Genomic DNA, 213,141 nt, shown 5'->3' on the forward strand with positions numbered 1-213,141 from the left:
GACAAGTGTTCATTGAAAAACATCCAATGTTATGGATGATGAAATGGATCCATTGAAATATAGATATATTCTCCATTGTTTAAATTAGTTCTCATCTGAAAGAGACGGCTTTGCCATTGTTCTTCAACAAACTATGCAATCTGAGCAGCATTCATGTTGTAAAACTGTATATGATCTTATATATTAGAGTCTCATAAACAAAATGGTTATATTTTAAAAAATGCAGCGTTGTTTTATTCATAATAGCCAAGCAGTGCACTCAGATTTTGTGTCGCCTTGAAAGGCGGAGCCTTAATTTTATTCTGTTTGCTTCCATCGATTTTCAGAGAAAAACACTTGCAGGAACCTCATTTTGTGTTAGATCATCTTCAAATTTGAAATGTAACTTCTTTAGACTTGTGGCTTTGAGAACATTGTATTTCTGGGTTGTCTTGGCACTTTAATTATTGTTTTTTATAGATTATAAAAACATGTTCAGCACAAAATATTTCCATTACTATAAACTTCAGTGTCTCTAACTTAAAATAACAACATATATTAATTCTGAAACTTGGAAAAAAAGCCCAAAGTGTCTTCTTTTAAAAGATACTACAACTGTGCCCTAACTCCAAAGGGTCCAGTAAATACAACCATAAAAGTTCAGGTATGTCATTTTCATGGTTTGTGCTCAAAAAGGGGGTGCGTATAAACAAGTTAAACGTAGAATCACCTAATTAAATGAATCAACACAAAGGAAGTATATTTTAAATAACATTTTTAATGACATCTTGTTAACTGTAAACAGACTCTCCTCAGAACTACAGAGTCATTACCATAAAATATATTACATGCAGCAACATTATAAAAATAAAGTGTTTTAAATATCTAGAAAAAGATGAAAAATGGCTTTTGATCCACGGCAAGACCCAGCACAAATATGGCAAAATTTGACTTTCGCAAACATTTAAATTTATTTTATCCATGATTCCACACACATTTAAATATATTTTATCAATAAATCCACACACACACACACGCACGTACGCACACGCATACACACACACACACACACACACACACACACACACACACACACACACACACACACACACACACACACAAACCATTATTAATCAGCTATAATTTTTATTTAATTTTTTATGACCGTTCACTTAAAGCTGAAGTGTGTAATTTTTCTGATGTTAAAAACCTTTGTCCTATCCCAGCTAAATATCACAAATTAAATAATAAACAGAAAAAAAAATTAAGATTTGGTTCATTAAGTGGACTTTTATTTTATAAATAAGCCCAAAACACTCAAGGGACTTTTATTTTGATGGAGAGTTTTGATGGAGACCAAATTAAGCTTTATACAGCCTATGCATTCACCAGATGAAGGATTTTTATAAATATTTACAGTATATTTCACCAGATCTATTATTATTATTCACAAGATATTAAGTTGGAGACATGATGTATGTGCTGATGGGGCATGTTTCCATAGGCACAATTTCTTTTGCATGCCAGAACATCTGATTATCTAATCAAAATAGAAAGAAAATTTGCAATGAAGTGAGTGTAAAAATGTGGATGAATTTAGTAAATGATAAAGGATTTAGATAAAGCAAATCCCCACAGGATTGGATTTATTTTACCTCTAGAGGAAGCTGTAAATACTGTATAACCAAGCTGTTCTATCTGTATAATCCTCCAGTGCCATCCACAGAGGAACATTGTGGAATAAAAAAAACTGTCTGCATAGATTTAGCCAATAACGATGGTTCCAAAAAGCAACTATCGGCACAGATTAATCCATAAAACCGATATCTTGTCTTCCTCTTCTGTGCATACTGTATATTGTTGTCCCTTTATAAATATGATGCAATTAAAAACTACAATACAAGAATTAGAAAACAAAATATTGTATTTAATATTTTAGATGGCGTAAAACGTCTCATTTCTTGAGAGCCTTGCATACCTGCCACCAGACATACGAACGTGCATCTGTCAGTCAGGTTTTTGCACTGAGGTGCCGAGAGTAAGGTCCGGCCGTTTACAGTGGTAGGTCTCATGACGTGGCAAGGGGTATACAACGTCTTGTTCCAACCCAGTTAAGAGGCATCTGCGATGACCACAACACGTCTGGACACCTGTTGTAGGGGGACTCCTGTCCGCAGAAAACAGAGGTCTGTCTAAGGGTTGAAAGTCTGACGGCAGGAAGGGGTGATTAACACATGGTACATGCAGTGGTGCCATGCCCATTTTGGGACTCAAGTCTGAAGCTTGTGCATCAACCCGAGTAGCATGACCACAGCTGAGGATGCCATATGCCCAGGAGCCTCTGGAACTGTTTTAGAGGAACCGCTTTACCGGGCTCGAAGAGCCCGAGGCAGTTTAGCACCGACTGTGTGAACTTGTTCGTCAGGCGCGCTGTCATTGAGACTGAGTCTAACTCCATGCCAAGAAAAGAGGTGCGAGCTTGCTCTTTTCCCAGTTGACCTGAAGCCCTAGACGGCTGAGGTGCCTGAGCACCTGGTCCCTGTGAGCGCATAGTAACTCTCGAGAGTGAGCTAGAATGATCCAGTCGTTGAGGTAATTGAGTATGCGGAAGCCCACTTCCCGTAGCGGGGCAAGGGCTGCCTCTGCAACCTTGGTGAAGACACGAGGTGACAGGGACAGGCCGAAGGGGAGGACCTTGTACTGATATGCCTGGTCGTCGAACGCGAACCGTAGAAAGGGTCGATGTCAAGGCAAAATCGAGATGTGGAAGTATGCGTCCTTCGCCGCGCATCGAAGTGGAGCGAATACCGCTAAAACGAGGCGGGAGCCTGGCAAATTGAATCACATAGCTATGTCAGATGGTACTGGCGGATGGTACTGGCGTGATTGGCCTTTTCTCAAATCCAGAGGTATGCGAGGCTCTCAAGAAAGACCCCTTGTGTCACTACAATCGATACAACGTCGAGTGAGTGACAGAAGAGGAATAGAGGAAGATATCTTACCGCTGTCTAATTGCTTGAAATGCCATGTCAACTACCCATTTATGATTAGTTTCACTTTAGGCATCTGAACATCACATCTATGTGCATCTCTTCTTACACTTAATCATCAGTTAACCACTGGCTACTTAATGCTCATTGTTTATTTATTTTGTCCTTCTTTTGCTTTTTTCTTAATTTAAGGTCTTTGTTATTGCAATATAGTGCCTCTTGGTGAAGAAAAACTGCTCAAATTCTGCCTCACAATATAAGTTTAATTAGAGTGCAATTACTTATTCATAATTTCTGCCAATAGGCATGTGGTAGCAGCCCTCACAGATGAGACTGAGCTCGGGTGCATACGAATGCTCCATTCCAAACTGGAGCCAGTCTGGCCCTGAGTGCTCGGAAATATAGGAAGAAAAAGTCAGACTACGCTTTACGGCAGTCTCCAGAGCTGCTCCTTCAGTAAAGTAATTAGGTTTTATTCTCTCACGCACAATGGAGGCTTTTCTGTACTGCTGGAGGTGGATAACAATTGCATGTTGAATCTGGCCCCTTTTTTTCCAGAGATCTACAGTTTCTCTCAGTAGATGAATCAGGCCAGGAAGTGTGCATTTAGTGTGTATTCAGGGGTCGGTCCGGTGCACAATAAAACTGAAATTAGAGAGGCAAAGAGAGAGCCAGCTGTGACACAGGTCGCCTTGTTCAGACACATATGCATAATGGATTGCTTTCATTCCTCGGCCATCGCATTTGCAAGAGAGAAAGGGGGGAGAGTGGGAGCGAGAGAGAGGGAGAACAAATGGGCATGGCGGTTAAATTAAGTGTGGAATGAATGCATTATGACCTATTAGGGCACAGAAAAGGAGTGTCCTAAAAGACACAGGCACATAATTGTACATTCTGATGCTGGATGGTGTACAAAGCCCAACGGCATGTCTTTCGGGCACAAAATTCTCCATGTGCTCCGGAGGTAGGATTTGTAATGGAAAGGGGGGTTGTCAGGGTGACAGCATTGTACAGGTGGAAGAGGAAAGGAAGGCATAAGCTTTTTTCCATTTCCAGCATTTAGGTCAAACTTTACCTCTGGTCCTCAATCCACGGCCCCAGTGTGTGATTTCCTTATCGTGGGACTTAAATGCAGTGTTAACTCTCAGCACGTCTCTTCCTGTCTTAATAGGTAAGCAACCCACTCTTGCATCTGAGTTTCAGGTGTTTTCTCTGTTTAGCTGCATTCTCCGGGGAGCCGCAACCTGAATGGATTAGGCCACATTTAGATGGATGACTGCTGGCAACCAAAGCTTTAAATGTATTAATCCCTCTCTTATCAAGCAGGAAATTATGAATCGGCTGAGCCTGCTCCAGGCTAAACTCTGCTGTCGTTTGAACAGAATCAAAGCTTTAAATCACACACACTGCAGCACCTGGTGGTGTGTGTGTGTGTATGTGATCTGTTCCCTGTTTTAAAGTGATTTAGTAATGCTTTGACGGGGTGAGGGAGGTTAGGAAATGAGTATGAAAACTAAATTAAGAATTCTACGTAGGTTTTGATAAATATAACTGCTGACTAGGGAAACCTCTTGCGGCTGTTGTCGTGCTCAATCCAATCTGATAAATTCCCCCATGGCTGCAAACCAGGCAAAGCAGTCAATCAATGCCTTTTACAGCCTCTTTTTCATGTGAATTATGTGCTTTATGGCCCTGTCTGGCACCTGTACTCTATTCTTCAATGCCCTCTCTGTGTACTTCAGTGTGCACTTCCAAAAAGAGGAGAATCAGCACTCCAATTGCTCCCTCCGATGAGGAGACGTTCAAGATTCTGCTGTTCGTCTCGTTTATCATTTATGGCTTCAGGTTATTATCACGTCTGTGCAGCTGATAATGCTGTACAAAACAATTTCCGCACAGCATCTGAAACACATTTTGCTTCGGTAAACATTATGAAAGGTTTATAAGCACCAAAACAAAATCAAAGGCTTGTTTGTCCTACCGTCTGAAGGCTGCTTTAATATTTATATTAAAAATGGGGTTAGGAAGTATCTCAGTAAGCAACTGAGGTTATGTTATTTCAGTGTCATACATTAAGGCAAGGGTCAACCATATAATTAAGGTACATTTCAACCTTCATAAAGGTTTTTCATAAATGTCAGGATGGGTCAATTTGTCAAATTTTGATCTATGTTGGGGTTTCTTTCCCCAAACTGTCCTTTTTCAGGGAGTATGAGAGCTATGGCATATTTTCACAGACAGGGAGACATAAAGACCTGGGGTGGCTGTGGCTCAGGTAGTAGAGCGGGTTGGCCACTAATCGCAGGGTTAGCGGTTTGATTCCCGGCCCACATGACTCCACATGCCGAAGTGTCCTTGGGCGAGACACTGAACCCCAAGTTGCTCCCAATGTCAGGCTAGTGCCTTGCATGGCAGCTCTGTCGTCATTGGTGTGTGAATGTCTGTGTGAATGGGTGAATGAGATGCTGTGTAAAGCAGTTTGAATACCTCTAAGTTAAAAAAGGCGCTATATAAAGGTGCCATTTACCTGAGTCTTCTGATATGGCCACTTTAGAGGGAACCTTGGAAAGCAATTCAGAAGTGTTTCCTGGGTCTTTCGATATTTTGAGTCTTAAAACAGGCAGCAGGTGTTTACGTTGTTTATTACGAAGAATATCGGGCACAGCTTTTATTTGAAAGATTACCGTTGTATTTCACTCAGCCTGTCGGATTAGTATTATGTAATTTAAACCTTTCAAAATACACCCAGGCCCATCTGTTAAATGGTCTGTTGTGGCATTTAGAAGTGATGGTTTGATGATTTTCTTCAGAAAGCATCAATCAAATTTAAATGTCAAGTCTTTATGGTGAAATTCAATGTCACTTTATTTCAGTTCATAAAGTTAGTGGTCCCACTGTAATGTTTGAGCTCCAGAACTTTCCTCTTGATAGCTTAATGGCGCCTGTGGATGTATTATTGAATTTGCACATTTAATCATATTTACATGGCATTAATCAAATGCAATTTTGATTCATTTTCATACCCACATCAATGAAGTGTACATGAGTGTGTTTAGAACAATCAATACATTTAAATCACTCACAGTAGTTTGTTGTGAATGTAAAATAGAAAAGTTTGTTTAAAAACATACAGTGCAATATCTCTGATAATAAATGCATTTTTATATTCTCTAAATCACCTTTTATTTTTGTTTCAAGCTATATATTTAGATGTTCCTTCGATAAAATTAATAAATGCAATATTTCAAATTCAAGATCAAAAGAGCCTTTCAAATATCTCTTAACAGACAGCAAATGTTTGGTGTCTAATAACAAAGAAGTAGGACAATGATTATGATAAGGGATTAATAATTTCTCCATGACATTTCATCTCAGATGAAGGTGAACGTGTTTATGTGTGTCTGTGGGCTTCGGTAATAATTTAATATAATCTCTTTATCTGCATTTATATAAAAAAAATGTGTCACAGTTGTGCTCTGTCTCTTAGTAGCTGTGAAAGATTCTCAGGGGGATTTAATAAATGTGATAGGAATATTTAAAAAAAAAAAAAAATGTCATCATTTACTCACCCTCATGTTGTTTGAAGCTTGTACAATGTTATATTTTATGTGGAACTCAAAAGGAAAATTTGAAAGAATCTTCATGCAGTTCCACTGAAGAAAGTTATGCTGGTTTGCAAACACATGGCCATGGGGGTGAATCAATAATTACAGAATTATATTTTTTGATGAAAGTTCTATTCCTTTAACAATATAATTGCTATATTTCTCCTATTATATAAATAAACCAGCTGTCAATCTATTTATATGCTGTATTGTTTCAATATTTTTACCACAAGTGATTTAAACGTGATTTAAACAAGTGATTTTCATTGAATGCTGCATAAAATTAAGAGTGATACTGACTGATGGGCTGCAGTGAATTTTAATATGTCCCCATCTGCATCTGGGGTTTGTGGGTAAACTTGCGGACACTCAAGACAGCACCAAAACGAGAACTCCATTTGAATGTGTGGAGGTCACAAGAAACATTTGCAAATTTTCTCACCGATGTGTCTTCCTGATCTCCACGCAGATACTGGAAAACCAATCAGGCCTGCAGATTGGTATCTTATCTGGCTGCGCTTTGGAAATTTTCACAGTTCGGTGCAGGGACAAAAAATGATCCCCCACTTCTCTAAATAACATTGAAACGTGCAAACACATGTGCCTTTTATTCTCTTCAGCTATAATATATGTAAAATTACCAAAAGTATATTGATAATGCTTGTTGAACATTTAATTTCAACACTATTGGCATTAAGGGCTAGTTCACCCAAAAATTCAAACTCAATCAGTATTTACCTTTATTCATCCATGTTGTGCCAAACCCATATTAGTTCCTTTCTTCTGTGGAAGTTCTGTGGAAGAAGATGCCGGGCAGAATGGTAGTCTCAGTCACCACTTGCTTTCATTGCATCTTGTTCTATATAATGATAGTGAATGGTGACTGAGGCTGTTAGTCCCTAACAATCTGCTTTCATAATCTTAACATCTTTTTGTGCGTTCTTATGGTTTTAGAACTACATGTGGATGAATAAATGATGACAGATTTTTCTTTTCGTTTTGTTATTTTTTCATTTGTCCCCCCTTTGCTATTCTAACAGTCTGGGCTGTGTTTCCCAAAAGCATCGTAAACCATTGGCACCAGTGGTCTCTACGATCAACTTAAGCTTTCAATGCTTTTGGGAAATGCAGCCCTGGTCAGTAGCTGTAAATAATGATCGGGGGCATTTATGAAAAGTTAGTGGGATATTTAATACAAAATGTAAAATTCTGTCATCCTGTACCTATCCCTGGAACATGGCTGCAGGGATTTGCTACCATTCAGACACAAGAACATCAATAAGGTCAGACATGATGGGGCCTGGCATGCAGTCTGTTTCCCAATTCATCCCAAAGGTGTTCAGTGGGGTTCAGGTCTGGGCTTTGTGACGGCCATTCATGTTCTTCCACACCAGACCCACAAACTGTTTCTTTATAGACATTACTTTATAGGGGTATTATGTAGGAACAGAAATATGCTCTTCTCAAATTGTTACCACAAAGTTGTAAACACACAATGCTCAAGAATTGTGACAGCTGTTATGATATGCCAGAGTATGAAGATGTGTCTTCATTGGAACTAAGTGGCCAGATAAGTGGTCCACATACATTTTGCCATGTATTCTAACGGAAGACTACAAAAAATCTGAAATCATTTCAGCATTTTTGATCTGCTATGAGAAACGTACACTGTTTTGACAACTTATTATTTTGATAACATTCAAGATATTTAAGACACTATTGTAGTTCATGTATGTCAAATGCAATGTGGTAGAAAAGACATCCCCCATTCAGCTCTTTTCACTCTGTTTACACTCTGCAGCTCACCCAGAACAAACCTGACTTAAATTTCACCTCAGAGATGAAGTATTTAAATGCTTTGTTCTTCCAAGTGGGGTTGCCATGCAGGCAGACTGTGGGCAGTGTTGACTTCGTTTCTGTTATCCTTTAGATGAATGCTGCTGCTGCTGTGGGCATTACCTCCCTTCGTGCAGGGCCTATTAATCAGGGCCATGGCAATCTAGTACCTGCACAGGATTACTGTCTCCACCGTTAGTCACAATCCATGGCTCCAAGACAGCCACGGCTAAAATGTCCTTACAGCAGACAGACTAGCTTCACTTTATGTATATTAAAGAAGATGCTTGTATGGAAAACAGTAGTTTACGTCTGATGCTTGGCAGACTTTACTCATAGATAAAATACATCTGGGAGTGTCTGCACCTTGTCAAAGTAGATGTTAATTCCAAAACGCTCTGACTTGCGATGGAGATAGCTTTACCAGTTTGCAGGTTTACATTTTAATAGACAAATGTGAGATTTGCATATAACTTCAAAATATTCAACCATATAAACTTAAGCTTAAATGATTAATTCATTTGGGTCATTTGTGATGAATAAATGTATATGCATTATGGAAAGAACATTTCTTGCTCATGTAGTCATTTGAAGGACACTTTTGTACAAAGCACGTTACAAAACAATTATTATTTTCAGTTTTGGGTAAACTATCCCTTTAAGTACCTTGTTTAAGTGCAAAATGGTGATGGCTCATGGGTCACCCTGTGTGATAGTATGGCTACACTGTTTGCGTAGTATGTTTCGTCAAGTCAAGTCAAGTCAAGTGGTTTTTATTGTCATTCAACCATATACAGTTAGTACAGTACACAGTGAAATGAGACAACGTCAGTACAATAAATTACCAAAAATGTTCAGGACAATGGGCACAGTGAGAGACAGTGCAGCGCTGACCAGTACACAGTAGTGCAAAAAGATGACAGTTTCTAAAAATGGCAAATGTAAACATAACATACTATGAGATAGTGTTATATGCACATAGCAGTTATTGAGGTAGCAGCCAGGTATAAAGCGACAATAATTAAAGAGCAACTCAGGACACGTGTGTGTGTGTGTGTCAGTCCAGTCTCTGAGTATTGAGGAGTCTGATGGCTTGGGGAAGAAGCTGTTACACAGTCTGGCCGTGAGGGCCCGAATGCTTCGGTACCTTTTGCCAGACGGCAGGAGGGGTGTGTGGGGTCATCCACTATGCTGGTTGCTTTGCGGATGCAGTGTTTTTTGTAAATGTCTTTGATGGAGGAAAGAGAGACCCCGATGATCTTCTCAGCTGTCCTCACTATCCTCACTAAAGGTGCAAGTCCCAAACCAGGCAGTGATGCAGCTGCTCAGGATGCTCTCAATAGTCCCTCTATAGAATGTAGTGAGGATGGGGGGGTGGGAGATGTGCTTTCCTCAGCCTTCAAAGAAAGTAGAGATGCTGCTGGGCTTTCTTGGTAATAAAGCTGGTATTGAGGGACCAGGTGAGGTTCTCCGCCAGGTGAACACCAAGGAATTTGGTGCTCTTGACGATCTCCACAGAGGAGCCGTCGATGTTCAGTGGAGAGCGGTCACTCTGTGCTATCCTAAAGTCAACAACCATCTCTTTTGTTTTGTCCACATTCAGAGACAGGTTGTTGGCTCTACAACAGTCTGCTCCTCCTCACTGTATGCTGACTCGTGGTTCTTGCTGATGAGACCCGTCATCAGCGTGTCATAGGTGAACTTAATGATGTGGTTCGAGCTGTGCATTGCTGCACGGCGTGAGTCAGCAGAGTGAACAGCAGTGGACTGAGCACACAGTCCTGGGGGGCCCCAGTGCCCAGTGTGGTGGTGGTGGTGGAGATGCTGTTCCCGATCCAGACTGACTGAGGTCTCCCAGTCAGGAAGTCTAGGATCCAGTTGCAGAGGGAGGTGTCCAGGCCCAGCAGGTTCAGCTTTCCAATCAGGTGCTGAGGAATTATTGTGTTGAATGCTGAGCTGAAGTCTATGAACAGCATTCGAACGTATGAGTCCTTTTTATCTAGGTGGGTGAGGGCCAGATGGAGGGTGGTGGCGATGGCGTCGTCTGTTGAACGGTTTGGACGATACATGAACTGCAGTGGGTCTAGTGAGGGGGGCAGCTGGGTCTTAATGTGCCTCATGATGAGCCTCTCGAAGCACTTCATGATGATGGGTTTGAGTGCGACGGGACGGTAGTCATTGAGGCAGGACACTGAAGAATTCTTTGGCATGGGGACGATGGTGGTGGCTTTGAAGTACGTTGGAACGACGGCGCTGCTCAGAGAGATGTTGAAGATGTCGGTAAGAACATCTGCCAGCTGGTCTGCACATCCTCTGAGCACTCTGCCAGGAATGTTGTCTGGTCCAGCAGCCTTCCGTGGGTTGACTCTACGTAGAGTTTTCCTCACATCAGCTGTGGTAAGACAGAGCACCTGGTCGTTGGGAGGAGGGGTGGTCTTCCTCGCCACCACAACGTTCTGTGCTTCAAACCTAGCGTAGAAGTCATTCAGCCCATCTGGAAGGGAGGCATCTTTGTCACAGGCAACTGATGTTGTCCTGTAGTTGGTGATGGCCTGGATGCCCTGCCACATGCACCGCGTTTCGCTGCTCTCCTTGAAGTGACTGTGGATTCTCTGGGCATGTGCGCGCTTTGCCTCTCTGATGGCCCAGGACAGTGTGGCACTTGCTGTTCTTAGGGCATCCTTGTCGCCTGCTCTGAAGGCGGAGTGTCAGGTCCTCAGCAGCGTACGCACCTCCTCAGTCATCCACGGCTTCTGGTTGAAGCGTGTGGTGATGGTCTTGGAGAAGGTGACATCATCAATGCACTTGTAGCTGTTCACTGATGCTGTGTATTTCTCCAAGTTTGTAGAGTCGCCATTTGTTGCAGCCTCCCTGAACATGTGCCAGTCAGTACACTCAAAACAGTCCTGAAGAGCAGAGATGGCTCTTGCTGGCCAGATTTTCACCTGCTTCTGTAGCAGTTTTGTGTGTCTGACGAGTGGTCTGTATGCTGGAATTAGCATATCAGAGATGTGGTCTGAGTAGCCGAGGTGAGGGCGGGTCTCAGCCCGATACGCGCCTGGGATGTTTGTGTAAACAAGATCAAGCGTGTTCGCCCCTCTCGTTGCAAAGTCCACGTACTGATGAAATTTAGGGAGCACTCTCTGGCGACAATAAACAGTCCGTTAGGGTGAGCGTTCTGCTGTTCGCTCATAGCCCCATACAGTTCACAGAGTGCTTCCTTAGTGTTAGCGCTGGGGGGAATGTAAACTCATAATACTTATAATAACAGTGGTGAATTCCCGTGGTAAATAAAAAGGTCTGCATCTAACAGTCACAAGCTCCACCAGCGATGAGCAGTAACTACAGACTAGCATAGAGTTATTGCACTATTCCATGTTGATGTAAACACACAAGCCACCACCACGAGTCTTACCGCACAGAGCTGCATTTCTGTCGGCATGAATCGAGGCGAGCCCTTCTAGCTGAATGGTGGCGTCCGGAATTCTGTCGCTGAGCCACATCTCTGTGAAAACAAAGATGCAGCAGTCTCTAAGCTCACGCTGCGTAGCCTGCTGGAGTCGGATGTAGTCCAGTTTATTGTCCAGGGAGCAAACATTTGAGAGCAGGATAGACGGGAGAGCCAGCCGGCTAGGGTTTATTTTTGCCTAGCATGGACCCCCGCCCTCTTGCCGCGCTTTCGCTTCCTCGCACACCGCTAACGACGTCCCCACCCCCAGGCACCGGCATCGGGCGACGCCGAGGACTGGAGGCCTGTTCTCCGCAGCAAGCCGAGTTTGAGTAGCAACTCCTGCAGATCATCATGCAGCTTGGTTGTTGCATGAATCTTATATTTTAACAGTGTCTGGTGATGGTAGACACGAACACCGGTTGCTCCGATGTCCATGTGCGGTAAAAGTCGGGCTAAGTGACAAAAATAGCACAATTTTGGATCCGGAGTGGCCGCTGCGTGCTACCGTGCCGTCATCTTGGATCTGTGATCCAAGTGCTATAGATTCAAAATAATCGACTCATAAGCATCATTCATTTGGGAATCGGCCACACTGGTCACACAGTATTTCCTGAGCTGCTGATAAGTATTGCAGTCCCGCTGGTGTTGCAGTCCCGCTGAATGGTAACGCAAAAAACACTGTCAGTGTATTTTAGTAGGCAAGGTGTTCTGTAAGAATATACATTTGAGAACTGTTAATGAAAACAGAAATCAATGAAATAATTTGGTTCTGGTGTTTTTATTTTAAAAAATGGAACCGATTCTGAATGAGAAGAGGTTCTCGGTTCCCAACCCTAACTGTATCATGCTAAATTATCTCACTAAATAGGCAATTTTTGCAGTCGCCTGTGCTAGGCACCAGTGTGGTTTAAACTGCCTCATGTTGCATGCTTGCATCATAATTATGTGGCTTTTAGAGGGAAGGAACATGCAGACATGTCCTAGTGTTTTTAGAGATGAGGCACAGGCTCTTTCTCAGACGAGTTCATGGTTGTGGTTATGGGAAGCTGATAAAAAGGAAGTACTGAACTCTCCCATTTACATTTATGCATTTGGCATATAAAATATAAGATTCTTCCAGCTATTAAGAACTATGTTTCAGTAGCTCACAAAGATCTAAGCCTCATTTAATAAATGTTTCCTGTTGTCTTCCTTGTCCTGACCAAAAAGACTTTGCATCCATGCTTGGATTATGAGTAGAAATTAGTATATGTCCTTTTTCCTGGTTCAAATTGAATTATTACTTTCCACTTTGAGGAGAGTAAATCAGGTATATCACACTCATTTGAAAGTAGATGCTAAGCAATGCCAAGATCTTCTCTCCTCAATAGTTCAAGGTTCAATGGTGTCTGATATACTGTACTATTTTGAAAAACAGCCAACATAAATAGCCAACAATACAGACCATAGAGCATACAGTTCAAACTATTCTACAACCGTAAGAACACAACCCACAATTATATTTGTATCTCTTGGCATATCATTTACCATACATTTGTCAGAATGCATGATTAAAATTGGCAATTTATATTGTGTTTTGACCTCTTGTAATTTCTGTCCCCTGTGCAGAAGGACACCCAATAGTTCAGTCTGATCCTCTTCAACCCCTATTTTAAATGCAAATACTGAGTGTTTATCTGAGCTTCTTTGCCTGTTTTGTGGCAGTAAGCTGTTGACCTTAAACAAATTTGCCATAAGTGAAGCAGCAGCCATCTGCCCTCCATCTGCAAAACAGAGGGAGAGATATCCCTTTCCCTCAGAGAGATGGACAGAGAGATTATACTTGTCTAATCAGAATAATGTTATTAGACTAGCAGAATCAGTGTAATTTTGTTAGACCGATAACTCTTGTTGCTGTTTAGATGCATCATTAGAGGAAAGCGCAAAAGTATCTTGGCCTGGAGCTCTAGTATTTATGTCCAGACAGATCTGAGTTGAAGCTAAAAGTGATCCATAGCAATATGGAATTGCCTTTTAAATTCCAGGGCTCTCAGATGGAAATCAGCTGCTTATTGACTCGATTGATTCAATTTGACTGATCTAGTTGACCTCTCTCTTTTTAACATTTTATCCTGATTTCTTTGATCTTGCCTTTTAAATTATTGACTAATTTCTTTGTTTCCAGCTCTTCCATATAAACTGGCAGACAAATTGTGAAGCCCTCAATCAAGTCAAGTCAAGTCAAGTGGTTTTTATTGTCGTTTCAACCATATACAGTTAGTACAGTACACAGCAAAACGAGACAACGTTCCTCCAGGATCAATGCCAATCAATGAGCAAGTCTTACTAAATCTTTACCAAATGCAGATGTGACACTTTTCGTTCTTATTGATCAAGGAGAAGTCTGCAGGGATATTTATTTATTTGTTTACCTTTTCACCTTCATAAGGTGGTGAATGTGAGTCGATAGACAAAGAGACACATTGATTGAATGGAAGCTGGAACAAACTGGAGTCGCTTGTTTGTCCATTCACAGCTGCGGTCTATAATTGGATCTGGAGTGAGTGACTGAGATTCTAAAAGATACATCTGGCCAGCTGTCAGCATCTGTGACTCCATCTTCATTCTGTAGCCATTACTCATAAATTAGCCACCAGAAGTGGAAGGAAGCTCATCACTTAGATGAATGGCTTGTTTTTAGAGACATGTTGGTCAATGGGGGAGACCTGAATATAATGGAGACAGTGTGATTTATTTTATTTATTATTTTGGAGTGTTTATTACTTGGGCAAGTAAGCAACCACCTAGAAACCACTTTTTATATAAATGTGTGTGTGTGTTCAGATAAAGTGTATCTAGGAAAATGGATTGCATAGTTCTTTTGGTCTTCGAAGATTTTGAAGAGAAATGTTTGAGTTCATCTCAATATGAGATTTCAATCTCTTGCATGGCACATCTGAGCAAAGTTTGTAACATTTATATGGATGTCCTTGATAAGTTTTAAAAAGCATTGATTATGTTTAATATGTCAATGAGATCATGTGAATGCCTTAACCGGTGTCCTTTTGTTGGGGTAAGGGCATACACAGATTCTTGTCCATTTACATGATTTCGGTTGACATTTAAACACCTTAACCTGCGTTCTTAGCAGCTTATTCAATGTGCACAAGTGTCAAAATGTAAACTGACATGCAGTTTACATTCTGACATAAACATCAGGGAATAATCCAATGATTCCAAATCTCATGTAAAAGTGTTTTTCAGGTGTTATAAGATTTTTGGGATAAGCTGATTTTTCATAGTTTACTGGGCATGTAAATATAATAATTTTTAGAGGATTCTAAAACTCCTTAATTTGTTTCTTATCAGACATTTATCTTGATAGAAATTCTTTATTAGCACTCTACTGGATCTCATTGCTGTCTTGGAGAAACAGTTGACATATTAAAGAGATCTAATTTATGATCATTCTTTTCTAAGACAATATGTAACAAAAAAGACAATATTTTCATGCAGAATTTGTCCAGATAAATGGTAAAGGAGACCAGAATCATTTAGGCTTTCTGAGCTGTGTGTGTGTGTGTGTGTGTGTGTGTGTGTCTCTGTGTGTTGATGTAAATTTGTAGATATTAGGGAGGTTTGCAGGTTCAGCATGCCTCTGTCTCCTGCTGCTTCTCTCTGGCAGGAAGTAAAGATCCTGCTGAAGGGGTGGACGGCAGCATCACAGGCATATGGGTAAATTGAGCTGCACAGCTGGAGCTCCCTGCTGTGTCCTCATTGGCCCCTGCAGCCCGTTGCCACAGTAAAAAATGCCCAGCCATGAAATATGGATTCAGATCAGGCCGCTTGTTGTCATAATAGAAAATAAACCCAAACCTGAGAAAACACAGAACTCGACACAACTTCGAAAGGAAACCGAAAATAATAACCCCCCACGCTGTAAACTTGACATCTGACCCCATTGCTCTATTAGTACGTTAGTTTTACAGAATCTCTGTTCTACCATATCATAACTGCTGCCAATTATCTTTTTTTAAGACCTCATGAAACCAAAACTGGGTTTTGTAGCTTTTAACTATATTTGCTTCGAAAATTTCTAGTGTGTTTCTAAAAGTCTCTTGAGGGAAAATGGAACAAAAAATGTATGACTCACCTTGCACTTCAAAGAGTTTTTACAATCATATACAGTACATAAGAATAAGAATCCTAACTGCAGCCAAAAAGAAAGTCATGGTTCAAGGGTGTGATGTAAATAAATACTACTGGCTATTTAAAAAAGGTAGGGACGATCCATTAGTTGTGTCCTGCCTAAAATGCCTGAATCAGAAAACTTTACTCATCAAACAATTTCATGCATAGTAGTCTAAACATATTACACCAACACATATTTGAGCATGTGGCCAACGTATTTCCAACTCGTGGTTCTGTTGAACATGCTTACTGTGCGTTCTTGCGTTCTATGGTAGTAACAAACCTCAGTACTCAAGGGGGCTATAGAGTTACCATAAAAAGTCTGTGCCGTTAAACTTGATGTGTTATTATTCTGGTAATTTGTTATAAATATATTGACTTTACTCAAACTGCTGCTCAGTCAGAACAATAGTCTGCTTGAAAGATAAAACCTACCATGAAAGCTGACAGTTTACACTAAAGTCTGCTATAGTGCCCCTTGCGGCACCGTTTAAGTAGGTGAATGCAGACACTTCTAGCTATGCAAGCTCAATTTCATAAGTAGTTGCATTCCAAAATGTCTCAGTCCGCAGTTTAAAATGGCCTTAAGTTCTGTTACAGGCTGTTTTAGTGTCAGTGTAGGTTTGCCAGGTGTAAATTAGCCATTATAATCTCTACCCTTCACCACTATTATTCTGCTTTTATGACCAAGTGTGCCAAAGCATGCTTGTACATCAAACCAAAAGAAAGCTCTGTGCTCCTTCTATACAAGAGGCTATAAGTGTGTGCGTGTGTGTGTGTGTGTGTGTGTCTATGTATGTGGTTGTGTGTACATTTATTTCAGTCTTACCTTCAATATTAATATTTGGCAGGCCTGTTGGAGAGCCGTATACACACACACACACACACACACACACACACACATGCTGCTTCTGTAGAGTCGTATTATCTTTACTACGCTTCACGTCACATTGAATTTCCCCTCCATTTGTGCATTTCAGCAATTAGCCATGGGGCCCAGAGCTGCTCTTCCCATAATGAAACCCTTCTGTGGCTTGCCTTTAGCTTTGATTAGCAAATGCCTCAGGAAATACTCTCTATTTAGTGATATTAATATCAGATTAAAAGGTGACCAGTATCAACGTTATATCCTAATGGTAAAGCACAGAATTTTGTAGACATAAAAAAAAAAAAAAAATATTGCATTGTAGCTTAATATGCAGAGACAACTGGAAGTAAACCATTCATAGCATGGATCCCTCGAAAAGTGAAAACACTGTTGCTCTGTGATGCTTTAAAAACATTGCTCTGTTTGTTTGAGCATATAGACTAGCCCTGCATAGCAACATTGGCTCAATCTGTTTGTATGGCCAATGGAAGGCTTTGAGAACATTCAGTCAACCGATTCTTAAACAGTCTTATTTTTGCAATTCTGATGCAGTAATTGCACACTATACCTTTTAAAGGTTGAGATGTCCCACAGGGAGAGTTGGAGCCATGCTGAAGTTTCATGGTCCATGAATCACCAAGCTCACAGTTTAAATTCCCAGTGAATGCACAAATAGATAAAACTGTCTCCCTTAAATGCACCAAAGTTGCTTTGAATTAAACATTTACTTTAAATGTAAATTAAAACTTGAATTTATCAGGGAATCATGGTTTTGGATGCCAAGCCATCACAAGGATGTGGTTAAAAAGATGCATTTCTAACAACATGCATTATATGTCACTGATATGAACATAGTCCGATCAGCCACAACATTAAAAACATCAGCCTAATAATGTGTAGGTTCCCCTCGTGCCACCAAAACAACGCCAACACGCATCTCAGAATAGCATTCTGAGATGCTATTCTTTTCACCACAATTGTACAGAGCGGTACCAATTGTACCGTAGACTTTGTCAGTTCGAATCAGTCTGGCCATTCTCGGTTGGCCTCTCTCATCAAGGCGTTTCCATCCACAGAACTGCCGCTCACTGTTTTTTGTTTTTGGCACCATTCTGAGTAAATTCTAGAGACTGTTGTGTGTGAAACAACATTCCTAGGAGATCAGCAGTTACAGAAACACTCAAATCAGCCCATCTGGCACCAACACTCATGCCATGGTCCAGATCACTGAGATCACTTTTTCCCAGAGGTGGGGACAAGTCACACATGGTCAAGTCCAAGCAAGTCTCAAGTCTTAACCATCAAGTCTCGAGTCAAGTCTCAAGTCGCAGTTCAGATAAATCAAGCAAGTCAAGTCAAGTCAAGGGTTCACCCTAAGCAAGTCAAGTCAAGTCCTGATAAGTTTCAAGTAAAGTCAAGTCACACTACTAAAATAAATAGAGGTAAATTTTTTCGATACATATTTATTTTTGCACAGAAAAGATGAACTTGTATACATATATTATGTATCTTATTTATTATACATTTGCTACATATTAATCATATGCATATCTGTGCTACATTAATATCTGAAAATAAAATAAAATTGTGTTGTTTACACAAAACGTTCAGACATTAACATTACCTGTAAACATTAAAACAAATTTATTTTCGTATGCACAAACATTCTTTACATTTTTAAAAATAATGTAATTTAAGGAAAATCAATTTGCAAAACCACATTTATCAATCAAATCAAATCAAATCACTTTATTGTCACACTACCATGTACACAAGTGCAACGGTAGGTGAAATTCTTGTGTGCAGTTCCGAGCAACATAGCAGTCATGACAGTGACGAGACATATACCAATTACAATAAACAACATACTTACACAAACCAATTTACAAATCAAATGTACACATACTTACACAACACAATAATTATATACAATGTACTGTAAACAATACACACAATATACAATAAGTGGGAGTATGTGAAATATATATATATATATATATATATATATATATATATATATATATATATATATATATATATATATATGAAGTAGTATATTGAGGAGAATATGTTGACAGTCCAGTGTGAAATTATAGATGAATAAAGTGCAGTGCTAATTATTGATCGTGATAGATCAAGTGTTCAACAGTCTGACTGCTTGGGGAAAGAAGCTGTCATGTAGTCGGCTGGTGCGGGTCCTTTATGTGACCAAGTGTAAATGGAATCGTTTTGATAAATCAGAATCAGCTATCCGATCTGAGAAAACGCATGAAGTGGCCAGGTGTAACGTTAAACATAGGGTTGCCAACCACAACAGTTTTCTGTAGCCTTGTGCGAACTTATTCAATAGAATTAGACTTCTAGAATGTTCTTTCAAGTACAAAAAAATATATATTTTTTAATTTAGTAGTTTTTCTTATCATAGCCAACAAATGTCTTCGGAAACGCCTTTTCCTCGATTTACTGAAGCCTATATGTAAAACGCATTTGCAGCTGCACAGCCGTGTATATATCTATGCTGCATATATCTATGCCGTCTGGCTCGCTCATAGGCTGTGCTGCGGCAACTGCACAGCCAATGGCGCGAGCGCGGGTCAGAGCCCGCCAAGGGGGCGCCAAGTCCCCGAATTTTGCATTAAAGCAGGTCTTCGTTCATTCATAGTCTGTCTGACATATATATTAGAATAGAAGCTATGTGTCTGTCAATTCATTGCACTGGATTGATACTCAAAAATACGGAACAAAGTGCGTTCCGTATCAGTTCAATACGGAACAAGACTTTATATTATACTATATATTATAAGTATTATACGGAACGGTTGGCAACCCTAGTTAAACAGCCCCTTAGAAATGTTTAGGCGCGTGCTAGTGATCACATCGGCGCCTCCATCAGTGTTGCCAACTTAGCAATTTTGTTGCTAGATTTAGCAACTTTTCAGACTACCCTAGCAACTTTTTTTTCAAAAAGCACCTAGCAACAAATTTAGCAATTTTTTAAAAAGATTTGGCAACATTTAGCAACTTTTGGAAAGTGACTCTAATCCAAACAACACACGGCAAGGGCGTGGTGAGCTGGTACCTGCTTACATCAGGGCAAGGGCACCACAACTTCCAATAGGAAAATTAAACTGCAGTAGCCACCATTCAACCTGAACACGGCAGCACTCATACGTTTTTACACCATATATTGTAGAATTAAAACACTTTATACCCAAATGTCAAAACATTTATGTCAACAAAATTACTTGAATAAATGAACAGCATTAATAAATCCCCAGTCTTACAGATCATTAACTAAAAAAGTTGTTTTAGGTTAGTTACCCTTTAAGATCGCTGTGGAAATGTGAAAACAGGAAGACAAAAGACAACGAGCGCAGGGGCGGGCTACATAAGGTCTATATAGCCAGGACACAGAGGCTGCGCAGGCAGGCAGCTTGCACAAATTTATGACATCAAAAAACATTGTGCTACAGCAAAGCATATAAATCAAAACCATATAACCCCGCAAAGCAGTCTACATTACCGCAGCTAGTTAAGAAAGTGGATAACTCCAAAAGTGCAGAAGCTACTATGGCAATGTTCATTGCAGAACACTGTTCACTGCTAGCATGCGACCATTTGTCGCATGCTATGGTATTGGCTTGCAAAGCTGCCTTTTCAGGCACAGAAATGTACAAACTTCCAAATGTACCGCACCAAGTGCACAGAAATGATTAAGGGAGTATTGGCTCCTTATTTTCTGAAAAGGATAACATCAGATGTGGGGGATGAGAGGTTCAGTCTCCTTTTGGATGAGTCCACTGATGTCAGTGTCTCAAAATACCTGGGTGTGGTGATTCGGTATTTTAGTGTTAAAAAGAACAATTGTGTCCACATTTCTTGGGCTGGTTGAATTGGAGGCTGGCGATGCCAGATCAATAGCAAAGGCAATAGTTGAGTTTCTTGAAAAGTGTAGCCTTAAAAGGAAAATCTTCAGGGTACTGGCACTGATAATGCGTCTGTGATGACTGGGGTGCACAATGGCATACACAAGATTTTAAAGGAAGAATGTGCTTTGCCCAATTTGGTACTCATCCGCTGTGTGTGCCATTCTTTACAATTGGCTGTCAGTGCAGCATCCAAAGAAACCATCCCTAGATGTGTTGAATACTTAATCAGGGAAACCTACAACTGGTTTTCTATTTCCCCAGAACGGCGAGAGGCATACAAAGCAGTGTATGCCACCATTAATTGAAAAAGTGTTGTTTGAATTACTTTTACAAATGCTGTGTGTGTGCATTTCAAATAATATCTACGTATTACATAATGGCGTAGTTTTGCGTTGGGATTACGTAATGAGGTCATAGCGCAATGACGTCACAACGTCATTTAGCAACTTTTAGCAACAAATCGACCTGCCTTTAGCAACTTCCGCTGAAAATTAGTTGGCAACACTGGCCTCCATGTTAGCCTGTCATGCAGTGACGTTATGTGCAATGCTTTATAGTTTCCACACGCAGTCCACAAACTTGAAAATGCACACATTTAATACATACATTATAACCTACATGTAATATTGAGCTGCCCGCTCATTTTAAGATGCCAATCAACATTAAAAAACTCAGGCTACGCCACTGTTATAGTCAAATTCCCCAATAAGTTACATCTATTTACGAGACGTAACAGTATAATGATAATGCCATGGTCACATTTCTAATAAGAAAAAAACATAATATGCCATCAAGGCTAAATTATGACAAACAGAAAAGATTAATTCATTACATTAGTAATCGTTATAACGTAGATCTTAGTGAAACTGACTATAAAGAGATTACTTTCTTACCTTTCCTTGTGGTTCTTCTTGATATGTCGAATTTGACGTTGTGGTTGTCGTGTCGGATATTCGTGCCTTGCATATTTTGCAACTGGCAAATCTTTTTTTATAGGCACGGTCCAGTTCAAAGTCTGTATAGCCAAACGAGGCCATTTGTGGAGCTCGACTACTGTCTGCCATGTTTGGCGCAGTTTGAATTGAGCAGCACAGATGCCAATAGTGATGCTGACGTCACAATATATATGTTTTTTAATTAATTGTATTGCTGTTTGTTTATTATAAGTTCAAGTCATTGTCGAGTCTTCCACTTCAAGTCAAGTCAAGTCTCAAGTAACTTGTTCTCAAGTCAAAGTCAAGTCAAGTCATTTTCGTACTTTAATCAAGCAAGTCACAAGTCCTGAAAATTGTGACTCGAGTCAGACTCGAGTCAAGTCATGTGACTCGAGTCCCCCACCTCTGCTTTTTCCCCCATTCTGATGGTTGATGTGAACATTAACTGAAGCTCCTGACCCATATCTGCTTGATTTAATGCACTGCTGCTACACGATTGGCTGATTAGATAATCGCATGGATTATTGTTGGTGCCAGATGGGCTGGTTAGAGTCTTTCTGTAACTGCTGATCTCCTGGGAGTTTTACACTCAACAGTCTCTAGAATATCATTTCTGTTTTGTCGTCATGAGGGTGCCTCCACAATATTAGCCAGGTGGTATTAATGTTGTGGCTGATCGGTGCACATGCTTTTAAGGAATTTGCTTGGAAAATGGCAATTATATGGATGCATCAGATTACTTCAGCTGGTTGATTTCTGTGAGCTGGTATGTGATTTTACCACTTTCATGGGGAAATTCTCCCTTCAGAATCCACTATGGAAACAGCATTCAATCCATGGGAAATGAGCCATAGAAAGTTTTTCTATTCTACAATTTGTAGACTGTATTTTCTGAGAAAGTCCTGTTTGATATCTAGAATATTTTCTGCTGTTGTGTCAGGAAACAATCAACTATGGATTTGTTGGTGAAACCTGTTCAGTCAGACATGTGACAGGAGGAAATGACACGTAGCGTCTGGTGGAAACTTACCCCCATCTGACTTAATGGCCAACGACCATGCACACAAACAGAGGAAATTATGTGTGAGATGCCGGTCTGCACGCAGTAAGCAGAGGACTGCATGTCATTATAGATTTATATGACCAGGTTTCTGTCGAAAGAAACCTCCCACACTATTCCATAAGCAGAGAGAAACGTAAATCTGCAACAGAACTTTTAGAATAAAATGTGATTGTAGAATCAATCAGCATTTGGAAAATATATGACATTTTACCCAAATATAAAAATTCGATCATCATTTACTCTTGACCCTCATGTTGTTCCAAACCCATATGACTTTCTATCCTCGATTGAAAATAAGGATATGTTTTGCAGAATGTTCATGCTCTCTTTTCCATTCGAAAGCATTTAGTGACCAGGGGCTGTCAAAAAGCTCAAAATAGGACAAAAAGCACTATACACGTTGTCCATGTTACTTGTATGCTAAATTCTAGGGTTTTTAAACAAGATTTTCAGTGAAAAATGAATTTTGGTGTCCCTGCCTTTTGATTGAAGCAGTTAAATATATTGTTGAGATCGCTTCTGAAACTAGAGAAGAGGCATGTAAGATTACTCACTTGGCTTTAAAGGCTTGGAATATAGTGCATGAGGTACAGTGGGTACGGAAATTATTCAGACCCCCTTAAATTTTTCACTCTTTGTTATATTGCAGCCATTTGCTAAAATCATTTAAGTTCATTTTTTTTCCTCATTATTGTACACACAGCACCCCATATTGACAGAAAAACACAGAATTGTTGACATTTTTGCACATTTATTAAAAAAGAAAAACTGAAATATCACATGGTCCTAAGTATTCAGACCCTTTGTTCAGTATTTAGTAGAAGCACCCTTTTGATCTAATACAGCCATGAGTCTTTTTGGGAAAGATGCAACAAGTTTTTCACATCTGGATTTGGGTATCCTCTGCCATTCCTCCTTGCAGATCCTCTCCAGTTCTGTCAGGTTGGATGGTAAACGTTGGTGGACAGCCATTTTCAGGTCTCTCCAGAGATGCTCAATTGGGTTTAAGTCATGGCTCTGGCTGGGCCATTCAAGAACAGTCACGGAGTTGTTGTGAAGCCACTCCTTCGTTATTTTAGCGGTGTGCTTAGGGTCATTGTCTTGTTGGAAGGTGAACCTTCGGCCCAGTCTGAGGTCCAGAGCACTCTGGAGAAGGTTTTCGTCCAGGATATCCCTGTACTTGGCCGCATTCATCTTTCCCTCGATTGCAACCAGTCGTCCTGTCCCTGCAGCTGAAGAACACCCCCACAGCATGATGCTGCCACCACCATGCTTCACTGTTGAGACTGTATTGGACAGGTGATGATCAGTGCCTGGTTTTCTCCAAACATACCGCTTAGAATTAAGGCCAAAAAGTTCTATCTTGGTCTCATCAGACCAGAGAATCTTATTTATCACCATCTTGGAGTCCTTCAGGTGTTTTTTTTAGCAAACTCCATGCAGGCTTTCATGTGTCTTGCACTGAGGAGAGGCTTCCGTCGGGCCACTCTGCCATAAAGCCCCGACTGGTGGATGGCTGCAGTGATGGTTGACTTACTACAACTTTCTCCCATCTCCCGACTGCATCTCTGGAGCTCAGCCACAGTGATCTTTGGGTTCTTCTTTACCTCTCTCACCAAGGTTCTTCTCCCCTGATAGCTCAGTTTGGCCAGACGGCCAGCTCTAGGAAGGGTTCTGGTCGTCCCAAACGTCTTCCATTTAAGGAAGATGGAGGCCACTGTGCTCTTATGAACCTTAAGGGCAGCAGAATTTTTTTGTAACCTTGGCCAGATCTGTGCCTTGCCACAATTCTGTCTCTGAGCTCTTCAGGCAGTTCCTTTGACCTCATGATTCTCATTTGCTCTGACATGCACTGTGAGCTGTAAGGTCTTATATAGACAGGTGTGTGGCTTTCCTAATCAAGTCCAATCAGTATAATCAAACACAGCTGGACTCAATTGAAGGTGTAGAACCATCTCAAGGATGATCAGAAGAAATGGACAGCACCTGAGTTAAATATATGAGTGTCACAGCAAAGGGTCTGAATACTTAGGACCATGTGATATTTCAGTTTTTCTTTTTTAATAAATGTGCAAAAATGTCAACAATTCTGTGTTTTTCTGTCAATATGGGGTGCTGTGTGTACAATAATGAGGAAAAAAAATGAACTTAAATGATTTTAGCAAATGGCTGCAATATAACAAAGAGTGAAAAATTTAAGGGGGTCTGAATACTTTCCGTACCCACTGTATGTGAAAAACTTCAATGACTTAGTGCTTTTTTTGTCATTTTTGAGGCTTTCACTGTCTATTTTTATAGTGTGGAAAAAGAGTCTATTGCAAGAATCTATTGCATTCCACGGTTGGGAGAAAGTCGGTTTGGAAGACTTGAGGGTAAGTAAATGATAACAGAATGTTTATTTTTGGGTTAGCAAATCCTTTAAGGAATTAGAAACATTCAAATGCATTAGCATACACCAATCAGCCAAAACATTAAAACCACCTGCCTAATATTCTGTAGGTCCCAACAGTGCCAACCCACATTTTCTTCTATTCTTGATCGCTTAAAAGTCTAATTTCCCTGGTATTGTAAACAGGTTTGAAGAAATGAGTCTCTTTTTATGTCTTTATAAATTGAAAGATATTTTCTAAAACAAACTTTGAGGTGATGAATCACAGCAGTGTTCTTGCGTTCCAAATCCCCTTAAAAAATGATTATAAAAGGAGACGAAATGTCAAAAGTTACTCCCACTCTCTTCTGCATGAGGTTGTCGGAAGAGGTGAAACCAATTTGTTTTCGATCTAACACAACTGCCTCTGATCCTCATGTGTTCTTTAAGACAGGCCTTGATTATTGTTCTACGGAGGCCTTCAAAGTCAGTCTCAACGAAAACCATCTCACAGACATGCCAAAAGTTCAAAGACTGAAAATAAACACTGTCAGATTTGACAGGTCGCTCAGCATGTTGTTTTTCAATGCTATATTGACAAATGAATCTTAATTTATATGTTAGTCTTTCAATTTCCTGTTCCTTGGTGATTTATTGAACGTTAAAGTCAACATGAATTGACATGATTTTACTTCTGTAATGTGACAGTTCAGTGTGAAACAGGATATTCAATGAGAAAATTAAATCTGCGTTCAATTAAAATACAGTAAACATAATAACATAACAATGTCAAACCAGTAATGCTCAATTTTATACAATATGAAACAGGACCAGAAAATGGAGTTTCATGGAACAAAAAGGGAAATGTTTGGTAGGATGTCATCCTCAGTAACCATTCACTTTCAATGTGTGCAATGAATGTGAATGGTGACTGAGAATAACATACTACCAAACATTTCCTTTTTAGTTCCATTGAAGAAAGTAAGTCATACTTTCAGTTTAGAACAACAAGAGAGTGAGTAAATCATTTTGGGGCAAACTATTCTAAATCTGCTGTGTATTGAATGGCTGTGTGGGGTCGCACAATATGATATCTCTGTATGTGTATGTGTGTATGAAATCTGAGTGTGTGTTTGATCTGTAACCAAAGCTGTGGTCTTCCCTCACCTCTCTCCTCTCCAGAGGGCAGTGACTGACATTCTGTTCATGCTCATCTGCCACATCAAAAGATCTCATTACCTGCTGAAATATCCAACCCGCGTTTCTCTTGATTTCTTTCTCTCTATCTTCCCTTTTCTCGTGGCTCTCGTTGCTTTACATTAAAACACAGAATTATAACAGTCATTGGCATGATACACTCTCCCTCTGATGTCTCTGTGCGTCTCTCTCTGCAACCTCCCTTACCGCCCTCCACCAGCCCACCACAGACACCCCTCTATAAAATTCCCTTTTATTTATGGCTTGTTTGCTTTTTATTAGGTGGCAGTGCAGACCCCAGCAGCTCCCTGCCGTTTGATGTGTGCTGCTCTCTTGTCACTGATTACGATTCACATCTGCAAAAAGACAGAAAATAAGCAAGACAGGCTGTTAAAAAGAAAAGAGCAGAATCCCACTGCAGACTCGGCTGCTGCGAAAGAGAAGAACACATTTATTTACTGTCCTTCTTCTGGTTCTCCATGGCTCATACCTCAATCCATTCTTTACCCTGCTTAAAAAACTGCCTAAGCTGGTTTGCTGGTCTAGTTGGTCTCCTCCTCAGTAGGATTATCTAGATGACCCCGGTGTTAAATAACACCCCTCTTTCTACCTCAGTATGACGTAACTATAGCCACTAACAGGTCTGTTCTAAGTATTTACAACGGGTTTGTTGTCTGTTCTCCTTTGCACATATCTGTGAAATGGGTTTAGGACTGGGGATGAAAGATTGCTTTTGGATTGGTCTCAGTTTTCTAATTCTCTCTCTCTCTCTCTCTCTCTCTCTCACTCTCTCTCTCTCTCTCTCTCTCTGTCACTCTCTCTCTCTCTCTCTCTCTCTGCTCCTGCTTGGCAGGCCCACCTGGAGTCATTAATATCAGCAGTTCCACCTGTTAGCTCCAGGGTGGTGTGGCTGCAGCCAGGGCTGTCATTAGCCTGAGTGAGGTTGTGCTCCCAGCCTGCGACCTGCCTCGTTTGCCTGCCTAATTTATTTACTGCGAGTCAGTGGCAGCGTCGGACTCGCCAGGGTCTTCCAGAGAGCTCTGTCTCTCTCTCCCCCTCTCTCTTCTCTCTCTCTCTCTCTCTCTCTCTTTAAAAACTAAAAAGAGTAGGCACCGTAAATTATGTGAATGGAGCTTTTTAACAGGGAAGGGTGAACGGAGGCAATGATTGGTCACAGTTTAATGGGACTCCGGGTGTGCTTTAGAAAGCTCTTTAAAGCTGCCCGGCTTCGGTCCGACTTTTTGCTTCACAGCATGCACAAGCACAAAGTAAAGTAGCGTCTGGCTTCCTGACACTGATAACGATACATGTCTGACATGGCGAAGTGGTTTCATTTTCTAGGTAATTGGCTTTCTAAATACAGAATTACTAAAAGATGTTTTGCATGTGTCTTCTGGTGATTTTGTTCCTTTGGTATTTATGGATTGAGTAGTTTTGCAATGTTAGATTTATGACTATCAGGATAAAGCCTGGTCCACTTTGCACATTTTTAGTGGCAGAAAAATCTGAAATAGTTGGTACCACAATAACAGACTGGCGTGGAAAAAATAATAGAACAGTGTTAGTTGTACATTGTACAGTAAGCACATTTATATGCATGATCTTACATTGATTTTACGTATGTGGTCATGTAAATTCCTTTTAGGGCTTTCCTTTGTCGGAGGGAGGTTGTAAACAGTTTAAGCAAAAAACAATCGACTCTTTTTGCTGATTAACATGATTACGTGTTGTATTACACCTTTAACAGCGTCCTTACCAGCTTATCCAATATATGCATGTGATGATCACATTCCAGTGTAATAATCTCAACCAAAACAGAATAATCGGATGATTTCAAATAACATGTAAACGCTTATTTTCTTGCATTGTCTTAGTTTTTTGATTAAGCTCATTTTTGGTAGCTATCAGCATATGGGGCTTGGTATTGACACAAACACATTGAAGAAATCAGTGGAAATGTGTGTAGACTTTGTAATAAGAAGTATTCAAAAGTACATATTATTTTACATATTAGCAAACAAAGCAGATTTACAATATGGCATATTGACGCACCGTTTAGTATCACACTAAATGGAACACTAGGATTTTTTACCACACAGAATATTCGCTGTATTTTACCTGACGGAAATTGTATATTAAACGCACACAATGTGTTGCTGCTATTTTTGGCACGTGAGCCAATCTCAGTCCAAAATGTATAAAATTAACCACAAATTATGTACATATTTACACTTGTGGGGTGATGGTAAAACATTCAACTCACATTTGTAAGGTAATGTCCTTAAAGAAGTTTAGCTAATTTCACCATTAATTATGATTGTTTTGTCCAGCCAGTATAACCCTGCCCTGATCACTATGTAGGTCAAGCCGTGACCGCTGAGTGCATTTAGAGTCCAACACTTATGATCCAGGCACTTATAGTGCTCTTCTTTTCATTGCATTTTTTGTGCAAACACACCACTCGTGCTATTTACACTTCAAAAAGCCTTAGAATTGTGTAATTGGGTGATTTGGGACACACCCTCAAGAATCGTTCAGAGACTTAACTCCACTAACCAAGTAAAGCAAATCCAGTTGATTCATTCTTCTACAAATGCACACTTTGTAGCAACTGAGTACCTTGTAAAACACATTTCCAGATGGACTGGTACACCCCTGACTCCCAGAGGTTGTGTAAAACCAGCCAATCAGATGGCACGCCCACAATCTTTTAACTGACCATTCTAAAAAGGCAAGGACTGACTTAAAAATGGGTGGTTCCAATCTGATTGGCTGGTTGAGACTACGGGTTAAAGTGTCCCTTTTTTGTGTTCTAACTTCCTTTTACTCTTTCCTTAAATCCAGAGGTCAACAGAAGTGCTAGGCAGAGCTGTGTGTGGCAGAAGACAGCACTGTAGCATCATAAAGGTGCTTTGTAGAGCAGAGAGAGGTGATTAATGTCCTCGTAAAGTGGAGAGCTGATTTTGATGGAGGACTTTATAGATTCTGCTGCCTTGCGGGGCGCGCGGCGGGGTGAGGGGTTCCTTATCCATTTATTCAGCATTCTAGAGGGGACGGGAGGAGAGTTAAGACTTGAGGGAATGCTGATTTAAACAGGGTTGGAAATCTGGAGTTACCAAACTCGCATTTGCTAAACCGCTGCCAGAAGTCCACAGAGAGCTCGACATGTCACCATGGGCCATCTCAGTACAGTTGAGTCCAGTTAGCCATGCTGTCTGTGTCTTTCAAAACAGACAGTCTGAGCCTTCAGGGTGGGTACCCCCAGGGGCATACAGACTCACACACACATACCTACAAACACTGCAACAACAACCTCTGTAGCCCAAAGAGCAGCTGTTTGTCATATGGCGCTATCAAGAGCTAATCATCCAGGAACGACTGGCCTCTAACAAACAATAAATCAATAGTTACTATGGCGATGGAATCTGGGGGAAAACAGCAGGGCTTTTGATGAAGGCAGGTAATGAAATGATAATACCTTGCAGATGGAGCGGTTGTCAAGGAGTCACTGACCTTGAGAGGCTTTGTCACTTTTCCTGCGGATGAAAGAGGAGAGAGTTCTGTCAGCAGGGATAGCGGGGGAACTCAGGGGAACGTTCAGTGCACCTGCACTGACGAAATTGTTGTGTGTATGTGTGTGTGTGAGAGAGAGAGAGAGAGAGAGAGAGAGAGAGAGAGAGAGAGAGAGAGAGGAGAGGGTGCATTTAGGTGAATGAAAAATCTCATTTGATTGTTCCTTTTTAAAATGGTTAAATGTCCTTCAGGTAGATTTCACATATTCTTTTTAAGGGGAAGCTTCATTCTGTCACTTTTTTTGACAACATTTCTTTCAGCATTTCCTCTGTCTCTGGAGACCATCTGGATTTAAATGCTTTTTATTCATGGTGGTTCCCAAAGTAAAATGCAAAAATAAAACGACTGAAAAACAGAAGATTTTGGGTAATTTATTGTGATGTCATCCATGGAGTGTCACTTTTAATCAGTTTTTCCAAAAGATTCCTTTAAAGAAATGAAGATACAAATGAGAAGATAAGTCCAGCAACACTTGTCAAAGGGAGAAATGTATTTAAAGCTGCACTATGGAAGATTTTTTTGGTTAAAAATTAACACTATGCCATTATTGATTGAGTACATAAAAAACAGTTTTCAAACAGGACCTCTCCCCGATTCACGGTAAGCCAACAAAATTATTTGTATTTTGAGACGTCAGGCCAGTCTTGACACAAAAACGCTGGATGTCCGTAAACACAGAAAAGAAGCACCGGCTGATACATGATGGAAAACATTTATACATAAAGTTACATAAAGATTTTTAGATTTTTTTGTTTAAAGTGTTACTGTGTGCTGTGCATATAGGTATTACTATGTTTTCACTTGCATTATCTACTGAGGCTGTACTATATAATCTAAAATAATAAAGTCTTCAATTGAACTCATATCAGCCATATCATGAGATTCACCACTTACATTGATAAGTGTAATACAATTCAAACAGTACTAGTAGATAAAACGCTTGAATAGACATATTCAAATATACTGGTAACTGGTGGTGCTCACCCTGGAGTCCCTTGTTCTTTATGTAAAAGCACTATGAGTGTAGTGTCAGAGAAACTATATTAGTGTAAAATGTATTAATTCAAAATATGTAAAAATAAGTGTTGTTTATCTTTCAAAGCAAGTAATATTTCGGTTTTAAATGTTTAATAGAATAACATAATATCAACATAAAAATAGAACAAATGACTCTGCCTCAGAATATCTCCCAATCATGATCACACCCAAGCAATGTCCAGGCAGGCTCAAATCATGAGCAGAAGAGCAGTGCCAAAACACAACTCAGGTCAAATGTTCTTCCACATATTTCTTGCACTTTTAAGTTTCAACCACATATTTCGCTAGAGTGCACAATGTTACGTAGTGCAGCTTTAAATAAAAACATTTAAAACTGTTTCTGGGCCTGTGGGAACCAGGAAGTTATCGCATTCACATAATCAATGGTTCAGAGGTTAAATCTCCATTTATAACTTGTTTGTTGAAGTTGCACCAGAAAAAAAGGTGCAGAAAAAAGATTTTAAGTTTTTACTGAATGTTCTTAATTTAAAAAACATAGACATGCACCAGACTTGAGCACTAGTTACAGATACATTTAGGACATAGGAGGTTTGGTTTATATGTGGCTACATACTGTATATGATCAGCAAGATAATACTACTGTTACATGCATTATATACTGTATGACACACACAGACACAAACTGACTATATTTAAACCATAGAATAAGCGGTATAGATTTGCATATCTTGTAACTCACATTCCCCTTCTGTCGCTCTCTCCACATTGTGTCAGAGAAGCGACACTGGGGGTCTCTCTTGAGCGCCGATATTCACCTCTGAACTATGAAAAAAGGCCAATGAGAGTTGGCAACCAGTATTTGCATGTCCCGCCCCCGGACATACGGGTATTTAAGCGGCGCAAATACGGGAGTTCATTCAGAAAATTTCTTCGGAGCTGATGGTCGTGTCTGCAACTGCTGCGTATACACACCGAGTTCCTGCTATCCCTCTGCTGCATGCTGTTGGATTCTACGGCGCACAACAGCGGCTTTCTCCTGTTGCACGGCTGTGCACTTCCTGCCCCTGGGCGCTTCGACAGTGCAGATTAAAAAACTCTCACAAGTTTTTTTCATAAAAGAGTGATTTTATTTAAAAGAGTAATTTCCTCTAAAAGAGCAAAACACAGCGGCATTGAACGTCCTTTTAAGGACGCGTCTTTATAAAGATGCCTTTCCGCCCCTGTGTTGTTTCTGGATGCAGTAGAGTGCGCTCCGCTTCCGATAGCCACAGGCGTTGTCTCGTGTGTCTGGGTAGCGATCACACCGAGGCTGCGTTTGTGGATGGTTCATGTTCTCACTGCGAGAACATGACCATGACAACGTTGGGGTCGCGGCTTGCTTACAACCGTGAGCAAGCCACTCCAGCCGCCCCCCGTGTTGCTCCTTCTTCCCACGGGATTGAGGACGATGCGGCTGGCGATGGAGGCGATTTGGGGATGGCAGCGGGTGCAGCTCCGCCGGGTACGCCCCCTCGGACCACCTCACCCCCCCCAACACCCCCCCCGGTTCCTTTTTTCCCGGAAGTGCATGACGAGCTGACGTCTTCGTGGAGAGCACCCCTCTCCACTCGTCACACCGCCACAGGCTCGTCCGCCCTCGCCACCCTCGACAGCGGAGCGCCCCATGGGTACGAGGCGATTCCCCAGGTGGATAGGGCGGTTGCGATTCATCTATGCCCCGGAACCCCTACCACCTGGCGAGGTCGCCCCGTACTCCCTTCCCGGCCCTGTAGAGCAACCTCCTCGCTGACAGCGAAGGCCTACAGCTCCACCGGACACGCCGCTTCGACCCTGCATGCCATGGCTCTCCTGCAGGTCCACCAAGCCAAGGCACTACACGACATGCACGGGGGTGGCCCTGATCCCGACATGCTGCAGGAACTGCGCTCAGCGACCGACCTCGCCCTGAGAGCAACGAAGGTCACAGCGCAAGCGCTCGGGCAGGCGATGGCCACGCTAGTGGTCCAGGAACGGCAACTGTGGCTGAACATGGTCGAGATGCGTGAAGCCGACAAGACTTGCTTCCTCAACGCCCCTGTCTCCCAGTTCGGCCTCTTCGGCGACACCGTCGAGGACTTTGCCCAGCAGTTCTCCACGGTAAAGAAGCAGACGGAGGCCATCTCTCACATCATGCCTCGCCGCAAGCCTGCCGCCACGGCCCATGCCCCGTCTGCTCGCCGAGGGCGTCCTCCCACGGCCAGAAGACAAGCTCCTGCTCCGCCTCTACCCGGGCCCAGCTCTCAGCCCCAGCATCGAGCAAACCGCGGGAAGCGCACGCCCCCTGTCTCACGGACCCCTTCGAGGACCCGGAAGGCTCCCAGGCGCTCCTGAGACAACGCACCCAGAGCCCAAGACGTTACTAACAAGGGCTGCGTTACCCAAATTCTCAATAAAAGAGCTATTTCCTTTGTCTCTGGGGCACATGGCCCGCAAATGCGTTCTCACGGCACTCTGCTTTCAGGCCTCAACAGTCCCGGCTCCATGGACACGGTGTCCCCGCCTTCAGCCCCACGACTGTTCCCTGGCCGGCCGGTTCAGACGAGTCCAGAGGACGCCAACATCAGACCTCCTCCTCAGTCACGAACCCGCCCCCTGCCGGATGCACGGAGCAAGGTAAGTGCTTTGAGTTTATTCTCAGCACCAGAGCCTCGGGATGCCACGTTGCCTCCCGATGCCATGTTACCTGTTCCGCACCGCTGCGAAGCCCCGCCGGGTACGTCCAAAAAACTCGTCTCCTTGGTGCCCCTAGCACGGAGTTTAGAGGCGTGGCTTTCACTGCCCAACCCGTCACGCTGGCTGCACCGGACCATTCGACTCGTTTACGCAATTCAGTTTGCCAGGTCTCCGCCCCCCTTCGTGGGCGTACATTTTTCCGCAGTACACGGCCAACATGCCCATTCCCTGCGCGAAGAAATCACCTCCCTTCTATTAAAGGACGCGATAGAGCCTGTCCCTCCAACCGAAACGAAGAAGGGTTTCTACAGCCCTTACTTCGTTGTACCCAAGAAAGGCGGCGGCTTACGACCGATCTTGGACCTGTGAGTTTTCAATCGGACCTTGTCCAAACTCCCGTTCAAAATGCTCACCCAGAAACAAATTCTATCTGGCGTCCGGCATCTAGATTGGTTCGCAGCGGTAGACCTGAAGGACACGTACTTCCACGTCTCACACGTACTTCGCCCTCGACATCGACCCTTCCTAAGGTTCGCGTTCGACGGCCAGGCATATCAGTACAAAGTCCTCCCCTTCGGCCTGTCTCTGTCCCCTCGCATCTTCACGAAAGTCGCAGAGGCAGCTCTTGCCCCGCTCCGAGAAGCCGGCATACGCATACACAATTACCTCGACGACTGGCTCGTACTGGCCCACTCCCGAGAGTTACTATGCGCACACAGAGACCAGGTGCTCAGCCACCTCAGCCGTTTGGGGCTTCAGGTCAACTGGGAAAAGAGCAAGCTCTCCCCGGTCCAGAGCATCTCTTTTCTCGGTCTGGAGTTAGACTCAGTCTCAATGACAGCACGTCTCTCCAACGAGCGTGCTCAGTCAGTGCTGAAATGCCTCGCTTCCTTCAAGCCAGGCGCCGTGGTCCCGCTAAAACGTTTCCAACAGCTCCTGTGTCATATGGCATCCTCCGCGGCGGCCGCGCCGCTGGGGTTGATGCATATGAGACCACTTCAGCACTGGCTCCGGACTCGAGTGCCGAGACGAGCATGGCTCCGCGGCAAGCACAACGTAAAAGTTACCTCTGCCTGCCACCAAACCTTCAAACCCTGGACAGACCTCTGCATTCTAAGGGCAGGAGTACCCTTGCAGCAGCAAGTACGCATTTCCCCCAGTGAGTCTTCTTGCACAGGTGCTATGCAAGGTCAGGGATGACGAGGAGCAAGTCATTCTGGTAGCCCCTTACTGGCCCACCCGGACTTGGTTTTCGGACCTCAAGCTCCTCACGACAGCCCCTCCCTGGCGAATTCCCCTGAGGAAGGACCTTCTTTCTCAGGGACGGGGCACGCTCTGGCACCTGCACCCAGACCTCTGGAACCTCCACGTCTGGCCCTTGGACGGGATGCGGAAGATCTAGCCGGCCTACCACCGACCGTCATAGATACAATCAATCAAGCCAGAGCCCCCTCTACCAGGCATCTTTACGCTCTAAAGGGGCGTCTGTTCACGGACTGGTGTTCTTCCCGAGCCGAAGACCCGCAGAAGTGCGCAGTTAGGTCAGTGCTCGTGTTTCTTCAGGAGAGGCTGGAGAGGAGGCTGTCCCCCTCCACCCTCAAGGTGTATGTCGCCGCTATCGCGGCCCACCACGACACAGTAGACGGCAAGTCTCTTGGTAAGCACGACTTAATCGTCAGGTTCCTAAAAGGTGCCCGGAGGAGAACTCCCTCCCGGCCTAACCTGTTCCCCTCCTGGGATCTCTCGGTCATCCTTACGGGACTCCAGAGACCCCCCTTCGAGCCGCTTGACTCAGTTGGACTCAGGGCCCTCTCTCTCAAGACCGCCCTGCTGATCGCGCTCGCTTCCATCAAGAGGGTCGGGGACCTGCATGCGTTCTCTGTTAGCAACGCTTGCCTGGAGTTCGGTCCGGCAGACACTTTCGTGATCCTAAGACCGCGACCGGGCTATGTGCCCAAGGTTCCTACCACACCCTTCAGGGATCAGGTGGTGAACCTGCAAGCGCTGCCCCGGGAGGAGGCAGACCCAGCCCTTTCACTGCTGTGTCCAGTACGTGCTTTACTTATTTATCTGGACCGCACACAGAGCACCAGACGCTCTGAGCAGCTCTTCGTCTGCTTTGGGGGACAGCAGAAAGGGAATGCTGTCTCCAAGCAGAGACTCGCCCACTGGGTTGTCGACGCCATTTCCTGGCTTATCACACCCAGGCCGTGCCCCCCTTGCGGGTCCGAGCTCACTCCACCAGGAGTGTTAGCGTCCTCATGGACACTGGCTAGGGGCACTGCCCTAGCAGACATTTGTAGAGCAGCGGGCTGGGCAACACCTAACACTTTTGCGAGATTCTACAATCTCCGAAGTTGAGTCAGTATCGTCCCGTGTTTTCTCAGGTACCGAGCCCGTGAGAACTCGGTAGCACGCCCACGATCTGACCGGGTGAATCGCTTGCACCTAGCCCTTCCCCTAACCAGGGGAAACAGTCGCCTTCATTCCCAGGAGATCTCAGGTTTGGGACACTGGTTGATTCCTCCCTAGCCCTCGTGGGTCGCAGTTCAGCGGAGGAACTCGCCGACCCAAGCCACTGCGGGTACCGCAAGCTACCCTGTACTGGTATAGGTGCTCCACAGGTAAGGCCTCCTTCGGACTCCCCCTGTGTGTAACACCACGGTTCTGTCCCCTCTGGTGAGCGGACTCCCGTGTTTCCCTTAGGCAGTCACGGCTGCCTCGGTTGCCGTGCTGTATGTTCCCCCCTCTATGAGGCTGGATCCACCACCGCACCAACTTTTCCACATAGGGCCTAAGGCAGGCCTCTGATGGTTTTGCCACTTAAACTTGCCTCCCCTCTCGGGTAGGCGTGGCATCCGCAGGGTCTTCTCCGCCCTGAATAAGGGCTAAGACCCCCTTCCCTCAATGCGTTTAAGGGCCCCGGCCTTAGTTGCTCTATGCGAGAAACATAGAGAGAAAAGAGGCCCGGCCAGGCTTGGCCCGTTAGGGGTAACGATAAGGAATCCTGATGGCTTAAATGGGGCATTGGGGAAGGGTACGTGCAGCCTGATACAGTTGGTCGTCCTGCACGTAAGAATACCTGCTCGCTCCTGTATCAGCAGTTCACGTACACGGCTCAGCGCATGGCACTTTTATAAGTGGACCCCTAGTGTCTGACACAACGTGGAGAGAGCGACAGAAGGGGAACGTCTAGGTTACGTATGTAACCTCCGTTCTCCGATGGAGGGAACGAGACGTTGTGTCTCCCCTGCCACGTCTCTGAGCCGAGCCACTGTTGTGGCCGGACCATTTCCGGCTCCTCAGAAAAATCCTGAATGAACTCCCGTATTTGCGCCGCTTAAATACCCGTATGTCCGGGGACGGGACATGCAAATACTGGTTGCCAACTCTCATTGGCCTTTTTTCATAGTTCAGAGGTGAATATCGGCGCTCAAGAGAAACCCCTAGTGTCGCTTCTCTGACACAGCGTCTCGTTCCCTCCATCGGGGAATGGAGGTTACATACGTAACCTAGACGTTTATGGCACAAATAATTAGAAATAAAATGTCATTTGCAGACAGATAAAGCACATAAGTCAAGCAGAGTCATAGAATTCTAAACGAATCTATTTGTAGTGTTTAAAGACGGCTAAGTTCCATAAACATTTTCAGTGTAAGAGGTGACAGAATGGAGGCGGCTCCACTGCATGTTCACGAAAATGTTTTATCTTTTCGCGGCTGCCATGTGTCATTGACCAGTCATAGGTAACAACCGGCATCTAGCTTTTAACTGGTAAATTCCTCTCAGAGAAATCTGGAATTGCTCCCTAAATAGTGCATAGTATTTCATGTGGCATTCACTGTAAAGAGAGTACAAATAATGAGTGAGTGACACTTAGTGCTGGACATTGTGTCAATCGAGACGAGCCAGTCTTTGTCTCTTAGTGGATCTGAACCTGCTACAAAAATGTCAAGACACATTGTGATATTTCTTTTTGGTGACTTAATGCAAAGAGTAGTCCAGTTGTGTTTCTTCATACAATCGTTCATAAACCTTTGACTGAACATTTTTGGAGGTTTTTTGTTTAGTAGATAGTTTGTATATGTTTAATTTGAATGTATTATGTTGCAGTTCCTAATAAAGTTACCAGTAAAACTGGCAAGTAACTCACCAAAGACCTTGTTTTTTTCATCCCCTTTTCTCCCAATTTGGAATGCCCACTTAGTAGGTCCTCGTGGTGCTGTGGTTACTCACCTCAATCGTGTTGAGGAGTGGTGGAGGACAAGTCTCAGTTGCCTTCGCTTCTGAGACAGTCAATCCATGCATCTTCTCAAGTGGCTCGTTGTGCATGACACCGCAGAGACTCCGCATGTGGAGGCTCATGCTCCTCTCAGCGATCTATGCATAACTTACCATGCGCACTATTGAGAGCAAGAACCCCTAATCGCGACCACGTGGAGGTTACCCCATGTGACTCTACCCTCCCTAGCAACCGGGCCCATTTGGTTGTTTAGGAGACCTGGCTGGAGTCACTTAGCATGCCCTGGATTTGAACTCGGGACTCCAGGGGTGGTAGTCAGCGTCAATACTCGCTGAGCTACCCAGGCCCCACCAAAGACCTTTTTTACTTGCAATTAACACTTAGCAATTTTAATCTCTGACCATGGGATCCAGGAATGTCTCTCTGAGATATGAAACATAATGTCAAGCAACATTCAGTACCATCAGTATATGTTCAAAAATTAAGCCAAAATTGCAAGCTATCACATTAATGTGACAATTGATTGAATTTGCATTCATTCTTTTGGTTGCAAGTTTGCAAAATTCTATTGAAACTAAAAATGGCCCTATTTTATCAGGTGAAATACTCATGTGTTACTCTAGTCTTGCATCCGAGTTCTCTCGGTGTGGGGCGGCAGTCACGCGGGGTTCAGGGTGAAAGGTCACGCTCCAGGAAGCACTTCAGAGAGAAAGTCAAACTGAGCATTTGCATTTTGAAAACACAGTGGGTGACCGTGAGTGTTTGCGAGAGTGACGGAAAGAGAGAGAGTTAGAGAGAGAATTATGGAGAGATTGAAAGTCAAAAACTGGGATTTTGCTTGCTGATGAAATTGAGGACTGTGTAGAGTTAGGTGAAAATCGACGGGGGTGACAGAGCAGATCTGAAAATTGCTTTAGCACAGACCCAATAAGGAGGAACAGATAGTGAGAGAGGGAGAGAGAGATTGAGACAAAGTGAGGGAGACAAAGAGAGAGAGAGTGAACGAGAGGGCTCCCTGCAGGCCTCTGCAGCTCAATCCTATTTATTGATTTTCTGTCCACTCATTCAATATGTGGAATGTGCGCAAGCCAATAGATGATGACAAACGGGGCCGCCAGGGACGGCAGCGGCTCTAATTGAACTTGATGGAGTACAGCTGAGGATCAAAGGTTGCACACACTCTGTGACATTACAGGTTGTCTTCTGGCGAGGAGAGAGTTGGGCTGTGTCTGAAACCTACTGCGGCTGCCTTGCTGCCTTGGCACCTAGTCAGTCAATGACTTCCCAGGCAGTGCTTTGTGCATGGAGGTAACTCCGAAAGAAACTGGTTTCAGACTGACACCATAAGTGTTTTCGAATTTAAGATTAAGATTAAGGTTCAACTTTCTTGTCACTGTGCAGAGTACAGGTACAGAGCCAATGAAATGCAGTTGTTTTTTGCATATCCCAACTAAGCTGGGGTCAGAGCGCAGGGTCAGCCAGAAACAGCACCCCTGGAGCAGATAGGGTCAAGGGCCTTGCTCAAGGGCCCAACAGTGGTATCTTGGCGGTGCTGGGGCTTGAGCCCCCAACCTTTCAGTCAGAGCCTTAACCACTAAGCCACCACTGGCCCCAGTAACTTCAAGTGAGCATAAGATTTCAGAGATACACGGCACAGTCACAGCCATTCAGAAGAATTTTGATGTTAAATGTAGTGGGAATGAAATTCCACTTAGGGCTGCGTAATTTATCGAATTAATGCTTGCGATACAGCTGCCACAATTAACAAAATTAAGAAGTGTAAATTACAGCATTCTATATAGATTTACTCCCTTTGCATAAATGTTTACTATTTAATTTTGTATGTCTTTTGCTAGATTTCGTGTGCAATTTATTAATAATTTAACAGTTTTGTTTTTCATGTTAAGAAGAGGGCCAATACAAAGTTAACCTTTCAGCTTAGGTACTGTTTTTTTTTGTGTGTATGTGTGTATGTGTGTGTGAGCGTGTATTTATCACTTTGTGGGGATCAAATGTCCCCATAAGGATAGTAAAACCCGAAATTTTTGACCTAGTGGGGACATTTTGTCAGTCCCCATGAGGAAAACAGCTTATAAATCATACTAAATGATGTTTTTTGAAAATGTATAAATGCAGAAAGTTTTCTGTGAGGGTTAGGTTTAGGGGTAGGGTTAGGTTTAGGGGATAGAATATAAAGTTTGTACAGTATAAAAACCATTATGTCTATGGAAAGTCCCCATAAAACATGGAAACACAACGTGTGTGTGTGTGTGTGTGTGTGTGTGTGTGTGTGTGTGTGTGTGTGTGTGTGTGTGTATGTGTGTTTTGTAATATTATACAGCAATATTCAGGAATACAATTCTCAGATTGTTTTGGATGTGTATACTTCAAAAAGAATATGCCATGCAGGTGCACTACACAAAATAAGTATTTTATTAATAATTATATTAGTTTTAATTTATAGCAATTACAATATCAAAGGAAATACTCTAAAATTATTATTTTTGTCATAACCTTGCACAGTGGTCGACTGATATTAGTTTTTCAATGGCGATATCTATATCGAAAGAGCAGCATAGCCGAAATAAATTAAGATTAACTTAATACATTTTAACAACAGCAAATCAGAAGTAAATAACATTTCTAAAGTGAAACTTATTTATGCAGTATTTACTCCAATTTACATACACTTTAAAAGAAAAAAACTTCCCTATCCATTGGCAAATCTATTGGGAGATTTTGGAATGGACACAAGGGAAAGTCAACCCTCATGTAATCGGCCAAGTGTTCATGGTTTTTGGCCAATGCCGATAACTACAAAATGGCCAAATATCAGCTGAATAATTGGCCTGGTCGATATGTCGTCTATCTTTAATCTTGCTGCCCTATTGGGGCTACTTGTCCCAGTGCAACAGAAATAGAAACAAAATGGCTGGTTTTGTTCCTGTTTTGTTGCTTTATCACATTGTGTCTGATTAGGACAGTGTTAGAGAAATCCAAGCAAATATTTAATAATGACTAAACGCTTGTTTGTGAGTTCAAATGGAATCATAAGTTGATTAAAAAAAATGTAAAACTTACATTTTTTAATTAATCTACTCTTTCTTATCTTATGTACTATTTCAACCACTCCTTCAAATGCCAATTGTTTCACCTGTCACCGAACCAATCACAGAGAATTATAAGATTGTAGGTAGCAAAGGATGCATCTATGCAGGCCTCAAACTTAAATCAAATTTAGGAGTTTTAAAAGACAGGATGTGATGCAAACATTGGATTTGAACATGCCATGTTACCTGCATCTGTATACTGCCTGCAAAGCATAATTTTTCATCTATCGGGTACAGCTGCCTATATCAGAGTTTCAATGAGTGCCATATGTGGCCAGGTAAGCACGCCAGGCTTCAGAATATTTAGTGAAATAAGTCAAGTCATTTTTATTTGTATAGCACCTTTCACAACACTTCATAAAATCACACATAATTAAGAGATATTATTGGTAAAAATAGCTTTAGCTGTCATGAACTATTTCAGGCCATTTTCTACATAGACTTCCAATTTCTGAAGCTTGCACCTAACCCAGACTTTCTCACTTGCACCCACATACCGAAAAGGCAAGCTCTGCCTGTGGGACAGTGATGGAGAGCATGGAGAGGGGAGGTTTATTCCGTGGAAGAAAAGCTGTGATTGTGATATAGTGAATACAAGTTTATGTATATTTCTATTTGTGCTTTATGTTAAAAAAAAGAGTGTTATGTGCATTTAATTAATTAAATATTTTCATTTGACATACCTACGTTATGACATCATCGCACGCTTCAGTTGGGTGCGTGCCTGTGATGTGCTTCATTCAAAGTAAAGACAGCAATGAGAAGCCATCACATCAGCATTCTTCGTTTAATCATATTATACTTCTTTTCAGGAGTGCTACATGATCCACTATTCCAGTCCTTCCCTCCCTCCTGTTTCTCTTCCTTTTACTTTCACTGCTCGGTCAAGCACAATGGAACCTGGTGCTTTACAATAACAACCTCCTGCCAAAAGCACAAGAAAACAAGGGTTGAAGAAATGCTCTGTGCTCAATTCTGATGAAAGTAACAAGCACAGCTTGTTGTAAATAGGCTTTCTGAGGCCCGAGGCAGCTCCTCCCCCCAGGGGAGCCGCTTTTTCTCTCACTAGTTCTGTCTCTCTCTCTCTCCCCGGGCTGCTGTCGCTAAGAGGACCTTGCAGCTGACACGGGAAAAAAGCACAAACAAGAAGTGTCTTCAGCTGTTCTGACAGAGGGAGGAAATGATATTTTCTGGGAGAATGCTCACTTGTTCACTCAGGTTTTTCTCCCCACCTCTTATGAGGGAATAAGATGTGAGGATGACACGGTGGAAAAGCCCAGTGTGTGTGTGTGTGTGTGTGTGTGTGTGTGTGTGTGTGTGTGTGTGTTTCCTTTTTTATGAAAGAATTGCAGCATCCTAGTGTAGTCTTTAACTTGAAGAGAAGTGGAACCCCAAAGACAGGTGATTGGGTGTCTGTTGTGTCGGTTTTTTATTGTTATTATCTGTTGTGTTATATGCACTTTGCACAGTATAATATTGTGATATTTAACATCGAAGGTTTGTGTAATTTTTATATTATTTTTTCACTTTCTGTTAAACTGTACATCAATGTGTTACATTTTACAGTGCTGTTTTAAAAATCTGGTTTGGCATTATTTTAATTAGAGATATTAATCTGACACTCCAATCAATCGTCCACTAACACATGTAGGCTGATATTCAATTCCCATGATTCAATCAGTGGTCCCATAATTTGACCAATATCACAAAAGATGCAAGACTACTTTTAGACCTCAGCATCACCATTATGCCATCATGGGTGTGTGGGACCATAGTTCGAATGTTGTAGAACAACAATATTTGACTTACAATATACAATATTTAAATATTATAACACATTGGTAAATAAAATATGAATGATAAAATAATGAATGATATCCATCCATCCATCCATCCATCGTCAACCGCTTATCCTGTGTACAGGGTCGCGGGGAGCTGGAGCCTATCCCAGCTAACATTGGGCGAAAGGCGGGGGACACCCTGGACAGGTCGCCAATTAATGAATGATAATCATTTAAAAAACAGTGACAATGAATATATAAACAAAACCGTTGCATTAAATATAAGTACAACTATGGGTTATCAGTTTGACACTAAGCTGTGTTCATTATAGGCCAATGTATTCTAATATCACAAGGCCTATTATTTTGTGTAAGCCTTCTTGTTTTAAGTAAAAATTTAGAATTTCTAATTTATAGCAATCTTTAAATCTGCAATTGATTCTTAAAATCCCAAGAACGATCATTTACTTCATGCACAACCCTCGACAATGTTTTTAAATCACTTGTATGTGTGACAAAATTTCACATTATGTGACTAAATGCCTGCAGTGCTGGGTAGATTACTTCTGAGTTGTAATCGGGTACTGATTACAAATTTCATGACAAAAATTGCAAGTAGAAACATAATCTTGCAGATTAAAATTTTGTGGTAATCTAATATGATTACTTGGAGATTACTTTAGGATTACTTCCAACCTAACTCTTTTTGATGTCACTTCCATTGGAGATGGATAATCTTATACCATTTTAACATAAAAATACAAAGAAGAAGAAAATATATCCCATTCTTTATTGCTAAAAAACGAGACTCACAAAAACAGTACCTTATTAAATGTTTTCTGCAACAAACAACATTTGCAGCATTTGTGACAAAACAAACATTAATGAACATAAAATAAACAAGAAATGAATGAAAATTAATGATAAAAATCAATAGCAATGATGTTGCAAGGTCAAAGCTTTCATCTCAAAACACACAAAAAAAATTACTTTTAACCCTTTGTGCTTACTGCACATTGTTTACATCGCAGAGTGATGTTTTTGCCCAGTGTCGTAAGTGAAATTATCTCTGTACCATTTGACCACTGGATGGTCAAATGCTGATTTAGATCGCTCAATCTTCACCTGGCTAATAACGAGTAGCCTATCAGGTATTTGTGCAATTTAACAACTTAAAGAAACAGTACTGGTTTTGCATTTGTTCAATGTAAATACTTGTAAATAGTACATGCATGTTGTGCGTAATATATGCAGTAATATAATTGCAGTAATGGATCTGGTGCACCGGGCATGGGCTGGTCAAGCATTTGGCCGGTCAGTTGCCCCACTCTTGTTTATTAAGTGCTGTCGTTTACTACTGTGAATGGAAAACACTAAATACTCCAAAAGTATGACGAAATGCTGCTACCCGATTATACTGTGCAGCGTGAGAGCCAAGCGGGGAGCGCATCCACTGGTCGAAGAGCAAGAGCCGAGCGGGACCGGCCCTCCTGCGCAGCACATTTACTGGCATGAGAGCTGAGCAAAAAAGACCCTCCCGTGCAGCGCTGACGAAACTACTCTGCGCTCGCACCGCGCAGTCCTGTGGGAAACACAACGTATAATATAAAAACCTTCAAGGCTCTGTGCAGAGCACTTTAAACAGCAGTGATGGGGTAAACAGGAAAACATTGTCATTCACAACGGTAATTACGTTCTTTTCAATCCACACATCACCATTTTTATTGCATTGCAGTAGTAACACTAACTCTAGAAACTATGATGTTTTGGCAGAATATTTTAAATATATGTCACTGTAACGGTTACCCTGTCTTGTCTCACTGTTGCCCTTTGTTTGTAATTTTGTCACTTTTGTTATTCCTTAGTTTTCACTTTTGTCACCCTTGTACCTCCATAGTCTTCCTGTCAGCCCTCGTGTTCACTGTTCATTGTTTTCACCTGCCCTCGTTAAGTTTGCCATTTGCTTCCCTCGTTATCTTGTTTGGTGTTCTGTTTGTTCATTGGCCTCTTAGTTCTATGTTCATGTATATATATCCTGGTTTTTGGTTTAGTCCCTGTCTTTCGTTGATTGTTTGTGAACGTGGTTGTATGTAGGTGATGTTCGTTCCCATGCCTGTGTTCCCAGTTCCAGTGTTTTCGTGTTTTGTTTTCATTTTTGCCCATCGTGGTAGTTTTGTTTGTTCATCTCTGTTTGTTTCCATTCGTTTAAATAAAGTTAACTGCACTTGGATCCTCAACCTTTGTCAGCCTCAGTCCTCAATCATTACAGAACGAAAGACCACACCATGGATCCAGCAGTATTACGCGCCAGATACCACCTGCTCTGCCTGAGGCAAGAGGACCGTCCTATTGAGGCCCACGTCCGCGACTTCCTTAAACTGGCGGCTGTTGCAGACTTCTCAGACTACTCCCTGGTGGTGTTCTTCAGGGAAAACCTGAGTGGCTGGCTGAAGGAGCGGCTGCCGCCGGCATCACGCGGCTGGACTCTCCGCGACTTCCTGGAGTTAACCTTGCTGTTGTGCGGCTCCCCGTTCACGCCTGCCCCGGTCTGCGAGCCAGAGCCTACGCCTGCCCCGGCCAGCGAGCCTGAAGTCACGCCGACCAGGAACAGCGTCGCCAGTCGCCTTCCATGAGCCAGCGCGGCCCACTTCTTCTGCCCGGAGGAGGGAGAGAAGACGGGCTTCCGCCTCCCGGCCCGCGCCTGCCCCGGTCTGCAAGCTAGAGCCTACGCATGTCACGGTGAGCGAGCTAGAGCCCACGCATGTCACTGTGAGCGAGCCTGAGTCCTCGTCAGCCACGGTGAGCGAACCTGAGCCCTTGACCGTCCCCGAGCCAGCGCCAGTAGCCTCAGACGTCAGTGAGCCAGAGCCGCTGGCCTCAAACGTCAGTGAGCCAGCGCCTGTAGCCTCGACCGTCCCTGAGCCAGCGCCTGTAGCCTCGACCGTCCCTGAGCCAGCGCCTGTAGCCTCGACCGTCCCTGAGCCAGCGCCTGTAGCCTCGACCGTCCCTGAGCCAGCGCCTGTAGCCTCGACCGTCCCTGAGCCAGCGCCTGTAGCCTCGACCGTCCCTGAGCCAGCGCCAGTAGCCTCGACCGTCCAAGAGCCAGCGCCAGTGGCTGTGACCGTCCAAGAGCCAGCGCCAGTAGCCAGGACCATCCCAGAGCCAGCACCAGTGGCTCGGAGCCCGTGCCCTAGAGCCAGCGCCTCCCAAGTCCTCAAGTCTCTCAAGTCTCTCGAGTCTTCCAGGGCTCCTCCTCCCGAGCTTTCCAGAGCTCCGCCTTCCGAGTTTCCGAGCTTTCCAGAGCTCCGCCTTCCGAGTTTCCGAGCTTTCCAGAGCTCCGCCTTCCGAGTTTCCCGAGCTTTCCAGAGCTCCGCCTTCCGAGTTTCCCGAGCTTTCCAGAGCTCCGCCTTCCGAGTTTCCTGAGCTTTCCAGAGCTCCGCCTTCCGAGTTTCCCGAGCTTTCCAGAGCCCCGCCTTCAGAGCTTTCCAGAGCCCCGCCTTCCGGGCTTTCCAGAGCCCCGCCTTCCGAGCTTCCTGAGCTTTCCAGAGCTCCGCCTTCCGAGCTTTCCAGAGCTCCACCTTCCGGGCTTTCCAGAGCCCCGCCTTCCGAGCTCCTTGAGCCTTCCAGAGCTCCGCCTTCCGAGCTTTCCAGAGCTCCGCCTTCCGGGCTTCCCAGAGCCCCGCCTTCCGAGCCTCCTGTGCCTTCCAGAGCTCCGCCTCCCGAGCTTCCCAGAGCTCCGCCCTCCGAGCTTCCCAGAGCTCCGCCTCTCGAGCCTTCCAGGGCTCCGCCTCTCAAGCCTCTCGAGCCTTCCAGGGCTCCGCCCCTCAAGCCTCTCGAGCCTTCCAGGGCTTCGCCTCTCGAGCCTTCCAGGGCTCCGCCCCTCAAGCCTCTCGAGCCTTCCAGGGCTCCGCCCCTCAAGCCCCTCGAGCCTTCCAGGGCTCTGCCCCTCAAGCCCCTCGAGCCTTCCAGGGCTCTGCCCCTCAAGCCTCTCGAGCCTTCCAGGGCTCCGCCCCTCAAGCCTCTCGAGCCTCCCAGGGCTCCACCCCTCAAGTCTCTCGAACCATCCACGGCTCTGCCTTCCGAGCCTCCTCCAGAGCCTCCTACGGCTCTGCCTCCCAAGCCTCCTATAGCTCTTCTCCCCGAGCCTCCTGCGGCTCTGCCTCCAGAGCCTCCTGCGGCTCCGTCTCCTGAGCCTTCCTCGGCTCCAGGCCTCCACCTCTAGAACTGCCTACGGCGCCACCGCCCTCGGCTCCACCTCCTGAGCCATCTTCGGCTCCACCTTCTTGGCCTTCCTCTGCTCCGTCTCCTGAGCCTTCCTCAGCTCCGTCTCCTGAGCCTCCTATGGCTGAGCCTCCAGAGCCCCCCTCAGCTCCGCCTCCTGAGCCTCCAGAGCCCCCCTCAGCTCCGTCTCCAGAGCCCATCTCAGCTCCGCCTCCGGGACCTGTCCCTGTCCTGAGGCTGCCTCCCAGGCCTCCTAGACCTGTCCCTGTCCCGTGGCCACCTCCCAGGTTCCCTGAACCGGCCCTTGCCTTGTGGCCAGCTCCCGGGCCACTCAAACCTGTCGCCTTAGTGTGGCCTAGCGTTGCCCCCCGGACTGCCTGTCTGCCCCTCGTTGCCCCCCGGACTGCCTGTCTGCCCCTCGTTGCCCCCCGGACTGTCTGTCTGCCCTTTGTGCCCCCAGTCATTGGTCATTTGTTCTTCCCGTTTTTGTTTTTGTTGCTCGTCTGGTATCCGATCCTTGAGGGGGGGCTATGTAACGGTTACCCTGTCTTGTCTCACTGTTGCCCTTTGTTTGTAATTTTGTCACTTTTGTTATTCCTTAGTTTTCACTTTTGTCACCCTTGTACCTCCATAGTCTTCCTGTCAGCCCTCGTGTTCACTGTTCATTGTTTTCACCTGCCCTCGTTAAGTTTGCCATTTGCTTCCCTCGTTATCTTGTTTGGTGTTCTGTTTGTTCATTGGCCCCTTAGTTCTATGTTCATGTATATATATATATCCTGGTTTTTGGTTTAGTCCCTGTCTTTCGTTGATTGTTTGTGAACGTGGTTGTATGTAGGTGATGTTCGTTCCCATGCCTGTGTTCCCAGTTCCAGTGTTTTGTGTTTTGTTTTCATTTTTGCCCATCGTGGTAGTTTTGTTTGTTCATCTCTGTTTGTTTCCATTCGTTTAAATAAAGTTAACTGCACTTGGTTCCTCAACCTTTGTCAGCCTCAGTCCTCAATCGTTACAGTCACTTTAATTATCATTCTACTAAATATTGTATATTAGGTGAATATCTCGTTTTAATGGCAGTTTTTTATTTATTCTCTACATGGATATTGTTTTTCATCATTTTAAATCCCATAGTTTGTTTTTTAGAAACCATAATTACAAGTTGTAATAAGGAGCATGGTTTTACCTGTGATCACCATGCTCTTACTAATACCACAGTTAAACTCTGGATACCACCCAACCCTGGGTGGGCAGATTGGGCTGAGTTGTTCCAGGGAAGATTTTTTTTGTCCCAGTCCAGCCCTGTACAATTGCATTGTATTGTATTATGTGAAAATGTGCCATGTTGTGTTGTGCTGCTGTGCGGTGTGGTTCCATGCCCCATTGGTGAGGGCCAAATTCAGCTCGTCACGCTCTGCTTGTCTGTGTGCACAGGTTCCCGATCCCTGATAACCCAGATGTGTGCCTATTCAAATGGGAGCAGCTCCAGGCTTCCCCTTGCAAATAAGAGGCCATCCACACGTATTGTCACACAAATAAAAACGGCCGCTTGTCTGTCGGATAAGAGAGGTGTGTGCATGTCTGCGTTAGAGATATTGTAAGTGGGAGAGTGAGAAAGCTGTGGACACACTCCAATTGTGAGTGTTTCATGTGCACACCCGTTCTCCTCCTCCACTGAACCTTGCTACTTCCACTTCTTCCTGCTGCTGTCATCTCCGTCCCTTTGGGAGACAGGAGGAAAAAAAAGACAGAAAATAATTTTCTCCACTCCGCCACCTGCATTTGAGAGCCTTGCTTTTTTGGTGTGGTTGGGGGGGGGGGTTCTCTTTTTCTGAATAAATCTTCACCCTTTTCTCCTCCGTTGGCTTGAATCCCCAGCCGTATAAGCCAGTTTAATATTTCCCAATAATAAAAGTATTGCTGGCCTGTCTCTGTGAAAATGGACTCAGCACATATCTAATTCACTTTAATTACCAGCACATTCAGAGCCCTGAATAAACGTCTCGTTAAACACACACACACACACACACACACACACACACACACACGACAGTTGTGTTTCCATGTTTTATGGGGACTTTCCATAGACGTAATGGTTTTTATACTGTACAAACTTTATATTCTATCCCCTAAACCTAACCCTAACCCTACCCCTAAACCTAACCCTCACAGAAAACATTCTGCATTTTTACATTTTCAAAAAACATAATTTAGTATGATTTATAAGCTGTTTTCCTCATGGGGACCGACAAAATGTCCCCACAAGGTCAAAAATTTCGGGTTTTACGATCCTTATGGGGACATTTGGTACCCACAAAGTGATAAATACACGCTCTCACACGCACACACACACCTGTCTTTTTGGGTTAGGTCTTATGGACTATTCTGTCTGTTCATATGACACTCTGGAGTGAATTTGATCTATGTGTAAATAAGGAGGTCAGGCTGTCCCATATATGGAAGTTTAAATCCGCTGTCTTTCTCTTTATCTACTTCTCTTTTTCTTTATCCTACCCTCAGGTAATTCTGAAATCTCCCACATGAACGCCCCTCCCTCTCTGTGGATAACAGCTGGTATCTGTGTGTTTCCAGCTGTGTGTTTGTGGAAAATCTCTAAAGCTGGCTACAGTATAGTGGACAGAACCACCTGGACACAAACAAGACGTGTCAGAGAGATTGGAATAAGAAGCACAGGCATATTTCATTGTGAAATGCCCATTCCTCTCTTAATGAATGATGATGATGGCAGTTTATCCAATGTGGAGCAGCATATAAATGTGTTCTCACCCCTGTTTGTGGGGGCAGTTTTCCATTGGAGACTTATATTAACATTGGTTGCCAAAAGTGTGTTGTCTCAGTGGTGAATGTTTTGATGGCAAAACATTGCACTAGCTAGAGGATCATTTGTTTATTTCCTGTTGCGGCTGGAACACTTATCCAAGGCTCTCTGATTTGTCAATTACCATTGTGCATTCTTTTCCTACTCTTTTAGTGTCCTCTGTTTAGCACACACAAGCAGCACTTACCCTGCAAAAAAATTCCCATGCTGGTCTAAGCTGGTTAATGTTGGTTAGTGCTGGTTTGGTGCTGGTCTAGCTGGTGGACCAGCATAGCCATGCATTTCACCAGCAAAACCCAGCTGGTGAAGTTGCTTGACCAGCATGGTCTTTCGAGTGAAGCTGGTTTAGTTAATTAAAAAGCCTGGAAGGGTACACCAGCATGCCATGCTGGGGGATCAGCACACAAAACACAATTTAAGCCTGAGTTCTTGAGCGCGATTCAGTACGATAAGATTACAAACTGTTCCTGGCCTGGATATCTTAGCATTGTTATCTGACTATACTCAGGACAGAGAACCGTGCTGGTGAAATGGCTTTTGTGACGTGGCGACTCACAATTGGACACTCGGATTGATTTATTGCTGATTAATGCATATTGAAGATTAGAACATTGGTAGCATGAAAGCTTTGAAAGATATTCAGAGTTATGTTTGAGACACTGTGGCGAGCAGGGCGAGGCAGAGCGGCATCTGGGCCGGGAAGATGAGTGATGAATGAGCTCCACCTGTGTGACACAGCGTTCCAGTGAGGGGCGGCGGGAGTATTTGAGGAGAGGAGACAGCGGCAGATGAGGGAGAGTGACACACAAAGCTGTCTGTCTGTGTGTCAGTTTCGTTAGTGTAATGCTGAAAGCAATATGTGTTGGAGCTGCTGAAAAGCAGCTTTGTTGTAGTGTTTAATGTCCAATGAAAAGTGTCACATTAAAGTCTTACGTGTTTGTCAAGCCGGTCCCAGCTTCCTCCTTGCCCATCTTGTGAACTTTATTATAGACACTTAGTAACAAGTAAACTAGATATTCATAATAAATAATGTATATATAGTGCAGTTTATGTTTTTTGAGTTATGTCTGTGAAATAATCTGATCGAAATGATGGAAAGACAATAACAAACCTTGGTAGGCTGCACAACATATCTGTCAGACAGGGTTCAAAACCTCTGAATTATATGTCATTCCAACATTCCTGTAAAACTACACACAAACCACAAGTAAAGACTTTCGTTGGCTGTGCATATAGTTGGATGTCACGTAGAAGCTCTGAATGTCCTTACAATCATGTTGGACTCTGACACTGCAGTGGTTAGGATTCTAAATGGCCTGCAGCTACACAATTGGAGCAATGTTCATAACTGGAATTTCTGAGTGTACCGCAACTGTGTTCATATAAATTCTTTTTATCAGAGACAGAGAGCTGTCCTTTGCAAATTTAGGGGCTGGAATTCTAGGAATCATATAGCTGCAGTCTGGTACAGACTAGTGTGTGAGGGGTCTGTTTTAGTGCAATGATTTGGTTGCACCACTCAAAGAGCTCACTGAACTGTTCCTAATGGAACTCCATTTTATCTGATATATAAAGAAACTTGGCTTCTGCCCCAGTTAAGTCTTTCTGTTACGTTATTACAGCATTTATTTCCATGTTATTTTGTGCAAATGGTGTAGTGGCAATATAGTGATTTATATGATATAAAAAAAGAGTCCTGACCCTTTATGACCAATTCAATTCTATGACATTTTCAAGACCTTTCCAGTCATTTGTGATTACTTGATACAGATTTTTTAAAAGCATTTTGATTCAGACCAGTTTGCTAATAAATCATTTTGAATGGTTTGGACCAATTAATCAAAAAAGGAAAGACTTAAAAAGTTATTTGCTCATCAGCATCACTCCACACCGCATTACTAAACATTATCCTTTACTACAAGCTACACTCAAGAACAATTTAGAAAAGAAAAATTAGAAAAATGTGTATTCACTATAATCTTAAGATTTTATAATTTTTATTAATGAAACCTTTTAAGTCATAAGGCTGTTTCAATCAAATCATCTTTCTTTTGGCAACCAAATGAAAATGTAACAGAGAAAGACAGTCAGAATCAGGCTTGACATTAAGCACAAAACTAGAGAAAGATCATATATCTGCCTCTTCCTGGAACCATGACCCACTGCACCTCTTTGCCGGTGACCCCTCTCTGCTCAAAGAACACATCAGATTTATGAAAGCACTTAATGGAGTACCAAATGGGGGGAGCATTAAACCTGCAAATCACATATCCACATAATCCATATAAACCTGCCAATCACAGCACAAGTGTGTATAAACAGCCACTGATCTCACTCAGACAATTGTGACTGCATCCCAACTCCACCATTCATTTATATTTGCTCCTGGTGCAATAAACAAGAGACGCTAAAACAACAATTACTTTTATTCACTTTCATACAAATCAAGTTAAACGGCAGATTATAAATTCCTAACCATTTACTCTTTGCCCTGTTCTTCACACAGTGCCATGAATAGTGGACGTTTCACCTCAGAACTGCCACGATACTTGTAATGAACCACTTATAAATATATAAAGTTGCAAATATTTTGCCACAGTCACGTAACATTTATAAGATCAGGTTGTTCATTTTATTAATACATACAATTATGATAATATATCCTAAGGTCACATTTATACATAATATAGCTCATGAACATATACAATTGTGTAATGAATAAAAAATCCAAATTAATGAAATTATATATGGATTAATAAAGTAATCACAAATAATTGCATGTATTAATATTTGCTGAGAAAAGCCTCCAAATGCAGATAAACAATGTAAAAAAGACGAGTAAAACATTGATGTCAGAACCATGGTATTCATTGAAGTAGCTTGGAGTACCATTAATCGAATCCATGCTATCATAATTTCAGAGAATTTCAAAGGAGACATTACCTTCTGATACCATTATTGTACAATGGTACCATCACATTACATACTTACAAGGACATGATGAACTCCTCACTCAGTCACTGGCAGTTTTGATGGTTTTACACCGGAAAATTCCCATCTGCGGTGTTGATAACATTAGTAAAGTAGGCTCTATAAATGTGCTGTGTGCATTTTTACTGTTGTTGTGGTCTTTGCTGGGCACAGCGGTGATGTTTCAACACTAATAGCATAAACACAAATAACTGCTGAGTGTGTGCATGACATATAGCCATACATCTCAAAACCCCTCGGCAATGTGTGTATGTGTGCATATATGGGAGTGCGTAACAAGCTCGGCCCTCTGTGTGTATCGAGAGCCTCTCAGCAGAAATGTAGCAACACTGGTGATTTATCTTACACTAACCCCACAGAGTGGCACACAATACCGCACCATCTACATGCTGTTTAATAATATGGGTGAAATACAGAAAATTCCCAATAGGCAGCCTGAATATACCGCATGTAAACAATATAACATGCACATTTATATTCCAAGAGTGTATCTACAGATATATAAAAACAATAAGTAAATGCTTTTTGAACATTTGCAAATATTACAAATGCACTTTCCCTATTAGATTTCGCAACGGTTTAGCTATTTAACTCTGTTGTTTGCACTGGAAAAATCATTTTCTTAATCAGCGTTTCAGTCTTGTTTTCTAGTAAAATATCTACACATACTTAAAACAAAATAAAATTATGTGAGAAGCATACTAGGGGGATAGTTCACACAAAAATGAAAAATTCTTTCAACATTTACTCACCCTTGTGTTATTCCAAGTCCATATGACTTATTTTCCTTCTATGGCACACAAAAGATGTTAGGCAGAATTTTAGCCTTTCAAAGCCTTTTATTCACTTTCAAAGCATTCTACAAAATTTCTCCTCTTGTGTTCGATGATGGAAATAAAGTCATACAAGATTGGAACAACATGAAGTTGAGCAAATGATGACAGAATTTTAATTTTGGGTGTTCTAACTCTTTAAGACTTGTTTTCAGAGAATATATATCTTGAATTAAGTTTATTTTTCTCACCCCATTGATAAAATATTTCTTCTTTTAAAAGGATAGTTCACCCCAAAAGGAAATTCTGTCATCATTTACTCACCCTCATGCCATCCCAGATATGTATGACTTTCTTCAGTAGAACATAAACAAAGATTTTTAGAAGAATATCTCAGCTCTGTAGGTCCATACGATGCAAGTGAATTGTGATCAAACATTGTAGCTCCAAAAATCCCATAAAGGAAACAGAAGTGATTCCTAAGACTCCAGTGTTTAAGCAATATGATAGCTGTGGGTGAGAAACAGATTCAAATTTAAGTAATTTTTATTCTAAATCTCTACTTTCACATCTGAGTTAAAGTTATGGTGGAGATTTAGAGTAAAAAAGGACTTAAATTTTGTTCCGTTTCTCACCAACACCTATTATATCAATTCTGTAGAAATGGATTTAACCACTGGAGTCTTATGGGTTACTTCTATGTTTCCTTTATGTAAATGTTTTTTCCCCCTTTTTCTCCCAATTTGGAATGCCCAATTCCCAATGGGCTTTAAGTCCTTGTGGTCGTGAAGTGATTCGCCTCAATCCGGGTGGCGGAGGATGAATCCCAGTTGCCTCCGCATCTGAGACGTCAACCTGCATGGCTTGTTGAGCACATTGCCACAGAGACATAGCGCATGTGGAGGCTTCACGCCATCCACCACAGCATCCACGCTCAACTCACTATGCGCCCCACCGAGAACAAACCACATTATAGCGACCACGAGGAGGTTACCCCATGTGACTCTACCCTCCCTAGCAACCGGGCCAATTTGGTTGCTTAGGAGACCTGGCTGGAGTCACTCAGCACGCCCCTAGAAAACCACCTCACACGGTTCTACACCAGCACTATAGAGAGCATCCTGACTGGCTGCATCACCGCCTGGTACGGCAACAGCACCGCCCTCAACCGTAAAGTCCTGCAAAGAGTGGTGCGAACTGCCAGACAAATCTTCGGAGGTGAGCTTTCCTCCCTCCAGGACATCTATACCAGGCGGTGTGTCAAAAAGCTCGGAGGACCATCAGAGACTCCAGCCACCAAGCCATGGGTTGCTCTCACTGCTACCATCAGGCAGGCAGTATCGCAGCATTAGGACCTGCACCAGCAGACTTCATGACAGCTTTGACCCCCAAGCGATCAGACTTTTGAACTCTTGATCTCTCGCAATCAATATGCATCAGCACTGCACTTTATTGATCTTATTATCTCACAATGAATTGTCATAAATGATATTCATTATTCAATGATAAGAAAATATATTGTGTGGAAGTTCAAATACATAGCTTTGTCTCATTGTTGTAATTAACACATTAATTAACACTATTAGTTCATATAATAGATTGTTAGGGAATTAATCCATGATGACACATTTAATTAATAGCAATTCATATATGTCTTAATACATTAATCAGACAGACTCTTTATTAGTTGCTGATGTGGCAATCATTAATGACTGGCTTAGTTAATCATGAGTCATACATTAACTCAGTATTATCTGTGCATTAGTTAAGCATGAATTAATGCTTATTAATGCACCCATATTGTAAAGTGTTACCATAAATTGTGTTGTGTAATCTGATGTTATTGTAAATTGGTATATGTCTCATCACTGTCATGACTGCTATGTTGCTCGGAACTGCACCCAAGACATTCACCCACTGTTGCACTTGTTTATATGGTTGAGTGACAATAAAGCCATGAGAGGTGGTGGCGTAGTGGCTAAAGCACAGGGCTGTTAATCAGAAGGTCGCTGGTTTGAACACCACGGCCACCACCATTGTGTCCTTGAGCAAGGCACTTAACTCCAGGTTGCTCCGGGGGGATTGTCCCTGTAATAATTGCACTGTAAGTTGCTTTGGATAAAAGCTTCTGCCAAATGCATAAAAAAAAAAAAAAAAAAAAGTGTTTTGATTATGTTTTGACTTTACTTGTTAAGTCACCTGACTATTAACTCATTATAGCATAACATACTGTATTTTTGTACTTTATATAACGGATTTGTTTTAGATTTTGCACTACGTATGTGTGTATGTATGAAGATGTGTGTCTGTGTGTATGTATGTACAGTATATGTATAATTATATATTTCTTTTTTTATTATCTATGTCTTGCTGCTGTTTTTGTATTGCTTTTGTATTGCTGTGCACTGGAAGCTCCTGTCACCAATATAAATTCCTTTTATGTGTAAGCATACTTGGCAATAAAGCTGATTCTGATTCTGATTTTGAGGTGAAAAGAGTTGAATTTACATTTACATTTACATTTATTCATTTGGCAGACACTTTTATCCAAAGTGACTTACAAAAGAGGAAGAACATCAGCGAATCATCTTAGGGAGGCAGTGGTACAAAAAGTGCCATATTACAAAGTTTCACTATCATCAGAATAGTATACAAAACAGATTTAAGTGCAACAAGAAATGTAAATAATTATTATTTTTATTTATTTTGTTATTGACCGTTAAGAGCTTTTGGAAAATATGTGTTTCCACGGTGGTTGAAAGAAGGTCATTCCACCACCGTGGTATGATGAAACTGAAAGTCCGGGAAAGTGTTTTGGTGTCTCTTTATTTTGGTATGACAAGGCGACGTTCATTTTAAACTTTTAAAAATGAAAAAAAGTCATTAATTTCACAATTTTGTTTCCCAAGACATTTTATCCTGTTTAATGTATGTTTTGATATTATATTGGTTAAACAATATATAAATAAATAAAAATGTTTTTGGAACATTCTACAATGAAGTCTGAATTTACTTTAGGTCTTTGCTTGCAGGTTTCCATCATGTCTGTCTGTGACAGAGTCTCTCTAGCATTCAGGAGTGTAACGAACCCCGCTCCTCTAGTTCGCTCCGCTTCCTCGAGCTCACATGCTCGCTCCCAATCACCCCCCTCTGGCTCTCACGCTCGCTCCCAATCACCAGAGTATTAGTTTCACCCGCACGCGTCCCAATCACTCGATTATTAGTTTCACCTGCACTGTTCGTTTTCCCCTATTTATACGCTGCCCTTTCGTCTCACTCGTGTTGGTTATTGTTTAGTTTACCCCTTCGCTTTGCCAGCTCTAGTGATCCCCTAGCTCCCCTGTCTATTCAACTCGATTGTCTTACTTGTTATACTGATTCTGATTTCCCCGGCTTCGACCTTACGCTTTCCTCGACCACTCTTTTGTAGATTTGCCCCGTTGCCATATCCTGATTCCTCGGCTTCAACCTTACGCTCCCCTCGACCACTCTCTTCTGGATTTGCCCTATTTGTACTTTTGCTTTGCCTGCAATAAACGCAGTTTGACTATACATTGTGACTGTCTCTTCTTGTGCGGGTGACAGAATAACCAAACTTACAGAAGACAGTCACAATGGAATCCATTGAGGATCTCCGCAGCTCGCTAGAGCGGATTTGCACGGCGCTTTCTGCCCAAGGATCTACGGTTGGGAAACACGACCAAGCGCTCACGGCCCAGGGACAGCAAATACAGGAAATACTGCATATGGTACGTACCATTTCCGATCAGTTTCAACCTGTTCCACCTGTGTCTGTCCCTGTACCCGTTGATGTTCCCACTGCATTTCCCAGCGCCGCGAGCTTTCAACCCCCCGAGCGGTTTGACGGTTCGTCGGAAGCTTGTCAGGGTTTTTTAATGCAATGTACTGTTTATATGACGTATCACCCCCTTTTAAGCACTGACAGTGAGAGAGTACATTTTTTAATCTCACTGCTCTCGGGGAAGGCACGGCAATGGGCCACTGCATTGTGGACTGCCGAGAGCCCCCTTTTGACATCATATGATCAGTTTTTTCACCAGATTGCCGTGGTTTTTAATCACCCGGCAGCTGGTAGGGATGTAGGCAGCTGCCTTGTGTTTTTGAAACAGGCGTCACGCACAGCCGCTACCTACGCACTTGATTTCCGCACCCTTGCCGTGGGTAGCGGGTGGAGCGACCCCGCTTTGTTAACTGTATACCGCCTGGGTTTGAATGACCAGCTCCAAATGGAATTGGCATGTCGAGGAGAATCGCTGTCGCTGGAGAACTATATTCAGCTCTCCATCACAGTGGATAACCTGCTTTGCGACCGTGCTTGTCGGAGCCCCTCTGTCGTCCAAGAGCCTGCTACGGGTCTCCACTCGCCTAAACTCGTTTCTCCCGAGTGCTCTTCCAAATCTGAACCTATGCAACTTGGTCGCGCCCCCCTAACTCAGGCGGAACGAACTAGGCGATTGACACAGAACCTCTGCCTATACTGTGGCACCCCGGGCCACCGGATTACCTCATGCCCGGCCGGTCCCCAGCGTTCCCGCTCCAAAAGCCGGGTGAGAACGTCAGTCATTCTCAACATTACCCAGAAACAAGTCTGCCTCCCAGTAATGTTGTTTTAACAATGTCTCCATTTCTACCCCAGCCCTAGTTGATTCCGGGGCAGCAGGGAATTTTTTAGACAATGGCTTGGTCCAAAAACTGTCCATCCCACTCAGTCCGGTCGTGCCACCTCTCAGGGTTAATTCTCTAGATGGGGCACCTCTCGGATCGGGTCTCATTTCCTTTCGGACCGTGCCATTGTCCCTCCAAGTGGGTTTGTTTCACACTGAGCTCATCCAGTTTTTTATTGTGAAATCACCTAGAGACCCTGTGGTTTTGGGCCACCCCTGGTTGGCGCTTCATGACCAACACATTTCCTGGCGCACGGGGGAGCTGTTGCGCTGGACCGACCACTGTTTGTCACATTGTATTTCCCTTCCGGTGTTCTCCACCTCTGTAGAGAGCCCCGAAGTGAAGTCTCCTGTCTCCATCCCTCCTGAGTACTCCTCCTACGCTGATGTGTTCGAGAAGACCCAGGTTAGTCTCCCCCCACATTGTAGTGTGGACTGCGCCATCGATCTCCTTCCGGGGTCCCCACTCCCTAAGAGCCGAGTGTACCCCTTAACGCTACCCGAAACCAAAGCCATGGAGGACTACATCGACGAGGCGCTCAGTCTAGGCATCACTCGGCCGTCCACCTCCCCCGGTGGCGTCCGGCTTCTTTTTTTCGTGGGCAAGAAGGACGGCGGGCTTCGCCCCTGCATCGATTACCGGGCCCTAAATAAGGCTACGGTGAAGTTCGCCTACCCCCTGCCTCTCATCCAACCGTCCCTCGAGCAGGTCAGTAAGGCTAAGATCTTTACTAAGCTCGACCTCAAGAGCGCGTACAACCTTGTACGCATCCGCAAGGGAGACGAGTGGAAGACTGCGTTCATCACCACCAGGGGGCACTACGAGTACTTGGTGATGCCATACGGCCTCGCCAACTCCCCCTCGGTGTTCCAGTCATTCATGAACGACGTCTTCAGGGACATGCTAGACCTCTTCCTCGTCGTCTACATAGACGACCTTTTAATTTACTCCGCCACACTCTCTAAACACACCGTTCACGTCTCGAAGGTATTACAGAGACTGCGAGAACACGACCTGTTCGTGAAGGCAGAGAAGTGTGCCTTTCACCGCCCCTCCGTCTCCTTCTTGGGCTACGTCCTGTCTGCAGGAACTATGGAGATGGAGACCGACAAGGTTGCCGCAGTCCTATCTTGGCCCGAGCCTAGTACGCCCAAGGAGCTCCAACGGTTCCTGGGTTTCACCAACTATTACCGGCGTTTTATCAGAGACTTTGGCAAGATCGCTGCACCTCTCACGTCTCTTACACGAGGCAACCCGAAGTTCCTCACCTGGAACGCACCCGCCCAGCAGGCCTTCCAGGCCCTAAAGGAGGCCTTCACGACCTCCCCAGTTCTTCAGCAACCCGATTCCACTCTCCCGTTCATGGTAGAGGTGGATGCCTCAGAGGTAGGGGTGGGAGCTGTACTCTCCCAACCACACGGGACTCCCGCTAAGCTGTACCCTTGTGCGTTCTACTCCCATAAGCTGTCCTCCCCCGAACAGAACTATGACGTCGGGAATAGAGAGCTGCTGGCCATCAAGCTAGCCCTGGAGGAATGGCGCCATTGGCTGGAGGGCTCTAGGTTCCCTTTTGTTGTTTTCACCAACCATAAGAACCTAGAGTACCTTCGCTCAGCCAAGAGGTTGAACCCTCGACAGGCCAGGTGGGCGATGTTCTTCACCCGGTTTAACTTTTCGGTTACTTTTTGTCCGGGCTTCCAGAACATCAAGGCTGACACACTCTTTCGTCTCTTCAACCATGGTTCGGAACCCCCAGGGTCGGAGACAATTCTCCCCACGTCGTGCGTCGTTGCACCCGTTCGGTGGGAACTGACGGAGGCCATCCTGCAGGCTCAAGGCGACGAGCCCGCGCCTCCTCAAACCCCCCCAACAAGATGTATGTACCCACCACTATTCACCCTCAGCTTATGCAGTGGGTTCATACTTCCCTTTGTTCTGGCCACCCGGGGATTACCCGTTCTACCGAGCTACTCGCTAGGAGATTTTGGTGGCCCTCACTCAAGGACGACGTCCACGACTATGTCCTCTCGTGTCCAGTCTGTGCCCAGTCCAAAACACCTCGTCACCTCCCTGCAGGACTCCTCCAGCCGTTGCCTGTGCCTGACCGCCCGTGGTCCCACATTGCCATGGACTTTATTACCGACTTGCCCCCCTCCGACGGCCGGACCGAGATCTTGGTTGTCATAGACCGCTTCTCTAAGATGTGCCGCCTAATTCCCCTACCCGGGTTACCTAACGCGACACAAATGGCCGACCACATGATTACCCACATCTTCCGAAACTTCGGTACTCCCGAGGAGATCACCTCAGATCGGGGTACCCAGTTCACGTCTCGCTTCTGGCGGGCCTTTAGTGACAGACTGGGTATCCAACTCAACTTCTCCTCGGGATACCACCCCCAGACCAACGGCCAGACCGAGCGTCTCAACCAGGAGATAGGCAGGTACCTGAGAGCCTACTGCGCCCAGAACCAAGGCAGCTGGCACACCTACCTCCCCTGGGCCGAATACGCCCAGAACAGCCTGGTCAGCTCCTCAACTCGTCTGACCCCTTTCCAATGCGTCCTGGGCTACCAACCACCCCTTTTCCCATGGGAAGCTGATCCCAGCGACGTTCCGGCGGTGGATGCCTGGGCCCAGAGGTGTGCCCAGGTCTGGAGAGCCACCCAGGACCGGATACAACGCTCCACCCAGGCCCAGAAGTCTAAGGCAGATCGCCGACACCGTCCTGTCCCCCTGTTCCATCCGGGCCAAAGGGTTTGGCTTTCGACCCGAGACATCCGCCTCCGCCTCCGGTCGAAGAAACTCAGCCCTAAGTATGTCGGCCCTTTTAAAATAATAAAAAGAATAAACCCTGTCACTTACAAATTACTTTTGCCACCCCGCTACAAAATTTGTCCTGTGTTTCATGTTTCCCTTTTAAAGCCGGTGCACTATAGTCCCATGTTTCCGCCCACGGCAGCCCAGACACCCCCTCCACCACTCGATGTCGGAGGTCAACCCGCCTATACGGTCCGGGTCCTGCTAGACTTCCGACGTCGGGGTGGCGAGCTGCAGTACCTGGTCGACTGGGAGGGCTACGGACCTGAGGAACAGTCGTGGGTACGGTCGAGAGATGTCCTGGGTCAAGCTCTCAAGCTAGACTACCATCGCCAGCATCCCGATCGTCCCGCACCGCTTCCCAGAGGTCGTGCTCCTCGCAACCGAGCGCGGCCGTCCGGAGCCGTCCGTAGCAGAGGGGGGAGTACTGTAAGGAACCCCGCTCCTCTAGTTCGCTCCGCTTCCTCAAGCTCACACGCTCGCTCCCAATCACCCCCCTCTGGCTCTCACGCTCGCTCCCAATCACCAGAGTATTAGTTTCACCTGCACTCGTCCCAATCACTCGATTATTAGTTTCACCTGCACTGTTCATTTTCCCCTATTTATACGCTGCCCTTTCGTCTCACTCGTGTTGGTTATTGTTTAGTTTACCCCTTCGCTTTGCCAGCTCTAGTGATCCCCTAGCTCCCCTGTCTATTCAACTCGATTGTCTTACTTGTTATACTGATTCTGATTTCCCCGGCTTCGACCTTACGCTTTCCTTGACCACTCTTTTGTAGATTTGCCCCGTTGCCATATCCTGATTCCCCGGCTTCGACCTTACGCTCCCCTCGACCACTCTCTTCTGGATTTGCCCTATTTGTACTTTTGCTTTGCCTGCAATAAACGCAGTTTGACTATACATTGTGACTGTCTCTTCTTGTGCGGGTGACAAGGAGACTGTCTGCATCCCATATTTCAGACATTTTTCTCATTAAATGGGCTGAATGTGCGGGCGGGCCTAAAGGAAGACAAAGCACTAAACTCTGAGGGTTGTTTAAAGGCAGTTTAAGTTGCTCTTCCTCCACACCATGTGTGCTGTCTGTCAGAAACCTGGCGCACTTCAGTTTGACATGAACTGTGAAAGCATGTTGGCTGTGCTATTATATACGCACAAAATCTCCATCCTTCAGTCATTTATTAATTGTTTTTTCCACACTCCATCCATACATATATCCATATTTCTCACAAATCATGTTGCAGCCTCCATTTAGTAGAGAGAGAAAGCGAAAGGTAGAGAGATGGAGGGCTCGAGATCCATTTATCCATTTTACACCTCTCTGAATGTTCGTTCTATGTCTCTCCCCACTAAAATAATAATTTCAGCCCACACAAAACATCACTGAACCCTGTTTGCCTGAATTTATTACACTCACCTCACCTGACTGTGCATGGAAAGGCACTGAAACACACAGATACACTTACATTGATGCTGAAAGTTCCACCCTGTGCACTTTTCTCGATCTGATTTCACAGGTTAATTACATTGTTTTGTTGGGATGTTTTTTTTTATGTTTATTCTGACAAACAAATAATGCTAATCATTTTGTGGATAATTAAATGGACCTCGACTAAACGAACGCCCCCCTCCTGCACTTACCCTCCGTTTCTAATGAAAAAGGGCTCATCTCCACAACGTTCAAGTGTTCTTCACATTGACAAGTGTCATTTACAAAACGCCGTTGTTATGGCAACGGCAGACTCATTACAGTTAATTCACTAATTGCTAACTGGAGCTCTGATTGTTCAAAATTACCTCAGGGACATGGTTAACCCTTCACTTGGTATGCAGATCATGGGGCCTGTTAGTCGCTACTGTACATAAAGGCCTTTAATTTAGCACAATGCTCCTGAAATTCACTTCCTCCCCCCCCTCCCATTTTCCACTGGTCCCCTTGCATCCCAAAGCCCTATCAAGCAGTTTGTAATCAAAAGGAGGTTGCCATGGTGATTAATCGTTGCCTTTTCTGTCAGCAGTTTTTAGAGAGATGAGGCTTGATATTTGTTTGATAATGGCCCTGTAAACAATGGGACTGGATTTTTAATCACCTTCATGGATTTTCCTGTGAAAGGCTCCATCGCTAAGACTAAACCCTCACTGTATCTGAGAGAAGAGAATGAAGGACAAATCTGTTTTACCGAATATACAATAGACTTAGTGTAGAGACAATTCTGATTCCAGTCAGTGTCAGGTCATTTGCAGGAATTTGTATTTAATTATTATTATTATTTTTATATTTTTCATAGAATGTATTGTGGCTTTGTTTATTTTTGGACTTTTTCATCTATTATGATAACAGACAGTCAATATCTAACAGGAAGTGATAGAGAAAATTGGAGAATTTTGAAAGGAGGGTTAGATCACTCATTATGTCCGTCTTTTACTGCATGATTATGAATTTAACAAATGTAAAAGAAGAAAAAGAAAGCACCAAAAAAAATTTAAAAATTATCCTCGTTTTACTAAAGAGTACGTATACTCTTTAGTTTAGTTTCTGTATTACATGAACTTAAGATGTGATTTTCCACTTGGACAGTTATTTCCGTTTAAAACTTCTTGTATTTGGAAAAGTTAAAACCCCTTGTTTTAGTACAGCGGTTGATTGACAGGTAAGTAGGCGGTGCAATTGCTGCTGTTCAAATGCTTCATAGTGTTCACTCTATGTTCCCAAAGTGGTCACATGTGTTTTCGACCACAATTGGTTGTTTCGCCTCCTTATTTTTTTTGAAGTGAGCAAATCTCAAAACATTTTGGATCCTATTTACTCCTGTCTTTAGCGCAGTCCTGTTTCAAACGGATCGCCCAAAACGCATTTTAATACCATGTGTAATCAGGGCCAGACTCATGAAAATGTCCCAAGCCAGATTAAAAATCCCATCACCCACATGGGAACCATAATTGAATGTGTCTAGAGCATATACACCAATAACTAGGCCTTGGCTCTGACAGTGATAGGATTGTAAAAAAAATACTGAGCAAAAAGTTCATGTGAAATATTCATTGAGTTTGTCTTAGGCCAGAATCATACTTTACGTGAGTGTGCAAACACATGCGCACACATTTACACGGTTTACCAGACATGGACCACTTGTGTTAAAATGAACAGGAGACATTGGAAAGGCCAATGGATTTAGAAAGGTAAGCCCCGCCTTTCAGGTAAAAGTGTCAATCACCTTACAGATACAGACATCAGTCAGCTCAAACCATGTGAATGCGAATTAGCTGGACCAGCCTGAATTTTTTTTTTTTTACTTTTCTTCTGAAATCAAGCTTGTGTAGCTAAAAGAATCTGCGTTCATAAGTATGTTTTGGACTAGGGGTGGGTTATATTTCAGTTAAATCGATAAACCGGTCAAAATATGTCAGCCAATAGGAATTTTCTATTTTTTTTTAATGCAAATAATCATTATATTGTAATCATGCCATCATTTTAAAGTAATTTATCATCAATATATAATAATATATTATAGTATAATTAAATCAGCAAACCGGTCGAAATGTGTCAACTGATATGAATTTTCAAAAGTTTTAATAAAATAATCATTATATTGGAATCATGCCATCATTTTAATATAATTTATAATTAAAATAATAATATAATATAATATGATCGACATAAGAAATTTTTATCATTCATGATGAGTTACTTTTGCATTATTTTTACATTATAAGGTAAGGTTTCTCACGGTATTGAGAAAAAAAAAGCATCGCCATGTTTAATAATTAGATATTTATATTATTTATTTATTGACAAAGTTTTATTTCAATTAATGGACATAACAGGTCTACCACTAAAGTTTTTGGATGCCCTTTTCATACCCATATATATATATCTACCAACCAAAAAAATGTAAGAATATCATAAAGCACATTTTTGCTTACATCACAAACCCCTATTTTGGACCTTAGGAAGCATAAAAGAAACATTGCAATGACTAAAACAGACACATATTAACTGATGTCACAATCAGGCCACACCCCCACCACCTTCAGCCATAAACAGTGACCTGCCAACCCCCAGCTATCTTTCAGTGGTCCATGAACACTTATGCCTGGATGACATCGTGCTTGTGTGTGTGTGTGTGAGAGAGAGAGAGAGAGAGAGAGAGAGAGAGAGAGAGAGAGAGAGAGAGCCCTTTGAAGCATACACTGCTCAAAGGCCAGGGAGGCAATCTGAGAACTTCACAAGCACAGGATAAAATTGCCTTGAACCCAGAGGTGCAGGGAAAGAGCAATTTGTGTTCCATCTGTTCGGGCACTACCTATTAAGGACATGGGCATTCTATGCCTGAAAGAGAGAGAGAGAGACTGCAAATCCAATTATTTCAGTTTAGTACCATTCTTTTCCTTTTGAGGGGAAGAACATCTTTTTGTTGTTATTGTTGTTTTTTCTTAAAGACCAAGCCTCTGTCATGCTCTTGACAGGAAATCATCTCACACTCAGGCTTATAGTGTACAGCCATGGCCAAAAGTATTGGCAGTGACATCAATTTTGTGTTTCGCGAAGTTTGCGAAAGTTTGTTGTGGTGTTGATTCACATTGTTTCTAGATTAATGTGCAGAGGGATTAGATGCATTTTAAATAATTGCAAAACGCTTCATTGGCCAAAAAAATCTACTTTATCACAAAACCCAAATGTCACAGTTTTTTGGCCTTGGCACAAAATTACCAGCTAACATCATTTCACTAATCATATCAGCAGCACCTGGGAAAGTGAACGAGTGCTAGTCAGGTGAAATCACTCTATCATTCTGATTGGATTATAAGAACAGACTGATTGCTATAAAAGGTGGGAAGAAGCGCTTCCAATCATTGTGTTCTTGTTGGCAGTGGTTAACTCTAAAGAAAGACATGCAGCCATCATCACTTTGCATAAAAATGGCCTCACAGTGCTTCAGGTATTTTCTTCAGTGTGTCTGATATCAACATGCATGGACACAGATGAGAAGCACCGATCCGAGCATATGATACTCCTTTAATGCATGTACTAGGCTGAAATAACTGATAATTCAGCTCAAAATGTTACGTTTGTGCGTAGATTGCATTTTAACTGCATGTTGGAGAAATATTGTGCTGGTTTTATTCCCACTTTCTTTGTCTTTCAAAACTTTTTTGCAGATTAAAAGTATTGATAAAAATTGTTTTTTAAGTTTATTATCCCTTTAGAGTTTTTGAGAAGACCCCATTAATACATAAAAACTAGGGCTGTCGATTTAACTTGATTCAGTGCGATTAATTTTATGAAAAATAATGCGTTAAAAAAAGTTTTACGCAATTAAGCGCAATGCCCCCGGATTGTAATAAGGAAGATCCCTGAGAAATGCAAGCTTGTAGTACCAACTGTTTACTCCAGAGGTCAGTAATTGAAATCTCAGCTGTGTGGCAACACGCAGTTTATACAGTGAAGAAAACAACCAGACAGCACAAAACTAACTTTCCGAACGCAAATTCGAAATAAGGGATCTCAAGAAGTGTTCTAAGTATTAAACTATATTTAACTTGACACAGAGATGCAACGCACCCGAGATGCTACACAAGCATGTCTGATGCTTGTTGAAATTGCAGGTCCTTAAACAAGCCCTCATAATAAATCTCGAACTGATTGACAAATTCACTTGCGAAATGGATTGCTGTGAACTGCAAAATCATTTTTATGTGGCTTGTTGTACGCACCACAGCAGTTTCCTTCCCGGCAGCCATGACTTTTATTCACTTTTACACAAATCTGTGTAAAACATCAGATTATCAGTTCATAAACACTTACTTTTCCACCCTGTTCCTCACACAATGCTTATCTTGTGACATCAAAAAAAAAATTCTATAGCACATGACTTGTATGGCAATACATTTAACTGTTTGCATTCAGAACCATTTACATTTACAAGCCTGGTCTAGTTAGATTAAAATGTGCGGTAGCTCAAATGATAGAGCAATGCACTTGTGATGCAAAGGACTGGGGTACTACTACTGAAGACCACAAGAATCGACACATTATTCGAAAGTGTCAAAGAAGCCCAACAAATTGACAGGGTTGCTTCAGCTATTGCGTTTTTCATCTCGCATTAGCTTTTAATGATGCTTGGATTAGGTTTAGGGTAGGAAGGTCGGTTTTGTTGATTTAAAACTTGATAGATTATAACCCTAGAAACCTCATTTGCATTTCGCATTTGCTGATTATGACAGTCGGTTAGGTTTAGGATTAAGGATATGGTAGGTAGGTTTTGTTGATTTATAACTCAATAGAATTATCAATTAAAACCTCTGTGACAAACTTTGAGAGAACATTTACTTCACTTTTAGCACCAAACAGTGGACATTTTACCTCGGGACTGCCACGATTCATGTAATGAACCATGTAATATCATTTTGCCAAAATTTCACCACAGTCAAGTAATTTTCATGAGATCAGGCTGGTTCGTTAAGTAACAAGCTAGCTCCAAATGAATTGAAATCAATTGTGATTGTTTCTCTCACAGACATGAGTGATGTGAATGGATCGGTTCTCTTAACTTTTCACCTTCTGCTGAATTAACATAACACTAGCCAGGAGGAAAGTCTGTTGCCTGGGTAACACATTGCCACCATTTGCAATGGGATCAGAGTTTCAAACTGCAAGGGTGAAACCTTTAGCTTTGGGTAAAAGATGGGCCCAGACAGTCTTACGCCTGCAAGAGCCTCCAGAGAGAAGGGAAATCGAGTGGTGGAATTGCTTTGGCAGCTGATTACATGGCCTTAAAAAAGACTGAGAGATTAAAATGCTGCATAAAGTCACTCACCCAAAAGTAATCTCATTTTATCTGATGTGACTGCAGAGTTCTGGCTCTTTTCTCAGTAGGAAGTCTCTAAGGATCGATGATGGAATAAGAAAAGACCTGAAATCCGGCGAGTCTTATGTTCGTCTTGTCGTCTGTGTGAGCAACGGCTAATCAGCCGGTTCTCGGCAGGGAACAGTCACTGATGAGAGGCACTGCAGATTTAATTGCGAGAATCTTAAAGTGTCTGACATTTTAGCTCAGCTGCACAATAATTCCCCACACCCCATGGGTTGGAGGCCGCCAGACAGGAAATGCTGTTTTTGGCATCGTCTCCCGTCCAATCACAGTCACATAATGATAGTGACATTCCTCACCTTCGCTCAGAGGTGTGTGTGTGTGTGCATATATGTGTGTGTGTGTGTGTGTGAGTTCTCAGCAAGAACCCAATTAAAGGATGTGGGGGGAAGGATTCCTCTGCCCAGCCCTGCATTATTGAATGACAATAGCTGCATTGAGAGAGACGTGTCTCCAGACAAACTGATTTCCTGGTGCTAAACAGCCTGCAACTCCTTAACGCCTCCTCAGGAAAGGAGGGGTAGAGGGAGAGTCTGGGAAAGACAGAAGTGGGGGTCTAGTTTACATTTTTTTAGGGTGCTTTATTGGCAAGACAAATGTTTGTACATTTGCATTGCTAAACATTTTAAGCAATTAAAACCTGTTCCTCACTTTAGTTATTGTATGGTTTCAGGAGACTTTAAATGCAGCATGAGTCATTTGGAATACATTTATAGAGCTTTTTTGCCTTTTTTTAATTATTACGAACAGGGCAGTTTCTAGCTCTAAGTGGTATAAGTAGCCACTTAGGGCCCCTGAGCCACCAGCGAAGCAAAATCTTTTTTATATTTTTCAAAATATACTAAAAGCTGTAAGACTCAGGCAGCTGTTTTGGCTCAATTAGACAGTTAAAGGGGGGCCCCCTTGTGGCCCGAGAAGGAAGGGAGAAATTCTGTTGAGAAATAATGCACACAAGCACATTGTCATTCATTGGTAATTTGTATAGATATTTATTGTTAAATTATTGTCATTTTTGTGTTTTGTGTACTTCAAATTCCAATTTGAAGTTAATATATTCCAATTAGTTGAAGACTGTATTGCAGGGTCATTCTTGGGTGGGCCAGGTTCCCATGGGTGGGTGGGGGGGCCTCCAAGAATGTGTGCAAACCTGTGCAAGCCACGGTCTAACGTAGTACACGTGTGCATTCTCAAGTTAACTGACAAGAAATGTTTCTTTCAAAAAGGTTATTGGCTAAGGTGTAACTTCCAGTCCGATACCCACCATTTTTAGTATTACATTTTCCTCCATTTATACGGTAAGTATTCAGATGACCATTTTCATCTTCATAAAGTCCCTGCTCCAGTTCTCGTAGTTAGTTGTGGCACAAAAATAATGTGGTTTCCATTATTTGTCCAAGTTTAATATGTGTTGTGTTTCGGTTATATTGTGTTGTACAATTTTCCTTGGATGTCTGTTTATTTTGTGCTTTCTGTCAGAAAATGCAGCTCTGTCTCATTTTTGCTTTGGTCCAATTTACAGTCTGAGGTATTAAGAGAGGCAGTGTGTTGTAGGGATGTGGGTGGACAGACGATTAGCAGCAGTGGTGCTTCACAAGGAGAGTAGCTAGCTGCTCCTAGTGCCAGCTGTGAAACAAATGGTGTTTAAACGCAGCAATACAGTAAGACTGGAAAGAGAGAGACAGGGATTTGCACACAATGACTGACTGGCAGATGGAGAGGGAGGAGAGGCAGCCAACCTTTAAGAAAGCATAGTGAAGAAAGACAGCATGTTTAATTAATAGATAGGCTGGGCTGGGTTTAGACATGGAGGATCATTCAGGAGGCATTAGACAGGGAGATTTTTGGGTCAGAAATGAGCAGGTGCCGCATAGGGTTGGTTTGGAGATTGTGGATGAGAATATTGAACACTGTCTCTGCAGCTGAGAGAGATAAAGGAAAGTGGTAAAATGAACATGTACATTGGAAAGAACAGTAAAGGGGTTTGGGATGGGGTAGCATGAAGGCAAATAGAGTTGCACACCTCAAAATTGCATTGAGTGGAATGAAAATGCAAACTAATGGGCATGAATGGTATGTGGAGAAACAAGGGCCCCCACATCAGCCAAGTGACACAGTGAACCAAGTGAAAGGGATGTTGGGGGGGGGTTAGCATGCATGGAAATGAGCACCTGGAGCTTATTTATCTAAAAGCTTTTTTTAGCTTGCACTTTTTATGACATAGCAGGAGCTGACTAGCAATAAAAACCACTTTGTGACTCAATTATGTCCCTGGAATGGTATATGGACTATTTAATTGTACAGTTCTCTATCCAGTAACTTTACTAATTGCACATCATTTCCTTCAGCTGGGCTCCCCCTTGAGTACTGATTGCAGGTCATGTCTTTCTCTCTTTTTGTTTTGCTTCTAGTGGTCTGAGCCTTAGCCTTCTCGATAAGCCCCTATTCTTAGAGACAAATTGGGGCAGGTAGTTAATAATGCACATGGTTCTGACCAAGTGTTTCATGCTGAAAGAGGAGAGACTATGACATTTCTTGTTTTATTCAGGTGCAAACCTATTCTAAGAAAAGCGTTCTAATAAAGGATAGTTTTGAGGTCATAAGTTCCCAGGTTCCAAGAAAGTATGCAGCCTTTTTTTGAGGTCCTGCTGAAAGATGAATGGAGTTAATAAAAATGCCTGTTTGACCCTAATCAGACACACAACTGATCATTTTAAAGCATGCAATTACCAAAATAATATCTCATTTAAGTCTCAAAGGAAAACTGTGAATTTGTTGAACTTTAAACCGCAAAAAAGTTCATTCTGGAATCCTGCAGTGATGACACAGGGGTCTGATTATGAGAACCAGAATAAGAATTCTTCCTGAATGTGATCAGACGCCCATTTTAAATGGAGAAAAAATGGATACTAAAAGGCAAAGCAGGGCAGAATGTTCCTCGTTTGGACATTGCACCTCTACTAATACCAGTCTCTGCCTGTACCTATTCTTTTTTTTTAAACTGAAAGATAGAAAAAAGATGATGACACTTTGAAAGAGAGAAAGAGAGGGAGAGAGGGAGAGAAAGAGTACTTAAAATCCCAGATGGCAAAGAGAACCTGTCAGAATTAATGGTGCTGTATCAGGTGAGAAAAGAGGTGCAAAATTGGTCAGAGCACAATGTTCTCCACAATCACACATGATCAGTCTTCCTTTTCCTGACCTCAGTGAGGGACATTAATTATGAGCTGTACTTCAAAAAACACATGATCGTGGATCATAATGGTTGAGGGGATTAAATGCTTGATAGTGCTTAAAATAGCCATACATGGACCTACTGTATATGCAGGGGTCCCTGAAAGTATTTTGACATCAAAATCACACTTAAAATGTATGAATGCCATTGCATTGCATATCAAACCACGTGGCACCTTTTCTCAGAACGCTTTTAACATTTTGGTCCCAGGGTCATTTTAGTGTATTTATGAAATCAGTTCCCTTCAACTTCAGGTATCTCATGTTCATGGAAAACCTGGAAATATCAGGGAATTAAACATTTTATTTTTTCTAGGCCTGAAAAAGTCATGGAAATTTTTAAATCTTAAATGTTATGGAAATGACAATAGTGAATATGTTTTCTAGTGTTCCTCTCCTCTTAAAATATATCATCAGCTAGATGTTGCTCTTCAGACCAAGCACGTTTTTGCACTAAAAAATCTAGATGCAGCGATATGAATAACAGAATGAAGGTGTCTCAAGACAATGAAAAAACACATCACAATGATCAAAGATGCCTTGCATGTTTACATAGAAATGTAATTGAAAAACGCTTTTGGTGCGAACAACCCTTAAAATGTCGTATGTCCGATTTGTGAGAGAATTGTTCTTTTAAATCAATGACGGTTTGAAACGCCTCATAAATCATTCTCTGATTAATTTGTGAAATTTGTCTGATTAAATTTTTTTTTTCTTAATTCATCACAAAAACCTGGAAAGGTCATAAAAAGTTAGGAAATTTTATAGGGCAAAAAGTGTGGGAACCTTGAAGTTCATACAGATGTCCAAGCAGAGAAATTATTTGGCAATGTAACCCAGGTGTAGTTCATCACACTGACCACATTTACATGCATTTATGGTTTATTCCGTTGTTTTTGCAGCATGAAATGCCATGTAAATGTGAATCCCATTTTCCTTACGCCGTTAAAGGAATTAAGAGAAAGCAGTGTAACGCATCCAGGTTTCTCCTAGAGAACACGGCTTATGTGGCCAATTAAATGCATAAGCAGTGTTCCTACAGGTTTTTAAAGAGTGCTCATGTGTGTGGAACAGACTGGATAACTACCTTCATAGGGTGGAGCAATACATCATATCAAGAAGTCAACACAGTGGAAAGAATTCTCAACCATTCTGTTGGTGTTTATTTTGTGAAAATTACCATCTGACTGCTCTTTATGCAGCTTATTACAAGACTACTGGTTAAATAAATAAATTCACATGAAACATTGATTTGAGTTGAAATTATCTTATTAGCTTACTTGTAGAGATCTCACTGTGATCTGAGAAGCAGGAAAGATGGTTCAGAGACCCGGATGAGTGGTCTCATATATGGATGTGCACCATTAGATTGCACCATTGACCAATCAGAATCAAGTATTCCATGGAGCCGTATAATAAAAGTACTTTGGAGGTTTGATTGAAATAAGAAGGAAACTCCACTATTGTAGTGTAATTACACTGCTGGTGAGATGGAAAGTGAAGGAAACAAACACAGCAACAACTCTGAAATATCTGGAAATAAAGTGAAGCAACAGAGAATAAAATATCAAAGTCTTCCATGGATCCCATGTTTGTATTTACACAAGCATCACAGGAAATTACCTTGCTGTGGAGAAAGCTGCTTGAACTAGTGAACAAGTTGCATGCATCCGGGAGTAAAGAGAAAGCTGATAAAACAGAGCATGTAAACGGAAATGATTTCCAGCCTTCAGAAACAGCTTTATTGCCAAGTATGCTTATGCTTACTTGTCTTGGAGACAGGAGCCAGTGCACAACAATACAAAACAGCAACAAGACATAGATAATAATAAAAAATAATAATAATAATAAAAAAAAAACATTTAATAGAAAATAAAGTAGGCCTATAGAATTCACAATAAGACAATATATATATATACTGTATATACCCCAATTCCAAACAAGTTGTGACGCTGTGTAAAATGTAAATAAAAACAGAATTCAATGATTTGCAAATCTCATAAACCCATATTTTATTCACAATAGAACATAGAAAACATATCAATTGTTTAAACTGAGGAAATAATCATTTAAAGGAAAAAATCAGGTAATTTTGAATTTGATGGCAGCAACACATCTCAAAAAAGTTGGGACAGGACCATGATTACCACTGTGTAGCATCCCCTCTTCTTTTAACAACAGTCCGTATATGTCTGGAAACTGAGCAGACCAGTTGTTGGAGTTTTGGAGAGGAATGTTGTCCCATTCTTGTCTAATACAAGATTCTAGCTCCTCAACAGTCCTGGGTCTTCTTTGTCTTATTTTTCGTTTCATGATGTGCTGAATGTTTTCAATTGGTGAAAGGTCTGGACTGCAGGCAGGCCAGTTCAATACCCGGACTCTTCTACTACGAAGCCATGCTGTTGTAATATATGCCGTATGTGGTTTAGCATTGTCTTGCTGAAATATGCATATGTATTTTTCAGCATTGATGGTGCCTTTCAAGATGTGCTGGCTGCCTATTCCATAGGCATGAATGCACCCCCATACTATCAGAGATGCAGGCTTTTAAAATGAGTGCTGATAACAAGCCAGATGGTACTTCTCCCCTTTTGTCCGGAGGATGTGGCATCCATGGTTTCCAAAAAGAATTTCACATTTTGATTCGTCTGACCACAGAACAGTTTTCCACTTTGCCTCCATTTTAAATGAGCTTTGGCCCAGAGAAGATTCTGGATCATGTTCACATATGGCTTTTTCTTTGCATGAAAGAGCTTTTGTGGATGGCACGGCAAACTGTGTTCACCGACAATGAGTTCTGGAGGTGTTTCTGAGCCCATGCAGTGATTTCCTATACAGAATCATGCCTGTTTTTAACGCAGTGCCGCCCGAGGCACATCGCTTTTTTTATTATTATTTTTAGCAGTTAATTTTAAACCTAGTAAACTTTTTGTGATTTTTTTTTTTGCTTAAAAGAGTTCAATTAAAAATGTAATTAAATAGTTTAAATGAAATGCTATTTGGTTGACGTTATCTAATGAAATGACAAAAAGTGTCAAAGTTTTGGTGTTTGCAACTGTATGTACCCACCATAAATTGGATGTAACCATAAAACACTATGCATAATTCACTTATATCATTAATGTTAACCATTCCACACCAACTACCTTCTGACTGCTGTCAGACACAGAAAACTCTCATGTTGTCAGGCACACTAATGCCCTATCCCCTGAGTGCCTTAAAAAAAGTCAAGCATGATGCTGACACACGGCTTGGTGAAAAAAGCCTAAAAGGCCTGTTGCTGGCAGCTCTGTCCAAATCAGCTGTTGATTATAGAGAAAACTGGCAATTCACTTGTGGCTTCTGTCAAAATGTAGACACTTGGTGTCTGAAAGAGTCTTTTCTGTGGGAGGACACAGTCTCTGTGCTGTGATCTTTTGTTCAGATCTCTGGCCGTGCAGTGCCAGTGACTTGGAGTCGTTTTGCATTTTAAAAGGGGATGGAGCTTTAGAAATATTTTAACTGCTTTATTTTCAGCCCAGGTGGCAGAATTACCCTTCACATGCACAGATAAAAGTAATCCAGGCTGAATTCACCTTTCCAAACTGGATGGTCTTATCTCATCAACATCCCTTTGTTATATTACCTGGATCACACCTGTCCCTTTGTTCTGCAAAGGAAAGCCAGGGGAGTAAATCACTTTTCACATATTCTTCAGGTAAGCAGACCCATCGGAGCCAGTGTGCACCTTCACGCCCAAATGTTTAACACTCATACAAAGCCAAATTTCTTCACAGTGCAGCACTTCGGTTATACTATCAGGGAGCACAGTTTCATTGTCCCAATAAAATGCCCTATCACCATTTTCCATCTCAAATGCAAACTTCACCTATTGTAAAATTTCACTCTAACTTAACCGGAGCGGCATATAACACAATCTTCCTCTCTTTTGAAAGGGTGTTATTCAGATATAATAAGTTTAAAAGATTATACAGTGGTAGAACTATTTAAATATTGAGCGATTAAGAGAACAATGGTGTCTTACACCTTGTCCCAACCTGGTGTGGTGCAACGTTTCCAGCAAGAAGTTATTTGTTTGTCCACATTAAAATAGAAAACTGTGGCACATGCTAATCAAAACATTTGAAATAGTGGAGCATAAATTTGGACAAGTGAGATTTTTAAATGTTACCCCACTATTCTACCAAGGCACTTGCAAGTTCCTGGATATTTCTGAGGGAATGGCCATAGCCCTCACCCTCTGATCCAACAGGTCTCAGACCTGCTCAATGGGATTGAGATCCGGGCTGTTCGCTGGCCATGGCAGAACACTGACATTCCTGTCTTTCATTGTCATGCTGGAGGGTCATGTCAGGATGAGCCTGCAGGAAGGGTACCACATGATGGAGAAGGACGTCTTCCCTGTAACGCACAGCGTTGAGATTGCTTGTAATGACAACAAGCTCAGTCCGATAATGCTTTGACACACCGTTCCAGACCATGACGGACCCTCCACCTCCAAATCGATCTTGCTCCAGTGTACAGGCCTTGTGTAACGCTCATTCCTTCAATGATAAACTTGAGTCCGACCATCATCCCTGGTCCTGTCTGGTCCAGTGAAGGTGGGTTTGTGCCCATAGGTGACATAGTTGCCATGCTGCCTTACAACAGGCCTACAAGCCCTCAGTCCAGCCTCTCTCAGCCTATTGCGGACAGTTTGAGAACTGATTGTGTGTTCCTGGTGTAACTCGGGCAGTTGTTGTTGCCATCCTGTACCTGTTCCATGGTGTGAGATTCGGATGTACTGATCCTGTGCAGGTGTTGTTATACGTGGTCTGCCACTGCGAGGACGATCAGCTGTCCTTCCTGTCTCCCTGTATCACTGTCTTAGGCGTCTCAGTATGGACATTGCAATTTATTGCCATGGCCACATCTGCAGTCCTCTTGCCTCCATGCAGCATGCCAAAGGCACGTTCACGCAGATGAGCAGCGACCCTGGGCAGCTTTCTTTTGGTGTTTTCCAGAGCCAGAAGAAAGGTATAATTACATGTATTGTCTTGTTAAATAAAATACACTTTAAGTAACTTTATAGTACATATTGTTTACAGGTTGCCACACTTTTGCAAGTTATGCAGGATACTGCACTTTTGCAAGATGCTGCAGTTATATGTTAATGCCCCACACTGTAAAATTACTTTCCATTTACATTAATTGTGAAATGCTAACATTTATTGGAACTGAAAACAGTTATGAATAGTTCTGTTGTCACCATCAAAGATCATTGTGACATACTGGCAACCAGTAAACACCATGAGAGCAGCCAACACAGAAGAGATGCTTTCAAAAATAAGAGAGATATATCAATTACAAGCTCCAAAATGACTTCAGTAAGAAATCATTAGTATCCGTCTTTGGCATTTTGTTGTAATACAAATCACAAATTATTAAGCAATTGCATGAAGGCATGGTACTATTAAGGAAGATTAAACTGTTATTACTGTGATTAGTGGCATTGCGACAAACATAATGTATATACCGTATCTGTATAGATATAGAATAGCACTGGAATGAGAGACTGAGAGTGCACATGTGTGATTGGTACCATGTTTTAGTTGTTGAATTCATTTTTACAACTGTTTGCAATATTTTTTTCCCCATCCGTGTCTAACTTTACAGCGAGTCAGAATCACTACCCTATCGACTCTTGAAAATGAGCACCTTACAATCTGTACACATGTAATTCACACACATTTGAAAACAAACCAGCATATTCATCTGAATTACATCATTTCTGAAAGACTAAATTCACAAATGATTATAATTCCCAACAACTCACTCTTCAGTGGCTGAAATATGCTTTAAGGGCTGAGCAGGTGCTCATATAATAGAGTTGCAGCGTATGTGTGATTTCGTGGATGATGCAACTGAAAGAAGGTCGGCCCTGAAACCATGTACTATATCGGCCAATTGCCGATCACAGATTTAAAACCAACATCAGCCGATTTATATTGGTGGTTGATTGATCGGTGCACAACTACCTAAAAGTTAATGTATTGTCTTGTTAAAGATAATATACATTTTTACCATTAACTATACAGTAACTCAAACATTTCACTGCAAATTTATTATTCCTCTTCTTATTTTTTATTGTATTTGTTTTTTACAATATTTTACCTTAAAATTTAATGTATTGTCTTGTTTAAAAAATATGTAGTTTTGGTAGTTTACCATGATTGTCTTGTTAACGATAATATAACTTTTCACCATTAACTATAATTACTATACTAACATTTTTACTTTTACTACAAAGAAACACATTTTCTTACAATATTTTACTGTAAAATTTACTTGTATTATCTTGTGAAATAAAATAAAAAAATCACTGTACACGGTAACTACCAGTTAACCAATTAACAGTGTTTTACTGCAGCATTTAAAAAAATATATATATATATATATATATTACACTGCAACACTGCAGTGTATCGAAGTGAAAAAGTATAGCTTGGTTCTCTTTTAAATGTGTCATTTCTATTGACAAGAACTCCTGACAGGGTACAACGGAGCTAAAGGCACATCTAAAGGATTTTATTGTATTTTTTTGGGTCAAAAAGTGTCTCTGGATTCAAGAATTACATGTATTTTTTATTGAATATTCATGGATCAACATAATTTGTGTTGAAAGAAATAACAACAGAAGGCTGTTTTGAATGCAATCCATTTTTGAATTTTTTTTAAAGTGGTGAGGGAGCCTTTTACCACACACCTGGAGTAAAAAGCTCCCTCACTTGGGGTAAAAGAACCCCACGGGGTTTAAAGTACTATCATGTAGATACCAGGGCAATGTTTATTGGAAACAATTTGTCAACTTACAGAAATTCTTTTGAGACAGCAAGACGCTTTTTTAATCAAATTAAGATCATTCAGATTCAAAATAACCACTCCAGAAAAGGGTGCATAATTTCTTCTTAATTTCAATCATATTGGCATTTCATAACATCACAAGTATTCTATAAACAAACTCATCTCTTATGATTGGATCAGTCAGTGTGAGCCCAATTTGAACATTTTCCATAACAAATCTATTCCCCACACTTAAGAAAATCAATGTGATTTAACAGGGGCTTTATATCCCAAATACTATCCTTTCACTTTTTGGACAGTTATTGAAAAAGTTTTGATATAATCACCTTATTTGAAAATGACAAATATGTATTTTGTTTCAAAGTAAATGTGATAATTTCCAGGATATTCATTATCTACATAAATGTAACAACATTTTAAATAACAAATATTAAATATTAGATCAAATTGCCTCGAAATCATACTTTAGACATCACATGCAATGATCTCATGGAAGAGTAAATTTTTGCAGTTCATAGTGTCAAATAGGTGTTTATGAAAGTGCTGTGGTAGATTTTGATGCCATTTATTGTTTTGGGAGAAAATGAAATTAAAGGAGTCTTTTATTGTATATTTAATGTAATACAAATTTAGAGGATACATTTTCCTCCCTTTAAATTCTGTCAAATAAAATACTGCTCACAAATGCCACAATTAACTGCACGTGTGCTGCTGATCTCACATGCATCTCACTGGCCACACAGCAGCAATAGCCACCTGCAGTGGTGTGTGTGTGGGCATGTTTATGTGGTTTACGAGGACAATTTTTTAGGTTACAAACTGGTAATTACAAGGGTATTATGCTATAAATGTGGTTTATGAGGACATTTCTAGTGTCCCCATAATTTAAATAGCTAAAAAAACACATTAAATTATGTTTTGTGAGGGTTAGGTTTAGGGAATAGAATATATAGTTTGTACAGTATAAAAATAATTATGTCTATGGAAAGTCCTCATAATAATAGGTAGACCAACACATGTGTGTGTGTGTGTGTGTGTGTGTGTGTGTGTGTGTGTGTGTGTGTGTGTGTGTGTGTGTGTGTGTGTGTGTGTGTGTGTGTGTGTGTGTGTGTAATACTGTACCTGTGACCCTAAACCTGACTCCCTATTTCTCAATCTCATCGGATCACGTCAGCAGCTCTATTTTTCAGCTTGATATCCATTTGCCCTTGCCCTCCTCTGTGCTCTCCATCATCACCTTGCCCTCTCGCTCTCAATCTCCCTCTCTCTTCAACTCTCTCACTCCTTCATTCTCTTTCTGTGTCCTCTGACCATCTGACACCTTTCGGGCACCTCCTGTGTTGGCAGACAGCACACGTTTCACCTGGCAGCGGAATTCTGTGATCCAGCCCTATCGATGGCAGATAAATCAATGTTATCTCTTTTTCCCATGCTTCTGTTTCCATCGATTTCTCATGGTTACCTTGCTGTTGTGAAGACTTGAACCTCGCTCAATTAAACTGCATTACTTCGCCCAAGGAACAAACTGAAGCACAAGGCTTGGGTCTTTGCAAAAGACAGATCAGATATTATTCTGAGTCAGATTAAGATGACAGAGAGAGATAGACAAAGATCAAGAAAGAGTGAGAGAGAGCTGCATCGGTTCAGATTCCATTCCACAATTCAGCAGTAATGTAAATCTTTCCAGTGACATTTTTGTGTCAATTGAGCAATTTATCCAAAGCACCAATGATACGTTTTGCCATTGTGCATCTTAGTAGCTGGTGAGTCATGTAAATGCTATTTACTGAGACAACCTTCCTGTTGAGTGAAATCTCATCAGTCAGAGAGCAGAAACTTGTAAATCCTCCCTGCACATCTTACACATCCTCTTTTCATAAAACTGTAATTAAAACAGCACTAAGCACTCTCTTAGCAGACATCACATTAAAACCATTTATTCCTCCATAACAACAGACTGTATAATATAGCCTACTTAAAAACATTATATATAAAGGCAAGTCTAAAATAAGTTTGTCAGTATATGTGTAGTTGATGCGCAAAATCAAATTCCATTAAAATTAAGGAATATTTAAAATTGTATAAAGCTTTATTACTATTATTTTTATATTAGATACAATTTTTAATCACCTTTTTGCCTTTCATTTTAAAGGGTCCTGTTGTGTGACCAATTGTGCTTTAAAAAGACAAACATGCCATGTAAATGTTTTACTAATATGCATAATAATTATTAAAGAAATGCTGAAATTAAAAATGCTGTTTTAAATGTTTTTAAATGAAGTATGGCATGCAACACCACAAGACATACCAAGACATACCATTCGCAAAAGTATGTTTTGTCACCTACCTGTATTCGACAACGCTGCTTCAACATTTTAACTGACAAACAGTCTGTGGTGGTTAACTGCTAAGAGTTTTAAACTGTTTTTAAATATTTCTATTGGTCTATGTAACTTTAGAGTCAGTGCATTTTGACTGGAAAAAACTCTTTTAGGTTCTCGATAACTCAAAGCACAGTTTGCAACCTCATATCAATATTATTTATTTATTTAAACTTAATGATTTTTACATTGAGCGGACAGGGCTGTGAACGATTCTGCTGGGTTGATTTCAGATATGAAAGGCATGGAAAGGCATTAGTCAGAGCTACAGTCTGCTGTCAGAATCCTTCCTAGGCCATCAGGTCATCAGCTTCTCCCCATTAGATCATTCTGTAAGATTCTGCTTCTTCATATAATTCTTTTCAACGTCAGTCTGATTCCTCGGAGCTTAAATGAGAAAAATAGAATAGAATATAACAGAATGCTTTTGCTGTTGTGAATTGTATGGTCTGTTATCCTAACACTTGAATTAATAATAAATAGGCTTGTGTTTTCTTCCATTTTCACTCTCGCAACCTAGTGCCTTATAACCATGCAATCTCATCTCTCTGAAAACAAGCCATAGGTAATCAATTGAGCTCCAGTTATGACATGCATGTGGGAGAGCATTTTATCAGTTGATTCCATAAGCAGATGACTCGAGTGACATTTCGCTCGTGTTTGCTTGTGTCAAATGTCATATTGGATAATATCCCACTGGCTAAAAAGTAGCTTTTAAAGTGAGAAATGGCCGTATGCATTAAAGTTCTTAAAAACAGTGCTAGGCCTTTATAGAAAAATGCACACACACACACACACACACACACACACACACACAAAAAATCCATTTGAGTAATTTAATATAATCAAACTTATGCCTACTGTATGTGATGTTGTCATTTGCGTCATCAAGATATTTTTTAATAATTTAATCAGTAGACATCTTAACCAATATTAACGAATCGGCAGGGCAATTCGGCATATGAAACATATATGCCAACTTCTAAGGCATCGTTTCTAAGAGGTCGAAGTTAAAAGCCATCCCCCTTTTTTTTTATTTTTTTTATTGAATATGTTTCAAACAAGCAGGTATAAAGCATAAAACACATAGAGCTTCTACATAAATTAAATTATATCAAATATATATAAAGCTTCATATATATAAAAATAATAATAAAAAATAAACAAATAAAATAAAAGACATACACAGAGGAAACATTATGCATCAGTGGTATTATTAAAAATATCATCATAATATTTCAAGAATCTGTCACTTTTCTTGTTTTTAATCAGCCTTAGAGACTTCAAAAATGTATCAATTTCGATTAAGAAATGCGGAAAAGTAGGCTGCGATCAACGTCCAGTCTGTGACGCAAAATAATAAACGCATTTTCTAACATGACGTTTGGACGCTGACAGCGTCACCTTGGTAACAGCCCTAAATTACCCATGATTGGCCGACCCGTGGGAATATTTAAATTTTCTCTCTGCGCTGATTGGCTGGTGGGCGGTCGGTGGAGCTTTGAGAGTCTGCATCGTTCCGGGTTATTGTCAGTCTCGGCAGCCCGGCGGAGGGGAGAAGTGCATTGCTTATGAGCGTTCAACAGAGCCGATGAATACAGACAAATTATTGCTTTAGGTTTATTCATTCTTGCCTGGTTTTAATATGAACGTGAACCGCAGCCTTTGGAGTCCATCAGCGGAACAATTCAACGGGCATCGGAGTTGAAATCGCGACGAAAGGTTTCCGAGCAAGGGGATGAAGAGAACCGCTGGAAGTGAACGGTGATTTCTCTTCTCAGGCGTTTATTCAATTTCTGCACCTGCTATGAAAGGAATATCGCCTTAAACACAACAGGGGCTTCTCAGAGTATATCAAGAAGAAAAATATCAATTTCGATTGTAAACGCCAAAGACTATTCGCTGGATTTATGGACATTAATCCGAATCTGAGTTTATTTAATTGGCAAAGCACTTATTTATTGGATTCGTGTCAGCTGTGGTATATAATAAGCTATTTTTACTGAAGTCTGCAGTTGCCTACTAAGCCTTACTCGAAGATTATTCCAGTAAGCAAACCCGGAGCGACGGAATCATTTACGGTAGTTCAAAACGCAGTTAACGGAGTGCAATTGTCACACGGCTTTTTTTTTTTTTTTTTTGGGAACAGCTCCGCACTTTGACCCGCAGTCGTCTCTAAATCAGATCGGATTAATAATAATAATTATAATAATAAAAAAGGAAATCTGGAAGTCCTTCTTTTAATTGAAAGCAAAGGGGAAAGTGCCCAACGAACCTGCAGAAGAGGCTGATTTTGGATGACTTTTACCATTTTTTTATTCTCGCGCGGGACGTAAAACGCAGATAAAAGGAAATAAACGTATAATAAGTCGAATCTACCAGGGATTATACATTTTCCATTTTACCTGAGAAAAGATTGAGATATTTTTTATTTTTGTCTTATTCTTTCCTTTATTCTGTTCGGCCGCTGCGCACGTTCCCACAGTCCCGTCAGCAGGAACCTGCATGGAAATCTAGTCAGCACCACAGAGCAATATATGGTAAATACTCTCACTTATTCATCATTTCATCTGTAATTCATTTTAAAGCGAACTAATGCATATTTATCAGCTTTTTAAAAGGACTTCCCTGACTGTACTGCCCAACTTTCTCATATTTTAACGCATTTTCGAGTTATAAACTAGCCTACAAACAAGTCTCACAAAAATGACCACAATAACCATAGTTTCCAGCACAAATGTCATAGTTACTCAAGTTGTTGTTGGTACTGTAAAATCGTTAAGTTATATAGGGTCTCCTTCAAACAATTTAAGATTCGTTTTTTTTTTTTTTATCTTTAGGATGACACTATAATAAAGTTAAACTTTAAACGTTAAATTATAAGAAAGTTGTGCAGTAGGCTACAACTAGTAAAATCCAATGTATGCCAAATGTGTGACCGTAACTTGTGAAGCAGACTGAAAGGCAGCAGGATCGCCTTTCACTGTGGGCGATTTTTATTTTATTTTTATTATTAGCTTCATTTGACTAATGCACTGCTACTGCCTCCATATTATCTTGTGAAGTGATGTCGTAGGCGTCCTTTTGGTTCCCTGACCGAACACACAATCTTTGTTTCACGGTTTTACCTAATAAATAAAGGAAGTGCAGTATAAACAGAGGTGTCGGGCGCTGAATGCCCGCAGGACGCGCATTTGATGTGCAATATGGGCGTTTTAAAGTGCGCTGCAGTTAAAACCGCTGACAGTGGCGACAGGATGAACGCTCGTTCTCAAAGCATAAAAGCTGGTTACAACATGATGGCAGGCGAGAGACTCTGAATACAAGGTGTGAAAGTCTTTGCCATCTACCCTCATCCTAGTTTCAGCTGTGTGTGTGTGTGTGTGTGTGTGTGTCGTTGCTTTATGGTTGTAGCAGCCTAGGTTGAAGATCTAAGATGATAAGTGAAGGTTTGAACCCCAGCTGTGGTAGTCCATTAACCATCAACATTGTGCCCTTGAGCAAGGCACTTAACTTCAGGTTGATCCAGGGGGGCTGAACCCGTAATAAGTGCACTGCAAGATAATTTGGATAAAGGCTACAGCTAAATAACTAAATAGTTGTAGGGCAGGCCTTTTGCTCAAAGATACAATTTGTACATTTGGATGTTGGGGTTGGTCACCATGGCTTTCATGTAAATCTATTATCATAATTCTCGGCTATCAACTGTTCCTTCTCCATGTATCGCTTGCAAGCAGTTTTCAAGAACTGACATTTTGCATGTGTCTCTATGAAATCTAATCGGTGAATGGTCTTTCAGGGACACAGGCTAAAGAATAGCCTAGGATTTATTTGAAGACAGGTGTGTTGGCCTAAACAAAAGGTGAACCCAGTATCTAATTACCCCCCCCCCCGCCACCCCCCAATAAATACATCACAATTTTAAGTCTCATGAGGCCAAGTCCCCCACCCGCCGTTATTTCTCTGCTGCTCTGACTAATGCGATTGGCCCCCTTGCTTCACGTTGGACGTTCCACTCTGCAAGTCATCACTCTGGAGGCTTATGGCTCTGGCTCTTAGCTCAGATTCAGCATGTGGCCTTCCTCAGGGCCTGGCAGCCTCATTACTCCAGCAGAGACTCTCACTCTAAGGGCTGCGACTCCCTCCACCCATGGAGACAGCACCTGTCAAGGAGCATGCTTACCACTCTATTGAATAAAACATTTGGTGATGTACGAGTGGAAAGGTTCACCTCCGGGGGCCAGAGTTGCCTCATTTCCTACTCCTGCTGCACATCCGTAACCCACTGAGCAAATTGGCCCGGTATTAGCTCTGTGGCTCGATCTCACCTAAACAAATAGAGCTTCCAGCATAATGCTGGGTCGGAGAGATAGCTGGTGAGAAGATGGTATGGTTTAATATTTAGGCCACTGAATGGCCTTACCATAGTTTCTCATTAGTCTTTTGGTTTTTTAATACATACTTCTTGTAAATTTCTTGTTAATGTTGACTTTTTTTGCATCTAACTTGGTCATATTGGCGGTTGCGTGGTAGATTATTTGTTTTGAGAGAATCAAACTCTTCCTCAGATAATTTGTGGTATTATATCATAGAAGAAGTAGCCTATTTACGAAGAGATTCACAACAGAAAATTGCTGTCAAGATGTTTTGGAAGGATGTCATGCCCTAAAATCCATCTAAAAATTCATTTTATTGCATCACCGTCAGCAATACAGTTCGTCTTTATGGAGAAATGCAATTTGGGGGCAATATAACCTTCACCACCAGTATTGAATGAGAAATATCTTAATTAGATAAAATCAAGACTGAATTTCCAGAGGTATGAAGTTGAACTCATACCCGTTTTACCATTTCTGCTTCAGTGGCAGATGTTGATGGATAGTTTAATTTTGGAAGGATATTATTAAAGAAACGTGCACTGTTCATTTGAATATAGAGATAAATGTGTCGATTGATTGATGGATGGCCATAAGGTGAAATCACTCAACCATTCTCTTATTAAAACTAAAGCAAAGGGAGAGAGTGAGAGATTCTCTCATGAATATCATTATATTAGAAAACTTTAATTTCCTGCTTTTTATATGAATCTATTTTTGTCCCAGTAAGATTTTCTGGTCATATTATCTGTCCTAAAACATAACTGGGAAAACAGGAGGATATTTCTCTTTGGAAATCAATGAGAGAGAGGTCAAAACTCCAACTGACACACAAAGTGCTTTTATCCGTTCTTCAACCATAAATAAGCTTTTACAGTAACACAGCTTTCGTAGGAGCAGTGTGCACATGGCCTAAAACAGGTGCTCTTGCATTTTACCTTCTTTCCTTTTCCTGAGAGGTTTGTGGAGCAGTTAGTTGGATGGATGGGGCAGGACATGGTCCTTGAACTTATCTCTCTGAAGTGTCCAAACAGTGGGCCATTAGGTACCAACATCTCTCTCTCTCTCTCTCTCTCATATCCTAGTTTTGCCTCATAATAAAAATATTAAAGTATAATATGTTTATGTATTGTGTTGGTTGGGAACCCAGAACTGTTCCTTTTTTGTTTTAAATACCAGAACCAGATGAATTTCATTACTTTTAATTCTGTTAACGGTTCTTGAATATGCATTCTTCCTCTGATACAGATGTGACACTGTGCTAAAATACTCTATGATTCCATCCCTATTTATGTACATAGTAAACACATTTTTGCCCTGTAGTTTTTCTTTCTTTTTGTTCATGGGATTTCTGCTCCCATTTTTCAAGTATGAAAATGTGAATGAATTCATTGCCATCTGAACTCCTGGTTGCTCTGTGTCTTTTGAGGTTCAGTTGAAGTTTAGCACAAGTTAGAGATTGGGATGAGGGAGGACCTGATGTGGACCTTGTCCCAGATTCAGCTTTAACCCATGGTATTGTTCAAAATGGCAGCCCTGATGTCCACACACTAGCACACAAAAAAAGTGTCTAAACTTGCTTGTTCCTTTTGCCTTCACCACCAGAATGAGTCTCTTTCATCTTGTGCATTTTTGAAATCACTGGTACTTTGAAAAATGAATGGACCAATTTACTGCTGCTGCTGATAAATATAGAATAGAAAAGAGTGTCAAAAGAAAAATGTCTTTGTTAGTTGTGAAAGTGCATTGAACGGATTGTGAAAGCTCCTGTCTCGCCGCTCCCCTACAGAGCTCTTCCTGCGAGTATTGAGCGTTAAGGAGGTGCCATTGTTCTAGAAGAGCTATTATATCTGTGCCCCTGGTAATCCACAATTCCTATCCTCTCTCCCCCACTCTGTTCTCCGAGCCGTTTGTATAATGCTAATGTTCCCAACATCTGTTAAAGCGCAGCACCTGCGTTGGAGACTGTTTGATTTTCTCTTTATGGCATTCCTTTCTCGCCTGTTGCTAGATAAAAGGCTCAGTCTGTGATGCTTCCATAGGTGAAATTGATTAAAGTGTCTGAAAGAAAATCAAAGCATGGAAATGGTGTCAAGATGCACCGGTCTAAATGGAATTTCAGGATAACGTGCGTTGTTGTTGTTTACTTGACCTTTGCGACGCTGCGGTTTCAATTTCGAATTCAATTTGATTTAGCCATTCCAAGGTCCTCCCTTCTTTGACACCTCAGCAGCTTCAAGGAGATGATGATTACACAACTTACTCAGCATTTTCTTTGCTTTCTCTGTCACTTCTGATAGATTGGAATCAAAAATGTCTTTTTTCAGATAGTTTGGCCTTCCAATTGACGTTAAAAAAAAATCTCCTCTTTATTACTCATTGGCTGAGTGAAGATAGATTCCCAAAAAGGCAATTCTGTCATTTACACACTCTTTGTTCCAAACCCAAATGACTTGCTTTTCTCCACAGTGCACAAAGGGAGATGTTTGGCAGAACTACAGCCTCAGTCACCATTCACTTTTATTGTGTGGAAAAAAGATGCAATGAAAGTGAGTGGTGACTGAGACTAAAGCCATGTCTACACTAATCCGTTTAAGTTTGAAAACTACATTTTCCATTTCTTAACATCATTAGTTTTCCGAAGTATGCAGCTATGGAGAGCTTTTTTGAAAGTCTCCATTTCGAAGGAGGAAATGCAGTTTAAATGTGGATGAGAGGAGGTGCGATATCAAACAAAAGCTACTTTCTTTTGGTCAACGTGTCGATTTTGCCCGTCAAAGTTCAAAGAAATTCATGATCGTGCAGATTCCCATTGAGATGACTGTATTTTGCCAATGGAATTTCGACATGCAAAGGTGTGTGTGTGACCACTCCTTCTGTTTCACAGAAGAGAGTCTGTCATACAAGTTTGGAACAACATTAGGGTGATTAAATGATGACTGAATTTTAATTTTTGGTGAACTATCCTATTAACACAAGTTGCCTCTTTTATGGCTTATCCTGAAACAGTTCAAAGTCCCTTCTAACTCTTTTGAAGGAGTTGTTTTAAATTCTTCAGGGTGAAGGAGATACCTGTGGACATGTTTGTCATTTAATGGCACTTTATGCATTAGAAGAAGGGCAGATTAAATGGCTTATGAATTTATCTCCACATCTGAGCCTTCAAAAAGACATCCTCTCTGTATCACAACTAATCGTACTAGCGAGCAGGGATCATGTCAGTGCCACTGTTTGTAAACGGACCACAGAGCTCCTTCAAAGGGCAAGTTGTTCTTCCTAAAAAACAAATGGCCGTGTAATCGCCCTCCTGGGCAGATTGATTTCCTGTTTGTAGCAGTGTGGAATGCTGGGAAAGTGGCCCTGCAGCTGCTCTTAAAGGACTGAAAAGTTTGCCTAGGCATCAATCATTTCAAATTATGGGAGTGTGTTTTAAAGGAACTTTTCTAGAGAATTCATAGTGCATCCTGTTCCCTCTTGTAAAAGGAACCGTTCAATTTCAGTGAGTTACTACTTCTTGTTTTCAGTTACTGACATTGTACTCCCTTCACTATTGTATGTCAGCCAGCATAATTCACTGAAATGCTTTCATAGCAGCCCTGTTTTATGCTTTTGCTGAAATCTTGTTCTTTACCCCATTTTTGTAACAGATTTGGGCACTGTCTGACTCCCACACCCTCCCATGGTTCATATCATCATTGTGACATGTTGTAATGAATCCAGCGTTGCAATCCAAAAATCCATGTTGTTTCAAAACTGTCTGTCTTTCTTTTTTTCGGTGGAACACACAAATGTAAATAATATTCATGCTGCTTTTTTGCATACAATGAAACCTTATAGTGGTTAAACCAGACCTCTCAAAGCATCTGAGAGCTACGGAAGAGGAAGATTATTTGTGAATAACTTCTTAAATTTGGGTTGGTTTCTTACGCATGGCTTCTGAGGACTTGGAATATAGTCCACAAGTCATATGGACCACATGTATGGTGCTCTTATGTACTGTTTTTAACTTAATAGCCCCTGCAAATGAAATACATTAATTGAATGGAATAGTTTAGGCTAAAATGTATCTTTGTGGGTTCAATGGCAGAACTTAAGTCCACATCCACACAAATATATTTTCATTTGAAAACACTTTTTACATTTACTTTATTTATGCCTTTCGTCCACAGTATGTGCTCATCGAAAACGCTCTCTCCTTACATACAAGGGCTGTGCAATAATTTGCAAAAACAGTAAAATCGTTACCTAAGCAGATGTGTTGTTTTTTTTTTTTTTTATGGCAGCAAGCTGCAATTTTATTGTATTTTTTTCTTCTCAGAATTCTGCAATGTTTAATTCTGATTGGTGCACATTGTTTGCACTTTGCACACTGACAAGATCTCTCTAAATTGAACGCAGTGCTCAAAAAAAGCACCAGTGAGAACAGAAATCAGGAAAACAAATAGGCATAAAGAATTAACTGACACTATCATCTATTACTTATGCAAAATATATTTTTTCCATCCTGCAATGTGTTTTTGAATGTAAATGTATGAATTGTCAAATTTCCAATTAAAATCGCAATATCTATCAAAATTGTGATTCCTTTTTTGTTTTGTCCATATTGCACTGCCCTACTGGAAACCAGTGATGTTAGGGAACTGAGAACGGAGTTTTTAAACAAAACCAGATTAGTGTGGATTGGGCCCAAGTCATATGGGTTTGGAATGACATGAGTGTGAGTAAATGAAGGCAGGATTTTCATTTTTTGGGTAAATTATTCTCTTAAGAGACAACCGGTCTGTTTGTCTGTCTGTCCTCTGTTGATTTTTGACTTGCTCCCTGCATTCACACATATGCTGTCACTATCACACTCCTGTCAACCCTAAACTGCCAACTCTGTTATTATAAAGAACGGTTTGAACAAATGAACCTCACTGATAGGACATGACACATGCATAAGATATGGTGTTACTGCAGCACAAAACAGAGTGGCGGACGCTCTCATGGAGTGGAAATATTTATGAATCCCTCAGGAGGGTAAGACAGGCTGTGCTAGAAGTCAAAGCTCAATTATCTGTCTGTCAGTTGGTCACCTTTACAATAGTATATCCTCTTTACTTAATGCTATTGAAAGAGAAACATAAAGCAAATGGGCTGTGAAAAACTAACCGTTGTTATTACGGTGTACAAAATTATTTTGTGGTTGTACAATAAAGTAGACATTTTTTGGACTCTTATTTTCAAGCGAGTTTGGAAGAGAGAGAGTGACTAATATCATACTCCCTCTGTGCACCTGAGTCTTCATTTTTAACTTTGCACAGGGCAGCCTTTAAAGTGGGGAAATAATTGCGTGCTTGTGTGCCCTGTTTCAATGTATTAAAGCTATTAAAATGTAGCGAGAGCCATAGACTGTGACCTGTTTACAAATCCTGTTTAGTTTACTGCCAAGGAAAATGGGTTTTGTCATGCGGTGTGGTTCAAAGTTGAACGTATTTAATTACGCTCTTAACTGTGTCCGAAGAGGAAAGTTAAAAGAGAGAGTTTATGCTCCTAGTTTGCACATTCAGAGGACACAAAGTGGGTTTATTTAAATCAAGGTAGTCACAATAAACACTAGTGTCATTGCCAAAGACTTGGATAGTGACACACACACACACACACACACACACACACACACCTCAATCTGTCAGTACTGGTTGTGTTTCTGTAGAGGCTGTTAGTCAACTCTTGTAGTGTTGTCGGGAGGTAATGAAATTTCCACCGACAGCAGGAAACAATGCCTCCAGCCTCGGCCATGTGCAATTAGCAATCCCACACCCCCGCCTTCGGCTTCACGCTGTGTGCTGGGAAGGCAACGGGCTGTAATAAAACTCGGGAGATTTGTATCACGTTTTATCAGGCATAGACGTGGAATTGTCAATGCCGTTAATGGGTCGGAATACAATATCTCGCGCCCAAACAGCCCTTCGATAAGTTTGTTCCACTTCAGTGGGCTTTTTTGCCTGCGTTAATATTATTGTTTAGAGACAGTGGTGAACAGCAAAGCATAATGTAATGCCATTATTGCTGTACAGCTCTCTGCTGCTGTAGGCTGAAGTTTCTGCCATCCTCTGCCAGTGTTATTGCTCTTGTCAAAAGGTTCTAAACCAACAATGATATTAGGCCCTCGGGCGTCTACTTTTCTGCATGCCTTCCTCCATTCGAGCACAGGAGCCAGGGATGAAGTCTGGACACATACACGCACACACTTTTTCACCCAACGCTCCTGCTTTATTACGTCCTGCCTGCTGCTGGAATTGCTTTCCTCCCTCGAGTGAGCCGGGCATAGGCAGCTTTATTGTGTTAACCTATTTGTGTGTCAAGAGCGATTGCGACATTCTTTATCACTGTTTGTATTTGGACGGGTAGGGTAGGGAAGGGAGGGGGGTAGACGGATGGACGGTCACCTCGCTCTCCTCTGAGGGATAATGACTGGTTGCTAAGCAATTTTACCCCCCACCCCACCCTTCATCCATAGTAATCACTTTTATCTCGCTAAGATGTCATGTATAATTATGAGTCAACTCTCATCCTGTGAAACCTGCCTAATGGCACTTTCATTTATTTAATTGGGAAGGCATACAAGAAGACGTACGTTCACTAACCGCCTGTTTGCTTCGAGACTAATCAAAATATTTCAAGAATTGCATCAATTCTGAGTGGTTGGTCAGAGCTGTGTTATAGTGGATAGCATGCATGCTCCAGGCTCCTTCAGCTGTGGTGCTTGGGGGGGACTATTTACTTAGTTTTCCTGGCTCTTGGCACTTTATAGTTAAGGAAACTATATGTGGAAGGGGGTGAAGTTGGGCATCAGATGCATTTAACCTGGGTCGCCCACTTAGGTACCTTTTGCACAATGTAAAGAGCATTACAGTGGTCATGAAAGTGGCCGTTCGCTGCACTGCTTTTTTGCTGCGCTCTATTAGCCGCAATTCTCTGATTGGTGGATCTTTCGCCCTCGGGATCATTGATGGTGCAGTTCATCACCAGGAATTCTTCTATTAAACACAGTTGATATGACGTGGACTGATGGCTTTAGTAGAAACAAATAACAATTAACAACCTCAGAGCTTACGGTAGGTCTGTCTGTAAAGGTTGATAAATTATTGTTAATAATCAGTTCCTCGGAGGAAAATATTTATGGGATTTTTACTTCTGGAACTAGATTGTTGTGTTCTATTGGAGCATGTAAAGGCCCCCATAGTCATATCCCTGATGGTATAAAAATTTTATATCATAATAATTGCTGAAGCATTTATCATGGTAAACAGTATTATCACAGTATTGGGTTGAATTATAAAATAGGTGAAATGATGAATACATTTTATTGTTGTTCTTAATTACAAGATTTAGCTACTTGTTTTGTACTTTTAAAGGAAACTATCACATAGAAAGCTACTTTGCAAAGATCAAACCATAAAGATTCAAAAACGTCTGAGAGTCAATGCTTCTATATGGTTTTTCTATATTTGTTATGGTTTATTTTCATTCAAATTAACAAGTAACAACAATAGTAACCTTTTGAGGGAAAAGTTTAATTGAAAGAGAAACATGAATTTTAGACATTCCTAGTAATTTGGTATGTCTATTAATGTAAGAGTTACAGTGTTAGTAGAAATGTTGATTTATTGATAAATGCTACAATGCATTCAGAAAGATCTAAACAATCTGGATTATGGGTTAGCTAAAGGTATTTTGAAGTGCTAACCATTACAATATTGTGCATGTTGTCACAGTATACCTTATTATTGAAGTCACAGTATACCTTATTACCACTGTCCTTTTCAGTTAAAGAAGTGTGAAAAGACTCAAAGCCCTGAATTTCCCTGAGAAATTGTGAAAGAAATGTTTAGGAGGCAGAAAAAGCTATTTTTCTCTGTGTCGTTTTATTATGTGTCTTGCAATGTTGATCTGTTACTGCTCTATCTAAAAACCCTGGGCGTACATCTTCCATTCAAACTTTGGACCTTGATGTGACAACAGCCTTGTAGTGATGAGGACATGTTGATACGATGCCTGCTCTTTGCTTATTGGCCCATTTGTTGTGTTCTTTTGGTAGACTCTTAGTTTTATTAACATTCTGATTGAGATGTTGAAACTGCTGACCCTCCACGGACTAATGAATTGCTTGCACTGCTTAAGGGAAATGAGAGGTTTGGCAGATATGTTTAGCCAAAATCAGAGTGTTTTATCTGCCGACTTCATTTGCTGAGAAGGTTGACAAGAGAGCCTTTTCAAAAGAGCTTTTATTGTTCATAAAATCCCATGTTTGCTACCTCTTCTGTATGCATGATTGCGTGTGTCTGCATTTTTTATGTTACCATCTGTGTCTGACCCCAATTAAGACGCTGCCTTTTCCTGGAGAAAGTCATTGATGTTCTTTTAGCTTGCGCCGAGTTTCAGGCGTAATTCGTGTGCGGCTAATTATCTCTTCGACTTTGAAGACTTTCCTATTGCTTCTCCAGGTTGGGATGAAAATTAATTTTGAGCTTCCCGAGAGCCTCAAAGCCCAAATTAGATTCTGATTTAAAAATCAAGGACCTTTCGCTTTTAATTTGACATTTCAGTTTTTATTCCTTTTTGGGCTTGGAAACACCTTAATTGGAATTTGAGCCACTGCAATGATGCCGAAAAACAGACGCTTTAGTGCTTAATTCTGGAAATACTATTATGTGGCATACTGTGTGTGTAAATATCTAGTTTAGAAGATATTTTGGCATAGAAACACACTTCTAGAACTTTGAACTGGTAATGCGTTACTATGTTTTGTTGGGCACATTTGCTGGTCTGTTATCGGTCTTGTGTTTACATTACTTTGCCTGCACAAGTTATTTGTTATATTGATGGGTAATGGTTAAAGGATATGGCTTAATTATTGATAAATATCAGTCAGAACCCTCTGATGGTTCATAGTTCATTGCTTTAATTTCCTTCTTTAAGATCTCCAGGGATGCTTCTACTGCAGTTCCATCAATAAACAAATTAGATGTTGAAATGAAAGCAGGGCTCATTAGTAAGCTATCATATCATCTGATTTGTGTTTAAGTTACTAAAAAAAAAAAATGTAGCATTAAAAACTGCATGGCTGCTCTATGACAATTTAGAAGGTTTGGATGTTTTGTGGAGTCTCTTTGCTCATCCTGTCCCTCGCTCATGAGGCTCTGCACTGATTCCATGGGATCTGTCTGTGAGACCGGCTGTGACAGCTCTCCTGTTCATGGAGTCAGAATGCAGATATGCTGAAAACACAGCGCACATGTTCTAAAGCTCCCATGTGTGCCTCCTCTGAAACATCTGTCCAGCTGTCAGCCTGTCTCAGCCAATCAGATCCTGCTTTGGGCAGTATCTGTGGATGTGTAGCTGGAGCAGTGTGTATGTGTGTGTGTGTGTGTGTGTGTGTATCTCTGAGGAATATGAGTGTGTGTTGGAGCATTGCTATGTGCTTTTTCACCAAACATGCACATACTCCCTTGGTGCCTGGTTTTCAATAATGTGCAGAAATGTAAATGGCAGTTGGCACTTAATTTTTCTCTCCTTTCTTTCCTTATTTGATCCATGTTTCCAAATATGGGTATCAACTTCCTTTTAACATTTTTATTGGAAACCGTGTGGCATTTGACATTATTATTTCGGCAATACAATTAATAAAGAAATCATTATTTTAGTAGTGATATCCAATTCGTGAACAAATGCATATTTAAAGTTCTTTTAGTCATTTGGCCAAACTGAAACCATGAAGTGGTTGACATGTTGGGACCATGAAAAAGCAATATTTGTCAACTTATAAAACTGATTCAAAACATAACAGTAATGATAACAAAATACTTGTTTTACTACGTGATGATGAATGGGATGATAAATCGATGAATCGGTTTTTGAAATGTTCATGGAAGCAACATTTTTCAAGTGCACTGATACACTCAAATTAATCTGTCATTCTCAATGGTAGTGCTATGTACTTAAATATTGAACAAAATATTAGTTCTAATGCAAAAAAAAAAAAAAAAATGCAGAGTGATGACTCAAACAAATCTTTTTTTATTTTTTATGGTTTATTGAAACAAACCATTAGAACGAATCAATTCTAGCTTCAAGTTCCTTTTACATTACGGTTACACTAACCAGTTGTCCAATTATTTTCAGTTGTAGTTTCCATAAGTCAGTCATCATCTGCTAATTGTTTAGCAACAAAAGTTCTCAACCATTATTGAGTTGTTTAGAGTCAGTTAGTGTACCACTAGCTTACTTTTTTGTATTCGATACAAGGTAAGCTTAATTGACAGCATTTGTGACCGTGTTGGTTTCAACACTCTTATTAAAAAAAAAAAGGAAAAAGAAATCACGCTTGTAGTTAGATCAGTGAAGAGCCAGTCCATTTATTATTATTTTTTATTAAACCTTTATTTAACCAGGAAGAGACTCATTGAGATTAAAAATCTCTTTTACAAGAGTGTCCTTGAATGCTATAATACACATGGTTTCCAGTGTGTAGCCACAAGATGTAAACATTATTTGTGTTATTCATGTAACGATAACAACATGATTTTAGTATGGTAAAATCATATCTGTGTAAAGTGGTATACAACATGACAACAAAACCCAGTAATTTCAGTTTTGGAAATAACTTTACACGGATAAGGTAGTTAAGCGATTTTATCACACTTAAATCTCTTGGCTGTTAGATCATAGCTCTTTCTCTTGACTGCTTCACTGAGAGACTCCTGGTCTGAAGCTCCATTCCTCATCAGTGGCGCAGGATGGCGCTTGAGATAAAGGAGGAGAATTCTATTTATGTCTGCCTGTAAACAAAGTCCCAGTGAGGGAGAGCTAATGGCCTGGAACTGACGAGAGCCTGCAGGGATATCTCACTCTCCTTCTTTCCTTCCCTCCCTCTCTTGCTCTTCTTGCCACCTGCTTTTCTCCTCTCCCTCTAGTCATGGTGGAAGGGGTGTAGTAGATGGAAGAACCAGGCTGAAAGGAGTTGTGTTGAAGCAGTCAGTTTTCTATTGTGAGGAGAAAAGCTTTCAGGTCCTCTCTCTGATAGAGAGAGAGCGAGAGAAAGAGGAAGACCAGTATCCGGGAGACCAGAGTGACATTTCTTCTGGGAAGAGACTGTGTAGCGAAAACAGCTGTTCACAATGTACTCTCTCTTTCTTTGGCCCCAGCTCTAAGTTCAAATTCACTGCACATCAAACATTTAACATACACTTTCAGATCAATTCCTCTAGATGTTGGACCAGTGATTTTCTTTTAAGGTCTTTTTGATCTTGGAAGCCTTCAAGTTCTCAAAGATTGACAGAGTGAATTCAGTTTATCATGACATATGGTTGCAATTGCATATTTAAAGTATACTTTTGATTGGTCCCACATGATTTGACCAAACTCTTACATTCTTTTTTTACAGATTAATTACAATATTTCTTTATGAATGAAGTTTGATTGATGTTTCCAGAGAGCTGACAGCTGCTGGTTATTGGAGGGCGCTTGATTGATCCACACTGATGGAGCAGAGACAAGCCATGAAGTTTTTCCATTGAGTGTCACTTACGATGTGTCTTGAAACGGCAGGCCCATTCTGTTCTCCATCTCTCTCGCGAGTGACAGACTTGTGCCTCGTATTGAAACTGGGATTGTAAAGCAGGCGTTCGGTGGTAAGTCTTTGTGTTATAATTGAAGGGCAGAGACGCCATCTTCTCAGCAAAACCTGAATTCAGAAAACTTCTCCCCTCCCTTCCTCTTCACGTCGACACGTTCGCTAACCCTGATGACAAGTGAAATGCTGCTCGTGACTTTTCGTTTTGTCATTCAAATTCGCACCATTGATGTCGCTAGCTTTGATTGACATGCAAACTTGAGAGAGTAGCAATAGCAATCAGTCCTCATCAGCTGCGTTTGTTACCATGGACAATAGTTTCTCTCAATAGTTTTTTGCCTGGTTTTCACACTTGTAATTTTTTTGCATGTTCCCCCTGCTGTCACAGAAAACTCAGACGATTGCATTTCTGTCACGACAGAGGGCTATTAATCTTTTAAATCCGAGCCAGACCTGAGCAGCATTGTGTTCAGGAAACTGAGAGCACTGTGGAGACCACTCTGAAAGAACGAACTGGGGGGGGGGCTTGTTCTCTTTGTTAAAGGAGAAACCAAACACACACAAAATTTGAAATCTTATCTTTCAGAGCGTGATAGACGAGCAACATGCAAGATGGTGAGCTGATTGTGAATCAGGCTGGCCGCTTTTACCTGATATCCCTCAGGTACTTTGCTTGCTCTTGCTGGCACTCATCTGTCCTGTTAGTCTGTTAAGTGCCATGGGGTGTATTTTTCTTGTTGAAATAGGCCCACATGACTCTTTTCAACCTTTATTTTATTAGTGGAAGGTCATTTGGGTGGTCTTTGCTCTTTTGAAAGGTTGTTGTGCTGAGGTCATGGGTTTAGGCCAAGAGATACAGTTTTGTTGCGGTCAGGCACCCCTGGAGTAAATCATGTGAGTTCATCACTTTGCTCAAGGGCAAAACAACAGTGGAAAAAAACAGGCACTTTAGAACCAGCACACTGCTTACAGAACTAGATTTTCTTAATAAAATGTGAGTGGTGCCACAGAGCTATGGTGGTGTTGGTGGTTTCCAGGGTGTTGGTGTGCGGTTACTAGGGAATTTTGGGTGGTTTCTGGGGCATTGATGGGTAGTTTCCTACTGGCTCAAGTCAAAAGAGCCCATTGACAATTCTCTATGATATTTTGGTCCCTCTTTCTATGTAAGTCTGTGGGATTGTTTTCCCAGCCGTTTTCATCATCTGTACAAGGCATAAATGATTGTACGTCTGATAGTTTAATAGTGATAATACTGCATCCAAATTTGTTCGTTCTTTAAAGTACATTCTTAATGTATGCAGGTGAGTAGTAATAATACATTCCTGGATGTACTTCAAACAGGAACATGGGCATTGACCGTGACCTGAATATATGACACATTAACAACAACTGTGAAAACAATTTACCCCGATTTGGTTAAAAAAATAGGAAAGAAAAAACGTGTCTAGTGGATGTGCACTTCAGAATCTCGCTGGATGTAGTTGGTCATCCACACGTAGGATTCAGACATACTAATTAATTGATATAATGCTTTTGGCATACTAAAGGCCAGTGCATACTTCAGGTGTCCACGTTGCAGATTGCTCCGTGAAAAGTATGCGTGATGCAAATTGTGAAGTCAATCCGGAAAGTCAAAAACAAAATAAATCTTAAGTAGTGGGGAAATATGCATATTCGGATGCAGGGAAAGGCATGCTTGCTTTAGCATTCATTGCTAATTAAGTTTAGACCATAAACTTTTTTTTCTTATCATGTCAAACAACAGTTAAGAAATCAATGCTAACCTTTCATGTAAGCTTTTAAAGCAAGGCCACTGACTCTTTTATCACTAAACTTGCAGGCAGTTCTGCTGGAAGACTTTCACTGTTAATGAAGTGTTGTCTTGTTGGAGGCTTAAACTAGTGAGCTGAGGAATGCAGCACAGAGCCTCTGATAAGCAGTATTTTACAGTAATTATTTGTGAAGCAGGGTTATTAATATTAGTTGAAACATGCTTCTTGCAAATGGTTATTTGGCATTTAGCAGACACTTTTAAGTCAGAGTGACCTACGGAACACTAATTGCAGGAACAGTCCCCCTGGAGCAACATGTGGTCAAGCGGCTCATTCGAAGGCGAAATGGTAATCAGTTTCTCTGGAAATTTCCATTTTCACCCCTACCTGGAATCACACTATTTTGTCCTAATGTCCTCTGCTCCGGCCTCGGCCTCCTACCCCCAATTAGAGTGAAGTGTTCAGGTCCCCACCTGGGGAAACTCGATCTGGCGGGTGGAGAACTCCAGACAAGGTTGGCTGGCTGCAGTGATACGCAGCACTGTGATACTCTAAAGGGGTTTATCCCATGGACAGCTCGAGGATGAAGCTCCATTGACTTTCTCTTTCTGAAAACTTGTTTTTGTCATGCAGGACTCACATCCAGGGCTGATAAGGGGGAGCTGAACTTCTCATGCTGTGTCTCCATTGGTAACCAAAGATTCAGTGTAACAGTATATGCATTTATCTGTGTTTTAGATAGAAGAAAGCTAAAAGAGGAAAAATACCAAATGAGCACAGCAAGACAGTCTATTAGTTACACTTTTCTGATCCTCTACTGCATGTGGGCTTTGGTATGACTAAGAATGTTTTTTTGAAGCAACGTGAAATAGCATTGAAAATCATTAAGCTTCCATAATGTTATGTATTTCCTAGTGAAATGGAATATCGGGGGCAAATAACGTTGGAAGAAACTTTATATTTTTTCAGCTAGAAGTTGCGCTTTGAGACTTCAGTCTCTATAAAAGAGAGATTTAAACATTTCAATTTAATTTTAAATTTTTCAGAAATGACTGAAAAAGTCTTGGAATTCATTGGTCTAAAGATGCATGATCTTTGAATTGTGTCACAGGTTTACATTTAGTCTGTATGATCTTCTATTTCTTTTAACCAAACAATTTATTTGTCTAAATATTTTTAAAGTTTCCCAGCTTGCCGATAAAAGGAGCTGTTTGTTTAGATGATCTGCTGTTTGTCAGATATTGTATCATCTCTGCCAGCAATGTTTACTGTCCATTACGTCCGAGCTCTTCTGTGCTCTCCACACAACCCGTCTCCTATAAGTCTGGTTCATAAAAGTGCATTCAGTGCTTTGAAATGCCTCTGCTCTCCCAAGCCCCAGACACTTGCTGCATAGCTCAGCTGTGTGGAAGCATTTCTGCCCCAAATTCCCTGCCCCCCGCACACCATTGCGGCTGCCACCGGCCCTGCTCCCCATATTCATGCGTCTCTCTTGACTTCTCCAGTGCTTTGTTTCCTCAGGGGATGGATTAAGTGAGCGGGGAGGGTGTGAGCTGTTCAATCAATAGCCTCTCCATCTGTCGGGCCTGTGGCTTGGGTTCAGGGCGGAGGGTGGAATTCAGAACCGTCTGTGGGGTGTATGCAGGGGGCTTGTCGCCGGATTCTGCTTTGAATGGGGGCTCAAGGGCTGCGGCGCTTGGGTGGGGTGGCCTCTGCTTTTGTGCCGACTCCCTCATTGGCACGGTGATAGCTGGCTGGCGTGTGTGGATATGTGTGTGTGTAGAGATGAGAGGCATCTATTGTGTTATTTCACAGGCTCCCGGGAGAGAGGGTCACCTTGTCCCCCACACATAAATGGTGCCCTCTCTGGATATTTTGGCTGTGTGTTTTATACGAGGGCCAGACACCCAGGCTCTGAGCACATCTATCTCTCATCTCACTCTTTTCAGATTCCCCCCTATTGAGCGAGAGAAAGGCTGGAATCAGGCTTTCAAAAGGGGACATCTGAGATAGTTGCACAGTTGACATCATTCTTCCTGTGAGACACTGGAGAAGCACTGGATCAGACTGTGCAGCTGAAATCTCCATAAACTGTCCTTTTAGGACACTGAAGGCTGTGTATTCAGACTGTCAAAAACCATGCTGGCCATTCAAGACATTATGCTGATTAGAAAACCTGTAATCAAATTTGACCCTATTCGCTTGCTTAATGAATGACCCTGGTCTCATTCTGTACAATTCAAAAGTAAAACAAAAACGATTTCTTAACATTTCATTAAAATGTAATAATTTCTCTGTTTCTGAAATGTCTTTTCCATTGATGTAACAAAATGTAGGTGGGGTGAAATAATTTTAGCCAAAAATATCATTGCTAAACTAAATTGACACAGTGTAAAATGGAATATTTGAAGAAAGAAAATAAGCTTAGGAAGTGTTGAGATCCACACCACGTGTCACATCTGTCTTTCAGATGTGCATGTGCACAATGCAGATGTCAGTTGTGGTCTGATAAATATGTGTACATGCTGGACGAAGCCGAGCTACAATCTCATTATCTACAGAAGGTATGTTTGTCCAACTTCCCCAAAAATGGACTGCGATTGGATTTAAGTGTTTACATGACATTTTAAAAAGATGTCATTAATTTAAAATCATTATTTTAGTTAATAAATGGAACTTTTAATGTGCATTTAAGTATACTGACTATGTTTGTTCCCTGGCAATCAAACCCACGCTTTGGCATTGCTATGTATAGACTATACTGTATAAAATATAATGACTATTACTTTATTAAACTCCTGTTCAGTAGTTAACATTTTCTATAAAAAGAAAGACCTGCATATAGGCTGTGTTTTTATGTGTGTTAAAACTTTGGTTGATGTAGCAGCTGCTTTGCCTTGATCTCTGCACCGTGACAATGACTGTGGTCCTTGGAGAAACTTTTCTCTGGTTATTTAGTGGCATTGCCTTCACATGAAGGACTGATAAAGTGGCTCTCTCAGGGCCACTGATATATTTTTTCAATTCTAAAAGATGGCCCATAGAAGCAAAGTGTTCTAATCTGAGCCTGTTTTTCTGAAATGACTATCAAATTGATGAAAAATGCAAAAAAACAATTAAAAAAATTATGCAAGGATGGTCAAGCATGTGTCAAGATACTTATCTGTCTCTTATCAGCTTGGTCATTTCTTTGATCTCAAACAGCAGAGCTAAATTTAAGACTGACCATTCGCAAAGGCTGTTGGCTACAGCTGAAGCATCTTGTCACGTAAATCTCAATTAACTTCGATTCAGCCATCAGAGACCACACCGCTCCTAAACGAGCTCTTTATTACCTCATATCTAATTGTGTGGCTCATTAAAGAAGCTAATCAAAGAGACTCGCATATCCAGTAGCAAGGTTATCCTGACAACTTTCAAAACACTAGCATGATGGCAAATCTTCAGTACCATCAACTTCCCATTATATTTCTTTATAGGGACTAGTGCTACATTCATGTCCAGTCTGAATTACTGTAATTATGAGATGGCGAGCTGAGATTGTAATTTTTTGATTAAAATAGTTGAAGGAATTGTTTTCTCGAGTGGTTTAATCCATGTCTTCTGAAGTGTTACAATTGGGTTTTGGATGAGAAACTGACAAAAACGTAACTCCTTAATTGCTATTCACTCTGCACATGGGTCAAGTGTAATTGAGTTTTTCCCATGAATGTGCCGAAGAGCTGACGATGAACTACTGATGTCAAGGTTTATTTTGAAAAAGGTGTTCCAATTTCTCCACTTCTCAAAAATAATTTTACATTCATTTTAATTCATCCTTGAATTCTCTTTCAAAATATTGAAGTGCATCAGGAAACATTGGCTACAATTAAATTAAATATAAATGGAACATCAGTCAAATGGGAGTAGTTGTTTTCATAAAATTCAAATGTATAATATTCAGCTTTTGTATTTAGGAGTTCACGTAAATGGCATTTACTACTCAGCTTGTAATAAGGGTAATTTTGTCATGATTTGAATCGCTCTGTCCTTGTCCCAACAAGTTCACAACTAACATGTGCCATTAATGCCAATCCAATATTATTTATAAGGGAGAGAATATTAATGCTTTAGTGCAGTTTTACAGACATTTAAGTTTTACCAGCAAAAACCTTAATATCAGGAATGAAAATTCCAATTCTGCTTTGCCAGAATAGCACAGCCCGGCTCAGAATGGTGTTCTTCCTGGTATTTTCACAAAAAGCCCTGGGTACTTCTGTGTATCTGTTCCTAAGCAAGATTTGCGAAGAGAGAGAGCTGTGGTGGTCACAGAGGGGTTCATTTGCTCTTAATGGAAGCACTCAATGGCTATCTCCTCAAACCAGCCTGGAGCTAATTTGAGACAAGGTGGATGGGTGTTTGCTGTCTCTCAGTGCACTTCCCACCTTGTATGCTTTTATCACAGCATTTTAGCAGCCAAGGTTTGGCAGTGAGAGAGAGAGGGAGTGGAAAGGGACATCTGCCTTTTGTGTCTCTTGGGTTCTCTATCATCACTTACTTTACTCTCAATTAAGAATATTTAAACAGACAGTGTTTGTCTTTGTCCAAGCTAAAGAGTCAGCCTCAGCAGGTGTGTGTGTGCCTGTTTGTCTAAATAGACATGGCTCAAAAGCTCTTTCCGTCAGGCTGGGTTCATTTTGGTGTAGGGCGGCTTTCATTGCAGGGGAGAAAACTGCAGTGACGGCACAATGAATAAATTGAAAAAGGCTTGTGTTGTAAATTGTCTATCGCTGGTGACAAACGATCTGATAGGAGTGTGCGGGGGCCGCCGACGCTGCTGTCCCAGCAGAGCTGTGAATAACTGGCCTAACTGCGTGCTGCTTAGCACACTGGCCTCGCGCGCTCGCTTAATAATTTATACACCATGAAATATTTTCCCCGCCGCACAGATCTGCCAGAGTGATGGCAGGCAGTACGGACGAGCTCTGGGAATGTCCCTTCAGTGCTAATTTGGGGGACGGTGACATCCAGAGGGTTCTCTTTTTTTTTTCTTCTTCTTCTTCTTTGTTCCTTACTTTTTTTGGAAATGCCCTTGGTGAATGCCGTATTATAAGCTGCAAAATTCAAATGTTTAGCCAAGCCCTATTTAGAACTCCAAAATGGGAAACTAAAGGGACAATGGAAGTCTGCCAAACTCTGATGCACCGTGTTGTCTGTTTTGCTGACTGCAGAAGCCATCAGTAAGCCTTTGTATAGCAATTCACATTGCGTTTTCAGTTTACTTGAGTGCTGTGTTGTCCTTATAAAAAGCTTTTGAACTGCATCGCAGGTTTATTTCCACCATTCCTGGGTGGGTCTGAGTCGGAGTATACCTGAAAGTTGTTATGCTCCACTTTGTGTCACGAAAAGTAAATAGTCTCTGTCGCTCATTGTGCCTTAAAATACCAAGTCACTTTGAAAAAGAATGACTTCGGGGTGCTACAAATCGCCCCATTATTATGTAGCAGACAAAACGAAATGTCTTCTTTATTTTTTCTTAGGCTAAATTTCTCACTTGTCATCTAAATTTCAATTGAGAGTGAAGGCTGTCAGAAATGAAGTCCATCCTCTGCGGATATGTCCTCTCTCTGTTAGATATCCCTCAAGTCCAACTGTGAGGTCCAATTAAACCAAAAAGCCATTCTTGACTGCCCTCGACTCTGAGTTTGTTTGTGTGTCAGGGATTTACTCTGTACATACATATCCTGTGTGTGCACTTATAGGCTTTTGAGTTCCTTGCCCTTGTTTTTCTCGTTTGGGCCCTGCAACCTTGCAATTTATGCAAACTATTAAAAATGTAATGGGCACAGTCTATTATAATTTAATCCTAAAGTAATAGATTCTGTTAAATATGCATGAGCTTGGCTTTATAGATGAAACTGGAATTAATGTCTATCAGAGACCCAACCAGGAAGGCACGGAGGGAGGGGGAGAGGGGGATAAAGGAAAAGAGAAGAAGATGAGATATCATATCATTATTCAAAGAGGATATGATTGCAATGGACAGAGGCAGACTGTCTATGGCCAGACGGGACGACTGGTTTAATTATTGCAAATATTGAGCACATTTACTGAGGCTTGGCAAGCTGAGACTCTGAAAACCGATCCAGCCATCCCCCGGTTCGATTGTCTCCCTTTTTGATGAGGAAGGTTGTGTGCTTAAATGGGAGGAAGATATGTTTTGAGCTCTGGTTTGTTTTTGGCAGGCCATATGACAGCTTAATGAGGAAGTTAAGGAGCGTGCATCGGAAGGTCAGAGACTGCCGATCAGAGAGCGAGTCGTATATCTCCACACAAAGTCTCCTCACCCGTATCCTGTACACTCAATCTGTCAATCTCTCATCAGCTCCGCTTACCCCACCGTGCTTGCCACACAAACAGATCCATTCTTTTGGTCTGTTTACCGTAAATTCAAAGGAGCAATCAAAGGTAGAACTGATTCCTGTGCCACTATGGACACCTGTGAACCACCTTTGTGTCCCGTTATTTCTTATGTAAAAGGTAAACTGAGACAATATCCACAATAATGCATTTTCCTTTTAATGCCGTTTTTGTTTGAATACATATTCATTTGAATGCCGTTTTTATTTGAATGCGTTTAAGTTCGTTTGAAAGCACATTGGTTCTGCTACGTTTATGCCTCTTATCCACACAAGAACAATGTTTTCTTCTACTGAAAATTGAGATGTTCAAGCAAAACACTTTTCAGGGTTTTGAAGTGTTGGAAATTCCTCTACCACAATGGACTTTTTTTTTTTTTTTGCCCCATTATTTCTTATGTCAATGGTAAACTGAGAATACATCCACACTGTTTTCATTTGAACTCCATTTTCATTTGAATGTGTTTTTGTTTGCTATATTTATGCCCCTTATCCACACTAGGACTGCTTTGTAGTGGGTTTCCTTGATGCGGTGGGTCTAAGCTAGGTGCTCATGGAGTTCTGCGTAGTGGAGAACATCTGTTGCCAGCCCTTAACTTCCAGCCTGACACTGCCATTAATCCCACAGCAGCAGGCAGACTCTGCTCAGCAGTGCTTGCAGGGCAAATGCTTCATTTCAAGAAAGACTGCAAGGAGAAATAAAGAAGCTTATGATGTATTAGACTATTTGGTGGCTGAAGTTTTTCCTTGGGGGTGGGTGTGCTTTTCTTCTCCTGAAGTATTTGTTGGTAGTGTGTGGCATAGAGGCTAAATGATTGGATGGTTCCGGTGGAGATGTTGACAGCAGACTATGTGCCGAAGGACAGATCACAAATGACAAATGAGGTCTTTCAGAAAAGTTTTTTTCCTGAAAAGTAATGTGATTGAATGGAGAGTAAATGGAGACGTGTGCTTAAATGTACTGCTTCTCAGATTTTTCTGGTGTGAAAAGTATTTTCTAGTAATCTCACATTTCAGAAAAGATCTCAACACTGGGCTCAGACCCCCAAAAATCCTAATGTCTGCAATGAAAGTCAAAGATTTCAGCATTTCAAGCATTTCTAATTAAATTCTTCCAAGATCAAATTATCCAAACTCTGCTATCCACACTCATTTTATACAACTCTCTCATCTTGTTTCTATTTTTATTTCTAATGAGTTTTAGGAGAAATGTTTACACAAAGGAATAATTTGCCCCAAAATGAATTTCTTGTTTGAATATGCACATACACAAATTACATTCGAGATCATGGAGCGGCAAGATTTGTATTTTGAGTAAACCATTCCTTTAAAACTGTGATGGCTCCTTTGGGCGTGTGTGTGTTTGTTTGAAGTGTGAATCCACCAAGCAGAGAAGCTCAAATGTGACACCCAGGATTAAAGGAGGGCAGTAGGCCCGCAGGCATGATTTAGGATTAGCTAACCCATTTAATACACCACGCATATCTCAAACTGTGTTTAACAACCGACCCAATCCCTTCCCCAGAAATGCATATTAATAGATTAGAGATACGAAGGGTTTGGGAGTTTAAATGGAGGGTGAGCTTTAGTCTCCTGCTGGTCTATTTTATTAAATTTTTTAAGGCCACATCCTCTTCGCTGTTTAATTTAATCGGCAGCATCTGCGCTCTGTAGAGATAGAAAGTTTATTTCTTTAACTAATCCTCAGATTTCTCTGCTCATTGAGCCACAGATCACTCCGCTGTATGAAGACAATTACCAGCCTGCTTGTTCATGCTAATACATTCTCTAACTAGAACGCTCCCCCAAAATGTGAGGGAGAGAGTGGGAGAGATGGGGCGAAGGATATTTTTTTTATTTATTTTTTTTTAAGATTAACATTTAATTATGAACAGTTCCCTGTCAAGGAAGCAGAGGGTCAAGAGAAGAGGGCAGCACACAGAGGGAAAATGGCAGGCGGTAATTTAAGATGCTGAACTCTGCTTAGGGACATGTGTGCCTCGCCGAAGAGAGAGAGAGAAGGTCAGAGGGCACGTCTCATCATAAGCAAGGTTTTGCATGACTGCACCTATTCTCGAGTGCTTGCGTGAGAGGTTTTAGTCCTTGTGTTTGTTAGTGATAGGATTTTGTGACATCGTCCACAGAATAAACGGTGTTCTTGAATAAATGGATCGGATCAAGGAATCCGTCTCAGAATAATTTCCCAAGCTTCACTTGTGACCTCGTGATCGTCAAGCTGTCGGTGTCGGTTTAGTGTCTTGTTCATGAGCTGTATAAGAGGCTTCAAGGCAACATTCACATCGTAATCTAAAGTGTCCTATTCCGTTTTTATGCTCAAATACTTTTGGTCAGGTTGTTCCTGTCATTTTAGCTGTGGCCTGTATCAAACACTCTTCTAAACGAGCTTAAAACTCCCATCCAGGCATGTTCATTGTAATATCATCAACAGATTACGTAATATGTAAAAACAATATCATAATTTATTACATTGCTTCCTGGAATACGCCATTCTGATTGTTTAGTTGGTCAATTCAGTGGTCTGATATTTCCTAATAACAACTGCACATCTGGGGATAAAGGTGATCCGACTGGTCATCCAGGTATTGCCAGTCATCTTTCCTACTTCTCAAATCACTCTGTGATCTCTACAAGTATGCTAATAAGATAATGTAAAAAATCTCTCTGTGCTTTCTACAAGGTTGCTAATAAAATAATGTAAAAATCACACATTTTATGTGAATTGATTTATTTGGCAAGACGTCTTGAAAAATGTGGGATAACCAGCACTTAGACAATCATTTTACAAAATGAACACAAACAGAACTCAGACACAAACCAGACGTGCGATAAAGCTGTTAAGACATAATTAATTTCTTCTCACAGAATAGCATTTCAACACTTCAGGATGACACAAGTCCTGAACACCCTCTTGGGGTACATTATGCCTTACTTGTTGTATACAATTAGAACTACTATTGGCTTCTATGCATTAGCATTAACATTTTATCTTCCATTTCTTCCTTTGAATAATAACAGTTTCTATTGTCACTGTTAAAATGCCACAATATTTTTGAGACCTAATATACATTAATAATGTTGTGTATTACTTCGTATAGTGCAATTCATGAATTAGTTTTATAATTCAAGGGTAAATCAAGTGCGCTATTGTGATACATTTCAAGTTAGATTCAGGTTAAAATCACATGAATTCCGAATGAATTTTCACACTGAAGTCAAAAAGCAAAAATTCAGATACAGATCCGATTTACGCATTTTAAAAAATCTGATTTGGGCCACATTGTTCTATGATGTGAACATAGCCCATGCGATAAACCTTCTTATGATTACACTCTCAGAGAATTTGACATTTCCGTTGAGTGTCAGATGTGGCTGCAGATGTGGAGAGTCGATGGCTGCACGTTGTGATTTATGCAAGAAGTCCAGAGTCAGTGTGTGTTTGGAAATGCTCTGCTTTGTATGTAATTTTGCTAAGCAGCTTGGTCAGCCGTGAACAAGTCTGTTTCATTCAGGAATGCCTCATGTAGTGACAGAAGTATTATATTCCTAGTAGTGTTGAACTGGGACACCTTTTCCTAAAAGCTCTAAATGGGCACTTACTATAGACAACCATTGCTTTTATACAAATCTAATTGTAAAAACTGTAGACTAAACATAACTTTCACCCTAACAGAAGATGGTTGCAATTAATAAATGTAAAAAGGCATTATTTATTAATACATTTTTATATACGTCCTGAAATGTCTCCAAATGGAAGTTTTGTCAAGAAAAATTGTCCCCAAACTAAAGCCAAGTATGTACACAGCAAAGACTTATCAAAGCCTTTCTGAGTGTAGAAAGATTACCATTGCACACACATTTCCTTGTTTAGCGGCCACGTTCACACACACATGCACACATGAATTGCAAACATACCCCACCTCACACTCACCTTCACTACCACATGTCTCTCTGAAGGGGAATGATAACATGGGTCTTTATTGGACGTTCGTGTGATATGGAAGGTGCCGGATGTTTCTTGCCACTGTGGATAGAGCTGTTATTCGCTCGCTCTCTGGTTTGGACAGAAAACTGATAAACTGATAAACTGATAGAGGACAGAAGAGATGTATGTTAATGCTAGGTAGAGGCATGCACTTGTTTTTGTGTACATGTGCATGTGCACATGCATGCATCGGAGGCAGAGTCATTTGTGCTGTGAATCAATAATGAATGGATCAAGGTGATCTACACCTGCAAAAGGACTAAATCAGTATTTTCTTTTTTATATTAATTATACAGTAATTTTATATTTTCTAAAGAACATGTGAGTGGAGCAAAAGTTGCCACAACAACGCTATGGTGTTGTGGCTGCCGTAACGTTGCTAAGGTGTTCTAAGTGTTTTTTAGTGTATTGCTGTGTGGTTAATAGTAGTGATTGATCAACATGGGTTTTTTTTAATGGCTGATGCCGATATCTTGAGAACAGGGCCAATGTAATGCTGACAAATAAGATATCAAACATTTTAATGTGTTAGAAAATTACATGTACTGCAAATTTATGAAAATTCAGTTAGCTTTTAATTATTATTTAGTTCAAAACTTAAAGCTACTCTATGTAAGCTTTTTTGGTTAAAAATGAACTAATTGCCATTATTGATTGAGTACATAAACTGGCTTATGACGTCCATCCTTGAATCATTACGTCATGTCCGCACACACAGGAAAGAGGTGTTGTCTGTCTCATGTACCGACTGGAGAAACTTAATATGCTGTTCTGCTCAATTCAGTAACACTCACACAGTTCAGGACCGCATCGTTGCAGTCTAGATTGATGTTTATCTGTTATCCCTTTGGTGAAGTTGTTTACCTGCTATAATGCTTGGAAATGTTTTCTGGTAGGGTTGTTGAACTTTATATTGCTTGTCATGCTTTTATGAATCAAATATTACTTGTGTTAACCGATCGCGATGTGTCTACGTTGTCCGGTGATGTTACTGTGAAATGTATATATGACTTATAAAATGTACTAGTTTTAATTGTTATATTGCATATTTTAGCATATTATTTTTACGTTTAATAAAGTATATTTTATCCCCATCATTATTGAATCCTCTTTTTATGTTTTTAGTTTATGTGTTAAAGTGTTCACTGCATAGACATGCTATTGTAGTAACTGAGTTTGAATAATATAGTATAAAAAAAATTAAGTCTTCTACTGAACTTGGATCAGCCATATCACAAGATTAAACTCTTAAATTGTCAATTGTAGTACAATTCAAGCATTTATTGTTGATAAAACACTTCAATAATCATTTTAAGATATATTTAAATTTGTATGTATTATTTAGTTTGATGATAGATAGCAGGTTCTCCTGGTTTTAGTCGTATAGGACTGTGTGATATGGCTACAAAAATTATATATCATTTTATTTATATTCATTAAATATATTTTTTAGATTTGTTCAATATATTTCTGGTGTATTTACCTTTTTAAGTTTCTTATCTCAAGATGTCTGAAAAATGTCAGATTATAATAATAATAATTCCTTACATATATAAAGCGCTTTTCTATTTACTCAAAGTTCTTTATGTAGTACAGGGGGAATCTCCTCAACCACCACCAGTGTGCAGCATCCACATGGATGATGTGACGGCAGCCATAGAGCACCAGGATGTGCACCACACACCAGATATTGGTGGAGAGCAGAGTGATACAGCCAATTAATGGATGGAGATTATTAGGAGGCAATTATTGAGAAGGGCCAATGGGATTTTAATGACCACAGAATGTTAGGACCTCGGTTTAACATCTCACCCAAAAGAGGGTGCCTTTTTACAGTATAGTGTGCCATCACAATACTGTGGCATAAGGACCAATACAGACCACAGGGTGAGCACCCCCTGCTGGCTTCCTTAATATCTCTTCCAGCAGCAACCTTAGTTTCCTCCAGGGGGTCACCCATTCAGGTATTGGCCAGGCTCAACCCAATAGTGGGCAGCCAGGCAAGAGCTGCAGGGTGATATGTCTGCTTCATGGGAAATTGAGATCAGAACGATGACACTGCTGCAGTGTACACAAAGCTAAAGAGGTGTAAAACTTGTTGGCTTCATTGTTCTATTGATTTGAACTATAGATGGTACATTAAACTTGTATTTATTGCAGCTAAACATCTGTGTGTGTAATTCAATTATCTCTTTTTCACTCTTTCAGTTGACAGCAGCTCATCTTTCCGACTTCAGCCCCTCAGGCTGTGATCAAACGGCACAACAAACAATGAACAAAATGTGGCAAGAGAAGACACTTGAATATTCACACTAACAAATGAATGCCTTTGAGCCATGGGAGTGTTATAGAATCAGTGTCCCTGTGATGTAAATGAGTTTAATATGTGATGGTGTGATGGCCAGCACTGTTCTTTTTGAGTATGATTGCACTTTTTGGGTATAGTTTTGGTTTATTATTTCTTAATGACAACCAATTGCTCCGATGTGCCTTTATTTGGATTTGCATGGGATCTGTCTATTCCAGTTGTATATTTACATGCATAGGAGAGATTGCACACATTGCTGTAGCTTTCCAAAATCTTTCTATAGGAGTAGTTAACTTGAAATAATTTTGAATATTTAATAAGTCCTGCAGGACGACATGCTATAGTCCAGGGCTAGTGAACTGGTGGCCCTAGTCCAAATCCGGCCCACCAATCATCATTGTCTGGCCCTCAGACTGATTTTTTTTATAAAATTGCCTCGCCATCTGAAAAACCAGAGCACTCTCTGTGCAAAAGAGCAATCAACAGTGAGTTTAACCAGAGACTGTTTAGCAGAGACAGGCCACTTTTATTAAAATGAATGGTACAAATTGGAACACCCAACAAAGAAGATCTAGCACCTAACAGATGTTGAAAGGATGTCCCGCCTTACAGGTAAAAGAGCCAGTCACCTTTTAGACACAGACATCACCTGTCAATCATCTCGAGAACATGCATGTGCATTAGCTATACAAGCCGGGAAATTTCGTTTTTAGGGTAATTTGAGGTAAAGAAGCACAATTTAATATTCGAGAATTGTCAGATTTTACTGCTGATTTGAAACATGTTCTTTGATCGTAATCTTGGCCAACCATTTTTTTGATTTTGGTGTTCCCCTATTCAAGTAGATAGGAGCTGCACTAGCATTACTGGAAATAGTCTCCCGGGAAATTCCAAAGATGGCCGCCACTGGACTAACTTGCTATGTAGACAGACTTTGGTTTAACAGCGCTCATTGGCATGTGAAACAGCATTTCCAGACCGGAGCATGTGTTTAAGCTTTTCGGACAATAGTTTAGTACACTTCTTGGATTGCACCGTTTAGGTGAGTATTTGATCGCGTCTTTTTCAATCAAATGTATTTAAATAAAATTGCTTAGCTGTGTGGAGTGTGGTCAAATCTACAGATGTAAAAAAATTATCACCGCAGTTGTTACAGAAATGTTTTCAGCACATCTTAGGCAACAAAAATAGAAATCGATTATAAAAACCGAACATTCAATGAAAATGTGCTGTAAAGTTTGCTTTTATTCACTGTTATTGAAGTGTCAAACGGGTGTGTCTCATCAGTTCAGGGGAGGCAGTGCTCATAAAAACAGTGATACGTGAAACTGAACCTGCAAATATGATCCTGATTATATTTGGTTCAATACATCTGTGAGTCAGCCCTCTCAATCATGAACAGCACCAACTCAGTTTTTTCTTCTTTTGCCATTGATTATCTGCACAGGTTTCTGGCTCTTGCACTGGCTATTGCGTGCAAATTTACAATATTTGAAGGACTAATTTTCTTCACTGAATAGGATGATACTTTATAGAGAAAATGGAAGAACAGACATTTTATCTCTTTTTTTTTTTATTTTGAAATGTAATTTAAATGCATTCTTTAGTAACATGACATTTCTCTATGACCATTGTTTTCATTTGTGGGTTGATATGTGTGAGGGCTTTAGCAGATCTAAATGTTTCTCCTAAGTTTTCATAATTTGTAAACTATAGCGCTAAAATTATAAAATTATACATATATTATGTTTGTTTTTTCAAAGTAATGTTGATAAAAAAAGATATTTGTTAGTGTCATGTTTATTTTTCAGCCAGGTCTTATAAAGGATTTTATGGCCAGACCTTAAAAAATATGATTTATTATGAATAAATGCACAGTACTAAAGGTGGTTTTTTTTTACAAAAAATGATTAACATGTGAACATGAAACATGAAATATTTCAAAATCTGAAATATTTATTGAGAGACTACATGAAATATTTGTACTTTCATTTGTCACATCACAGTACCAGGATCAAATGAACTATTGAAGTATAAAAAAGATGATTTAAAGGTGGTGGAAAACAGAGAAGAAAATGTAACCAGTTACAGCAATTAAAAATGTGTTTCTCTTATACATAATACAAAAAGCTAATGGAAATGTTATGCATCTTCAAAGTAACTTTTCAGTCTTACGACATTAGACATATATTGAATAATAATAATATATCTAGCATTTTTCATTGCATGAGGCAAATTGCATGATGCAATTTCAGTGTGTTCAACAGAGGGGGAAAAAAAAAAGAATAAATGCTTGACGTTTCTTTTCGGCATCAAACAAAAATAAGGTAGCTACTCTAGATGAATATGGCCTAACTATCTGAATGTCTCTGCATTATTTGTTTGGATAGAAAAGGATCTTGGATGTATATTGTGACTACATCAGCAGCAGCTCTCTTTGGAAAAGCTTCCCATCCACTGCAATCACACACACACACATTTCGCTCAGCGTTTTGTCTCAGCGGTCAATTAACTGGTGCTCCAGCCACCGTGGTGACAGCGTTAATGTGGGCTACTGTAGCATGATTCGAGATAACAGGCGTGCAGTCTCGCGTGTTGTGACAGAGATAGACTTCATATTATCATCCGACTCCCGCATGCGGCCCGAGCTTTGGCTTGGAAAGCAGAAAAGGAAGAATTTACTGCTACAATATGTTTGTGTACATTCTTCGAGAAGCAAAATATACGATCTTCCATCTGCTTACACTCGCAACAATAGCTGACCTGTTTTTGACCCTGGAATGGAGAAAACACTGTAGCAGATGTGGATATTGTTAAGCTAGTTATTGAATGAGATTCTATGTATAGTGTGAGTATATGTGTATTTTTGTTAGCAGAAATGTTTGTGCTCTATGGGTTTTAGATGCTTACCTGAATTCTTGTGTCCAGAGACTAGTATTGTTTCAGAAACATTGAGTCCTGTGTGTATGTGTGTGCATCTACATGCAGTCTTGTTAACAATCGTTGGATTTATGTCTCTGAGAGCGTGCCCATCTGCAGATGGCCACTCTGAAGGTTTGTTTGTTTAGCATCCATGTTTTTCCATGTCCTACTGTTTTGTGTGTGTCTGTGCGTGTGTGCGTCTGTGCGTGCGTGCGCGCAAGACTTGATGCGTTATTCAGATTTTGTTAATGTCCCGCCATGTCTAGTGAATCCCACATCTTGTGTTTGAGTTTAGTTGCAAAATATACAAAATTGTTCCTTGAGGTTGGTTTAGGGTTTTTCAAACTATAGTACGGACACCCCCAGGGGGACGCAAGGGTATGCTAGGGGGGTCCAGGGAAAATTTCAGAGGCAAAACTGTAAAAGTGGTCCCTCGCAAGGGGATCATCATAATTGGGGGTTCTTGATATCAAAAAGTTTTAAAACTTTCATAATTCAATTCTGAAAATCTCCCCTTTTGTGGGCATCCCAAACCAGTAAAAAATATTCATGAATATTATTTGTTGGTTTGTCTTTTACAGTAGAATTGCAGAATGTTTTCTTGTAGGGGTAGGATTAGGGTTTGGGTTAGGGCTAGTCTGTTGTAATTATAATTAGATTTAAATAAAAAAAACGAAATAAGTCTATGGTGTGTTCCCATTACCATAGCTAGTAGGTAAAAATATGTGTGTGCCTGTATGTGTTTTTTATATAATAGATACATGGTTGGAGTATTGCTGTCGGTGTTGATTATCTTAAGTGTATGTGTGCTTGCTCTGTGCTAAAATTAACTCTCTGTCCCTCTAATGGGCTCTTTCATTGCTTTCCATTCAGAAGTGTGGTGTGTGTGAGGGATTATGGGGGACTGTAGTGGCTGCTTGTTAAAGCTGAAGAAAAGGTTCTGGGTGTGTAGATTGGATTAACTTGTTTGGGCTTATTAAGAGGGGAGACACACAGGCTTTTTAAAAGCACTGCATGGGGCTCTGTCTCTCTCACACACTCAATGAGCTGGCAGGTCACCATTCAATTAGGAAGAGAAACCCCCCCTCCCATCATTCCCTCTCTCTCTCAGTTATCAAGGACAAATGCAAACCCTCTCTCCTTAACATCAATATACAGAGACTTGCCCTATAGGGAATCTGTTTTGGTTGAAATGGAAGGACCGTCTGGATTTTATAGACAGGAAATCAGGAAACTTTTCTCCTCTTTTCCCCCACCAGGCTTTTTGGCTTATCTTGTCTTCTTTTATCCTCACTTACACCTCTTTTTGTTCTCAAAAAACTCTTCAGAGAAAAAAGTGCACTTCAGAGAATATAGCGGCCTCAGCCAGCTTGAGGTTAATTCGGCCACTAGAGATCTCACCATGCATCACACAAACGGTGTATGTACCTGTACTATATATTGTTACAAATTCAATAGCACTTTCATTGTGGAAACTGAATAATGCACCGTATTGCCAGACTGAATCCGTACTCTCTCAGTTTCAATGATACTACCATACTGGGTTTCTAAATCTTATCATGGTACCAGGGTTCAGTCATATCTTTTAGAATCTGTCTCACCATTTTTAGGACATTGGGTTACGCATGATATTTTCTTCCAATGACAGTTTAAAAACCCTCTAGTTTTATCTAGTAACTGTGATAACAGACATTGATAACCGTGCATAAAAGTAAATAAGTAATGTGGACATCTCTAAATCTTTAAACTGTTTGCCGTTCATCATGCTGAGCTGGTACAGCTATTGACCGTATAGAGACAGCGATGAATGTTGTCTGTAGTGATGGAGATTGCGAAGGAGGAGTTTATATTGCCATTGCAGTTGATTTATTCAAATGGACTGATAAGCACTTTAGCTGACATACTGTAGCTACACAATTTCAAAGTGGATGCTTGTGTATTATAAATAAATATTGACCGACAGACCGACCAAAATCACTCGTCAAGCTCGTTCCCCATTATCTGCTCACATTCACATGCAGATTATTTGAAAACCAAGTCTGAGGAAGGCTAATCCATTTCCCTGCTGTGACAGAAAGCCAATGATGAGAGAGCGAGAAAAAGAGAGAGATGTTTACCGAGTTGAAATCTTTAAATAACACAGATTTTTCTTGTCAATAAAGCGATTCAGCACGCTCTTGGATTGTGTGTTTTTGGTTGTTGTCTGCAGTTTGAGGTTTTGTTCCCTCTGAAAGTCAGACTGATAAGATGGGTAGTTAAGCATTGTCAGGCATTGTTTCTTGCTGAGCTGCTTTCGTTTTATTGCGCCACCATTGACAAAACTGTATTTTGCGCAGTTGCCCTTTGGTATGACTTGATTGAGCAAAGTAGTACGTGTTCCTTTATTGGTCTTGGAGCAACATTCCTGTCAAGCAATCATCACACTAACTCTGACCCTATTCCTAACCATGACCAACCCCCAGAAGCAGAGGGATGATAGGTTAAAATGAATAGACCTTCTTCACGCTAGCGCCATCTTTGATTTTTTTATTATGGGAATGACAATGAGGTTGTGAGGGATAGACTAACAGTCTCTTCAATGGGCTGCACTGCAGTTTAAATTGTTTTTGGATCTTTCCATGGACATAACATTGATAAATTATCTGTCCTAGAATATTCAGTATACAAAGAACTTCAGACAACAGGAGTTGTCTGGTTTATACAGCTTTATACCATTTATGCCATTGAAGAGATGGTAAGTCTATCCCTCACAGCCTCGTTGCCATTCCCATTAACAATCAAAGATGGCGCTAGCGTGAATCAGTTTTATGTTGTTCAAGCTCCTCACTCCAGTCAAAAGCCTAAAATCGGATTTGTTGATCGGAATGTTGAGCCAGGACCAATAAGGATGTTGATCCAGGAATATGTTCTACTTGGGTAAATTATGTTTCACTTGTGCATTAACAGCACTCATAGAAAATGTCTGAATATGTGCACTTTTGCTTATTACATTGTTAGCCTCAACAAGTCCTTCCAGAAAACACACTCCACAACAGGAATTATAACACTTCATACCATTAACAGTGATGAAAATTTACCCAAATGAATATATTAATTTCATGAAGTTATTGTAATTGTTTAATGACTTAATGATATTTGATGTGGAGTAAATTAAGACCGAAGTACTGTACATGTTGCTTGGACATTGTTGATGAAATCAAAGTTCTGAGCTAGGTTGCTGGTTCGTACAGTACAGTGGCAGATTCTTGAGTTACAACCTTGTCCTTAGTCTTGGGCACTTAACCTGAGGTTACTCCATTTTCACTTAACATGCTGCAGTTTTATGGTCATTTTTACTATGATACAGTAATTGCAGTGCTTCCCAGAATTGTGTGAAATCTGGTATGAGTCTCTGGTAGTGGGCAGCAATGTAGCCCCTTTACACATTCACCATAGCTGCTGTTTCCTGTTGCCGCCTGCCTGGCACCTCACCCCTTTTTCTCTTCCTCATCTTGTGCAAGGGAACAGAAGATGGAGTGAGGCAGAGGAGGAATACAGCCAGAGATTTATGTCCTGGGGGAGATTGATTACGCCCGTCACTTGCCCTGATGTGCGCTTGGCATTTGCACCCCACCCTACTCATCAGCATGTTACACACACACACACGCTCGCACATTGGTGTAGCTATCCTTATGAGGACTCTCCATAGACATAATGATTTTTATACTATACAAACTATAGATTCAATCCCATCTACCCCTAAACCTAACCCTCACAAAAAACTTTCTGGATTTTTACATTTTCGAAAAAACAGTTTAGTGTGTGTTTTTATTAGTGATTAACAGTTTGTAACCTAAAAATGTTTCCTTGTAAACCACCCAAAAATGCACACTCACACACACACACACACACACACACACACACATAGACAATATGGACATTTAGACCAAACAAACACTCTGACAAGCTCCTGTAAATCGCCTCTAGTCCTTTAGTAAACCCTCTCTGCTGTCACCATCTGAACTTCAGACAAACACTTTTTATTGTCGTTTTTTACCCATCCATTTCATAAAAATACACATCAGCACCTAGAAAGTCTTTCCCGCAGGTCAACGCATGGTTTGCTCTTACCGTGTGTGTGTTTTGAAGTGGTGATGGATTTTTTTATTCCTCTGTTGATGGAAATAAGTGATGGGCTGTTGACAGGTGGTGTTTTGGGATGGCCAGGAGATGCAGCATGTGTGTGTTTGTAATTCAGCCCACAGAACCGAGAGGCAGCCGGAGCCGCATTAAGCCTCCACCTCACACACTCCTGTATTTGTGTGTCCTCCTTCTGTGCTTCCCTGGTGTGAGTTAATTGAACTCAATGAAAGATTTACATGTTAGAGATGTGGCTTGGTGGTTAGTGCACATGTTTTTTCATATTGACAAATTGTAGCTCATGCAGGTGACTTTGAATCCAGCTTGCAACATTTTCCTGATTCTACCCCCCTTTCACCATAATCTCTTCTCTCCACTACAATAAGTGTTATGAATATACAAAAGGTTATAAATATTTAAATTTTTCTCTTCTCTATAATAAGTGTAAACATTTTATTACAGTAACATATATTTTATTTGATCTAATTGTGTTACATATTAAATATAAAAAATTACAAAAAATTACAATGCATAAATTACATGCATATATTCAGATATATATATTCAGATAAATATATATATTATAAATATATATATTTATAATTTTTATAATAGTGTTTATTTTATTTTTTTTTACTTTTCTATTGGCCATAAGTAATTAACCTGCAAGTTAATTACTCATAATTCCTCTGGTTCTCAAAAGGCGATCAGGTTTTCACCATTTCGATCAGTGTATTTCCAATAGTCTTGCCTGCAGTATTGATGGTACATTGCTAACAGTTCAATATTTTCATTTTTCCACAGGTTGGCCTTGGAAAACCAGGGGCTGTAGAATCTTACCTGCGTCTTCGCAGTCATGCTGGCCTGCTTGCAGAGGAGGCAGAATCCTGCACCCCAGCACGCCACGGCTGCTTGCAGCAGCAACAAGAGTCTTGAGCCAACGCAACACATCAACCGCAAATGTAAGCAGCAAAACGTATCACAGTATCTTTTGTGTAGATGCACACACTCATCTGTTCATTGAAATATAGATTTTAGCAATTGACTATCATTTTGGCATTTCTGTTGTACAACCGCAATTCCGAAAGAGTTGGTTACAGTATGAAAAATGCTAATAAAAACAGGATTGATTTGTAAATTGTATTCACCCTTTGCTTTGTTGAAAGCACTACAACTACACATTATATTATGTTTGTCCTTGTGAATTTAATTGTTATAATTATTATTTTTAAATGTGAAGTAATTTCAAATCTGATGATTACAACAAGCTCCGAAAAAGTTAGGACAGTCGAGTGTTTACCACTGTGAAACAATACTATTTCTTCTAATAAAACATATTAAGCATTTGGGCAATGAAGACACAAGTTTATTAATTTTATAAAGTGGAAAATGCAGGGATGTCCCTGGAAAAAACAGTGCTTGATGGCAGTATATGTTGCTCCAAAGTTTTTACATATCTGTCTGCATTAATGGTGTCCTCACAGATGTGGGAGTTACCCATGCCATAGGCACTGAGACACCCCTGGACCATACAGACACTGGCTTTTGGACCTGACACTGATAACCGCTTGGATGGTCCTTTTCCTCTTTGTCCCAGAGAACACAAAGGCTATGTTTTCAAAGATGTTTTTAAATGTGGACTTGTTGGGCCACAAAACACAAATTCCACTGTTCTACTTACCATCTAAGATGAGACTGAGCCCAGAGAATTCAGCAGCGCTTCTGGACAGTGTTGATGTAGGGCTTCTACTTTGCATGGTAAAGTCTTAACTTGCATCTGTGGATTAGTGTTGGCTAACAAAGGTTTACTAAAGTAAACCCAAGCCCATGTTCATGAAATCCATTACAGATGAATGACGTTTTTAAAGACAGGGACAGCTGAGGGATCGGAGATCACAGGCATTCTGACGTGGTTTTCGTCTTGCACTTTACGCACCAAGATTTGATCAGATCCCTTGAACCTTTTTAATTATATTGTGCGCTGTAGAGGGTGAATTGCCCAAAATCCATCCAATTTGTCTTTGGGGAACATTGTTCTCAAACTGCTGGATTATTTTCGGAAGCATCTTTTAGCAGATTTACAAGTCTCGAACAATCCTTGCTCTTAAAGTCTAGGCTGTTTTTGGAGGCTCCTTTTATACTATGATACAATTGCCTCACCTGTGTAACATCTCCTGTTTCACATTGTCTTGTTATTTCAACTCGTCAAATCATTATTAGTCTTAAATTGCCCGTCTTTTTGGAGCAATCATCTGTTATGAAATTATTTTATATTTAAACAAAAACATCATATAATGTGTAGTTGTAGTGCATTTCTCATACTGTCCCAACTTGTTCGTAATTGGGGTTGTATGATTCCTTCTTATCATAAATTGCATAGCTGGTTGAGAGCAGACTGGTTTATCTTGCCAATTGTCGCTGGCAAAGTGTATTAAAAATGATGTCATGGTGAAGTGCCAGCTCTCTCAGACTGAATAATTAAATCTGACTCTGCTGTTAGATTCTGATGACAATGAGGATGAATATATGAACTTTGACTAGAAACTTTTCTTTCACACTGTATTCTTTTGACACAGGCTGTTTTTTTATTATCAGCATGATGAGATTCATGACATCAGCTTGAATGACCCCCAAAATATTAGCATTACACTCATTTCATGCGCCAAGAAGCTTCACTTAGTTCACAGTGGCATTGTTTAGACATGAATAGTTAACATCTTGTTATTTGTGCCCTTGAATCAAGTGCTGCTGGCTTTTATCCTTGTGCCTGGGACCCCTCACAAACTTGTACTCTACTCAACTGTTCTATATACTACTCTGCTGCTCTAGGGCTGGGTAATAATAACAGATTTTTCAATTAGATTCCTGTTCACAAGCTTTCGATTCCAATTTTGAGTTGATATCAATTCTTAGGTTCACTAACGAAACTCAACTCTAGCCCTCAGGTTATCTAAACATTTTCAGGTGTGGATGTCCTTGCAGACCCACACATATGCAAACACACAAACAAATTTGCTCATTTGCCATATGTGAATTTTACACGCACACACAAGTAAGACATGCAGAACAAATCCTCAGGTTGCCACGGTGTGTGTGTGTGTGTCTGTGTCTGTGTGTGTGTGTGCGCGCGTGGGTGCAGGTGTGCGTGCGTGTGGGTGGGTGCGTGTCGGTACGTGCGGGTGTGTGTGTGCATGCAGGGGTGTTTGTGTGTGTGTATTTATCACTTTGTGGGGACCAAATGTCCCCATAAGGATAGTAAAACCCAACATTTTTGACGTTGTGGGGACATTTTGTCGGTCCCCATGAGGAAAACCGCTTATAAATCATACTAAATTATGTTTTTTTGGAAAATGTAAAAATGCTGAAAGTTTGTTGTGGGGCTTAGGTTTAGGGGTTGTGTTAGGGTTTGGGGATAGAATAAAATTGTTTGTACAGTATAAAAACCATTATGTCTATGGAAAGTCCCCATAAAACATGGAAACCCAACATGTGCGTGTGTGTGTGTGTGTTCGTGTCCATGTTTGCTCAGGGTTCACAGGAATTTTACAGACCAACTAAACTGGTTCAGACAGGCTCCGGTATTAAAGAAAGCATAGAACAGCCTATCGTTTTTGTCCGACAGAAGATCCCAGGGCTCTGCATAAAGCCTCAGATTAGATTTAAACTGGTTGAGCTCTTCATGTAATGAGAGGGAGAGAAGAAAGGGACGACTAGAGAGGGAAAGGAGTTTGTTCTACTTTTATAATGTTCCATATGCCTTCCTTTCTGTTTGTTGACATGGCGGTATTCCACAGGCACAAGCTGATTACAGTGAGGGCAGGCAGACGAGCAAACAAACATGCAAGGTCTAACCACTATTCCTTAGTTTCAGCTCTTAGCAGAGCAGCTTAAAGGTAATAGGATGGCATGTTCCTCCTGCTGCTCACAGATCAGCATGGTGTCATTCTGCTTTCTCCTTCCTGTGTAAATAATAACAGGAGGAAATGACAAGTTTTGTGCAAAAGGATATCTGTTTCCCTTATCTGATATATTTGTGTCAAGTGTACAGTGAAATGGATGACAAGGTTTGGATGGATGGCCGGACGGACGGATGGACGAATGGATGGACAGACAAACAGGTGATGGTGTATTGTGGATGACCAGATGGATGATGGATTGATGGACAATTAAATGGGATGGATGATGAGTGGTTGGATGTATGTATGTATGTATGTATGTATGTATGTATCAGAAATTAACCCATCAAAAGTGGGAATGTGATGTATGTTAGAGAGAAAAAATAAAAGCAGAGAAGTAGAGTGCTAAAGAGAGATGGAGACTGCCATGGCTGATTAAATTGATTCCCTCCCTCCAATTTCAGCAGGATTTGCCACTTTCTTTCTGAACTTATTATTGAGAACCAGTCAGTAGGGGTCTGGTGCTGAAATCAAGAGGAAATGAACAGTTTCTTTCTCTCTCAATCTCTCTCTTTCTCACACACAGAGTCACTCCTCCTGGCCTCCTCCATTTGCCTTTGACAGTAAAGCACAATCTCATAACAATAAGTAAAAGACATCTGTGTGTTTGTAATTGATTATAGTATCTGTATTTGTATCTTTGCTGTTGTTTTGATATGGACTGCACAGTCTGGTCAAAGGCTGCAGGGCAGACAGATGTCTAGTTTTAGCCAGAGATAGAAGACAGGCTACGGGCTACTGTCTGAAACCATTCCCTTGAGCAGCAGACCAGCAGTCTGGAAACTATGAATGTTGACCCTTACATATTTTCAAAATTGACAAGTCGACAAATCAGTCCTATGGAAGCCTTGTATAATTAGGCTGATTTTGTGTTCACTTTTCCCAGAGCAGAAATTTTTCTTAGGGGGTCCTTACATAAGGTGCGTTTAAAAACATGCTTGTGTTCAAAAATAGCTAGACTGAGCACAACGGAATGGAATAGAATACAGGGGTGATGAGATGTGTTTTAAAAGTTGGACCATTTTTATACTTGGCAAACCCTCTTAAAAAACGCATTGGCTAATGTGGCATGCTCAAAAAAAAAAATAAGACAACTTAATGGCCAAACTTTTCAGATATGGTTTTACAGAGATGGTTTACTGTCTAGCAACTAAAGTGCAGCGCATTAGCAGCACGCTAATTGAAGCACCGGCGCTAAAAATGTCAAACAAAACAAAACATTTAGGTAAACTTGTCAACCCCACTAGTCGACAAGTTGTTGGATGACTAGTCAACTATTGTGACGCATCACTACTGGAGATAATGGAGGAAGATAGTTACAGCCAAAGTATACTTCGGTTTTCCACATGCTGGACATCTTGCACACAGCCTGTGTATCGTGAATTTCTTCATTAGCACAGTACTGGGTGCCACGTGCAGCCTATTTTTTCTCAACACGTGGACATTCTGTGTTTTTTCGCATCGTCAACGCATGGGCCCGGTGTTGATGCAAAAAAATATATCACAAAGCAGGTCGTGGTCAAAAGAGTATACTTTGAAAGACAGAGCGCTCTACCATGTGCGAAACAGAATGGCACCCAGAAAAAATAAAGTGTATCCTAGCTTTTACCTGCTAGACCAGGTTGGCTTTGCTGTCCTTTTCTCAGATTCAGCATGTAGGTGGTATTAAAAAAGTAGAAGATCCCCCCTGTGCATGCAGATCCTGAGGGCCTGCACAGTTCATTGGTGCGACTCCCATTAAAAATGCCTCGTTCCCTCAATAAAAAAGGACTTAAATGGCTCCAGTATCCACTGCGAGCGCTCGGATCGGCCCGCCAGACAATCAGTTTCCCCTGAGTGCATGGAGCTTAGTGGGCGAAACGAGAAGAGAGAGAGAGAGAGAGAGAGAGAGAGTGGGAGAGAGAGAGGTCGTAGATAGGAAAGGGGGTTGTTTTCATTATCACACCTCTTTCCCTGTCTTGCAGTATGAGAGCTTGAAAACATGAAAGCGTGTTGCAAAGTGGAGGTAGCATGAGATGGAGGGGGGTGTTGAGAGTTAGACAGAGCTAGAGTGAGAGCGACATGCTTTTTAAAAACCTGTTGACCACCTGCCCTTAAAAATACCATATTAGATTAGCTTCAGTGAGGAGGACTTTTGAGTTTTCCCCCTTCTAGCCAAGACATGAAAAAGAAATGCAGGCATTAGTTAAATTATAAATCATAGACGCTTGCTTTCAGCATGCCTACATTTTCAGAATATGTTGCGGCACTCTCCCGCATCAGGGCTTGTCATTCCTAATTAGATCTCCCTGTTTGGGTGACATTTGTAGCTGTCATCCAGCCCCCCGCCAATGTCTGTCTGCCAGTAGCTTAGATGGCGACATGAAAGTATGGGCGAGAGGGCAGATCCCCCCTCATCAGAGCCTAATCAGAGCGGACCCTGGAGACAACAGCACTAGGGCAAGCCACATTAGAGTCACTACCACTGACCTCTGTGGTGGACTCTGGATGTTTTGGGTCATTCTTCCTTTCACTCTCTCTTTAATTTTCTTTCTCCCCTTTTTCTTTTGCTATTTTTCTTGCTCTTTTGCATATTTTCTCTTTCACTTTTTTGTGCCATTCTTCCTTCCTTCCTTTTAATTTTTTCTTTCTCAGTCCCTGTCTTTCACACTGGGTTTGGCTATTCGTCCCTCCAACAATTTATTTTCCTATATAGGGGGATATGTGCATAGATTGAATGCATATTTTTCATGTGATCCATAACACACTCATCTGTGTAAGTTGTATGTCTCATCATGTGATTGGATCAGAACCATTTCTTTTTCTTAAGCACTGAGTCACAGCAGTGTTTGGCAGCCAATCAGATGCACATATGGCACTGGGACATCATGTACAGGGTCACAACAACCAATCCGGTAGAGGGAGATTATCACCTGCAATAGCCTGATGAGAAAGATTTCATCCATGTGAGAATCGGTACCATGCCATCTCCGGACAAGACATCAGATCTGAACAAAATCTTCAGTTCTTACATTAATGGAAAAAAGCTTGTACAAAGGTCATGTGATGTTGGCCACCTACCAGATTGTCTTGGTACAGCAGTGCAGTGTGCCTTCTGTCCAGCAGAGGAAAGCAAAGCATGTTTAAACATGCTTACAGGGGCAGCTAAAATGCTAATCTGATTTCCTTGATGGCCTGCATAGATTGAGAGTGAGTAGGACATTTTAGGAATCTACATTCTTTGATCTTTTCTCATGGATTGACCACTGTTATCATCAGGAACGACCTCCAAAAAGCACACTCCCCTTGTATTGTGTGGTCCTGTTCAGATAGAAAACAGCTTTTTTGTACCTTTTTCATCTCAGTTGATTGACAGCTGCCCTCTTTCCTTATTTCTCTATTTTTTTCATGCTGTGTCTGCAACCATTTTGTGAACCCATGTACTTAACGTTATCTTTTCCTCTATTTCATTACTCTGGTGTGTGTTAAGAGAAATGTGTGTATTTCAGTTGGGCAGATCTGACCATCTAGAGCCTACATTACCCATCATAATAATAATAATAATTCCTTACATTTATATAATGCTTTTCTAGGCACTCAAAGCACTTTACATAGTATAGGGGGAATCTCCTCATACTCTGTATTTGTTATTTGGGGATGTCAAGGCAATCAAACTGATCAGGTTTATCAAGGGTGTAACATGTCTGTTTGTATCTTGGCTCCATCCCATTCCAAACTTGCACCCTGCCAGCATCGTCCAGAGGCTCATTTCCAGACAATACTGGGGACCCACCAGCCTTTCCATTCTTTCAGTGCATATCCTGGTGCTTTGGGTGCCACAGGCAGAGAGGGCAGGGCAGGGTGGGAAAGAGGGCCTAGGATGCTAGCGGCTTTGGCAGGCGTAAGTGAGGTGCCCTATGCTGGCATGTGGACCTCCAACGTGCACATACTGTTTGGAAAGAGGGATGAAGGGCAGTGGAGTAAGAGGTAGAGAAGGAGGGGGTCCAGGGCTCCTAGATTAGCTGAGGAAATTAGATCACACTCTGAGTCTGATCTTCCATCATGGGCCAGAAGATGGAGAGGGGCAAGAAATATACACATCAGTGTGTTTATCTCTGTCTGTTTGTAATTTTATCTATCCATCTGTCTGCATGTCTGTATCTGATTTTCTCTCTCTCTATCTCTCTCTCTCTGTCTAAAATACATCTATTTTAAGAAAGGGGGAATGTAGTGAAGAAATATGAAAAAGGACAGATTTAATTTTGATACATTTTAAGAGAGAAGGGTGTAGTACACGATGTGCAAGACTAACATTGCTGCTGCTCCTTTGGGACCTTTAGCATCAATTAAAATAGCCTCCCTTACACACTCACTCTCCTCTGGGTAAAGTGTGTGTGTGTGTGTGTGTGTGTGTGTGTGTGCGTGCGTGTGTGCGTGCGTGCGTTTACTGCCTCTCTGGCAAATTAGTATCTGAAGCATTAGTATTAAAGATTTGGTGTGCTTGATTGGGTTTCTTGTTCTCTGTTCTGACATGTCTCTGTGGTCTAATATTCACTGACACATTGTCAAAAGCAAACAGAGACATGTTAGATATAAATAAACAAATGTTGTAGAAAATATGTCTTGTTTGTTTCGTTCAGTTGTGATCCCTTGCGATTTGGCTGTCTAGTGAGATTTTAACTAGGTCACTAATAACCGGTCATTGGCTTTATATTGTTTTTGCCAGCACTGGAATATTTGGTGTGTGTGTGTGTGTGTGTGTGTGTGTGTGTGTGTGTGTGTGTGTGTGTGTGTGTGTGTGTGTGTGTGTGTGTGTGTGAGCGTGTATTTATCACTTTGTGGGGACCAAATGTCCCCATAAGGATAGTAAAACCCGAAATCTTTGACCTTGTGGGGACATTTTGTCAGTCCCCATGAGGAAAACAGCTTATAAATCATACTAAATTATGTTTTTTGAAAATGTAAAAATGCAGAAGGTTTTCTGTGAGGGTTAGGTTTAGGGGTAGGGTTAGGTTTAGGGGATAGAATATAAAGTTTGTACAGTATAAAAACCATTATGTCTATGGAAAGTCCCCATAAAACATGGAAACACAACATGTGTGTGTGTGTGTGTGTGTGTGTGTGTGTGTGTGTGTGTGTGTGTGTGTGTGTGTGTGTGTGTGTGTGTATGTGTGTTTAATATTCATTTTGAAGCAGTGGAGGCCTTGTTTTCAAAATGAGAGAGCAGAAGGGTTGAGACTTGCTCCAGGCTAGCTGCAGGCAACCCTCATTTTCTATTTACCTACAAACTCACACAGCAAGATCACTTTTGTACTGACACATGCATATATTCATACACAAACATGCAGACCCTTCATTTTTTCTTACTGTTATCTACTACTGAAATCTTGTTCATCTATGTAACGGGTTCAGGATGGGCAAGGAGGAGGCGGGGACCGGCACAACAGTCAACATAACTTTAATGACATAAAAGAACATAAAACACAAAATGTGCTCACACACAGTGGCTCATCTTTATGCCCTTCCCGGCTGATTAGGTGACTCAGTGCCAGCTGTGCACCCTCACAGCCCAGCTATGCCCTCCTCCTCATCACACTCTTCCACCATCCGATTCAGCCCTTCCTAGAGGTGTTATCCTTCCGGCTGTCCTTCTGCCGGCAGGTCTTCCCTGCCTCTATGGAGCTTTGGGAGAAATTAAGGGAGGGAGAGGGGAGAGGGAAAGTGTGAGAGGGAGAGACACACAGAGAGAGAGAGAGGAGAGAGAGAGAAAAACTTGCTCGCCGGCCCCAGACATGCTGTCGCCTGGTCCTCAGCCACTCCTACACCCTCTGGCGGACAACAGCCGCTCCTCCCCTGGTGAACGGCAGCAAGTCCTCCGTCCCCTGGTGGACAGAATGGCTCCTCCCCTTCCTTGTGGATGTTAGCAGTTCCTCTGATTCCCGGCAGCCGGCAGCGACTCCTCTGTCCCCTGGCGGAAGGCAGTGGCGAGGACTCCTCAAATGCGCATCCCTGCTCCTTCCCGGGTTTCGGCACCAGTGTAACGGGTTCAGGATGGGCAAGGAGGCGGCGGGAACCGGCAGAACAGTCAAAATAACTTGAATGACATAAAAGAACTGAACATAACATAAACTCTCTCTCTCTCGAACGGTCACCCCCGGCTCATCTTTATCCCCCTCCCGGCTGATTAGGTGACAGTGCGCCAGCCGTGCCCCCTCATGGCCCGGCCACGCCCTTCTTCTCATCACAGTCTACATAATTACCAATCAAATGTTCAGATTTGACTCTCTACCATACTTTGTGCATTTGTTAGTACATTTAAGAGTGTGTGTGAGATTGCTTTTTAAAAAGTTTTTCTTATACTAATTAAGCAGTCGAAAAAGAGGTCATATTCTCAGAGATGAGCAAAATTTTACTTTTTCTCTTTGTTTATCATCTCACATTTTGAAATCTCTTCATTATATTTAGCTCTGTCAAGCAGCTTGTGATGTCCTGATGGGATATTTTCTTTGATGGAGGCACATTTTTTCCCATCACGCCCGTAGTTTCTTTTAGGTCTTTTAAATTTTCACCCTCAGAACTTTTTTTTTAGAACATCAGAAAATGAGTAACAACAATGGAATTCCAAGTGTCCATTAATCCCATTTACCACCATTGCAGCGACCCTCTTTTCATTGTCGCTCTCCCAGAAAGATGTGTTCTGATACAACAGAGGCCTATCCTCGTTGTTCAGTTTAGGGCCTCAGAAACTCCAGAGGTGCATGAGGTGGTTGAGGGATTTATTAAAGTTAGGCGAGTCTGGAGTTTAAGAGTGACATGAGCTGCTTCATTTTTAGGTTTTTCATGGGTGGCTTTTGGTAGACCTCCGAGTAGAGAAACACCCACCCACACTGTTTGAAGAACGTTATTTACATTTGCATTTATTCATTTGGCAGACGCTTTTATCCAAAGAGGAATAATACATAATAAGCGATTCATCATAAAGAGACAGTGGTACAAATGTGTTACATTACAAAGTTTCACTAGCTTCAGGATTGTAGTATCCAAGACAGATTAGAGTACAACAAGAATTTATATAATGTTTTTTTATTTTTATTAGTGAACGGTTAATTGCTCATGGAAAAGATGTGTTATTAGCTGTTTTTTGAAGACTGAGTGTTATAGAGACACTGTGTGTCTTGGTGTGAGTGGATGGGTGGGTGGGTGTTGGTGGGCAGGATAAGAAACCAGGACAGATAGGGTGAGGGAGGGAGGAGGATTTTTTTTGACAACTCACCGACTTTAACTGCCATGGTGTCATGATTTGTCTCTACACTAACAGCAGGATAATGTCCCAGCACACTGTCCATGATCTCGAACTATGGAACGTTTATCCTTTGGGCACAGCTTTGTCCATTGTGCATCTTAACGGATTTGAAATGTGTCCACAACGTTTTTCCACTGAGATGCAGGTGCTTGACGTCACACAAATATGTCGACATTTGCAAAGACAGGTTTACAAATCACAATAAATTAAACTCTCTTTTGAAGATCGTACACCTGTAGCACAAATGCTAGCATAGCAGCTCTGTTTATCAGTTTATCAGTTTCTGGGAAACAGTCAAACCCCTGTTATGCTAATGGGAGTGTAGAAGTTTTGGATGTTTAAACGTAATTTTCCAAGCATCTGGCAATGGAATTCCTATATGGTTGGAGTTCTGAGAATTCAAGTAGGAATATCCCACATCTGACTTGAATGAAATGCAACACCCATGTCTCTCTAAACTCCGCATTTGACATTGACCAAGCCTCAATCACCAGTTAGCCTTCTTTGGCCCAAGGTTAATCGGCGGGCCAAAGGCCATTGGCCCCGAATAAGCCCTGAGGAGGCACAATTAAGCCCCAGAAGTGACAGTGAGAATGCAACTGACCTCGACACGCATTAGTACGCCTTAATTTGGCCCGACAGTGGAAACACAACTAATGAAAGATATGCGTGAAAAAAACAGTCAAGCAAGCCCTGTTTACTTCATTAAAAGATAAATTATAGTATTTAGCTTTTGTTGAAGACTCCTTCACAATCTCTTTGATCTAAGAGATGTATCCAATGGGCAGGTACAACCCTTAGATCTGGCCCAAAACATTTGAAAGTTTATGTTGTGAGTTTCTTTGTATTTGAACAAAGCATAAACAAAGCTTTTAGGATTATCAAAATTGTTGATCCTGTATTGAGACTCCTGGAGTTTTTCTTCAAAGCATTTTTGAAGTTGTTTTGGTTTTGTCCACCAACAGACTGAAAGCAGTATGTGCTTTTCCCATTGCGATTTGCTTGGATTTTGTTCTGCATTGTTTTCATTTGCCAGTGAGCCTTATGGCATGGGGTGTGAGGAAAAACAAAGTCGCCTAGCTCTCGTCCCACAATGCCCCTGACATGTCTGCTGATAGTTAGCATTCCACACAGGCACGAAGAGGACATCACTTGCTGACTGCTGTCCCTGTTGTTGCGAATGATGAAGAGGGGCTTTCAGAGGCGTTAGGAGGAGAGTGAGTGGATTGGGTCTGTGGGGTTTTCCTGTGGGAGGTGAGTGGTTGTTATCCTCCTGTTGGCTACAAGCTATGATGAATTTTTATTCATCTTTCTATATAATCTCATGAACCTAGCACTCTCCTTAACAGTAAGGAGGGCAGATAAAAGCCATTCTGTGCTGAATAATAATGACCTGCACAAAAAAAGCCCACAAGCACAAAAAACCCCACAAAAGCTATTAAAAAATATACAAAGGTATATGTGTTTGTGGAGTGTGTGTGTGCAGGCAGCCTGGCCCTGCTGGACTGATGCAAGCAGAGAGCAGACAAATGCAAAGTGACACTTGTGTGTGTAGAATGGTATTTGTAGTGACGCTTTGACCACATATAATAAAGTGTTTGCCCTGAGGTGATTCCAGTCGGCAACCACCCCCAACGAAACTCGCTTACTCAGAAAAAGAGAGAGAGAAAGATGGAGAGATAGATGAGAGTGCAAGAGAAGAGGAGAGAGAGGCCTATCGAGAGGTAATGGAGAGGGATATAGTGGGTTAAAGTGAGTTAAACCATTCTGGACTATCTCCAAATAAAGGCATTTTGTTTCATTGAATTAAAATTTTGAAATTGGCTTTAAAATGGTGTCATGCTGGAAAGTAATACAAATGAAATGGTTTTGCATCTTTGTTTGGATATTGCCTCAATTTTATTTCCTCAGAGAAGGTCTTCAGTATCACGCACATTATTCATGTGCATTTTAATTTGATTCTGAGCCCCTGCGCTTATTAGCTCTGAGATTCACCTTTGATTGGGAACTCTCTGGTATCAGTGGGGAATTGGCTAAATAACCAGAATATGTTTTGCCAGTTTACCCAGAGCAGAGCAGGAAATGAATCAATTAAAATCAGAGCCAAGTGTGGCCTCAACTAAATCTTAGATTAGATTTGGGATAGCTTTTATATTTGTTGTGAAATGCTGTCATTAAAACTAAGTTCTAGTGACAGCCCTTGCGGACAGAACCCCCCCCCCCTTCATTCAAACAGTAACTCTTTTTTTTCTATGAGATGTTACAAAATATTAAATGGTTATCCATCTTCTTTACTGTTAAGTTTTAGAAGTGTGGACATTTTGATTAAGATAAAGATTGAAAATTATTATATTTCGATATAGAATAATCAAATCTAAACCACATCTTTGCATCATATCCTTATTATTAGCCATAACAAACATAATTATCAACTTCAACTTTGTTCATGTGACTGTTTTAATTCCTTTAACTATTTTTTTGGTATATCAGTACACTCATTTCTTAAGCAAATTTATTTCAATTAGATTGTTTTAAAAAATAGGCTACATGTGCATGGTATTTTAAATCCTCCCCAACCGTTTTGCTGTATTAACGATTTCTGAAAATTGCCATTCATATTTGCAGCTATGTTTTCCCCCTCATACTTTATGATCATCCATTGCCTGATATTGTCCCTATCTGATTTAGTTATCATGCACATTTTTATCAACCGATGCATAATTAGATCTCATCTTCTCTTCAGAGCTTTTGGCTGTTCTGATCAGACAGGTCCACAGTCCTGCTCTATTATTGTCATTAGTGTATGTGTGTGTGAGGGGCAGAGATCTGAACCCGAGCCTGCGGTGCAGTAGGTCTGGGGGAGGACAGCCACGTTCTTTCAGCTCTCCACTCAATTAGAACCGGAGAGGTACACAGTGGCATGCTGGGTTAATTGTAGAGCTTCAAACAGCTGCCACATTCAGGGTTCCATTGTGCCGGCAATGGTTGTTACGGCGTCTGGGGGCCTGTGTTTGTAATCGCTGAGTAAACAGTGTGAGAGAAGAGCAGATGACACGTCCATTAGCAACAGGCAGGTATTGTTTAGAATACAACAAAACCAGAAGCCCCTCGTGCTCACTGTCTCTCGTTCCCCCTCCGTCCCACTTTTCTGAAACCACTCTGAGGCTGAGAGTGTCAAAGAGAGAGAGACATAAAACTCTGGTTGTGTTGGTGTTTGTGGGGAGTACGCATACTCCCGTCTGTCTTATGTACTGTAATATGCAAGGTTACAATTAGTGTTTTCCAAATCATAGTATGTTGAAAATAGTATATCAAAGGTGCATTATAGCAGAGAGTTTCTGGTGGATTTTTTAAATATGTATCCGTCTGTTCTAAGTAGTAAGTGAGATTACAATTAGTTTGTTCCAAATCATAGTATGTTGAAAATAGTATATCAAAGGTACCTGGATGGCATTCTATTTCCACTGGATTTTGAAAGTACGCTTTTGTCTATTTTACAGAGTATGCAAGATTACGATTAGTGTGTTCATGTTATGTTGAAAATAGTACATCAAAAGTATGTTATATATTCATGTTTTTCTGAAGAGAGATCTGAGGTCCATTTGTGGCTATATTTAAACTATAGATTATCTACAGCACAAGGAGAGGCCCCTACTTGCAGTGCAAATACTCTGCTTGGTTCTATCTTGAAGGGATCAGGTGTCATACATGCATATAACATCTAATGCCAAAGTTGATGGTTGTCAGGTCCCATCTAAACATTCATGCTGACAACTCATCTTCTTTAAGAAGTGAGGCTTTGCAAGGGGTTAACTCTTTGAACCTTGTGGAGTGCATTGCATATGTGTATGTTTCTCAGAATCAGTTCCTGTTTATCTGTGCCTTGCCACAACCCATATTTGTTGAGCCAAAGTTGATGTGGTTTTGTGTGCGTTCATTGTTCTGTTGAAACCAAGTGCCTGTTAATCCCCTTCACTCGCGCTTCTGCAAGCATGATCGACGCGACTGGACATTTCTCCATTATTCTTTCACCACCTTTCATCACAGATGCTTCACATATTCACAGTGCTGAAATATTTGACATCAGCTGTGATGTAATCTGCTAATCTCCATGGGAGACTGATGTTTTTTTGTTATTAATTGAAAATGTGACTCTCTGAAAATATTCACAACTTCTTTCATTTCTGCATCATTTCCTGCAGACACTTCCCTGAGGACACATGCTCTCCCCCCCCTCCTCTCTATCTCTCTCTTTCTCTTTCTTTGTGAGTCAGTTAACAAATCTTTTTTGGCTTGATGGTCAGCATTTACATACAATATTTACAGCATTGCCAAAGCGTATACAGTACATATAGTTTCAAATTATACAATAGAGAAATACAGAAAATTAATAGGGTGAAATAAAAAAGGAAACATAGGAAATGAATGGAACGAGATACTAAGATATATGAGGATGAATTTACATACAAAATATGGTATATATCTGTTTCAACCTTTGAACTGTTGTACTGCATTCACAGAATATTTAATTATATAGTTTCTGGGGTTATGTCTTTGTCTTGCGCTTGAAGACACTTTAATTTTGCTGCAACATGGTCTCATAGAATGAACGTTACTCTATATACATTTTTGCACTTTTTACGTTTGTATTACAGACCCACTTGCATTATGATTTGCTTGCTTGGTGGCACACCTGGTAGAGCATTGGGCTTTGGACTCAACGACCGCAGTTTGCTTTCCATTTTCAACTTGCATTTTAAAACACTAACATCTAGGGTTAGGTGTTGGTTAAGGGTAAAGATGTCTGTTTTGTTAAATTCTTATTTATCTTTTTGGACACTATTGGTTAGATTTGGGGTAAAGTTTTAGGTTAGGGAAGTATGTTTTACTTATTAAAACCTTCATCTAAAATTCACCTTAAAAACCTTGTTGGTTTTGGTACCCCCTGCTGGACATTTCCTTTGGAAACTGTAACCAAATGTGTAACGAAGCACTTAATTTCAGTTTGCAAAAACGTTGCAATGCTCACATCAATTTCATGAGATCAGGCTGCAATTTTGTTAAATTTATGCCTGTTATCCACCCTGAAACAATGTTTTCCTCCACCGCAAACAAAGCATTTTAAAAAACACTTTCCTTTATCACATGCTTTGGAAAATGGTGAGGTTAGTAAACTGCAAACTATGTTTTTAAGTAAAAACAGATTTGTGTGAATGTGGCCGTAGTTTGGTGCCTCTGATGGCATAAAAGTATTCAGCCTTTTGAGTAGTCATACTCTCTTTTTAGAGATCTTAATTATTTTTGTCTTTGTGCAAGGTTTAACTTTCTACCTTGATATGCTGTTTTCAATAACTAATTAACAGCCTATACAGCCATTGCTTCTTCTTTTTTTAAGACTTCCAATTACAATTTTCCTCCCTCTCTCATCATTCTGATGCCCCCTTCCAGCACACATACACTCTTGCTTCTAATTAGAGTATTGTTAATTTGAGTATTGAGGATTATGCTTCCTCCACACTGTCTGCTCGCTCGCTCAAGGGCGGTCCATTGAGTGTAAAGGACACATGTTGTAGCTTTCATCACTCAGTCTGGCCTTGCCCTATCCACAGCCCAGGCTGACCTGGGCCATTCCTAGCCCTGCTCACCCTGACCCATTTTCCCCATGGTGTGACGTCACCTCTTGGACCATGCGGGTATGTGTTTCCTGTACGATTCTGTGGCTGGATGGAAGGGAGATTGCGGAGATCAGGCCTTGCTGGGATGTTGTCTTTTGTGTGTGCGGCGCTCTGGATGCTGTGTGTTGCCGGTAATGAGAGATGGCATTTAGAGAACTGCTGCTCTGACACACGGGCACTCAGTGCCAGCCGCGAGTGATTAAGGACAGAGGTCATTCCGCTAATTATCCCCCTGCCATCCTACTTCCTGCAATCTTCCCCTCCAATCCTCCCTCTTTCTCTCTGAGTGCTTTGTGCCTGGCAGGACTAGATCATTTGTCTGTATGCCAAAAGAGAAAGCCACAATGCATGAGTGAATACACTCGCTGAGGACAGTGCTGATATTAGATTGCTGGTAAACGTATGGCATCAAAACGGCAAGTGAACGCAATTGATCATTTTGGTAAAAAGAAGAGAAATAATATGTAATAAATGGACAGGACAGGGCCGGGTGTAATTCAGTTTGTTCTCAAAGTGTTGGTGTGATTGAATGTGCGTACACGCACACATACTTGTTAGTTTCTACTTTGTAGAAAGAGTGCAAAGAATGGTTTGCTGCCTTCCTCGAGGGAAATAATTAATCTGTACAAGGCATGTTTAGATGAAGCAAGTGTGAAGCATTTTGCCCAGGAGGCAATGCAGACTGTCGCCTATGCAGACACCTGTTAGAACTCCTGCCCCAAATTAACATACAGCAACACACACACATCGCAAACAGAAGCAACCACAACACACCTAACTCCACTGAGCCGGCATGTGTGCTAGAGTGTGGTTTCATGCCTGCCTATTTACTGGAGTATATTTTGTTTGCGTTTGCGGCATGTTTGCTGCAACCGTGTCTCTTGTGTGGATTTGTTATTGAGTTTATCATATGGGTGTGTGTGTTTAGGTGTGAGAGTCTGTGTTTATCACAGGACGCCATCTGCACTGTGCTAGCAAGCATGATCAGAGACATTGAGCATCAATAAGTCACACAGGTCTGAGCCTATGAAAGATCTCATGTTGGACACAATTGCATACACTCACTCAGGGGATGGCCAACTTGACAGATAATGTCAGTGTAATATCTAGGGAGGGGGAAGTCAAAAGTCGTGTTTTGACATGTCGTGTTGTGCATTTGTCCATCTGATTTTTACATTTACGCATTTGGCAGACGCTTTTATCCAAAGCGACTTACAGTGCACTTATTACAGGGACAATCCCCCCGTAGCAACCTGGAGTTAAGTGCCTTGCTCAAGGACACAATGGTGGTGGCCATGGGGATTGAACCAGTGACCTTCTGATTAACAGCCCTGTGCTTTAGCCACTACGCCACCACCACTCCAACATTTTTATTTAATGTCATTTCTTAATGATAAGCAAAGAGATTATGAAGGTAATCATTTATTACTGACTTAAAATCGGGGTTTCCAAATTACTTTTCGCCACACTTGTCAATGGTGTGGGAATTAGGTAGTCTTCAGATGCTCTTTTATTTTAATCATGTCACTTAAATCAGCAAGGGTCGGACTGACAAGTATGCAGTTTTAATTTCAATTTCAAAAACATTTAAACTGCATACTTGTTAGTCGGCTGGTAACTTAAGATGTAATTGCAAAATAACATGATTGTAATTGTATGAACGATAGTCACTGTTGTGTAAGTGATTTTATTTTCTCACCAAAGCCAATTATTATTTACATCTTCTGCTTGGCAAATGTTAACTTTTTGGACCGTGCTTTTAACACAGACATGAACTTAACTGTCCGAACTAGAAAAAGTGTATGGTGGGGACTTTATTTTATTCATCGGTTGTTGATTGGTTTGTAAAAAGTGGGCATGGCATACCCGAATGGAGGCAGATCTGAATGCGAGTTTGCAGTCGACACAAACACACCATGCTGCTCGAGCCAGAGCAGGGCACCAGGGAAACTGAGCAGCATTCTCTACACACTGATGATCAAACTGACAACATGAATGCACTAGCACATCACGGTCTTTGCTTGCGATGAAGCTGTAGCCTGTGAGAAACAACCGAGTAAAAGATCACAATATTTCAACATTTTCACATTACACTAATTATAAAGGGGGAAAAACACTTACTTATGCTGTACATCCCAAGAAATCTGCTTTCAAAAATATATGAATAAACTCCAGAGGCATCCGAGTCGCGATGTATTCAGTAGCGGTCACCTCAGCAATTATGCGTGTATAATGTCTGGTACACAACCGCAAATGTGACTTTAAGCCAGCTGTCCTTTAACCAAAAAATGTTGGGTAAGGAACAGGAGTTTTGGAGGAAAACCTCTCCATCTCTGCATTAGCTGCTTTGGCGGCAGGTTTATGTGCATAACTCTTCAATGGGCGGGGTTAAAATTGACTACCACTTGCATGCGTCAGCAGAGAATAGTCAGTCATTTCGCCAGAAGAGCAAGTTGTGACATTTTGATGAAAGATTACAAGGTAAATTTTTTTTATAAAATATCAAATATGCATGGATGAATCGTTCATAATAAGACCGGTAGCATGCATTAATATAATAAATAGGGTCAAGGTTTGAGGTTGCGCATCAACATTTTTTTTCTAGCTTAGATCAGGTTTAAAATGCTTTGAAACCTTTTGTCTTTGGCCACCAAGACATTATTAGGATATTCTTCAAGACTGCACGACTGATTGATTTTTGATTTCTCTCATTGATATCCATACTATTTGATATGAAACGTCTGAAGCGGTCACGTCCATAACGTATTATAATTGGAATTTAAAGTAAAGAAGGGAGAATGTTTGTTCATCATACTAACATGTTCACAATGCCAAGGCCATTTATTAGGACTGCCACCACCTAACATTAGTCGATAAGAAAAAGTTTTAATTGGTCGGTTGGTCACAAAAAACTCCACAAGAAGTGGCGAAATCACGCATTCAGTGACGGACAGACACGATCATTTACATGGCTGGTCCATGCAGTAATTAATTATATTGGGCAAGAAATCCATATTCAGTCAAAAGCATTTACATGACCTAAAAAAATATTATTATCATTTTAGTTTGACTGAAATCAACTTTTAAAGTGCGTGAAAATGTATTGAGTGATGGCTACTTCAAACTCTCCTGTCTGTTTCTCTCTCCACCTTTGTGCTCATAGCTGCAGTAATAGGCAGAGGTCTTTGTGGGTTGGAGCAGCTCTCTATAGGCCTGAAAGGTCTCTAATCCCTGTGGCCTGTGAAGCGTGAAACCCTTTGATGGCAGGTCGGGTGCTGGAGGCTTTTGCCTGTTGACAAACAACAAGAGTGAGCAAGAGAGAAAGACAGCAACATTGGCTTTAGCCATTGTATGAGAGAATTCAACAGAACAGTTTAGACACAGAAAATACGAACCTGTCACCCAAAAGCACAGAGGCAATAGCATTAGCTGTGCTTTAATGGTAATTAGCACATTTTTGCCCCTTCATGCATCAAGATGGAATGAAGAAAGGACTGAGATAGAAGGCTAAGGAAGAGTGACATGGCAAAGCCTGGTTCCTTAATTAAACCATGTGATGATCAAAGATACCTTTTCCTCTTTGGACCCAATGAATTGAAGAAACTAGTTTTGGTATTGCCTACACACACACATGCACAAACCCTCCCCACCCACACTTCTGTGCTGGCTGTGGGGAAACATCAAAGCGACGAGGCGCTGCTGTCACCGAGGGGGTTGAAAATGTCAGCCCCTGCGCTGGCCCTGCATAGTCCGGACAGATGCTCGACAGCCCCCATTTAATCTGACCCATTTAGAACATCTCCAATTAGACTGTGACAGCACGGAGATGAGCAGCCTTTCATCCACTGCCCGAGAAGATGCCAACTAACGTACACACTTTAAAAACTCTGCAGACCTCTGTAGCCTCAGGAACACTTCAAAAATAGTCAGTAGACATAAAAGAGCTACTTCAAAATACTGGGAGTATTTGGAAGTATTTTGGATTTCTGCCATTTTGGGTAGAGGAATGGCTACAAGTTTTTTCGATTTTCATCACGTTCACACCTTTTTTTTTTATTTGTGATGTTTTTTCTTTAGACCATTTATTCAATGGAGATATGATGCTATAAAATAAATATGAAAATATAGTTTTAGAAAGGAATATTTTACCTAAAAAATCGTCATTTACTCACCACTTATTGTTCCAAACCCATATGACTTTCTTTAACATTAAGAATATTTACACTTCTATTTTCCAAAGAAATACAATGAAAGCATACATTGACCATGGGCAATCAAGCTCCATGAAAGCACCATACAAGTAATCCATATGACCATATGGTTTTTAAATGTGCCTAATTTTGTTTTAAAGGACTCATACAATAGATTTACATGCAACCAAGTTCAAAAAAACACTTTAATTTGCACATAATTTAAATTGCAGCATTACCTTTTTTTTTTCTTTTTTACCTTGCCAATTTGAGCCCTAGACCGATAATGCTACATCAGAAAATCAACCCGAACCACCATCGCAAGCACGACGAGAACAGGACATTTCTCATTGGTAAATGAAATGTAGTTTGACAATAACGTGAGTTAGCCGGTTAGCAGATGCTAACAAGCTAACAACGTGTATTGGCGTACACGTAAACAGACCAGAGGCGGGTTTTTTGTTACCAAATTATGTAGGTTAGTACAGGAAGTAAATCTGGAATTTCTAACAACTCGTTTCAGGTGTTCAGAATCAGTTTGTTTTTTTGGGTGTCAATAACTCCATTTGTTGTGTACTTAGATTTTTGAAACTTTGCAAACTTTTTTACATTCAAAAATAGCTATATAACACACTACATGAAAGGTAATATTTGAAAAATACAAATTATAGGTGCTCTTTAATATTTCAAGTCTTCTGAAGAAATTTGATAGCTTTATGTGAAGAATAGATAAAAAATGTCATCATGATTTATTGAAAATCTTCCCCACTGCTGTAGCTCTGAAATTTAATTCAGACTTTGTTCAAAAACACATGAGGAGCAATGACATTTGGTGTCACTGATGTCAAACCTGGTGTCAGTTTAACAAAACAATAATGAATAATTAAGTTATATAATGAAGGACATTTAGAGACCACACAAAAAATTCTAGATCATTTCAAAAAGCTTCTCAATATTATTTGCTCTCAATAATCTTTGTGCATTTGCATTTTATTACAAGATTGTGTGCGTGCACGTGCATGTGTGTGTTTTTCCCCACGATGGCAGATTTGTAAGTGGTTTGACACTGAAACATTAACTGCTAAGGGTTAGTTACATTGACTCTGCTTAGAAATGTAACATCATCACTTTTCTATTGCCAGTTTTATTTTTAAATGTGCTATATGATTTAAAGGCTTAGAGCATATGGAATGTGTAGATTTAGCTACTTGAGTGATTGACCCATGCCAGCTTAATGGAAGTCTAGGAGGAAAGGATGGTTGAAGTGTGGTAATCTGAAATGTGAAAACTTCCTCACAGATGGATCCCTTTAGTTTTGTAAAATCTAGTAAAATCACTCTGACATTTGCTGACTCTGTCATTTGTGGCAGTTTAATTTTAGTTTTTTTAGTCAATGATAAAAAAAACAACCAAAAACCTATCCCTTTAAAATATTTTTTTATGAGGGCTGGTAGTCATTTGTGACAGCTGATTTATCACTTGTAAATTGAGTGCTTTGCCTGCACCCTTTTGCCTTTTTGTAACACTGAACTAAGTAGCCATGAAATTGCCAGAATAATGTCGTTAAAATCCAATCTCAGCACAGCCCTTCACCTCCGCTCATCCTCTCTGCTGCCTCGTGCTGCTCTTTCTCCTTGTTTCCAAACTTCATTTTTTTAAATATAAATTTTTGGGGGTTTTTGCTGCTTTTAGTGATAGACATGGTTGAGATTAAACAAGGTTGAGGAAAACAGGAAGGGGAGAGTGAAGGGGGAATGGGATGAGAACATAGCTTAGGCTGGACTTGAACCCTGGTCTCTCACATGAGTATAACAGCACCAACCACAAGGCCACAGCTCAGATGTTTCTTAACACCCTCAGAATCCCAAACCGACAAATTTCCCCCCCAAAACCAGATTCAAGGTACTTTGATCAAGGCCAAACAGGATCCAATTTAAAGGTCGCATTGTCTTGCTGTCAGAAAGCCGTTAACAATTAAGGCTTATTAGGTTTTTTACCATTCCCTGCCCTGCCCAACATGTGGTTAAAGACCTCTCTTTTTAATAGGAGTAAGCCAGTAGCACGTATTTTTTAATGGATGTCTCAATTACTATTTATGGCAAAGCTCTTGCAGTACATTTTGTCTCACACTTTTCATGTGGCAGAAAAAAACCCGGTTACGAATTCCCAGTGGATGGAGTTTTAGGGGTTTTGTGGGAGAGGTAATGTAGGTCTGTCTCTTCATTTGGAGATTGTCTGATTGTATAATTGAGAAATTTGCCTGGCCAAGGCTAAGACCTACTGGTACTACTTATAAATCTCAAATGTGTCAATGCAATTAAACAAGCCTTTTATCCTCCTTGCTCTCTCTCCTTTCTGTCTCCAAGGGTAACCCAAATTTGAACAAAAGAGAGGCCAAATTAATTTCACAAAGCACTGGTTTAATAAAGGTTCTTGATTTTGAGTTAAAAAAGCGCTATTTGTCCAGGGATAAATGTCCTCTGGAATAGAAAGAGAGAGAGAGAACTGGGGTAAGGAGTGAAACATTGTTTGTACAGGGAGGCAGAAACATTCATTATTAACAACATTGTAACTTATGTGGCTGCAGTTTGTACAATTACCTTTATGTTCTTAGCAGACACTTTCTTACCAATGCAGGTTAAAATAAACCACACATCAGGTTAATGCCAATTACTAGATAGGTAGAGATTACATAATGCATGGGTGTTTATTGGGCCTTATTTTCTTTGTTGAGGAGCATGAAGAGATAAAACTGGGCAGTTGTCGTGAAGTGGTCCACTAAGTAGGTCATCTATGGTGACAAAGTCATGTTGCACAGCTAGCGGCAACGATTGTATCACCTCCAGACAGAATGATTTGGTGATAGAGGTTTTGGCTAGAAGGAAAAGAAGCTAAATCTTTTCAAAATTCAGCTTGAGGTGATGGGTCGACATCCAGAAGTCAGAGATGTGATACAAAAGCTCTCATAAAGCAAGACACGTGTCTATGGCTATGGATGGCAACAGATGGCAACCAGAAGCTATCAAGCTCCAAACAGGACAAAAAGTAGTCTATGCAAATTTTGCACTAAATTTGAAGCCTACTAAAGTCTGACTCATGATATTCTTTTGTTTTTGCCTCGCAGGTGAACTGACTGTCCCCATGTCTACCCCACGCTACCCCAGCGCAGCAGAGCTGGATGCCTATGCGCAGAAGATGGCCAACAACCCACTATCCATCAAGATTTTCCCCACGAACATCAGGGTCCCACAACACAAGCACCTTAACCGGACTGTGAACGGATATGACACCACTGGACAGCGGTACAGCCCCTACCCCCACCTCCACACTGGAGGCTACCATGGTCTGCTGGCAATCGTCAAAGTCTCATCATCCTCATCTTCTTCATCCTCATCATCTTTTGTACCATCAAAGGGCGTTCTCAAAAACTCAGAGGGCAGGAGGACTAAGTTGTCTCCCGCGCAGATAGCAGTGGCTCCTTATCCGCCTCCAAACAGCAGCACTTTAGGTCATTGCCATGGACAGATCATGTACCACGCAGGACCTCCCAAACCCCCAGAGTCCACCACTCTATCAGTTCCTCCCAATGTCACTGTGGCAGGCTCCGTGATCCCTGTGGCAGGGGGCCGGGGGCTGAATGTCCCCCCTCAGTCAAACCTTCCCTCAATCCAGAGCATAATTTATCAGATCAACCAGCACTGCCAAGCCCAGGCTCTGCAGCAGGTATGTCAAAATGGAACATCTATGGGACCCCTGAACCCCAGCCCATGCAAACAGGGGACCACCAACTCCTCAGGAGGAACTTATGTCAATAGTGTGGCTCCACAAGGAAACATGGCCTATTCAGGGACGGTGCTAGCAGGACAGAATGGGGAGGTGATAAAGGCTGGAGTGTATCCTGAAGGTATGGACTATCTGCTGTGGCAGAAGCAACAGCAGCAGCAGGCAGTGTTGAGGATGTACAGTGGAGGAAGTGGAGGAGGAGGAGCTGTCAGCAAGTCGCCCGAAACATGTGCCCTAGGCGCATCCACCATGCTGGGTGGGGCGCAGGTGTCCTACTCTAGAGGTTATCCAATGACGGCCAGTATGAGTGGCGGGGGTGGGCTTGACAAGGTCAGCTCCTCCCCTTTGAACTGTGTGGGGATGCATGGGAATTTTTCCGTTGGGCAGTATTTCGCCCCTCCTTGGAACAGTGTTCTGGTTACCCCAGACAGTGACTGCTACAACCCTCAAGAGTTGCCAGGAGCTACCACCACGGCTGGATCGGCAACAGGGCACAGAGAGCTGGGTTTCCCCCACCATCACCAACACCCTCATCATAATCACCACCACCATCATCATCATCATCACCCTGCCATAGACAGCACAGGTGGTTTGTGCTGCAGTTTGCCCAGTAAAAGCCTGTGTAATACGTCAGTGTTGAGCAGCAGTCTGCAATCATTAGAATACCTGATCAATGACATCCATCCTCCCTGCATCAAGGAGCAGATGTTGGGGAAGGGATACGAGACGGTGTCTGTACCGAGACTGTTGGACCACCAGCATGCACACATCCGCCTCCCTGTTTACAGATAAGAAGAGGTTTACTGGGTGGCAGCGGGTCAAGCTGACCAATATAAAGACCTACTGGGAAATCTTTAATCAAAAGCTGCAAATGTTGCCATTGTGGATTGCTTAGATTCGCTGTGGAATTTTCATGATACTGCTTTAAGCAGATGGAGAAAATCTGGATAGAAATACAGAATGAATGCTGGAAAGCTAATTGGTGTCTCTCAGCTTAGAGCTGGGAGAGAATGGCTGGCTGTGAAATGGAATGTTGAAAGATTCGAAATGCGGATTCTGTGGTTCTTTTTTGTTTTTGCTTGTTTTCCAGTTGTTTCTTTTTGTGATTTTTTTTTTCTTCTTCTTTTAATTATTTTATGAGACTAATAATAATTTTTTTTTGGTGAGAGTCAATGGTTGAAATGAAGTAAAATATGGTATCCTCTCCTCCTGACATATTGAGTAACTCGTGATTAACATGATGAAGATGACTGTCTTAAAATTACAATATCTATAAAAGTATATGGCTAAACCTGTACTCACAAAACACTGTAAGAGGTAAAGGCATGCACACATTGCAGAATTGCAAAGATCAAACAGCAGCAAGATCAGTGCTTTTAGGTGAAGTTAATGGATATTTCATTGAATAAAAAAAATACATTAAAAAAAGCTTAGCGGTAATAATTAGGGTTTTTCATAGAAAGTGCACTGCTTGAGGTGTGATATTTTAACATGAAAGTACTGGGAGGTTGGAAATTAGAAGTATGAATATAATGTATTTAAAGAACTTGAAGACTTGAACCTATTTTTGTTTTATATATTTGTAGTATATAATATGCATTGGCTGCTAAGGGAATAAGAGTGTAAATGCTTAGGGTTTTTTAATGTTTTATTTTGTTTTGATTTTATTCTCCATTGGCTGCAGTAAAGTTTCAGCTGTTCTCAAGGATTAACCACCATTGAGAGCCAAATTAACAGAATCTGCTCATTTATTTACCTACACTGGAATCCACACTCTCCAAATACACAATTTTAAAGGTTACAAAAAATGTTGCTCTAAAAATGAGACTGCCCTCATTAACAAGTTGGGGCCTATCTGCCTTTTTGGCGTGTTTTTAGATGGAACATTCGTATAAAAACATATTCTAACTTAAATCTGATTTCAAATTCTGGAAATGAGCTGTCTGTTGTCTTTAGAGCTGAATGTTTTAATTGGTTTGGGAACAAATGACTCCTCCCACATTGCTTTCAATCAGAGCGGTGTGAAAGCTATAGCTTCTAGTATTGTCACACTCAAGTAAGCAAAGACCTGAGGGGAGCTGACCTATCAAATGTGTCACTTGACCATTCCTCTTTTTGAATAGATAAAAACAATCATTGTGTGGTGCCTCTCTCATCTAGAGATGGAAGGAGAGAGGGTGAGATGTTTCTCTCAGCTCTGTGCTAGCGGTTTAAGCAGGGTTGAGGCCGCTCATAAGCTTTGTCTCGACACTGAAATATTTATTCCGACTGTGACTTTCCTGTGAATGTACTGCACTTAGTTTACTGAGAAGACTAATGCCTTGTGGGACAGAGAGGGGGGAAATAAAGAAAATCTGGATGGGCAGAGCAGTTCCCGGCGTTAAATTAACATTTCTTTTGTCAGTCAAATTTCAGCTGTAAATTGAATTTAGAAACTCGAGCAAGGCAACGGGGGGTTTCTGTTGGAGGCAAAAGCTGGCTACAGTCTAGATTTATGAAGTGCAATTATTATGACTGTATTAACAATTTTGTTTTCTCTGAGCTTACACCAAAAAAATGTAAACTACAGCTGTGTCTACATTCCCAATGTACCACATACTCGTTCCCTTCTTGTTTTGAGGTGCGAAATAAACTGATTTCAAGAATTTATTGAAAAACCCAATTCTTTGTTTTGGCCTTGTTTTTATTTAAAAAAGTATTTCCTGAAATGAATAAAAAGCCATTATATTCTCATGCACACACTGAACTAGTTTGGAACAGGGAAAATGAATTATCTCTAGCATTGGGCTTTTCACATCTGGGTTTACACGTTCCTGGATTTTGTTCCTTATCTACACTGCTCAAACTTTACCTTCAGGTTTTGACCTTCACATTTCGAGATTTCAAACTCATTTGTAAACCCTTGTGTTCTTGATGTTCTTATTTGCATATTTAAAATCTTTTGATGAAAAAAAATACATTGATTATACAAGTTCAGCACGCAACCTGATTTATAACTGCTTGTCCATCTGTGGAAAAATGTGGCTTCAACACATTTGCTGTCACTGTTTTGACATTTTCCCTCAAGAGGCTGCACACAGTGTGTGAAAGATTTGCAACTGTTGAACACAACATGAATATTTAAAGTGGTTAACATTTAGTTTATGATTGGTTGTCTGTTGCAAAACAACTCGTCGTAACATTCAAGCACTGGAATATTTCACACTGTAAACCTTTATCACTCATAATAATCAACTTTAACATCAAGTTCCTTGGAGTATATCAGTTGGTTCTCAATTATACAGGTTGGTACGCATTTGTACTGCGGTTCATCTGATTTTGAAGTCTAGCTACGCATCTGAAGTATCTGGTTTAGCAGCATCAAACACACAGGCAGAGGCACAACCTTGGCTAATGCACCTGTATGACTATGTAGATGGATACAGCTCAATGGACAGAGCAGCGTGAACGCAAAGCACTTAAAGCTCGAGCTCTTAAACTTGCAGCTTTGCAAGAATCAGCAAGGCGCGAGAAGCGGAAACCATTTGAATTCGGCACAGAATTCTACATCACCACCCTTGAATTTACTATAGTAACACTAAATGTACTTTAGGCAGAAATCAAGTTATAATAAATATTATCATATCACTATTTCAGCTCTTTTCAATTTGTCATGGGCTATATTAGAAGAGTGAGGGAATATAATAAATTTTTGTTATAACTTATATTTATATTTTGTATGTATTGAAGATCCATGCTTCCATGTGTTAACTATGGTCTTGTTACAAATACCATTACATACCAAAACTTTAAAACAATTAAAAAAATTAATAAATTAACATTTTCAAAAGGGTAAATGCAAATACACTATTTAAAAAAAAAAAAAGATTAAGTAGAAATGTGTAAATTTAAAAAAAAATGGCTAAAATATTTTTGTTTGCGTGTAAGTAAAAATAACTGGTTTACTTTTAATATTATAGATAAATTTACTTTTGTTGATATGAGTAAATTTACATCTGCATCCAACTCAAAATCAATGCTGTAATGTAGAATGAGCATTTCAGTGGGACAAAATATGTAATATCATTGGTCTTTTCACCTATTTTTTAAATAAAGAAATATATTAACAATATTACTATTATTATTAGTTTCTCTCTTCGCATTTTCATTATCTTGGCCCCAGATATAGCCATGTGTCCATCTGTTTGAATTCAAGAAATGCAAGGTTTGGTCTCACATTCATAATGCTTAAGCCTGCTGAATTTATTAACAAAATTATGCAATGCTTCGAAGATGTATCGAGCAGTAAGCAAATAACACAGATATTGATGTGATGAGGAGGATTCATACCCGGCACTGAGTTGCTCAATCAACGGGAGAGAGATAAAAGGAGGAGCCAGGGACGCCAGAGAGAGAGAGAGAGACATGCACGCAGCAGTGTTTGTGTGTCCGCTTTTGTTTCTGTTCAGTGTTTTATGTTGAATTGAAATCTTTTTGATTGTTAATCCGGTTCCTGCTTCCTCCTTTCCCGATGAATGAGATGCTTGTCTGCCACACTGGTGCCGAAACCCAGGACTGGAGGAAGACACGCCGTCAGAGAGCCCTTGCCGCTGACAGAGGATTGTGACACCAAGGAGAGGAGTGGTTCGATGGTACCAGGAGATGGAGGAGCGGAGGTTTCCCCGGTCTGAATTGGGCAGTGCGGGTATGTGACGAGGAGCCGGGGACACCAGATAGAGAGAGAGAGAGTGAGATGCATGCACATCGTGTGAATCCGTTTCAATTGAGTTTTGTGTTTTATGTTTTTTAGCACAACAAAGTCTCTCCACTTTCAAATTGTCACATGATTGGGGTGGTGTCTGGTAGGGGGGTGTTCATCAAAAAAAGGTTTAGAAACATTGTCCTTAGAGATCCTTTCTCTGTAGAGTGCCAGTGTTACAACTGATTGCTTTAGTCATGCTTGCAGTATTCCAACTTGATCTGCTGCAGATTTGCTCGTAATAGCCAAGGTCGGGGAGTAACGGAAATACGTGTAAGCGGATTACATATATAAAATATAAGTTACAATGTGAATCATTGGTTATTTGAATACAGTTACATTCAAAAGTATTTTGATTACTGAAGAGATTATTTTGCAGTTTATTGTATAATTGTCTTTATTTGTTTAATTTAATATTTAGTCCTTTCAGTTGGAAAACATTTATACATATAAATTATGTGATCCAAAGTGCATTTGAACAGCGGTGAAACACTTTCTTATGATGTTTTACATTCATATGAGCAGACAGAGAATAAGTTTGAAGTAAGTTTGGAGCAGCAGAAATAGAAATAATCCTTGTGTAAAGTGTCTGCTTTACGCTAAGATAAAATGCTATTTCTAGCCATTCTACATGCACATGCTACCAGCCACGATCATATTTTATCAAGAAAATTCACATTAGATCATAATTAATTTTTTCTAGTAAGACCTTTGATATTAGGGCAAAAATCATAATCTTGATAATAATTTTGGTTTTGTTTTCTTGTAAAAATAAAAAAATTCATAAAATAAGATCAATTTGATTTATCTTGTTTTAGAAACAACACTGCACAAGATATTTAAGTTTTTCAGAGAATGTATATTTAACATGTGTATTTTATTAGAGTTTTTATAAACAAGTGAAAAAATCTACCAGTGCTGAAGAAGTAATCCAATGTATTTAGAATACATTACTGACCTTGAGTAATCTAATGGGATATGTTACAAATGGCATTTTACAGCATGTAGTTTGTAATCTGTAGCAGAATACATTTCAAAATTAATCTTCCCAACCCTGATAATAGCACACCGCTTTCTTCGAAGACAAACAAAGGGAACTGTAGGGAATACAAGCAGCACACTTGAACTCAGCCATACCTGATACATGCTCTCACAATGATAAATTCTTCATTTCAATTATTCAATTTTCCTTCTTAAAGATACACTATATAGCCAAATAACTAGAGAAGCAACTCGACACACTTTTGGCCATGTAGTGTACATAATTCCAACATATTAGTCAATTGATGCTGTGTTAGATAATGGGTGAAATCCAAGGGAAAATATGATCAGAAGTATTTGAGCTCATGTTGGTTTAGAGATCTAGAGTTGCGACAGTCCATAAACATTTTAGAGTGCACGCTGTCTTTTTTCCAGTGTGTAGTTTTTGTCAGCTTGAAAGATGTGCCTGTGATTACATCCTCAGGGGATTTCCTCTCTGCTTCCCTACTGCTGTCATCCTTTATGTTCTTTCTCTGCTGTGTTAATGGATTGAAGGAGTTCTCTGCAGAAATGCACTCCCTCTCCCTTACTTTCTGACCTCCATATCTCAAAGTATAGCCTTTATTGTTATTTATTTGGAAATACAATTCGATGCTGGTAATCCAGCTGTGTAGTTTTCATCTTCCTACAGGTCACACTGAAGTACTTAAGGACACAAGTCACAGAGAGTACTTGAATTGTCAACTTTAAAGGTTAGCACTTTTTGATCCAACCAACTCATTTTAGATAAAAACTCTAGACAGTTTTTGGTATCACTTTTTCATGACTTTAATGGCAATACACATGATTATACATTGCCTGGCCAAAAAATTGACTAGTTGTTTGGATTTAAATGATCTGGGTTGCTTCAGTTGGTTATGTCTGGGCTCAGCAATGTTATGTGGCGATAAAATGAAGTCAGCTGAGTATCTGAATGTACTGAATTAGGTTTCAGGTTATCCCATCAATGGATTTTTTTCTTCCCTGACAGCACGGGCATAATCCAGTACATCAATGCCAAGATTCATTATGCTCAAATTGTGAAAGAGGAGGTTCAGGCAGTATGAGGAATCAGTTTCGCACATAAATTGGCCACAACAGAGTCCTGACCTTAACCCCATTGAAAGTCTTTGGGACGTGCTGGAGAAGACTTATGGAGTGGTTAAAGTATAATGCTTAACATGAGATATTTAAGCAATATCGCATGAGTTGAAATGCGGTTGTGCTGAATACCAACACAGCTGTGATTTGGCCATATAAGGTAACAGGGGTATTATTTTATACAACAATTCTATAAACAAGTAAATATAGAGTAACTGATGTTTAAGACACCAAATGGACAATTATTTGCACATTTTTGCTCTCCAAAAAATATTTTTTCCAAAAGAAGGCAAATCATATGTGAACCCAGATACACAGTGTAAGACAGACAGTGAAATTCATATTTCCAAACAACTAATCAGCGCTCTTGGAACACGGCTAGTCCAATCAAATTAGTGGACTGGAACTAGCAGTTGTATAAACTGCTAAACAGATTGTTAGTTAATATATATTCAAATATTTAAAAATGCATTGAAATGCATTTGTTTACCGTTATATAATGACTTATTAATGAGAGATTTTATAAAGGTTACCTAGATTTTTTTCTTCATTGGTGGAAATCTTTGCTGCTGAGCTGGCCCAAGCTTTAATGCAAACAGAGAGATAGATTGGTGTGAAGAACAATAGGCCTCTTAGTGTCCCTTTAAATAATAGCATTAGATGCCATAGAAGCACTGTGAGTCGAGTCCTCTCATCTTCTTTGGCTTTAAGGAGGCATATGGGCCATCACCAGCTGCACCTGACATTTGAAGCCCCACCTCATTGAGAGATCATTTGTTTTTACAGGGGAATATACCTTGAGCTGACTGTCATTTCGAAGTGCTGGTGCAGGTTGCAGTTTGCAGCCCTGGAGCATGAAGTCGTCCTGGATGCTAATCAGGATAATTGCAGCATTGCTCGTGCTCTAGTCTCCAGTCTCAGATTGTGTGCCTCTGTGGCCCTCTGTGCAGATTGGCCCCTCAGGCACCAAGAACCAGGCCACTGCAATTCACTACTGCAAAAGGAGAAAGGGTGATACAGCTCCAAATCAGGTCTGTCTTATTAAACATACTTATCAGATTCACTTAATAGGTAGCATAAAATGATAACTAGGATGAAAAATATGCTATTGTGACATTATTCTTAAAGTCTTCAAGAAATCAAAATTGACCCTTTTATATTTCCTTTATTAATACACATTCCTGGTCCAGGGCCATTCACACTGAATGTTTGTTTTTGTCCATCTGTGCTGTTTAGCAATTGTTTTCCAATTTAAACATGCACCATGCACATCTTTGACTGTTGCACCGCATCTGTTTTTTGTTTTATTTGTCAGCGTCTCACACAGGAATGCCACATTTGTTCGCTGTGTCAAGTTAAAAAGAAATGTCTTGAGATATTCATGGCACTGTGTCTAGCATTTTTTTTTAGCACAAGGACTTGTGTGGTGTGAACAGCCCCTTATTGTATAAGTAAAGGGTAGTGTTTCGTTATTTTTCATTAATCAATAGAGCGCAAAAGTGCCCGACCCACTTTTTCAGCCGTCTTGGTTCAGGACGTATTTTTACACATTGATTTTTCCTACTGGGTTTTCAAAAAATTCTTAATAAAAGAGTTCTAAGCCATAAAGCAAACCAGCCAGCTCCAAGATGAATCATCATTATAAACTTTGATCTGAAGCAAAAAAAATATTTCAAAATCAGACAAAGAGACAAAGTTTTTCTTGGCATCTTTCATGAGGTAATGAACTACAATCCCATGAAGCATTGCGAATAATGTAATTGAATTAAAATTGGAATAATAAAAAACTATTGATTTAAAGTTGTTGATTATATGTACAGAAACACATTTTAGGTGTACTGTAAAATATTTAGCTACAGACAAAATTTACAAGAAGTTTAAGAATTTATAGAGACCAAGTATCATGCCCAGAGTGGTGGTGGCATAGTGGGCTAATGCACATAACCGTTAATCAGAAGGTTGCTGGTTCGATACCCACGACCACCACCATTGTGTCCTTGAGCAAGGTTGCTCTAGGGGGATTGTCCCTGTAATAAGTGCACTGTAAGTTGCTTTGGATAAAAGCATCTGCCAAATGCATAAATGTAAAGTGTAAATGTGAAATATGGAGTGGTGGTGGCGTAATGGCCAAAGCACAGGGCTGTTAATCAGAAGGTTGCTGGTTCAATCCCCACAGCCACCACCATTGTGTCCTTGAGCAAGGCACTTAACTCCAGGTTGCTCCGGGGGGGTTGTCCCTGTAATAATTGCACTGTAAGTTGCTTTGGATAAAAGCATCTGCCAAATGCAGAAATGTAAATGTAAATTTGCTGTGTCATGGAAGTAAGTGGTTGCTGGAGAATGCGTTTGGCTAGCTTTGTTTGCTGCGATTCTCTGATTGGTGAATATTTCTCTGCATGATCATGGGTAATGTGAAGTTGAAATAATAGATGGCTTCAACAGCAGCATATAATATCGATTTAGAGTTCACGGTAGGTCAGTTTTTGAAGGTCAAGTCAACATTTATTTATACAGCACATTTAAAAAACACAGAAGCTGACCCAAAGTGCTTTACAAATCAATCAAATATATACAATGACAGAATTATATACATGCAAAAAATAAAAAGAATACATTTTAAAAGTATTTCATCAAGTATTTACTTAATTTAACATATTAAGAGTCCTATTTAAATGCTTAAGAAAATAAAAACTCTTTCAAAGAGGATTTATATATGGCTATTGAAGAAGCTGACCTCACAAGAAGACCTGAGTGCTTTGGTGGGGGAGTAAGGGATGAGAAGATCACTAATGTATTTGGGCACAAGACCAGATAATGACTTGTAAACAAAAAGCAGTATTTTAAAATCAACTCTGAATTTAACAGGATATAAGTGTAGAGACACTAATATAGGGGTAATGTGATCCCTCTTTCTTGACCCTGTCAAAAGCCTAGCTGCTGCATTTTGATCCAGCTGTAGGCAGGATAACACAGTTTACATTTCTGCATTTGGCAGATGCTTTTATCCAAAGCAACTTACAGTGCTCTTATTACAGGGACAATCCCCCAGAGTAACCTGGAGTTAAGTGCCTTGCTCAAGGACACAATGGTGGTGGCTGTGGGGATTGAACCAGCGACCTTCTGATTAACAGTTATGTGCTCTAGCCCACTACACCACCACCACCAGTTTGAGGGAGTCAATGTACAATGAGTTACAATATTCTAACCTGAGTGGATCACAATTTCCAGGTTTTTGCTGGAAAGAAAATGTTTGACTTGAACGATCAATCTCAGGTGGAAAAAGCTACTTTTGACAATGGCGCTTATTTTATTTTATTTTATCCCCAATTTGGAATGCCCAATTCCCAATGTGGTCTAAGTCTACAAGGTGGTGTAGTGACTCGCCTCAATCCAGGTGGTGGAGAACGAATCTCAGTTGCCTCCACATATGAGACGTCAATCTGTGCATCTGATCACGTGGCTTGTTGAGCGTGCCACCGGGGAGACATAGCGCATGTGCAGGCCACGCTATTCTCTGCGGCATCCACGCATAACTCACCACCGAGAGCGAGAACCACATTATAGCGACCACGAGGAGGTTAACCCATGTGACTATACCCTCCCCAGCAACCAAGCCATTTTGGATGCTTAGGAAACCTGGCTGGAGTCACTCAGCATTCCCTTGTTTCGAACTCGCGACTCCAGGGGTGGTAGTCAGCGTCAATACTCACTGAGCTATCCAGGCCTCCACTAATTTGTTTATTAAAAAGTAATAATGAATCTAAAATCACTCCAAGACTTACATGATCTTGTACATTCGACGACAGAGGACCTAACTGGGCAGCCATGCCAGGTAAGTAGGACATAAGGGGACCTAAAATCAGAACCAGACTGTTGCACTTAATTCCTGATTGGTATCGATCCTTCCCTAAGTTCTTCCCTACTTTTTTCTGGTTGAATATCCTGTTTCACTTGGAAATGCGTCACATGACACAAGTAAAAAAGGTTGCATGTGTTATTTCATGTTGACTTAAAGGTGGCTTGACTGGAGAGGAAAATGTAATGGACTTTGCATTCTGCCCTCGTTTGGATTCAATATAGAAGTTTTTGTCTTTCAGCCTCACTGCTTCACTTTCCTTCTCCTTTTTATGCCCACACACCTTGACACACTCAGCCACTCTGAAAGGGTTTTGTTGTCACTTAACCATTGAAATGGCAGAAGGGGTCAGAGCATCCCATTAACGGATCCATATGTGGGCATTCATCCAATAATCTGTTTCTCTCGAGGGGTCTTTATTCTCTGTCTTCCTCTCTCCCTGTCTGTCGCACTCACCCCTGCTGTATTTCTGTCTCTCTCATTGTAATTTAAATAGCTAAACCATTCCTACTGTTCTTCTATGCTGGTTCAGTGCTACAGTCATTAATTAGTTCATCTTGGTTCTGTTCAGCTCTTGGTGGAAGCCTCCGGGTTCAGCTCTCTGGCTTAACTCTACCATATGGATTTCTTCTCCTATGGCTCTGTGATAAAGTAAACGGGATTAGAGCGCCTTTTCAGAGGAAAAGCCTATATACTCTCTCTCTGTCTGTGTGTGTGTGTGTGTGTGTGTGTGTGTGTGTGTGTGTGTGTGTGTGTGTGTGTGTGTGTGTGTGTGTGTGTGTGAGAACTACTTTTGAATGGTAGTGTATGTGTATATATATATATATATATATATATACATACACTACCGTTCAAAAGTTAAGGTTCAAATTTTTCACATTTTAGAATAATAGTAAATTCATCACAACTATGGAATAATTTACTCAACTAACTGAGGTATCACCCTGGGATCCTTTTTAAACAGTATTGAAGGAGTCCATAAATATACTGGGCTGCTTTTCTTAATTATTCGGTCCAAGTCATCCATTTCAAAAACTTTTTTTTTTTAATTAACATTTTAGTTTTGTAATTAAATAAATTAACATGTTGGCACATCTTGAAATACATTTCAGGCAATTGACCCCAAACTTTTTAATGGTATTGTGTGTGTGTGTGTGTGTGTGTGTGTGTGTGTGTGTGTGTGTGTGTGTGTGTGTGTGTGTGTGTGTGTGTGTATATATATATATATATATATATATATATATATATATATATACACACACACAGCCATGGTCAAAAGTATTGACAGTGACATAAATTTTGTGTTTCGCAAAGTTTTCTGCTTCAGTTGTTGTGTTGATTCACATTCTTTCTAGATTAATGTGCAGAATGACCAAATCATTCATTGCAAAAAGCTTGATTGGTCAAAAAATTTAACTTTTGATTGTCTGAACAAACAAATCTGATTTGATCACTTGCATTTAATAGTGCGGACAGCCTGCCTGAAAAGGTAGGTTTGAGAAAAAGTGGTGGCGTAGTGGCTAAAGCACAGGGCTGTTAATCAGAAGGTCGTTGGGTCGAACCCCACAGCCACCACCATTGTGTCCTTGAGCAAGGCACTTAACTCCAGGTTGTTCCGGGGGGATTTTCCCTGTAAAAATTGCACTGTAAGTTGCTTTGGATAAAAGAATCTGCCAAATGCATAAAAGTAAATGTAAAAAATCTGATTTGCCTGCAGGCTGAACATAGCCTAAAACACCTGGAAAAAGCTATCTTATAATATTTGAGATTTAAATGTTGCTTGCAATAAAACTAATTTCGTCAGGGTAAACGATTACTTTTTAAAACTTGAATTGACAATGTATACTCAAGCCAGCCTAATTTACACTTAGTAAATTTAACTCCTGATCTTGCTATAACAATGCAGAGAAGGCTTTGCTGGCCCTAAGAATTCACCAATGCACTTTGTTAGTATTTGGTAGCATTGCCTTTAAATTGTTTAACTTGGGTCAAACATTTTGGGTTGCCTTCCTCAAGTTTTTTACAATAAGTAAGAATTTTGGTCCATTCCTCCAGACAGAACTGGTGTAACTGAGTTAGGCTTGTAGGCCTCCTTGCGTGCACATGCTTTTTCAGTTCTGCCCACAAATTTTCTATCAGACTGAGATCAGGGCTTTGTGATACCTTGACTTTGTTGTCCTTAAGCCATTTTACAAAATTTTGGAGGTATGCTTGAGGTCATTTTCCATATAGATGACCCATTTGTGACTAAGCTTTACATTTTCAGGCCGATGTCTTGAGATGTTGCTTCACTATATCCACATCATTTTCCTTCCTCATGATGTCATCTATTTTGTAAAGTGCAGCACCTCTACATGATGCTGCCACCCCCATGCTTCATGTTTGGATGGTGTTCTTCAGCTTGCAAGCCTCTCCCTTTATCCTCCAAACATAACAATGGTCATTATGGCCAAACAGTTAAATTTTTGTTTCATCAGACCAGAGGACATTTCTCCAAAAAGTAAGATCTTTGTCCCCATGTGCACACGAAAACTAGTCTGGATTTTTTATGGTGGTTTTGGAGCAGTGACTTCTTCCTGGCTGAGCAGCTTTTCAAGTTATATCGATATAGGACTCATTTTACTGTGGATATAGATGCTTGTCTTCCTGTTTCCTCCACCATCTTCACAAGGTACTTTGCTGTTGTTCTGGGATTGATTTTCACTTTTTGCACCAAACTACGTTCCTCTAGGAGACAGAATGCGACTCCTCCTTGAGCGGTATGATGGCTGCTTGGTACCATGGTTTATATTCTTGCATACTATTGTTTGTACAGATGAACGGGGTACCTTCAGGCATTTCGAAATTGCTCCCAAGGATGAACCAGACTTGTAGAGGTACACAATGTTTTCTGAGGTCTTGGATGATTTCTTTTTATTTCCCCATGATGTCAAGCAAAGAGGCACCGAGTTTGAAGATAGGCCTTAAAATACTTCCAAATGTACACCTCCAATTGACTCCAATTAGCCTATCAGAAGCTAATTGACATTGTCTAAAGGCTTGACATTTTCTGGAATTTTCCAAGCTGCTTAAAGGCACAGTTAACTTGGTGTATGTAAACTTCTTTCCACTGAAATTGTGATATAGTACATTAAAAGTGAAACAATCTGTTTGTAAACAATTGTTGGAAATATGACTTGTGTCATGCACAAAGTAGGTGTTTCACCCACTTGTCTAAAATCCTGTGCTAATCAGCCGTCCCCCATCTTCACAATGATCTTCAATAGATCACTGGAGCAGTGTCACAGGATTTAATGTCTACAGACCCGTCGCTCAGATGTCTGTGGTCATGAAAGGACATCACTGGACCCTTTCTAGATCCCCTGCAATTTGCTTATTAAGCAAACAGGTCTGTGGATGATGCAGTCAACATGGGATAGCATCATATCCTGCAACATCTGTACAGACAAGCGATATATGCAAGGATCCTTTTTGTGGACATCAGTTCGGCTTTCAGCACCATCATCCCAGCTATTCTCTGGACTAAATTACACAAACTCTCTGTTCCTACGTCATTCTGTCAGTGGATCCCCAGCTTTTTGATGGACAGGCAGCAGCAAGTGATACAGCGAAAATTCGCTTCCAGCACATGTACAATCCGCTCTTGTGCCCCCCAGGGAAGTGTGCTCTCCCCACTACTCCTCCCTGTATACCAATGACTGCACCACCAAGGACCCCTCTGTCAAGATCCTGAAGTTTGCAGGCTACACTACTGTCATCGGCCTAATCCAAGATGACAATGAGTCTGTATACAGAAGGGAGGTTGAAAGGCTGGCTCACTGGTGCAGTCAAAACAACCTGGATCTGAACACGCTCACAACAGTGGAGATGATTGTGGACTTTAGGAGGAACACAATAACATGGACCCACTTACCATTCTAAACAGCACTGCGGCAGCAATGGAGTCATTCAGGTTCCTGGGCACTACCATCTCACACAACCTGAAGTGGGTTGACGCCATTGTGAAAAAGGCAGAGCAGGGGTTGTACTTCTTTCTTTCAACCTGCCACATGTGCTGCTGTTGCAGATCTACTCAGCAGTCATTGAGTCTTTCCTCTGCACTTCAGTAAATGTCTGGTTTGGTGCAGCTAAACTGGATAGCAGAAGACTACAAAGGACAGTTCAGAATACTAAGAGGATTATTGGTTGCCCCCTGTCCTTTCTTTAAGAACTGTACACTACCAGAGTGAGAAAAAGTGCTGGGAAAATCACTCTGGACCCCACTACCTTTTTGAACTATTGCCTTCTGTACGGCGCTACAGAGCACTAAGCACCAGAACCATCAGGAACAGGAACAGCTTTTCCCCTCAAGCTATCCATCTCATGAACAGTTAGAACTCCCTCATTGGACAATAATCATGTGCAATACACAGCTTAGTCTGTTTAAATAAGAACATACCAAACCTCTTCTGCTATACATTCCCTTGCATCTGTGTATAACAGATTTGTATTTTATATAGTACATACATATATTGTCTTATTGTGAATTTCTATATATAATAATTTTTTCTATTCACTTTCTATTTTTATTCTATTGTCTTGTAGCTGTATTGTTTGTGCACTGGAAGCTTCTGTCACCAAGACAAATTATTTGTATGTGTAAGCATATTTGGCAATAAAGCTAACTCTGATTCTTATTCTAAACGACTTGCCAAAACTATAGTTTACTAATATGAATATAATATGAATCTGTGGAGTGGTTAAAAAATTAGTTTTAATGACTTCAACCTAAGTGTATGTAAACTCCTGACTTCAACTATATATATATATATATATATATATATATGTATGTGTGTATATGTATATGTATGTATATATATATATATATATGTATATGTGTGTGTATATGTATATACATATATATATGTTTTTTTAAAACACTATTGTTTTAAATTTCAGAATAGAAAAGTATATGTGTGTATATTTATATATATATGTATGTGTGTGTATATGTGTATATGTATATATATATATACTTTTCTATTCTGAAATTTAAAACAATAGTGTCAAATTAAATGAATACAATACTAATTAAATCGTTATTTAATATTTATAAATAGTTCATTAATTTTATTTAGAATATAATTTGATTACTAAATATAAAATATGTATAAATATATTTATAATTTTAATTTATAAACATTAATTTATAAATAAAAAAATCCTGTTTGAAAAAACATTTCATGGACATGTTGACTACCCACTCACACAGAAATCAGAAATGCAGGAAACAATGTATCAGCTTAATATATCTTAATATATAATATGACTGTCATGATGGCAGTTAACTTTAAGATTTCTCGAACGTGCCATTTCATTTACACAGAATCACAAAGTATCTGTGTTTTTCTTGAATGTAATATTGGATCTGTTCTAATTTTTACTGCAATTTTATTCTGGACAAAGCGTCAGTCTTAGAAGAAACTAATTAAGATATATTATTTCTTTGTTTTACCAGGTATTATAGTTGTTAGCTTGAACAATTTCAAAAATATTAATTCAATGTTTTGAACTTTTCAATATTAAATTACATTTCATACTCCATACAATATATAGGCTTCAGAAACAGTGTAAGTAATGCGTGTTCATACTTTTACCTTTACTAGGAAATCTGAAGAATTCTAGAGCTTTAATTGAATGCCCTTGCAAAACATTATCAGTGACTGAGACTTGGCTGAAATCACATCTGCACTGCAAACAACCATGCATCAAAATATTATAAAATTTTTTTCATTACAATGAATTGAATGGCATTTCAGCCCTGCCTATCTATGTCATTATTATCTTCATCTAGATCCACGTCTATGTCTAGGTGAGTTCTTCGCAACACTGGTGGCATTGTGCACAGCAGGCCATTGTTACACAGCCAAGTATTTGAAGGGCACAGGCCCTGTGGGAGATAGACAGGAGCCAGTAACAGGGGGGAGAGATATGGCAACACAGTGAGCTTGATGGAGAGCTAAAGCCCATAATCCCTCTGGTTCAAACCACAACTGAGACACTTTCCCCTCTGTGGTTGATGGCAGGGTCTTACCCTTCAATGTTTTTGTGCGTATAAGGCCAACAAATAAGGCGTGCTGACAAAAGCCATCCCTCTCATTCCTTATCCATCTCTTACAGAAAACAGAGAGGGGTAGGCAGACAAAATAAAAAATAAGGGCAGCTGCTCTCACCGCAGAACTCTGGCACTTCATCTCAAAAATGGCACGCATGCAAAATGCATAAAAAACTGTAGGTCTTGCCCCCATTGTGGTTCATACTCACCAAACAAACCAAATGCGTTTAAAAGAGCATTGCCTCTGGTGCAAAATATGTGTACTCTCGTGGAAAGCTGTGCTTCTGATCTGGCTACTGTCCAGCACACTCACTGTGCATATAAAAGAGAGATACAGGGCCAATGTTCATCTAGCTGATCGATGCCAGAGGGCCAACTGCATCCTGCTTGGCCCATCCAAACTTTTCTATGAGAATATCACATTGCTAGATGCTTTTAATATTCCTTCAGTATTTCGCTGTAGATATTAGTTCACTTATGTCACTTCCGTCTGGTTTTGTTTCTCTAGGGCTTGCAAAGCATAGTACATTACTTCCGCTATGCACTACAAGCATGTACTTTGCAGGTGATGGGAAATCACATACTTTTGAGTATATAGCGAAGCATATATGAGTGTACTACCAAACATATCATAAAATCGGGTCAATATCACAGAGCCCATTGTTGTGTACTGTTTCCATCTATGTGTAAGCATACAAATTTATCTGTTGAGGTTTATTATTACCTCACTTTTCACATAAAATGTTGTGATGTTACTGAGATTAATGATTTATACAAAAAAAGAGTACAATGGTGCTCCAGGCACCCCTTAAGGACAATGTGCTTTTTTTTCCTTTTAGTCGCAAAGTGTATCAAGATAGAAAATGTACATTTCTTTATACTGAATGCTGATGCTGCAACATAATCCGTGTGTAAAGAAAAAACAGGACATTGCTTTGATTAAAAAATAAAACCCCCTGGTGATGTATGGTAGATAAAGGGGCAGTAGTTATAGTGAAAAATTATTCAACTTGTGCTTTTGAGATGGAAAGAGATTTTTATTAAAATATTTTGAGGTACAGATTAAGATAAAGGGTGCACCATTGCCTGTTAATTTAATTCACATCTGGCTGTCCTTTCGCAACAAGTACTCTATAAACAAATTAATCTGCATTGTGATTGTGAATGTGAGCCCACTTTGAACATTTTTCACAACAAATCTCTCTCTTCAGAATGAACATTTACTCATTTCCAATATAGCCATTTGGTGTTTTTGGAGAAAATAGAATCAAAGGTGCATCTTTACCACGGGGGACCTTTAGCCCCATTGTACACTGTTAGAATATACTAACACTATTCAACAATAATAACTACAATACAAATAGATACCCTCTGTATTATCCACCATAGATATACTCAGCAATTTGCCATAAACAAATCCTGGTTACCATAGTTACCAATTAATTTCTATGGAGAAAAGAAAGAAGATAAATTTACAATAGTTTTAGGTAAAATAACTACCAAAAGTTGTATGATCTGGGCACCAGTGGCATACTGTTTTCAACGTACAGCAGCCTACTATAATTTATGATGCACTTATTCTAATCATGCATACTGTTTCTTTCTCTTTGCTCTTCCCATATGTGCCATTAAGCATCAGGCTTATTGAGCTAGGGGTCAAACTCCCCTCTGTCCTGGGCCAGTCTCTGCCCCTCACAAGTCTTCCCTCGTGTCCACGTGACCCTGGTGATGTTCTACTCTCACTCGATACTGGGACTTCCCTGTGTCCTCTTGCCTTCTGGTCTGGCTTGCCATATCTACCTGGGCTTACGGTCCTCCGTCAAGCAGGTGACGTGTCCAACTCAGTCCCTGTCGCTCGATGATGTTGCTGATGGGCTCTTGCTTCTGCTCCTCCCTGATGACTGTCTTGCGGACACAGTCTCTCCTGGTCTTCCCCACCATTTTTCAAAGATATCTAATCTCGGTGGCTGTGACTCAGCTATCTAGCCTCTTCTGCATGGTCCAGCTTTCCGCTCCATATATGAGAGTCTGGGAAATTATGGCATTTTTCCACGGCACATTATGTTTCGACTCGCCTCAACTCTACTTGCTTTACTTTTCTGAGCTTGCATTTCCATTGCAGTTGAGTGCCACCTCAACATGGGTGGGATTATAGCCTGATCGTCATTGTTGCGCAGCCTCTACTGCCGTGACTTCATCTTAAACACGACACAAACTGACCAATATAATAACACAACCGCTAGCTGTTAGCTACTAGCTCATTGTGCTGCATAAAGCAGTTGTTGCATGGTGATTTTACACAAGTGTAACAGTTAAATTGGCCTGGTTGTTATAGAAGCAAGCTTCCAGTAGCTGGTCAACTAAATAAAGTGAAGCTTTCAAGCAGATTATAGAGTTAACATAACAAAACATACCATCCTCCATTGTGGATCAATGCCAGGGCACTCTCCCTCCCATTGCTCGCCGTTTAGACAGCGTCCATTTGGTCGAACCACTTCCAATTTTTCTTGATGGTTCTGTAGTCACTTTTAAGGTTTTTTAATTTTTCCCTACACTGTTGGTAGGTCATGTGGTAGCCGTGTGCGGCCAACAACTGAGACACTTCCAGAGAGACTTTTTCGTTTTGCTCATCGCTAACGAGTGGACCGTCTGCACCTCGTTTATTGACCACGGCATGGTTTTACACACAGCCATGTATTTTTTCACAATTCGAAAGTCACGTGAACAAATGATACTGCTATCACTGTTTATAACTTTAAAACAAGCGGGTCGATGGCGCGTGTCGGAAATCCAGTGACGCTGGTAGTGACGATTCTCTCTGACCAGTCAGTGATCTGCAGGGTTTTGACACCACATTTAGTATTGGCTCGGCTCGCTTGGAACCTCGACCGATGTGGTACTAAAAAATATCAGGTACCAGGTACTATCCACAGTGGAAAACCCTTAGATGGCTTTGTAGACGTGCATCTTGGTCTTCAGGCTGATTTCTTGTTTACCTACTATGGTGTTGTTGATGCTGTAGTAGATCTGGCTGGCCAAATGGATCCTGTTGTTGATCTCCATGTCCAACTTGCCGTCTGACTTAAAAATTGTTTCAAGGTATTTTAATTGGTTGACTAGTTCGATTGGTTTGTTCTCCCACATGACGTTGAGGGCTGTTCCAAGCCTGCTGCAGTTTCTCTTCATTATCCACCACTAGAACAATGTCATCCACGTACACCAGAGATTGCAAGTACACTGGTCTCATCCTCCAGTATCCAACTTTCAGTCTGGCATTATTTGATCACCTAGTTCATGCAGACCTCGGAGATAAATGAGCTAAAACTGTCCCCCTGCTTCACGCCTCTGCCCATTGCCGTCTGACTTAAAAATGGTTTCACGGTATACGAATTGGTCGACTAGTTCGATTGGTTCATTCTCCCACATGACGTTGAGGGCTGTTCCAAGCTTGCTGCAGTTCCTCTTCATTATCTACCACTAGAACACAGACCACAAAGATAAATTAGCTCAAACTGTCCCCCTGCTTCACGCCTCTGCCCATTGCCGTCTGACTTAAAAATGGTTTCACGGTATACGAATTGGTCGACTAGTTCGATTGGTTCATTCTCCCACATGACGTTGAGGGCTGTTCCAAGCTTGCTGCAGTTCCTCTTCATTATCTACCACTAGAACACAGACCACAAAGATAAATTAGCTCAAACTGTCCCCCTGCTTCACGCCTCTGCCCATCCCTAAATCTTGAGGACAACTGCCAGCTATACCTCTCAGTCTTGCGAAGAAACTCTCTGGGAGACTCCCTCCACGTCTAGTGCTACCCAAAGTTGTTCCATTGGCACTGAATCGAAGGCAGCTCACAGATCGATGCATAATGTTTAAGATGGTATATTATGCAAACTGGGCTGAACGTCATTTGAATTTTTAAGGAGAGCAGTAATGGTTGCTTTTCATTGCAATTCATTCCCATTCTATTCTCCTATTCACTCTCTCTTTCTCACCTCTAATTCTGTTGTTAACTGAAGGTATCTAAAAGGCACAATCTTTTCAGTCAGTCATTCAGCGATCATATAACCACTCCCACTGGAACACGGGGAGAACAATTGCATTGTTTGCTGAGTTGCAGACTAGAATATGTCAGCATGGACTTCACTGGCCTTTCCTCTGAGGAATAGCAATGAAACGTAAGATAGCTGAGCCTGAGATGAAAGAGAGAGAGAGAGAGAGAGAGAGAGAGAGAGAGAGAGAGAGAGAGAGAGAGAGAGAGAGAGAGAGAGGGAGGGAGGGAGGGTGAAAGAGCTTTGTATTTGTCACTAAATTGGATTAAAGATTTAGCTGGCATCATTTGTAGTAATATATGCAGAGTTAAATGCTGCTCAGAAGCCTCTCTCACTCAAAAAGCTTTAATACCGAAAGCGAACAAAGTGCATTCAGTCGAGCTGAACACAATCTCCCCAGGATGAGCAGCTTCTTTTTAATGTTACCATAACTACACTTTACTGCACTTTTGACAAATTTCCCTCCCTTTGAATTTTTTTTAAATGGCACGGTTTCTCCCACTGTTTAATATGAGGAACACTTGAGAGTCTGGAGATTAGTTTAGCCGTTTTTATTTCCCTTTAATTGCTGTATTGTTTTGTGCTCACACTGAGAATACATCTGTGATTAAACAGAAGCAATTCTAGAATGTTTTAGCAAATTATTGGAGAATGGGTGGATAAATATGAGAGAGAAAAAGAGAATGAATCAAAAGTTTGAGACAACATAGAATGCAGAAAGTTTGTGAAATGGCTGTGCATAGACTTATATGCGGTTTAATGCTTCACAAAGAAACTGTGTTTTTAGCCTTTGAATGAGATGTACCTTGTTAATCTGAAATTTTGAAAGATGAAAACAAAGAGAGTATGGATGAATAATATGGCTGAATGATTTAGTGTACTCCTCTGCTCATCTCCAGATGTTCCATTTAGATATCCATATGATAGTTTTCTCTTCTATTTAACAAATATTCTAATATTCATAATAACAATGAAGGATGTGGAATAGTCAGAATGAAAAAAATATATGGGTAGGATGGCTGAAAGGAAACTATGGATGGCTTTTTTTTATTGTAATATGTTTTGTGAAAGACATGATTTAAAGCAGTTTATCAGATCAGTCACAGTAACAGCAGACAGAGATCATTCCAGACTCACTCCAGATCGGTCTGACCCAATTTCAGCTCTGATTAGCTAGAGGTCAATCTGGTTCACTTTCTGTACTGCCCACTGCCTTATGTCCTTCTGGTCTTTTTCTAGCATTCGTTTTTCTATTGCTTTTTGCTATCTTTTGCACTTTCACTTTTTCTTTCTCTCTTTTGCTCAGTTTTCACTTTAGCTACTTTCTTTACTTTTACAGTTATTTTGTCACACTTTCTTTCCATTGCTTTTTCACTCATAATTTTTTTTAACTTTTTTGTAACGCTTTATAATAAGTTTCCGTTTGTTAACATAATTTAACATGAAATAATTAAACAATATCACATGAGCAAGAGTGCAAGATGACCCTACATCAGCTCTTCTGTGATTCGGCCACAGGCAGGAGGTGGCATGTAATCACAGCAGTGCTGATTTAGAGAGAGATGAATGAGAGCCATGAGAGTCTAGAGATTAGTTTATTTTAGTTTCATTTGTGCATGGAACTACTTTCTTACGCGATGGATCAGAATCTGCCATTGCTGTTTCAAACCAAATGATGCATCCAAGCCTCCGTTAGTGGTGGTGGTGTAGTGGGCTAAAGCACATAACTGTTAAACTCTTAATCAGAAGGTTGCTGGTTCGATCCCCACAGCCACCACCATTGTGTCCTTGAGCAAGGCACTTAACTCCAGGTTGCTACGGGGGAATTGTCCCTGTAATAAGTGCACTGTAAGTCGCTTTGGATAAAAGCGTCTGCCAAATGCATAAATGTAAATGTTAGTAATTCAAAAATGTCACTTCAGAAATAGTATCACGGCTTGTGCTGTTTCAAACAAGTTATTGGATAAACAAGGGTGAGTGTGTGAGAGAAAGAGAGAGCGCGAGAGAGAGACGGAGCTGGTGTGCAAGAGTCGATCACTAAAGAAACCGCAATGCTCTCTGCCATTTTAAACAGTACCCATTGTCGTAATGCTGAAGTTGTTAGATTAAAGTCGTTTAAAGCTATTTCCTAGCTTTAGTAGTGTAGTGTATTAAGTGTAGTAAGCGATGACGAAGAGCTTTTGTATGTAAACGGCTGACACGGATTCACTTCACGTCATCTAACTGTGTCATATTACACACAAACATTATCTTTTGCCACCACCTGCTGGCTAAAATATTTAATGTAAAAAAAAAAAAAGACAAACACTAGCTCTTAACAGATCTGCACTGCTCTTACACTTTAGTTTAGAACAGCACGAACACAAGTGGAGTGGTACACACACAGTGAAGCGTCGGAGTGCTGATGGGGTCTGACCATCAGTGTTCATGGCACGTCTCTCGTCCAATCAGATTCGAGGACTGGAACTAACTGTTTTATATCAATGAACAATACTTTTATAGCATTTATTAATCTTTGTTAAAGTTAATTTCAAAATGTACAAAATTTTTTAAATCCAAAGTTTTATTTGTAAACATTAGTATCAAAAATGTTAATTGTTGACATTAGTTAATGCACTATGAATTTACACGAACTAAAAACTAACAATTTTATTTTTATTAACTATACATTAACTAAGATTAATAAATGCTGTAAAAAGTATATTGTTCATTGTTTGTTCATGATACCTATTAATTTTACTAATGTGAACAAATGGAACCTCATAGTAGTGTTACCACTTTTCTCTTCCACTCTTGTTTAAGTTTTTCACTTTCAATGTTTTCACTTTTGCTTTTTTGATCCTTTCATTATTCCTTTTTCTTTCACTTTTTGCTGTTTTTCTTTCTTTCTCTCACTCTTTTACTTTTCTTTCCCTTTATTAATTTTGCTCTTTCACTCTATTTCCAGATAGATTCCAGATTTTTTTCTTTCTTTCTTTCTTTCTTTCTTTCTTTCTTTCTTTCTTTCTTTCTTTCGTACTTATTGTTCCTCAATGATTTCATCAACTTTTTTTAAAGCTCTGTCTGTGTGTGTGTGTGTGTGTGTGTGTGTGTGTGTGTGTGTGTGTGTGTGTGTGTGCGTGTGTGTGTGTTTTGGAATGTAGTTTACGATGAATCTTTTTCAGGTTACACACTAATAACTATAAGGGCATTATGCTATAAGTGTGGTTCATGAGTTCTAAATTGTGTTTTTATTTATTTTTATGTAAAAATGCCACAAGTTTTTCTGTGAGGGTTAGGTTTAGGGGTAGGGGATAGAAAATATAGTTAGCTCAGTATAAAAAGCATTATGTCTATGGAAAGTCCTTGTAAACCATATATGCAAGTGTGTGTGGGTGTGGGTGGGTGTGTGTCGGTGGATAGGTAGGTGGATTAGGTGGTTTACGAGGGACTTTTTTAGGTTACAATCTGGTAATTACAAGGTTATTATGCTATAAATGGCTGGGGCGGCTGGGGCTCATGTGGTAGAGTCGGTGGTTTGGTTCGATTCCTGGCCCACATGACTCCACATGCCGAAGTGTCCTTGGGCAAGACACTGAACCCAAAGTTGCTCCTAATGGCAGGCTAGCTGCCTTGCATGGCAGCTCAGCCATTATTGGTGTGTGAGTGTGTGTGTGTGAATGGGTGAATGAGTCACAGTGTAAAGCGCTTTGAAAACAAAGCGCTATGGTTAAAAAAAGCGCTATATAAGTGCAGACCATTTATAAATGTGGTTTATGAGGACATTTCTATTGTCCCCATAATTAAAATCACTTAAAAATATACTAAACAATGTTTTTTGAAAATGTAAATATGCAGAACGTTTTTGTGAGGGTTAGGTTTAGGTGTAGGGGTAGGGTTATGGGATAGAATCTATAGTTCATACAGTATAAAAATCATTGTCTATGGAGAGTCCTCATAAGGATAGCCACACCTATGTGTATGTGTATGTGTGTGTGTGTGTGTGTGTGTGTGTGTGTGTGTGTGTGTGTGTGTGTGTGTGTGTGTGTGTGTGTGTGTGTGTGTGTGCTGATAATGCTTTTATCAATGTGTAAGATTGCAAATCGTGACTCCGGCATGTCATTTGATTGGCAGTGAAAGGTGCACAGGACCATATTGCTAGAAAATAAAAATAGAGAAAGAGGGAGACTATGATTTAGGGGGATGGAGGAGGGTACATGTGTGTGATTAGGAAGAAGAAATGCAAATAACCATGAATGTGGAAAGAAAATAAACAGTCTGAAAATTCAACTGTGCAGAATTTTTTCACAAATCAAACTTCAAGCACCCAAAATGGTGCCATCAGCACTCCACCCATAAGCCGTGCAGTGTCTGACTTCATTAAGGCTCACGAGTGAAGATGCAGCTGCACTTGAGTGTGTTTGATTAACTCGGCAATGATTTCTGACTTAATCAGTTAGAAGAACAAATTCAGTGAGCAGGAAGGCTTTTATCAGCCAGACTCACTCACCTGCACACAGGCATCTTCCTGCCTTTTAGCCAGCAGCAAATTAGTGAACCGACAGCTGTCATAAACTATTAATTAGACTACATTTACAAGATCATGTCTAGAATAGTAGACTAAATAAATACTGTATATATATGCTATTTAGAATGTATTTACAAACTATTTAAACTATATACTTGGTCTCTAAAACATTTGGTCATGTGGTAGAATAAATGTGTTTTTGTGACTTTAAAACATTACAGACAGTACAGATTCATTTTCTGTTACAACCTAATTTTCTGTAAAGCTGCTATGAAACAATGTGTGCTGTGAAAATACTTTACAAATAAAAATGACTTGACTTTTTAATGGGGCGTGAGGTACAATGAAAACATACTTTAACTTTCAGAACTCAAAACTGAACCCCAGCCCAAAAAAATTATGTTTTGAAACTACAGGAAGCTGCAAAATCGAATCGTTACAGATGAATACAGAAACACATGACAGCCCATGTTTACACCTCAATGATACCTATTTTGTATTCAGAAATTTGGCCTGCCCAGTTACAGATGAAGGTCAGTAGATCCAATTATTCTTAAACACTAGCAGAAAAAAACTAAATGTATTACTGTTTTGCAGCAAAAAACTAACTTACATTATACGTTAAATTTAGGGTAATATATATATATATATATATACACTTATGAATTAAGATTTTAATTTACATCAGTTGGCAGATCAAGACTTTAAAAATATCAGAGAATTCAACGAGGTGCCATAAAAACAAAAATGTGTTTCCAAACAAGAAAACTCCAACCTCTCCGCCGACTCTGTCATCTCATATTCATCTAATTCATTCAGAAATGTCTCACGCCAGCGCTGAATCTCACCGCTGTGTCTGAAATCTATTCCATTCCCCTTCTTCAAAGTAAGGACACATTTACTTGGGCAAAGCGGAATGTCTAAACCAATAAAGAACAGAGAGGGGTTAAACAGTGTCAATACTATAACCTTCTTTATCTGTGTGTGCTGCCTTTAGGTCACCAGGGTCCCACCGTGACAGTATTAGCTATTACCCAAGCCATATGCCCATATGTCTGAGCAAACGAGGGTCCTGATAAGTCATGGATCTGGTGATACACCCACATTGCAGATGATTTTAAATATAGGACTGACATAGTTACATTTTACAACTTTGTTGTCATGCAAATTATATATATATATAAGAATTAATCTAAATGTTTTTATAAAATGATGAGCTTCACACTTCTGCTTTGTAAGTGACCTACAATTGGCCCCATTAACTTCCATTGTAAGTACCTTACTTTCTTTTTTCTTTTTTAAAGAAAAGGAGGGACGAGTAGTAATTATTTTTTGTGGGAATTAACATTATGCCTCAAATGCTGTTGCTTGAGCTAACTTGTATTTAACAGGAGCATTCCTTTAAAACTATGTTAGCATAATTTTTGCACCATGAGCTTCACCAAAAAGAAACAAAATAATGACTTTTGAAACACATCCCTCATCTTCTCATTAGTCCCAACCAAAACTCTTTCCATTGTTTGAACAAATGCTGCTATGTTGGGCTGGTTGGGATGCTAAAACATACAAAGCAATGTTTTGATAGCGCCACAGAATTGACACTTTTCTGAGAAATTAACGTACAATTACCTTTAGGTTATAAAAGTTTATATAGTATAGTTCAGTATAGTACAGTTTAGAAGGGTTACTTACAATTGTCTTTGCATAGTAAGCTTGGATAGAAGTAATTTAACATGGATTAAAAAAAAAAATCACCTTTAAATTTTGTGATTGAAAAAAAAAAAGGATGTTTAGATATTTTTACTGTAAAACAAGACAAATATACAGAATAAGTGTTTAGCTGTTTTATTCATTTGTATTTATTGAGATGGCAAAAGTTTGCAGTGTTTATTATTACCCCACACAAGTGATAATGAGCAAGTCTCTTTCAGTTTTGAGCACAAACATACTCATTCATATTCATAGTATCAGAGTACTGGCAAATAAGCCATCTGCTCAGGCCTGGAGGGCAGAGTTAAATCAACGTTAGTCCAGCACTGGCAAACAACACAGTGCTATTGCACCTTAATTCTCAGGCCAAATCTTTCTTCTTCATCTCATCCATATTTTTCTCTTCTACATTTCCTTGCATCGTTCTGTCTCACTTTCTCCTTCCTGCAGCTCTCACTGTGGTCTGTCTCTCTCGGTTTCTTACGTAGAGCAGCATGCGGTTGGGTGCTGAGCCGCTTAGGTTCTGCCGTGGTTACAAAGGTGCTGACGGTGACACTTGCTGGCCCAGACCATGCCCTACTTACATAGAGAGAGAGAGAGATAGCGAGAGAGAGAGAGAGAGAGAGAGAGAGAGAGAGAGAGAGAGAGAAAAGGGAAAGAAGGAGGGTGGGTAGGCTAATGTGTCAGCAGTGTGAGGTGCTCAGTGCTTAGATAAACTCCTGTGGGATTAATGGCCTAGTTAAAGTTGGAGCTAAAGAGGATTAGCCTCCTCAGAGAGGTGGCAATAGATCCAGCATGTCCTTCAGCGGTGGAGGAAGAGGAGGAGGAGGAGGAGGAGGAGGAAGAAGAGGAGGAGGAGTGGGTGTTCGGAGGTTGCCACCAAAGACGTGGGGCATGCAAAATGGGGTCACGCCTTGCAGGGTGATTTGATGTCAGAATGTTTCCCTGACACAACGGAGGTGGAAAATAATGGCAAAGACCATGCAGTGTAGCAGGTGTTCTTGCAAATCGTGACTCCGGCATGTCATTTGATTGGCAGTGAAAGGTGCACAGGACCATATTGCTAGTCTCCTAAAGTCACAGTCGTCTCTTTATGAGTTTGAGGACATCTTTGTGCATGAGGATTATAAATTCAGGGTATATTTAATAGAAAAGTTGACTTTACAGATCTTGTTGGAAGGTGACACATTTTATTTTTGTTTCCACAAAAACAAAAACATATCATTGCACTTAAATTTTTTACCATGTACCCATGGTAGCATCATGGTGTACTTTTAAGTACCTTGGAACACCATGTAAATGCCATAGTACATGAATATGATAATCATTCAGTCCCTAGCTATATCAAAGTACCATGGTTCTGCCACAATAATTTTATCTAGTGGTCGGTTTGGGCAAAATACCAAGATCCATTTGATCGCTATATTTAAAAGCTTTGCATTCTTCTTCTTCTTCTTTTTTTTTTTATCTGAACAAAACAGATAAAAAATGCTAATAATGAAATAATAAAATATAATAGCAAGAATAGTAGTTATTGTCTATGTGCACATGTGATATTTGCAACTCTGAAACAGTTGATGTGTTTGAACCACAGTTAACACTATCGCCATCTGGTGGTCAACAGGAAAACAAAAGAACCGTTGCAGACGAAACCTTTTACTTTCTTTTTTTACAAATGCTTAAAAATGACTTTTTTAATTTTGAATGGCATGTTTTTGTTGGTATTTTTTATTCTTATTATAAAGGACAGCTTTGTTTGCTGTGAAGATGTATCTGCATTAAAACCGATTGGTCAGATTCTTATTTTCCTTTTCCCTGTCAAATGTTTTACTTGATTTACTCACGTGACATGCAGATCAGTGCCAAACCACCTCAAGTTGTCCATAGGCATTTATGATATAATGTTTTGAAGTAAAAGACTGTTCTGAGATGCTAATGATTCAGGCTAGCTGAAAATAATGATACATTTTCTAGGAGACTGACAGCATTTGTGGCGGTTAATTTGAACTAGTAGTTTACAAATGTAAGTAATACAAAATTACAAAACCTACTTGACTTCTATTGTAAAACCTTGATTAATTTACAATGAGATATCCTTAAAAAGTGTCAGATGCATTCTAATCTAAATCTTTGTCAGATTATTATAATTTGACAGTAGCATATGGCTAATTTACTTGAGTTTAGTTTTATTATATCCAGTGGGGCGATGTTACCAGTTTTATTACAGAAAAAATAAATGTATTTACTATATTTGTTTACAAATTATGTTTATCACGATAAAATGATTAGTTTACGTAAGAGATTACATCTAATTAGCATCTAATAGTTTTACTGAAAGCAAATTAATCTAATTAAATAAAAAAATTGCATTGTGACTTGTTTTCAACAATTGCGCTCATGGCCTGCTAATATAAATGCTGCAGATTCAGCTGTAATTTAGGGTGATTTAGGAACTGGAGAATTATGGCACACTTTTACACACCAGTTTTGATCACCATTGTGCCCTTGGGCAAGGCACTTAAACTAATGGTGCTCCAGGGAGGACTGTCCCTGCAATTACTGTACAGCAAGTGATCTAAAAAATGTTGTCTAACTAAACAATTTGACAGTGTTTCTGCAAAGCCACAAGCATGCTAAGAGACTACCTAAAAAAGTCTGAATCAGTGATCAACAGACCATTACAATACTGGTGGGGTTATGTGGTTTCATAAAGGTGCTGTCTGAAGAATTACAATGCTTACCATTACATACTTTTGGCTTAAAGAAAATTATTTCATTAAAAAACAAAGGAGATTAATTAAAAACACAATAAATAAGTATAATTCTTTTTGAAAATAAGACAAAGCTGTTCATTAAGATGGTCAAGAACGGAAGGATATATTAATCTCTCTTAATTGTTGGTATTAAAAGAAATTACTTTTTGTAAGTCAGAACATCCAGTCTATGATATAAAAGCCGTCTCATCAACAGCCTAACAGATGGGCATGATAAATGTAGCTATAAAGAATATATTACTATTTCTATACAATCCTCTTATATGTAATCTACAGTATGTAATACTTAAGTGTAAAAAATATCTGATAAAATTTAAAGAATATTTGAAATAAAATATGTGGGGAAAGGCCTGTGAACAAAAACAAGATCTAGAGCCGTATTCCAGTCCAATAAAAAGTGTTAAATCACACTTTGTGGACACCAAAAAGCAACAAACAGCATACAAAAAAATACTAAAGCATTCAAACGGTCAGTTTCTTTAAAAAAGGGAGAACTTCTTATCTAGTATTTGCACCAATCTACAGCACCCAGACAATGCATTTTGCACTTTGTAAAAAAATATATATATACAATAATACAATGTATATACATACAGTTGAACAAAGGAGTTTACATACACTTCAGCCAAATACATTTAAACTCCGTTTTGAACAATTCCTAACATTTAATTGTAGAAACAATTCCCTGACTTAGGTCAGTTAGGATCACTAAATTTTAAGAATGTGAAACGTCAGGACCAGGGTAGCTCAGCAAGTAAAGACACTGACTACCACACCTGGAGTCATGAGTTTAAATCCAGGGTATGCTGAGTATGCTCCATACGCGATACGTATCTGCGATAACATGCTCAACAAGCCACATGATAAGATGCATGGATTGACGGTCTCAGACGTGGAGGCAACTGAGATTCAACCTCCACCACTTGAATTGGGGTGAGTCACTACGCTACCACAAGGACTTAGAGGGGATTGGGATCTGGGCATTCCAAATTGGGGAGAAAAGGGGAGAAGAAAAAAAAAATTAGATGTCAGAATAATAGTAGAGAATTATTTATTTTAGCATTTATTTATTTCATTACATTCTCAGTAGGTCAGAAGTTAACATATTTGGTAGCATTGCCTTTAAATTGTTTAACTTTGGTCAAACTTTTTGGGTAGCCTTCCACAAGCTTCTCACCATAAGATGCTGGATTTTTGGCCCATTCCTCCAGACAGAACTGGTGTAACCGAGTCAGGTTTTTAGGCCTCCTTGCGTGCACATGCTTTTTCAGTTCTGCCCACAAATTTTCTATCAGATTGAGGTCATGGCTTTGTGATGGCCTCTCCAATACCTTGACTTTGTTGTCCTTAAGCCATTTTGCCACAACTTTGGAGGTATGCTTGGGGCCATTGCCCATTTGGAAGACCCATTTGAGATGGAGCTTTAATTTCCTGATGTCTTGAGATGTTGCTTCAATATATCCACATAATTTTCCTTTCTCATGATGCCATCTATTTTGTGTAGTGCACCAGTCCCTCCTGCAGCAAATCACCCCCACAACACGATGCTGCCACCCCTATGCTTCATTGTTGGTATGGTGTTCTTCAAGCATACTTGCAAGCATCACTGTTTTCCCTCCAAATATAACAATGGTCATTATGGCAAAACTGTTAAATTTTAGTTTCATTGGACCAGAGGACATTTCTCCAAAACATAAGATCTTTGTCCCCATGTGCACTTGCAAATTGTAGTCTGGCTTTTATATGGTGGTTTTGGAGCAGAGGTTTCTCCCTTACTGAGCAGCCTTTTAGGTTATGTCAATATAGGACTCCTTTTACTGTGGATATAGATACTTGTCTACCTGTTTCCTTCAGCATCTTCACAAGGTCCTTTGATCTTTTTCTGGGATTGATTTGCACTTTTCGCACCAAACTACGTTCATCTCTAGGAGACAGAATGTGTCTCCTTCCTGAGTGGTATGATGGCTGCTTGGTCCAATGGTGTTTATACTTGCGTACTATTATTTGTACAGTACTGTCAGGCATTTAGAAATTGTTCCAAAGGATGAACCAGACTTGTGGAGGTCCACAAATTTCTTCTGATTTTCCCAGAGCCTAAGTGTATGTAAACGGACTTCAACTGTATACATACAGAACAGAAAATGAAGGTTAAGGTAGTTTTTGTTTTGTCCCTTTGTATGGGCTACTCTAAATTATAGTGTTAATATTCTGGCATTGTGCACATTCCTTGTGTGGGTGCCACATCTGCTTTCCACATGACCTTTATTACAAAACAAAGCCAAAGGCAAAATAAAAAAACACCACATTTGTCTTCGCCATCATGGGTGGGCCATATAACCACAAAGAACATTTTAACCAAATTATAAAGATCACACTGATGGTTATCACACGGCACATTAAACTGAGGTAATTTGGCATAATTACTGATTAAAACCAAACCTTTTAGCACTTTGTTTGATTTGTCAGTAGAAAGCAACAGAGTAGAGCAACGCTAACATGTCTCGACACCCAGGCCTTGTGGACTGTTCGGTGTTTTCCTGCACTAGTCTAATTAAAAAAAAGCTCTGTTTTAAAATATTTAATGCACTCTATGAAAACACAACACTGGATTATTTTAACACATTTCAGATTTACAAAAGTGTCCGTGAGTGTCTCATGGGCCCAAATATACATGCAAAACTGATCATCACTAGCATAAAAAAATAACAGGAAACATTTCAAACTCATGATATATAGATATTTATTTAAAAACTCTCGAAATTCTGACATCTTAAAGAAAATACAGAATTCCTCTATAAAAACAGTTTCAAGGGTTTGTGGCCCTCTATTGTCCTGCTTTAGCTTTCAGACTTGTGTCTGTGTCTACCCGTGAGAGGCTCCATCTCTAGAACATGGTCTCTGGAGCCCCTATTCAGATCAACCACTCTTGGGACGACCGTGGACCAGCGATCTGTTGGTGCAATGGAAATAAATTGCATTTGTTAGATTTTGTAAGTCCGTTCATTTATGAGCGTATGTGTATCATACAAACCTCTTCGAAGACCTCGCCCTCCCTGCGTGTGTTCGTAATGGTCTTTCTGGCCAGGATCCTCATTTATGATCCCCAGATTTTGATTCCAGTGGGACCACTTTACTTCGTCAACTCTAGAGCATGAAGAAAGAATGCCATTACACTGGGAAAAATGACAAATATGTTTGGCTGTAATTGTAAAAGCAGAGATTGTAGCTATGCAGTACCTGAAGCACCAACGTTTGTCTGGTATTCCATCCAAGTTCTTGCCCACAGTCACCATCTCTCCAACACGGAAGGACCTCCGTAGACACACAGGGAAGGAACGCTCAATGTCAAGGATAGTGGTTGCCCACTGAAGCAAACAAAAGGGAAGTGACAAAGGGGTTTGGAGACTTCAGGAATTTTTTTAATTGCTATAAAAAGTTTGTCGATCAGTATATGGTGCTTTTTGTATTTTTTAGGGCAGTATGAAAACATCCACTTTCATTGCATGGAAAATGGAGCATGGCCATTCTGCCTAACGTCATTTTTGTGTTTCACAGAAGAAAATAATACAGGGTTGGAATGGCATGGGCAAATGGTAACAACATTTTCAATTTAGTGTGACCTAATCCTTTAAGTGACCAATTAATTTTAATACTATATTTTTCATCTTTACTTCAGACCACAACAGTCAGCCTTTTAGTATACCACTCACCTGTAGTTTCCAGATCTCCTTGCTCTCTTTGGACACTTGTCCCACTGTCTCCCCCATCAAAGCAATTAACATGTTGAGTAACAGGACGAAGGTAAGAATAATATAGGTGACTAGGAGAATGAGGAAGACGGCGGGGTACTGTGCGCCTTTGAGCATGTCGTCCAGCTCTCCAATGCCTATGGTCAGCTTAAACAGGTCCAACAGGAATTCACTGAAGGTGTTCGTATCTCGGCATTCTGGATATTTGGGGCATGCATCCTTGCATGTCTCCTCATCAGGACAGATGGTCAGCAGTGAAACTAATGCTGTTGCCGAATGCAAGTTGAAATGATCAGTCACTAATTAATATGAATTTTCCCACTTCCGCCCATGCAGCTCCGTCAATTTGACTACATGTTTCACATGTTTGACCTTTTCATGAAAGCAATAACAATGTCTGTTCAGTGTATAGCAGACAAACTCTGACTGTTAATTGGATGAAGGCATGAACAGAAATTAAAACTGTACACAATACCTGATGCATAGCCAATCATGAAGAGCACATACACCAGCAAGAACCGGAACAAATCTTTGATTAGAATCTGAAAAAAATAACCAAATAGAGTGCTTATGACAATCTTTCAATTACACTGACAATATGAGAGGAAAGCAAATGAGCAAGCTATTTCAAAAGTTTTATGTAGTTCCCAGCAGCATTTATTAAATATATTGTACACTACACTCTCATGGATGTTGTCATTACTGCAGATGGCAGCTTGTTATGGTCAGCTAAGATGACATTCTGTTTAACTTAACAAGCAGAGGTGTAGTTCAATATACTAGTTCAAGATAATAAAATATAATATCAGATGTTAAATTTAAAATGACAAATTAAATGGAACTGGTCCCCAACCTGGTCTTTTCATACCTTCTGAATCATGATGCTGTAGGTTCCAGTGAGTTTAAGGCCTCTGGTGAAATAGAGGGTGTTCATCCAACCTAGTGCTAGAGCAAACACCATCACAGACACGTAGGCCTCAATTCCTGACAAGTACAGCACTGCAGCCACCAGCACCAACACAGAGTAGATGAAGCTATGCAACAGAAAAGCCACCAGGGAATGTATTTTTCATTCAGTACATCATAAGGGGTCCATTTGCTTACAGTTAATACTGTTGACCGCTGGGGGCCTGGGTAGCTCAGCGAGTATTGATGCTGACTACCACCCCTGGAGTCATGAGTTCGCCAGGTCTCTTAAGCAACCAAATTGTCCTGGTTGCTTCGGAGGGTAGTCACATGGGGTAACCTCCTCATGGTTGCGATTAGTGGTTCTCGCTCTTAATGGGGCGCATGGCAAGTTGTGTGTGGATCGTGGAGAGTAGCATCCACATGCGGAGTCTCTGCGGTGTCATGCACGACAAGCTACATGATAAGATACACGGATTGACAGTCTCGGAAGCGGAGGCAACTGAGACTTGTCCTCCGCCAACGGGATTGAGGTGAACAACCACGCCACCGTGAGGACATACTAAGTAGTAGGAATTAGGCATTCCAAATTGGGAGAAAAGTAGATAAAAAAAATATACTGTTGACCACTAATAAATGATCATCAGCTCAATATACTGTAGATGAGTAAACATACTATGGTCTCTGATGGCTTTATTTTGTTCTTACACGAAAGTCGGTCTAATACCATTTCATTGGGTTCAACTTTGATTCTTACTAAGCAAGGCTGTTTCAATATGTTAGATTTGCTTTTTAAATGTAAAATGATGTGGCGGTTTAACAATGCCATATATTAATTATAATTAACATAAACATATATGTGAACTGCAGTCATCTTTGCTTAGATAGTGCTGTTTTTATGCAAAGCGATTAACTATTAACACATACCAAGAAAGGGGTTGTAGAATTAATTAGACAGCTCAATTAAAAGAGGGAGAAAATGGCCTTAGGGGAAGACATAGTCAGTAAAGGAAGACACAAAGAACGGGTTAGGGTGTCTTACTAGAGGAGTTGAAAGGATCCATCAATAAATAAGGAATTAACCCCGGGGCACTTCTTCAGGAAAAGGTCCTTAATCTAGATCAGGGGAGAAGACCAAGAAACTCTGCTAAAAGATATTTTGTGCAAGCTGAAGTGAGAAGACAGGACAACCACAAGAAAACAAAAAGAATGTGAGAGTGAACTTGGGTGCAAGGATACAGGAAACCTATACTGGTGGTCTTTCAGCTAGCTAAGAGTAGAGTGTGCTCTTCAAAACAAATATTAGGTGATAGTGTACTGTACTGTATGTAAATCTTACGTTTGTTACAAAGAAAAAGACTCCAGATGCCACGGTTATTATCTCTCCTGCCAAACGCAGCTTGTCTTCTGTAGTATTGTAGGAGTAAGGGGGCTGTGAAAGCACAAAAACCTTAGGAGACCAGTGTATTCCCAGAATACGATAAACATGCACACCAACATTCACTGTACTCACTTTTCCCACTGATGGGCGATAGTAGGCCACAAGAGTGAAGACGACCATGGTAAAAAGGTAGGAAAACACACTGATGTAGAAGGTCACAGCAGCAAACTTCTGCCACTTGGCCCTCAGCAGCTCATTAATGGGTTCCACTGCCAGCATCTCATGGCGATTCTGAGGTTAGAAAAGATAGAGTTTAGAGAGTTTACAACACTGAGGCAGCCATGCTCTCCTTTACTTCATTGTTCAATCAAACAATGAATAACTTGTGAACCGTTTTTTGATTTATTGACATGTCTGTAGTATACTGTATGTATGATTTAAATTTATGCCCTTCTATACATTCACAACTACTTGAACATATTTGTTAGTCATATAGCAGAGCCTTTTATCTAAGCAACTTCCAGTATACATCTTACAGGTGCAATCCCCTGTAATTGATTGCCCAAGGCTTGCTCCTTATGGGGCTTGTTACCAGCCCTGAGCTTTATCTATACACAACAATAGAAAAAGTATATAGCACCGTAGCACCCACCACTTTGTGTAACACCACGAAATATGTAGCAATCCTTCTACATACTGTACAACAAACCTTCTATATTTCCAATTTTCTCTCTCACCTCAATCCGGCTGTTGTAGACAAGAATCTCCAGAACAGAGACTTCTTCTCCACAGGTATCCAGGGAGGACAGATCATAGAGGTTTGAGTACACGGGTCCATAGGCCCAGTCCTTAAACTTCCGGGAGAGGTGACGAGCTTCCTCATCTTTGATCTCTCTCCGAATTATGTGCTGGAACACCTAAAGAGGAGGAAAAACAGTTGACTATAGTTTACTATGACTTATCTGCCATTAATATATTTCCACTTCCTGTCACACTCTCCCAAAAATAGTTTTGAAAGCAGAACATATATAAAGATACAGGCTCCTACCCCAATTTTCCCAAGCTTAGCGGCCATCATAAGAGGGGACATGCCATCATTATTGAGCACATTCTCCAGGTTGCCGTCTGGGTAGAGTTTGGCACATTTAGTAAGCAGTAAGTCATACATTTTAGTGACAAAACGTGTGTTGTCCCGAGTGTTGTCTGCAATATGAACCAGGGCATGCAGGACTGTGTTTCCCCGGGAGTCCTGTCTTCGCAGATCTGCCGTCTTGTTGGCATTCTCAGTCAGGTAATGCACCATGTCTGGTTGGTTGGTACAAGCTGCTAGTGAGAGGGGCAGCTCACCTGAAAAAACAAATACATTTGTGATTATAACAATGGCAATTTAATGGATACAGTAACCGACTGAATTTGACAATATGGTTGGAACAAAAATTATCATTTAAAAATAGCATAGGAGTAGTCTATTGGTAGAAACAAAAAGCTAACATGACCAATGAAAACCACAACAACAAAAGACTGTCAGTGCAGGTAATCTCTGAGGAACAATACTTGCAGTTTATGTTTAGGCTGGTTAGTGCTGGTCTAACTGATTAATCATTGCCAGCAAGTCTACCGTGTAGACCAAGAAAAAATAAGAAAATAGTGCAATCTAGCTTTCTTCTTTTAGCTAGTTAATAAGTCTGGTTAGGACACCAGTTTCAAAAACACAACAAAAGCTGGTGAGCAGCTATGGTGGTGTTTTAAGCAGGCATTGTTCTAGACTGCCATGTTCTTTAAGATCTCAGCCCAGCTATTAAACAGATATACATTTTTTCATCAATTTCCATAGTTACCTAAACAAATAGCACTATGAGGAAAAACAATTACCCACTAAAAGTCAAACCGTATTTCGTAGGGCCTGCATAACAAATGATGCTTTGATCTAAATGTCACTATTGGGATCCGGTACTCAATTAGTGCTTGTCTTATGAGAACCCCTTTCAAACAGGAAAACCAAACAGAGACTAGAAAGTGAGCTGTTGCCACGGGTGACAGATAATTTTCAAGTCACTGCTTATTGAAACGCTTCCCTTTCGTTGATTTGCATGCGCTCAGAGAATGGTTAGCGTGACTGCTAAATCACACTAGATGTCAGTGCTCTCAGGTTTGTGCTCACGTCACTAGAAAGCTCCACAGCAAATGACTCCCTTCATGCTCAGATCAAGGGGGATTAAACACTGACAGCCGTGTCTAATTCAAATGAAAATTATTTGCAGGTGAATAAAAGAGAGATGGGGACTTCTGGCAGGGCACCAGAAAAGATAATCCTATTCTGTCATCCTCGGATTATATTAAAATAGTTTTGCACCTTTCAATCAGCCCCAAAGCAAAAGTCTTGTTTTGAGATTTTTAGTTTGTTTAAAATTTGAGAAAAGTAAAAAAAAATTCCCTTTTTGATTTTAAAATCATAATAGTTTTGACTCCAGCCAGATCTCCTAAGCAACCAAATTGGCCTGGTTGCTAGGGAAGGTAGAGTTACATGGGGTAACCTACTTGTGGTTACTATAATGTGTAGTTCTTGGTCTTTGTGGGGCGCATGGTGAGTTGTCCGTGGATGCCGCTGAGAATAGCATGAAGCCTCCACACGCGCTACGTCTCCGTGGTAACGTGCTCAACAAGCCAAGTGATGTGTTGTTTGAATGTCTCAGATGCAGAGGCATTTGAGATTCATCTTCCGCCACCCAGGTTGAGTCGAGTCACTATGCCACCACGAGGACTTAAGAGCACATCAGGAATTGGGGCATTCCAAATTGGGGCGATAAGGGGAGTGAAAAAAAAACCTAATTGTTTGTGAACCACTGATGTATGATTCCATTTGTGGAAGGATAAACTAATTATACAAGAACTTGTAAATACAATCAACATAAAAATAGCCGCTGTGTGTGTGTGTGTAAACAGAGCAGCGTCATTCACTAACGCGCTGGCGCTGCGCATACTATATATTTACTTATTAAACACAGCCTTTTGTGATTCACAGAGCTATTGCATGTCTTCAAGTGGCTTTGAATAAAATGCACAAGTCATATGAAATGGTGTTTTATTGGTTCTTTTATGTTATTTTTGGAGCTTGACAGTAACATTGATGACTTGCACATAGTATTGGATTTGGATTGGGCTTGTCGGACAGATTCCCAAACTGTGTAAAATCTTCAGTATCGGAGCGTTGCATACCTAGTGTTGCAGATGCAGCATCACTCAAAATCAATAGTTTGCATTTACAGATGTCATTGCAGAAATTCACTATTCACAATCAGCCATGATTAATTTAATCCAAGAGTAAAAGTGTCTAATAACAAGACTGTTACTGATATTAAGCGAGTAGTATTCAGCTGGTCATGTGATATATAAAATGGCAGCACATATGAAGAAAAAACCCCTGCCCCATGTAGAATAAAACAGCTTTTCTGAGATAACTGATATGACTATTTTATACATGTTTCAAAATTACAATAAACCTTTTTTTAATGGGGAAAAAACTCTTAAAGAGTGCATCTTTAAGAAAGGTCTTTAATAAAAATTGGATTCCAGGGTCAGTAGTCTGACAGAGCTGTAGTATCACAATCTCCTCAACAGGGGGCAGAATTATGTAAGGCAGATGAAGAGGAAATGTCAAGTCCTCACAGGGCCTCCAATCTGTCCAAACACAGGGCCTATTTAACTGTATTTTCCATTGCAAACACAGAGGGCCCTTTCACTCTCTTACACCCTTAATACAGCCACACTTATTTTATTTGTGACATAATGTCTTGTTGATTTTCTTCAAAGCTCCATAAACTATTTTGCTCACAGCTGAACATTTCATGAATACAGAAACTGTCTAATCCTCACTTATGTCAACCAAAGCACAAGGGAGTGAGTTTAGGAAAAAAAAATCACCTCATGTTACCATGGATACTGTTGGGGTTCCAAATGTCATGTGCCATATTGGTTATTCACTGGCAAAGCTATTTTCGACTCCTAACTGCCTCACAGAGAAGCATTGGAGGTCAAGCTCTTTAGAAAATCGCTTCAATCTCTTTAATCTGTTAGCAAGGGAGCAAGAAACTGATAAAACAGGAAAGGGGGGCTTTCCACACAATACGAACTGAGCCACTTTGGGATGAAAGGCTCCAGCTTGTAATGAGGTTAGCCTCATATTATTGGAACAGATGTCTCATAATAGGAGCAAATGCATGTAATAAGCATGTAAAAGAACAGAGTGGACTGGATGTGCTTTTGATACCAATACAGCATAAAATCATACCCTAAACAATATCCTGAAAGAAAATATTCAATATCAATTAGCCATGTCATGTACCAATATAATTTTAAAAAGACAAAACAGCAATGTATCCAGAGTAAGAGCTACACTACATGTAAAAAAGGTTCTTGACTTTCACAAACAAAAAGTACCAAAATGTGCCATGGAACCATTAGGTTAATTTGGACACGATACCGCGGTAATCCCGAGTTTTTTGGACAAGTGCCATGGTAGTACCGATCGTGTATTTCACCGATATGATAACTAAGGTGGTGGAAAACCAAAAACCGTTTAATCAGCCAATTTTTTATTAAAACGGACTGAAATAATGTAAAAAAAAAAAAAGTTTCTTATTCTTTCCTTTCTATGATGGGCACAGACAAAAAGTCCTAAATGAATAATATTCCAGATCCATTTTAATGTTCAACCAAAATCCCCAAAGTAACCAGAAAAAAAAAAGATTTGATGCATAACGCAGGACTTTTAATTATTAAAAAAAGCCTGAAACACACCCGGGACTTGAAATAATCGGCAACAAAAATGATCAGCAACTATCACCATAGATTTTTGCAGGTAACAATGGTTCCAAAAACCAACTATTGATTGATAACACGGATTAATCTGTAAAACCGATATATCAGTCTACCACTAGAATCGTGATATTCTTTGAAATTACTTGGAGTACCTTATAAATAAATAACATGATACATGCTAAACAGTACCATGCACTGATTCTTGAGATAAGGGACAAAATACGTTGAGTTTTTATTTTTTAACATTAAATTAATTTAAATAGATATTTTTGTAGACAAAGGTCTATGTAAGGGAACAGGTTTTTATAAAAAGCACTTTATTAAATTTACATTTATTCACGTTTTATCTAATTAGATTTTGTGTCAACACAAAAAGCATGCTATTTTAATTTGATCCATCCAACAACAGTGTAAAGTCTTTATCTAATAATGGTGTTCAGTAAAGGAGTTAAGTGATAAAATACATTCTATAAATGTTTTTCTGTTTTCACACTATTCTGAAACTTCTGATGGAGTTGAGAAAACTGAATATTTTTTTCCATATTAAGCATGTGCTTTGTCAGTTGAAGCTGCCTCTATGACCTAAACAAAAATGCCAGAATTATTTCACAATTCTTAACAGAAATGATCATATTGGGATGACGGAGTTGACATGTTAAACTGTGACTGCAGACATTAAACATTGCTTGTATCAAATATAATAAATTATAAAACTTACCAGACCACGTGTCCTACTGTTACATCCATAATGAGCAGGAAATGGAAAAGGGGTCCTCCTAGTTATATCTGACCATGACATTGTCTGATTTATTCAAAATTTAATTTAAAGTTTACTTTATGTATTGTTTGATATCTTACAGATCCCTAACATTCATTTGATATTTATGAGTTTATGAATTACTTTGTTTGGAAGTTTATCGTTGTGACCTCTTGCTGAGGACAGGTTTAATTACATGTGCTTTCAAGTAGAGAGCATGCATTTAAAACAAATACATAAGAAGTTATTTTAAAATATAAGCATACACATTTACGTTAGATTTAACTTATTCAGTATATTTATTATTATGAATTTTTATAATTTATAAGACCTTTGAATGTAGGACATGTTTTGTCCCTTATCTCAACAATCGGTGCATGATATTGCCATCTGATGCTATCATATTAGCCACAGTACTTTATTTTAAGGATTTACATTCTAAAGATTAAAAAAAAAAAAAACACTTACCAAAGTAGAAATATCCTCCCTCCTCTCTAGGTTGGAAGAATCTGCCCCTGGCCTGTGCATGGACATCTGCCCCTTTCTCCACCAGCAGCTCCACATACTGTTTGCAACGGCGCTCTATGGCAATATGTAGTGCTGTCTGACCTACAGACACGGCATAGTTTCAGTATAAATAAAGATGCCAGTTCAGTATCAGATAAGCAGTAAAACTAACAACATATGACAATACATTGACCAGAAGAAACCAAACAAACTGTTATGTAATGGTACACAAACAATTATATCTGTGATATGTATCTTATCACAAAAAGCAGTGGGATGCAGCAGAATATTATTAGATATTATTAAATGAGGTACATGCTGTGTAGAAGTGACCCATATCTGTCATCTGTTTGTATAGGTTGCCCTGTGTCCACTATGCACATTTACAAAACAATAATTATATTTAAATATTTATATTATACACACACTCAATACAAATAATAAATCACCTTTTAGAAAAAAGGTACCGTAAGGCTTTAAACTAACAGACATCGTTCTAATTTTTATACAATTATACAACAATAAAGCTATCAGTCTATTTATTAACCTCAAAATTAACAGGTTATGAAAGTGTTTATTTCTCTTAATTGACAGTACTGTGGAGAATGGAAATTCTCTTGATTTAATATTTGTGATTCCAGGGGCGTACTGGCCATAGGGAGCACTGGGCATTTCCCAGTGGGTCGCTGAGTGATTTGGGCCAGCTCGCTGCTGCGCAATTACTGCCCCATACTACAGGCGATATAGGCGGCCGCCCTAGGCTCAAATATGCCCGTGTGGACTTCACAACAAAGAGAACATTTTATAAACTCTGCAAGACAAGCCAATTCAATGGCTTTTATTTTGAAATAATATAATGACTTTTATTTTAAAATGACTTACACTTCAGCGAGCAATGAAAAATATTACTTTGTGGGTATTTGAGTCTTTGTTTAAAGGAAAGCAGAAACAGCGCTTGTCAAAGCATTGAGCATTTCTCTTTTTCTCAAGAATAATCTGGGGTAGGAATTCAAACACTGCAGACATAAAGATGCAACGAACTCTCAGTGAGTGAAAATATGAGCATAAAATATCTGCAAAGATCTACACTTTAAAATGTATGATTATTTATTTTTACATATATTTTGATATATATATGTACATATTGTGGCCAAATGTTTTTTTAATAAACATTTACACAGTTATGCGAATAATTGACATGACATTTTAAGCACTGACATCAGTGTCCTGCTCTGTGACACTTTCTTCATCTAACTATTTTTAACCACATTTTATGATCTTGTATAGCTATATATACATATATAATATATAATTATTATACTTGTTTCCACAATCTTATATTAACTCAGACAATAGTTTATTTGCACTTCTACAAAAAAGTTGAAAGGTGATTAAGATCTTTATGCTGATTTGTCACAGCACCTAAAATACACACTTTCCCTTGTACATTCATATACACTTTAACCTAACTTCTGTATTTTGGGGGAAATAAATTCAGACATGTTATTTGTCTGATCTATAAAGTACTTATTTTTAGTGATTTTAGTTTGGTGGGTTGCTCTGGGCCAGAATGTCCAGGCCCACTTTTTAGTTCCAGTCCACCCCAGAGTGATCCAGTGCATTTTAGCAATGGGTCTGCACACGGAAATTTGTTGACAGACAGAATTAGACGATCTGATTTATTGTCTACACTTTTCTGTCTAGAGGTCTGAAATAAATGCAGCACAGTCAAACAAATGCAGCCAATTTCTGAGTGATTATATCCTAAGGAAATTCACTAGAGAGGTAGACTACACAAAGACTGCTGTTAGATCATGTATGGTGGTAATTTGAGTATAATTTCCCAGTATAGATGCAAAAATGTCCCAATAATGCCATCACAACATAATGCCGACATGTCTGTGAAGGATACAAATTTATTAAAATTAGGTCTATAGCCAGAACATATGAATGAATATAAATTGTTTTATATTTTATTTGTGGCTTTTTGCTACTGTTTATTTGATACAGACAATCAAGATCGGATGAGCAGGACTCAAACTTGTAATGCCCAAATTAGCACCACAGCTCAATATGTCTGAGCATGTGCAGTAACTGATTTGGCACAAATCTGACAACTTTTTTTGCATTAGAGGGAAATGTATGCAATATTTCATTGGGTGTGGTACTGGCAAACCAAAATAACATATTGTCCAGGCCTAAACACAGACAGGCCACAGAGGAACGGCATCAATGCAACTATGTGTGAGGACTCAGTGTACAAAATAGGTTGGAGACTGCAGGAAACTGAAAACCAACTTTGGGTTTTCATTAACACTAAGCTCAGTCAAAGGCAAAAATTTGAAACTCCACCTTATTTTGCAATAATCTCTCATGGATCCACCCTGAAGCGCTCAGATTTAATGTTAGTTTATTTGCCCTCCTTACATTTTCACTGGCACCACCACACAAAAAAATGTATTAAATTAAATAAATAAATATATATATATATATATAATTATAATTATTATTATATTTTTTTGTCACTAAACATTATTTGTAATTTTTAATTTGCAATAAGAGCTGGAAATTATGCATCTGTAATGTACAGTAAATCAATTACATCTATACACTCTTCGAGCACTTTATTAGGAACACCTGTACACCTACATATTCATGCAAAAATCAAATCAGCAAATTGTGTGGCAGCAGTACAATGCATAAATAATCATGCAGATATGGGTCAGGAGCTTTAGTTTATATTCACATCAACCATCAGAATCAGGAAAATAATTTCTGTGATTTCGACCGTGGCATGATTGCTGGTGACAGACGGGCTGGTTTGAGTATTTCTGTAACTGCTGATCTCCTGGGATTTTCACACACAACAGTCTCTAGTGTTTACTCAGAATTAGGGATAGGCATTCATCAATAATTTGGTATTCGAATATTTAAGCTCATAAAAAACAAATATTTGAATATTCTATTATTTAAATTAAGGTAATTAATGAGAAAGTGATGTTGTAAAATATATTTTTTTTAGTCATAAAGGTTGCATCACCATTAAAAAAACAAGCTTCTAATTATAATCAAAACAAGCTTATATCATGTCCTGTGTTTTTTATATATATATATAAAACAAGCAATGCGTGGAAATAAAAAAAGAATAGATTGAAAGCATTTAAGCTCACGCAAAGCAAAGAAAACGAAACCGCTAATGAAGTACACTGACGCAGTTAACGTACATGATGAGTATAAATACACTGCATATGATAGTTATCATGTTTATGTTGTATATCATGTTTATGTTGTATCTTTAATTGAGAAAAAAAAAGGCATATCCACGTGCTCAGTAAACTATACTCATACACACCAGTTTAAATGATTTACATTTATGCATTTGGCAGACGCTTTTATCCAAAGCGACTTACAGAGCCCTTATTACAGGGACAATCCCCCTGGAGCAACCTGGAGTTAAGTGCCTTCCTCAAGGACACAATGGTGGTGGCTGTGGGGCTCAAACCAGCATCCTTCTGATTACCAGATTACCAGTTATGGTGCTTAGACCACTACACCACCACCACTCCGACATTCCAAATGATGGAATGTCCCTTACCTCAGCTAGCATAGTCTTTCTCGGATGCCATGTTTGTTGTTTACAGCAGTGTCATGGGGATTACTTTGCTACGGGGATGGTGCTTCCTGACAAGCTGCACATATATGAGAGTAAAGTGTACACCACTTATCAAGTACATTTAAACAGGAACCCAGCTTTCTCACAGTAAGCCACATTCTCACAATAACCCACTTTTCTGGTGTCCATCTGAACGTACTGAGTGACAGAACCGTTTGCTGAATAAATGTGATCAACTTGTGTCCACACACAAAAGCGCCACCCAGTGCATTCTGTTATAACTTCCAGTTTTAGTTTGTGTGTTCAGGATTTAACATGCATCTCACAGTATATATGGCCAGCAAAGCAAAGTTTGCGATATTCAAATAGTATTTTTACTATTCTAATAATTATTGCACTCGTGCAATATTTCATGCACATCCCTACTCAGAATGGTTCCAAAAACTAAAAACATCCAGTGAGCACCAGTTCTGCAGACGGAAGCTCCATGGTGATGAGAGAGGTCAACGGAGAATGACCAGACTGTTTCAAGCTGACAGAAAGGCTACAGTAACTCAGATAACCACTCTGTACAACTGTAGTGAGCAGAATAGCATCTCAGAATGGAAAACACATCAAACCTTGAGGTGGCTGGGCTACAAAAGCAGAAGACCATGTTGGACACTTAATTTGGACCATAGTGTTCCTAATACAGTGCTTGGTGAGTGTAAATTCCTAAACTTTTGTTGGATTGCAATAGTGTATGGTGCAACACATTAGTGATACCTTAATAATTGACATTTGATTCTAATTTATGCTTTCAAGACTATGCAAAGATATTCTACCAATTTTTACAAAAAAGTACATTGATATTAGCCACATAATATTTAATTAGTGACATAATTAAATAAGTAGAATTTGAAACAATGTTTAATAAATCACAGAATACCAAATGTAGCACACCAAATACACATATCAGCGACTGTAAGAAAGAGTTAGCGTAGCACTGGTCCAATCAGACAAGTAACATCATGTGCCCACTGAACCCAGGTCATCCTTATTGTTGAATGCAGAAAATTATGTTTGAAAACTGTCCTGAACAGCTTAATTTTTTTGCATGAGTTATGAATCTGGAGAGTCTTTAGTGGTTGGCGGACTCACCCCTGTAATAGACATCTCTGAAGGGCGTGTTGATGAATTCTCTAAGGTTTCCTGTCTGTTCTGCGATGTCCATCAACATAGGGATGGTGTCATTCTGACCATTGTGCAGATTCAGCAGTGCTTTTGGCAGGCACGTTTTCCCCGTAGAAAGCTCTAGAAGGAATACATGAAATATCAAAAAGATTTGTTGTGGTGGTTCTTGCTTTTCCAAAACTCTCCGCTATGATGCTAGTATTTTGTCAGTATCTACAGTACCAGGGCATTGCTATGTGGATTGCTATTCTTGGAGGTTTCCAGGGCTTTGCTTGGTGGTTACTTACTGGTCAAAGAACCCACCCATATCTATGATATTCTTGTCACTAAACATGGCTAAACAAGTCTATGGAGTTTTTGGAAGTCTCCTCTAGCAGCTAAAATCTCATCCACTCCCTTCCGGGGTCAACTAAGATCTTTTTCTGTGTTTAAATTTAGCCTGAGATTCTCAAGTTGTGTGTCTGATGTCCTCAAACATTCCATTTGTGACAGTTTGTTGCGATTTCTTACTGCTCTCTGTTAAAGTTTCACTCAAACTAATAAGGCAGGAAGTACAATCTGGCTCCATCAAGCAGGGTCACTGTAGCTGATTTAATAACATTTCCACTTCAAGGTGGTTTGGTCAGAGATCAGCTGGTCATTAGATAAACCAGCGGAACACCAATTTGACTGGGTTAATGGAAGAGCAACTAAACCAGTTTAAAAGAAGCTGTGACCAGCAAACCAATTTAGGCGATATAAGCGGTTGGGGGCAAGTAAAGAATGGAAAAAAACAAGAATGACCAAATAATCTTAAATTGTCTTACTAAAATAGGACAAACTAAAAACAATTGAGAAATTATTATTTGTTTATTTTTCTGTTTGTATTCTGGGAAGTTACCCAAAATTAAACCCATAGCCATACACTTAAACCCACACCCATACACATAACACCACTCTTACAGACTAAACCATTTCCACAATGTACCTTTGAACTCCTCATCTGTTAGCCTCTTTTCATGTGACTGTAGGTATTGCAATAGACCATCCAGAGCTCTCCGATCTGCTCGAGATACAGCTTCAAACAACAGCCAGCGATTGAAGACTTTAAGAACTGGGGGGTCTGGGGATCCCTCATCACATGACATCTCAATCTCTGCTTTTCTGCAGGGGTAGATGAAGGATTTTAAATGAACTTCTGTTAAAACCTTGTGACTTCAGTTTGACACATTATTTGCATTACAAATATAGAATTGTGTTCGTTCTTTTGCATGTATGGGTGCACCTGTACAATGACAAAAAAAGACTGTTAAACTGTAGCATGTACACTTAGTGTTGTTTTGAGAAGCCACCCTAACTGGTTTGAACCTCACCACACCGAAGTCCTGGTGTTACATAAGTCTCAGTACTGGGGGAAAAACTGAACTGGCATAATGACCTCAACATAAACATTACTCCAAAAGCTTCAATGGAAACAATGACAAACATTCAGTTGCCCCACTGTGCAGCATCATGTACAGTGTAAAATCATTAGTTGACGGTCTGCCACATGGAACATAATTTGAACAAAGGTGGCACTTCAGAGGATATCTGACCATAGATTCATAAAAGAAACAAAGCAAGAAGATTCTTCACTGATGATGTATTCTATTTGGCTTTTCTTTACTGAACACATAACTCCACAACATTTTAACTGTGGAACATTTCACGACTACCATCATTGTCAAAACAGCAGTATTATCATAACACTAAACAGACCTCAGCCTGCACTTTGTCACACGGTAAATACTGTGCACCCTTCTGTTTTAACATTCTTGAAAGTGAATGTATACACTTAAGGGATGCTCGACACCGTCACTGTTTGTTAGTCGACCTAATTAGAAGCATTTTAGCCATGGCCAAGCAATTAGTACACGTGCACAACACAATGAGCCATGATGCTCAATTGGGTGATGCAGGTTTGATTCTGGCTTGCAATATTCCCTAATCTAGTTCCCTGATTTATTAAAGTAACATTTTTGAAGTTACCAAAATCATTCAGAAATATCCACACAAATATTTTGTCTTTGAACTTGTGGGTGCAACATATCCCACAGATGCTCAATCGGATTGTGAACTCTTCATCGTGTTCCTCAAACCACTCCCGAACAATGTGTGCAGTGTGGCAGGGTGCATTATCCTGCTGAAAGGGGCCAATGCCATCAGGGAATACCATTGGCATGAAGGGGGGTACCTGGTCTGCAATGATACACAGCCGTTCACATGATATAAAAGAAAACGGGACTCATCGGACCAGGTGACCTTCTTCCACTGTTCCAAGGTCCAGTTCCAGCGCTTGCGTGCCCACTGAAGGCGCTTTCGACGGTGGACAGGGGTCATTGTGGGCACTCAGACCAGTCTGCGGCTTCACAGCCTCATACGCAGCAAGGTGCGATGCACTGTGTGTTGTGACACATTCCTCCCGTAACCATAATAAAAACATTTCCCACAAGCCTTGCCGTTTCAGAGATGCTCTGACCCAGTCGTCTGGCTATAACAATTTGGTTCTTGTCAAAATCGCTCAGGTCTGTACTTCTGCCCATTTCTCCTGTATTCAACGTTGACTACTAGAACTGACTGTACGCTTACCATCCTATCTACCCAGACCTTGACATGTGGCCTTGTTGTGAGGATTGCCCTGTGCGTGAGCCCCAGTAAACAGAAGAGCTTTTTAATAGTCTAACATATTTTCAAAAGCATCTTATATATGTATAGTCTATATATGAGATTAATCAGCCATATCAACAACATTAATATAATGTTCTAACTTAAAAATCTGTGAATCAATGAAGGCAGCGAATGCACAACACAGCTCGAGTCCAAGATCACATGGGCGAGAGCCCTTTATTTCATGTTGTTTGTTGACATGTTTTCACGAATAAACTCTCCTGCGCATGAGTTTGTGAAGGAATTTAGGAATTGTAATTTCAGTCTGGGACGAATGGACATGTAGTTGATACACCTAGACGTGGTGCGCATTTGGCTTTAGTTGCACGCTATATACGTAGCTTGTGAACAATGCCGTTAACATGACAATGCGCAAAATCAAGAAGTCTCTAAACAGAACATTTATACGTCCCGCTAAATAATCCACAACCCAATAACAAAAGATCTAATACTTCATTATGCTTATTAAAAGGCATTATTTCAGGAATATATTTAGAAGTTCTTTTATGTAGGTTGATATGTTAACATCACGTGCAGAACAGCCAGTGGCACAGTTGTCACGGTGATGCTTGCAGCCCTAGTTATAATAAGTGATGATCCAGCATTGGAGGCGAAAAGTTTACCTTGAGACAATGAGTTATTCTGGCTCATGCCTTACTGATCTTTGTATTTATCCAGTGACTAACAAAATCCTAGTGCTGCTGACAGTGTTAGATGTATGGATCAAGTTATCAAATTAATTATGTGAAATATTTATTAGAGTGCTTGAATTGGTCATTGAGAATAACTATTTATCATAACAGTAAAAGATTATTTTATATTATCTGCACATAACCTAATATTCATGAATAATGTCCCACCACTTTTTAAACCAAGTTAGAGCTATGATTTCAAACCATTTAATTATTATCCTTACAGATTTGTGATTCTCTTATGTGATCATTTATGTGATAAGACATTTTATGTATTTGATCCTATGTAGTACAATGCGATTTTTGGGACTGTTGTTCTTGTTTATATTTGTGAGAAGCCAGAGTGGCAGGGTTGCCAACTCTCACGCATCTGGTGTGACACTCACGCATTCAGCCTCACCGTGAGATTGAGGCTGAATGCGTGAGTGTCACGCCAGATGCGTGAGAGTTGGCAACCCTGGAGTGGTGGAAAATAAAGTATCATCTATCATCAAATCGTCTATCAAAAAGTCCTTAAACAATATAACCAAAAAGAAAGATGCTATTGTCTCTCACCCCCGTGGAAGCTTCTTCCTCCATTTTTTCTGGTTGTTAACCTCTCTACACGTGCCATAGTCAAAGAGGGAGTCCATTGGAGCCTTCTTTGGGCCAGGTGCCACTGGATAATCTGATATGGTGGACTCCAGAAGGTCCATGGGGTTAGGAACAGCCTTTTTAAAGGCCCCTGGGAATCTTATCCGCATGTTCTGCTTGCTTTCACCCTGTTGCCCAGATCGAACTGCATCCTGGGGTAAATCTTGGGTTGGTTGTGGTCCATCATCATTCTCCAGTAGTTCTGCCAGAGAAGACATGGGGAAGTTAGGATCCCCATCTGCTGAAGTGCCCTTAACCACTGATGAGTCCTGGGTAGCACTCCTGGATAGCATGGACATGTCAGACTCTGTCATGGCCAAACGATTGCGCCTTAGTAGAGTAGAAGCAGAGAAACCCTGCAGGAATGACAAGAATTGAATGAGAAACAGGTACCACAAGAAAAGTTAGGGAGTTGTACTGAGATTGGGTTTTTCAGTGACGCATGTTAATGCTGATATCTACAGAACATGGTGACACATATAATGCCAATTTATACATGATACAATTAAATGACAGCAAATTAGATGTACAAAAGATTGCTGGACTGAAATTAACACCAATTTTACACAATATGTACTCAAATTATTTAAATGATAATAATAATTTAAAAAAAAAGACTAGAGTTTGGAATTGACACAGGAGAGGTAACTCATTTGTTAGACTGCCAAGAGGACATGGTTACTTGAAATCGCAAAATGACGAAATATCGTACGGTTAATCGGTTTGGCTGCTTTAAAAAAAGATATGACACATGACAAAAGATGGTGCAAAGATGACACAATCGGGCTGGTATAAAAGCTGGAGGTTAATTTCGAATTTGGAGATGTTCGAGATTTTGGAAGCTGTGCAGCATGGCCAATGCGCTCCGACATATTCAAATTTTGTGATCATATGTCTGACATAATTTTGAATAAGGCTTACAACATTCCCGATGCTGTTCTCCATCTCTCTTCACATCTTTTCCTGTCCTTGCTCTACTATCCTCTCTAAAAAAGAAAAGCTATGATAAAGAAAAACAAACGATGAGAATCTGGACATTGGATACAATTCTTGACAAGCATCCCTCAATTTAACTTGACCAATTATACTTAGCATGAACAAAATTTAATCTCCAAAAACTCTGCAGGAGAGATGCATTCCAGAACTAACGCTCCTGGAATCAAGCTGCACTGGACTGTCAAATCTATGAAATCATTTAATCCAGCATGCCCACTGACTATGAAGATGCATTCCAGAAATAACTCCTATGGAATTGTTGCAGAAGTGTTCAGATGCAGATTTGTTACCTTTCCAGTATAAAGACAGCTTGAGAAAAGCTTTTAGGCACTTCATGGTACTATATCGTTTTGTATATTATATAATATACTTTAATATATACTATTTTATATACTATATAAAACTACAAAACAATACAATACATATTTCTTTTAAACTTTCTATTCTTCTTCCAGGCAACTAAATCTGGTCTTCCAGAGTCATGGATGTTTGTTTTGTGCTCATTTGCTTTGATAGCTCCATGTGATATTTGAAAGTTTTTGTTAATTTACAACTTTGTTTCCCTCAATGAAGCTCGACTGACTGATTTTCAATACATTTTTATTATATTTCTCCATTTTGTGTGTGACTGTTGTTGCAATCAAGAACAACCTGGGTAACAATGCAAAAACAATTAACTTTTATAGTACATACAAACAAAACATGTGGCTAGACTGCAGTCATGAAGACTTACAGAGCTTACAGAAATGTTCATGACATACATCATTGATTACATTTAGAGTCTAATGACTTCCTTCTTTTTGTACTTTCTTAAGTTGTATGTCTATGTACTCTACGTAAGAGTTGGCATCGGTAGTGAGGTCGCTTACCAAACATCTGCTGTAACTTTGGGCTGTGAATCAAAAGCATTATGTCCTTCTGAAAGCCTTCTACTCTGCTATTCTAATTTGCTTCTATTCTATAATTCTGCTAGATACATTTTGTTGCATCATTACAGTGCTAGCAAGGCAGAATTGTATTGATTTTCCTCAAACATTCTGGTTAGGGTTTATTCTAAAACCCTAACCCTAAATATTACAAGTCTATAAATATTTCAGCCCAAACCATTAACGTACAGATTTCATAAACCTTTTTTTTTTTTTTTTTTTTTAAATCAAGTGAGGTGGCTGAGGAAGATCTGTGCCACCTCCAAATGAGCTGCATTAAGCATGTTCAAATTTTAAATATTAAAAATGAAAAATTTTAGGGGCCTGTGTAGCTCAGCGAGTATTGATGCTGACTACTACCCCTGGAGTCGCGAGTTCAAATCCAGGGCGTGCTGAGTGACTCCAGCCAGGTCTCCTAAGCAAACAAATTGGCCTGGTTGCTAGGGAGGGTAGAGTCATATGGGGTAACCTCCTCGTGATCGCAATTAGTGGTTCTCGCTCTCAATGGGGTGCATGATAAATTGTGCATGGATCGCGGAGTGTAGCATGAGCATCCACATGCTGGGAGTCTACGTGGTGTCATGCACGATGAGCCACGTGATAAGATACATGGATTAACTGTCTCAGAAGCAGAGGCACCTGAGACTTGTCCTCCGCCACCAGAATTGAGGTGAGGAACCACGCCACCAAAACAAAAGTAGTGGGAATTGGGCATTCCAAATTGGTATCTGTGCTGCTGTCACCCAGTCCAGAAAAAATATGCCTTGAGAAAAACTTTCAGGCACTTTATATTATTTAAAATGTAAAGCTAAAATACACCCCAATACATATTTGTTTTAAACTTTTTATTCCTTCTTGCATTGAATGTATCATTCATTCTTAGGCCAAAATAAACCAAAAAATTTACTAGAATCTCACTAATATTGGAAGTGATTAATAGCTTCAGCACTTTGAATATTAGCAAAAAATAAAAAATTCACAGAAACATTATTTACTTCACTCATTGCCTTGAATCCTGTGCGCAGTTCTTCAATACAAATTCCTTCTCAGGGGACCCGATAAATGTCAGGGGACCAACAGGGGCCTAAACAAAGCTGAAAAAAAAAAAACACAACAGAAACAAGCAGATGATGATATCAGAGCTTAAAGGGTTATTTCACCTGACAATGAAATTTCTCTCAGCATTTATTCACCCTCATGTCATCCCAGATGTACATGTAAGATGTATATTTTGATCTGTTTATCACCCACAACTATTATAAAGCTTCTGATGACACGGAGTTAACCACTCCAAGACATATTGTTTACTTGTGTTTCCATTATGTGATTTTCGGAGCTACAAAGGTCTGATCACCATTCACTTGCATTGTATGGACCTACACAGCTGTGATATTTTATCTAAAAATCTTCGTTAGTGTTCTGCTGAAGAAAGGAAGTCATAAACATCTGGAATTGTATGAGGGTGAGTAAATTATAAGAGAATGTCTGGGTGAACTCTTCCTTAAAACAACAGGCCTGTTACACTGGTGCTCAACAAGAACTGTAAGTGTTATAAGATCCATGCCTGCAGTTCCAATTTCCCAACACACTCCCATTCCCAAAATTTCTGAAATTCACATCTGGTTTGTATTTCTTTTTAAATGTACAAATACTTAATCAGAACTTTCTTTGCGAAATCTTGTCAGCCCACACGCAATTCTAAGTGTTCATTCATTGTCAACTGTGGTTTGCCTATCCTGGTTGCTTGTGTTCTAGATTGCGTTTAGGATTTTGACACCATCAGTATCTAATGTTGTGATCTGCAGAACTATCATGATGTAACAAAAATGCATTTTAATCTAAAACAAGTTGAAAACAGGTTTGCAATCATTACATTTTTTCCCTGAAGGAACAATTAGGCAAATAAGTCAATTCTAGTGCCCCGTGATGTAATCAAGTGAATTAAGACACTTGGTCAAAGCTTAAAAAAACATCACATTATTCATCCCTCATATCCCCTCCCCACCAACCTAAACACACAAAAGCATGCCCTGCTCCAGACCCACTGTCTGCATGTCACAATCCATTGTGGTACTCATCTCTATCCTAAACTGATTCCCTCATTTTCCTGAACAGACATGATTCACATTCCCTCTGTTCCATTCTCTCCCCAGTTCAAGGGGAAATTCCTCTATTTGTGCATCCATTTATCTACAAGTCTCAAATTCTGAGGAAATGAAACAATGACATCATCATAGAATGACTATTGCTGATGTTGCATTAAATTAAAGAAATGGGAAAATTCTGTCATTATTTACTCACACTAACGGTGCCAACATGTTGTGTGAGTGTCACGTTGTTATATGTTGCTATTCCCGCCGTAACTCTCAAATCTAATTTGTTTGCATTCAATCTTGGTGTTTCATGTCAGTTACAATTTATGCTATTTGTTTTTGTGTATCTCCAAACTGTGTCTGAATGCGATGCAGCAAGTTTAAATATGCTGAAGTGTGAAATCATTATATCGATATTATGTACTATTTTATATACCATCTAAAACTAAAATACACTAAAATACATATTTGTTAGAACATTCTTTTCTTCCTAACATTGGTATGTTAATCATATAATTTTATGTTTGACAAGATAAACCACAAGAATGTACTATAGAGTATCTCACTAGTATTGGAAGTGTTCAATAGCTTCTGCACTTTAAATCTTTGCACAAAATTGAGCAGAAATACATACATTATTGACATCACTCATTGCCTTGTATCATATGTGCAGTCCTATAATACTAACTTCCACAGGGGACCCAGGAAGTATCATGGGGGCTCAAACAAAGCTTTCTAAAGGCTAATTTATACTTACTGGGCAAACAGGACTCTTTTAGTTTGCCTATTATCGATGACAAAATGTAGTGACTTTTTTCATATATATTTCTCCCGTTATACAGTGTGACAGTTCACCCAAACATGCTCTTATGATTTACTCACCCTCATGCAATTCCAGATGTGTATGAATTCCTTTTTTCAGCAGAACACAAAGATTTTTAGATAAAATATCGCAGCTCTGTAGGTCCTTACAATGTATGTGAATGGTGAGCAGACCTTTGTAGCTCCAAAAATCACATAAGGGAAACAAAAGTAATCCATATGACTCCAGTGGTTAAATCCAAGTCTTCAAGCAATATAATAGGTGTGGGTGAGAACCAGAACAATATTTAATTTAAATATTCAGATGTGAACGTGAAACTAAACGTAAATGTGAAAGTTAAAGTGGAGATTTAGAGTTTAAAAATGACATACATTTTGTATCTGTTTCCAACCCACACCAATCATATTGGTATGATGATATGGATTTATACACTGGAGTCTTATGGATTACTTAGGTTTCCTATACGTGATTTTTTTTTTTTTTTTTTTTTGAGCTGCAAAGGTCTGATCACCATTCACTTGCATTGTATGGACCTACAGAGCTGAGATATTCTTCTAAAACATCATTTTTGGGTGAACTATCCCTTTAATGTTTGGAACGACATTCGAGTAATAAATGATCTAGAGTTGTGTTGTCTTCCAGGTCTCTGTGATTCAGCTCATCTCAACAACAACAACAACAAGTTCTGTACATGCATGTTTGAGTCAATCCTAAAGCATAAACTCTTTTCTAGAAATCCCATCTGAGAGCATTTAAGCAGGGCCGAAGAAAGGAATTCTGGACCCCCTTGACTGTATATTGCTCTAGGCCCCTTATCATAAAAAAAAATAGTTTCAAATGTGTCGTTGTGCCCCCTGGAACTTTGGGACCCTAGAATCGTTACCACCTTTCACCCCATAAGCTACGGCCCTGCATTTATGTCTAACCACTAACAAATATCTCTTCTTACACCACAAATATTCTCCCATGATTGTTAACAAAGATTACACCAATGATACTGATGCAGGCTTTCTCACGCTCTCCTTAAGCTGTGCTCTGTTCAGTATGTAAGTTTTCGTTTGCCCCTTCTGTTTGCTTAAGCGGGCGGTGGAAAATCTAACACAAAGCCCCACAGTCACTGCCACAGGCATGGCAAGCTCTATCCAAATTGTGGCTACAGTAGAGCCTCTGACCCAGCTCCAAAAACTAAGGCTTCTCTCCAGTACAGCCCATTATTACCACTGAGAGTGAAAACAGAGGAGAGGATTTGATCAGCTCTGACCATGTGGGAGTGTGATGCCCTGTGTAATCTCTCTGTGTATTGGGAATAAGAAGGATATACTGGTGGTGCATCAGAGCATGTAAAATGTAGACCTAATGAACAATAGAACAGACAGTGAAAAGGGCCATTTTATCTACACAGAATAGAAGTAGATAAGCGTTGGGAAAAATTTGGACTTCCTTCCTTCTCATTGAAATCCTTCCTTCTGAATCTCCAAGGAGCCAAACAGCTGTGGTCCATCTCTAGATAATGCTAAAGCACGAGGTTGTGGGGAAAATTTAAGTGATCCAAAGAGTTTCCATTGCAATCACTGTAAAATTACAAACTCAGAGAAGGTAGGAGGACACAAGCATGTTGCATAACGGATCTGTGCATGTCAAACAGGTCCAGGTAAATGCTGAATGTGGATACAAACAACAATCTGATTTGGAGATAATGAGGTCCAATGGGAAGAGGAAGTTCTGGACTTCTTTAAAGGTGATTTTCTGGTTTGAATTACACTATTCAAAACATTTGCCAGAGCTGCATTTGTCAAGAGACTTATTCCGCTTTTGAGGTAACTAGTAAGTAAAAATACGGTAACAGTTGAGTAACATTTACAAAAATGTCCAACTTTTCCGTTTAAAATGGATCTGCAATCTCTCCATCTCTGCATTAGGAAAAGCAATCAGAAGTCATTGATAGGAAAAGCACCTCACCCGTAAAGATGAAAGACCTTTCAGTCGTTTTCGTCTTATACGTAGAATCACTAGTTTATTTTCCGTTCATGATCTCAAACGCGTTTCCGTACAGCAGCGCATTGGGATACTTTCAAAGCGGCTTCATCTTTCCAAGTGACTGGAGTTCATGTGACGTTTTGATTTTCACCGCCCACTGATTGGGGACCTGTAAAAATGAGCGGTATAGGTGTGGCGGGAACCTCTAATAATACATTTGTTGACTTCTAACTTCTAAACCTAGACGCTACATTCGAAGTTAGTTTTTTTTTTACGTCATATAAAAATAACTTTTACGTCATTTAGGCTACATTTAGGCGTCTAAGTCACGTTATTGAAAAAAATAACCGGTAATATTATTGAAAAAGACTCGTTCTAGCTTCTAAAGTTTTGTAAACAAATATTCCCTTCATAACTTGTAATATTAGTTGACATTTTTATCATTTTAACTTTTGAAGAATTGTAAACAAACAGAATATCTACCGTTCCCCAATCTTAACAGTTGACAATAGTTTATGGGACAGTAGTCTACATAGTTAATTATTTTTTATTTGATTTATTTTCCTTAAAACTACATTTGTTGTGGTAAGTTATTTTATTGTTGTGTAATTTGCTACCTGTTTGAAAATTATCCTCTGTGCTTGTCAGTATTTTTATCTATTTATTTTATCTATTTTAATATACTTGTAAAAACAACTTTAATAGTTTAAGTTTGATCCTTTTAATTATATTTAGACAAACGTATAACCACTATGCTACGCATATTTTAAAAATAAGGTCTTTCAAACAAGTATGACCGGTTGGTTGGCTATTTTACATGGCGTTGTGTCAAGCTTTTTCGGTCAAATTTCTAAATGCAAAACTTTGGGAGCAGCGCCCTCTAGTGTTCGCTTGAAGACTTTGCTCTGAGGCTGTTCAGAGGCCCATAAATGCGTGTGCACATACCAGGGGTGACCAACCCTGCTCCTGGGGAGCTACCAAGACACCTGCCTGTCATTTTCAAGTAATCCTAAAGACCTTGATAAGCTGGTTCAGGTGTGTTTGATTAGGGTTGGATCTAAACTCTGCAGGAAGGTAGCTCTCCAGGAGCAGGGTTGATAACCCTGGCATATACAGTACTGGAGTGTATTTAAAGGAACACAACTGTACACGCAATATTTAACTTTCCATTTGTATGTGGAAAATGAATTGGCATTCTGGTATTCAATAAGAAAATTCCTAATTTACTACATACCAAAGATCTAACTTTACAACCATTTTCAGTGCAGGGATAAAAGGAAAACACAGCAAAAAAGGCTTATGCTTTTAATTAGATTTGAAATATGCTACACATGCCATGATCAATGTAAGACACAATAAGAGGATACATTGCAGTGGAAAAGAAAAACGTCACCTGAATGCATCATACAGCCACACTGAGGCTTGTATGGCTCTGCTTTTGTTTTGTCTGTCCTCTATGACGATGAGATAATCAGTATCAGTATCTTGCCAGACTTTCAATGAAATCTCCATTGGTTAAAATAAAATCTCCAGAATGTATCCAGTGAAATCACTGCTGTGACAGAACTGAAATTTATGACATTAGATAATTATTTTAGTTTTTCAGTGTTAGGGTCATTGGTTCTCAACAGGGTCAAGACTCACGCTGAAATAAATTAACATATATTTCTAAACAGTTCATATATTTCTAGCCTTTGATTATGTAGGAAATAAAAAATCAACAACGCTCCATTAAATTATATAAATAGAACACAAGACCGATTAAGGCCGCATCCACTCTTACACATATTCAGTTGAAAACACATTGATTTTGCAATGTTTGAACTTCCCAGACTTTGAAAATGTTCTGTAGTCCTGCATACTTTGGAAAACGATGACGTTAGGAAACAGAAAGCAGAGTTTTCAACTGAATATGTAGGATATGGCATAAGTCCATGAAGATTATCAGTCATTCATGTCAACACAGGATATCTTGTAGAATTTAACACATTTTATATGTACTGTTTACATTTTTACCACTAAATAGAAAGGCTTCATAATTTCTTTGCATTTCATGTTAAACAGGCCACATTCAAGTATTATCTTTTTCATAAAACAGATCAAAGTAAAAATGACAGCAATGCAGTCAATGTCAGATATTTGGTTAAAGAGAATACAAGGGTTAGAAACGCATAAATTAAAACCTTAATTTGCAGTGAGTTGTTGTCTGAATAAATGAGCACATACATTACACAGCTAATACACATGTACATGAAGTGCATGTGTAATAAAAATTAACCAGAACCAAAAATGATTGTTACAAATTTTCAACAAGTTTTTTCAAAACACTGTTTTTTAAAGAAAGACCAAAGCATTCAACCCGTCATCAGCTTCAGATAACAGCGGTACCATACAATGACAGATAAAAAGTCTTCAGCAGCCTGGACCTTCATTGTCCCCCAAGGAAAAGCAAAACCAAACACTGCAGAGATGCATGATCCAGTAGGAGAGAAGAACAGTCCAATGGGAGGCAACAGTGATCCGTTGGGAGAGCAGAAGGTGATGAGGAAAGAAGTTTGCTCGTTTGTGAACGAGAGATCACACAGTGTAGTCCAGCTCTGCGTTCATCTTGGTGTACATTTCATAAATGGCATCAATAGTAGCTGTGAAGTTAACGAGGAACTGCCTTACTTTATCCAAGCATTCTTCGTCCTTAACCTCTCGCCCTTTAGACAGAGCTTTGAGGAAATCTGACCTGTATGGAGCTGCATATAGTGCTGCCTATAAGAACGAACAGGAACAACCTCAATAGGATTTTCTAACTATTTACCTGTACAGTCATGAGAAAAATCTACATTTCACTGCTTGGAAGATGAACAATAGTGCTATAAAAGATATTTTAACAGAAATACTAAACATTGGCAATTTCCAAATTTCAATTGTTTTTGATTTAAAAAAGAATCTTACCGTAAAGATCTTTTGAACAAACCAGCCATGATATTTCTTCAAAGCCATCTCATATGCTTTGGAGACATTGACTCTGATGAGGTTAGGGTTGTTTTCATCCTTTTCCCCATCCACAAGGCTCTGGAGAAGAACCTGGATAAAGCGAAGACCCCTAACAGAAAAATAATGTAAACAGGATTCATTTAAACAGAGCTGCTGAAACCGAATAGTTTGCCCAAAAATATGGCCCAGGAAGGTGTGTTGTAGCAGGTTTGGCATCCATGATGCTTAAAAACACTGCTTAATGCACACACATATAATGACTGTTGTGAGAGATGTTGTCAGTTGGAACAATACAGATTGTATCTTATTGCATGTATTTCTACTTGTGATTAAAACATATTACTAATTAAACGTAATGACATTTTAACACTGAAAGTGGTTACATAATGCAAGCAATAAAACACAGGTCTCACCCAACAAAACCCATCTTCAGTCTGACTCATTATTACATACTTTAATATTTTTTTTGCCAACGACAGTACAGCTGTTAACAACAATTAACAATTGCACGTAAATAACCATTTTGTGGAAACACCACATTATTTTTGATATACAAATGCATTTTGATACAATGACAAACAGTGCATTGCAAGTCACAGCGTTAATGTTATTAATATTTGGTGAAAAAAGACTTAAGATCCGTAAAGTTTATTAAAAAGTTAATATAAAGGAAAATATACTATGATGTATGTTATTTAGAGATATAAGAGAACTCACGACCAAAAAGTGCTTTAAAGGGATAGAAAATTCTCTCATAATTTATTCACTCTCATGGCATCCCAGATGTGTATGACTTTCTTTCTTCTGCAGAACACAAATAATAATTTTTAGAAGAATATTTCAGCTCTGTAGGTCCATACAATGCAAGAGAATGGGTGCCAAAATTGTGCCGCTTCAAAAAGCACATAAAGGCAGCAGAAAAGTAATCCATATGACTCCAGTGTTTAAATCCACTTCTTCATAAGCAATATGAAGTGGGTGAGAAACAGATCAATATTTAAGTCCTTTTACTTAGAAATTATTCTCCCTGCCCAGTAGAGGGCAATATGCATGAAGAATGTGAATCACCAAAATGTGCCAGAGCCGAGCTGACCCTGGGGCCATATGAGAATTTATTTTTTTTTTAATTTATTTTCAGTTTTTAAGGCATTTATGGAAATTAAATACAAGTCCTCGCTGCAGCATCAGGATTTCTTCCTAGAGTTTACATTTACATTTATGCATTTGGCAGACGCTTTTATACAAAGTGACTTACAGTGCACTTATTACAGGGACAATCCCCTGGAGCAACCTCTTGCTCAAGGACACAATGGTGGTGGCTGTGGGGTTCGAACCAGCGACCTTCTGATTACCAGTTATGTGCTTTAGCCCACTACGCCACCACCACACCACGCTGAAGAGTTCCTTCAGCGTTTAATGTCAAAGCAGATTTCTTTGCTTTAGCGCCATCTGTTGCACTGGTTTTGGTAACTGAAGCATCTCCCGTCACGTGATCCAAAGCTCATATTTTATAGAACAAAGTATTTCATCGCCCTTTGAAGAAAATAAAATGACACACTCCCAGTAAATTGTTGGTGCACAATTCGGCCTGAATGTTTGCTCCAGGTGTGAATGGCTCTTTTGGAATCTATTGTTTCGATTCAAAATGTTATTTAAGGCGAGAAATCGTGACATAGGTACACGTTTGTTGTGCATAGGCCTTTATACTGCTTTTTTTGTCTTTGTTGGAGCTTGGCAGCCCCAGTACCCATTCAATTTATCTTAAAGAACAAAAAACAAAAGCTCAGAAATACTATTTCTATTGCAAAACATCTCAGAATAAAGAAAATCACATCGTTTTGGAATTATGAATGAGTAAATTACAGAATTTTCACTTTTAGTTGAACTATTCCTTTAAGTGTAGTTTTTATTTTAACGGTAGTAAAAAAACTATATAAAAGATACTAAAAATGTAATTAAATATATCTTTCAATTGCAGACACTGTTTGAAAGCTCATACATTTAGTTCTGCAACTTTTGTTTTGATCTGTTTGTGGATTATCCTGAGTTTAAATTAGTGCAAATAAAACTATTTAAATCCTTCCTTAAGTATTTCACTTCTCAAAAATCACACACACACACACACACACACACACACACACACACACACACACACACACACACACACACACACACACACAAAGTTTCAGGCCCAGGCTTGCCTTTTTAGCCACATGAGGGCAAGTGTTGCTCCTACTTTTGGCCACTGAGCTCCATGCATCTCCTTCTCCGCTTCCAAAATCTGCTGCAGGGTTTTAAACCTGGTGGGGTTGGTGTCATACACGGCCTTGATTTTCTGTAAGAAGCATCAGAAGGGTGGGTGGAGTTCTGGTTGTAAAAGTTATATAGTTTGATGCTTATCATCAACCACATATGTGTCACATGCTGAACTTACAGTTATGTTACCCGCAATATCAGCCTTGATAGGGGAGAAAACTGCAGAACCAAGGCAATCTATGGAGAGATGAGAAAAAAAATTAGAGAATGCAGCATTCTTTTGCAGGAGCTGTGAAGTAATCCTCTTTTAACATGCAAGAATCTTAAAGGAATGTGACAGATAAACGGTAAACTACCACCATTTCTGCTACCATGCAAGAACTCAGGGTGAACTCTGACATTACCACCTTTAAAAAGAACTCTGAATAATTAAGCATGCTTAGAGAGCATGACAGATTTCTGAAAGCACCCATGTGGTTCATTAAAGTTTCAGTGCCTCCAATTAACACACTGAGAGTGAATCTACTGTAGGTCTGATAATAAAATAAACACCATTAGAAATAGAAACACAGCAACACCATTCAATGTTTCCATTCCTAACAATTGACTGTAAATTAGATGACAAATTCTGTATTAGGGTTCTAGATTTACAAGAGTTTGCTGTTGTTTACTGTGGAATGGTTACTCATGGCCTAGATAAAAAAAAAAAAGCTTTACAAATAATATAGTACAGCACATGTTTCTAAAGTGAAAGTAGTATCTTCAAATGCAGTGGGGATATTTTCTGCAGTCTTGGTTACAAACCAACATGGACACCTGGGTCATCGGTGTACCAACCTATGAAGTTGAACCATTGTACTGTTAGCAAAAGGAGCCTCTCTGGTTACAGGGGACACCAAACAAGCCAAAAAACACACATTCATTCACATATCCAACAATGCCACCCCTTCCTCCTGCTCTTTCTGGTGTTTGTACTTCACTCAGGCTTTTTTGTTATTATATGTGAGCGCTAAACAAGGGCAGGGAAGCCTAACTGTCTTTCTGTGTGAGTTAGAGAAATCCACAACACAACCCATTTCACCAATCACATTGTGACATCACACAATCATACAGATTTCGCCAATAACAATTAATGAAAATTTCTTTAATCACTGCCTGAAATTACACAATTAATGTTGAATCCACTTGTTCTTGATCAACTTTGTTCTAGGGTGTCACGTCAAAGCTTTTTCATCTTATCAGTCATATCCAGTTAAAATGACCATTTTCAGGGACAGCCAGGAAAAAAAAATAGAAGAGAACATTAAGAGCTAATCGGAACACCCCAGCCTTGGTGTTTCAAGTGGTTAATTCATTTCAAATGCATTTTTCATATTAAAACCAAATGAGGCTTTGAACAAAGATGTTCTGATGTTCCGTTCTACCAGTGAATAGACTAGGGCAACTCAACACCATACTAATCTTTTTTTCAACTTGAATTCGAGGGCAGCGGATTAAATTATGCATGCAATAGTTTTGTGCCCTGCTTTGTGAAAATAAATTTGATCCAAAAAAAAAAAGTTTAGTCCTCATTGCCACACAATGGCTTCTGCTTCACAGCTTGGCTTTGTAAGACTTTACTATCAACTTCAGCACAACACTTATGGAGTGAAAAATCTCACCCATGTTCAAGGGGGTGATCCATAACAATCCGATGACATGCACTTGGGAATTTTAAAGTAATGATAATTACTGTAATAAAAAGTTTATAATCATGTAATGGAAACACTTTATCGGTCTTTTTCTTTAATGTCTTTGGAACAGACTCTATGAAAGGAGCAGCATGCCTGCATTTCATTGTTACATTTCCAATAAGGAGTATGAATACAAACATGAAACAATTTAAAATAGCTTAAAATAATGCAACAGCTGTTTTAAAAAAAGTAGGCTACTTTTCGTCATTGTTGTCGATAGGTTTACAAATAAGATGGAAAGTGTAACATACATTTTAAACCTCAAAATGTTGCAAAGATTTTTTGAAAAACCAGGGCATCAAGCGGGCCATGACAGCCCATGAGTTCACGCTCAAATTAGAGCTTTCAAACTATGATGAAGGAAGGACCTACCGAAGAAAGGAGGAAGATGAGACACCGCCTCAAGAAACAGCCGGGTTTCCACTTGTTTGTCGGCTGGAAGTTGCCGGAACTGGTGCTCCATTAGAAGAGCCATGTTTGCTTGAAGTTGGCCAAAATTACTTCTTTTTTGCCTATAACATAAGAAGAGGACAACAAAGCAGGAATTAAAAACAGAACCCGGAACTTCCACCGTACAGACAGCTCGTTCACTATTCCAGTTCTTTTGCTACTTGTGGCGCTGAACAGCTGGACGGCCCCCTGTAACGCCCCTTTATGCAAATACAAGCGATCTCTTCGTGGAAACGTTCAACAGTAGGGTGCAGAAGAGCCAATCACATCACTGGAGGCGGGGCCAAAACTGTTAACGTTTATTTAAAAGCTGTTTATGACTCGAGCTGAAGATGCATTATCTCATAAAAAAGCTTCCACAAAGTTTTGATTTTCCAGACCAATCTGCAGTTATTTTCCTCTAACTATTAGAGAAGCAAACTATTGCCCCAAATGTATTTTTTAACTGGAATGAAAACGAGGTTGTGAGAAATGTGTTTAACTGTTGTTTAAATAGGTATGCTGACGAAACTTAAAAAAATAAAATGATATTCCAAAAAAATTTTTAGTATGTAAACAAAAATGTTTGAAAATTAGATGTGATCTTCTGGGACATTGAAGAGACTGTTTGGACGTTATTACGGTCAAAGTACACATTTTGAAATCAGCAGTTCAATCTGACAACAATGGTAGGCTATCATAAATTATGCTTCTTCGGCTCAGAACGTGCCAAAAACGCTATCTTTTTTTTTTCTTTTTTTTTTTCAGCCTGGTCCAGCTACTCTGCTACGTTTTCGAGTTGACTGACAAGCAATATCTGTATCTACTGTAAAATGTGATTGGCTTTTTTACATGTAAGACGGGACTTCCGTTCTACATCAGCCATATTGGGCGTTCCAATTTCTTCTCTTAATTTTAAAACAAGTGTTCTGTCTCAGGGGAAATAGTCTCTGACTGTAGTTCAATCCCTCACAGCCTCGTTTTCATTCTATATATCTCGTACCTATTATATGGTATAAAGTCTACTGAAAAACAAGCAATAAATTACTTCTCTATGGATTATCTTTATGGCAGATTTAAAAAAAAGGTTCAGGTTAACTATTTAATACAAGGTAGAAAAAAATATAGATGTGTTTTTTATTTCTAGTTAAGATTCACTTCTTACTTCTGCTTTATTATTTAAAGGGAATACCATAATCAAAGAGCAGCTCAGGTTTGAATCTCTGCTGAAAGTTAAAGGCCTCATCCTGTTAATAATTAAAATGTCCTTTACCCAGCTAATGAAGTTAGACGTTTAAGCAGGGAGTCTTTCTGACGACAATTAGACACGATTATCTGGTCACCATTAAAAATTCACACACAATGTTTAATTCATTCACAGGTAGGGCTTGACTCACAATAACCCAGAAAGTCATGTCATTCTCTCTTTATTAATACTGCCACCAGAGTCTGCTCTTAATTCACACCTGGCCCATTATTTTGTATAAAAATCACTTGGGGTAAAAGGCCCCATGGGGGTTATACTAATATAGTGTAGATAACAGGGCAATAGTTGTAGGGCACAATTTGTCAACTTATGTAAATGCATTTAAGACAGCAAGATGCTTTTTTGAGTAACAAATTAAGATAATTCTGATTCATAATACTTCAGAAAAGGCTGCTTCTTGCTCATTTCGATCACATTTGATATGTCATTACATCTCAAGTATTCTATTAACAAATTAATCTACATTGTGATTGGATCAGTCAGTGTGAGCCGACTTTGAAAATTGTTAATTACAAATCCCCCCACTTAAGAAAAAACAATGTGTTTTATAGGGGCCTTTAGCCCCTGCAATAGGGAGGCTTTTTACCCCTAATACATTCCTTTCACTTAATGGACAGTTATTCATTTTTTATTATATATACTCACCTAAAACAAAATTGAAAATGACAAATAAGTATTTTGTCTCAAAATAAATGTGATAATTTTCAGGACATTTATTTGCTATATTACATTTGTTTTAAATATTGAATCAACCTTCAGATCTCATGGAACAGGAAAATATTGCAGTGTATAGTGACAAACCGGTGTTTAGAAAAGTCCTGTGGTAGTTGTAGTTTTTGTATAAAATCAAACAAGCCTTTTAGGGGAGCCTTTAGTGCCATTGTGTCCTATTATTTGTGTAATAACATGTTTAATACTATGTTAAGTAATCATGCAAACATTCATATTTGTATTCTGTAAAGGCCATGTGAAAGCATTTAATTTGTACTTCCATTTATTCTGATTCATCTCGAAGAGTCTTATATTACACTCTTGTTTGAGATATTTAAAGTGATTTGTTTATTGAATATTAAATATTGATATTACTACATTATAGTAGAAATGTTTTAGTGTTTCACATGCTACATGACCCACAATTGACATTGAAGACACTCTCTTTGCTCTGTCAACTCTGAGCTCAGTCACCCCCTGTGTCCAAAACGACATAGATGATACCTTCGAAGAGTGCTTCAAAAGGAGAACAATCACGATAGTCATGTTGTGAGGTTGTTTAGACTTTAAGAATTTGGACGATCACTTCTGAATGGAATGCACTCCACGTAAAGATGAAGACCGAGCGTATTGTTTGTTCCTGCCTGCAGTTGTTGTGCCTAGCTACCAAGTGGGATTTAACAAGAGAGCGTCTGATTGTTTGAATGTGTATACTGTTGAATTGTATGCCATGTTGATGGCATTAAAATGGATTGAACAGGCTAGTTGCAGCACTATATTAATATGTTAATATGTTGTGATTCTGTGTTGGACCTAGCAAGCATTAATACAGGTACAGCCAGAAGTCACCAGGATCTGCTTTACAAAATCTTGTTTGCTAATTCTAGAATAGTAAGGCAAGGGGAAAATATAACTTTCATGTGGGTCCCAGCACATTCCGGTATCATGGGAAACGAGAGAGAGCAGACAAATTGCCAAAGGAAGAAGTAAAAAAATAAATTGTTTAAATCAACATTAAATTATCAGAATCACAGGGGAAATGCATAGTGTGGAGAAAAGTAAATAAAAAATGCCAGCAGTGTTGGGATAATGCAATAACTCAATCCAAAACAGAGTAGTTATTGCAACTACGCTCTGAAGTAGGGGAACAAAACGGAAAGTAATAATAAGCAGGCTGAGAATTGGGCACAGCAACCTTAACAGTACTCTTTACATCTTAGGAAAACATCCAATGGGTGTATGTGTTCAATGCCATGAGGATGAGACAGTTGAGCATATCCTTAATGTCATGCAGGACATTTACACATGAAAGGCAAGAAATGATGACCAATAATGGGAAATAGGGCGGGTACAGGACAATATTAAAAGTATATTATTGTAGGGAATTTTTAGAATTGGCCCTAAGTACTAGTAAGGTCTGCAGTCGCTGTCTCAATCCGGATACTCGCGAGGGGAGAAAGAAACGACACAACACGAGCATATCAGATCATTCTCCAAAGTTTATTGTCCAGCTCATCATTATATGGTCCAGCAAAGCAACATTTTACTATTCCCTATATGGGGGTGACATATATGTTTGAGCTACATGTGAAACGTGAGAGTACTGACACAGGAAATACATTCCTATTGACACATCCTGCTGCAACTGTGATTTGTGATGACACAGCAAGCTACATCAACAAGAGAAGAAGTTGTTGAGAAGCTTTTATTATTTTACATTGCCCACTTTGATCCTGAAAGGATCACGTAGCCCTCTCAACCAACTTCAGTATCAGGTATACGTACATAGTGGAGTATGGCAATATTATGCCTGTTTATCATCACATTCAACTTCTCCGTTTTCTTTAATACCTTCATGCACTTTCGTTTCCGGGTGTTTACCCATATCTTCATAAACGAAACATCTTCCTGTAACATTACCATAAAAATATATACCACCATAGATTATTTCAAGGAACTGGAATTACACTTGTGGTTCCTTGCTGTTGTGTTGATGCTGAACGGACATAGGCAAGCACGACCACCTGCCATATGGGAATGTTTTCATGTTGACTGTTCTGGGTCCCTCCTCATGTCCTCCTAATTAGCAGATTCCCGGTTAGGCACTAGCGCTGCGTGTTCAGCTCCTCCAGTGCTTTCACCGTTCACCCTTGAATCAGTAAGGCCCTCCTCTGGTCCAGTCTTCACATGGCTTGCGTGGATCCACTGTGGTTGAAGGTCAGTCAGCACCCCTGTTCTGGTCACCGGCAGTACAGCAGTTGGGCCCAAATACTTTGGTTCACCTAACTTCGTTGGTTTCAGACACTTCACCAGAACCTGCTGATTTGGAACAAATGGATGAGTAGGGCTTTCTGCAGGCAGAGGGAGAGAGAGAGAGAGATCACCATTTATGACATTTAATGTCTTAATGAGGGAATCCACATATTCTGCAATCACCATCTCCATGTCACCTGTGGTGAGAGAGCCAGCATGGCCTTTGACCCAAGGGGTCAGGAAAGGCCTACCCATTAATATTTTAAATGGAAAGAGTTTAATAACAGAGTGACATTCTGAGTTCAGTCAACACAGCCGGTAGAACATCAACCCATGATCTTCCGGTTTCGGTACAGGCTTTGTTTAAACGTTCTTTTAAAATTATATTTGTCCGTTCAACCACGCCTGCTGACTGGGTGATACGGTATGTTGAAATGCCAATTTATTGTTTTATTCCTGCACAGCGGCTTATGTGTAAAATCTATTTGCAGGTGTTGGAACGGCAGTTTCGGGTGTGGTAATGAGTCGAGCTTCGTAGGCTTGTGTCTGTTATTCTGTGCACACGTTAGACATGAGTCCAGGATTATTTTTACTGCATTTCATACCCCATTTATGCAATAAGTTTGCTTTATTGACTGGGTAACTTTTTCTTTTGAAACGTGCGAAATACTGGGATAGTGTCAAGAGAAAATTACTATTGCGGTCTTGGGCAGAGCCAGACACCCTTGTTTTTCTCTAAACAAATTAGTCTGGTCCGGTTTCACTACATTTGAGGCCCAATGTTGAATGTCAGATTCAGATGGATTTGCCTGCAACAATTTAATGTCAAGTGTCTTTTACCATTGTTGATTTCATAATGGAAAAAGTCTCTCCAGCTTGATTCAGGTCTGGGCTTACCACAACTTACTTTGCAGCCCACTTTGCTACTTATCAGCATATTAGAGTCTGTGTATATATTGATTGATTTGCCTTTAGCCTATTGGCATGGTCTGATCAATGCAAACAACTCAGCAGCTTGTGCAGATTTATATGGGAGCTAAGCTTCGTCTAGTGGAATGTTGCTTTGTTGGA

The 213,141-nt window shown here is 40.1% G+C and overlaps 3 protein-coding genes across 5 annotated transcripts; 1 reads left to right on the forward strand and 2 right to left on the reverse strand.

Annotated features, from left to right (window-relative positions):
* The first annotated feature begins 82,004 nt into the window (after positions 1-82,004).
* fam222aa (family with sequence similarity 222 member Aa) lies at positions 82,005-145,740 on the forward strand. 2 transcript variants are annotated; one of them, XM_052114494.1, is made up of 4 exons: positions 82,005-82,218; positions 82,940-82,994; positions 118,771-118,928; positions 142,194-145,740. In XM_052114494.1, exons 3-4 carry the CDS (start codon positions 118,823-118,825, stop codon positions 143,642-143,644), a joined length of 1,557 nt encoding a protein of 518 aa, XP_051970454.1. In that variant the 5' UTR covers positions 82,005-82,218; positions 82,940-82,994; positions 118,771-118,822; the 3' UTR covers positions 143,645-145,740. The 2 variants fall into 2 exon arrangements, with proteins under 2 accessions (XP_051970454.1, XP_051970447.1); XM_052114487.1 differs by having other exon boundaries at positions 82,005-82,994.
* Positions 145,741-175,434: 29,694 nt separating this feature from the next.
* Positions 175,435-200,547, reverse strand: LOC127639917 (transient receptor potential cation channel subfamily V member 4-like). 2 transcript variants are annotated; one of them, XM_052122256.1, is made up of 18 exons: positions 200,416-200,547; positions 196,536-196,634; positions 194,540-194,604; positions 193,541-193,974; positions 190,576-190,751; positions 189,576-189,728; positions 184,784-184,924; positions 179,789-180,087; positions 179,478-179,657; positions 178,873-179,031; positions 178,699-178,791; positions 178,402-178,475; positions 177,322-177,487; positions 176,929-176,995; positions 176,415-176,719; positions 175,942-176,069; positions 175,736-175,848; positions 175,435-175,654 (listed from the first exon to the last, which is right to left on the reverse strand). In XM_052122256.1, the coding sequence occupies exons 3-18, from the start codon at positions 194,561-194,563 to the stop codon at positions 175,542-175,544; spliced, it is 2,625 nt and encodes an 874-aa protein (XP_051978216.1). In that variant the 5' UTR covers positions 194,564-194,604; positions 196,536-196,634; positions 200,416-200,547; the 3' UTR covers positions 175,435-175,541. The 2 variants fall into 2 exon arrangements, with proteins under 2 accessions (XP_051978216.1, XP_051978225.1); XM_052122265.1 differs by lacking the exon at positions 194,540-194,604.
* Positions 200,548-201,733: 1,186 nt separating this feature from the next.
* Positions 201,734-208,010, reverse strand: LOC127642955 (glycolipid transfer protein-like). The gene is made up of 5 exons (XM_052125425.1): positions 207,783-208,010; positions 205,856-205,914; positions 205,623-205,756; positions 203,380-203,530; positions 201,734-203,193 (listed from the first exon to the last, which is right to left on the reverse strand). The coding sequence occupies exons 1-5, from the start codon at positions 207,883-207,885 to the stop codon at positions 203,011-203,013; spliced, it is 630 nt and encodes a 209-aa protein (XP_051981385.1). The 5' UTR covers positions 207,886-208,010; the 3' UTR covers positions 201,734-203,010.
* Between the last annotated feature and the right edge of the window lie 5,131 nt (positions 208,011-213,141).

This window comes from Xyrauchen texanus, chromosome 4, assembly GCF_025860055.1.
Source record: "Xyrauchen texanus isolate HMW12.3.18 chromosome 4, RBS_HiC_50CHRs, whole genome shotgun sequence".
NCBI lineage: Eukaryota > Metazoa > Chordata > Actinopteri > Cypriniformes > Catostomidae > Xyrauchen > Xyrauchen texanus.

Excerpts from the sequence above, each read along its gene's own strand:
- fam222aa (XM_052114487.1), top strand. The coding sequence starts at position 118,823 with ATGCTGGCCTGCTTGCAGAGGAGGCAGAATCCTGCACCCCAGCACGCC. Across the intron at positions 118,929-142,193 it reads GCAACACATCAACCGCAAAT|GTGAACTGACTGTCCCCATG; the intron begins GTAAGCAGCAAA and ends TTTGCCTCGCAG.
- LOC127639917 (XM_052122256.1), bottom strand. The coding sequence starts at position 194,563 with ATGGAGAACAGCATCGGGAATGTT. Across the intron at positions 193,975-194,539 it reads AGAACAGCATCGGGAATGTT|GGTTTCTCTGCTTCTACTCT; the intron begins GTAAGCCTTATT and ends TCATTCCTGCAG. Across the intron at positions 179,032-179,477 it reads TCTACAACAGCCGGATTGAG|AATCGCCATGAGATGCTGGC; the intron begins GTGAGAGAGAAA and ends TTCTAACCTCAG.
- LOC127642955 (XM_052125425.1), bottom strand. The coding sequence starts at position 207,885 with ATGGCTCTTCTAATGGAGCACCAGTTCCGGCAACTTCCAGCCGACAAA. Across the intron at positions 205,757-205,855 it reads ATATTGCGGGTAACATAACT|AAAATCAAGGCCGTGTATGA; the intron begins GTAAGTTCAGCA and ends TGCTTCTTACAG. Across the intron at positions 203,531-205,622 it reads GCCCTCATGTGGCTAAAAAG|GGGTCTTCGCTTTATCCAGG; the intron begins GCAAGCCTGGGC and ends TTTTTCTGTTAG.